Source organism: Dendrobates tinctorius, unplaced genomic scaffold, assembly GCF_039654945.1.
Source record: "Dendrobates tinctorius isolate UK_male_01 unplaced genomic scaffold, ASM3965494v1 ptg000171l, whole genome shotgun sequence".
In the NCBI taxonomy this organism is placed as follows: Eukaryota; Metazoa; Chordata; class Amphibia; order Anura; family Dendrobatidae; genus Dendrobates; species Dendrobates tinctorius.
In genome coordinates this window covers 21,847,028-22,135,385 of record NW_027361838.1, presented here as the reverse complement: position 1 = coordinate 22,135,385, position 288,358 = coordinate 21,847,028, and the positions used below count along the sequence as shown (strand labels likewise).

General features: G+C 43.8%; 1 protein-coding gene across 1 annotated transcript; it reads left to right on the top strand.

Moving 5' to 3' along the window:
- Window positions 1-105,789: 105,789 nt before the first annotated feature.
- Window positions 105,790-284,817, top strand: APCDD1 (APC down-regulated 1). The gene is made up of 5 exons (XM_073550974.1): window positions 105,790-106,014; window positions 180,580-180,763; window positions 230,951-231,482; window positions 274,119-274,440; window positions 283,748-284,817. Exons 1-5 carry the CDS (start codon window positions 105,948-105,950, stop codon window positions 284,194-284,196), a joined length of 1,554 nt encoding a protein of 517 aa, XP_073407075.1. The 5' UTR covers window positions 105,790-105,947; the 3' UTR covers window positions 284,197-284,817.
- The last annotated feature ends 3,541 nt before the right edge of the window (window positions 284,818-288,358 follow it).

Sequence of the window (288,358 nt, the reverse complement as noted above, 5' to 3'; positions counted from 1 at the left end):
TCAAAAATTTCTTCTGCTATCTCCTTCAGTACTCTGGGGTGTAATTCATCTGGACCTGGAGACTTGAATACATTTAGGTTAGCTAAGTGTTTCCTCACTATCTTTCTGTTTATAGATATCCTGGATTCTTCTATTCCCTTAATAGGACAGTGAATAGCAGTTGATGTTACATTTCCTTTCTGAGAGAAAACAGATGCAAAATAGGAATTTAAAAGTTCAGCCTTCTCAACATCCTGTCTTACCATTTCATCATTTTCATCCTGTAAAAATCCTATAGCATCTTTGACTTTTCTTTTACTTTTGACATATCCCCAAAATCCTTTATTATTGCTTTTGACATCTCTTGCAAGCCTCAATTCATTTTCAGCTTTAGCTAATCTGATTTGTGCCTTGCAGGTTCTGCAGACAGCATTATATTCTTCTTTAGATATGCCTCCTTCTTTCCATTTTATAAACATTTTTTGCTTCCTTTTTAGCATGTGCTTAAGTTCTGTGTTCATCCATCCTGGTTTCCTTAAATGCTTCCTATTCTTCCCTCTTTTCGGAATTGTTAACAACTGTGCTTTGAGAATTTCATTTTTCAAGATTTCCCATCCTTCCTGGACATTTTTGTCTTTAAGGATATCCAGCCATTGGATCCCTCCAATTCTCTTTCTGAATCCCTTAAAATCTGCCTTTCTGAAATCTAACCTTGACGTCTGAGTCTTCACAGGTCTTCCGCCTCTAGTTATCCAAAATTCTAAAATAGCATGGTCGCTACCTCCTAGGGTCCCAGCCACTTTTACCTCCTCAACCATTTCCTCCCTGTTTATAAGGATTAGATCCAAGGTAGCAGTTCCCCTTGTTTTCTCCTTTACCTTTTGGAAGATAAAGTTGTCAGCAAGAGAGGATAAGAATTTCCTTGACCTGTTAGTTTTGCCTGAGAGAGATTCCCAACAAATGTCTGGATAGTTGAAATCTCCCATGACAACTATGTCATATTTTTTGGAGAACTTGGCCATTTGATGCATAAAGAGTTCATCCATATCTTCAGCTTGCACAGGCGGCCTGTAGTAAATGCCTACAATGGTGTCCTTTCCATTGTTCTGTCCTTGTATTCTTACCCAAACAGTTTCCACAGAACTCCCAGTCTCTGAAGCTTCAATCTCTGTGCAGATATACGCGTTTCTAACATACAATGCGACACCCCCTCCTCGTTTATCAAGTCTGTTTCTTACAAATAAGTTGTATCCTTCTAGTCTTGTATTCCAATCATGTGTATTGTCCCACCAAGTTTCAGTGATTCCAATGACATCATATTTCTTTTCCTGTGTTAGTAGTTCCAATTCTCCTTGTTTGTTGCCCATGCTTTGTGCATTAGTATAGAAACATTTTAGTTTGTGATTGGTTTCTCTTTCTCCAATATTTTTTTTAATTAGATTCTTTCGTCTTTGTTCTTCCTTTCCACTTCTAATAGCAGAGTTCTCAGTAGCATTTGTCAGGTGTATGGCTTTTTCTGGTCTTTTGCTTCCCTTCCCATGTTGTTCTAGTTTAAAGCTCTCCTTACAAGTGTAGCAAGGCGACTTCCAAATACCTGCTTTCCAGTCTTCGTAAGGTGCACCCCATCTCTAGCAAGTAGTCCATCGTATAAGTAGTTCACTCCGTGATCCAGAAATCCAAATCGTTGCTGACGGCACCATCGACGTAGCCAGTTGTTCACCTGCAGAATCTTATTCCACCTCCTTGTTCCATGGCCATCCACTGGGAGGATGGAAGAGAAGACCACCTGCGCTCCCAGTTCTTTCACTTTCTTGCCTAAGTCTTCAAAGTCTCTGCAGATGGTTTCCAGGTCATTTCTTGCGGTGTCATTTGTCCCCACATGTAGTAGCAGGAATGGGTAGTCATCTGTAGGTCTGAAGAGTCCTGATATCCTGTCAGACACATCTTTAATTTTTGCACCTGGAAGACAGCACATTTCTCTTGAAGTTATATCCGGTCTGCAGATAGCGGCCTCTGTTCCTCTCAACAGGGAATCCCCCATGACCACCACTCTCCGTTTCTTCTTCACAACATTTTTCTTTCTCCATCCAGGAGGACTCTGAAGGCGTACAAGGTTGCTGTTTGTTGGCAAAGTCTTATCCTGATGTATTTCTTCATCGTTTTCCTGCGTGAGAGCCTGGTACTGGTTTCTGAGCAGTATGGGTGCTGACTGCCTCCTGATCCTCCTGCTTCTCTGGGTCACATGTCTCCATTCCTCTGTTTCTTCAGGTGCACTTTGAATTTCTTCTCTTTCTGTAACATGAAGAGATAATTCTGCTCTGTCCAAGAACTCTTCACCTTCCTTAATGATCTTCAACGTAGCTAACCTCTCTTCGAGATTTTGCAACTTTTCCTCCAACAGGGTCACAAGCTTGCATTTGTGGCATGTGAAGTTTGGCTTTTCCACTGGTAAATCTGTGAACATGTAGCAAGAAATGCAGCTCACCAAATGGCTCCTGGCCTCTTCCATCTTGAGATTTCTTAAAAAGATGAAAGATGAGCCAAAATTCGCGCGCCGACAGGCACTGGGAATATGCAAATGATCTCCTCAAGACTCTTCCCCTGGTTTCTCCGATTTCCTCTTTTCAGCTGCAACGGCCAAAACCCAGTGATCGTTGAGCTCGCGGAGACTCTTCACTTATCCCAGAAGGCACTGGGAATATGCAAATGATCTCCTCAAGACTCTTCCCCTGGTTTCTCCGATTTCCTCTTTTCAGCTGCAACGGCCAAAACCCAGTGATCGTTGAGCTCGCGGAGACTCTTCACTTATCCCAGAAGGCACTGGGAATATGCAAATGATCTCCTCAAGACTCTTCCCCTGGTTTCTCCGATTTCCTCTTTTCAGCTGCAACGGCCAAAACCCAGTGATCGTTGAGCTCGCGGAGACTCTTCACTTATCCCAGAAGGCACTGGGAATATGCAAATGATCTCCTCAAGACTCTTCCCCTGGTTTGAAACTTTTTTTCAAATTAAATGGAAAAATGTTTAACTTTAAATTTCCGATCTGTGTTCTGTTGTAAATAAAATATGGATATAACAGATTTCAAAATCATTCCATTCTTGTTTTTGTCACATGTTAGGCGGATTTCAGACATCAGTTTTTTAGCATCAGGCGCGATGCGGCTAAAAATGTAAAAGCCGGATCCGGCACCGGTTGCCACCGGAACCAGCTTTTATCCCATAGACAAGAATTATCACCGCATTGCGCCTGATGGCCAAGCGGTGTGTCCGGCTTTTGCCGGATATGGCAAAAAATGCCGGTCCGGCGTCTGAAAAAAACGTTCCCTGCAACATTTTTTTGAAGCGCCGGAACGGCTTTTTACACAGCGCATGCCCGGACACTGTGAGTGTTAACACCACAAGTGCCCGGCAAGAGAGAGATCTCCCGGACACTTGTGAGAGATCTCTCTCGCCAGGCACTTGTGGGGTTAACACTCACAGTGTCCGGGCGAGAGAGAGAGATCTCTCTCTCTCGCCTGGACACTGAGTTTTTACCCCCACATGTTTCTCTCTCTCTAACTGCCACTCCCTCCCCTCCCCCCCCTCCCCGCATACCCTTCGGCGGCTGTCTCTCTCGTCTCCGATGTATCTACCTCCTGCGGCTCCTTTAAATCCTGTCCGAGGCGTATCAGACGCCGCATACACATCCGGTGTCACTGCTGCAGGCCGGATCCGGCGGCTCGGCTTTTCGCCGCACACCGCCGGACCCCACACACCGGATGTCTGAAAGTAGCCTTACACAGCATCCCAACATTTTGGGAATTGGACTTGCATTCAGGTATCACCTGTGACATGTAGGCTTCCAAGTCCCACAGTCAAGAGATGAGTTAACCTGCTGGAATTATGAAGAGTTCACAGAAGGCAGAGAAAACAAGAGCAACTGAGGACTTTGATAAAGTCAGAGCTCAAACAAAGTCTGTAGGACACAGTTCTGGTTTAACACTTAGTCATAAGGTTGTGTCCAAATGGGGCTTAGAAGGTCTAGAGAGATGATGTCATGGAGCCACACAAGGCCACTTGTAAAACCCAATGTCGATCACAGCACAGGGCAGCAGCCATAGAGGAAGGAGGCAAAGCCCTGCTGTGCTAAGACCGGTGCATAACACTCTTGTTACCTCCTGCCCTCTTTTGACCCTCTGAGTTTTGGTCACCTATTTTTCCTGCAGGATACTAATATACTATGCATAGTTGTGGCTCAAGAGCTATTTTCCCATTTGCTTAGTTAGGTGCTGTTACAAAGTAGTAATAAAAGAGAAGGAAGCTGCTAATGTATGATTTTCAAGAGAAAAGCACCTTTCAGATGATAATCATAACTAGTTGCAAAATTAAATAATTTTGAACTATATTTGTCAACTACAATTTGTCATTGACATGAGATAGTTATAAGCCTCTAGTCTAATCCCTCACAATTATGCTTGTTTTCCTTGAGGAAACTGACAGACATCACTGGTGTACTTTATCTCAGGTGAAGCAAAAAGTTAGGAAAGACTGAATCTTAAACTGTAAGATTCTGTTTTTTCCCCAAGAAGATGTGGTGTGATTTTCTGGCAGTCTCAATAGACATTGCAGATCTTGTCAAAATAGCTAGTATAAAGCCTCTACACATTATCCTTCACATTAAGTTAACGAAAGTTGATCCACACATTAAGTTAATGAAGGTTGATGGTTGTATATCTATTGAACTAACACAGCCATTTTTGTCCATGTTGGCCATAGGGAGAATACATATCAGACAACTGGATCGCCCTCGCACCCAGGGCGGCGGGGTACTCGGAGCCGGGCCCGTTGGTTTCAATGGGAGATGTCACGTCAGCTGTGACCCAGTCCATGGCCCTGGGCGTCCATTGTAAAAGGGAGGATGTTTGAACGTGTGGATGATGATTAAAGTTTATGAGTGAATGATTCGTGCCGCCACCTGTGGTGTTCGGCAATGAAGATGTTAAGCCGACGCTGCAGACAGATCCTTTGGGACAGATGGTGTGGTGCAGCAATGATGTTGTGGCCCTCCACAGGTAGGGCAGTAGTCCCAGGGCAGTGTAGGTGAGGAGATAGGGAGGAGACGTAGATGGTGCAGTGTCAGGCACAGCGATGTAGCAGTGCTGAGTGTGTTGGTGCAGGAATAAGTGGAGGACACCAGGACATGTAGTTCCAAAGCTTTACTCACAGTCTGTTGTGCATACAGGTGTCCGCATCCGTGCCATGTCCTCCAGGTCAGGAGCTTCGCTAACTTCCAGGCAAGATGAAGTACTCCGTTCCAACACTCTGCCAACATGTGCCTTTTCTGAACGTCTCCCTTCTAGCGCCTATGTGAAGTACTCACAGTACTGATTTACACTGGAGTTCCCCCTTTCTGATGTTCTTAGAACTTTACTTGTTTGGCAGACAGCTGTAGCCTGCTTCGGGGACTCCTTCCTACTAAGTCCCGGCTCACTCACGTTGCTGTTGTGCCCCCAAGTCTTCTGTGGGAATAAAGTGGTGACAACTTCTATTCCTCTGGTGTCTGCTGCAGGACCATTAGTATCCATACAACCTCGGGGACCAGACCCCGGCCATGCGCTTAGAACTTGAGGAAGGGCTCTGCTCTAACCCTAGTCCTTAGTTCTCTTCTTCTCCTTATGTTCTGTGCTAATCTTTCTTTCTTATGGAGAATTAGGCTTTCTGAATATCTCTTTCCTTGTGCCAGCAGACCCAGGTCACTAAGGTCTGCTGCAGCACTTCCTTCCATCCATCCCACTCAGGGGATCTTCTCTCTCTGACTCCTCTGTCAGACTGACTGACTCCTAATATCTTCCCACTCTTTTGGTGCAGACTAAGCTCCACTCACCTCCCAGCACTCTTCGTGTTCCAAGCAGGGAGCCACCAATGGTGCTTCGCTACACTACTATGTTGTGTGGGATGCAGATGTTGGAACGTGGTCAGGTGTTTCCACCTTACCTGGATGGTGGGGTACCACACCTCAGGAGGAGGTGCAGTACCTCTGTGGCGACTGAACCCTCAGGGGCGCCACACAACAATGTCTCCCAATTCCCCACACATTTGCTCACTTGGCTTGCACATCTATTCATAAGTTCTTTTTGGAACAGGACAGAGTACGTCCAGGAAAAACAAAAGGGTCAGAAGTTTGAAATCAAAATGCCCAATCTTTCTCTCCCAGAACATCATCCATCAGGAAAGAGCCTATTGTATTGGGTCCTGTACATTTATTCTTTCTGGCAATAAATGTATAAAGACACTCGGAGGTAAATATCCCCATTAGGCAGCACAGGTCCCCATTAGGCAGCACAGGTTCCCAATAAGCAGGTAAATGTCCCCATTAGGCAGCACAGGTCCCCATTAGGAAGCACAGGTCCCCATTAGGCAGGTAAATGTCCCCATTAGGCAGCACAGGTCCCCATTAGGCAGCACAGGTCCCCAATTGACAGGTAAATGTCCCCATTAGGCAGCACAGGTCCCCATTAGGCAGGTAAATGTCCCCATTAGGCGGCACAGGTCCCCATTAGGCAGCACAGGTCCCCAATTGACAGGTAAATGTCCCCATTAGGCAGCACAGGTCCCCATTAGGCAGCACAGGTCCCCATTAGGCAGGTAAATGTCCCCATTAGGCAGCACAGGTCCCCATTAGGCAGCACAGGTCCCCAATAGGCAGGTAAATGTCCCCATTAGGCAGCACAGGTCCCCATTAGGCAGGTAAATGTCCCCATTAGGCAGCACAGGTCCCCATTAGGCAGCACAGGTCCCCATTAGGTAGCACAGGTCCCCAATTGACAGGTAAATGTCCCCATTAGGCAGGTAAATGACCCCAATAGGACCCGGCGTTAAAAAAAAAAAAGTACTCACCTATGTCCCCCGCTACTCTGAAGAGGCGCCCGCTCATCTCAATCTTCTTCCTGCACAGGCACACAGGTGGCGTGACGTCATCAGGCCGCGCAGGGGGTGTGATGATAATCACGCCGTCTGTGTGCAGTGCACTGTGCTCTGCTGCATACGGAGGACTGCGTAACGCCTTTCCTCGGTGCCTCGTCCCGCCCGCGAATACAGGGCCTGCCGGCATTGAACTGCAGTGCAGTTCATGAGTTCATTGTCGGCCTGGCGGGGGGCCGGATAAAAGTCCTTGGTGGGCCGCATATGGCCCGCGGGCCGTAGTTTGAGGACCCATGCTCTAATCCCTCACAATTATGCATGTTTTCCTTGGGGAAACTGACAGACATCACTGGTGTACTTTATCTCAGGTGAAGCAAAAAGTTAGGAAAGACTGAATCTTAAACTGTAAGATTCTGTTTTTTCCCCAAGAAGATGTGGTGTGATTTTCTGGCAGTCTCAATAGACATTGCAGATCTTGTCAAAATAGCTAGTATAAAGCCTCTACACATTATCCTTCACATTAAGTTAACGAAAGTTGATCCACACATTAAATTAATGAAGGTTGATGGTTGTATATCTATTGAACTAACACAGCCATTTTTGTCCATGTTGGCCATAGGGAGAATACATATCAGACAACTGGATCGCCCTCGCACCCAGGGCGGCGGGGTACTCGGAGCCGGGCCCGTTGGTTTCAATGGGAAATGTCACGTCAGCTGTGACCCAGTCCATGGCCCTGGGCGTCCATTGTAAAAGGGAGGATGTTTGAACGTGTGGATGATGATTAAAGTTTATGAGTGAATGATTCGTGCCGCCACCTGTGGTGTTCGGCAATGAAGATGTTAAGCCGACGCTGCAGACAGATCCTCTGGGACAGATGGTGTGGTGCAGCAATGATGTTGTGGCCCTCCACAGGTAGGGCAGTAGTCCCAGGGCAGTGTAGGTGAGGAGATAGGGAGGAGACATAGATGGTGCAGTGTCAGGCACAGCGATGTAGCAGTGCTGAGTGTGTTGGTGCAGGAATAAGTGGAGGACACCAGGGCATGTAGTTCCAAAGCTTTACTCACAGTCTGTTGTGCATACAGGTGTCCGCATCCGTACCGTGTCCTCCAGGTCAGGAGCTTAGCTAACTTCCAGGCAAGATGAAGTACTCCGATCCAACACTCTGCCAACATGTGCCATTTCTGAACGTCTCCCTTCTAGCGCCTATGTGAAGTACTCACAGTACTGATTAACACTGGAGTTCCCCCTTTCTGATGTTCTTAGAACTCTACTTGTATGGCAGACAGCTGTAGCCTGCTTCGGGGACTCCTTGCTACTAAGTCCCAGCTCACTCACGTTGCTGTTGTGCCCCCAAGTCTTGTGTGGGAATAAAGTGGTGACAACTTCTATTCCTCTGGTGTCTGCTGCAGGACCATTAGTATCCATACAACCTCGGGGACCAGACCCCGGCCATGCGCTTAGAACTTGAGGAAGGGCTCTGCTCTAACCCTAGTCCTTAGTTCTCTTCTTCTCCTTATGTTCTGTGCTAATCTTTCTTTCTAATGGAGAATTAGGCTTTCTGAATATCTCTTTCCTTGTGCCAGCAAACCCAGGTCACTAAGGTCTGCTGCAGCACTTCCTTCCATCCATCCCACTCAGGGGATCTTCTCTCTCTGACTCCTCTGTCAGACTGACTGACTCCTAATATCTTCCCACTCTTTTGGTGCAGACTAAGCTCCACTCACCTCCCAGCACTCTTCGTGTTCCAAGCAGGGAGCCACCAAAGGTGCTTTACTACACTACTATGTTGTGTGGGATGCAGATGTTGGAACGTGGTCAGGTGTTTCCACCTTACCTGGATGGTGGGGTACCACACCTCAGGAGGAGGTGCAGTACCTCTGTGGCGACTGAACCCTCAGGGGCGCCACACAACAATGTCTCCCAGTTCCCCACACATTTGCTCACTTGGCTTGCACATCTATCCATAAGTTATTTTTGGAACAGGACAGAGTACGTCCAGGAAAAACAAAAGGGTCAGAAGTTTGAAATCAAAATGCCCAATCTTTCTCTCCCAGAACATCATCCATCAGGAAAGAGTCCCTATTGTATTGGGTCCTGTACATTTATTCTTTCTGGCAATAAATGTATAAAGACACTCGGAGAAGGATCAATCAACTATATTAAAATCGTTCGGCACTTGTTTACATCCCTTTTGCACAGGCTGACGAAGAATGATGGGGTCAGAACAATGAATAATAAGCTGTCTTGTTGCCATACAGTATCATGTTGTCAACAGCAAATGTCCTGTTTACATGGTGAAAATTTGTTGCCAAGAACGATGAAGTTTATTCCAGCATAAACGATCCAATCACCCAATGAATGAGCATTTTGCTCAATCATTGGATGATTGCCGACATGTTTATACCTAGAAATGCTCAACTGCACAGCTGATATTTTTAACCCCTTCCCGACATGCACCATACAGCTACTGCTCTGCAGGAGGTGTGTACCCACAAGGAGCAGTGTATCTACGGTGGCATAATTGTGCGGCTTCACGCAGAGCACCGGGGCAATCACGTGTGGGTGTCAGCTGTATGTGACAGCTGACACAACGCAGCAATGTCCATGATTGGTGCTAGCAGCATAGAGAAGCATCACGCAGGGAGGAGGCTCCCTACGCGCTCCTACCAGAACAACGCAATGCGATCATGTTCTGATGGTCCATGGAGGAGACCCTTGGCACCAAGATGACCGTGGGGTCCTTCTGGGTCCTGGAGGGAAGGCAGCTTGCGAGCACCTTCTGGGAGCAAGCGCCGGCATGCCTCCTTCCCTGCCTGTCAGATCCTGATCTGACACTCTGCTGTGCAAAGTGTCAGATCAGCAATCTGACATTATATAGTGATGTCCTATACTGCGAAAATGTAAAAAAGTTTAAAAAATTACAAAGTGTAAAAATATTTTTTTTAATCCCTAAATAAAGAAAAAAATATATTTTTCCAATAAATACATTTATTTATGTAAATAAAAAAACAATAAAAGTGCACATATTTGGTATCGCTGCATCTATAATGACCCACTCTATAAAACTGTCTCACTAGTTAACCCCTTCAGTGCACACCGTAAAAAAAATAAAAGATGAGGCAAAAAACAATGCTTTATCATCATACCGCCGAACAAAAAGTGCAATAAAATGCGATCAAAAAGACGGATGTAAATAAAAATGGTACCGCTGAAAACAATATCTTGTCCCCAAAAAACAAGCTGCCATACAGCTCCATCAGCAGAAAAATAAAAAAGTTATAGCTCTCAGAATAAAGCGATGCAAAAATTATTTTTTCTATAAAATAGTTTTTATTGTGTAAAAGCGCCAAAACATAAAAAAATATAAATGAGGTGTTGCTGTAATCATACTGACCCGAAGAATAAAGCTGTCTTACCAATTTTACTACACAGGAAATGGTATAGGAAAAATAAAACAAAAAGCAATTCTTGAATTGCCGGGGTTTTTCCATTATGTCTCCCAAAAATCAGACTAGAAAGTGATCAAAAAATGTCATGTGCGCGAAAATGTTACCAATAAAAATGTCAGCTCGTCCCGCAAAAAAAAAGCGTCTTTTAGTGTGACAGCAGCCAAACATAAAAACACAATATAAATCTGGTATTGCTGTAATCGCACCGACCCAAAGAATAAAGTCGCCTAATCACTTATACTGCATGAGGAATGGTGTTAAAAAATAAATAAAACCATTTCTTCACCTACTGTGGATTCTTTCATTCTGCCTCCCAAAGATCGCAGTAAAGCTTAGTGCACATTTATCCTGTGCTCTGCATTGAGCACTTACACCGGGGTTTTCATGTAAATCTCTGAAATACGTGATTCAGACAGACCCCCGTTGGAAAATTCCCTACAATGAGGCAGATGGAGTAAGTGTGGATGCCATAGGACCTGTGATACAGTGGTGTCCGTCTTTTTAGGAGTGCACAGTTTTGTGCACTTCTGAAAAGGACATCGCTGAACAGAGGCCAGACAGAGTCCAGAGTAAATCTCCTGCCTCATTATAGTGAAGAGATCCCTCGGTGGTTTCATCTGCCACGTCACTCGGAGATTTAGATAGAAACCCCAAAGTAAGTGCTCAGCATAGAGCACCTGATAAATGTGATCTCAAACGTTATGTAAAATGTTCCCAATAAAAGCTTCAACTCAATCCACCAAAATTAAGCCCACACTCTGGTCTGTCATCTGTTAGTGGAAATATAGGGGCTTCCACGTTACCCATAGCACAAAGGCTCTAGAAAAGCTAAATGGCTCCTCGCTCCCCAAAAGAAATTCAGCAAATTCTCCGCTCACAAATCCAAGGACCCCCTTCCTTTCTCAGCCCCAGTGTGCCTAAACAACATTTAGTGCCCACATGTTTGGCATTTCTGTAGTGATGAGAGCCCGCCTAATTTACCGGTGCATGTCTCCAAAAGCATGGGCTGGGCATAATGAACTGGACACTACAACATACTGGTCGCTACTGTACATTATACTGGTCACAACAATGGCATTTTGCAATTTTCACTTGGCAACATCCAGTGCTGCCTGTTTCTGGAAAACACTCATTGAGTTCAAATCGTCACTACATCTGTAGATAAATTCCCAAAGGGTTATAATTTCAAAAATGGTGTAATTTGAGGAGGGATCTGCTTTTCTAGCATTTAGGGGCTCTTTATATGGAATCCGCAAACTAGTCTAGGAAAATCTGCGTTCCTAGAGGCAAATAGCGTTCCGTCCCTCCCGAGTCACTCCGTATGGCAAAGCAGTACTGTACAGCCACATATGGGGTATTTAGACATTTAGCAGAAAATGTGGGCAAATTCTGTTGCCATTTTTACTCATTTTCCAGTGTGAAAATTTAAAACTTGGGGCTAACATACAATTTTGGTGGTAAAAATGTAAATTACTTTTTCTTCACTGCCCAATGGTATAAAAGTTTGTGACACACCTGTGGTGTCAATATAATCACTGCACACCTAGATAAATTCATTGATTTAATTGGTAAAATAGGGTCACTGATGGAGGAATCTGCTGCTCTGGCACCTCAGGGGCTCTGCCAATGTAACATGGCTTCCCCAAACAAGTACAAGAAAATCTGCACTGTAATATGGCGCTACTTCCCTTCTGAGCTTTGCACTGTGCCTCAAAATTAGCTTTCGACCACATATTGGGTATTGGTGAACTCAGGAGAAATTGCACAACAAACTTTTGGGTCCATTTTCTCCTTTTGCCCTTATGAAAATACAAAATTTGCAGCTAAAATCATTTTTCCCACAAAAATCTTTATGTGTTTTTATTTTCACGGCTTAATGTTATAAACTTCTGTGAAGCACCTTGGGGTTCAAAGTGCTCATCATACATGTAGATAAGATCCCAAAGGGGTCTAGTTTCCAAAATGGTGTAATTTGTGCGGGATTTCCACTGTTTAGGTACATCAGGGGCTCTACAAACGCGACATGGCTTCTGCTAATTATTCCATCAAATTTTGCATTCAAAAAGTCAAATGGCGCTCCTTCCCTTCCAAGCCCAGCCGTGCACCCAAACAGTAGTATTCCCTCACATAAAGGGTATCGGTGTACTCAGGAGAAATTGCACAACAAATTGTATGGAGCAATTTCTCCAGCTACCCTTATTAAAATGCAAAATATGGGTCTAAATATATATTTTATAAAAATGTGGGTTTTTTTTTATTTCCACGGTTCTACGTTATAAACTTCTGTGAAGCATCTGTGGGTTCAAGGTGCTCAATACACATCTAGGTAAGCTCCATAAGGGGTCTAGTTTCCAAAATAGTGTCACTTGTTGGGGGTTTCCACTGTTTAGGCACATCAGTGGCTCTTCAAACATGACATGGCGTCCGCTAATTATGCCAGCATATGTTATTTTACATTCAAAAAGTGAAATGTCGCTCCTTCCCATCTGAGCCCTGCTGTGTGCCCAAACAGTAAATTTTCCCCACATAACGGGTATCGGCATGCTCAGGAGAAATTGCACAACAAAATGTATGGTCCATTTTCTCTTGTTACCCTGGCAAAAGTAAAAAAAAATTATGTCTAAAGGAAAATTTTTGTGAAAGAAAAGTAAATGTTTATTTTTTTCTTCCACATTCCAAAAATTCCTGTGAAGCACCTGAAGAGTTAATAAACTTCTTGAATGTGGTTTTGAGTACCTTGAGGAGTGCAGTTTTCTAGAATGGTATCATTTTTGGGTATTTTCTGTCATATAGGCCCCTTAAGTCACTTCAAATGTGAGGTGGTCCCTAAAAAATGGTTATGCCAATTTTGATGTAAAAATGAGAAATCGCTTCTTAACTTTTAACCCTTATAACTTCCTAACAAAAAATTATGTTTCCAAAATTGTGCTTATGTAAAGTAGACACGTGGGAAATGTTATTTATTAACTATTTTGTGCAATATGACTCTCTGATTTAAGGGTATAAATATTAAAAGACTGAAAATTGCTAAATTTTCAAAATTTCTGCCAAATTTCTGCTTTTTTCTCACAAATAAACACAAGTCATATCAAAGACATTTTACCACTATCATAAAGTACAATATGTCATGAGAAAACGTTCTCAGAATCACCGAGATCCATTGAAGCGTTCCATTAGAGATGAGCGACTTTGCCTTTTTTAGGGTTGAGTCGGGTTTCATGAAACCCGACTTTCTCAAAAGTCGAGTCGCATGAAATCGGCCGACTATTGGGAAAAGTCGAAGGTCCGACTGAAAAACGAAACCCAATGCAAGTCAATGGGGAAGCAAAGTCGACAGGGAGTGGAGGACAGTAAACACACCGACATGCCGGACCGCTTTTTTAAAGTGCGCGGAATCTCTCTCTCTTGACGCTGAACATGTCATCTCGTTGCCCACAGTGTACATCCTTTCTCAGTGGCTGATAAAAGTCACGTGCAAGCATGCGACTGCATGGCCGACTGTACGCTATGGTCGGGTTTCGGTCGGCGAAACCCGACTTTGCCATAAGTCGGCGACTTATGAATCTGGCCGACCTGTTTCGCTCAACTCTAGACCTCATAAATTGACAGTGGTCAGAATTGTAAAAATTGGCCTGGTCAGGAAAGTGAAAACAGGCTTGGGGTGAAGAGGTTAAATGTGGATGCTAAACACAAACTGTGTGTCTTTCTTCCATGCTACACACACTCACCGTATGTTGCACACACAAACTCCATGCTATACACCAACTACATGTTACATCCACTTACAATCTGCATGTTAAACACAGATTGCATGTTACATGTACACATTGCATGTTACACACAAACTGCATTATACATACATACTGCATTATTTAAACACACTATATGACACACACAATATGCTAGAAAACATACTCCAAGATAGACACTTATGACACATATACTGTACATAAGAGGACATACCAGGCTCTCAACTCCCCTATACCTGCTCCAGACTCTCTCCTGCCCTTCAGTTCCACCAGACTCCTTTCAGGGTGAAGAACCTTTGGCCATATGATCTTGATATCACCAAAGGTCCTACTACATTTTTAACCTCAGAAACAGAACTGATAATGTAGAACTGCCATTATCAGTGCAGATTATGGTTAGTAAATGCCATAGAATGATCAGGTCTCCAAGCGTGTAGCTGTATAAAGCCTTACTGGGGGACCTGGGTAGATCCTCAATTTTCTCGCTCCCATCTCCCAATGAGTATAAGCTCTGAGAGCAAGTAATGTCTAATACATTGCTATATAGTTATAAAAGCATTGACTTACATTGACATGCAAAACTATCATATCTATTTTTACAAGTCCTGGTACGAAGAAAAAAGGTGGTACTCACCAATCTTGAAAATCCAAGCATAATAGCACGAAACGGCCGTCGTCACTTGCACACTCCTTTCCCCCATTCTCCCGGCAAAGAAATTTTAACCGTCATGAAATAAAGTATGGATTTTCAAGATTGGCGAGTGCCACCTTTTTTCTTCGTACGAGGACTTACAATATTGTATTTCTCTCGGTGAGTACCGGAAAACTCACGTTTTATGCCTGCAGCGCTATTGGACACCAGGTTGGCATAATTGATTGCAATGGTATCAGCAGTGCTGTTTCTTTTTTCTGACAGACGGACATATCTATTTTTACGTCTTGTAGGGGTTGTACTCACTTGGGTGCAACGGGAAGAAGACAGGAGGCTTGTTCCATTAAAAGTTCATGTGGGTTTATTACTTCATAAACACAGAAGCAAAACAGTAAACAAACAGCCTTCAGGTCAGGCAAAAAATTACTAATGTCCATAGCAGGGCTCTGCTCCACCAGGCCTGTGTGTACACAGGCTGGGGTAGCATCCAGTTTTCAGGCTCGGTCTTGAACAAGACACACACAGGAGGCCTGCTCATTCCCAACATACAGACCATGTGCCAAACAACAGCATCCATTAGATAGACTGTTAACCACACCCAGAGGTGAGGTATTGGGTAGCTAGACCTGCCCATCTCTCACAGCTACCCATAACCCGGTCCCAGTTGCAACAAACAAACCTCTTAGTGCTTTTATGCAATAGAGAAAATACTCTATTAAAGAGTTAAATCACAGCAACAAACCATCTCTGCAACACATAGCTCCCATCGACTACACGACCATTAGCTACACTACAACCTGTACATGATAGTACAAGTGACTTGTATGTTATCAGTACATTTCAATATTGAGACACTCTCTAAGAACTGAATTACATAACTGGAGTTTGTCATCTGCTGGGCAGTTGTTCAGTATTTGTCTAGATAAACTCCATAGAGTGTCTAGAAAGACTTATCAGTCAGCAACCATTTTTTAAGATGGTACCAATATTTCCATAATTCACTAATGCTCTCAATATCTGGTAGGAAGCTTTCTTTTATGTCAAAATCATAAAACACCATTCCCCCTGACAATTCAAGATAGGTACTGGAAAATTTTGCTGAAGTCTCTAGATTAAAAGGACAAACAGCTTTTGTGAATTTTTCTTAAAAATCAATCTATATATCAGCTACTGTGCAGCAGATCTTTCATATCTAAGTTAAGATGTCATTGACTTTAACAGGCCTAAAACTATAGACTTCCTTCCATCTTTCATCCTCAATACCTAAGGGGTATGTACCATTTTCATTAGATTAGATTTATGCTCTATAAAATTTTAAAGGCAGACAGGAGTGGAAAGTGAGGTATCAGGTAATCAGAAGCAGACCAAGTTTATTGCATAGACAGAAACATTCCGAGCCCACATTCTGTATATACCAAAGGATGCTCATAAACTGGAGCAGGGTGCTGAATATTTAAGCAATGGGGCAGAAGTTTTGCACTGATAGTATTTTTGAATCAAGAAGTGGTAATTGTACTCTAAAACTCAAAGGATGACCACCAAGCACCTCTAAGGAATTCAAATGTATTTATAGTGGCTGACAAGTATTGCCACTATATTACAGCTCAGGGTACTGTCACACTTAGCGATGTACCAGCGATCCCGACCAGCGAAATGACGCTGTCAGGATCGCTGGTACATCGCTAAGTGGTCGCTAGTGAGTTGCCACATAGGCAGATCTCACCAGCGACATCGCTGGGGACGGGGGTCGCTACTTACCTGTCACACCAGGCGATCCTGCGTCCTCCCGCCCGCGTCCACGCGTCGCTCGTCGTCACAGCAGGAAGCGCCGCAGGAAGCAGACGACGAGAAACAGTCCAGCCTGTTCTCGCGCGATCAGCGATAACCAGAGGGGGAGCGGGTTGTAGGTAAGTATCACACACAGCGATATCGCTAGCAATATCGCTATAACGTCACAAGTTATAGCGATATTGTTAGCGATATCGCTTAGTGTGACATGCCCTTTACACTGAGTGGCAGTAAAATATAGCATGAAGCTTTTATGTTCCTGTCATATGCCAATCCTTAGTGAAAGGCAAATTCATATGACACAGCTGCTGACCATAGTAATGGCCAGACACGAGCAGTCCTGAATGTCCAACTGAATGCTAAAGAACTATTCTGTTTCTACGTTTGTTATGGGCTGTTATGGTATCTTTCCAATAGTCAAAAGCTTTGCTATGTGCATACATACTGTATGTATTCACAGCTATGACTGCATTGACCTGCGGTCTGCACTCTCTTCAGAAGTACACTACTGTGCCTAAAACAAAAACAGATCTCATATCTGTTTATCTATTTTGTGATGTCATGCATTTCTGTGTATCATTAAAGAAACACAAAACATACAAAAATGCATGACATCACAAAAGAAGAAACTCATAATATTTGTAGTTTTTGCATACTTGTACTTTTTCCTCAAACAGAAAAAGGACAAGAAAGTAACTATAAGTTCAACAACTTTATTGCTTCATTGGCTCTCAAGCCCCTTTAAAAAAAATGGAATTTACTTTAGATCCCATACTAGTGGATTTCAAAGTAAAGGTAACACTGGAAACAATAAACCCCTGTTAAATATGCCCTGTGCATTTACTTAAGAAAGCATAGTTGGCAGAAGACGCACTCACTTGTTTGAAGTATACTTGTTCTTGTGTAATAGCTGTCACAGAGATTTGCCTTGCGTAACTGTTACAATTATCTTTGCCAAGCAAAGTATGGAAGCCAGCAAGAGAAGTATCACATATCTTGTTTAATTAAGAGATAATAGTTTACTATAAATTTTATCACTTGAAAAGATACAGACATTCTTTCAACATCAAAGAAATGAACAAACGTCTTCTTTGGTTTACCTCTTACCTAATTATAGTGTAACTTGAGATGCTTAAGAAGGAAATATCCCATTATGAGCAAAAACTCTGCACTTTTAGAGTTTTCTTTAATGGACTGAACTGGGACTTATCTTATTATAGTTTTGTACAATGTATAATCTGTTAGTACTTGATGAAAAGAAGATCATGACAAATGCTCAGAGCACGTAATATGAAATGGAACCTGTCACTACTCATGACATGACTGCTGTTAGTATATATCTGTATATGAAATAACAATTCTGGATAATATTTTCTTATAATTTTGCTTAGTGCTTTACCTCTCTTATTCCTCCTAGGAATTTATGAATAAATTGACAGCTGGGTGTTACCAGTTGGGAGTGTGATATACAGTATATGGGATAAGTGTATCTAAGGTTGATTGTCCTAGATTTTAAAGGGGTCATCCAGTACTATATTCAGTTTTTAGAGTGCGCCTAAGAACTAACAAGTAGATAGTTGCTAACTGCCTGACCACTTCTGTGGCTTCCGCTGACCCTGAGTTTCTTGGCTCAGAGTGAAAAAATTATTTGGTCCTGGATAACCCCTTAAAGGTTCCTAATATGCTACACTATCAGGAACAGCGTTTTATTTTTTTCCATTTTAAATTGAATGAAGATTTTAAAGATGGCAGTATTGTAATGTAAACTCACTGTGGACTGTTAAATGTACCTATAATACTTATATTTCATACTTAGTACTTCCAGCAGGTTTATGTCATTTTTTTTGTTATATTGTGATGTAGTATAAATCAGCAACATTTCTTCACCATGTAGCTCCTTTAGTATAGGCCACCAAATAGTTTTATTGTCTAGTATATTAAAGGGACAGGTATGCATGTACTTGGTACTGTGGGAACCTAGTATTAACCTATTCTGATTCAGTCTATATATTGATTTATGCAATATGGCTATATTGTCTGCTGCTGTGTTGGAAGATCACTATGTGCATCGTTCACGTAGGAATACATAATTTTACTGTATGTATTTGTGAGCATGTGTAACTCTGAATTACTGTCTATGGTATACTACATAGCAGTATAAATAATGGGGACCCCAAGCAATGAGCTGTATACTAACAATACATTTTTTTTTAGGTTTCGCATTTAGTATTATACTGTATTTGTTGAAGTTCAGACTTCAACACTTCATGAGCTAAAGTACCAAAACTTCTCAGAATCTGATAGATAAGGAGAGAAGTAAAGACAATTTAATTGAATATCTACCATGTTTCCAGGAAGACCCCCTGCCAATGTTAAGAATTTGTTCAGCAGGACACATCCTCATTTCATCTTTGTCCTGAAAATCTGTTAAATATTACACAACAAAATAGGCTCTTTGTGCACACAACAAACTGTGTAACTATAAAAACAGATCAAATGCAACAAAAATATCACTAAGAATCCAAAGAGAAACACCAGATTCAATGATGTACACAAAACTGATGCTTTCCTCACCAGCTCAGCTATAAATATGCATGCTTGGATTGTCATCGAAGTGTTTTGCATGTATTCTATATGTAAATTATTAAAGGGGTCTTCCAATAATTAACATGTATGGGATTTCCACTTGTGAGACCAAATCTTGACTGTTGAGAGTCATTCATTACGTCACCTTGATGTAGTGGTGGACAGAGTTGTAGTGAGAGATGCAGTTCCCAGATGTATATGACGCGCCCCGGGGGCCTCGGGGTACTCGGAGCCGGGCCCGTCGACTTCAATGGGGGGCGGTGTCACGGCGGCTGGGACCTGGTCCGTGGCCCCAGGCGGTCAATGGCAATAGTTTGTGGTGGAGGTTAAACACGGAGATGAAAATAAAGTTGATAGTTGAATACGTGACGCCACCTGTGGTAATCTGGTCAGAGGTGACCAGCGCTGCAGTGTTGCTTCTCTGGGATGGACGTTGGGCGCAGCTATGATGTTGTAGCCCTCCTCAGGTAGGGCTGTAGTCCCAGGACAAAATAACTGTAGTTGTGGATAGAGTTGGTAGATGTGGAGTGGAGTGAAGGAGTGGTGCAGGAATAAAATGGAGGACACAGTCGCTTGTAGTTCAATGGGCTTTACTCATTGTCCGGTGCACCAGACGCCCGCTTCGGTGCTGAGTGCTCCAGGTCAGGGGTCCAGTAAACTGCCAGGTAGATGAGCTTACCCCTCCAACACTCTCTTTCAGTATGTTCCTTCCTAGGCCGTCTCACTTGTGCTGATTTCCACTCTTTGCTCCCTTTCCAGCACCTTCACAGTTAGTGTCCCAGGCTAGCTGCCGCGGATCCTGTCAGAATTCGTCACTCAGGCGGTTCCTTGATCCTATATGGCTGCTTTTCTGGGAAAATAACTCTGGGATTCCCTGTGGCCCATACAGCAACCACAGCTGTCAGCTTGCTAGTTAAGTTTGTTGTTTACTTCGCTAGGCTAGGGGCTGAGACCCTTCTGCAACCTATTTTCTTCTCCCACTTGATAGCAATCAGCGTGGGTCTCTAGAAAATCCTTTCTTTCCTCCCGGGAGCTTCTCCTCCCAGCCAATCTATCTAGCAGCTCTTCCTGACAGGAGCTGCTCCAAGCGCATCCTTCTCTCTCTCTTCCCCTGAGGGGACTCTCTCAACTGTCTTTCAAATCTCCCACTCTTTCTCTCCCACTCTTTCTCTAAGCTCCACCCACTTGATGTTCCCATTGGCTGCTCTACATCACTCCACTTTCTAAGCTCCTCCCCATTACCTACCTTCCCCACTAGCTCCCAACACCCTTTCCTAGCCAGTCTGGGATGAGGCCCTCCACCCGCAGGGAATGCCCAGGTGCCCTGACTAGCTAGTGTGTGTGTTGAATGAGGTGTTAAGAGTGTGGTGAGGTGCGCCCATCTTACCTGGTCGTGAGATACCTCACCTCTGGCTGTGATGCAGTACCTCTGTGGTGACTTGACCCACAGAGGAACCACATTCCCTCTCTGTTAAACCCAGCATGTCCGCGGGCTGAAAATAAAACACAAGATGTTACAGAAGAACATAAAAAAGAAATTTTGCTAACATTACTGCAGTAATAAACAAAACATTTCACAATGAAACTTCTTCTCCTGAGAGAGGTATCTTTTCTTTAACGTTGCCTAAGATAACTTTATTTATGCTACCAGTAACTCAAAGTGCTAATTGGTGACAACCGCTAGCTATGGTTCGCCACCTGGTACCAGTTTTTATTTAAAAACTTCACATTTTTATTTAAACATTTTCCAATGCAGCCTAATCTGCAATAAAGTGCAACCACTATCTTGGCAATATATTCTATTCTAAGATATTTCAAATTTTATCTTTAATAAATACTGTTAATATTAAAATGCTTTCAATTTATGAATACTAGCAACATTTTATCATAAATCCAACTGAATTCTAGGTAATTCCGGCTGGAGAATCTTGAAGTGTCCTTTTGCTGGTGGAGGACCCGCTCTAAACCTCCACCGGTGGTCCTGGGTGGGCTGCAGGACATTGACGGTCTTCCACTTCCAGACCCAGTTCTTGGCCACACCCACGGGTTTTTGTTCAGGTCTGAGGTAATTCTTGTCATGATCTCAGTGCGGGTTTGACTCGCACATGTGGGGTTAATGTCTGGAACCAGTGCTGATGACTGGCATTTCTGGGGTTAAAGGTTGTGATCCCGATGCAGGCTTACCTGCACACCTGGGGCTATGATTGTGGCCTCTCCCTGGTTCTGGGGGAGACTTCTTATGGCTCCGCCCACTTGATGTTCCCATTGGCTGCTCTACATCACTCCACTTTCTAAGCTCCTCCCCATTACCTACCTTCCCCACTAGCTCCCAACACCCTTTCCTAGCCAGTCTGGGATGAGGCCCTCCTCCCGTAGGGTACGCCCAGGTGCCCTGACTAGCTAGTGTGTGTGTGTTCAATGTAGTGTTAAGAGTGTGGTGAGGTGCGCCCATCTTACCTGGTCGTGAGATACCTCACCTCTGGCTGAGATGCAGTACCTCTGTGGCGACTGGACCCACAGGGGCGCCACATATACATTCATACCTGTCAGCAATCTTGGGTCAACAGTCACCTCCCTGAAGAGTGTCTGTTACCATGGCTGGTCAGGAGACAAATCTCCAGGAGTGGACCCTCTGGACCGTGGCACCGAGGGGCCCCAGGCGAGCTGCCAGGTGGAGCTGACCCCTATACAGGGATCGTTAGGAGCAGGCCCAGGGGTTCGGGTACCACGATAGCCGGTACCAAGAGGGGCGGCTCAGGACGGACTGGAGTAGGAGTGCGGGACTGACGCGTAGACAATAGAGCAGGATCACTGGAGACTGGACAGGAGTAGAACTGCAGGACTGGAGCATAGATAACAGGATGGAGCAGGAACACGGGAGGCAGGACTGGAGTAGGACTGTAGGACTGGAGTGTGAATAGCAGGATGGAGCAGGAACACCGGAGGCAGGACTGGAGTAGGACTGAAGGACTGGAGTGTGGATAGCAGGATGGAGCAGGAACACCGGAGGCAGGACTGGAGTAGGACTGAAGGACTGGAGTGTGGATAGCAGGGTGGAGCAGGAACACCAGAGGCAGGACTGGAGTAGGACTGAAGGACTGGAGTGTGGATAGCAGGATGGAGCAGGAACACCGGAGACAGGACTGGAGTAGGACTGAAGGACTGGAGTGTGGATAGCAGGATGGAGCAGGAACACCGGAGACAGGACTGGTGTATAGATAGCTGGACCCATGGAGCACCGGACTGCGGGGCTACTGCAGGGACCACGGAAAGGACTGCGAGGCTACTGCAGGAATCACTGAAGACAGGACTGCGAGACTGCAGAGAGCACACGAGGAAGCAGGGCCCAGTGTGCTAGCAAACACAACGATCTGGCGCCTCCCTCAGGGGGAAACGGCTTGATATTGCCCTGTCAGGTCTGCCATTGGTCCGTAGGTGCTTCCGGGTCAGGGCATTGCCGGAGCACAAGTAACGGGAGGGAGGCACGACTGCGGCCTATGGCGCATGCGCATTGCATGCAGAGACCCCGTCGGCCGCGAGCCTGTCAGAAGGGACCGCCGTGGCTGTCAGGCGGCGGGGGGCTGCGGAGTGGGAGCGGAGGCCGGGTGAGTATGCAGAGGTGGCGTGACAGTACACCCTGCCCTAAGCCGCCCTCCTCTGAGATTAGCAAAAAATATCTGGAGTATACGGGGAGCATTGATATTCTCCCGAGGTTCCAAGGATCTCTCCTCAGGAAAGCCCTTCCAGTCAATAAGAAAAAGAGTCCTACCTCTAACCTTCTTCATGGCGATGATGTCCTCCACCTCAAAGACATCATCGGCACCAACCGGCTGAGAACCAGGATCAGACACTTAATGGAAGCGATTCAGTACCACAGGCTTCAGGAGAGAGACGTGGAAGGTGTTCGGGACCCGGAGCGAAGCAGGCAACCTCAATTTGTAGGCGACTTCATTGATATGTCCAAGAATTTCAAACGAACCGATGGACCCAACTGGTAAGAAGGCAGTTTCAACCGGATAAATTTGGACGAGAGCCAGACTTTGTCCCTGATACGGTGGGGAGTCCAATCTCTTCTTGTCGGCATAATTCTTCATCCGATCAGCGGCCCTCTTGAGTGACGTGTTGGTCTAAGCCCAGATCTTGGCAAATTCAGAGGACAAGGCGTTGGCCGCGGGTACCTCGGAGGCAGGGGTTATCGGAAGGGGAACACCAGGATGTCTGCCAAACACAATGAAAAACGGAGACTTGACCGAGGACTCGCCAGCATGGTTGTTATAAGCGAACTCTGCCCAGGGGAGTAAGTCAACCCAGTCGTTCTGGTGGGCGTTGGAAAAATGACGAAGGTACCCAGTCAACGTCTGGTTGGTATGCTCCACCTGCCCGTTGGACTGTGGATGGTAGGCAGAGGAGAAGTCGAGGGAAACGTTCAGGAGTTTACAAAGTGCCCACCAGAATTTGGAGGTGAACTGAACCCCTCGGTCAGACACAATGTGTTGAGGTAGTCCATGGAGTCTGAAGATCTGATGGATGAAAACTTTGGCCAACTCAGGAGCCGAGGGGAGACCGGGCATAGGGACGAAGTGGGCCATCTTGGAGAAACGATCCACCACCCCCAAGATGACTGTACAGCCAGAAGAACAGGGTAGGTCGTGATGAGATCCAAGGCAATGTTTTTCCAAGGAACCGCAGGGACGGGCAATGGAAACAACAAGCCGGACGGAGGTCGTCGTGGCACTTTGTTTTTTGCACAGCAGGGACAAGAGGCTACGAAATCGAGCACATCTTGGCGAAGTGTGGGCCACCAGTAGTGACGAGTGATAAGGGCCAGGGTCTTCTTAGTTCTGGCATGGCCGGCCAGTCTGGAGGAGTGCCTCCATAGAAGGACCTTTAGCTTGAGGTTTTCAGGCACAAGAGTCTTGCCAGGAGGTGGAGGAAGCCAGTTCACTGGAGCCACTGTGATGATTCTAGTGGGGTCAATGATATGCGATGGTTCCTCCACTGTTTCGTGTGGCTGGAAGACCGTGAACAGAGCGTCGGCTTTGGTATTCTTGTTGCCGGGGCGAAAACGGAGCTCGAAGTCAAATCGGGCAAAAAATAAGGACCATCTGGCCTGACGAGGGTTGAGTCTCTGGGCAGACTGGAGATAGGCCAGATTCTTGTGATCTGAGAAGATTGCAACAGATATTAAGATAGATATAGACAGATATAACAGATATTAAGATAGATAAGACAGATATAACAGAGTGCAACAGATATTAAGTGCAACAGGATCGAGTGTTTTGCAGTTAGACAATGCATTGAAGCTGATGTTCCTCTCTTCTCTTCTTCACACAGGTAATTCATTCCATCATCCATGTGTGCTGTCTGACAAGTGTGAACTGCATCATATATTGCCAGATATTTTTATGGTAATTCATTCCATCATCCATGTGTGCTGTCTGACAAGTGTGAACTGCATCATATATTGCCAGATATTTTTATGGTAATTCATTCCATCATCCATGTGTGCTGTCTGACAAGTGTGAACTGCATCATATATTGCCAGATATTTTTAAGGTAATTCATTCCATCATCCATGTGTGCTGTCTGACAAGTGTGAACTGCATCATATATTGCCAGATATTTTTATGGTAATTCATTCCATCATCCATGTGTGCTGTCTGACAAGTGTGAACTGCATCATATATTGCCAGATATTTTTATGGTAATTCATTCCATCACTCCTGTGGTGGGTCTTTCTTTTTTTATCTATTTGGTTTGTGCTTTGAAGTGTAGAAAGGTGTTTTGTTTTTTTTTCTCCTTTCTCTGTTTGATGGCCTTGTCCAGTATTAGTTATTTACCCTGCATAGTAATGCCTGCTCTGGCCTTGTGCTAATTGGTTAATTACTGATTGTGGCCTTTTGGTGGCTGAAGCTAGCAGACATTTCATTTCATATATATTTAGCTCTGGCTGGGATAGCACGCGTGCGGGCTCACGCGTGCAACAGATATTAAGTGCAACAGGATCAAGTGTTTTCCAGTTAGACAATGCAGTTGGACAGGGCAGGAGACAGGTAAGGTGCATAAATTTTTCATGCACGCATGCTTCTTGGTCAGTCGTACTACATATGCATTGATCATATCAACCTGCTGCTTTTTTGTCTTCACCTCTGCTTTCTAAAAACTCGCCTGCCCTTTTACACATTCTGTGCACTCTCTGCATATCCACCCCTCCCTTTTCCCCTCTCCCATGTATAACTCTGAGGCTCTATTGACATTTCTTACCCACACCAAACCATCCAAAACCACCATGCAGCACTCCAAACGTTCATACAAATCATCCCACCACCTGCTTTTTCTGTTTTTTTTCCTTTTAATAGCTGCAGGTGACATCTCCCCCAACCCTGGGCCTCCCTCCACCAGCATACGTTACTCTCCTCCAGCTGCATATAGAAACCCTGCTAATCTTATTAACATTCAGTGCATGCCTTCTCCTCTCACTTTCCAATGTGCTCTCTGGAATGCACGGTCTGTGTGTAACAAACTGACTTACATTCACGATCTTTTTCTCTCTAATTCCCTTAACCTTCTGGCTATTACAGAAACCTGGATCCAGCATTCAGACACCACCGCTGCTGCCGCTCTCTCGTTTGGTGGGCTGAAATTTTCACATACCCCCAGACCTGAGAACAGACAGGGTGGAGGTGTTGGTTTGCTGCTTTCATCACAATGTGCTTTCCAGGTCATCCCCCCGGTTCCCTCACTTACATTTCCTTCCTTTGAAGTACATGCCGTCAGACTCTTTAAGCCTTTCTCCTTACGAGTGGCGGTTGTTTATCGCCCTCCAGGCTCCTCCCGCCAGTTTCTAGACCACTTCACCACCTGGCTTACTCACTTTCTATTCTGTGACATCCCCACCCTCATCATGGGAGACTTTAACATCCCCATCAATGATCCGCTCTCCCAGTCTGCCTCTCATCTTCTTTCCCTAACTTCTTCATTCGGCCTCTCACAGTTTACTAATTCTCCTACACATGAGGACGGGAATACTCTGGACCTGGTTTTCTCCCGTCCCGGCTCACTGCACGACTTTACTAACTCGCCTCTCCCGCTCTCGGACCACAACCTTCTTTCCTTCTCTGTCAAGAATTGTCTCCTCACCCGGGACACCCCCACTTACCACACTTATCGGAATACACGTACCATTAATACCCAACAGCTTAGGGACAATCTCCACACATCTTTAGCCCCCATCTCCACCCTCTCCTGTCCAGACATAGCATTGTCACACTTCAATAATACACTGAAGAATGCCCTAGATGAAGCAGCACCTTCTATACGCAGAAAGACCCGACACAGACAATGGCAGCCCTGGCACACAACGCAAACACGCTTTCTTCAGCGCTGCTCGAGGTGTGCAGAGCGGCAGTGGAGAAAATCTCTCTTAGCAGAAGACTTCATCCACTATAAGTTCATGCTCAAAACCTATAACTCTGCCCTTCATCTGGCCAAACAATCCTACTTCACCACCCTCATCACCTCACTATCCAACAACCCAAGACGGCTTTTTGAAACCTTAAACTCCCTCCTGAAACCTAAAGTACAGGCCCCCATCACCAACCTCAGCGGTGAGGATCTGGCCACTTATTTCCTAGAAAAAATCAACCACATACATCAGGATATCTCAGCCCTATCTCCTCAGTGCCTGGATCCCCTTCCCTGCCGCACCTCAAGCTCACTAGACATCTTTGAGCCTGTTTCAGAAGAAGAAGTTTCCAAGCTCCTCGCTTCTGCTCGGCCTACAACCTGCAACAGTGACCCTATTCCTTCACAGCTCCTGCAGTCTCTCTCACCAGTGGTCACCACTCACCTGACTAAAATATTTAACCTCTCTCTTTCTTCAGGTATATTTCCCTCCTCATTTAAACATGCCATCATAACCCCTTTACTTAAAAAGCCATCCCTGGACCAGAACTGCACTGCTAACTACAGACCTGTCTCTAACCTTCCCTTCATCTCTAAACTCCTGGAACGCCTGGTCCACTCCCGTCTAATCCGCTATCTCTCGGATAACTCTCTTCTCGACCCCTTACAATCTGGTTTCCGCTCTTTACACTCTACTGAAACTGCCCTCACTAAAGTCTCTAATGATTTAATAACAGCTAAATCGAAAGGTCATTGCTCCCTGCTGATTCTACTGGATCTCTCTGCCGCATTTGACACTGTGGATCACCAGCTCCTCCTCACTATGCTCCGCTCTATAGGCCTCAAGGACACAGCCCTCTCCTGGTTCTCCTCCTACCTCTCTGACCGCTCCTTCACTGTATCTTTTTCCGGCTCCTCTTCCTCTTCTCGTCCCCTTACTATCGGGGTCCCGCAGGGCTCAGTCCGAGGCCCCCTCCTCTTCTCTTTATACACTGCCCCTATTGGACAAACAATCAGCAGATTTGGGTTCCAGTATCATCTCTATGCTGATGACACCCAATTATACACTTCTTCCCCTGACATCACCCCTACCCTAATTCAAAATACCAAGGATTGTCTGTCTGCTGTCTCTAGCATCATGTCCTCCCTCTATCTGAAACTAAATCTCTCTAAAACTGAACTTCTTGTGTTTCTCCCCTCTACTAACCTCACTCTACCTAACATCAAAATAACCCTGGAGGGTTCAACCATAACTCCCAAGCAGCATGCCCGCTGTCTTGGGGTCATATTCGACACTGAACTTTCCTTTACTCCGTACATCCGATCACTCAGTCGCTCTTGTCACCTGCATCTTAAAAACATCTCCAGAATCCGACCTTTTCTCACCTTTGAAACTGCTAAGACTCTTACTGTCGCTCTTATTCATTCTCGTCTGGACTACTGCAACTCTCTTCTGATCGGTCTCCCTCTTACCAAACTTTCTCCTCTCCAATCCATCTTGAATGCGGCAGCCAGGGTCATATTTCTGTCCAGCCGCTTCACCGATGCCTCCATCTTGTGCCAGTCATTACACTGGCTACCTATTCGCTACAGGGTCCAGTATAAACTCATCTCTCTCACCCACAAAGCTCTCCACTGTTCTGCACCGCCTTATATCTCCTCTCTCGTCTCTGTCTATCGCCCTACACGTGCCCTCCGTTCTACAAATGACCTAAGACTAACATCCCCCGTAATCCGAACCTCGCACCTCCGTCTCCAAGACTTCTCTCGTGCTGCTCCAGCTCTCTGGAATGCACTTCCCCAGACGATCAGACTGATACCTAGCCCTGACCTATTCAAGCGCGCTTTGAAAACCCATCTCTTCAAACAAGCCTACCACATCAACTACTCAGCAAGCTAACTTTGCCCTGTTCCCTCCTTCCAAATATTATTCTGAATCTGCACCCTACTATTCATCTGTCTCCACACCCTTCATGCACATGATAACTGCATTTGATACTTGTCTATTGCACTTAAACACACGGGCTGATGACCGGATCATGCAGCTTTATATGAAAATCCCTATTATAATTGCCAGACCTGAATTAACAAGCATTTCTCACCTACTGTGTCCCCCCATTTCCTTGTCGATTGTAAGCTTGCGAGCAGGGACCTCACTCCTAATGTCACTGTTTGAATTGTCTTAACTTGTATTGAATTTATTGTCTGTACATGTCCCCGCTTAATTGTAAAGTGCTGCGGAATATGTTGGCGCTATATAAATAAAAATTATTATTATTATTAAGATTACATAGGGATGGACAGCCCCCTCTAGGAGATGATGCCATTCCTCTAAGGCCAACTTTATGGCCAGGAGTTCCCAGTCGCCGATCGAGTAGTTACACTCGGATGGAGAGAAGGCCTTAGAGAAGAAACCACAGGGGTGCAGACGACCGGAGGCGGATCTCTGGGACAATACTGCCCCAGCACCTGTCGATGAAGCGTCCACTACGAGTACAAAGGGTCGGTTGCGCTCGGGACGATGCAGCACCAGGGCCGTGGAGAAAGCCCGTTTTAGGGTCTGAAAGGCCTCCTCCACCTCAGGAGTCCAATCATTGGGAGTAGTCCCTTCACGGATGAGAGCAGAAATAGGTCTGGTTATTGCGGAAAAGTGAGAGATGAATTGCAGGTAATAATTGGCGAATCCGAGAAACCGCTGTATCACCCTTACTCCGACTGGGCGAAGCCATTTGAGAATGGCAGTTAACTTCTCGGGATCCATCCTTAACCCAGCGTCGGAGATAATGTATCCCAGAAACGGCAGAGAGGTCTGTTCAAAGAGACATTTCTCTATCTTAGCATATGTGACGAGCGTCAGCTTACGCTGAGTCGTTTTCCTTTTAAGAGTGGACCCTCTGGGCCGTGGCACCCACCCACCTAGGGCGAGCTGACCTAGTGAGAACTCACCCCCTATACAGGGAGTGTCAGGGGCAAGACCAAGGGGGTGAGCCACTACAGCAGCTGGACCAGACGGCCGGCTCAGGGAGACACTATTAAGTGTCTGGCAACAGTACGGACAGGATATGAAACATAAAGCGAAGTCACAGGGTTTCCTCAACAAACGTGGTTACACACTTTATTTAGGTGCAAGGCATAAACAGGGAATCAGGTGCAGAGCACAAACGGTGAAACACGGCAAGGTGCGTGCAAGGGCACGCGAAATGTTCCAGACATAACACGTGCAGTCCAGGGCAGGGTACGTGTTAGGGGTCACACCAGAGTTCCTAGGAAGGATGCGTGCTAGGACACGCTAGAGTCCAAGAGAGAGTGCGTGCAAGGAGACACGCCAAAGTCCAAGGCTGGGTGCGATGGCATCGGACTCCGGACTACAGGCAACGACCGACAGGATCCAGGCATCAGGCTGCGGACATCAGCTCCGGACATCAGGCCGCAGTCATCTGGTTCCGGACCTCTGGCAGCGGTCGGCAGGCTTCAGGAATCTGGCAGGAAAACCAGGAGACGAGGCAGGGTGCGTGCTATGAGACATGCCAGGGTCAGGTTCAAGGACAGAAGCCTGCGCATGCTGTGGGCACGCCAGGGACAGGTACAAGGACGGAGGCCTGCACGTGCAGAGGGCACGCCAGGGACAGGTACAACATACAAACAAGGTGCGTGTATACAGACACGCCAAGGTCAGAGTTCAAGGCAGAGTCCTGCGCATGCCGAGGGGCATGCCAGGGTCAGGTTCAGGGCAGAGTCCTGCGCGTGCAGAGAGGCACGCCAGGGTCAGGTTCAAGGCAGAGCCCTGCGCATGCAAAGAGGCAAGCCAGGGTCAGGCGAGACAGAGTCCTGCGCGTGCAGAGAGGCACACCAGGGTCAGGCGAGGCAGAGTCCTGCGCGTGCAGAGAGGCACACCAGGGTCAGGCGAGGCAGAGTCCTGCGCGTGCAGAGAGGCACACCAGGGTCAGGGTTCAAGGACAGGGTTAGGGCCTGTGTGTGCAAGAGGGCACGACAGGGTACATGGCAACACCTGCGCATACTTGTACAGAAGCACGGGGAGGTAAGCCAAGGAGCAGGCGAGGGCCTGCGCGTGCTTTAGAGAGCACGTAGAGCGCATTGCAGAAACAGCGTGAGGTGCAAGGGAGCACAGAGAGCACGGCTGGGGCACTGGCTAGCTGATCGGCACTGATAGACGGGCAAGACTCCAGCGAACCCGGCTGAGGCATGGCAGGCGACACAGCTGTCAATGACCGACGAGCACGGCTGAGGCACACGCAGGCGGGCACAGCTAGGGCGGGCATGGCTGAGGCACAAACAGGAGGCTAGGAAGGCCAGGCGCATGCAAAGGGCACACGAAGCAACAAAGCAAGGCAAGACAAGAAACAAGACAGAGCTTAGGCAGAGTACGGAACCAGGAACGGAAGTTTAGACAGAAACACGGAATCAGGTCAGAGCAAGAACAGAGCTAGCAGCGGAGCGTAGGCTGAAGCCCAGAGCCAGGCCAAACGTGCAAGAGAGCACAATAGGAAAGAGTCTAGCAGCGGAGCGAGGGCCGAAGCTCAGAGCCGGGCCAAGGCAGAGCCTTGGGACTAGACATGGAAAAGAGCACCAAAAGTAAGAGAGGAGGAATGGTGCGTGTGCCAGGGAGCACTACAGAGCACCATAGGAGAGAGCAAGGCAGAGCAAGCAAAGACAGAGACCACAGGGAGGAACAATGCAGAGCAAGGCAAGGTACGGAACCAGGAACGGGAGCTTGACAGGAGCACAGAACAGAATCAGAGCAAGGAAGGACTACAAGGCAAAGCAGAGCAGAGACAAAACATTGCATGAAGGACAAACACTAGACAAGGTACGGGACAAGAGACGGAGTACGAGCACGGAGCATGTGCAGTGATGCACGACAGGGCAGAGTGCAAGGGCACAGAATAGAGGTAGTGACCCAGCAGACCAAGCAGCCATGCAGGGAAGCAACACAATACTCAGGCCCTGAGCATAGGAGGGGCGGTCTGATATAGGGCATTAGCACCTCCACTTCCGGGTCATGACTAGGGGAGAACTTCCAGTTCAGGTCCTCCAGGATCACAGAGAGCAGTCACATGACCAGGGATTCCAGACATGCAGAGATGATTGCAGAACCAGACAATGCTGGAACCTAGGAAAGACACATGATCAGGGGTTCTTGGAACACAGAGATGATCACAGAAGGTTGAGCAGAAATGCAGGCATCTTGCAGCCTAACAGTCATGAGGTGAGTGTGCACACTGCTCTAGGGAACATGCAGGATAGCAGACATGAGATGCGTGTGCACACCGCTCCAGGGGTCATGAGGCAAAACAGACATGGCGGACATGACAGACATAGCGAGCATGACAGTATACAGGCGATTCTCCCGAAGACGCTGTAACACCAGGCGGACACTCTTTCTGTGGGATGAGAGATCCGGAGAGAAGACGAGGATGTCGTCCAAGTACACGACCACACAGGAGTACAAGAGGTCCCGGAAGATCTTGTTGATGAACTCTTGAAACACCGCAGGAGCATTACAGAGACCAAAGGGCATGACCAGGTACTCGTAATGGCCATCTCGAGTATTGAAAGCCATCTTCCACTCGTCACCTGCGCGGATATGGACCAGATTATAGGCTCCCCTGAGGTCTAGCCCCTCTGAGGCAGTCAAACAGCTCTGGAATGAGTGGAAGAGGGTACCTGTTCTTGATGGTAATCTCGTTCAAGCCCATATAGTCAATGCACGGCCGTAGAGATCCGTCCTTTTTCTTGACGAAGAAAAACCCGGCTCGCGCGGGCGAGGAGGATTTCCGTATAAAGCCTTTGACGAGGTTCTCCTGGACGTACTCGGACATGACTACGGTCTCTGCGGGGGTAGATTCTGCCCCGTGGGGGGGTTGAACCGGGGACTAGTTCAATTGGGCAGTCAAAAGGCCGGTGTGGAGGAAGAACCTCTGCTTCCTTCTTATCATAGACATCAGCGTAGGAACTGTTGGCTTAAGGAAGGCCCGGAAGGTCTGGAGGTGGCCGACGAGCATCCGCTAGATGGACAGGAGTCAGACAGCGAGCTTGGCACGGGTGCCCCCAGTGGAGTATCTCCCCTGAAGACCAGTCGAGAACAGGCTGATGAGTCCTTAACCATGGAAGACCGAGTAGAATCGCATGGGAGAGCTTGGGCAGAACGTAAAAGGCTATCTTCTCTCGATGTAAGGCTCCAACTTGCAACTCCAATTCCTCAGTGACCAAGGTGACGGTCTCCTGTAGTGGTTTGCCATCCACTGTGGCAATCAGGCAAGGATTACATAGGGTAACCATGGGAATCTGGTATTTGTCCACCTCTTCACGCAGGATGAAGATACCTGTCGAGCCCAAATCCACATAGGCCACCTCAGACCCTTGTCTCTCCCCTGAAACCAAAATAACAGATATGGTAAGAGGTTGAGAGGAATCATTAGCACCTAGGGAGGCCTCTCTTACCTGACCTAGGTGGAGGAATTTCCCTGTTTCTCAGGACAGGTACGGACAAAGTGTGACGAGCCTCCGCAATAGAGGCATAGACCTTGTGCCCGCCTCTCTCTCCGACGCAACTCGGCCAACTTGAGGCGATCTACCTGCATGGATTTGACCGAGGAGGGAGACGAGGACCCGGCAGGACAGGGACTGACAGACCGGGTGGAAAAGGAAGCTGGCCTGGTGGACCTCCTGTCTCTCGCTGACTCCCGGGCACGCTCCTGGAAGCATAGGTCAATGTGGGTGGCCAGCGAGATAAGGTCCTCCAAGGTGGTCGGGGTTTCCCGACTCGTGAGTTCATCCTTTATTCTGCTCAAAAGGCCAAGCCAGAATGCCCCTACCAAAGCCGCATTGTTCCAGCCGAGCTCAGAAGCAAGAGTGCGAAAGCGGATCGCGTAATGCCCAACCTTGATGTAGGTTAAAAAGAGACTCAGTGAGAGAGGCTAACCGACCCGGCTCGTCGAAAACCCTGCGAAAAGTATCCACGAAGACCAGAAGACTCGAGACAACGGGATCGTCACGTTCCCAGAGAGGATTCAGCCCAGACAGGGCCTGTCCCTCCAGATGGGACATATTGAAGGCCACTTTGGCCCGGTCAGAGGGATATTACTGAGGCAACCATTCAAAATGGAGGCTACACTGATTTAAGAACCCCCTGCAGAGTTTGGGATCACCAGTAAACCGTGGTGGGTTGGCGAGGCGGGGCGCCGAGAGAGCTGTAGACACGGGGGAGGAGTCGGGATCGCTGCGGCAGACTGGAGGACCGACAAGCGGCTATCAAAGGAGGCCATGTAACTCAGAATATGGGCTTGAGTATCTCGTTGCTGACCCAGCTCCTGTTGAAGACTGGCTAGTTGAGTGGCATTTCCAGGATCAGCCACCTGCAGGGCCAGCAAACGGGTGTCCATACACTTCATGACGGACATGATGCATCCCTGATTCTCCCGCAAAAAGAGCTACTCGTTTTGGGTAGCAGTAGTAGTACCGGCGGAGTCCATGGCCTGATCGTACTGTTACCACGGCTGGTCAGGAGACAAATCTCCAGGAGTGGACCCTCTGGACCGTGGCACCGAGGGGCCCCGGGCGAGCTGCCAGGTGGAGCTGACCCCTATACAGGGATCGTTAGGAGCAGGCCCAGGGGTTCGGGTACCACGATAGCCGGTACCAAGAGGGGCGGCTCAGGACGGACTGGAGTAGGAGTGCGGGACTGAAGCGTAGACAACAGAGCGGGATCACTGGAGACTGGACCAGAGTAGAACTGCAGGACTGGAGCATAGATAACAGGACGGAGCAGGAACACAGGAGGCAGGACTGGAGTAGGACTGTAGGACTGGAGTGGGAATATCAGGATGGAGCAGGAACACCGGAGGCAGGACTGGAGTAGGACTGAAGGACTGGAGTGTGGATAGCAGGATGGAGCAGGAACACCGGAGCAGGACTGGAGTAGGAGTGAAGGACTGGAGTGTGGATAGCAGGATGGAGCAGGAACACCGGAGACAGGACTGGAGTAGGACTGAAGGACTGGAGTGTGGATAGCAGGATGGAGCAGGAACACCGGAGACAGGACTGGAGTATAGATAGCTGGACCCACGGAGCACCGGACTGCGGGGCTACTGCAGGGACCACAGAAGGCAGGACTGCGAGACTGCAGAGAGCACACGAGGAAGCAGGACCCAGTGTGCTAGCAAACACAACGACAAGGCGCCTCCCTCAGGGGGAACGGCCTGATATGGCCCTGTCAGGTCTGCCATTGGTCTGTAGGTGCTTCCGGGTCAGGGCATTGCCAGAGCACAAGTAACAGGAGGGAGGCGCGGCCGCGGCCTATGGCGCATGCTCATTGCATGCAGAGACCCCGTCGGCCGCGAGCCTGTCAGAAGGGACCGCCGTGGCTGTTGGGCGGCGGGGGGTTGCGGCGTGGGAGCGGAGGCCGGGTGAGTATGCAGAGGCGGCGTGACAGTGTCTATGAGGCTGTGGGTGGTGCTGCCCAAAAAGTTGATCGTCAACAGATTAAAAGACTGACAGACTCCATGGATGGAAGGTTTATGATTGTTATTGAAAAGAAAGGGGTCTATATTGGTCACCCTATTAAAGCTTTTGTACTCTGTGGTGTGTTCCATCACATATCAGTGATTTAACATATTCATTGACAAGTGTACAAATGTCCTCCCCCTCTCCCCATCTATTGTATCTTTCCTGAAAAAAAATTATTATCCTCATAAATGTAAATCAAAAATGACAAATGAAAACAAACATTTAACCCCACAGAAAACCAACCATTTAAATTTCCCCATATAGAGTCTTGACTTCTTTGTTACATCTGATGAAGTGGGCAGCGTTGGTTAGAGTTAGTTCCAAAAATGTAAGTTCTCTCCCATCCTGAGCATAGGCGATAACTTTCTGGTTGCTATGGGTGTAACCATGTGTATGCTCAGCCTTCACTTTGTTCTTTATCAATGGGACTGTCAGAAATAGCTGAGTACAGCTCTCGCCATTCTCCAGTGGTCCTGTGAGGGAGTGAGATATGATGTCTTTCTTGCTTCCCTTCCTCAGATTACCCCTCCTATGCTATTGTGTGTTATCGCTAGTCTTTAATGGTATTGCCACATGTATGTGTTACCATTGTATAGAAAGTTGTAACATAGAATCATAGAATCATAGAATCATAGAATCGTAGAGTTGGAAGGGACCTCCTGGGCCATCTGGTCCAACCCCCTGCTCAAAGCAGGATTCGCTAAATCATCCCAGTCAGATGTCTGTCCAGCCTCTGTTTGAAGACTTCCATTGAAGGAGAACTCACCACTTCTCGTGGCAGCCTGTTCCACTCATTGATCACTCTAACTGTCAAAAAGTTTTTTCTAATATCTAATCTGTGTCTCCTCCCATTCAGTTTCATCCCATTGCTTCTAGTCTTTCCTTGTGCAAATGAGAATAAAGTTGATCCTTCTACAATGTGACAGCCCTTTAGATATTTATAGACAGCTATTAAGTCTCCTCTCAGTCTTCTCTTTTGCAAACTACACATTCCCAAATCCTGCAACCTTTCCTCATAAGACAGGGTTTGCAGACCGGTCACCATTCTGGTCGCTTTTTTCTGAACTTGCTCCAGTTTGTTGATGTCTTTTTTAAAATGTGGTGCCCAAAACTGGACACAATATTCCAGATGAGGTCTGACCAAAGAGGAGTAGAGGGAAATAATGACTTCACGTGATCTAGACTGTATGCTTCTGTTAATACATCCTAGAATTGCATTTGCCTTTTTTGCTGCTGCATCACACTGTTGACTCATATTCAGTCTGTGATCTATTAGTATACCCAAGTCTTTTTCACATGTGCTATCACTTAGCCCTATTCCTCCCATTCTATATATGCTTTTTTAATTTTTATTGCCCAGATGTAGTACTTTGCACTTCTCCCTGTTAAAAACCATTCTGTTAGTTGCTGCCCACTTCTCCAGTTTATTTAAATCTTTTTGAATCCTCTCTCTCTCTTCTCTAGTATTAGCTATCCCTCCTAACTTTGTGTCATCAGCAAATTTAATCAGTTTACCCTCAATTCCTTCATCTAAATCGTTGATAAAGATGTTGAACAATACAGGGTCCAGGACAGAGCCCTGTGGTACCCCACTTGAGACATTCTTCCAACTGGATGTGCAGCCATTTACGACCACTCTTTGGGTCCGATCACTAAGCCAGTTATGAATCCACCTAACAGTTGCCTTGTCCATTCCATACTTAGTCATTTTTTCAATAAGGATTGTATGAGAGACTTTGTCAAATGCTTTGCTGAAGTCAAGGTATACTATATCTACAGCATTTCCTTGATCCACCCAATCAGTGATACCGTCATAGAAGGAAATTAAGTTAGTCTGACATGACTTATTAGTTACAAACCCATGCTGACTCTGTTTAATCACTTCATTCTTATCCAGGTATTGACATACATGTTGTTTAATAATTTGTTCAAAGATCTTTCCTGGTATAGAAGTCAGACTCACCAGCCTATAGTTGCCTGGGTCCACCTTCTTCCCCTTTTTGAAGATAGGAACAACATTTGCTCTTCTCCAGTCTTCTGGCACTTCTCCTGTTCTCCAAGAATTTTCAAAGATTATGGAGAGGGGTTCAAAAATTTCTTCTGCTATCTCCTTCAGTACTCTGGGGTGTAATTCATCTGGACCTGGAGACTTGAATTCATTTAGGTTAGCTAAGTGTTTCCTCACTATCTTTCTGTTTATAGATATCCTGGATTCTTCTATTCCCTTAATAGGACAGTGAATAACAGTTGATGTTACATTTCCTTTCTGAGAGAAAACAGATGCAAAATAGGAATTTAAAAGTTCAGCCTTCTCAACATCCTGTCTTACCATTACATCATTTTCATCCTGTAAAAATCCTATAGCATCTTTGACTTTTCTTTTACTTTTGACATATCCCCAAAATCCTTTATTATTGCTTTTGACATCTCTTGCAAGCCTCAATTCATTTTCAGCTTTAGATAATGTGATTTGTGCCCTGCAGGTTCCGCAGACAGCATTATATTCTTCTTTAGATATGCCTCCCTCTTTCCATTTTATAAACATTTTTTTCTTCCTTTTTAGCATGTGCTTAAGTTCTGTGTTCATCCATCCTGGTTTCCTTAAATACTTCCAATTCTTACCTCTTTTCGGAATTGTTAACAACTGTGCTTTGAGAATTTTATTTTTCAAGATTTCCCATCCTTCCTGGACATTTTTGTCTTTAAGGATATCCAGCCATTGGATCCCTCCAATTCTCTTTCTGAATCCCTTAAAATCTGCCTTTCTGAAATCTAATCAACATATTGTCCTGTATTTCTGTGTTATATTATTGAATACAATAATGTACCTGTTGTGTAAGTATAGTTAAGGAAACTTAGTGCATCCTCTTGGGGACATTAAAGGAGGGCACTTTAGTATATAGTTTACATAGTCATGGGTAAGTGTAGTTCTGTTGCAGGCCACTAGATGGGGGCATACTAGTGGGCTCTATAGATATAGCTGATAGGACTGTTAAGAGTAGGAGGGGCTGCCGAGTAGTAAGCGGGGACCTCGTAGGAAGTTAGGTCACAAAGGGCCAGGTTGCCCTAGTGTCCACATGAGCTATAGGCCCGGACAGCTTGGCAGCCATGCAACATTCAAGTGCTGCAGCCCACGTTACCCACGGCCACTGTATGTCACAGCAGTGGGCCAGTACAGAAGCGGAAAGATGTGGTGACTTGTCGTCTGGGCCGATGTTTTTAGGGCAGGAGTTGGCTGGACAGATGAAGAGAAGGAAGCTGGGACTTCGACGGTACAGACGGCCGGATGCTTTACCAGAGGCAACCGAACCTGCTGACTGATGATTTCGAGTCTGAGGCAAAACAGGCAGAAGGAATTGTCATCATGGCGAGGTTAGGCTGAGAAGGAATTGGGGAGCAGTCTAGGACAGTTCGGTCTGGGAGTGTACTGCACAGAAGTAACAGCCAGCAAGGGAAAGATGAGGAAACAAGCAAATGTCACCATGTACGAACTGTGGATGTAACGTGTGAAATACTCAGTAAAGAAAGTGTTAAAGTTGACTCGGACTGTGTCTCCATTGCTGGGAGTTGCCTGGAAGAGGGACCGTTATTGCCTGGGAAGTGCCCAGAGGAAGCTGATCCTGGAGATGCAGGTATGCAGAAGAGAACAGTACACTTTCCTGTAGGGGAAGGACTGGACATGAATATAACAGTAATTCAGGTCACGACTACAGTCCTGTCCCTCCCTTACAGTCCCATAGTGGCTCCAAGACAAGCCTGCAGTGTCCTATTCTTGAGGTTCCAGAGTCTCAATGGTTAGATTCCAGTGATCAGTAATGTATTCCTCATCCCAAGAAAAAAGGCTTTATTTTGTATTTATTTATTTATTTATTTATTTCGGGGGGGGGGGGGGCAGGATATAATCCTTTACAGAAGACCTGTTACAAACTTCAGTTGTTAGCCGCACACAGTAATGTCCCGGCTAATTTCAACCCAAGCTGGAGAACTCTAGAGTTATTTAACTTGTGATGTATAATAAAAAAGAAGACAAAACTTGTGTTTTATAGGAGTTTTATGAATGTTTATTTAAAAACTAAAAAAGTTTTTTCTCCCATTCAAGTGAAAGTGAGATAAAGTGCAGGACTTGGCAGCAGCCACTAGGCAATGTATATGACAGTTGTGTTCCACCTTGTACGACACTAATATCTCACTGCTGTCAGAGGAAACTTTGTGGGGGTGCTGTTTGTCAGATTCCCACTGATCTCATATTAATAAGCTATACAGTAATATAATAGACCATCAGTGTATTAGTCCCAGACAACCACTTTAAGTTCATTAATTATTTTACTCATGTTAATAAATGAATTGCTGTCACCCCATTAGTTGTTGGCATAGATAAAAAGACACCACGTAGAAGCTCATTTACCAATATACTAATGCTAATGAATATGCTAAACATATCCCAACATAAGTTCTACTATTACCAAACCTTTACTTGCCTAATTTATAACAGTTATTTTTACATTTTGGATATGTGTTTTTTATTAAGGAGACGGGGCTAGAAACAGTAATACAGACTGGTATTAGCTGATCTGGGTCTCATAGAACCCAGTAGTTCCTGCTTCTTCACAACTGGATGAGGGGATGAAGCGCCCTTAGCATCTCGTCTTAATCTGTTTACACAGCACATGGTCAGCACTAAGTATACAGCAATCAGTTAGGTAGAGATGGTATTAATTAGTAATGGGCGAACCAGTGGAAGTTTGGGTCCCAAGTGTTCAGCCGAACATAAAAAAAAGTTTGGTTCGGGTACCAGAATGGTATTCGGATCAATCGGGAGCCCGAACTTCCGTTGTTTACCACACTGTCAATTGCATAACAGCACGGCAAAGACAGGCTCTGATCGGCAGTAAGATCATTACCGCCGGTCAGAGAGTTACGGTTCCCATGCTGTCCTGTCACATGCTTTGGCTGATGAAAAAGTACTACTCCCATCAGCCTACACCTGCTGTCACTGATAATAGTGACAGCAGACACCACTGGTGAGAGTATTCATCAGCCTGCGCCTGTGCTACAAATAAATAATAAAACAAATGACGTGGGGTCTGTTCTATTTTTGATAACCAGTACAGACAAGACTGACAGCTCAGCTGTCAGTTTTATTATGGCTTGTTATCAATAATAGAGGGTTCCCACACCGTTTGGGTTTTTTTTTCAATTATTGAAATAAATAATTTTAAAAAATGGTATGTGGTCCTCCCCATTTCTGACAATCAGCCAAGCAAAAGCAAACAACTGGGGGCAATTATTGTCAGATTGTTAAGGGGCCATAGATATTAGCTTCCCAGCCTAAAGATAGCAGCCTGCAGCTGCTCCAGAAAAGGCTCATATATGAGATGTGCCAATTCTGGCACTTTACATGGCTCTTCCCACTTGCACTGGTGCGGTGGCAAGTGAGGTGATATTTGTGGGGTTAATGTCAGCTGTTTTATGGCAGCTGACATAAAGCCCACAGGTTAGTAATGGAGAGGCCTCTATAAGATGCCCCTATTACTAACCCTATAGTTAGACTGAAAAAAAGACACAGCCAGAATAAAATCCTTTAATTTAAATAACAATTTTTTTCTTCGCTGCCCAATGGTATAAAATTCTATGACACAACTGTGGTGTCAGCATGATCACTGCATTGTTAGATGAAGTTATTGAGAGGTGCAGTTTGTAAAATGTGGTCTCTTGTGGGAATGTTCCACTATTTTGACACCTCAGTGCCTCTTCCAGTGTGTCATGGCACCTGGAAACCGTAACAGCAAAATCTTTACTATATTATGGCGCTCCTTCCTTTCTGAGCTTTCCACTGTGCCTGAAAGTAGTTCCCAATTAGATGTAAATTACTGGCACACTCAGGAGAAATTGCATGAAAAACTTTGAGGTCACCCTCAAAGTTGAATTTATTGAGGGGTTTAGATTATAAACTGGGCGTTTCTGCTGTTTTGACAAATTACGGGCTCTGCCAATGTGACATGGCATCCTGAAACGATCCCTGCAAAATCTGAACTCCAGTTTGGCGCACCTTCCCTTCTGAGCTTTACACTGTGCCTCAAAAGTAGGTTTTGACCACATATAGGGTATTGGTGTACTCACGATAAATTTGGTAACAAATTGTAGCTTTCAGCTTCTCCTATTATCCCTTTTTATATTTGAAAACTTAGCCCCTAAAATGCCCTCCTATTCTGGATCCCAAGTGTCCTCCCACTCTGGACCCCACATGTCCTCACCATACTGCCTCCATGTCTCTCCATACTGCCTCCATGTCTCTCCATATTGCCCCCATGTCTCTCCATATTGCCCCTATGTCTCTCCATATTGCCCCTATGTCTCTCCATATTGAACCCATGTCTCTCCATACTGCCCTAATAGTCATCAATAGTAGTATAATGCACCCCATAGTCATCCATAATAGTATAATGCATCCCATAGTTATACATAGTAGTATAATGCATCCCACAGTCATTCACTAGGTCCACCCCCGTGTGGTTCTGGGATTTTTGCTCACTGTTCTTGTTCTGTTCTTGTGATCATTTTGACCCCAAGGAGTGAGATCTTGCGTGGAGCAAAAGATCGAGGAAGATTATCAGTGGTCTTGTATGTCAGTATAAAAGACACCTGTCCATAACCTCAAACAGTCACACTCCAAACTCCAATATAGTGAAGACCAAAGAGCTGTCAAAGGACACCAGAAACAAAATTGTAGCCCTGCACCAGGCTGGGAATACTGAATCTGCAATAGGCAAGCAGCTTGGTGTGATGAAGTCAACTGTGGGAGAAATAATAAGAAAATTAAAGACATACAAGACCACTGATAATCTCCCTTGATCTCGGGCTCCAAACCAGATCTCACCCCGTGGGGTTAAAATAACCACAAGGACGGTGAGCAAAAATCCCAGAACCACACAAGGGACCTAGTGAATGACCTGCATAGAGCTGGGACCATCGTAACAAAGACTACCATCAGTAACACACTACGCCGCCAGGGACTCAGATCCTGCAGTGCCAGACGTGTCCCCCTGCTTAAGCCAGTACATGTTTGGGCCCATCTGAAGTGTACTAGAGACCATTGGATTATCTAGAAGATTATTGGGAGAATGTCATATGGTCTGATGAAACCAAAGTAGAACTGTTTGGTAGAAACAAATCTGGTGTTTGGAGGAGACAGAATGCTGAGTTGTATCCAAAGAACACCATACCTACTGTGAGGCATGGGGGTGGCAACATTATGTTTTGGGGCTGTTTATCTGCAAAGGAACCAGGATGACTGAATCTGTGTACATGAAAGAATGAATGTGGCCATGTATTGTGAGATTTTGAGAGCAAACCTCCTTCCATCAGCAAGGTCATTTAAGATGAAACGCGGATGGGTCATTCAGCATGATAATGATCCCAAGAACACTGCCAGTGCAATGAAAGAGTGGCTTCATAAGAAGCATATGAAGGTCCTGGAATAGCCTAGCCAGTCTTCAGATCTCAACTCCCTAGAAAACCTTTGGTGGGATTTGAAAGTCCATGTTGCCCAGCGACAGGCCCAAAACATCACTGCTCTAGAGGAGATCTGCATGGAGGAATGGGCCAACATACCACCAACAGTGTGTGTCCACCTTGTGAAGACTTACAGAAAACGTTTGACCTCAGTCATTGCCAACAAAGGATATATAACAAAATATTGAGATGAACTTTTCTTAATGACCAAATACTTATTTCCCACTATAATTTGCAAAATAAATCTTGCCAAATCAGACAAGGTGATTTTCTGGATTTGTTTTCTCATTTTGACTCTCATAGTTGTGGTCTACCTATGATGTCAATTACAGGCCTCTCTCATCTTTTTAAGTGGGAGAACTTGCACAATTGGTGGCTGACTAACTGTATTGCAGTATAATGCACCCCCATAGAAGTATAATGCACCCCTATAGTAGTGTAATGCACCCCATAGTGCAGGTTTACAAAAAAATGTTTCTCCTTATCTGGCCGAGGTCCAGCAGTGTACTTTGCTCGATTGATCTGTGGTGCGTACGTTCATTTACTGGACCGGCAGAGTACTGCCACTGGGGCCCAGTGAGCAGAAGAGCCTCTTTTATCCCTACCCCAGATGCCAGTATTGGCAGTAATGCCCTGATGGTGGCCCTGATCTCACCCTACATTGCACCTTCTCCATAGTAATGGCACCCCACGCTGTCCCTTTATCCATAGTGATACTGTAAGGGAGGGACAGGACTGTAGTTGTGACCTGTACTCTGGTGGCAGCTCTGTCCAGTCCTTCCCCTACATGAAACAATACTATACTCCTCGGCATACCTGTATCTCCAGATTCATCTTCACTCGGGCACTTCCCAGGCCATAATGGTCCCTCTTCTAGGTGACCCCCATCAATGAAGACACAGTCCGAGATAACTTTAGCACTTTCTTTACTTAGGATTTTGCATGTTACATCCACAGTTGGTACATTATAACATTTGCTTGCTTCATGATCTTTCACTTGCTTGTTGTCACTTCTGTGCAGTACATGCCCGGACCGAACCATACTAGACTGCTTCCCAGTTCCTTCCAGACCTGACCTCACTATAATAACATTTCCTTCAGCCTGTTTCGCCCCAGACATAAATTTGTCAATCACTACGTTTGGTGACCCCTGGTGAAGCATCAGGCCCATCTGTACCGATCTCATCGAAGCTCCAACTCCTCTCATCTCTTTGGTCCAGCCAACTTCTGCGCTAAAAGCATTGTCCCAGGTGGTAAGACGCCACATCTTCCTTTTCCTGTTCTGACCCACTGCTAAGACATGCAGTGGCCATGGATAACGTGGGCAATAACGACTTAACGTTACATTACTGCTGAACTGTCCGGGCCTATAGCCCATGTCGACACTTGGGCGCCCTGGCCCCGTCTGACTAAACCACTCTTCACCACTAACCTTAACTCTCAGCAGCCCCTCCTACAATTAACCCTCTAAGAACCTCCTATCATGCCCCACTAGTATACCCTCATCTAGTGGCCTGCAACATAATTACAACAACTCGGTCTATAGGTGAAACTATATACTAAGAGTGCCCTCCTCCAATGTCCCAAAGAGGATACACTACCTTTCCCTGACTGTACATATACAAAGAACACATAATATGTAGGTAATATTATAACACAGGAATGAAAGGCAATACATACAGTTTTCTATACAATGGTAACACAACAAATGGCAATACCATAAGCAATGAGCGGTAATACATAGTTATACATGTAGCAGTACCGCGGGCAATTATCATAAAACACATCTGTAAACATTTACAACTGGAAGACAATCAGAGGGAAGGGGAGCATAAAAGACATCATATCTTACCCCCTTACAATACCACCCCATCCAGCCTGTTTTTCCATAAACATCCCATCCTACGATGCCCCTTCTCCATAGTGATCTCACCCCATGCTACCCCTTTTCTATAGTAATGCCACCCCATGCTGCCCCCTTTTTCACAGTGATGCCAACCCAAGCTGACCATTTTTCCCTATGCATCCCACCTGACGCTGCCTTTCTACATAGTGATGCCATGCTGCCCCTTTTCCAGTCATCCCACCCCATTCTGACCCCTTTCCATAGTGATCTCATCCCACGCTGCCCCCTTTTTCATAGACATCCTATCCCACGCTGCCACTTTTTTCAGAGACACCCTATGACACAGTGCTCCCTTTTTCTGAGACATCCGATCCCACTCGGCACCCTTTTTCAAAGACATCCAACTCCATGCAACATAAAGTGCATGTAGTAAAATTGCAGCACAAATCTCCTCATGAATTAACAGCAGCCCAACCCTTACACATTGATATCTCCCAGCTAAGAAGCAGGAGGTCTCACAAAGCTGTCAAAACAGTAAGAGAGTAGAGAGCCCACCTTCTGCCCACTCCATTCTCTTTCTGTTAACTGACTGAAGCTTTTATTATCAAATTTAGGGGATTTCTTTTACTTTTCCTAAACAAAATATGTTTTATAGTTTGATCTAGTAAAGTTTCCCAGGAGGTGATAGGTTCTCTTTAATCTGTGATGGAAGCACTGAAAAACACTATATTATGAAGCCTAAAACTGTTTCAAGTGAATTTGTCAAGTGAATCCTATTTGCACATGTATAACATATACCAGACTCTTATTAACTAAAGAATGATTAATAGTCCACATGGTATGCAGTGTTTGCTTTGGGTTACTAATAATGTGCAAAGGAGTGCCTGCTCCTTAAACTGCTAATCAGTTTGGACAAAAGCACTTTTACAGTATAAATAGTCATAAAAGCATGACTATACACCAAAAGACAATGATTTATTCTAAAAAGTAGACTCCAGTGCAAGCTACACACCAGCAGGTTATGAGAAGAATGTGGATTTCCTAAACAGTGAAAGGCTCTTTGTACAAGAACTCAAACCACCATGTCAACACAGGATAACAGATCGGAGGAAGTCCGTCAATATGCCCTACACAAAGTGGGCCAGGAATGAAGGGAACAAAACAAGGATATAAAACATTAAAAATCTCAAGATACAAGTAGTTTTATTCATATAATGGAAATATAAAAAACACAATGTGACTTTATGTGTGTATAGATGAGCTTTTATTAGTAGGGTGTATTGTGATCTATAGAGCCATCACTAAGCTGGACGTTAAAGAAGCACACCCATCAAAGTTTTAATCAGTCTTAATAAATTGCAATCATCCTACTATAAAGAACTGTGTACTTACAATTGCTCATTTTTCCTTTCTGCCCAGTTAATTCTTCTGTTTTCAATTAGGTCTATGACATCACATGATTAAAAACACTAGTTGAATCTTTCTAAGCTCTTTGTAGAAACGGGAAGTCTCTTTTCCCTGCATGAGTCACCTTCAGCTCCTGACCAAACTGCTCCGCTCCTTTCCTCTGCCAGAGACTTTAAGTGAGGTAGAATTGTAGTTTTAATGTAGTGTAATGTAATGTAGTTATAATGATGACTCGGGCAGGGAAAAGAGACTTCCTGTTTCTACATAGAGTTTAGAAGAATTCTACTAGCCTGTTTTTAATCGCGTGATGTCATAGACCTAATGGAGAAGAGAAGAATTAGCTGGGCAGAAATGTAAGTACGCATTGCTGTATGATATGATGACTGCAGTACATTAAGAGGATAAAAATTTTGATAGGAGTGCTTCTTTAAAGAACAGTAGTATGGACAGCACACTGGGTTCAATAGGATCTGTGAGTGCACTCCCCAGAGTGAGTTGTTATCCAATATGCCCACAAAGCATTTGATCCAGTCAAATATCATAAAGTCAGCAACATAGCATTTTGAACTCAAAGCTAGTCTCCACTTTAGATGGAGTTTGTGCCCCATATAGAAATAGTAACAAGCTTCACCTACAATTAGATAAACAGGTCACCTAACAACAATCAGATTTTTGTTCCCCCCCCCCCCTTGGAAATGTAAGTGATCATGTTAGAATTATTAGTACAATTCATTGATAGGCTATGAAGAGAGACATCTGCTGAGGGGCTTCACAGTAATACACGGTATGTGTAGAAGACACAGAGGGGGATGATTGTGTGCATGTTTGGATTAGAGAAAGCACTCTTGAATTTTAAACAGACTTGGCCAGAATAGTACACAAATATGTTTGGCCTGGCAAGTTCATGATCAGGATTGATGATTTGCACATTATGTACAGCAGATGTCTGTATAAATATATCTAACGCAATAGAAAAATGTACAAAAGTGCTTAAGGGATATGTACTGCTCCTGGTCCTGGATATTAATTTACTGCCTGTAAAATGACTTAATTAGTCAATGCAAGAAGAATAGCAGAAGACTTTCAGCAGCTCTTCTCTTTAGAATTTGTTTTATAGCATCTGTACAAATCAGGTAGAAAACGTAACTGAATCACAAAGGCCCCGATTCATTATTGTGGGGGGTTTTAAGTCACTTATCTTTTTTGTCTTGTGTTACTAGTTGCCGTTTTAAGCACCAAATTCCTCAAAATGGCTCACAAAATTCATGAATTTGGTGCAAAATCAAGAAGTGGTTTTCTTCCTGTCTTGAATCTTTTTTTTTTACTTTTGGCGACAAAATTATGACAAAATTTTGGCATGCTCAAAAATACGTGGGTCGCCCGCCAGGGCAGTGGGGTACTCTGTACCGGGCCGGTATCTCAGAGGGAAGTGTCACAGTAGAGGTGACCCCATCCGTGGCCCTGGGCGTCCATGGAAAAGGGGTTAAGCGTGGCTGATTAAAGTTTATAGGTGGATGATACGTGACGCCACCTGTGGTGCTCGGCAATGAAGGGGTTCAGCCGACGCTGCAGGCAGATCCTCTGGGACAGATGGTATAAGGCAGCAAGATGTAATAGCTCCCCACAGGTAGAGCTGTAGTCCCAGGGCAGTGAGGATAGGTGTTGAGGAAGAGGGTGCATTGGTAGGCACAGAAATGTAGCAGTGCTGAAAGGGTTGCAGGAAGAAGGTAATGACACAAAAGAGTGCAGTTTCCTTTACCTTTACTTTGCTTTGCAAGTGCAGTCCAGGATCCAGATTACAGATGGAACAGGAGTTGGCCAGCCTGGAAGCAACTCAGGAATCTCTCTATGCAGATGGGTTGTGTAGTCTCCTTTCTAGCGCTTATCTGAGGTACATGCAGTACTGAGTTATACTGAAGTTCCCCTTGCTTGCTCTCTTTTAGAACCCCCTCGTATGGCAGACAGCTGTAGCCTCCTTCTTCTGGCTCACACGTTGCTGTTGTGCCTCCGAGTCTTATGTGGAAACAGAGCATTTGCAGCTTCCTATTCCTCCGGTTTCTGCTGCAGGAACATCAGTATCCATACAACCTCGGAGACCGGACTCTGGATCATGCGCTACGCTAGAAGTGAGCCTGAACTCTGCTCAATCCTCCAGCTCTTCTTCTCCCATCCACACACTTCGCCCTCCTCACACGAACTAACTTAACTTCTCTTTCCTGGCCCCCAGAGAGCAGCTCCTCCTCCAGTTTTGGTTCAGAGCTCCCTCTGCTGGCCTGGAGCGGGAACCGTGCTGTGTGTTGTGCTTAACTGATAGAGAGACCCTTTATTGCTTCCAAGCATGACATCACACTCCCTAGGAGGAAGGTAAAGCCACTGTAGCGACCATACTCCTGGGGGCGCCACATACGCCCGGGTTGATTGAAGTGAAGTTGTGTCAAATTTTGACAGTTTTTCATAAGTTGCAATTGATGAATCAGGTAAAAATATCTGCAATTGCTAGACTCCACCCACAAGGCGGAGAGCAAAAAAGAAGGTGGGCACATATAAAATAGACTTAAAAAAGGCAAAATAGAATAGTCAAATGGGTGCAAACAAGAAAAGGTGCAAGATGTTAGCAACACGCAGGATCCCTGCTCTGACAGGCAGGGTCTCGGGCGTGTCACTTCACTCACCCGCGCTGTGGTCAGTTTTTCCCTTCCCCATGCTCTGCATGCTTCCAGCCGGGCCTCCAGCCATGTCCTTAGAGCATGCACGTGCGCGCTCCCGCCCTCTTAAAGGTCCAGCGCGTGCACTTGCTATTTCCTCCCCAGCCAATGCCTGTGAGACATTATTTATATATTGCTTCATCCTCACTGGGTAACTGCTTGAGCAACCTTCCTGTTCTGCAGTCTTGTTGTGTAAGGTTGCGTACCAGTCCCTGCTGCACTCTGGTGCAGATCCTGCCTGCTGCACTCTGGTACAGATCCTGCCTGCTGCACTCTGGTGCAGATCCTGCCTGCTGTACTCTGGTGCAGATCCTGCCTGCTGTACTCTGGTGCAGATCCTGCCTGCTGCACTCTGATACGAACTCTGCCTGCTGCACTCTGATGCGAACTCTGCCTGCTGAACTCTGATACAAGCTCTGCCTGCTGCACCATCCCATCTGTCCTACTGGGACCAGCTGCTGCGCGTCCGTTGGTCTGTCCTCGAGTGGCACCTGGCATTCATCGGGAGCTAAGTCTAACCTCACCATCAGAGGCTCTCGTGAACAGTCCGCTGCTCACTTAGTCACGCCATTCCTGGCTCTCCGCAGTCCGTGGCACAGTGGTTCCACAAACCACGTCTGTGACACAAGACATGCAAAACTAGACAAAAAACAGGCGCCAAGGCAATGAAGAATTGGGGCCAAAATGATAACAAGACAAAATGGCATGACATTGAGATATTATAGTATATAGAAAGTCTAAGGGCTGTTGATAACCTGCGCATTTGTTGGCATATTTATACATATGCATTTTTTTAGGTATATTATCATTTTTTCAACTAGGTTCAAACTATTATGGTAATGTATCAAGTTAAGGAAAAAAAGAGCAAATATGCAATGCTAGATTATTTAATTGCATACATTGATGGAATGTCTACTAGCACTTCTCTGAGATGCAATACAGTGCATCATGTACAGTATTATACTGCTCCTTAAAACTACTACATATACTATACTGCTATCTCCCTGTGCCACATTTACTATACTGCTCTCTTCCAGTGCTACATGTATTATACTGCTTCCAACCAGTGCTACATATACTATGCTGCTCCCTTCCAGAGCTAGATATACTATACTGCTCTCTTCACTAGTAGTATTATCCTGCTTTCTATCCAAAGTACTGATTTCCTATTCTTTTGCATGTTTGTCACAGTTAAATGTTTCAGATTACCAAACAAATTTAAATATTAGAAAAAGATACCTAAAGTAAACACAAAATGCAGTTTTTAAATGAAGGTTTTTATTATTAAGGAAAAAAGAAATCCAAACCTACAGGGCCCTGTGTGAAAAAGTGATTAGCCCCCTAAACCTATTAACTGGGGGTGCCACCCTTAGCAGCAACTGCAGTCACTCATATGTGCTAACTGGCAATGAGTCTTATACAATACTCTGGAGGAAATTTGGCCCACTCGTTTTTGCAGAATTGTTGCAATTAAGTCACAGGGTTTCCAAGCATGAACCGCCTTTTTTTGTTTATCTTAAGCCTTTCAAAGGTGGACTTGCTGGTGTGCTGTGTATCATTGTACTGCTGCATAACCCAAGTGTGCTTCAAATTGAGGTCACAAAAAATGGCTGGACATTCCCCTTCAGGGTTTTTTTGGTTGAAAGCAGAATTCATGGATCCATTTACCACAGCAAGTCTTCCAGGTCCTGGAGCAGCAAAACAGCCCCAGAACATCACACTACCACCACCATATTTTACTGTTGGTATGACGTTCCTTTTCTGAAATGCTCTGTTACTTCTATACCAGGTGTAATGGGACATACACCTTCCAAAAAGTTCAACTTTTTTCTCGTCAGTTAACAGAGTATTCTCCCAAAAGTCTTGGGGATCCTCTAGATGCTTTCTGGCAAAACTGAGACAAGCCATTATGTTCTTATTGCCAGCAGTGGTTTTCATCTTGAAACTCTGCCATGCAGGCCATTTTTGCCCATTCTCTGTCTTATGGTGGAGTCATGAACTCTGACCTTAACTAAGGCAAGTGAGGCCTGCAGTCATTAGATGTTGTTGTGGGGACTTTTGTGACCTCTTTGATGAGTCATCACTGCGCTCTTGAGGTAATATTGGTCAGCCGGCCACCCCTGGTAATTTTTGTCGGCTGGTTCACCACTGTTCCATGTTTTTTCCTTTGTAGATAATGGTCTCATTGTGCATGGCTGGAGTCCCAAAGCTTTAGAAATGGCTTTATAACCTTTTCCAGACAGATAGATCTCAATTACTTTGTTTCTCATTTGTTCCAAAATTTGGATCTCAGCATGATGTCTACTTTTTGAGGATCTTTTGGTCTACTTCACTTTGTAAAGCAGGTCCTATTTTATGACTTCTTGATTGAGAAGAGGTGTGGCAGTAATAAGGCCTGTGTGTGTCTAGGGAATTTGAACTCAGCTTCCCAAATATGTGAAAAACCACAGTTAATTTATCTTTTATTTGGGGGAAATCACTTTTTCACACATGGTCCTTTAGGTTTGGATTTCTTTTTTCCTTAATAATATTTTAAAAACTGCATTCTGTGTTTACTTGTGCTATCTTTGTCTCATATTTAAATTTGTTTCATGATCGGAAACGTTTATAAAGTGTGACAAACATGCAAAAGAATAGGAAATCGGGAAGGGGCAAACACTTTTTCACACAACTGTATTTTACATGCATTGAACTACTTTCTACCTGTGTTGTCTGCACTACACTATTGCCTACCTGTGTTAAATTTATCATACTGATCCCAACTTGTGTTAGAAGCACTATACTGCTCTCTACTTGTGCTACATAAACATTACTGTTCTCCACCTGCCTTACATGTCCTACACTACTCTATGCCTCTACCACATGTACTGCTCTCTACCTGTACTTTATATACTGTGCTGTTGCTTACCTGTGCTACATGCACTATACCAGACCTGGATAAAGTGCGGCACACGGGCCACATTTAGCCCTTTGGCTATTCTAGTCTAACCCACAGACCAAGACAGCCAAGTAGCTGAAAACAATGGCCCATGGGCTTCACCATGCTCTCCGTCTGCCTCTGCATGCTGTCAATGCTATCCACATCCTCGGGATGCAGACAGCAGTGAATACAGTGGTGGAGGAAGGCACCGCCTTCTCCATATTCTGCGAATCAGCGTGTGATCCAGCAGACGCGATGACGTCACTTCATCTGCTGAGACTTCTTGCAGAGAAGACAGGAGCAGCTCACAGTGCATGTCAGACCAAATGAGAATCATGAGGTCAAAGGAACTGGCCAAGGAACTCATAGACATAATTGTGGCAAGGCACACATCTGGCCAAGGTTACAAAAGAATTTCTGCTGTACTCAAGGTTCCTAAGAGCACAGTGGCCCGCATAATCTTTAAATGGATGAAGTTTGGGACCACCAGAAGTCTTCCTAGACATGGCCGTCTAGCCAAACAGAGCAATCATGGGAGAAGAGCCTTGGTGATAGAGTTAAAAAAGAACCCCAATATCACTGTGGCTGAGCTCCACAGATGCAGTAGGGAGATGAGAGAAAGATCCACAATGTCAACTATCACTTCCACCAGTCGGGCCTTTATGGCAGAGTGGCCTGACAGAAGCCTCTCATCCGTGTAAGGCATATGAAAACCCGCATAGAGTTTGCTAAAAAACAAATGAAGGAATCCCAGACTATGAGAAATAAGATTCTTTTGTCTGATGACACGAAGATAGAACTTTTTGGTGATAATTGTAAGCGGTATGTGTGGAGAAAACCTGGCGCTGCTCATCACCTGCCCAATACAATCCCAACAGTGAAACATGGTGGTGGCAGCATCATGCTACGGGGGTGTTTTTCAGCTGCAGGGACAGGACGACTGGTTGCAATTGAAGGGAACATGAATCCTGCCAAGTACAGAGATATCCTGGATGAAAACTTGTTCCAGAGTTCTCTGGACCTCTAACATGGCTGAAGGTTCACCTTCCAACAAGACAAAGACCCTAAGCACATAACTAAAATACCAAAGGAGTGGCTTCAGAACAACTCTGTGACCATTCTTGACTGTCCCAGCCAGAGCCCTGAGCTAAACCCAATTGAGCATCTCTGGAGAGACCTGAAAATGGCTGTCCACCAACATTCACCATCCAACCTGATGGAACTGGAGAGGATCTACAATGAAGAATGGCAGAGGATCACCAAATCCAGGTGTGAAAAACTGGTTGCATCATTCCCAAGAAGACTCATGGCTGTACTAGCTAAAAAGGGTGCTTCTACTCAATACTAAGCAAAGGGTCTGAATACTTATGACCATGTGATATTTCAGTTTTTCTTTTTTAATAAATTTGCAAAAATTTCTACATTTCTGTTTTTTTCAATCAAGATGGGGTGCAGAGTGTACATTAATGAGAAAAAAACTGAACTTTTTTGAATTTACCATACCAAATGACTGCAATAAAACAAAGAGTGAAAAAAGTAAATGGGTCTGAATACTTTCCGAACCCACTCTTTATATAGGAGGCTCTCTGGGTACTCATGCTGTATATAGGAGGCTATGTAAGGGTTTATACTGCATATTGGGAAGCCATGTGAGGGCTTATGCTGTATATAGAAGGCTGTATGGGGGCTCATGCTGTATATAGGGGATGTCAGCATATTTAATTCTGCTCAATATTAAGTAATAATATACACAAGTGGTCAAAATTGTTGGTACCCCTCATTTAATGACAAAAAACCCCACAATGGTGACAGAAATAACTTGAATATGACAAAAGTAATAATGGATCAAAAATCTATGAAAATGAACAAATGAAAGTCAGACTTTACTTTTCAACCATGCTTCCACAGAATTTAAAAAAAAAAAAAAAAAAAAATAGGTCTGGACAGAAATCATGCTACCCCTGAAAATAATGTGACAAAAGGGACATGGTAAATCAAGGTGTGTCGACTTATTAGCATCACAGGGGTCTACTATCTTGGAATCAGTGAATGGGCCTGTATAGAGGGCTACAGATATTCACTGTGCTGTTTGGTGACATGGTGTGTATCACACACAACATGGACCAGAGGAAGTGAAGGAAAGAGTTGTCTGAGGAGATTAGAAAGAAAATGATAGACAAACAGGTTTAAGGTAAAAGTTATAAGACCATCTCCAAGCAGCTTGATGTTCCTGTGACTACAGTTGCACATATTATTCATAAATTTATGGTTCATGGGACTGTAGCCAACCTTCCTGAACTTGGTCGCAGGAGGAAAATTCATGACAAATCAAAGAGACGGATAGTGCGAATGGCAACAAAAGAGCCTAGAAAAACTTCTAAACAGATTAAAGGTGAACTTCAAGCTCAAGGAACATCAGTGAGAGATCGCACCATCCGTCGTTGCAACATGAGCCAAAGTGGACTTCATGGGAGACGACCAAGGAGGACACCATTGTTGAAAAAAAAATCATAAAAAAAGCCAGACTGGAACTTTCCAAACTACATGTTGAGAAGACACAAAGCTTCTGGGAGATTGTCCTATGTACAGATGAGACAAAAATGGAACTTTTTGGCAAGGCACATCAGCTCTATGTTTACAGATGGGGAAAATGAAGCATGTCAAGAAAAGAACACTGTTCTTACTCTGAAACATGAGGAGGCTCTGTTATGTTCTGGGGCTGCTTTGCCGAATCTGTGCAAGGTACAATGAAATATCAAGACTATCAAGGGATTCTAGAGAGAAATGAGCTGCCCAGTGTCAGAAAGCTTGATCACAGTCGCAGGTCATGGGTCTTGCAACAGGATAATGACCCAAAACACACAGCTAAAAACACCCAAGAATGGCTAAGAGGAAAACATTGGACTATTCTGAAGTGGCCTTCTATGAGCCCTGACCTAAATCCTATTGAGCATCTTTGGAAAGAGCTGAAAAATGCCATCTGGAAAAGGCAACCTTAAAACACAAGACAACTGGAGCAGTTTGCTATTGAGGAATGGGCCAAAATACCTGTCGAGAGGTGCAGAAGTCTCATTGACAGTTACAGAAATTGTTTGATTGCAGGGATTTCCTCAAAAGGTTGTGCAGATAAATATTAAGTTAAGGGTACCATCATTTCTGTCCAGGACTATTTCATGAGTTTTATTTTTTTTAAAAATTCTGTGGAAGCATGGTTGAAAAGCAATGTCTGACTTTCATTTGTTCTTTTTCATAGATTTTTTATTTATTAAAACTTTTGTCAGATTCAAGTTATTTCTGTTACCATTGTGGGGTTTTCTGTCATTAAACGAGGGGTACCAACAATTTTGACAATGTGTGTAAATGTAAAATAATATTTTTAATTGTACTTAATAAGTTAATATATAACAAATCATAACAAGGAGTAAGAAGTGGCCTGGAAGGAATAAATTCAGAATTGCCAAAAAGGGGAGAACCACACATTAAAATTCCTTTTTAGCAAGCCATAACTCTTAGCTTTTATTAATTGCATTTAAAATGTATTCGGGGTATTGTATATTGTCCCCAATTTGCCTATAATTATTGATTTTATGGTAGCCACCTATATTAATTCAGTTGCTGACACCCCTGGGTGCCATCACTTAGAGCAGAATAGAGTATGTAATATTATAGCACACGTCCCCCAACATGTTTCACTGCATGTGCTGCATAAATTATGCCAGTGTCCCATCCCCACAAGCTCCAAGGTAAAATTTGGGGGCACATCTCTACACCCGACACATGTTTTGCCCTGCTTCTCCAGGGTTGTCGGGAAACTACATTTCATTGATGGTTTCATGAATTCACAGATGTACTGCTCTATATTGAAAGAAAAGATGATGCCATCACTCTGTGCCCTTGGTAGACATGCACTTTTCTAAAATGACAATGATCTGAAACACACATCTCTTGCATTTCCGAAGAACAGGGTGAAACTGATTCAGTGGCCAATTGTCTCCGGATCTGAGGGTCACTCTCCATCCATCATCCAGGCTCTAAAAGAAGTTGTTCTTGAAGAATGGAGCTCATACAACATACTAGATTTGGTACTTTTTGATGGTGAAGATTTTGTAATGAAAGTTATATTATTAAACTTACTTTCATGTTATGAGTTAAAAAATGTTCTATGAAACTCAGTCTTGACAAAATTTTGGAAATTGTTCCTCTGTTCAGTAAGATATTGATTAAAATCTAAGTTTTCAAGAGTGGGGTGTACTCATTTATGCTGAGCACTGTATTAATCTTTCCTTTTTTAAACTTTACAGTAAAGAGCAGTTAAATGAAAATAGCAGAATCAATATTTGGTGCAAAGCGCAATCTGCATTTCTACATCTGTCACGTTTCTCTCCTGGTAAAAAAGATATAAAGTATTTTATGAAGTGCCAAGAAAATTATTTCAGAATGTCATCTAATGAGTGGCACATGAGGGTAGTGGACACCTTTCAGTGATGTAATATAATTTTTCGTTCAGCAAGCCAAGTGTAATTTCGCCGGATGCTCAGCTCAATCCATATTCATTTCGAAATCATATGATTATCTCATATTACTATAGTTTGAAAAATAAGCCAGTGTTGAATCTCTGCCTATAGAGTAAATGCTTCAATGCCATGAGGGTTTTATTGACTTTATGTCACTGTAAAAAAATCATTATTAAACATTATTTCAAATAAATATATCCACTACATAAATATATTCACTGTATTTAATGCATTTTTATCTAAAATATTTTGTTACAGCATAGTCTTTTTTTTTTAATTTTTTTTAAAGTGAAATGTGATTTACAATATAGTTAGATTCTTTATACATTAACAATGCCTGCAATGATAAGGCTAGGAAGATCTGGCACATATTGGTATTGATCTGCCACTGTTTAACCTCTAACAATCAGTAGCATACATACTGTAATTAAGAGAGAGGCCCAAAGAAAAGATCAAACTGAGTCTCAGATTATAGTGCCAGGTTTTGCCTCTCAGAAAGGTTTTTTGCCGTTTCCTCCTTTTTGGTGGATAGAATTAAGCAGGGCTGCGCTCCTCTCTCCAAGGATACCTTAGCAGCAGAATGGCAATGTTTAGGAAAATGGACATATTTAAAGTACTTGAAATAAAAAAAAGACTATATTTTATAGTAAACATACTAAGGGGTACCTCCAATAATTATTTCTAATCTCACTTTCACTTGACTTCTCATTAAAGGAGTATTCTCAAGTTGTTTAAGGAGGAGCCCAGAGCTATGCAGTCTCCTTACTTCCTGGTTTCTGGCAGGATGAGCACTCATCCATTGAGTGGCAGTTCTGGTGAGCAGCAAGACTGTAGTATTAGTAGAGCTATAAAGTTCAACACAAGTTTCTCTGGAACACATTCAGCTGTCAATGGTTTTTTGTGAGTCTCCACTGCTGTACTGTATTTACATATAGAGATAATAGGGCATTTGAAAACACAGGACAGTAAGATCTATGATTAGTAAAACTGCTGCTGCAGGAGTAGTTGATGTTGCTGGCTTCTGATTTTGCAATATGTATAACAGCAGCTTGTTAGGAGCTGAGAGAGAGGGGGAGGGAGGTGAGCAGATAACTGCTGTATAGAAATCAATGGGTTGGAGAGAGCTGTTTGGTATGTTAGGAGTTAACCCTTTTCCTGCAATGTAACTACTGCACATTTTAGGGTCTGGGCAGGCACAAGTGGCTGAGATCCATGGAATCCAGCTGTACACTATGAAAAATAAAAGCTCTCATTACAGGAGAATGACAGCAGTTGGAAAATTGGCAAATCATTAGCAAATTTGCTTATTTTCATGATATCTAACTAATTAAAGCAATTTATTATCTAGTAAATACACCTTTAGAGGCAACAGAATATGAACAAGTGATAAGATTGTGTTAAAGTACCACTCCAGTGTTTTTGCGTTTATTTTACTGCTGAAGTGGTGTTTTGAATCAAAGGTCCCTGCTCTTAGTCTCATACTCACCTGCCACCATCTTCCCCTTTTATCTACGACACTCCCATCAGTTTGTGACCTGAAGATCACTCTTCAATACAGAGTTCTGGCTCTCATAGACTTGCATTGAGAGCTTGTGACCTATCTTCTGACTTCCGGCCAGTCAGAAGTTACATCACAAGATGGTGCTGCGGGACCAGCTGAAAAAAGGTGAAAACGATGGATGGTGAGTATAAGACCAGGGACAGGGATCTTACAATAGAAGCACCACTCCAACACTGAAAAGAAAACTCTGGAGTGATGCTTAAAATAAATGCTTTAGTGCTTGACAATATAAAGTTCTATAGTAAATTGAAAATAAAGGTTAATAACAATAAAACATATCAAATAACTAAGAAATAGGTTAAATTGAACCCGAAAATTAAATCTTCTTATAATAAATGTTTCTAAGCTCTGACTGTCCACTAATCTGTTATTCCAATAAATTGAACATGTTCTGCATTTGGAACAGAAATCTGCACTAGAACCCGTAGCACAATCCAAGTATGAATCACACTAAATCCTTTATTAGGTGAAACAAAGCAAAAGTAACACCACATATGATAATCCTTCTTTCTCGAACCTAGTATTTACAGCCTTCAGAATGACTGAAAATGAGCAAAAGGTGTTGGACGAGACGGCTTTAACTCATTTAAGTGAAAGGCACATTGGAGGAAGGTTTAATATGTGTATCTACTTATTCGTTCATTTTGTTTTAACCTTTCTTTGACTCCTTAAGGACTTGGCTGTTTTCATATATCCCTGTGTAATGTAAAATAGAGTGGCACGTGTATAGTATGTTGACACCACAACCAATTTTCATCAAATTACTGCAGAAGGACTCTGTAAGGTTCTAAGGCACAGCTAGAAAATAGGACTCCACGTATAAGATATTAATGACATATCCTATGAATTACTCATTCAATCTTGTATCAACATGTTTTCTTGTGCAGATTCAATAATCATGTCTAATATTAGGTCAGGTAAGAGGTAAGAAAATTTCTAAAACAATCCACAGGGAGGAGATTGGAACAAAACAAAATCCTCTAAACTGCATGCTCGCAAACGCCAAAAGCCTTGAAAACAAGATGGAAGAACTAGAAGCAGAAATATCTACAGGTAACTATGACACAGTGGGAATAACTGAGACATGGCTAGATGAAAGCTATGACTGGGCAGTTAACTTACAGGGTTACAGTCTGTTTAGAAAGGATCATAAAAATTGGGGAAGAGAAGGGGTTTGTCTTTATGTAAAGTCTTGTCTAAAGTCCACTTTAAGGGAGGATATTAGTGAAGGGAATGAGGATGTCGAGTCCATATGGGTCGAAATACATGGAGAGAAAAATAGTAACAAAATTCTCATTGGGGTCTGTTACAAACCCCCATATATAACAGAAATCATGGAAAATCAACTATTAAGTCAGATAGATGAAGCTGCAACCCATAATGAGGTCCTTGTTGTGGGGGACTTTAACTACCCGAATATTAACAGGGAAACAGAGACCTGAGAAACCCATAAAGGCAACAGGTTTCTGCTAATAACCAAGAAAAATTATCTTTCACAATTGGTGCAGAATCTAACCAGAGGAGCAGCACTATTAGACCTAATACTATCTAATAGACCTGACAGAATATCAAATCTGCATGTCGTCAGGCATCTAGGAAATTGTGACCACAATATTATACATTTTCACTTGTCTTTCGCAAGAGGGTCTTGTCAGGGAGTCACAAAAACACTGAACTTTAGGAAGGCAAAGTTTGACCAGCTTAGAGATGTCCTTAATCTGATTGACTGGGACAATGTCCTCAGAAATAAGAAAACAGACAATAATTGGGAAATGTTTAAGAACATCCTAAATAGACACTATAAGCGGTTTATACAATGTGGGAATTAAAGGACAAGAAATTAGAAAAACTCAATGTGGCTAAACAAAGAAGGAAGAGGGGCAAACAACAGTATAAAGAAAGCATTTAAACTACTAAAGCAGGATGGCACCATTGAAGTTCTAAAAAACTATAGGGAGAAAAATATTTTGTCTAAAAAACTAATTAAAGCTGCCAAAAAGGAAACAGAAAAAGCACAAAAATTGAGCTTGGTTTGAGTTGGTACACATGCAGCGTATAAATGCATGTTCACATGGCAAAAAAAGCATACAAATCCTACAAAAGACAAAATTTAAAGAAACCCTGCTTTAATTAAATAAGTAAAAAGCAAAAGTGCATTTAAATCATACAGAGTTCTTAGTAATACTGTATTTGATCAAACATAGCATAAAAGCCGTCCCACCATCGACAAGGTGACTCTGTGGTCGGGGCAGTCCTATACTGTCTAATATTAAAAACCTTATCATGTGTCAAAGTTGACGTCTGTGTGAATAAGGGAAGACAAGGACCGAGTCCCAACCACTGGACACCAGTCAGGGGAAGCCTTTAAATACAATTTCCAGCTCAGGAGAGGGAGGCCACACCCCAGCTTGCACAGAATGCAAAAATACAAAGAAAAAACACAAAAATTGAGCTTGGTTTGAGTTGGTATACATGCAGCGTATAAATGCGTGTTCACATGGCCAAAAAGCATACAAAATCTACAAAAGACAAAATGAAAAAAACCCTGCTGTAATTAAATAAGTAAAAAGCAAAAGTGCATTTAAATCATACAGAGTTCTTAGTAATACTGTATTTGATCAAACATAGCATAAAAGCCGTCCCACCATCGACAAGGTGACTCTGTGGTCGGGGCAGTCCTATACTGTCTAATATTAAAAACCTTATCATGTGTCAAAGTTGACGTCTGTGTGAATAAGGGAAGACAAGGACCGAGTCCCAACCACTGGACACCAGTCAGGGGAAGCCTTTAAATACAATTTCCAGCTCAGGAGAGGGAGGCCACACCCCAGCTTGCACAGAATGCAAAAATACAAAGAAAAAACACAAAAATTGAGCTTGGTTTGAGTTGGTAGACATGCAGCGTATAAATGCATGTTCACATGGCCAAAAAGCATACAAAACCTACAAAAGACAAAATGAAAAAAACCCTGCTGTAATTAAATAAGTAAAAAGCAAAAGTGCATTTAAATCATACAGAGTTTTTAGTAATACTGTATTTGATCAAACATAGCATAAAAGCCGTCCCACCATCGACAAAGTGACTTTGTGGTCAGGGCGGTCCTACACTGTCTAATATTAAAAACCTTATCATGTGTCAAAGTTGACATCTGTGTGAATAAGGGCAGACAAGGACCGGTTCCCAACCACTGGACACCAGTCAGGGGAAGCCTTTAAACACAATTTCCAGCTCAGGAGAGGGAGGCCACACCCCAGCTTGCACAGTATGCAAAAATACAAAGAAAAAACACAAAAATTGAGCTTGGTTTGAGTTGGTATACATGCAGCGTATAAATGCATGTTCACATGGCCAAAAAGCATACAAAATCTACAAAAGACAAAATGAAAAAAACCCTGCTGTAATTAAATAAGTAAAAAGCAAAAGTGCATTTAAATCATACAGAGTTCTTAGTAATACTGTATTTGATCAAACATAGCATAAAAGCCGTCCCACCATCGACAAGGTGACTCTGTGGTCGGGGCGGTCCTACACTGTCTAATATTAAAAACCTTATCATGTGTCAAAGTTGACGTCTGTGTGAATAAGGGCAGACAAGGACCGGGTCCCAACCACTGGACACCAGTCAGGGGAAGCCTTTAAATACAATTTCCAGCTCAGGAGAGGGAGGCCACACCCCAACTTGCACAGTATGCAAAAATACAAAGAAAAAACACAAAAATTGAGCTTGGTTTGAGTTGGTAATACATGCAGTGTATAAATGCATGTTCACATGGCCAAAAAGCATACAAAATCTACAAAAGACAAAATGAAAAAAACCCTGCTGTAATTAAATAAGTAAAAAGCAAAAGTGCATTTAAATCATACAGAGTTCTTAGTAATACTGTATTTGATCAAACATAGCATAAAAGCCATCCCACCATCGACAAGGTGACTCTGTGGTCGGGGCAGTCCTACACTGTCTAATATTAAAAACCTTATCATGTGTCAAAGTTGACGTCTGTGTGAATAAGGGAAGACAAGGACCGAGTCCCAACCACTGGACACCAGTCAGGGGAAGCCTTTAAATACAATTTCCAGCTCAGGAGAGGGAGGCCACACCCCAGCTTGCACAGTATGCAAAAATACAAAGAAAAAACACAAAAATTGAGCTTGGTTTGAGTTGGTAGACATGCAGCGTATAAATGCATGTTCACATGGCCAAAAAGCATACAAAACCTACAAAAGACAAAATGAAAAAAACCCTGCTGTAATTAAATAAGTAAAAAGCAAAAGTGCATTTAAATCATACAGAGTTTTTAGTAATACTGTATTTGATCAAACATAGCATAAAAGCCGTCCCACCATCGACAAAGTGACTTTGTGGTCAGGGCGGTCCTACACTGTCTAATATTAAAAACCTTATCGTGTCAAAGTTGACGTCTGTGTGAATAAGGGCAGACAAGGACCGGGTCCCAACCACTGGACACCAGTCAGGGGAAGCCTTTAAATACAATTTCCAGCTCAGGAGAGGGAGGCCACACCCCAGCTTGCACAGTATGCAAAAATACAAAGAAAAAACACAAAAATTGAGCTTGGTTTGAGTTGGTATACATGCAGCGTATAAATGCATGTTCACATGGCCAAAAAGCATACAAAATCTACAAAAGACAAAATGAAAAAAACCCTGCTGTAATTAAATAAGTAAAAAGCAAAAGTGCATTTAAATCATACAGAGTTCTTAGTAATACTGTATTTGATCAAACATAGCATAAAAGCCGTCCCACCATCGACAAGGTGACTCTGTGGTCGGGGCGGTCCTACACTGTCTAATATTAAAAACCTTATCATGTGTCAAAGTTGACGTCCGTGTGAATAAGGGCAGACAAGGACCGGGTCCCAACCACTGGACACCAGTCAGGGGAAGCCTTTAAATACAATTTCCAGCTCAGGAGAGGGAGGCCACACCCCAGCTTGCACAGAATGCAAAAATACAAAGGAAAGGAAACAGAGAAGCACATTGCTAAGGAGAGTAAAACTAATTCCAAACTGTTCAACTATATCAATAGTAAAAGAATCAAAAGTGAAAGTGTAGGCCCCTTAAAAAATTGTGAGGAAAGAATGGTTGTAGATGACGAGGAAAATGCTAATATATTAAACACCTTCTTCTCCACGGTATTCACGGTGGAAAATGAAATGCTAGGTGAAATGCTGAGCGACAAAGAAAATCTTATATTAAGGGTCACCAATCTAACCCAAGAAGAGGTGCGAAACCGGCTAAATAAGATTAAAATAGATAAATCTCCAGGTCCAGATGGCATACACCCACGAGTACTAAGAGAAGTAATGTAATAGACAAACCAATGTTTCTTATATTTATGGACTCTATAGCAACGGGATCTGTTCCACAGGACTGGCACATAGCAAATGTGGTACCAATAATCAAAAAGGGCTCTAAAAGTGAACCTAGATATTACAGGCCAGTAAGCCTAACCTCTATTGTTGGTAAAGTATTTGAAGGGTTTCTGAGGGATGTTATTCTGGATTATCTCAATGAGAATAACTGTTTAACGCCATATCAGCATGGGTTTATGAGGAATCGCTCCTGTCAAACAAATCAATCAGTTTTTATGAAGCGGTAAGCTATAGACTGGACCAAGGTGAAGTCATTGGACATGGTATATCTTGATTTTTCCAAAGCGTTTGATACCGTGCCACACAAGAGGTTGGTACACAAAAAGAGAGTGCTGGGTCTGGGGGAAAATGTGTGTAAATGGGTAACTAACTGACTGAGGGATAGAAAGCAGAGGGTGGTTATAAATGGTATATTCTCTAACTGGGTCGCTGTGACCAGTGGAGTACCGCAGGGGTTGGTGATGGGACCTATTCTCTTCAACATATGTATTAACAATATGTTAGAAGGTTTACACAGTAAAATATCGATATTTGCAGATGATACCAACTATGTAAAGCAGTCAATACAACAGAAGATAGTATTCTGCTACAGATGGATCTGGAAACTTGGGCCGAAAGGTGGAAGATGCAGTTTAATAATGATAAATGTAAGGTTATACACATGGGATGAAGGAATCAATATCACCATTACACACTGAATGGGAAACTACTGGGTAAATCTGACATGGAGAAGGACTTGGGGATCCTAGTTAATGATAAACTTCCCTGGAGCAGCCAGTGCCAGGCAGTGGCTGCCAAGGCAAACAGGATCATGCGCTGTATTAAAAGAGATCTGGGTACACATGATGAGAGCATCATACTGCCTCTGTATAAATCCCTGGTTAGACCGCATATGCAGTACTGTGTACAGTTTTGGACACCGGTGCTCAGAAAGGATATAATGGAAATAGAGCGAGTACAAAGGAGGGCAACAAAATTAATAAAGAGGATGGAGGAACTACAATACCAAGAGAGATTAGTAAAATTAGGATTATTTAGTCTAGAAAAAAGAAGACTGTGGAGCGATGTAATAATCATCTATAAGTATGTAAGGGGACAATACAAATATCTCTCCAAGGATCTGTTTATAACAAGGAATGTGACGGTCACAAGGGGGCATTGTCTGCGTCTGGAGGAGAGAAGGTTTTTCCGCCAACATAGAAGAGGATTCTTTACTGTTAGGGCAGTGAGAATCTGGAATTCCTTGCCTGAGGAGGTGGTGATGGCGAGTTCACTTCATTTGTGAGTTTAGACCCCCTCTACATTATTATTTACAGTCATGGCCAAAAGTGTTGGCACACTTAAAATTGATCCAGAAAATGAGGTATTTCTCCCAGAAAATTATTGAAATTGCACAGGTTTTGTTATACACATGTTTATTTCCATTGTCTGTATTGGAACAACAGAAAACAAAAACAGAGGAAAAAAGGCAAATTAGATATAATTTCCATAAAAAAACCAAAATGGTCCTGACAAAATTGTTGGCACCTTTACAAAATTGTGGGTACACAACTTTGTTTCAAGCATGTGAACTCACCTGTGACAAGTAACACTACATAATCAAGACATTTACAACCCATGGCACTGTAGCTAATCCCCCTGAATGTGGATGACAGAAAAAATGAATGAAAGGTTTCAACTCAGGATAGTCCAGATGGTGGATCAGCAGCCCCAATCAAGTTCCAAAGAAATTCAAGCTGTCCTGCAGGGTCAGGGTGCAACAGTGCCAGTGCGAACTATCCACCGACATTTGAATTAAATGAAATGCTATGGCAGGAGACCAAGGAGAACCCCACTGTTAACACAGAGACATTAAAAAACTAGACTGCAATTTGCCAAAATGTATGTGAGTAAGCCAAAATTCTTCTGAGAAAGCGTCTTATGGACAGATGAGACCAATATGGAGCTATTTGGTAAAGCACATCATTCCACTGTTTACCAAAAACAGAATGAGGCCTACAGAGAAAAGAGCACAGTACCTACACTCAAATATGGTGGAGGTTCAAAGTTGTTTCTTGGTTGTTTTGCTGCCCCTGGAACTGTGTGCCTTGACTGTGTGCAAGGCATCATGAAATCTGAAGATTACCAAAGGATTTGGGGTCACAATGTAGTGCCCAGTGTCAGAAAGCTGAGTTTATGTCCTAAGTCATGTGTCTTCCAGCAGGACAATTATCGAAAACAAATTTGAAGAAGCACCCAGAAATGGATGGAAACAAAGTGCTGGAGAGTTCTGAAGTGTTCAGCAATGAGTCTGGATCTAAATTCCATTTGTGGAGAGATCTTAAAACTGCTTCAAATATGAGAGACCTGGAGCAGTTTGCAAAAGAAGAGTGGTCCAAAATTCCAGTTGAGAGGTGTAAGAAGCATGTTAATGGTTATAGGAAGTGATTGATTGCAGTTATTTACTCTAAAGGGTGGGCAACAAAATATTAAGTTGAGGGTGCAACAATTTTGGGGTTTTCTGACAAATTATGTCCAATTTGACTTTTTTCTCTGTTTTTTTGTTTTGCTCCAGGTGTAACTTAATTGCAATAATTTCCTGGAAGAAATACTTCATTTTTATAACAATTTCAAGAGTGTCAACACACACATACAGAGATTTCCTCTGAGCACTTTGTTGGGTTAATCATCAGAATAACTGAAAAACAGAAATCTGTCTGAAAACCCAACAGATCCCGATGGAGTCACCAACCACTTATGATTGCAACACAATCACTTTGGATATTTTCTGTCCTCCATCCTAACAGTGTTAGTCTGTTTCATACGTGTGCACCAAATGGTTTCTGTGCATATCTGAAAAAGTCGCACACTACTGGGATGGAGCACAAACACAGCTTCATAATATTGAATGGCTTCATCTGTGTTCTGTCGGGGTTTCCATTGGAATCCTGTAATCTCGGGGATTCCAACTGAAAGTACAGGAATTTGTGTATCTAGTCTTGCATAATTAATAATTATTCCAGTATTTCTTGCGTTTAATACGTCTAATCTGTTTATATGGTAGGTAAAAGAATGTTTTCCTGTCTTCATCTGCATCATTCTTTTTTTGCTTTTTCCTTTCCCAGAGGGCTAATACATGTCGAGTACTTAAAACTGTTGTCTTATGCGCTGTATCAATTTCCATTTTGCCTTTAGAGTAGAATCACAGGTAACCACATGTGAGATTGTGAATGTTGTTATGTGCTGAACCAAAAGGTTTAAATTAATTCTGCTCAGTATTAATATTACCATATTTTTTTCAGATTATTATTGTTTATTAATATTACTTTATAAATTATTTTATCACTTAATATTGAGGCAAACTAAGCTCATAAAGAAGCACTCCCATCAAAGATTTTATCCTCTTAATCAGTAATGGGCGAGCAATAAAATCCTTGGATGCTTGTTGCTCGGGTCAAGCAAATTGGAATGCTCGGGTGTAAGTCTATGGGAAACTCGAGCATTTTTGCAGCGACCCCCCCGGGTCTTTTTAGGGTCTGAAAACATCTGAAATCAATGAGAACAGTGTTGAAATGACATGGGAACATCATGGGGAAGACCCCTGGAAGCATTTCTGACTCCCAGGTCACTGCTGTGAATAATGTTGTCAGAGTCTTACGCCACTTTTCCGGGTGCACAATAAAACATACAAAAACAAAAACAAAATTGATTTTCCTGGGAAATATGTTAAGGAACATCCTTTCCAGGGTAATAATTTGTATGTACAGTGGGGAAAAAAGTATTTAGTCAGCCACCAATTGTGCAAGTTCCCCCACTTAAAAAGATGAGAGAGGCCTGTAATTGACATCATAGGTAGACCACAACTATGAGAGTCAAAATGAGAAAAAAAATCCAGAAAATCACCTTGTCTGATTTGGCAAGATTTATTTTGCAAATTATGGAGGAAAATAAGTATTTGGTCATTAACAAAAGTTAATCTCAATATTTTGTTATGTATCCTTTCTTGGCAATTACAGAGGTCAATCATTTTCTGTAAGTCTTCACACAAGGTTTCAGAAAGTTGTGGGAAGCAGGGTGTGTTGCAGTCCGCGCTGCCGAGATTCACAAATCACCTGGGATGCAAGATGTTGTAGCAGTGTACTCCTTTATTTCCTCCTACGCGTTTCGGCGCCCTTCCTGGCACCTTCCTCAGGGATATCCTGATTGATTTGACAGGTGATTTGTGAATCTCGGCAGCGCGGACTGCAACACACCCTGCTTCCCACAACTTTCTGAAGGTTTTTCCACGTGCGAGTGGTTGGTGGAGGTCCTGCAGCAGCTGATTCTGTGGTATGCTCTCAAGCCAGTTGTGGGTTACACAACTGGAATAGGTGAGTGGAACTGTATTATACCGCTCATACTTCTAGTGTCACTAGTGATAGGGCACTATTGCGCCTCTTGTTCCCCCCACCATTTTTGTATTCACACAAGGTTGGCACACACTGTTGGTGGTATGTTGGCCCATTCCTCCATGCAGATCTCCTTTAGAGCAGTGATGTTGCTGGGCAACATGGCCTTTCAAATCCTTCCAAAGGTTTTCTATGGGGTAGAGATCTAGAAACTTGCTAGGCCACTCCAGGACCTTCATATGCTTCTTACGAAGCCACTCCTTCGTTGCCCTGGCGATGTGCTTGGAATCATTATCATGCTGAAAGATCCATCCATGTTTCATCCTCCATGCTGTTGCATCTCACAATACATGGCCCCATTCATTCTGTCAAGTACACTGATCAGTCATCCTGATTTATTTGCAGAGAAACAGCCCCAAAACAGGATGTTGGCACCCCCATGCTTCACAGTAGGTCTACTCCAAACATGACGAGTTTTGCTTCTACCAAACAGTTCTACTTTGGATTCATCAGACCATATGACATTCTCCCAATACTCTTCTGGATAATCAAAATGCTCTCTAGAAAACTTGAGACGGGCCCAGACATGTATTGGCTTAAGTAGGGGGACACGTCTGGCACTGCAGGATCGGAGTCCCTGGAGGTGTAGTGTGTTACTAATGGTAGCCTTTGTTACAGTGGTTCCAGCTCTATGCAGGTCATTCACTAGGTCCCCCATATAGTTCTGGAATTTTTGCTCATCATTCTTGTGATCATTTTGACCCCACGGGGTGAGATCTTGCATGGAGCCCCAGATCGAGGGAGATTATCAGTGGTCTTGTATGTCCTCCATTTTCCCACAGTTGATTTCGTCACATCAAGCTGCTTGCCTATTGCAGATTCAGTCTTCCCAGCCTGGTGCAGGGCTACAATTTTGATTCTGGTGTCCTTCAACAGCTCATTGGTCTTCACCATTGTGGAGTTTGGAGTGTGACTGTTTGAGGTTGTGGACAGGTGTCTTTTATACTGATAACAAGTTTGAACAGGTTCCATTACTACAGGTAATGAGTGGAGGACAGAGGAGCCTCTTAAAGAAGAAGTTACAGGTCTGTGAGAGCCAGAAATCTTGCATGTTTTATTGTGACCAAATACTTATTTTCCACCATAATATGCAAAATAAATCTTGTCAAATCAGACAAGGTGATTTTCTGAATTTGTTTTCTCATTTTGACTCTCATAGTTGTGGTCTACCTATGATGTCAATTACAGGCCTCTCTCATCTTTTTAAGTGGAACAACTTGCACAATTGATGGCTGACTAAATACTTTTTTCCCACTGTAAGGAAAAATAAATAACCCAAAACAAAAATGTTCCTCCACCACTTGGGCTATGTTCACACGTTGAGTTGATGAGTTTTTCAACTTTAGCATTGCTTTCAACCAAGCCAAATGCATTCACTGGGAAATGTGATTTTAACATTTTACAACCTTAGCTGGCCATGTGGTGTGTGACATCGTCAAACACATCCTGTTTCATTTATGAAGGAGGGACTGTTAAAGGAGGAGGGTCATCAGGCGGACTTTAATCTTCTTAAAGGGACAGCAGTTTGTCCTCACTATTCTTAGAGAACCATCAGTCCGCTATGCTTTGTTGATCCCATTATTAAACAGTGGGTCTCCTATACTGTTATTGCCTATGCATTGAATGCAAGGCCTGCACCAAATTTGGATGCACCCCAATAACCCTTTGAACAGATGTCCTGGATGGCCACATGAAACCAAAGTTCCCATTTTTCTTAATTTGCTACTCCCATAATGTTAGCCTATGCATTGACTGCAAGGCCTGCCCTGCCCCAAAGTTACACGCACCCCAATAATCCTTTGAACCAACTTACTGGATGGCCACATGAAACCAAAGTTCCCATTTTCTTTCTTAATTTGCTACTCCCATAATGTTTGCCCATGAAGGTAAGGCCTGCTCCAAATTTGGATACACCCCAAAACCCCTTGGAAGAGATGATGAGGATAGCCTAATAAAAATATTTTCCCAATTTAAAGGAGCGGGTCTCCTATGATTTTAATGCCTATACACTAAGTGTATGGGCTGACAAACATTTCCCTCTGGGGGGTACACATCAACATACTGTGTAAACTTTTTTTACAGGCAACATAAACTCCCTTGAAAAAAAAAACCTGGCTGTTGCATCAAGGAATACGTTCACCCTGGTGATCTAGTAGTGGTGTCAGAAGAGATGTTGAGGATGGCCCACTAAAAATCTTTTCCCAATTTAAAGAAGCGGGTCTCCTATGGTTGTAATAGTGTTGATAATTGGAGTAACACACAGCAAAAACAGTTGAATAGAGGCCTCAAATGCCACAATTTGTAGCCCACAGATAGATGAAGTGTGTGATGGAGATATGAAACTTGCTTGACCTTAACCCCATAGAGAATCTATGGGATGGTATCAAGAGGAAGATGAGAAATGCCAGTCCCAACAATGCAGATGAGCTGAAGGCTGCTATCAAAGCAACCTGGGCTTCCATAACACCTCACACGTGCCACAGACTGATCGCCTCCATGCCACTCCTCATTGATGCAGTAATTGATGCAAAAGGAGCCCCGAACAAGTATTGAGTGCATTTACTGATCATACATTTCAGTAGCCCAACATTTCTGATTTTAAAATCATTTTTCAAGCTGGTGTTATAAAGTATTCTAATCTACTGAGATGTCTTTTGGGTTTTTATTGGCTGTAAGCCATAATCGTCAACATAAACAGAAATAAACACTTAAAATAGATCACTCTGTTTGTAATGACTCTATATAATATATGAGTTTCACTTATTGTGTTGAAGAACTGAAATAAATTAACTTTTTGATGATATTCTAATTTTGTGAGAAGCACCTGTATCCGAATGTTAACAGCATTTTTTACAGTGACAGGTTCCCTTTTGTTTATGCTTATGGTTACCTAATAGTAGTAATGGTAGATATGTCATTTTCAAACCTTGACTGCTTTTAAATTGCTTTTCTTTGAGTGATTTGCGTCTGAGCTTGTCAAAGATCTTGTCTTCAGCAACAACCAAAGGTCACAAGCTAACCATGCTATTTATTTCATATTGCTTAAAACACACCAACATATTCTGCATAGTGTTGAGCGATACCGTCCGATACTTAAAAGTATCGGATCGGATGGTATCGGCCGATCTAAAAAAAATATCGGGTATCGCCGATTTCGATACCGGAAGTCCCATTCAAGTCTATGGGACTTCCGGTATCGGAATAAGAAAAACCCTATTTTTGCCTTGTACAGCCTCTCTGGGGTCTGTACGGGCCTTTCGGGGGGCTGTGCCGGCCTGCCGGGGGGTCTGTGCAGGCTCCGGTGGTCTGTGCCGGCCTGCCGGGGGGCTGTGCCGGCCTGCCGGGGCGTCTGTGCAGGCTCCGGTGGTCTGTGCCGGCCTGCCGGGGGGCTGTGCCGGCCTGCCGGTGGTCTGTGCAGGCTCCGGGGGGCTGTGCCGGCCTGCCGGGGGGGCTGTGCCGGCCTGCCGGTGGTCTGTGCAGGCTCCGGTAGTCTGTGCAGGCATCGTCCGATGAGACTACAAGTCCCATCGGGCGATGCCTGCTACCATGACAGTGATTGCAACATTAGCCAATGATGGGACAGTAGTAGTCCCATCATCCGGCTAATGTGTTGAATGTAAAAAAAAAAAAAATTTACATGCTACATACATGCTATATATACCACATGCATGCAACATGCATACTACATATATATTCCCACGCAGCAATGGCATAAAGTGAGACTAGGGACTTTTTTTTTACAGTGGTGGAGGAATACAGTGCGGAAGGATACCTACCTTCCGTCATTGTATTCCTGGAGCTGGTAGAGAACGGTAGCATCAGCTGATGCTGCTGTTCTCCACGCAAGATGGACGTGGGACCCTCGTGGACTTCTGCGGATCGGGGTAAGTATATTGGTGTTTTTTTATTTTGATATTTATTCCTCAGGCGACAATGGCTTCGGGGATCAAAGTGACAAGTGACGGTGAGTATGAACTCTATGTTATATGTACTGTATGTCTATATGTGTGTATTGTATGTAGTATATATGTATGTTGCATGCATGTAGTATATATGCAGTATATATGTAGTATGTATGTTGCATGCATGTAGTGTATGTATGTAGCATGTATGTAGTATGTATGTAGTATGCATGTAGTATATATGTAGTATGTATGTTACATGTAGTATATATAGTATATATGTAGTATGCATGTTGCATGCATGTAGTATATATGTTGTATGTATGTTACATGCATGTAGTATATAAGTATTATGTATGTAGTATGTATGTAGCATATATGTAGCATGTATGTAGTATGCATGTTGCATGTAGTATATATGTAGTATGTATGTTACATGTAGTATATATAGTATATATATAGTATGCATGTTGCATGCATGTAGTATATATGTTGTATGTATGTTGCATGCATGTAGTATATATGTATTATGTATGTAGTATGTATGTAGCATGTATGTAGTATGTAGCATGCATGTAGTATGTAGCATGTATGTAGTATGTATGTTACATGTAGTATATATGTAGTATGCATGTTGTATGTATGTAGCATGTATGTAGCATGTATGTAGCATGTAATTTTTTTTTTTTTTTTACATTCAACACATTAGCCGGATGATGGGACTACTACTGTCCCATCATTGGCTAATGTGTCAATCACTGTCATGGTAGCAGGCATCGCCCGATGGGACTTGTAGTCCCATCGGACGATGCCTGCACAGACTACCGGAGCCTGCACAGACCACCGGCAGGCCGGTACAGCCCCCCGGCAGGCCGGCACAGCCCCCTGGAGCCTGCACAGACCACCGGCAGGCCGGCACAGCCCCCCGGCAGGCCGGCACAGACCACCGGAGCCTGCACAGACCACCGGCAGGCCGACACAGACCCCCGGAGCCTGCACAGACCACCGGCAGGCCGGCACAGACCCCCCGGCAGGCCGGCACAGACCACCGGAGCCTGCACAGACCACCGGCAGGCCGGTACAGACCCCCGGACAGTCGGCACAGCCCCCCCGAAGGCCCGAACTGACGGCGCATCATGATGCGCACAGACAGTGCATCATGATGACGTCATTTCGGCAGCCAATCAGAGCCACAAAAGTGGCTCATTGCATTTTGGACTTCCGATTCCGGTATCCGATACGAAAAAAGTATCGGTACTCGGTATCGGAATTCCGATACGGCAAATATCGGCCGATACCCGATACTTGCGGTATCGGAAAGCTCAACACTAATTCTGCAGCATTGTACAGATATTATTACCTTTTTACATTGGTCCCTGTTCTCAATGGGACTCACAATCTAATTTCTCCTATTTCCTACAGAGACAAGGACATTTTATGAGAAAAACAATGTATAGGTATGTTTTTCGAGTGTGTGAAAAAGTAAAGTACAGTACTGGAGGACATGCACACACGTAGAACATGCACACACGTAGAACATGCACACACGTAGAACATGCACACACGTAGAACACGCTTCCGGGAAGAAACCACTGCCTTCAAATAGTTACAACCAACTGCACAATTGTCATTTATTGCAGTTATAATGGCTATAATATCAGTTAGTAGGAATCTAACCAAGTTTCTGATTTGTGATGAATCAGTGATGTAATGTTTCCCCCTTTCGTCTTATCACATATGACAGCCATGTATCAAGCGCCAAATTCATAACAAAAAATAAATATTCTTGACATTTAATCAGAAACAAATTCTTTCACTATTTATTTTCAAAGGCTTAAGTATGAAGCCATGGTCCAAAGTGATTACTTTACTGCAATATCTGAAACTGGTATTGCTAAACTTGTCAGAGTTTAACTTGGGCTGTCAAGAAACCCTATCCACATAAATTAACCCTTTCAAGGCTTACTTACACATGTATTGAATCAGGATGTTTAATTCTATTATTCTGATATATTATAGGTGAAAATTGTAAATAAAATCTGAGAAAATATTAATCTAGTAAATTGAAAATTGTTGGTGATATATCGCCAAATATCAGATGATGCAATTGTATCATATTATCATTATGATAGACAGTCCACACTAGTAGCATCCTAATGACTGAATGAGAAGATGCTACCATGACTCTGTGCCCTTGGAAGACGTGCACTTTCGCAACATGACAATGATCCAAAAAACACATATGTTGTATTTCTAAAGAAGATCAAGGTGAAAGTGATTCAGTGGCCAAGTCTGTCTCCTGATCTGAACCCAAACGAAAAATCTATGGGGAATTATGAAGAGACGAAATTGACCACCACTCTCTATCCAACATCCAGGCTCTAAAAGAGGTCAACCTTAAAGAATGGAAAAAGGTGGAAGTTGCAATATGTCGCCAGCTTTTTTATTCCATGCCTAGAAGACTTGGCGCTGTCCTCAAAATTCATAGAAGTCATACAAAGTACTAGTAGTAGTAGTAGTCATTTTTTCCATGAACTAACCTGAGTAAAACTGAAGATTTACTAATGAACATTATACTTATTAACCTTACTTTCATATAAAGGGTTCAAAAAATGTTTTCCGAAGCTCAATTTTGTCATATTTAGGAATTTATTACTGTGTTCAGTGAGATATTGAATAAAATCTTATTTTTAATGGAGGTGTACTCATTTATGCTGAGCATTGTTTATATATAGACTGAATTGCTTGCACTACTATATAGACTAGATTTCCAAATCTGAGGATCTGAGGTTCCTAGAGCACATTATGATTAAAGCGTATGAGCCTCATCTGCCAACTACAAGGCGACATCTTCAGTTGGGGCCCTACACAAACAGGCTTACTTAAGCCGACAATATTAAGTGGTAAATAGGATCCACTAAATAACTCTGTCCAAGGCTGTTTTACTTGAAACAAAGTATAGCTGCATCCCACTTCCTCTTTGATTTTGGAGGCCTAAGCCTAGGAAAATTAAGTCTAGTTTTATAGGGTCTTATCTGAAGAGGTTGACATGTTGTTGGTTCATATAACTTGATTAAAATGTGGACTAAGGCTAGGTTCACATTAGCGCTTGAGTCCGCAGCGTATCATCCGCATCCGCAAACACATATTTCTGCAACGTTTTTTATGCGCATCATCTTACCCATGACGGAAAAAAATCCTGCGTGTTCATGCATTTTTATGCATTTTTGCATGCGTTTGCGTTGTTTATGCGCATGCGTTCGATATGACATTAAAAAATGGGGCGTGTCTCATAGGATTTCTATTTACATTATGAAGAACGCATGCGTGTCAAACGCATGCGTACGCATGTCCTTGCATGCGTTCCCATAGACAGTAATGCGTTTTTTACGCACTCATCGGCATGCATATTTTATGGATTTTTGACACCTCAAAAAATGCAACATGTTGCGTTCGCCGGACCCCACCGCACACCACGAAACAACGCATGCCCCTGCGTACACCATGTTAAAGATATGTACACATGACGCATGCGGATCCATGCGGATCAAACGCTGCGGACACAAACGCTAATGTGAAACCAGCCTTAGAACCTCACATTTGTAAGTATTGTCTGCATGTAGTAATGCAGTTCAAAATGTATGTATTTAATATTTGTACTGCATATATCTTAGCTCAGATTGCTTTTGAACATGAATAACCAAAAGTTTGAGACAAGTTATGACAAATTCATGGTTGGTAAACATGAACCAAACTTTTGCAGTTGAGCTAGCTATGGGTGTAGCTATTGGGGGTGAGGCAGTAGCAGTGGCACCTGGACACCGATGCCTAGTTCACATACATTATACATATATTTAATTATATATTTCATAATAGATCAATATACAAAGGATATGTTCATCTGGCAAAGCCACTTTTAAAAATAACGCAAAACATTCAATAGCAATTATATAAAGTTAAACAAAGACATTTTCTCACATAACAGAAAACTCTATGTGGCTGATTTATTTTCAGTAATATTTATGAAAAATCTACATTTTATGGAATTTTCCTGATAATTATCAGTCATTGCCAGATGTATCTCTGGAGCTCATTGCTTGGTGTAGATCAGGTTTAAAACCCTCACAATGAAAGAGTTAATGTCCTTTTCGCTATGTACAAATAATGAGCCACATTGGCAGCTCGTCTAAGTTCACTTGTTGAGATTATGCTAATAAATATTTCCTTGGGTTCGTGATGCATGTGAGTGGGAGAATGATGAGGGCCAGAGGTTAATGTTCCTTTGGGGCCCACTGCAATATACATCCTTGATCTTCCATATACACAATAAAGGCTGCCAAACCCATTTCCATGTAGTAAAGTTGTTGCACTGAGAGATACTTTGTGCACAGATGATTTTCCATTTGTCTTTTCCTTATTGATTTATATTACTGCCTCTTGCCTTGCTGTAATAAAACATAAAAAATATATTATGGTTATTTCTAGTGTAATTGTCATAGCTGTTATGTAGAAATTGGTTTTGTATAGTGGGTGCAATAAGTATTGAACACGTCACCAAGTTTCTAAGTAAATATATTTGTAAAGGTGCTATTGACATGAAATTCTCACCAGATGTCGGTAACAACCCATCCAATCCACACAGGCAAAGAAACCAAACCATAGATGTCCATGAAGTAAATTATGTGTAATCATTAGTGATGAGAGAGCACTAAAATGCTCGAGTGTTCAGTAATCGCATCGAGCAGGTCGGACGCTCTGATGCGCTTGACCTCAGCAATGAGTATAATGGAAGTCAATGAGAAACTCAAGCATTTTTCCAGCTGCCCTAATAAGAGGGCTGGGGGGGACAGGAAAATTGCTGAAATGAATGGAAACAGCGCTCAAATGGAATCGAAACAGCATGGGGAAGACGCCTGGACGCATCTCTGACTCTCAGGTCGCTTCTAGGAACAATGTTGTCCGAGTATTACCCCACTTTTTGCGGACTGACAATAAAACGAACGAAACCAAAGATAAAATGGATTTTATAGGTCAAAATGTTAGGAAACATTAGTTCCTTGTACATAAGGTCAAAATTTAAAAAAAAAGAAGAAAAACAAAAATGCCACCTCCACAGTTTAATAGTCAGGCCATCTCTCACCATATTTCCCATCACCTATGACTACAGTAGATAACATTGTAAAGGGGGAAATAAAACTACACCCATCAGTAGTCGCCGGTAAATGTAATTTTAACATTATGCCACCTTATCTGGGCATGTGGTGTGTGTGTGTGTGTGTGTGTGACATGGTCAGACATATCCTGTTTAATTTATGAAGGAGGGACTTTGGAATTCACGAAGCCTATGCGGACAATGCAAGAACTGCCAAAAATTAGCAGGAAGAGGGACTCTGATACACCCTGTATTAGACATAAAGGGGGTCTCATACACATTCTGTTATACTGTTAGGTAGTAGGACTCCTAGACTCATAAAGTGCAAGGACTGCCAAAAATTAGAAGGAACTGCAATAATCCATGGAAGACATGTAGAGGAGGACCTAAGAAAACATTTTTTTTCTATTTTTAAGCCCTCGTACTATCCCGTCCACGTGTCCTGGGACTTAATCTCCTTGGACGGCTTAGTACGTCATGGCATTTAATACGATACTGTGACTTAAGTCGCGGTGATCGCATTAAAATTCCAACGCCATCTAACCTCAGGGAAGATCGTGTCGGCATTCCGGCTGCTGTCCCCACCTCCCTGGCCTCCCTATTGCTGAGATTGGCTGTTCAATTCTGAACAGCCAGTCGCAGCCTTTCTCATTGTTTCAGCCAATCAAATTGGCTGAAACAACGAAGACCCAGGCTAGAATCGAGTGCCAATGTACTTGATCCTAGGCCGGTGCCTGGCAACGCCAGGCAGCAGCGAAAACCCCCCAGATTGGCGCGATCGATGATTGAATCGAAGGCGCCAATTGCAGGGCACAGCAGTGGTATTACCATGCTGTGCCCTGCCAGTACCTGCCTGGATTGGTGCTGTAATAGCACCGATCCTAGGCAGGTTCCTAAGACAGGCCTGGCAGGGCCAGCATGAGCTGATTGACGTGATCGATGTCATCGTCGATCGTGCCAATCACAGGGCACAGCAGCAGTATGTCCGCACTGTGCCCTGCTGGTGACATGGCTGTGACCTGCCTAAGATCAAGCGATCCTAGGGCAGTTGCCAGGGTCACCAGAAAAGCTCTTATTGGTGGGATCGATGTTATGATCGATCCCACCAATGACAGGTCACAGCAGCGGTATGACTGCTCTGTGACCTGTCTCACCTGTATGTGACCTGCTCTGCAGGGGTCCTTACACTAACTGAGGATTCCTGCAGAGTGGTCACACTGCCAGAGCACCTTCTGTGCTGGGATTTGTCGTGCCACAGCAGCCTGTGACACCACAATCCCTGCTGAAGAAAGGAGACAGAAGAGAGACTACAACCGTAAGTGTTGATTCCTGATCCCTGCCTGATCTCTCTTCATCCACCCCAATCCCCCCTTCCCCCCTTTCCCCTTCCCTTTCCCCCTCTTTTTACTCCCCTCCACCCCCTTTGTGTCGCCTCCATGCACACATTTAGCAGCCGCTGAGCGATGATTGGTGACGCAGTTCACCGATCAACACTCGTGCTCGCTTTTTTTCTCAACCCCCCTTGCGCCAATTCCGTACGCACATCCAGCAGCCGCCAAACTTTGATAAGTGACACAGTTCACTCATCAGAGCATGTGCCTGCCGTCTTACATTTTTTTCATCCCTCTTTGCGCCACCTATGTTCGCACATCTAGTAGCCGCCGAATTTTGATAAGTGACGCAGTTCACTTATCAGGGCTCGTGCCTGCTGTTTTCGACTTTTCTTTTCACAGGCATTTTTTCTCACTATTCGCTTTCTTGTTTTAGCTTTTTCTTTTCAGAATAGTTTGCATCAATTACCAGCCCCCCCCACACACACACACACATACAGTTATAAATAAAGTACACACAAGCACCATACTCAAAAAAAAGAGATTGTGCCTGCCGTTTTCCTTTTTTTCATGACCTTTGCACCACCTGACTACAACTGCAAGTGTTGATCCCTGATCCCTGCCCGATCTCTCTTCATCCACCCCAATCCCCCTATTTTTACCCCCTCCACCCCCCTTTGCGCCGCCTCCGTGAGCACATTTAGAAGCCACCAAGTGTTGATTGGTGACGCAGTTCACCGATCGACACTCGTGCTCGCTTTTTTTTTCTCAGCCCCCTTTGCACCAACTCCGTATGCACATCCGACAGCTGCCAAACTTCGATAAGTGACGCAGTTCACTTATCAGAGCATGTGCCTGCCGTCTTACATTTTTTTCATCCCTCTTTGCGCCACCTATGTTCGCACATCTAGTAGCTCACCATTTCAGAAGATGAAGCTGAACCAGCGCACCTCACTGTGGACCTCGCCCCCCGAAAATTACGAGCCACTGATTCCTGATTTTGACACCACCGGCATCACAGAAATAGACTTTTTCAAAGTCTTTTTCTCTGAGGATTTTGTTAACCACATGGTGGACGAAACTCATTTGTACGCTCGCCAATTTTTGGCGCAAAACCTCGTTTGATCATATTCTAACTGGTCTCGTGTAGACGCAGTTGAAATGATGAAGTTTTGGGGCCTGGTCCTTCACATGGGGATCCTGAAGAAGCCATAAATTCGGCAATATTGGAGTGTTGATATTTTATACAACACTCCAGTTTTCTGAATGGTCATGGCCCGGACGCGTTTTGAGGCCATACACAAATTCCTGCATTATACTGATAATGCACAGTGTCCCCCACGAGTCGACCCCAACTTTGACCGTCTGTTTAAAGTTCGGCCGGTCATCGAACACTTCAGCAAAAAGTTTGCTGAAGTGTACGTGCATGCAGCTGCTTATCAAGCATATAGGCCTTCACTTAAAAAAGAAGAAATGCCAAACCTGAATAAAAGAATATAGATGGTTACCCAGAAATTTGTTACATAGGTGAACAAAAACATCTAAAGGGTACAGCAATTGAGATTAGTTTACTCATAAATGCCATAACCCATTTGCATATATATATATATATATATATATATATATAAAATTCATGCAGTTTACCAAAAAGGTCTCTAAGGACCAAAAATTGACAGTCAGGTGAGAATAATAGTAAAAAGGAACAATCTCACCAAATAGACAGATGAGTCAGGAGTCCGGGAAGATCCTCTGTTCAATCCAACTGGAGGATGCAATAGGGGAAGACAATACCCTGTCACATCCCTAAAACCTAATATCGGCTAATCCCCAGACTCCTGCCCTAACAAGGGCAGTCCACAGCTGACCCTAACAACACATGCCCTGCACTTTCCCTAAGGCGATGTCCTGACGCGTTTCATCCAAGTACAGTCTTCCGGGGACTAAACTTGTAAAGTGCCATAGTGCTAGTAATTAGAGGAAAACTTCCACTCCCTATGCTGTCCGCGGGTAGTGGAGGAAGGAGGGCATATTTGATTCTTCTTTTTTTAAGTGAAGGCCTATATGCTTGATAAGCAGCTGCATGCTATTTTTTTTTTTTTTTTTATTCTTACAGGGGTGACACATGATTAGTACTTTTGATTGACTGATTAAAGGTTATATTTTATATTTCACCTATTGCTTTATATTTCAGTTTATTTTTGGTGAGATTTATGTCAGTTCCTAATGGAAACTGTCTAGTGCTTTATTTATAATTCTCCTGAAGTGTACGTGCCTCAAAGGAACATCTGCATGGATGAGTCCTTGGTTCATTTTAAGGGAAGGCTCGGATTCTGTCAGTATCTGCCCTGCAAGAGGGTCAGGTACGGAATCAAACTATATAAGCTGTGTGAGAGTACCTCAGGGTACATCCAGAGGTTTAGAGTTTACAAAGGACTGGACACCAGGATTGAACACCCTGAGTGTCCTCCTGTCCTGGGAGTGAGTGGGAAAATTGTGTGGGATTTGGTGCACCCACTGCTGGATAAAGGTTATCACCTCTACACTGATAACTTTTATATCAGCATCCCACTCTTCAAATCCCTCTCTGCAAGAGGTACCGCAGCCTGCAGTACCGCAAAAATCAGAGAGGCCTCCTGAAGACGCTACTTGGGCAGATGCTCAGAAGGGGTGTCAGCAGGGCCCAATGTAGCGACCACCTGCTGGTGGCCAAGTACAAGGACAAGAGGGATATCCTTCTCTTGACCACCATACATGGTGATGGCAGCGCCCTCAGCACTGTACGAGGTACCTCTACACAGATCTGCAAACTGGACTGTGTACTGGGGTACAACAAAAACATGGGGGGCGTTGATCTCTCCGATCAACTCCTCTAACCGTACAGTGCTTTGAGAAAAGCCAGGGAGTGGCACAAAAAGTTGGCCATGCACATCGTACAAATGGCAATGCTCAACGCTTTCCTGCTGTCATGATGTGCACGCCACACCAATATGTCATACCTTCAGTTCCAGGAGGTAGTGGTTAAGACCCTGATATTTGGCACTCCAGAAGGAGCGAACCCCCGTACTTCCGGAACTGAAGGTGCTCGTATCGTACACGATCAGCATTTCCCGGGGGTGGTCCCGCCAACTGGAAGTAAAGGTAAGCCGCAAAAAAGGTGCCAAGTGTGTTACAAAAGGGGAATACACAAGGACACCATTTATCAATGCAACACCTGCCCCGAAAAACCTGTCCTGTGTATGAAGGATTGCTTCAAGTTGTACCACACCTCCATGCACTACTAATTTACAGGAAACAGTAGATTAGTTCCAAAAAGGGGGCACATCTAGATCAGTTCCTTGGGGGTCAAGTTTACAAAATGATGTCACTTGTGAGTTTTTTTTACTGTTTAGGTACATCAGGGGCTGTGCAAACGGAACATGACGCCCGCAGACCATTCCATCAAAGTCTGCATTCCAAAACATCACTACTTCCCTTCCGAGCCCTGACGTGTGCCCAAACAGTAGTTTTCTCCCATATATGGGGTACCACCATACTCAGGACAAATTGGACAACAACTTTTGGGGTCCATTTTCTCCTGTTACCCTTGGGAAAATAAAAAATTGGGGACCAAAAGATCATTTTTGTCGGTAAAAAATAGGCTTTTTTATTTTCACGCCGGGCATTATAAACTTTAGTGAAACACTTGGGGGTTCAAAATTCTCACCACACATCTAGATAAGTTCCTTAGGGGGTCTAATTTCCAAAATGGGGTCACTTGTGGGGGGTTTCCACTATTTAAGCACATCAGGGGCTCGCCAAACGCAACAAGGCATCCGATCTCAATTCCAACAAATTTTAGTTTGAAAAAGTCAAACGGCGCTCCTTCCCTTCTGAGCCCTGCCGTGCGCCCAAACAGTGGTCCCCCCACATATGGGGTATCAGCGTACTCAGGATAAATTGGACAACAACTTTTGGGGTCCAATTTCTCCTGATACTCTTGCGAAAATAAAAAAATTGGGGCCTAAAAAAATAATTTTTGTGGAATTTTTTTTCCCACATCTCGGCATTATAAACTTTAGTGAAACACTTGGAGCTCAAAATGCTCACCACACATCTAGATAAGTTCCTTAGGTGGTCTAGTTACCAAACTGGGGTCACTTGTTGGGGATTTCCACTGTTTAGGCACATCAGGGGCTCGTCAAATGCGACATGGTGTCCAATCTCAATTCCAGCCAATTTTAGTTTGAAAAAGGCAAACGGCGCTCCTTCCCTTCCAAGCCCTGCCATGTGCCCAAACAGTGGTTCCCCCCATACGTGGGGTATTAGCATATTCAGGACAAATTGGACAACAACTTTTGGGGTCCAACTTCTCCTGTCACCCTTGGGAAAATTAAAAATTGGGGACTAAACGATCAAGTTTGTGGAAATTACAGAAAAAACTGATGGCACATCCTAGTCTGAATAGGTGCATACCAAAAAACAACTTACATATCAAAATAAGGAAATGGTTGCACTCAATTGCATCAAGGCATATCAAATATGAAATATATGAAATTTGAATAGCATAATGGCTTTTGGAATTTAGAAAAAACATATGAGATACTTAGCACAAAATTTGGCCGAAAGATGTGAGCCCTTTCACCTATGTCAAGGTGATCTCATTGAACGGGTCCCTATTCTAACTGCCTAATGTGAACTACTGGCTAATAACAAGATAAAGCCTATATTTATAGGAGGATAGGAACCAAAAAGTGATTGGATGTAATTAAAATCACAGCTTGATGAAGGGCGGAGTGCTCAGTCAGAAAGCTAACATACAAATGACAGAAAAAACTGACGGCACATCCTAGTCTGAATAGGTGCATACCAAAAAACAACTTACATATCAAAATAAGGAAATGGTTGCACTCAATTGCATCAAGGCATATCAAATATGAAATATATGAAATGTGAATAGCATAATGGCTTTTGGAATTTAGAAAAAACATATGAGATACTTAGCACAAATTTTTTTTAATTACATCCAATCACTTTTTGGTTCCTATCCTCCTATAAATATAGGCTTTATCTTGTTATTAGCCAGTAGTTCACATTAGGCAGTGAGAATAGGGACCCGTTCAATGAGATCACCTTGACATTGGTGAATGGGCTCACATCTTTTGGCCAAATTTTGTGCTAAGTATCTCATATGTTTTGTCTAAATTCCAAAAGCCATTATGCTATTCACATATCATATATTTCATATTTGATATGCCTTGATGCAATTGAGTGCAACCATTTCCTTATTTTGATATGTAAGTTGTTTTTTGGTATGCACCTATTCAGACTAGGATGTGCCGTCAGTTTTTTCTGTCATTTGTATGTTAGCTTTGTGACTGAGCACTCCGCCCTTCATCAAGCTGTGATTTTAATTACATCCAATCACTTTTTGGTTCCTATCCTCCTATAAATATAGGCTTTATCTTGTGATTAGCCAGTAGTTCACATTATGATGTTTTATTTCCATGCCCAGGCGTTATAAACTTGGTGTCCGATCTCAATTCCAGCCAATTTTAGTTTGAAAAGTCAAACGACGCTCCTTCCCTTCCGAGCCCTGCCGTGTGCCCAAAAAGTGGTTCCCCCTCACATATGGGATATCAGCGCACTCAGGACAAATTGGACAACAACTTTTGGGGTCCATTTTCTCCTTTTACCCTTGGGAAAATAAAACATTGTTGCTAAAAGTTCATTTTTGTGACTAAAAAGTTAAATGTTCATTTTTTCCTTCCACGTTGCTTCTGCTCCTGTGAAACACCTGAAGGGTTAATAAACTTCTTGAATGTCGTTTTGAACAGCTTGAGGAGTGCAATTTTTAGAATGGTGTCACTCTTGGGTATTTTCTGCCATATAGACCCCTCAAAGTGACTTCAAATGTGAGGTGATCCCTAAAAAAATGGTTTTGTAAATTTTGTTGTAGAAATGAGAAATCGCTGGTCAACTTTTAACCCTTATAGTTTCTTAATAAAAAAATTTCCAAAATCATGCTGATGTAAAGTAGACATGTGGGAAATGTTATTTATTAACTATTTTATGTGACATATTTCTCTGTTTTAAGTGCATAAAAATTCAAATTTTGAAAATCGCTACATTTTCCAAGTTTTCGCCGAATTTCCATTTTTTGCACAAATAAATGCACATTATATCGAAGAAATTTAACCACTGAATTGCCAAGATCCATTGAAGCGTTCCAGAGTTATTACCTCATAAAGGGACAGTGGTCATAATTGTAAAACTTGGCCTGGTCATTAACGTGCAAACCACCCTTGGGGGTAAAGGGGTTAAAGAATGGGACTCATAGACTGGTAAAGCCTATGCAAGTACAAGGGCTGAAAAACATTTCCCCTCATATATATGAGAATTGAAGAGGTAGACCACATATACCCCCTGTACAAATTATGCAGGAGGGCATCAAATGAGTGAGGACAGCCTGATGACCCTCTAAAGATTTTTAGGCTGGTTTCACATTTGCGTCTGTTTGCGCAGCATTTCATCAGCAGCAATCATCATGCGTCATGTTTCCCTATCTTTAACATGGTGTACGCTGGTGCATGCGTCAGCGTATGCTTGGATTGTTTTTCGGCGTGCTGCAGGGTCTAGCGAATGCATCATATTTGGATTTTTGGAAGCGGCAAAAATCCAGGAAATATGTGCAGTCATGCGCATGCGGATGAGTGCGTCAAATAAACGCATTACTGTCTATGGAAACGCATGCATATGCAAGGACATGCGTACGCATATGCGTTCTATACGCATGCGTTTCTTTAATGAGTTGGTCCAGAAAGTGATTCATCTACCTCATAATTGAGGGCTCTATAAAAGGAAGTGTGGACACAGCCAGGCCACAACTCTCTGGATGATACCACAACACTGGCTATGTAAGTATACAAGCTTAGAAAATGTCTGTCTCTCTCACTGCTTGTTTTACTTTCTATTAATTTTTTTCGACATGCAGGTTGGCTCCTGTTTGGCTCCTGGTGCTGCTTTCCGTCGTGGTGAGGACAAGACTGACTATGTAAGTATAGAAGCTTTGGAAATGTCTATGTCTCTGAATGCTTTTTCTGTTCCTTGTAGACTGGCTGATTCTCTGGGGTGCAGTGGGTGTCTCTCCTGGTACAGTGGATTTCCTGTGGTCATCTCCTGGTGCTGTGGTTGGCTCCTGTTGCTGCCGTCTGTCTCCTGACTGCTGTGGTGTTGGACTACTGCCTGTAATGTAACCATTGTTGTCCTTTCTTTTTGGTGTAAATTGTTTTTTTGATCTTTACAAGTTTAATTTTTCTTCTGTTTTTTTTCTGTAGTGTTTCACTTGGCTGCTGCCTACTCTTTAACCACGTCCTCCATTGAAGACCAGACTTCTTCCCAGGGTGGACTGGATGAAAATTATGTAATCACCTTCGCTTTACTGATTGGTATGTATTGACTGGCAATACTCCACATGTGTTAAATCATGTAATTTCTTTACAGGTACCTGGCAGTGATGAAGAGCAGTACAGTGGAGAGGAATCTTCTCAGGGTCGTCGGGCTCATGTGTTTCAGGAGGAAAGACGGGGTGTAAGTATTTTTTTCATCAGAGTTGGAATACAATTTTTTCAGTTTTACTTAAAAAATTTTTTTCCTCTTTTATCTATAGGTTTCACAAAGGGAACTAGCCACACTGGATATAGATAACGAACAGCTCATCCACCTAGTGCATGAGCAAGGACTGCTGTGGGACACCCGTGACCGTCAGCACTCCGGCAATGTGGTGATTCGACAGCTCTGGGAAGAAGTGGCAACATCGCTGCTGCCTGGTTGGGACCTTGACACGCCACGAGCAAGAAGTGATTTTGGTTAGTATTGTAATGTGGTCTGAAACAGCAGTGAACCTATGAATGGATGTGCATTGTTTACTAATAATTTTTTTTTCCCCCTTCACAGTGAAGCGAATCAAAATCCGTTGGCACTTAATGAAGGACCACTTCAACAAGGACATGAGAGAGGAGCTTTGGGTTCAAAGTGGTTCTGCTGCAAGGTTCAGAAAAATACAAATACCAACGGGACCTTGCCTTTCTGAGGCCTGCGCTTGCTCAGCGAATGTAAGTATAGAATTTTTAGAAACTGGAGCAGCACAACACAAACTTTATTTTTTCACTAACATTTTTCTCTTTTCTTCACAGAACCTGGTGCAGCACCACACAACCCGGAGCCTCCTCGGTTGAAGTGGCCCCTCATCTACCAGCCACTGAACAGACACGGTCCTAGTCATCCGCCATCAATGGAGCAACCTTGCAGGCTTCACAGGCTGGGAAAGAGGCAGAGGGCCTGGGAGAGGTCAGGCATGCCCGAGTTTCTTCAATTCAGCTCGGTCTACCAGGATGGGGTTAGGTTGATTGCTGACAGAGTGAAGAGTGGGTTCAAGGAATCAGCAATCGCCTAGACCGCCTGAAAGGTGACCTTAATAGACCAGCGCAATGTTTATTTTCTGCAACTGAGCGGAACGTGTCAGAAAACCTTACGACTCACCTCCAGCTGTCCGTCATGCAGGCCTGCCAGGTTGCTTACAGCCATGCATTACAGCAGTAGCAGCAGTCACAATCCTACACTCAACAGGCCGGAGGATACTACCAACAGCAAATGTACTATCCAGCTCCCACAGCACCGAACTATCCATCACCACCACCGCCTCCAGTTCACCGAGTGACCACGCTGCCAAGTTCTTCAGCCCTGCAGCCAGCACCATCCACCATGCTCCAGAATACAGCACCCCTGCAGCCATCAGGATCTACTATGCTGCTCAGTCCAGCACCCCTGCTCAGTCCAGCACCGCTGCCCAGTCCAGCACCCCTGCCCACTACAGCACCCCTAATGTGGCCCTGTTCAGCACCCTGCCAGAGTATAGCTACAGAATCCAGCACTCCAACTAGGCCAAGAAAAGTCAAGTCCAAAAAAAAAATCTTGGCCTCAGCAACAAAAGTAGGAGCCAAAAAAATCTTCCTACCTTGAACCCACCACCTTCACCCTCACCAACCAATTTGTCAGTACCTTCCCTTTTGTCTGTCTGTTCCTTCTGATTCCACTTTGTCATCAGTAGACCCTTCCCCTGTAACCCCATCCTCCCAGCTCCACACCCCCTAGGTCCTACCCATTACACCCTCACGTAAACTCCAAAGAAAAAATAAATCACCCCAACCTTAAACCTCTTATTTTTGTTTAAATGTTGTAAATAAAACTTATTGTATTTTGTTACCACTATACCTTGTTTTTTTCTTTATTTTTCTGCTCCGAGGCCGACACATGTACATGTTAATATCACAGGTACATTTAAACATAAAAGCTATGTAATATTTGACCTTACAGGTACATAACAGGTACAAAACATAACAAGTACATTTAACTTAGTGGCTTAAATAATTTTGTCTTGCCAGGAAACACGTCCATTATCTGAAACAAAGTAAGCTGCAAACTTATCCCTCATCTGGGCAACTTTAACAGTGGTTCTCAGAGGGTGAAATTGGTAGTCATGCAATGTAACAGGTTCCTCAGGGTGTAAGCTTGGTCGCTCTTTTACCATTATGTAGTTGTGCAGAAGAACACATGCTTTCACAACCTCATCAATAGTGTCAATTTTTATGTTAATGGATGTGCACAAAATGCGCCATTTCGAAACCAGCAATCCAAATGCACACTCCACGGTTCTTTGTGCCCTTGTCAGTCTGTAGTTGAAAATATTTTGGGTGATTTAAGTTTCTACTAGAGTATGGTTTAATGAGGTTGGCACACATTTGGAAGGCCTCATCACCAACAACGACAAAAGGCATTGGTGGTCCATCAGTGTTGGGCAGAGGTCATGGCGGGGGAAAATTAAAATCAGTCCCATACAGACGTTGGCCCATGTCTGAGTTTTTGAACGTGTGCAAGTCATTGCCTTGTCCGAAAGCGCCAATGTCCATGGCAACGAATTTACAATCAGCATCTGCAATTGCCATTAGAACTATGGAAAAATATTTTTTTTAATTAAAGTACTCTGTTGCACTTCCAGCTGGTTTCATAATCCTAAAGTGTTTGCCGTCCACAGCCCCCACACAATTAGGAAAATTGCAAATTTCCTGGAATTTGGAAGCATTTGCAATCCAGACTTCACTTGTGGGTTGGCGGAGGAATTCTTGCCGCAGAATGCCAACTAAAGAACTTCAAGTGTCTACAATAATCCCAGAAAGGGTGAATACCACAATCCAGAATTGGAAATGTAATGAGGACAATGTCTCTCCAGTAGCCAGGATTCTGCGGAAAAGAAAATGAGAAACAAAAATCAGTACACTGCTTAGGGATAGGGTAGGGTTAGGGTTCAACACTACGTACCTCAGGGTGACCAAGAGACGTTCCTCAGCAGGAATTGCTCGCTGGAGCTGTGTGTTCTGCCTGGCAATGGATCCTTGGACATGTAGCAGCAACTCATTGAAGCTCTGTTGTGACATCCTCGTGTAGTAAAAAAACTTCTCCGGGTTTTGCTGCAGCTCGGTGTACAAGGAGTGGTAGGCTCCACGGCTCTCTCGGAGTTCAAGGATGGGATGTTGCCAATATCGACGACGACTTCAGTCTTTCTCTTCTTCTGTGTTCTTGACAAGCAAAAGCAAAGGCAGCAGCCAACTTCAATTGTAAATCCAGATCTTCTAGGAAGCTGTCCAGGTCAAGATCCATTGTGCAGGTAGATACAGCAGCCAAAGATGAGGATTTCCTCAGTGCATTGTGTGTATATATATATAGAAATCCCATGAGACACGCCTACTGGATGTCTGATGTCAAGGAAAAGCTACTGGAAAAAATTGGACATTTCTAACGCATGAGCATAAAAAACGCAAATGCATGCAAAAACGCATACATACGCATGTAAACGCTGAGTTTTTTTCCCGTTGCGTAAGATGATGCAGAAAAAAATGCTGCATAAACATGCGTTTGCATGCTTTTTTGCATGCATTTTGGGATGCGGATGATACGCTACGGACTCAACCGCAAATGTGAACCTAGCCTTTGTGAGGGCTACCTGATGATCCTTTAAAGAATTTGTCGAGGACCACCTGTTTACCCTATAAAGATTTTGAGTGAGAGCCGCCTGATGACCCTATAAAGATTTTGAGTGAAGACGCCTGATTACTAGTGTTGAGCATTCCGATACTGCAAATATCTGGTATCAGCTGATATTCGCCGTATCGGAATTCCGATACCGAGTACCGATATTTTTTCAATATCGGATATCGGAATCGGAAGTTCCCATAGTGCAATGAGCCACTATTGTGGCTCTGATTGGCTACCAAAATGATGTCACCATGATGCGCCTTCCGGGGGGTCTGTGCCGACTGCCCAGGGGTCTGTACCGGCCTGCCTGGGGGTCTGTACCGGCCTGCCTGGGGGTCTGTGCCGGCCTGCCGGGGGGTCTGTGCCGGCCAGCCGGGGGTCTGTGCCGACTGCCCGGGGGTCTGTGCCGTCCTGCTGAACATGGCCTGGATTCGTCCATACTTTTTTAACCCCACCGGATGACAGCAGCGGAACATAAAGCCAATTCAAATGTAACTTTTTTTTCTGGTGTATTCCCATGCACCCCTTCCAACCCAAAAAAAGTGTATATGGTTAATGGTTTCTTTTTCTTATTCTGCTCCTGCTCATCCACCATATCAACAAAATAATATGGCGGCACTCGCTCAAAATCTTTATAGGGATATCAGGCAGCCATCACTCAAAATCTTTATAGAGACATCAGGCAACCCTCACTCAAAATCTTTAGAGGGTCATCACTCAGTTGACCCTCACTCAAAATCTTTAGAGGTTCATCAGGCAGCCGTCACTCAAAATCTTTAGAGCGTCATCAGGTGAACCTCACTCAAAATCTTTGTAGTGTAATCAGTAGTGTTGAGCGATACCATCCGATACCCTAAAATATCAGATCGGATGGTATCGGCCCGATACGAAAAAAGTATCGGGTATCGCCGATTCCGATACCGGAAGTCCCATTCAAGTCTATGGGACTTCCGGTATCGGAATAAGAAAAACCCTTTTCTGTCCTTGTACAGCCTCTCGGGGGGGTGTACGGACCTTCCGGGGGTCTGTGCCGGCCTGCCGGGGGTCTGTGTCGACTGCCCGGGGGTCTGTGCGGACTACCGGGGGTCTGTACTGGCCTGCCGGGGGTCTGTGCCAGCCTGCCGGTGGTCTGTGCCGACTGTCCGGGGGTCTGTGCAGGCTGTGGGGGTCTGTGCAGGCATCGTCCGATGGGACTACAAGTCCCATCGGGCGATGCCTGCTACCATGACGGTGATTGACACATTAGCCAATGATGGGACAGTAGTAGTCCCATCATCCGGCTAATGTGTTGAATGTAAAAAAAAAAAAAAAACATACTACATACATGCTACATGCTACATACATACTACATACATGCAACATATATACTACATACATGCTACATGCTACATACATGCAACATATATACTGCATGCATGCAACATGCATACTACATATATACCACATATATACTACATGCATGCAACATACATATATACTACATGCAACATGCAAACTACATATATACCACATATATATACACTACATATATACCACATGCATATATATACTACATATATACCACATGCATGCAACATGCATACTACATATATACCACATATATACTACATGCATGCAACATACATACAAGATATATACTACATACTACATGCATGCAACATGCATACTACATATATACCACATATATACTACATGCATGCAACATACAACATATATACTACATGCATGCAACATGCATACTACATATATACCACATATATACTACATGCATGCAACATACATATATACTACATGCAACATGCATACTACATATATACCACATGCATGCAACATGCATACTACATATATACCACATATATACTACATGCATGCAACATGCATACTACATATATATGTATGTTGCATGCATGTAGTATATATGTAGTATGCATGTTGCATGTAGTATATATGTAGTATATATGTATGTTGCATGCATGTAGTATATATGTGGTATATATGTAGTATGTATGTTGCATGCATGTAGTATACATGTAGTATATATGTAGTATGCATGTTGCATATATGTAGTATGTATGTTGCATGTAGTATATATGTATGTTGCATGCATGCAGTATATATGTGGTATATATGTAGTATGCATGTTGCATGCATGTAGTATATATGTTGTATATATGTATGTTGCATGCATTTAGTATATATGTGGTATATATGTAGTATGCATGTTGCATGCAGTATATATGTTGTATATATGTATGTTGCATGCATGTAGTATATATGTGGTATATAGTATACATGTTGCATGCATGTAGTATATATGTAGTATGTATGTTGCATGCATGTAGTATATATGTGGTATATATGTAGTATGCATGTTGCATGCATGTAGTATATATGTTGTATGTATGTATGTTGCATGCATGTAGTATATATGTTGTATGTATGTATGTTGCATGCATGTAGTATATATGTGGTATATATGTAGTATGCATGTAGTATATATGTGGTATATATGTAGTATGCATGTAGTATATATGTGGTATATATGTAGTATGCATGTTGCATGCATGTAGTATATATGTAGTATGTATGTATGTTGCATGCATGTAGTATATATGTGGTATATATGTAGTATGCATGTTGCATGCATGTATTATATATGTTGTATGTATGTTGCATGCATGTAGTATATATGTGGTATATATGTAGTATGCATGTTGCATGCATGTGGTATATATGTAGTATGTATGTTGCATGCATGTAGTATATATGTAGTATGCATGTTGCATGTAGTATATATGTAGTATATATGTATGTTGCATGCATGTAGTATATATGTGGTACATATGTAGTATGCATGTTGCATGCATATAGTATATATGTAGTATATACACTCACTGGCCACTTTATTAGGTACACCTGTCCAACTGTGTGTTAAGACTTAATTTCTAATCAGCCAATCACATGGCGGCAACTCAGTGCATTTAGGCATGTAGACATGGTCAAGACAATCTCCTGCAGTTCAAACCGAGCATCAGTATGGGGAAGAAAGGTGATTTGAGTGCCTTTGAACGTGGCATGATTGTTGGTGCCAGAAGGGCTGGTCTGAGAATTTCAGAAACTGCTGATCTACTGGGATTTTCACGCACAACCATCTCTAGGGTTTACAGAGAATGGTCCGAAAAAGAAAAAAAATCCAGTGAGCGGCAGTTCTGTGGCCGGAAATGCCATGTTGATGCCAGAGGTCAGAGGAGAATGGGCAGACTGGTTCGAGCTGATAGAAAGGCAACAGTGACTCAAATTGCCACCCGTTACAACCAAGGTAGGCAGAAGAGCATCTCTGAACGAACAGTGCGTCGAACTTTGAGGCAGATGGGCTACAGCAGCAGAAGACCACACTGGGTACCACTCCTCTCAGCTAAGAACAGGAAACTGAGGCTACAATTTGCACAAGCTCATCGAAATTGGACAGTAGAAGATTGGAAAAACGTTGCCTGGTCTGATGAGTCTCGATTTCTGCTGCGACATTCGGATGGTAGGGTCAGAATTTGGCGTAAACAACATGAAAGCATGGATCCATCCTGCCTTGTATCAACGGTTCAGGCTGGTGGTGGTGGTGTCATGGTGCGGGGAATTTTTTCTGGGCACTCTTTGGGCCCCTTGGTACCGATTGAGCATCGTTGCAACGCCACAGCCTACCTGAGTATTGTTGCTGACCATGTCCATCCCTTTATGACCACAATGTACCCAACATCTGATGGCTACTTTCAGCAGGATAATGCGCCATGTCATAAAGCTCGAATCATCTCAGATTGGTTTCTTGAACATGACAATGAGTTTACTGTACTCAAATGGCCTCCTCAGTCACCAGATCTCAATCCAATAGAGCATCTTTGGGATGTGGTGGAACGGGAGATTCGCATCAGGGATGTGCAGCCGACAAATCTGCGCCAACTGTGTGATGCCATCATGTCAATATGGTCCAAAATCTCTGAGGAATGCTTCCAGCACCTTGTTGAATCTCTGCCACGAAGAATTGAGGCAGTTCTGAAGGCAAAAGGGGGTCCAACCCCTTACTAGCATGGTGTACCTAATAAAGTGGCCAGTGAGTGTATGTAGTATGTATGTTGCATGTAGTATATATGTATGTTGCATGCATGTAGTATATATGTGGTATATATGTAGTATGCATGTAGTATATATGTAGTATGTATGTTGCATGTAGTATATATGTATGTTGCATGCATGTAGAATATATGTGGTATATATGTAGTATGTATGTTGCATGCATGTAGTATATATGTAGTATGTATGTTGCATGTAGTATATATGTATGTTGCATGCATGTAGTATATATGTGGTATATATGTAGTATGCATGTTGCATGCATGTAGTATATATGTTGTATGTATGTATGTTGCATGCATGTAGTATATATGTGGTATATATGTAGTATGCATGTAGTATATATGTGGTATATATGTAGTATGCATGTAGTATATATGTGGTATATATGTAGTATGTATGTTGCATGTAGTATATATGTAGTATATATGTATGTTGCATGCATGTAGTATATATGTAGTATGCATGTTGCATGCATGTAGTATACAGTATATGTAGTATGTATGTAGCATGTATGTAGTATGTATGTTGCATGTATGTAGCATGTATGTAGTATGTATTTTTTTTTTTACATTCAACACATTAGCCGGATGATGGGACTGCTACTGTCCCATCATTGGCTAATGTGTCAATCACCGTCATGGTAGCAGGCATCGCCCGATGGGACTTGTAGTCCCATCGGACGATGCCCGCACAGACCCCCGCAGCCTGCACAGACCCCCGGACAGTCGGCACAGACCACCGGCAGGCCGGCACAGCCCCCCGGCAGGCCGGTACAGACCCCCGCAGCCTGCACAGACCTCCGGACAGTCAGTACAGACCACCGGCAGGCCGGTACAGACCCCCGGCAGGCCGGTACAGACCCCCGGGCAGTCGGCACAGACCACCGGCAGGCCGGTACAGATCCCCGCAGCCTGCACAGACCCCCGGACAGTTGGCACAGACCACCGGCAGGCGCCGGCACAGCCCCCCGGCAGGCCGGTACAGACCCCCGCAGCCTGCACAGACCCCCGGACAGTTGGCACATACCACTGGCAGGCGCCGGCACAGCCCCCCGGCAGGCCGGTACAGACCCCCGGGCAGTCGGCACAGATCCCCGGCAGGCCGGCACAGACCCCCGGAAGGTCCGTACACCCCCCCGAGAGGCTGTACAAGGACAGAAAAGGGTTTTTCTTATTCCGATACCGGAAGTCCCATAGACTTGAATGGGACTTCCGGTATCGGAATCGGCGATACCCGATACTTTTTTCGTATCGGGCCGATACCATCCGATCTGATATTTTAGGGTATCGGATGGTATCGCTCAACACTACTGATTACACTACAAAGATTTTGAGTGAGGTTCACCTGATGACGCTCTAAAGATTTTGAGTGACGGCTGCCTGATGAACCTCTAAAGATTTTGAGTGAGGATCAACTGAGTGATGACCCTCTAAAGATTTTGAGTGAGGGTTGCCTGATGTCTCTATAAAGATTTTGAGTGATGGCTGCCTGATATCCCTATAAAGATTTTGAGCGAGTGCCGCCATATTATTTTGTTGATATGGTGGATGAGCAGGAGCAGAATAAGAAAAAGAAACCATTAACCATATACACTTTTTTTGGGTTGGAAGGGGTGCATGGGAATACACCAGAAAAAAAAGTTACATTTGAATTGGCTTTATGTTCCGCTGCTGTCATCCGGTGGGGTTAAAAAAGTATGGACGAATCCAGGCCATGTTCATTTTGATAAGAGTCAGTCTGTCAGCAATTTCAGCTGACAGGCTGATGTGCCTATCAGCTGTTATACCATTGGTGGCACTTAAAACCGGTTCTGACAAAACACTAGCAGTAGGGCAGACCAGCATCTCCAAGGGTAGAAGGGTAGTTCATGTCACATGTCCATCTTGGATACCCAATAGTACAGCACAGAGGAATCACGCAGGACACTGGTACAGTTGGCTAGGTACTCCTTCACCATCTTCAAAAACTTTTCCCTCATTGTCAGAATACCCAGTGAACCAGGGCCTGGGCGCTTGGGGGTCTAATGAAATTGTCTGTGTTGGACCTGGTGTGTGTCTATGACCACTGCCGTCAGCGTTGTCAGATGGAAATTTTTATACTAATTGTACAACTAGTACCTTCTTGTATTGCTGCATTTTACTAGCCCTATCTGCTAAAGGAAAGAGAGATGGAAAGTTCTTGTATCGCGAGTCGAGAAGGGTGAACAACTATTAATCAGTGTTGGCCAAAATGCGTATAACGCAAGGGTCAGAGGAAAGGCAGCGGGACATAAATTTAGCCATTTTTGCCAGATTCCCAAGAGACAAGACTGCCTGGTCCCCACCAGTAGGATGACTCTCCAAATCCTCCTCCTTCCCTTCCTCATTCGCTTCCTCATCTTCTGCCTATTCACACTGAACAGATGCAATGAAGCTGGTATGGGTAGTGCCCTTTGCGGTGCAGGAAACCATCTCATGTTTCTCCTCCTTCTCTTCATTATCATAAATCCACGATGAGAAGAAGAGATGAGGCTGGGTAGTATCACTTTATCTTCCTCCATCTCCACCTGATCCACATGCAAAACTTCCTCTTTAATTGTGAGCAGCGAGTAGACACAGAAGCGAGATGGCTACACTGATTATGTTGTCATCGCCGCTCACCATGTTTGTTGATTCCTCAAAGTTTTTAGAACCTCATAGATGTCAGACATCCATGTCCACATGCCGGTTGTTATGTGCAGCGGTTGACCGGAATACCGACGGGCGTGTTGCAGCTGGTATTCAACTACTGCCCTCGGCTGCTCACAAAGCCTTGCCAACATGTGCATTGTGGAGTTCCAGCATGTGGTTACATCACACACCAATCGTTGAGCTGGTTCTTGCAAGTGCTGGTGCAGCACTGCCAGACTGGCATCAGCTGTAGCTGACTTGCGGAGATGGGTGCACACGCAGCGTACCATCACAAGTAGCTCAGGCAAATCTTGGTAGATTTTCATAAACTGCAGAACCACTAAATTGATCACGTTGGTCAGGCATGGTATGTGTGCGAGCTTGCCAAGCTTCAGAGCAACCACCAGGTTAAGGCCATTATCACACATGACCATATCTGGTTGTAGGTTCAACGATGAGCGCCACAGATCTGTCTATTCTGTTATACATTTCCACAAAAAATTATGTTCTAGGAGATCTAGATATCTCAGGACAAATGTCCATTAACAAAGGGTTGTATGTGAGCTATGGTAAAAAAAACAATAATTCAACAGACAGATTTCACAGATGTATCACTTAATCACCGAATAATAATGACAAGCTCCATACCTGGATGCACTTATACCGATAAGTGTGTATCAGTCATTTGAAAGGTCAACTCAGTATATACATGTGGTGGTTTTATAGGAGCTTTGGCCCAGAGAAGATGCCAGTGTTTCTGGATTGTCTTGATATATGGCTTCTTAGCAACTAGACCTTTAACGTGCATTTATGAATTACTTATGTTATTGTAACTTCCATTCTATATGCTATGTATCAGTCCTTATTTGAGGACAGCTGTATAGGTACTAGGACTGCATTATACTCTCTTGTGCTGTTTTGATCCTGATGAGTGAAGGTTCTTTTATGTCACACATGGCAATACCTGCTTATTATTGGCAACATGGTCCACCCTGCCCTTATTATCTTTTGTAAATGACTAACTAGTACTGCTGCATGTTTTAATTTGTTTCTTGCATCACCACATAATAAAGCATTTTTCACTATGACCTTTGGTTGCTTTTTTGGATTCGTCCCCCCTCTCTTCATATACCTTGCATTACATTGTCCCATATGATCTTTACATTATCTTTCACTACCTTCTTTGTATGCTATTTATGAATTGTACGAACAATTATGTTCACATCCAATGATTTCTGGAAATATTCCTGAGCTCATGCAATGATTTGCATGACTGAATCATGCCTGTTTTGAATGTGGTGCCACCTGATGGCCTATAGATCATGAGCAGCCAATATTGCCTGTCGGCTTTGTCCCTTGTGTATGTAGATTTCTCCAGAATTTTTTAATGCTATTACATACAGCACTGACGCCATTCATGTATAATCAGAGCACTGTCTGTTTTATTTTTACAAATTAATGAGTAGGAGAATCTTGGAATTTTTGTCTTTAAGGCTAGTTTCACACTAGCATTCTCGGGCGCAGCGCAGGGCCGCCGCTAAGCTCCGCCCCAGGCCATGCCCCCTACAGTCAGCTCCTCCTATGATCGCATGACGCTGCATGCGATCACCGTACCCTATATTTAGCGTTGGGTACGCTGACCGTGCGCTGGCATGATTTTGCTGGCGCTGCTCCCTGCGCACAAAAACGCACTGTTGCATTTTTGTGTGTTGGGCGCAGCACCAGCAAATTCATACCAGCGCACGGTCAGCATACCCAATGCTAAACATAGGGTACGGTGATCGCATGCAGTGTCATGCGATCAGAGGAGGAACTGACCGGAGGGGGCGGGGCTGGGGCGGGGCTTAGCGGCGACCCTGCGCTGCGCCCGAGAACGCTAGTGTGAAACTAGCCTAATATACGAGAAAAACAGATGAAACGCTGATGGTAAAAATTGGATAACAATTCAATGCACTTAACCGTTGCTCAGTAATTTCTTGTATAAAAAGAAGAGGTCTAAATGATGCCTTAGTTGTGCACAGAAAATAAATGTTTTTGTTCAAGCTCAGAGTGCTTGACTAAAATGATTAGTCTCCCAGGCTGCAAACAAAAGAAATGCAAAGCTAATTTTCATACATTTTGAAGCTGAGGTTACAGAAGAAACTGATTACAGTTTATTGTAAAGCTACACTAAATTCTGTATGGCAGTTAGTGAAGAACATGTGTAAAGAAATACAGGGGTGGTCTTAAAGGTCACAATATAGGGGTAATGCTAAACAGATTTCATGAATAGGAATCATCAATAGCAGTTCCATAAGGCATACATATAAAACATTGTTACTGTCTTATGGAAAAAGAGGTAAGCTGATTTAAATGTAAATCTCTACAACCATAAATGAAAATGTACAGTAAAATACATTTTACTTGAATTTGTTCATATTACGGATGCTATCATTGAAGTGGGCACAAGACGTCCCCATTATATAATAAATTTGTTACAACATGAAAAACAGTCCCAGGTCATGAAAAGTATTAACCCCTTTACCACAAGGTGGTTTACAAGTTAATGACCAGGCCAATTTTTAGAATTCTGACCACTGTCACTTTATGAGGAACACTTCAATAGACACATTGTACTTCATGATAATGGTAACATTTCTTCAATATAACTCCTGTTTATTTGTGAAAAAAACAAAAATTTGGCATTTTCACACTTCTTATGCCCTTACAGCAGAGAGATGTGTCACACAAGATAATTAATAAATAACATTTCCCACATGTCTACTTTACATCAGCACAATTTTTGAAACAATTTTTTATTGTTAGGGAGTTATAAGGGTTAAAAGATGACCAGAGATTCCTCATTTTTCTAACAAAATTACAAAACCATTTTTTTTAGGGCCCACATCACATTTGAAGTGACATTTCTGACGGCACTGTGAGCGTGAGAACTTTCTTTCTATTAAAGGACTTTATTCTGGGTGTGTGTTTATTTTCAATATAAATATAGTATTAATAATGGAGAGGCATCTTATAGACGCCTCTCCATTACTAACCCATGGCCTTGATGTCACCCAACAATACAAAGGTGACATCAACCCAACAAATATAAACCCCACTTGCCACCGCCACAAGGCAAGTGGGAAGAGCCGGGCAAAGCATCAGAATTGGTGCATCTAATGGATTAGCCATTTCTGGGCAGCTGTAGATTGCTATTTTTAGGCTATCGATGACCCTTTACCAGCCTGAGAATACCAGCCGCAGCTGTCAGCTTTAGTTTGCCTGGTTGTCAAAAATGGGAGAGGACCCCACGTCGTTTTTCAAAATTATTTAAATAATTAAAAAATAGTGTGGACCCCTCTATTCCTGACAACTAGCCTTGCTAATGTTAATAGTTGAGGGTTCCAACCAACAGCTGTCAGTTTTGCCTGGCTGGTTATCAAAAATACAGGGGAACCTAATGTCAATTTTGTTTTTAAATTTTTTTTTTATAGGACAATTGATAGGTCAATTGATGCCACTTTTCCTGGTGTGTGACCCTAATTTGAGCTGTTTCGGCATGTTTTTGGGCCCCCCGAAGGTGTTGTCTATGCGTTTGGTTTTTCTTCCTATTGAATCGAATGGTGTTCAGTGAACTGTTCGGAAAACATCAGGAAGTTCGCAGAACATAGCCAAACTGAAACTTAAAAGGTTCCTTTATCTCTTATGCTGAGATTAAGGGTCGATGGTGATCATATCATTACTTTCAGGATTTTTCCCCTTAAAAGAGTTACTTGGTCAGTATGGTCGCTACTTAACTGCTTTGCTTGCTGACACCTTGAAACTACCACCAGGGGGACTCTCTTCACCTTACATTCCCTGTTCCATCCTGGCCCATTACGTTTCTAACTAGCGTAATCTGACCCATACTGCTAATCATACTGCCCCAGGATGCGTCTCCTGTGCACCACTCAGTCTTTCGGTCATTCTTTCTCGTCTCTACCCTAGATCTCGCTAACCACTGCCTTGGTCTCCACTCACATCAGAGACACCCACGTCATGTGGCACTGCTGACTAGCCAGACCTTACGTCTGTTAACACTGCAGGTTGATCCCTGACATTTTGAAAGGCAGCTATCTTTGTCACTTCACTTTATCCCCTCTAACTCTGGGATAATCCCATACATTAACCCTGACTTCTGTACTGTTAAGCAGAATGCAAGACTGTCACTAATAACGCATGTCACAATACACATTACAACAATACGCATGTCTGCCAGGGATACGTGGGCATTATTGCCATCTCCTTACATTTCCCCCTGCTTTAATGATGGTTGTCCTTGGCTATTCGAAACCTGTATGAGACCAATCATCTCACCACACACAACATATGTTAAACAATATGGAGTCCTCTTTTCCTCATAGAACAACACAGACTCGCTCCTACTTGGTTAGGACCTCAGAATTCTGACCATCCAAGTCCTTTTAACCCAGCATAAGCATGGCCCTTCTTGGCAAGAGCCCTCAAACAAAACAAATGGCAAATCTGTGTATTTGCAAAAAACCCATATGACAAGGCACAATCCTTTGTCCCCCATCAGTCCTTAAGACATGGACACAATCCTTTAACTTACACCTATACAAAAGACAGTAACACAGTCTATTAGGAGCAATATCCATCCTGGATTGGGCTCAGTCCTTCACTAACGGTGTAGGACCCTCCAGCCGCTGCAATGACTCTCAATCCAGCAGGGGGAATCGCAACAAATGCAACAAAATGAGGTTGACAAAAAGTTCAGACAATGCGTGGCCATCAATGTGGCGGAGTCCTGGATATGTGGATCATAGATCCGATGGATCTCGACTCTCAGTAACCTTGAACTGTTCCGATCATGGGGTGCAATGAGCACAATGTGAGCTCTTCCAGCTTCCAACTTTCTGTTTTTATCTTAATTGGTCTTATTCGAAATTCAGTCAAACCCAAGTTTTTCTCCTTGAGTTAAATCACTTCCACGATCCAGCAAGCCATGGTATTATTGACTACCTTCATGGATGTAAGGGCCAACTTAGAGGACAGTGGGGGATTGTCAGGCATTTGGGCCTGTAAGGTCTCCTTCACACGTCTGTTTTTTGTGTCTGTATGCGGTCCGTTTTTTAAGGGCCGCAAATACGGACACATGTGCACCCATTGTATTCAATGGTGGTGCACACATGTCAGGTTTTTCACATGGACATTGTGTCCATGTGAAGAACCCACAGACGTTAGTTTTTTTATCAGCAGCATGGACAAAATGCGAGCAGCACATGTACACACTGATGACAAGTGGATCACATCAGCGTGACACATACTATCTCCTGGAAAGAAGCAGTACAATTCGCACTGTTTCCATTCACCAGCTGCTGAAGGCAGCTCTTATCATTGTTGCTTGGTCTCCCTAAGATCAGCCCGACCAGGCAACAATGATGGGAGTTGTACTTAGCACCCACTGTGTTCCTCCTGTGTAAAATAAAGAGTTAAATAAAAATAATGGCATATGCTCCCCTGCAATTTTCAGAACCATTTTCATTTTCCCCTCTGAAATGTAAAGTGCAGCGGAATATGTCGGCGCTACAGAAATAAAACTTATTATTATTATTATTATTATAACCAGCGGAGGTAAAGCTGATACTGATAATTGGGAAAAAGTGGCAATATCCCGAAAGGTTCCCAGGCTGCTAATAACAGCTCACAGCTGTTTGCTTAGCCTTTTCTGGTGAATTTACGGTGGACCCAAGAAAATAAATGACATGGGGTTCCTCTATAAATTCAAACCAGCAAATGCTAAAGACAGCTGTGGGTTGATATTAAAAGCCTGAGAAGGGGCTAGAGATATTGCCACCCATTCCAGGCTACCAACATCAGCCCTCAGACACCACAGTAATAGCGCATACATAAGATGCGCCAAATCTGGCGCTTAGATATGCTCTTCCCACTTGCCCTGTGGTGAGGGCAAGTTGGGCAATAGGGTTGGTGTTGATGTCACCTTTGTATTGTCAGGTGACATCAAGCCCAGGGATTAGCAATGAATAGGTGTCTATAAGATGCCCCCATTAGAAACCCCATAGCAAGTATTGAAATAAACACACAGCAAGAATAAAATCCTTTATTTGAAATAAAACTCAATACCCTGTTTTACAGATTTATTTAAAAATAAAAACAGTTATACTCACCTTTACACTTAATCCGTCCATGTCCCCTATAAAAAAGACAAAAATAATAAACAACCATATCTTTCACCTGTCAGACGTGAAGATAATCCTCCAATGCCCATGTCACCTGTAAAAAAAACTACAATAATAAACCATATCCCTCACCTTTCTGACATGAAGATAATCCATACTGTCCCATGCCATAATCCATCTCTGCAACATTTGATTTTCAAAATAAACGGTGCCATGAGCTGCTGTGAGTATAGCTTCAGTGACAAGCATTGATGTCAAAGAGGCAACCGCTGGTCATGGAGGCTGTGCTCTCACGAGCTCTCTCCCGGTAAGTGGCCCGATGAACTGCAGTGAACTCAATGAGATTACTGCTTGCACTGTGAGAATTTTTCCTGTCATTGTCAAGTAGTCGCCATGATCTCAGGGAGACAAAGCAACAATGATGAGAGCTGCCTTCAGCAGTCGGCACCTAGGATCAACACGAACTGTACTGCTTTTCCTAGGCGCCAATACGTGTCACATTGACACATGGACTGCACATGGATTCCACACGGATGTGAAACACAGACATACGAACAGCAAGCAGACACATGGATGTCACATACGTATGTGGCGCCCCTGAGGCTCAGTCGCCACAGAGGTACTGCACCTCCTCCTGAGGTGTGGTGCCCCACCATCCAGGTAAGTTGGAGGCTCCTGACCACGCTCCAACACTCGCACCCCACTCAACAGAGTAGTTCAGCAAAGCCACATTGCGGCTCCTTGCATGGAGAGTAGCAGAGCACCTTTGGCGGTTCCCTGCTTGGAACACGAAACGTGCTGGGAGGCGGGTGGAGTGGAGAATACATAAAAGAGCGGGAAAGTTTAGAATTACAGGTCAGTCTCGGAGAGGAAGCCACTCAGAAAGGAGTGAGGAAAGAAGATCCCTGAGAGAGGGATGGAGGAAGGAGGTGCTGCAGCAGACCTGAGTGACCTGGGTCTGCTGGCACGGGAAAGGAAAGAAGGAGAAAGACATTGAACTGAAACCTGATCTTCCATATGAGAGATTAGAACGGAATGAAGGAGTAAAAGGGAACAGAGAGGACGTGGGTTAGAGGAAGAACCCTGCCTAGAAGTTCTAAGCACAAGGCCGGGGCCCGGTCCCCGAGGTTGTATGGACACTAATGGTTCTGCAGCAGACACCGGTGGAGTAGTGGGCTGTAAATGCACTACTCCCATCTAAGACTTGGGGGCACAACAGCAACATTGATAGTGAGCCGGGATTCAGGAGTAAGGAGTCTCCGAAGCAGGCTACAGATGTCTGCCGTACAAGCAGAGTTCTTGGGAACATCTGTCAGGAGGAACTCCAGTGTAACTCAGTACTAGGAGATCTTCACACTTAAAGGCGCTATAAGAGGAGACGTTCAGAAAGGTACATGTTGGCGGAGCGTTGGAAGGGAGCATTCCATCTGACCTGGAGGTTGAATGAGCTTCTGACCCGGAGGACACGGTATGGAGGCAGGCACCTGTGTGTACTACAGACTGTGAGTAAAGCTTTGGAACTACAAGCCCTGGTGTCCTCCATTGATTCTTGCGCCAACACACCCAGCACTGCTACCTTTGGGTACCAGCTTCTACATTGCTTGTGCCTCTCCTCTAACTCTACATCTACACTGCCCTGGGGCTACAGCTTCACCTGTGGGGAGCTTCACCATCTTGGCTGCAACACACCACCAGCCCCAGAGGATCTGAATGCAGCGTCGGCCTAACATCTCACTTGCCGAACACCACAGGTGGCGTCACGAATTATTCATTCAAACCATTACATTCCCCCATTACTTGGGCGCCCAGGGCCACGGACCGGGCCCCCGCTGCTGTGACTCATCCCACTGATACCGGCCCGGTACCGAGTACCCCACAGCCCTGGGAGGGAGACCCACATACATACAGATGTCACACGGACATGGACCACGGATCTCACAAGGTATTGGTTTTTCCTGTATAGCAATCGTCAAGACATGTGAAGGAGACCTAAGGCTTCAGGACCGCAGGCTCTTTTTTCCTCACTGCAGCTGAGAAGAAGCCTTCTCTGCTGACTAATCAGACCTTACTTGTGTTATTACTGCAGGCTGGGCCCTATCTGATGTTCTGACAGGAAACTGTTTCTATCCCTTCACTGTAACCACTCTCACTTTTGACTAGACCCAAACAATAACTCTGACACTCCCTGCTGCAGAATACAACACTGTCACTAAAAACACATATCACAATACCCATTACAATAATAAATTTGTGTAAGGGGAACGAGGGCAGTATGTCCATCTCCTTACACTACAATGAGTCCTGTGTCAAGCCAACGGTAATGCCTCTCAAGACCATTCATCTGTGGGGTTGCTTTCCATCCAGTGAAGTGGGATCCCTCACAATTTTGCCTTATAACATTACCAAAAAACAAGAATGAGATCTAAACAGCCTCCAGGAGGAACTTCTCTCAACAAACCAGGAGCAATTTGATGATGAACAGTGCTTTGTCCAGCATGATAGACACCATGTCACAAGGAAAAGTGATAAATAAGTCCATATCCAGGAAAGTAACTACCCAGATCTCAATCTCAATGAGAACCTATGGTCAATCCTCTAAAATCTGATGAACAAAGGCCTGTTTCACGCTTCCGTTTTTGACCATCAGTCAAAATCTGCCGTTTTGCAAAAAAAACGGATCCGCCATTTTTTTGGCGGATCTGTTTTTTTCCCCATTGATTTGCATTACCGGCGGATCTTGATGGATGGCCATCCGTTGGATCCGTTTTTTTTCGGATCCGTCAAATTTTTTGCGTCCGCCGACATGCCCGGACGGACCATGCAACGTTTTTTTTGCTGCAGGATCGGCATTTTATAGTGCGCATGCCCGGAGGAATGAAGTCAGCTGGAAATTTAATCCTGAAATCATTTCTGGCGGACAGAAAAAAATTCTCTCCCTCTCTCTCTCTCTCTCTCTCTCTCCCCCTCCCCGGGCTACGTTTCCTTTAAAATTCTTCATTCATCGGATCCGTTAAAAAAAACGGTCCGGTGGCATCCGTTCACATCAGTTTTGCAACGGATCCGCTTTCCGCCATTTTGGCGGATTTTAACTGACACAAAAAACTGAAGTGTGAAACAGGCTAAAAAAAAGGTACTGTCACACTTAGCGATGTTCCAGCGATCCCGACCAGCGATATGACGCGGTCAAGATCGCTGGTACATCGCTAAGTGGTCGCTAGTGAGCTGCCACACAGGCAGATCTCACCATTGACATCGCTGGGGACGGGGATCGCTACTTACCTGTCACTCCAGGCGATCCTGCGTCCTCCCACCCGGCTCCACACGTCGCTCGTCATCACAGCAGGAAGCGCCACAGGAAGCTGACGACGAGAAGCGGTCCAGGACGTTCTCACGCGATCAGCGATAACCAGCGGGGGAGCGGGTTGTAGGTAAGTATCAGACACAGCGATATCGCTAGCAATATCGCGATATTGCTAGTGATATTGCTTAGTGTGACAGTACCTAAAGACAGAGAACATGGATAGACTCCAAGACAAGAATGGGGGTTATCGGTCAGGATTTGGCCCAGAAGCTGATATCCAGCTGCCAGGGTGTATTGTAGAAGTCTTGAAAAATCAGGGACAACGCTCTAAATATGGAGTCTTTCCATGAACTTGATGCATTTGTCAATAAAAATGTAAAAAATTATGAAATGCTGATAACTGTACTTCAGTAACCATAAAAACATCAGACTAAAAGATCTAAAACAGAATCAGCAAACTATGTGAGAACCAAAAGTTTGTGTCAGCGTCAAAACTTCTGACCAAGACTGTAGATCGATAGATAACTATTAATATCTACTATGAATTGGAAACACAGGAATCTTCATATCTGCGGGCAACCTGTGGAGATTTGTGTTCTGTAAAAGAGAAACTTCACATTGGTATCTCCTGTATGACACAGAGAAGAGCAGGACAGCAGCAGCTTGGCTCTCCTGTAGACATGATCACAGGGCTGAGATGTCAGACTGCCCTCCCCCTATACGCCCTCCATTTATATAGCAGTGAATGGGAAGGAGCTGAGCCAGTGAGAGGAGTCATCCCTGCAGTGGGAGTGAGGCTGTATGGATGGCTGTGAGTGAGCTGCACTGAACCCTGGACATTGGTTTCTCTCACTCCACTGCTGGATTATAATCTACATGTTTGGATTGTAAAGTGCCCACAGCTCAGTGAATGTGAGGAGCCATGGAGATCCCATGTCTATGGCTTGCAGCGCTCCTCCTGTGTTTGCTCCCAGCGCTCATCGTGTCTGGTATGTGTGTTACTTGTATTCCTGGCTGCTGCACTTGTGTTACTTTGTTGTACACTACCAATATTGTCTGACTTTTCATTTATGTGTCCCCATATCCTGCAACATGTACCATGGCTCAGAGAATACCGTCAGTGGTGCAGAAGACACTGGGTCCTACTAGTGGTCATGATGGATCAGAACAGGCTCTGGAAAAGTGCAACTATCTCGCCCTGTGGCTATCACAGTCATATCCAAAAATGTATTTCCCAACCTGTGCTCTTGACGTTTTTTACAAAGACCTTCTATACAGGGGGAATGCCATATTACAGCCAGATGATGATGTGAAGGTTTATGTAGTCCCAATATTACCGGATAATCTCGTTTACTGGACTACAAATTGCCCAATTTCTGTGTGCCCATCTGCAGCAACAAGGTGACCCCCATTGTAGATGGGAACCTAAAGTATCAAACCTCCCCTAGTCAGTTTCATTTTTTTGTATCTATGTAAATTATCACTATATCTATCCTATTTACCAATATCTATATCAAAACCTCAATCTAAAAATGAGGCCGCACTTTTCCAAACACTAAGGGCATGCTCACCTGTGGCGTTTTGGCTGCATATTTTTACAGTGTATCTGGTGTGTAAAATACGCAGCGTTTTACAGTACCAGCGTGATCGATGTCATTACTGAAATCTCATGCACACGCTGCTTTTTTTCTGGACGTATTTTGAGTCCTGCTGCATTTTTTTCCAAAACGCAGCACTTCAATTCTTTCGAAATTTTTGCACTCATTCAGATTAATGGGTAAAAACATAAGTAAAAATACAGCAAAAACGCACATAAACATTCTTTAAAAACACATGTATTTCATGCAGCGTTTTTCCTGCCACCACTTTGGTTTTTGGTACAGAAAAGGACAACTATGCAATGTGTGACCATACCTTAATGGGTGCAGTGCCTCTATGGTTGTCACCAAACATGTCTATATACATAGCAAACCAAAACAGGGGCAGCTTCCCAAAATTAAATGACAAAAATGCAGACTTTAATTAGTACAAGCAGCAACGTTTTGGTTCAAAGTAAAGGAGGCTTTCTCAAGCAAGAGGCCGATCTCTTTTTATTTGGCCACAGATCTATCTAAATTCTGCAGAGAAACATTGTGCCTATAACAGAGCAGGTATACATCCATACATATGCCAGGTTCTAGAAGAGATAATGGAGCAGAGCGATTCAGACAATGGGAAGGAATGCAGCACAGTAGATGAAGAAAAGCTAGAAAAGCGGATCAGAAATGTGAATTTTCTGTTTCTGCTGGTCCCTCTCTGTCTTCCTTCCTTAGAATGACCTTTTCCAACCATTATTAGGTCATTGCTGCATCTGTTTCAGCTATTTCAGATGATCATGTTTGAAAGATGATCCATCTCTCAGTGTTCTTAGTACATTCTACTTATAATAGATGATACTAGTTTTATTAGGGTTTATTACTCATGCTGTAGTCATTGGCCAAGGAAGGCAGCTTTGAAGTGGCATTTAGAATATTATTGTCGGTCGTGTTGTTGACTTGAGTTGTATGCAATAATATCCAGGATTAATAGGGTGAAATGGTCTGAAGCTTTATAAAACACAAACTAAAGCCATATAATAAATAGATAGATAGATAGATAGATAGATAGATAGACAGGTAATGTATGGATAGATGAATAGATGGATAGATAGATAGATAGATAATGGATGGATAGGTGAATAGATGGATGGATAGATATGGGATAGATAGATAATGTATGGAAAGATATGGGATGGATAGGTAGATAGATAGATAGATAGATAATGGATGGATAGGTGAATAGATGGATGGATAGATGGATAGATATGGGATAGATAGATACATAGATAATGGATGGATAGATGATAGATATGGGGTAGATAGATAGATAGATAGATAGATAGATAGATAGATAGATAGATAGATAATGGATGGATAGATGATAGATATGGGGTAGATAGATAGATAGATAATGGATGGATAGATGATAGATATGGGGAAGCTAGATAGATAAATAATGGATGGATAGATGAATAGATGGATAGATAGATAGATAGATAGATTGATAAAGGATGGAAAAATATGGGATAGATACATAGATAGATAGATTGATAGATAGATAGATAGATAGATAGATAATTGATGGATAGATGATAGATATGGGGTAGATAGATAGATAGATAGATAGATAGATAGATAGATAGATAGATAGATGATGGATGGATAGTTGAGTAGATGGATGGATAGATGGATAGATATGGGATAGATCGATAGATAGATAGATAGATAGATAGATAATGGATGGATAGGTGAATAGATGGATGGATAGATGATAGATATGGGATAGATAGATAGATAATGGATGGATAGGTGAATAGATGGATGGATAGATAGATAGATAGATAGATAGATAGATAGATAATAGATGGATGATAGGTAGATAGATAGACAGACAGACAGACAGATAGATAGATAGATAGATAGATAGATAGATAGAACATTGATGTAATGCAGAATTACTATGGTGTTATTCCTCGAGTATTCATGTTTGTCCACCCACTGGTCCTAATAAATATTTGTCTATCCAGTAAACTGATCATCACCCTATGAATTGTATACAAATCACCACTTGTAATATTTATACCAGAAGAAAAACAGAAAACATTGCTAAGGTGAAGCAATAATTTTATATCCAAAGAACAAAGAACAATAATATATGACAATAATTTGCTTTGAAATACTGAAGATCTTATAAAAAGACAGCTTGTACGTGTGAATGACAAGTCTCTCTTAAGGCTGAGAGCACACATACTTTTTTGCCCTGTGGATTTTTTCGCGCAGAATTGAAGAAATCCGTATGTCAAATGACCTGCATTTTTCCTGCAGATTTCTTCCTTTTTTCTTGCTGTTTTTGTGCGGTTTTCCCCTGCGGATTTGGAGAATGGAGCAGGTGGAAAACCGCACAAAAGAAGTGACATGCTGCATATTTTGAACCACAAGAAAACCGCGCGGAAAAATCTGCAGCGTCTGCACAGCGTTTTTTTTTCTATTGACTAACATGCTACTGTACATCACAATGCGGATATGCAGCGTTTCTGCGCCGTAAAATCCGCTGCGGATCCGCTGGATATCTGCATCGTGTGCACATGGCCTTAGAATATCCTGACATGTCTCTCTTCAGCATATCCTTAAAGAAACATTTATCATCTACACACAGTTGATGAGTGTCTGATCAGTGCACATCCACAGTGAGGAGTTCTATTCAAGGTCTCTGGGACTGATGGAATAAAACTGTCAGATGTTTTTATCACCCCTATAGGTGGTAATGTTTACAGCCTTATCATGTGGATAGGTGATAAATGTCAATTCGGGGAGAACCTTTTTAAAGGACTAATATCTAGGGGTTTGACTTACTAAGAAATATTTTGTTTTTTAGTGTTACCCTAAGACCCCCACATCAGTACATGGGAGGCAAATATTAAAGATGAAAGTCAGCCGCTAATTTGTGTAAGGCTTAAAATAACAAGCCATTATGTACTAATATAATTCAAATACAGGTGCTGCTCACAAAATTAGAATATCATCCAAAAGTTAATTTATTTCAGTACAAAAAGTGAAACTCATATATTATATAGAGTCATTACAAACAGAGTGATCTATTTCATGTGTTGATTTCTGTTACTGTTGATGATGACTTACAGCCAATGAAAACCCAAAAGTCATTATCTCAGTAAATTAGAATACTTTATAACGCCAGCTTGAAAAACTATTTTAAAATCCGAAATGTTGGCCTACTGAAATGTATGATCAGTAAATGCACTCAATACTTGTTTGGGGCTCTTTTTGCATCAATTACTGCTGCATCAATGCGGAGTGGCATGGAAGCGATCATTTTGTGGTACTGCTGAGAGGTTATGGAAGCCCAGGTTGCTTTGATAGCAGCCTTCAGCTCGTCTGCATTGTTGGGTCTGGTGTCTCTCATCTTTCTCTTGACAATACACCATAGATTCTTTATGGGGTTAAGGTCAGGCGAGTTTTCTGGCCAATCAAGCACAGTGATATTGTTGTTTTTAAACCAGGAATTGGTACTTTTGGGAGTGTGGACAGGTGACAAGTCCTGCTGGAGAAATAAATTTCCATCTCCAAAAAGCTTGTCGGCAGAGGGAAGCATGAAGTGCTCTAAAATTTCCTGGTAGATGGCAGCGCTGACTTTGGTCTTGATAAAACACAGTGGACCTACACCAGCAGATGACATGGCTCCTCAAACCATCACTGATAGTGGAAACTTCACACTAGACCTCAAGCAGCTTGGATTGTGTGCCTCTCCACTCTTCTTCCAGACTCTGGGACCTTGATTTCTAAATGAAATGCAAAATTTACTTTCATCTGGAAACAACACCTTGGACCACTGAGCAACACTCCAGTTCTTTTTCTCCTTGACCCAGGTAAGACCCTTCAAGTGTTGTCTATTGGTCATGAGTGGCTTCACACAAGGAATGTGACACTTGTAGCCCTTGTCCTGGATACGTCTGTGTGTGGTGGCTCTTGAAGCAATGACTCCAGCAGCAGTCCACTCCTTGTGAATCTCCCCCAAGTTTTTGATTTACATTTTCTTAATATTCCTTTCAAGGCTGTGGTTATCCCGATTGCTTGTGCACATTTTTTTCCTTCCACTCAACTTTCCATTAATATGCTTGATTACAGCACTCTGTGAACAGCCAGCTTCTTTAGCAATGACCTTTTGTGGCTTCCCCTCCTTGTGGAGTGTATCAGTGACTGCCTTCTGGACATCTGTCAAGTCAGCAGTCTTCCCCATGATTGTGGAACCTACTGAAACAGAATAAGGGACCTTTTTAAATGCTTAGTAAGTCTTTGCAGGTGTTTTTTGTTAATTATTCTAATTTACTGAGATAATGACTTTTGGGTTTTCATTGGCTGTAAGCCATAATCATCAACATTAACAGAAATAAACAATTGAAATAGATCACTCTGTTGATCACTCTAATGACTCTAGCATATATGAGTTTCACTTTATGTATTGAAGAACTGAAATAAATTAACTTGCATGATATTCTTATTTTTTGAGAAGCATCTGTGCATTTATGTACAACTTTCAGGAAGGATAGCAACTGAAAATATGTTTCATAGAGAAGACAAGATGGGGGCAGACATTTTTCTAGAGTTATTGTCACTAACCTTAATTGAGCAACAATTTGGTCAACCCTTCCTCAGGCTAAAATCAAAACTCCAGGCACAAATAGATGACATTCTACTATACAGTAAATAGAGATTATTGCAGCGCTAGAGTGGTGCTTCTAATCTAAGGTCCTTGCCTCCTAGCATTATGCTTTCCAGTTGCCATCTTCATCATTTTATCACTGCCGCTCCCATCAGTCTCCAGTCAGTTTGTGACCTGCTGGATTGCTTTAGTGTTTGCTGGAGTGATACGGAAGTCACTAGTCAATGTAAGTCTATGAGATCCGGAACATGGCAAAAATGAGGCTCTCATAGACTTGCATTGAAAGCCTGTAACCATTATTTCAGAAGTTGTGGTCACAAGTTGGCAGTGCAGGAGTGGAGTGGTACCAAGAAGAGCTAAAGACGGCAGGTGGTGAGTATAATATCAGGTGCAGGGATCTTACGTTAGTAACACCACTCCAACACTGAAATGAAACAAAAAACATTGAAGTGGTGCTTTAAAGGCCCCCATACATAATAGACAGCTATCTCTCCTGACTACCCCATACACAGGAACACTCAACTTGACCCGCTTTGCCAAGTGTTCATGTCTATGGAGGAGTCGAAAGAGATTGCTGTCGGTGGACAGTTATGTAAGGTCTTTGAGGATATTTATTGTCCCAAATTAGAAGGATAACAAATTATATCCTAGTTAATATCTTCAGGGACTCTTTCCCAACCACCTCACTGCTTAGTCTTTAGAAGACATTTGTGCCTGCAGTTATCTATAGACGTATGGCATCATTTAGAAGGGGGAAAACATCCAGGATAGCTCTCAGAAATTCTCTCCATGTCACAATGTAGTAGCACATTTTCATGATGTAAACACTGAGCTTGCGATAGATTGATTGATGAAAAACTTGAGCATAATCCCCTCGCTTGCCGCATTAGTATTCCTTGTGTAGGAGCAGGCTTACAGACCCTTAATAATGTTTTCTTAGGAAACCCTGTGTTGAGCCGCAGCATTTCTCCCTTTGTCATTTCTCAATGACTTGATTTCCCTCAGTGTTTAGTAGAGTGAAAGAAATTTTGTCTCAGTATCTTACAAAACAAGTCAAGCATTTCTCACATGAGTCTAAAGGTAAAGTTCCCTGTGTCAGTTTGTTTGCAGTGTTTTCTTTGTAGTCATTGGGTTCAGTCAACACATATTTAGTAGTGTTTGAATGAAGAATATGATTTCATTGCGAGCCATGAGAATCGCGGCTTGCCAGGAGCATGCTGTTTGACTTCACTTGTGCATTAATCCCGGCTGTATATTCTCTGCTTTGTGATATCCAATCAATCTAGCAGGAACATGTTTGCCAGAAACCGGTTCCAAATCTTTTTTTTTTTTTTCTCTACTTTGTGAAGTTTTCATCTGTGCATTTAGCTAATTCAGGTCTCACAATTTGTTTTTCTTTTACTCTTAAGAAAAGTTATTTTGAGAAACTGTCCAGAAAGTTGTCTGAAAAAGATCAGATGTGCACACAGGAACTATGTCAGATTTATAACCTAGTAATGTCTTTCCCCTTGTCGGTTGATCTCAAAAGAAGGCCAGATAAAAAACATTGTGTTTTCAGAGAATTTTCATTTGTTCACACCCTTTTGATTGCTGTATACCATATACTACAGGTGGCTCTTGAGTGCTGCATTTAATCCATTTGGTCCAAAAAAGCAAACTGGTACAGACATGGCCACTTGTCCAGCTAACAATTACTTCGTGCAATATGGCATTTTTTTTCTTAATGTGTGTGCGTAAGCTAAAGAGCAAAAAAATTACAAAAGTCCTCATGATCAGCATTACACACTGTACTGCATTTGATGACAGTGCCAATAGACACATCGTGCATCTCCTGTTCTACACATTCTGCAACTGGGAACTCTATGCTTTAAAGGGAATTTACAAATAGAAAATGAAGTATCAAGTTTTTGTGTTGCACGTCTTTTTTTTATCTTTAACCATTTTTTATATCACAATCTGTAGTTAAGTGTAAAAACGATAGCAATCTTGCAATTTTTAAACTGGCCATTGGAGCTTTTGTGAAGGAATGAAGAGACATACACAATAGTGCTTAATTCAAGTATCTGCAAGTAAACATCGTCATCTGCTAATCAAAGACGATAGAGAAAGTGAAAGCAGAGAGAACTGCATTAGTAGGAACCCAATAGTGAAGTACATGTTCTCTTGGGGAAGATATTGTTAAAGACACCAGGTTAGGTGACACCTTTGGCTTAGTTAGTAATTATAAAAGGCCCTGGAGAGCAGTGAAGGGGAGGAGTTGGCCCTGAAACCTGTAGCAGGACGTACTGTATGTGCAGTACAGCAGGCTGGCTTATAGCTGTGATTATGAGAGATCAAATGCTAGTGAAGAACCATCAGATGTGAGGAAAGAACTGAGGGACTAAATCCGGGTGATCAGAGGCCAGAGACAAGAGACCAGATCTGGGAGATCCGAGCTGAGTGGGCCTAACCAAGGCCAGAGATGAGAGACCAGATTCGGGAGATTATAGCCGAGGGAACCGAGACAAGAGACCAAATAGGGGAAATCAGAGTCAAGGGGATCAAGCCGAGGCCAGAGAGGAGAGACCAGATCCGGAAGATAAGAGCCGAGGGGACCGAGCCAAGGCCAGAGACGAGAGACCAGATCCGGGAGATCCAAGCTGAGTGAGCCAAGTCTGAGAGAGAGACTTGGCCACAGATGAAGGACGTTCGTGTGAGCCACTACTTTCAGCATAGATGTACAGAATAAAGTGGGGACCAAGGTCCTGCTTCAGGGAGCAAAGGCAGCCAGTGTGAAGAGCATACAAAGCAACTAACCTATCCGGAATATGCAGCCTAGTGAGTAGTATTGTCAACCCCCGTTAGGGCCTGTGTGACGTTTTGAGCCACCTAGAAGAAACACAATGGTGATGGGCCCATTAGTGAGAGTGACGCTTATTTTTTGGTGGCTTTAGGACTAGACAATACTTACGATAGCAGTCTCTTAACTGTAAAAATAAAGAACAGTGTGCATACATATTTCACTGTATAGATATCCTGTTTAATTGTATTACCTTGTTCTGATTGTGCCATATTTTACTGTAATGTCATTATTCACTATTAAACAGGCAGAGATGCTTACCTGTCTGGGCCTCAAGACAAATGCACTAACAGGGTGCAGCGAACCCAAATAACGATGGCGTCTACCCAGGTGCAGTAATACCGATAAGACAGCCAGCCTACAATCAGCCTACAGGAAACTGATATGTGAGCTTTTTTACATCAAATGGATAATTACAGTATATAAAGAAGCGCCTTAAATGGAATCCTCCTTATGTGAGGCTCATGGAGAACACCAGAGATATTTGAGCACTTCATCTTTTGGCTGCAATATCCCCTGATGATTCCATTCAGGAAGAAACGTGTTGGGAGGCGGTCATGTCTAGAAATTGCATACTAATTGCCTTCATGGATTCCTTCCTTTGGTTCATAGGAGGGTTCATTTTTCAACTTGGAAATTACATCCGCTACCAGATTGGTGAGATTGTTCTAGTTTCTCTATATGCACCCCTATTTGTTTAGACGTTTTTCACAAGATTGTCAGTAGTACTGATCTATCTATCTATCTATCTATCTATCTATCTATCTATCTATCTATCTATCTATCTATCTATCTATCAGGATGTGTATGTCTAATTTGAATTATTATTGATAGTGTTACTGGTAGTCTCTTGACCCACAATCAGCTCCCTGTTTGGCTTATTTATGTTAAGTTTTAAGCTCCTTATTCCTTGCCTGTTTTCAAAATTATCTGAGCATACATTTTTGTAATTTTTAAAATGAAAAAAATTACAATATATTTTTTTTTGCCTAAAATACAAAGAAAATGTGTTGTCTTTAAAGTTAGGCCTTTTAGAGATCATTTCATCTTCAGCTGCTTCACTGTTCACAATAACAGTAATTTTGACCAGGGGTGCTATTAGTTTTACATGTCACTGCATCTGTGACTAATAAGTTATTGGCTTATATTTTAAATTCCAAGTTGCCTACATGAATTGGATTGAGACTGAGTGTTAGGGCTGGCGGAACGCACCAAAAAATAAAATAATAGTAAGGTGCTTTCGCGGCCCGGGGTCCACCGTGCAGAGGTGGTAAACTGATGCTTAGTAATGGCGGATGGTTATAGCGGTATACAAAAGGTCACACGCAGGTTAACGTAACCCGGTGTAAACAGAAGCGGACTCTGTTACGTCACAGAGCTGCAGTACCACGGAACATAAATGCCAGAGCATGTTAAGACACCCAGCACTCGGCAAGAGAGCACTCAGAAATTGCCACAGAACTCAGCCCCAAGGCAATGAGGTCTGAGTCCCCCTAGACCTGCTGAGCATGCGGCGTCGCACCTGTGGACGCCTCTAATGAACACTGACCACTGAGGTGAGGAGTGCAGACTATGTGCACCGTGGCATACAGTCAAAGCCACTGGTGGATGCTGATGCCAGTCTCTGACTCTTCCTCTACCTGGACCTCAGCCTGGGTGCTAGCAGGCTAGGCTACACAACACATGCGTACCAAGGGTAGGGGTTTCATAATGAGTCTTTCACCAGAGACATTCATACATGCATAAAACACTCACTCCACATGGTGTAATTTTTTTCTATATTAGTGCATGGCCAAGCGGCCATGCAAACCTTTTATAGTTGCAGCCTTCCGGGACCTTCCTGGTGGTCCAATCAGAGCAGCAATAGGACCTGAGCATGTGACCTCCGACCTCCAATGAGAGTTCGTCCAACGGGCATGCTCAGTAGGAGAAAAGCAGGACTTAGTCCCAGGAGCGTCTGCTCGACACTGACTCATGCATGATACAATAGCTGAGCCTGGAGGAGCAGGAAGACACCAAGCATTAGCCTGGGTAAGACGCTGAGACAGATGTCTCTGCTGAGCAGGAACCTCTGCGGCTGCAGAAGAATGGGAGACCGCAGAGGACATGGCTTTAGATTCCCCCTGTGCAGTGGCGGGAACTCAACGCCTAACATTACCCCCCTCCTAGGGCCTCGCTTTGCTCAAAAGCTGCAATGAGCTGAGGAGCACGAATGTTCTCTACAGGTTCCCAGGTCCTGTCCTCTAGACCATGACCCTTCCAGTCCACTAGATAATATTTTTTGCCCTGTACCACCTTACACCCCACGATGGCTTTCAGCTTGTAATCATCCGAAGACCAGCTTGATGTCCCGGTAGATGGCTCGGAAAACCGGGACATGTGAACGGGCTTAAGGAGGGACACGTGGAAGGTGGCAGTGATACCCAGGTGTGGAGGAACAGACAGATGGTAGACCACAGGGTTAACCTGCTCAAGGACCTTGAAGGGTCCTATAAAGCGAGGCGCAAACTCGACCCGTAGTCTGATATTACGGGCGGAAAGCCACACTAGGTCGCCAGGAGCAAAGATCGGAGCGGAGCGCCAGTGAGCATCGGCGGAAACCCTCATTCTCTCCTTGGAGGCCTGGATGGCATCCTGTGTGCGGTCCCAAATGTCACGTGCCTCCACGCCCAGTCTGACACCCTAGAGTCGGCGGAAGACACGGGCATGGGCACAGGAACCCGCGGATGCTGGCCGTAGTTAAGGAGAAACAGGGTTTGTCCGGTGGAATCGGCTACGGCGTTGTTCACCGCAAACTCTTCCCATGGTAGCATGGACGCCCAGTCATCCTGCCTGGCTGAAACAAAATGCTGCAGGTACATAACTAGAGTCTGGTTGGCCCTCTCTACCAACCCATTCATCTCGGGATGGTAAGCTGAAGAGAGATTCAGCTCAATGCTGAGCAGCCGACAAAGCTCTCTCTAGAACCGAGACGCAAACTGGGGACCCCAATCGCTGACAATTTTGTCTGGCATACCATGTAAGCGGAAGACATGCTTTATAAACAACGCCGCCAAGGCCCATGCAGATGGTGCCCGAGGGAGAGGTACTAGGTCACCATTTTGGAGAAATGGTCGGTGACTACCCAGATGACGTGCAGCCGCGAGACTTGGGTAAGCCCACCACAAAGTCCATTCCGACCATCTCCCAGGGCCTGTCTGCCACCGGCAGAGGGTAAAGTAACCCAGCAGGTCGTTGCTGAGGAGACCGATTCCTGGTGCAGGAGACTCATGCCCGAATATAGTCTCTGACGTCACGGACCATATGCGGCCACCAGTACGTCCTCGCCAGGAGCTCAGATGTCCTTTTGGTCGCAAAATGTCCACCCACCCTGGACGAATGAGCCCAAGAGAGAACTTCTGGTTGCAAATTAGATGGAACGGGGGCACAGACTCTAGCGAAACCGGGGCCACAGTTCTCAGGCTCTCTGGGGGGACAATTAACCGTGGCTCCGCCTCCTCTGATGACACTACGGAGCGGGAGAGGGTGTCAGCCCAAATGTTCTCCCCAGAGAGGAAATGGAGGGTGAAATTGAACCGGGAAAAGAACAGGGACCATCTAGCCTGGTGAGAATTTCGCCACTGGGCAGTTTGTAAATAAACTAAATTTTTGTGGTCAGTGTAAACTTGGAAGGGATAGCGAACCCCCTCCATGAGGTGTCTCCATTCAGAAAAGGCCAACTTCATGGCTTGCAACTCCCTGTCCCCAATGGTTGCTCTCCGCCGGTGAGAAGGTCTTGGAGAAGAAGAAGCAAGGATGCTTCCGACCTTGAGCATCCTTTTGGAACAGGACTGCTCCAGCACTGACGGACGAGGCATCCACCTGTAAAATTAATGGCTTATCCACATTGGGGCGATGTAAAATGGGAGCGCTAGCGAAATGAGACTTGGCGGAGAGGAAGGCCTTGGAGACCTCCTCCGACCACAATTTAGGATTCACTCCCTTCTTGGTGAGGGCAACCAAGGGAGCTACCAAAGTCGAGAAGTGCGGGATGAATTGGCGGTAGTAGTTAATAAATCACATAAAGCGCTGCACCGCTTTGAGGGAGTGAGGCTCCTGCCAATCCATCACTGCCTGTAGTTTGGCAGGATCCATGGCCAACCCCTGGGCTGAGATGATATAGCCCAGGAAAGGCAAGGACTCCTGCTCAAACACACACTTCTCCAACTTGGCATAGAGGGAGTTTGCCAGTAGAAGATCGAAGACTTTGCAAACATCCTTCCGGTGGGAGTCTATATCTGGAGAGTAGATGAGGATATCATCCAGCCAGGTATTCATAATGCCTGTCCCTGGTGTTAAATGCTGTCTTCCATTCGTCTCCCTCACGGATGCGAATCAGGTTGTAAGCACCCTGCAGATCCAGCTTAGTGAAGACCCTCGCTCCCTGCAACCTATCAAAAAGCTCAGATATCAGGGGCAGAGGGTGCTTGTTCTAAACGGTGATGTGTTAAGACCCCTGTAGTCAATGCATGGCCATAGTTCTTCATTTTTCTTCTGCACAAAGAAAAACCCCGCCCCTGCAGGTGACACTGACTTCCTAATAAAACCCCTTGCCAGATTCTCCCGGATGTATTGAGACATAGCCTCTGTATCCGGGAGAGAGAGAGGATAATCTCGACCCTGTGGAGGCTCAGCACCAGGCAAGAGGTCAATAGGGCAGTCATAGGGGTGATGAGGCGGAAGGGTCTCCGACGCCCTCTTGGAGAACACGTCCACATAGGACCAATAGTGCTTGGGAAGAGAGGAAAGATCTACGGGTACCTCAGTAGTAGCAACCTGAATGTACTCTGTTATGATTGAGTCACCGTAGGAGGCAAAAACAGAACTGCTAGCTAAGTCCAGAAAACCAGAGAGGTTGGCAACTATCGGATTGCAGACCCCTGATCCTATCACAACAACTAACAGTAGCCGTGGGGGGTTCCTACAATGCCCTAGACCCCTCGATCACAGCCGGAGAATTAAATAGGCCTAAAGAAAGAAAGGGGAAATCTAAACTGCCCCAGAGCAGACCCCAAAGCAATAGGCAGCCCCCAACATATAATGACGGTGAAGAAAGATGAAAACACTAACACAGACAGAAAGATAGACTGAGCAAAGACGGGGCCCAAACTACCTAGATAGGAAAGGACAAGAAGGCTGCTGTCTGCAATCCGTGAAAAACCCTATGAAAATAAGAGCCAACAGACTGACAGTGAAAAAGGCCCTGAAGACGCTAGGCTTCAAAAAAGCTATGTCAGTACTCAGGAATATTCTGAAGACAGAGCAACCGGCAAAAGGAGATTCAGCTCACCCCAGCAGGGAATGGCAGAATCCAGAAAAGCAAGAAAAACAAAAATAAAACACAAATGCTAACAGGCAAAGCAGAAACTTAGCTTTAGAGGAGCAGGAATCAGACTAGTGTCCTAGAAGTCCACAGAGAAATCACCCGCAGGGCAGAAGGGCGTCGGCAGCCTTATATCCAGTCAGTGACTCCACTCAGCCAGTCATCCTCATTAGTCTCAGGTGCCTGATAATCAGGCTCATTACCTTCCTTTACCAGAATAGGGAGTTCACCAGACCTCAGTGACGAAGGGGAAAATGAACTCACAACAGCACTCCCTCTGACATCTACCAACACAGGATTTACTCCATCCCAGAATTCTCCATGAGGACCACTCTATATGAGGGGAGTGATACCGTAGTCACGGCATCCCTAAGAGGACCTCATCAATTCCCTCGGGAATGACAAGCAGGGAGATAATCTCCTGATGGGAAGGAGACATGGATAACGTAAAAGGGATGGTCTGATGGGTTATCTGTGATGGTAGTGTCGACCCATTTATCACCCGTATGGTCACTGTCTTGGTGAGCATAACTAGTGGAATTGCGTGCCGTTGGGCGAAGGCAGAAGACATGAAGTTACCCTCTGCCCCGGAATCCACGCAAAGCTCTACTGTTAGGAGTCAGGTTTCTGCGGTCGCTATGCTGGAATCCAGACCCTCACATTCTGCAGTCTCCTGCTCTTTATCCACTGCAGAAGAGATTGCAGAGGAGATTGCCTTGCAACAAATCTCTCCTGAGGCTAAATCCTTCTCTCCTCTTACTGAGCATGCTCATGGGACGATCTCCCATTGGAGATCGGGAGTCATGTGCTCAGGTCCTGCTCCAAATCTCATTTGTCCATCTCAGAGATCTGGAGGCGTGCGGAAGGTCCCGGCTGCTATAAAAGGCGCGCATGGCTGTTCCGCCATGCGCTAGTATAGACCATACTTGCTGCTGTGTGAATGATGATGAATGCATGATTCTGGTGAATGACTCATTTGAAACCCCTACCCTTTGATATTATGCTTGTGTGAGGGATTGAGTTCAGTACCAGCACCAGCGCTCCTCTGCTTCTTTGTCCACAGCTGCTAGCGTCCGACATTGCGCTTGCGTTTAGCATTGTCGTTTAGCGGCAGTGTCCTACGCCGCGCTGCAGTAGCAGCCCACTTAAGCGTTCACGGCTGCGATGCTACACACACGGTAGGTCTAGATGGACTTAGTACCGCCATCTTTGGCTATTCCTGTGACCTTATACCGTGTGTGTAACTACTCTGAGTACTTGTGACCTTAACAGGCTCAGCTCTTTTGTTTATGTTCATAGGCATCTCTGTGATTTAACAGAGATTGCTCTGTGCACTTGGGTGACGGTTAACCCTGTGCACAATACCGCCATATTGCTTCTGCCACCACTTAGCAGCGGTTATATCACCTACTGCACGGTGGACCCCGAGCGGCGAACGCACTTTATTAGTTTTTCATTTTAGTGCGTTCCGCCGTTCCTAACATTATACTAGCGCCAGGGTCTGGCTAGTGATGGCAGAACAGCAGCAACTCTTGCAGTGCATTCGGCAGCTTGCGGGCCGGTTGGCCACTCTTGAGAGGGCTCTCTCAGCTGCGCAATCCACCGAAGCTGCTGTGCAAGCAATCACTGACGCGGTTACGCGTATGTCCACGTCCTCCCACGCGCCGACAGTTACTCGCCTCCCGTTGCCCAATAAATTTTCTGGCGATGGTGCCTCCTGTAGGGGTTTCATCAGCCAGTGCTCTATCCAGCTGGAGCTACTGGCTGCACGATTCCCTACGGAGCGGGCCAAGGTGGGGTTTATTGTCTCCCTTCTGTCGGGCAAGGCGTTGGAGTGGGCTACGCCACTATGGAAGCGTGGTGACCCAGAGGTTCAGACTGCTGCTCAGTTTTTAACAGCTATTAAGCAGGTCTTCCTCGGCCCACAGGTCACACACGACACCTCTCTTCAGCTTCTGGCTGTCATGCTCGCCATGTCTGTTATGTCCGCCATGTCTGTTTTACCTCATGACCCTGGAGCGGTGTGCACGCGCATCTCATGTCTGCTATCTTGCTTGTTCCCTAGAGCAGTGTGCACACTCACCTCATGTCTGCTGAGCTGCAAGATGCCTGCGTTTCTGCTTTGCCTTCTGTGATCTTCGCGTTATGTCTAGAATCCCTGATCATGTGTCCTTCATAGGATCCTGCACTGTCTGGTTCTGCAATCATCTCGTCATGTCTGAAACCTTGATCATGTGACGTTTCCTAAGATCCTGCACTGTCTGGTTCTGTGATCATCTCGTCATGTCTGAAACTCAGATCATGTGACCTTTCCTAGGATCCTGCACTGTCTGGTTCTGCAATCATCTTGTCATGTCTGAAACCTTGATCATGTGATGTTTCCTAAGATCCTGCACTGTCTGGTTCTGTGATCATCTCGTCATGTCTGAAACCCTGATCATGTGACTGCGCTCTGTGATCCTGGAGCATCTGAACTAGGAAGTTCTCCCCTGGTCCTGACCCGGAAGAGGAGGTGCTGTGCCCTATATTAGACCACCCCTTCCTGTGCTCAGGGCCTGAGTATTGTGTTGTGTCCCTGCATGGCTGCTTGGTCTGTGGGGCGCTCCCTCTATTCTGTGCCCTTGCACTCTGCTCTGTTGTGCATCTCTGCACAAGCTCCGTGCTCGTATTCAGTCTCTGGTCTTGTCTAGTGTTTGTCCTTCGTGCCATGTTTTGTCCCTGCTCTGCTTTGCCTTGTAGTCCTTGTTTGCTCTGATTCTGTTTTGTGTTTCTGTCCTTGTTTCATGTCTCGCTCTGCTTTGTGGCTTCAGGTACCCTGCCTCTGTACCATGTCCCTGACGTGTCTCCTCACACGTGCAGGCCTCAGCTCTGAACCTCTCCCTGACGTGTCTCCTTACACGTGCAGGTCTCCGTCTCTGTACCCTGCCCTGACGTGTCCCCCTACACGTGCAGGCCTTCGTCTCTGTCCCTCTCCCTGGCGTGTCTCTGCACGTGCAGGCCTCGCTCTGTACCCAGTCTAGTCCCAAGTTCCTTCCTTGGCCCGGCTCTGGGCTCCGGCCTACACTCCGCTGCTAGACTGTCCCTGTCCCTGGCATGCTCTCTGCATGCGCAGGTCTCTGCCTCGTTCTCTGTCTTGTCCCTGTTGTTTCGTGCGCTCTTGCACATTTCGTACTAGGCTTTGTCATGCTGTCTCGCATGTGGCTCTGTCCTGTACCCTTTGCCTAGCCCTGCCTTGTGGCTCCGTGCCTCCGTGCACGTGCCTGGTTGCCTGTGCCTGCCTGGTGTGCCTCAGCCGTGCCGCCTCTAGCCGTGCCCACCTGTGTGCCCCAGCCGTGCCCCGTCCAGTGCTATAGTGGTCTGGCTTAGTGGCCCCGCAGCGGTGCTGCCTCTAGTCGTGCCCGCTTGCAACTGCCATAGTCGGTGCCACCTACCGGTGCTCCCAGCCGTGGTCTCTGTGCTCACTTGCACTCACGCTGGTTCTCGCACTGTGCCTTTTCGTGCTACTCTTGCACAAAGCCTTTTGTCTCTTTTGCTCTTCTCTGACCCTAATTTGCCTGCTGGATTCCATAACCTGCCGACCGCTGCCAGAGGTCCGGACCTAGATGACTGCGGCCTGATGTCCGGAGCTGATGTCCGTAGCCAGATACCTGGACCCTGTCGGTCGATGCCAGCATTTGGATTCCGATGCCATCGTACCTTGTGTCTCTCCCTGGCATGCCCCTTGGCATGTGCAGGCCACCGTCCTGTGAACCTGACCCGTCCCTGGCATGCCCCTTGACATGCTCAGGTCTCTGTCCTGTGAACCTGATCCTGGCGTGTCCATTGACACGCACCATGTCATTAACCCTGTCTTGTTTCCTTGCATAGAACCCTGGCTGACTTCAGGATGTCTGGATCCTGCCGATCACCCTCTGAGCTACAGGCCCTGATGCCCTGGTTGATCGTGGACTGTTGTCCGGAGTCCGATATCCGCATACCATCTGCACGTTCCATGCTTGGACCTCGGCGTGCCATTGCACGCACCCTGTTCTACGAACTGTGTGTTCATGTTTGCTCCTGTTGCACCCTGAAGAGTCCCTCAAGTCTTGGACCTCGGCGTGCCCTTGCACGCACCTTGTCTTATGTTCTGTGTGTTCACGTTTTGCACCTGTTGTACCTGAAGTCTTCCTTAATGAAGTTTCTTTGAATTGACGACTCGTCTTGCCTTGTCTTGTTTCCCTGAGCCGGCTGTCTGGTCCAGCTGCCGTGGTGGCTCACCCCCTTGGTCTTGCCCCTGACACTCCCTGTATAGGGGGTGGTTCTCATTAGGTCAGCTCGCCCTAGGTAGGTGGGTGCCACGGCCCAGAGGGTCCACTCTTTCTAAGAAGAACGACTCAGCGTAAGCTGACACTCGTCACACTGGCTTTGACCCAGGGATCCCTCTCGTTTAGTCAGTATGCCGTTCATTTTCGGACACTGGTTTCCGAGCTGGAGTGGTCTGAAAAAGCCCTTATCCCTGTGTTTTGGAGAGGTTTGGCGGAGCATGTCAAAGATGCTCTCTCTACCAGAGAGGTACCCTCAACTTTGGAGGAGCTGATTGCCATTTCCACCCGCATTGACCTCCATTTTTCGGAGAGCGGTATGGAGCGTGCTCAATCCAAGCGGAAGGGTACCTCAGATCCCAACTTTTTTGAGCCTCTGGAACCACCCGAGCCAGAGTTTCCAACCCCTGAGCCCATGGAGGTGTCTCGCGCCGTTCTCGAGGCGTGTCCGGCACAAGACTCCATTTGCGGTTACCGTTGTCAACATGCTGTTGCTCCAGACAACAGCGCCCCGCAATGGCCAAGCTCTGTGCCGCCGGGTAAGACCTTTGTCCCTCATCACCTTCGGCCGAGGGTTCTCGCGTGGGCACACGCTTCCAGTAGGGGTGGTCACTGCGGCTATATGCAGACCACAAAACTCCTGGCTGGGTCTTATTGGTGGCCGCACAGGGCTCGGGATGCAAAAAAATATATTCGGGCCTGTGCCTTTTGTTCACGGGATAGCCTCTCCAAACAGAGAGTGGCGACGCCCGCCGACACACGGCGGCGTCCCACTTTAACTTCCGCTCCCGTTGTCTCCCATGTGTCCCTTCTCAAACCTGGCGATCTTGATCATCCCTGATGCCTTCCGTGTGTCCCGGGTTTCCTTGTCACCTACCCGGACACCAGACTTGCCTTCAGACGAGTCTGAGGCCTACGCCACTAAAAGGCACAAGTTGGCCGGTCGGAAGTCTCAGGGAGGGGGACCCTAGGAGGGGTGGTAATGTTAGGAGTCAGGTTTCTGCGGTCGCTATGCAGGAATCCAGACCCTCACATTCTGCAGTCTCCTGCTGTTTACCCACTGCAGAAGAGATTACAGAGGAGATTGCCTTGCAGCAAATCTCTCCTGAGGCTAAGTCCTTCTCTCCTCTTATTGAGCATGCTCATGGGGAGTCATGTGCTCAGGTCCTGCTCCAAATCTCATTTGTCCATCTCAGAGATCTGGAGGCGTGCGGAAGGTCCCGGCTGTTATAAAAGGCGCACATGGCTGTTCCGCCATGCGCTAGTATAGACCATACTTGCTGCTGTGTGAATGACGATGAATGCATGATTCTGGTGAATGACTCATTTGAAACCCCTACCCTTTGATATTACGCTTGTGTGAGGGATTGAGTTCAGTACCAGCACCAGCGCGCCTCTGCTTCTTTGTCCACAGCTGCTAGCGTCCGACATTGTGCTTGCGTCTAGCATTGTCGTTTAGCGGCAGTGTCCTACACCATGCTGCAGTAGCAGCCCACTTAAGCGTTCGCGGCTGCGACGCTACACACACGGTAGGTCTAGAAGGACTTAGTACCGCCATCTTTGGCTATTCCTGTGACCTTATACCGTGTGTGTAACTTCTCTGAGTACTTGTGACCTTAACAGACTCAGCTCTTTTGTTTATATTCATAGGCATCTCTGTGATTTAACAGAGATTGCTCTGTGCACTTGGGTGACGGTTAACCCTGTGCACAATACCGCCATATTGCTTCTGCCACCACTTAGAAGTGGTTATATCACCTACTGCACGGTGGACCCCGAGCAGCGAACGCACTTTATTAGTTTTTCATTTTAGTGCGTTCCGCCGTTCCTAACATCTACCACAAGGGTGGATGAGCCAATAGAAACTGTCCCCTTAAAAGTCAACTTAGAAAAAGACACCGCTGCGTTTAGTGAACCAGCTCCCAAGGTCACCAAATGGGGACCCTCTCCCAGTTGCCGAGGACATCTGGATGCGAGATGTCCAGACTGCTGGCAGACATAACCGACCATGCGTGCATGAGTGGTCCGGGACTTGGATCCTGATCGAGACGTCTCCATGGCCTCATGTGGCTTGAACGCCTGGACCAGAGATTCCAGAGGTTTAGCGAAGGTGGGTGCCAACCGAAACCTCTGCCTACACTAGGCTCGCTCCAACCTTCACTCATTAAAGCAGAGGTCAATGCAAGTAGATATTGCTATTAACTCCTCCAGTGTGGCGGGAATCTCCCTAGTGGCCAGGACATCCTTCACTTGGTCAGCCAGCCCGCTCCAAAATACGGGAATGAGGGCTTTATCCGTCCACTCCAGCTCACACGCTAGAGTCTGGAAGTGGATGGCAAAATGACTGACCATGGACGAGCCCTGTGTCGATGCCAGCAGTTGGAGCGCCGTATTATGGGTGACCCGAGGTCCTAAAAAGACCTGTTTCAGAGTGCTCAAGAGCCGCAGAGCACTCTGCACCACATGATCGTCCCGCTCCCAAAGTGGCGTGGCCCACTCCAACACCTTGTCCGACAGGAGGGGGATATTATGAACCCCATCTTAGCCTGCTCTAAGGGAAAATGTGCAGCCAGGAGCTCAAGGTGTATTGCCCACTGGCTCAGAAATCCCCTACATGCCTTACTATCACCAGAAAATTTATCTGGCAGTGCGAGGTGGGATAATGTCGGAACAGGGGTGGCAGTGGACAAAGTAGCTGCAGCCGCACTAGCAGCCTGAACAGCTATTGCGGTAACATCCACGGCTGAGGTTTTGCGCTCAAGAGCCACCAACCTACCCTCCAGCTGCTGGTGTACTGCTGCAATCGCTGATTGTCCGCCATTACTAGCCATACCCTGGTGCTAATATAATGTTATGAATGGGTCACCGAGGAGGATAGCAGGCCAGGCTAAGCCACAGAAAACCAGAGAGGTTGGTAACTAAGCGGATGCAGAACCCTGATCCTGTCCACACAACTAGCAGTAGCAGTGGAGCGTACCTACGATGATCCTAGATGCCTTGGCACAGCCGGAGAGCTAACTAAGCCTAAAGCAAGAAAAGAGAAATCTAAACTGCCCCAGAGCAGACCCCAAAGGAATAGATAGCCCCCAAAAATATATTGTCAGTGAGACAAGATGAAAACACAAACGCAGGCAGAATAATAGACTGAGCAAATGATGGGGCCCACACTGACTAGACAGGACAGGAAAGGAAAGACACTGTATGCAATCACGCAAAAAACCCTGAAAAAAGTCCCAACATGTCTGATGCACAAAAACACTGAAGTCGCATGACTTCGCACCCACTATATCAGCACTCAGGTATATTCTGGAAGCAAAGCAAAAAGAGACCAATATAAAAGGGGACAAAACAAACTGGCACATGCAGTAACATATGGACGGTGATTCAACACAGCCCCAGCCGGAGCTAGTTGACCCGCACAAAGCAGAGATAAACAAAACCAGATCAAATGCAAACAGAATAGCAAATGAACCACTTAGCTGAACATGCAGGGAAACAGCAGGAAACATCAGACCTTAGGAGGCACAGGAAGAAAATCACCAGCAGGGATAGAGTGAGTCAGCTGTCTTAAATCCCAATTAGAAACCCCAGATCTCCAATCGTCTTCCTCATTATCAGGTGGCAAGCCTCTGTCAATCAGATCAGCTCCACTACCTCCAGTAACCACCAGAGGGAGCCCAGAAAGAGAACTCTCAATCTGACCAGCTTCACTATCTCCAGTAATCACCAGTGGGAAGCCAGAAAGAGAATTCACAACAGTTAGGGCTGGCGGAACGCACCAAAAAATAAAATAATAGTAAGGTGCGTTCGCAGTCCAGGGTCCACCGTGCAGAGGTGGTAAATTGCTGCTTAGTAATGACAGATGGATATAGCGGTATACAAAAGGTCACATGCAGGTTAACGTCACCCGGTGTGAACAGGAGCGGACTCTGTTATGTCACCGAGCCGCACTACCACGGAACATAAATGCCAGAGCCTGTTAAATATCCAAGAAGTATCATTTCTCCTTGCAGAGAATGACATGCTAAGCATGTCGAGGTGAGAAGACTTAAAGCCGTAATGCTTCTCTGGGAAATATGCTAATTATGCAAATTGTCTCCTCACCTCGACATGCTTAGCATGTCATTCTCTGCAAGGAGAAATGATACTTCTTGGATATCGGTCAGACGCCTCTCTCACAGCCAAACCAGATCTCCCACTTTGCATTGATGAGGGGCAGTACCCCGAAACACAATGTCTGCAAATGGAGATTCTGGCTTGGCTTTTATCCTAAATCATGTAACTAGGCTCGTTAAAGGGTCAACATTGACTTTTAGGATTGCTACCTCCAATAGGTGGCACTAGAGTTCTAGTCCTCTTCCTCTCTGAAGAGACAATTTGCATAATAGAGCCTGTTAAGACACACAGCACTCAGCAAGAGAGCTCTCAGTATATGGTCACAGAACTCAGCCCCAAGGACACGAGGTCTGAGTCCCTCTAGACCTACTGAGCGTGCAGCGTCGCACCTGCGGACGCCTCTAACGAACACTGACCACTGAGGAGTGCATACTATGTGCACCATGGCGTACAGACAAAGCCACCAGTGGATGCTGATGCCAGTCTCTGACTCTGCCTGGACCTCAGCCTGGGCGCTAGCAGGCTATGCTACACAACACATGCTTATCAAGGGTAGGGGTTTCATAATGAGTCATTTATCAGAGACATTCATACAACACTCACTCCACATGGTGTAATCCTTTTCTATATTAACGCATGGCCGAGTGGCCATGCGAACCTTTTATAGTTGCAGCCTTCCGGGACCTTCCTGATGGTCCAATCGGAGCAGCAATAGGACCTGAGCATGTGACCTCCGACCTCCGCTGACTCATGCATGATACAATAGCTGAGCCTGGAGGAGCAAGCAGATGCCTAACATTAGCCTAGTCAAGACGCTGGGACAGTCGTCTCTGCTGAGCAGGAACCACTGCGGCTGCAGAAGAGTGGGAGACCGCAGAGGACATGGCTTGAGATTCCCCCTGTGCAGTGGCGGGAACTTGACGCCTAACATTGAGTCTCATAACGATCGCTGGCTTGCCATCTTCCTGGAACCATCTTTTCAACGTGTAACTGACCATACGGTGTAAAAAACACAACATAATTCATCAGACCAGGCCACCTATTCTTGTGCCACATTTATTATACTTTAGACATGTTTTTGCAACAATTGAACCAACGTAGAAAATGGTGCCAACATTTGTCATAACCTTGTGGATCAAAGAGTGCCAACAAATTGTATAAACTTAGTCTAAACAGTCTAAATATGCACAGCATTTATCAACCAGCATGAGCCACTTTGAAAAATTTGGTGCAACTTAAGACTGTCTAGTGTCATGATCCAGGATGGGGCTTCGCTTTGGCCCGTCCTGGTCAGACAGGGGGTTAATTGTTTCTGCCTCTCTCTGGCAGAGGGTGGCTATTTAATGCTCACTGGACCTAGGTCTGGTGTCAGTTATACTCCTGCCCTCGGCTGAGTTAGTTGACCTCTTGTGTACGTGTGCCTTGTGCCTGATAACTTGTTGCTTGTTTGGTTTTGATCCGGTTCTGTCCCTGTTACGAGTTCTGCCTGTCCCTCTTGTACCGCACCGCCCTCTCGTGCATGACTCTCTGCTTGTGACTTGACTATTCTCTGCTCGTCCCTTTGGTACCGCACCGCCCTCTCGTGTATGACCTCTGCTTGTCTGACCTGCGGTTTCCTCTCCTCTACTACAGTATTCCTGCAGTAGGTACATTACATCATCTGCAGTAGTAAGACGCTAAGCCCCGCCCCCTGCAGTCACATGATCGTAGGTCCTGGTACTCCTAACTATTTTCCGTGCCTCAGGTCCTGTCTGCTTAAACCTTCACTACCGTATTGGGCCCCGTGCTCTCCCGCAGTGTGGGTAAGTCACCCTGCTCAGCCGTGGCAGTTGCCGACACTGACAGGATCCTGACATCTAGGCTATGTTTGCATTGTCTAAAATTTAGAAACCTTCAGTAAATCAATTCAATATCTTAACTAGTAGACAGTAATGAGTTGGAAGAATCATTCGGTTAGATGTCGCATACAGTAACTACGGCAGTATATTAACAGTCAATAGTAATTGTAAAGTATCCTTTATGAGCCGTCACATCTAGATGCTAATGATTTCTCAGTGTGAACATTTGCTAGAATGGTGTAGAAGTGGAGTTCTGCTTATATTAGTAAACAGAAGCAATGCTAGCCACATATTTCTGTTCATTAAAAACCTGTCAAGTGACAGTGACACATATGCCAGCGCCTCCATATATACAGAGAGCTGAACAGTGTGTGTATTCATGGGCTCTGATTATTGGCGACATGCTACAGAGACAGCGTTTACACTCCTCTTGGAGGGGAACGAACAGCAAATGTAAAGTGGAACTGACAGTTATATATGAGTACGGATTAAACAAAATGTTTTACTTTTTATTCAAATTTTCATATGTCGTCTGGACAGATCTAATATACTTGGCCATTGATGAGGAAGTGCGTTATATGCCCAACAGTTTTCACTTTGGTTTATTAAACTTGCAGTCAAGCATCTAGAAATGTAAAATAATTTAAAAAAAAGTGTCTGCATGTCTTGTTCTGCAGTATGAATATATTTCCAGGCAGTCTTCTCATTATCTAGCGTACACGCTTGTGCAATGCATTCACAGCAACCTGCACCTATAGATTGATTACATTTTCTAGAACTTACTTGTCTATTTATTTTTATTTTTTGCACTGTACATTTGAGATTAAGTGACATGTTTTTTGACATTCCTTTTTGATTAAGTGACATGCTTTTTTTCAAGTACACACATTAGTATATTCATTATGCAAACTAGGGGGCAGGTCAGTGAGGGATCAGTGACCTGTCAGGAGTCTGCGTTATGAATAGCTAATCAGAGCACACATACCCCAGCCCCGTCTTAGGACACGGGCATATCATTACCACAAAACTGAAAATAACGATTAAAGAACAACCACAAGATGGATTTCATCACCCAGGTATCATTGTAATCAGTATAATGGCGCCGACCTAACACTGTGTGTAGGTTACTGTGACAGGTTCCCTTTAAACGCTCCTCTGGGAAATTAAATCTGCAAATTGTCTCTACAAAGAGGAAGAGGACTAGAACTCTACTGCCACCCATTGGAAATAGCAATCCTACAAGTCAATATCGACCATTTAACAAGCCTCCACACATACAAACTCAGCGTACCCGCACGGAAAATTTAAATGCTGCGGATTTGAGTCACGCACTGCAGGTCAGTTTACACAGCGTTAAAAAAAAAAGCTCAGTGGGCAGTAGATTTCTAGAAATCCCTTCCACTTTTCTGGAACCGTAAGATGCTGTATTTTTGACTTAGTTAAAATATTCGGCATCAAAAACTCACCAAAAGCTCATCATGGGAACACACCTTAGAAGTGTTTGTGGCCTTTATAATAGAAATTTAGTGTGATATCTTAATAGAGCTACTGTATATTATACTAGTAAGTGGAATTACATCCAATCAGCTGCCCTAAAGCGCAAAATAGGCTGAAAGAAGGAACTTATACATTAGCAGTTGGTAAATAACACCATCAAGATCCTCTTACAAATGTAACCAAATGACTTTGGCTACTGTGCAAGTCACAGGCAATCAGACCAGGGCATTACAAGCATCTTCTAACCAGCACTAGCACCTTACCGGTTGTTCTGAAAAAGGAACAGGAGGGAGCACAATAACAAGTAACTAAAAGCAATTTCTAAAAGTATAAATAATGATATGGTTAGCCAAATTTAGGTTACCTAAAAAGTAAAAGGTTGGTCTGAAAAAAGCATGTACTACCCTGGTTCTGTGGGCACCATGTATCATGCTTTCCATCTCAGCTGCAATGTAATGTGTCTCTCTATTAAAGAGCAAGTGTAGAGGAAAATGATGAACTGTTGAACACTAATCAGTTACTGGCATTTGGGGTGAGCACTGTAAATGGATTGATTTATTTACTTTACTCGCTTATATAGCCCCGTCATATTCCACCATACTGGTGCTTTTGTTATCATACTGCTCACAGCTTTTTTGGCTTTCAGTGCTGTACCCCTCCATCATCCCTGTCCTCATTGAGGCTCACAATCTAAATTCCCTATCAGTATGTCTTTAGAGTGCGGGAGGAAACCGGAGAACCTGCAGAAATATTACAGATGTTGTCCTTGGTGGGATTTGAGCCCAAGACCCCAGCACTGCAAGGCTGCAGTGCTAACCACTGAGCCATCATGCTTTAAATTGTCACCATGAAATATCCAAATCTATTCTAAGCCATTCAATCCTTCAAGTATCACATAAGAACACTAGATGATGTCAGTAGTTAATGGCTTATTAAGGGGATTAGGTTTTCTTTCCATCTACACACAAATATGTCTATGATGTCCTGTATATGAAAGGTTCATGTCGTCATAATAATTGGCACCCTGGGTCTTACCAGCAGTGTAATACTACAGGTAATGTAATAATGAATTAAATGTTTTCTCTACCATTCTCAGGTAGCAGCATCTATCTGACATATGTCACTCAAATGAAAGCTGTAGATTGCTCAATTAGCCCTTGCTAGACTTTCGAGATGCCTAGGTACCTCTGTGATCACCCGCCTGGGATTCGAGATGAAGAGTCTGTGGTTAGAGGGTATGGAGAATAATTATAGGGCTGCTCTGGCTTGGGTCCATCTGCTTAGAATTACAGAGAACTTTTTAATCCCCAGCATAACCTTGAGACAATTCAGAGCCCGCAGATAGATCAAAACAACAGCTGCCAAATAGATGAAATGGGAAAACTATTCAGTGTTCAGCTAAAATATGAGTTCTGAAGGCAAACACTTATCTTAGACATTGCTCTCTTCTCTGGGATGGGCTCTATGGTCTTACAAGTAATGATGCAGAAAACCAAAGTTCTTATGATGCATCTGTATATTTTCTATCAGCAATGGATCTTGGCTTGCAGTTCTGTTCGCCATCTAATCCTGTGTAGATTATATAATGAAGTAGATAGGACAGAATACGTTTACTTTGAGGCTAGGAGTGTAATATTATCAAGCTGTCACATGTGCATTGCTTTAATATTACCCACATTTTACATCCCTGAAACATCTGCAGCCAGTTCACCTCCAGCTAAACATTTTCTTAGTGAATATGACTTTAACTCAGAAGTATATTTGCTCAGTGATTTGTTGTATGTTTTCATTTCCCATCAAAAGTCCAGTTCTACCTCTGGGAACTGGGATATACTAATGTAATATGCTATATTGTTTGACAAGCTCTGGGTCGTTTCTCCTGGAGAGTGTACTAATGCAACACCTACACGGTTAGAGGTTGTACAACCTTATGTATCAACACCGGGAGAAAATGACAGCAGATATGTGAATGGAGACTCGTCTTACTGGCCCAAAATAGATTCTTTTAGTGTTAAGGTCAGAACCCTACATGGCGGTCGCCACTTCAGTCATTCTCTATGGAAAAAAGAGCTTGGAACTCTTTCGCAAGACACAAGATTGCAATAGCCACAAGATCACTTAAAGTTTATTTCCTGGATAATGAAAAATTAAAATTTTTTTCACAACCATAATTAATTGGGTTTCCTGCCTAATGTCATGTCACAGTGGATCCTTAGCCATAAAGTGGGTGCACTTTTGATGTATAACTTGATATATTCAATTCAAATATATACCTATAATAGGCTTATTATTGGAACTATTCGTATCAAAACAAATAGCTCAAGGAAATCCAAAATCAAATGTGAACATATATTCCCTTTAAAAACAGACTTTAATATTTAGGTCTTTAACCCCTTTACTCCCAAGGGTGGTTTGCACGTTAATGCCCAGGCCAATTTTTGCAATTCTGACCACTGTCCCTTTATGAGGTAATAACTCTGGAATGCTTCCATGGATCCCAGTTATTCTGACATTGTTTTCTCATGACATATTGTACTTCATGTTAGTGGTAAAATTTCATTGATATTACTTGCGTTTATTTAAAAAAAAACGGAAATTTGGCGAAAATTTTGAAAATTTAGCAATTTTCCAACTTTGAATTTTTATGCCCTTAAAGCACAGAGATATGGCACAGAAAAAACTTAATACGTAACATTTCACATATGTTTACTTTACATCAGCACAATTTTGGAACCAACATTTTTTTTTGTTAGGAAGTTATAAGGGTTTAAAGTTGATCAGCGATTTCCCCTTTTTGCAACACCATTTTATTTTTACGGACCACATCACATTTGAAGTTAATTTGAGGGGTCTATATGATAGAAAATGCCCAAAAGTGACACCATTCTAAAAACAGCACCCCTTAAGGTGCTCAAAACCACATTCAAGAAGTTTATTAACCCTTCAGGTGCTTCACAGGAATTTTTTGAATGTTTAAACAAAATGAACATTTAACTTTTTTTCACAAAAAAAATTACTTCAGGTCCAATTTTTTTTATTTTACCAAGGGTAACAGGAGAAATTGGACTGCAAAAGTTATTGTGCAATTTGTCCTGAGTATGCTGATACCTGATATGTGGGGGAGAACCACTGTTTCGGCGCATGGCAGAGCTAATTAGGGAACGAGTGCCGTTTGACTTTTTCAACGCAAAATTGGCTGGAATTGAGATCGGGCGCCATGTCACGTTTGGAGAGCCCCTGATGTGCCTAAACAGTGGCAACCCCCCACAAGTGACTCCATTTTGGAAACTAGACCCCCAAGGAACTTATCTAGATGTGTGGTGAGAACTTTGAACCCCCAGGGGCTTCAGAGAAGTTTATAAGGTATAGCCGTACAATTAAAAAATCATATTTTTTCCACAAAAATGATCTTTTCACCCCCAATTTTTATTTTCTCAAGAGAGACAGGACCCCAAACGTTATTGTGCAATTTGTCCTGAGTACGCTGATACCCCATATGTGGGGGTAAACCACTATTTGGGCGCATGGCAGAGCTCGGAAGGGAAGCAGCGCCATTTGACTTTTTTGGCTGGAATTGAGATCAGACGCTATGTTGCGTTTGGAAAGCCCCTGATGTCTCCAAACAGTGGAAATCCCCAATTCTAACTCCAACCCTATCCCCAACACACCCTTAACCCTAATCTCAGCCCTAGACCTAAGCCTAGCCCTAACCCTAACCCTAATGGGAAAATGGAAATAAATACATTTTTTTTTAATTTTATTATTTTTCCCTAACTAAGGGGGGGTGATAAAGGGGGGTTTGATTTACTATTTATGGCGGGTTTTTATGTTTGGCAGCTGTCGCATGCTAAAAGACTCTTTTATTGTAAAAATAGTTTTTGCATCACCACATTTTGAGAGCTATAATTTTTCCATATTTTGACCCACCGAGTCATGTGAGGTCTTATTTTTTGTGGGACGAGTTGACATTTTATTGGTACCATTTTCGGGCACATGACATTTTTTGATCGCTTTTTATTCCGATTTGTGGGACGCAAAATGAACAAAAACCAGCAATTCATGAATTTCTTTTGGGGGGGCGTTTACACAGTTGCGCATGCGGTAAAATTGATAAAGCGGTTTAATTCTTCGGGTCAGTACGATTACAGCGATACCTCATCTATGTCGTTTTTTTTACGTTTTGTCGCTTTTATGCAATAAAAACAATTTTATATAAAAAATAATTTTTTTTTATTTTTGCATCGCTTTATTCTGTGAGCTATAACTTTTTAATTTTTTTGCTGATGACGCTGTATGGTGGCTCGTTTTTTGCGGGACAAGATGTAGTTTTCAGCAGTACCATGTTTATTCATATCCATCTTTTTGATCGCACGTTATTGCACTTTTTGTTCGGCAGTATGATAATAAAGCATTATTTTTTGCTTTGTTTTTTTTTTAAGGGGTTCGCTAAAGGGGTTAACTAGTGGGATCATTTTATAGGGCGGGTCGTTACGGACGCGCGATACTATATATGTGTACTTTTATTGGTTTTTTTTATTTAGAAAAAACAGAATTCATTAGGGATTTTTTTTTTTAATTTACTTTGTGATTTTTTTAAAATTACTTTTACACGTTTTTTTTTTTTTACTTTATTATATTGTCCCGGGGGGGGACATCACTGTCTTTTGTCAGATTGCCGATCTGACACTTAGAATAGCGCTGTGTCAGATCGGCGATCTGACAGGCGCTCTGCAGGCTTCCTCCTGCCTGCTCTCAGCAGGCAGTGAGGAAGATGCCTCCCTGCAGGATCCTGAAGGCCCCCGCAGCCATATTGGATCCGGGGGCCTGCAGGGAGGAGGACACTCGAAGCGACGCAGCAGATCACGTCACTCCGGGGGTCGCAGGGAAGTACACAGGGAGCCCCCTCCCTGCTCACTTTTCTCCTATGACCCCGGTACACTGCGATCATGTTTGATCGCAGTGTGCCAGGGGTTAATGTGCCGGGGGTGGTCCGTGACCGCCCCTGACACATAGTGCAGGGTGTCAGCTGTGATAATCAGCTGACACCTGGCCGCGATCAGTGGTGCTCCCCCCGTGAGCGCCACTGATCGCCTGTGATGTAATATTCCATCCTTGGGACTAAGGTCCCAGGTCACATGGACCGAATATTACGTCCAATGTAGGAAAGGGGTTAAAAACACCTGTCATGTCAGCTATCATCATGATATCCGGCATCTTGATTATCTATGTTACCTCCTGATGAACCGTGATAACGGGGAAACACATCGGGGTGTCTCCAACTCATGCTGTCCCTACTTCTATTGATGCATACTGTTGTGTTTTAGTAATATTTTGCCGCATTGCTATTGGGCAGGCAAATGATGCCATTTTTTGAAAATTATATGCATGTTGGGGAAAATTTGTTATTTTTCTTGTACTGCAGGATTTCTGAAGGGAACCTTTCTAGAGTTGTGTAGAATGTTATAAGAATCTGTTTTCTCTCTACCTTTCACTATATTGTTTCCCTATTTGATAAGGTTATTATAGGGGAGTGAGGGACAATCCACATTGAGTGGGGGCGCCAAAAAATCATTTCTTAGGGTGCCAACCTCCACAGTTAGGAAGGGGTGAGATTAGGCCTATTGCAGGGTCTTGGCAGGCAAGTCTTTTGGTCTTTTGTATTTTTCTTGTATCTTTTGGTACATTACCAATTCATTCACTGGGTAGGTGTTTTTAAGATCTAAATATTAAAGTCTGTTTTTAAAGGGAATATATGTTCACATTATGCCTTTCCACTTCCATATAAAGCAATTACTTTTATTAAAGATATACCTTAAATGGGATTATTAATAGAAGCTCAAATGCCTCACAGCTTCCATATCTGCTGTTACTTTTACCTTTTCCCTTAGCTTGGGATTACCTTCCTATAGATGGAATACAGATGGGATACATATAATAATAATAATAATAATAATAATAATCATAATAATAATAATATGGAAAATACTTACAATTATACTAATTATATGGTAAGTTTAAAACAGAATAGATTACAAAATATCAAACAATTCGGCATTTATGAATCCATTTATTCAGTAGTTTGTTTTCTTCATGATGATTGTAGACTGTTTTATAAAGGGAGCTTGTGGTCTATATAGAATGACCGATGCTGTAGGGCTACAATCAGATGTTATAGAAGTTGTGATCTATATAGAATGACTATCAGGAATGAACGATGCTGGAGGGCTACAATCAGATGTTATAGAAGTTGTGATCTATATAGAATGACTACCAGGAATGACTGATGCTGGAGCTCTACAATCAGATGTTAAAGAAGTTGTCGTCTATATAAAATGACTACCAGGAATGAAGGATGCTGGAGGGCTACAATCAGATGTTAAAGCTGTTGTGGTCTATATAGGATGACTACCAGGAACGAACGATGCTGGAGGGATACAATCAGATATTAAAGAAGTTGTGGTCTATATAGAATGACTATCAGGAATGAACGATGATGGAGGGCTACAATCAGATGTTATAGAAGTTGTGATCTACTGTATATAGAATGACTACCAGGAATGACTGTTGCTGGAGCGCTACAATCAGATGTTAAAGAAGTTGTCGTCTATATAAAATGACTACAAGGAATGAACTATGCTGGCGGGCTACAATCAGATGTTAAAGAAGTTGTGGTCTATATAAAATGACTACCAGGAATGAAGGGTGCTGGAGGGCTACAATCAGATGTTAAGGAAGTTGTGGCCTATATAAAATGACTACCAGGAATGAAGGGTGCTGGAGGGCTACAATCAGATGTTAAGGAAGTTGTGGTCTATATAGGATGACTACCAGGAATGAAGGATGCTGGAGGGATACAATCAGATATTAAAGAAGTTGTGATCTCTATAGAATGACTATCAGGAATGAACAATGCTGGAGGGCTACAATCAGATGTTAAAGAAGTTGTCATCTATATAAAATTACTACCAGGAATGAAGTATGCTGGAGGGCTACAATCAGATGGTAAAAAAGTTGTGGTCTATATAGAATGACTACCAGGAATGAAAGGTGCTGGAGGGCTACAATCAGATGTTAAAGCAGTTGTGGTCTATATAAAATGACTACCAGGAATGAAGCATGCTGGAGGGCTACAATCAGATGTTAAAGAAGTTGTGGTCTATATAGAATGACTACCAGGAATGACTGATGCTGAAAGGCTACAATCAGATGTTATAGAAGTTGTGATCTATATTGAATGACAACCAGGAATGACTGATGCTGGAGGGCTACAATCAGATGTTAAAGAAGTTGCGGTCTATATAGGATGACTACAGGAACGAACGATGCTGGAGGGCTACAATCAGATGTTATAGAAGTTGTGATCTATATAGAATGTCAACCAGGAATGACTGTTGCTGGAGCGCTACAATCAGATGTTAAAGAAGCTGTCGTCTATATTAATTGACTACCAGGAATGAAGGATGCTGGAGGGATTCAATCAGATGTTAAAAAAGTTGTGGTCTATATAGAATGACTACCAGGAATGAAAGGTGCTGGAGGGCTACAATCAGATGTTAAAGCAGTTGTGGTCTATATATGATGACTACCACGAATGAACGATGCTGGAGGGATACAATCAGATATTAAAGAAGTTGTGATCTCTATAGAATGACTATCAGGAATGAACAATGCTGGTGGGCTACAATCAGATGTTATAGAAGTTGTGATCTATATAGAATGGCTACCAGGAATGACTGATGCTGGAGGGCTACAATCAGATGTTATAGAAGTTGTGATCTATATAGAATGACTACCAGGAACGACTGATGCTGGAGGGCTACAATCAGATGTTAAAGAAGTTGTCGTCTATATAGAATGACTACCAGGAATGAACGATGCTGGAGGTATACAATCAGATATTAAAGAAGTTGTGATCTCTATAGAATGACTACCAGGAATGAACGATGCTGGAGGCCTACAATCAGATGTTAAAAAAGTTGTGATCTATATAGAGTGACTACCAGGAATGAACAATGCTGGAGGGCTACAATCAGAAGTTAAAGAAGTTGTGGTCTAGGTAGAATGACTACCAGGAATGAAAGGTGCTGGAGGGCTACAATCAGATGTTAACGAAGTTGTGGTCTATATAGGATGACTACCAGGAATGAACGATGCTGGAGGTATACAATCAGATATTAAAGAAGTTGTGATCTCTATAGAATGACTACCAGGAATGACTGATGCTGGAGGGCTACAATCAGATGTTATAGAAGTTGTGATCTATATAGAATGACTACCAGGAATGACTGATGCTGGAGGGCTGCAATCAGATATTAAAAAAGTTGTGATCTCTATAGAATGACTATCAGGAATGAACAATGCTGGAGGGCTACAATCAGATGTTAAAGAAGTTGTCGTCTATATAAAATGACTACCAGGAATAAAAGGTGCTGGAGGGCTACAATCAGATGTTAAAGCAGTTGTGGTCTATATAAAATGACTACCAGGAATGAAGGGTGCTGGAGGGCTACAATCAGATGTTAAAGCAGTTGTGGTCTATATAGGATGACTACCATGAATGAACGATGCTGGAGGGATACAATCAGATATTAAAGAAGTTGTGATCTCTATAGAATGACTATCAGGAATGAACAATGCTGGTGGGCTACAATCAGATGTTATAGAAGTTGTGATCTATATAGAATGACTACCAGGAAAGACTGTTGCTGGAGGGCTACAATCAGATATTATAGAAGTTGTGATCTATATTGAATGACTACCAGGAATGACTGATGCTGGAGGGCTACAATCAGATGTTAAAGAAGTTGTGATCTCTATAGAATGACTATCAGGAATGAACGATGCTGGAGGGCTACAATCAGATTTATAGAAGTTGTGATCTATATACAATGACTACCAGGAATGACTGATGCTAGAGTGCTACAATCAGATGTTAAAGAAGTTGTCATCTATATAGAATGACTATGAGGAATGAACGATGCTGGAGGCCTACAATCAGATGTTAAAAAAGTTGTGATCTATATAGAGTGACTACCAGGAATGAAAGGTGCTGGAGGGCTACAATCAGATGTTAAAGCAGTTGTGGCCTATATAAAATGACTACCAGGAATGAAGGGTGCTAGAGGGCTACAATCAGATGTTAAAGAAGTTGTGGTCTATATAGGATGACTATCAGGAATGAACCATGCTGGAGGGCTACAATCAGATGTTAAAGAAGTTGTCCAGTACTTTTAAACTGAATACCTACCCTTAGTATAGTTCATCAATACAAGATTGGGGTCCAACACTTTAATCCAATGGTGGCTGGTTGGAAAAGTTGTATGGAGCAGAAAACCACCACTCAGTAATCTGTTTAGTGGTTTCTGCTCAGATTTTATTATTTTTATTGGTTGATGCTTATTTTGATTCTGCTTCAAATATTTCACCAACTGTATCAGCCCTGGTTGTGCATTTCACATTATTATTCTACTGATAGATCGGCAGACTACAGGCTATCTTTTATAGCAACTTGTGGGATCAAGGGATTACACAATACAAGCTGTCAAAAAACAGACTGAAATTGCTGATGGATCAGCCAAAGAACCACACTGAATTTCCTATACCAAGCAATCCTAGGAGCTGCTGCTGTTGTGTTAGGAAATAACTCATTATGCCATTCCCTACTACATCATTTATCAGCTGTGAGTTGAAGCTTAACTTAGAAGTCAACATCATCAGTTGTAAAATTTTGCACACAGAAAAAATTACATTGTTTTCCACCAGTACAGTAATTACACCACAGAATAATAAAATTAATTCAATTCGAGCCCACCCAAAAATATGGCAAGAGAAACAAAAGAATGAGAACTTTTCCTGACCTTTTGTGTGCATTAACTATGCCAACGGGAATAGTTCTATACTTTGAAAATTCAGACATCTTTGGGCCATTTCTTTATTTGATTTAGTAAACTTATGTATTCATACTATGAAATGTAGACGAAGAACACTTGATTGGAAGCAGCTCTCCCACATTCATGAACCTGCCTTTTATAAAAAGCAAACCTGTGTGCAATAATGCAGACAGCCCCTTAATGTTCAACATGGTCTCCTTTGGGGAAAGGTTCCAAGAAAAAATATTTTAGATCCTGCATCGTGTCAAGAGAATTTCAGCTGGAACGTGTCCATTATCACCCATTTTCTATTGCTTATGTGAAATTCTATCTTAAAAGTCAACCATGAAAATCATTTACGCTAACTATTTTGTTGCTTGGGCATTTTCTAGACACTGGGTAACACAAGTTTTCTATTCAAATGCTATCATGCAAGGTTCCTGATTTGCATTTGTACATGAGCAAAGCTGCAAATGTCAAGTCTTTCATGCTCGTAAATGAAAAATACGACTTTCCATTCACATAAAAGATCATATTCATGAATGTAACTAAAACAGCATATTTGCATTGAAGAAAAGTGTTCCTTTTGATGACCACCATTTCTATGAAGCTGAAGCCACGAAGTGGCTAGCACTAGATGTGTCAGTAGCAGAGCATCTCTCTTGATCTGAAAAAGGCTGTAAATGGATTTCTTATGAAAGTTATGTGCCATCAGAAAGTGAACCTGTTGTTTATAGGGGTTAAGTAAGAAAAAAAGGAAAAGTTCACTAGTGGCTTGGAGCATTAAAAAAAACTAAGAGAAACCTGTGGAACTACTAACACAGGAAAAGAAATATGATGTCATTGGAATCACTGAAACTTGGTGGGACAATACACATGATTGGAATACAAGACTAGAAGGATACAACTTATTTGCAAGAAACAGACTTGATAAACGAGAAGGTGGTGTCGCATTGTATGTTAGAAATGTGTATATCTGCACAGAGATTGAAGCTTCAGAGACTGGGAGTTCTGTGGAAACTGTTTGGGTAAGAATACAAGGACAGAACAATGGAAAGGACACCATTGTAGGCATTTACTACAGGCCACCTGTGCAAGCTGAAGATATGGATGAACTCTTTATGCATCAAATGGCCAAGTTCTCCAAAAAATATGACATAGTTGTCATGGGAGATTTCAACTATCCAGACATTTGTTGGAAATCTCTCTCAGGCAAAACTAACAGGTCAAGGAAATTCTTATCCTCTCTTGCTGACAACTTTATCTTCCAAAAGGTAAGGGTGAAAACAAGGGGAACTGCTACCTTGGATCTAATTCTTATAAACAGGGAGGAAATGGTTGAGGAGGTAAAAGTGGCTGGGACCCTAGAAGGTAGCGACCATGCTATTTTAGAATTTTGGATAACTAGAGGCGGAAGACCTGTGAAGACTCAGACGTCAAGGTTAGATTTCAGAAAGGCAGATTTTAAGGGATTCAGAAAGAGAATTGGAGGGATCCAATGGCTGGATATCCTTAAAGACAAAAATGTCCAGGAAGGATGGGAAATCTTGAAAAATGAAATTCTCAAAGCACAGTTGTTAACAATTCCGAAAAGAGGGAAGAATAGGAAGCATTTAAGGAAACCAGGATGGATGAACACAGAACTTAAGCACATGCTAAAAAGGAAGAAAAAAATGTTTATAAAATGGAAAGAGGGAGGCATATCTAAAGAAGAATATAATGCTGTCTGCAGAACCTGCAGGGCACAAATCAGATTATCTAAAGCTGAAAATGAATTGAGGCTTGCAAGAGATGTCAAAAGCAATAATAAAGGATTTTGGGGATATGTCAAAAGTAAAAGAAAAGTCAAAGATGCTATAGGATTTTTACAGGATGAAAATGATGAAATGGTAAGACAGGATGTTGAGAAGGCTGAACTTTTAAATTCCTATTTTGCATCTGTTTTCTCTCAGAAAGGAAATGTAACATCAACTGTTATTCACTGTCCTATTAAGGGAATAGAAGAATCCAGGATATCTATAAACAGAAAGATAGTGAGGAAACACTTAGCTAACCTAAATGAATTCAAGTCTCCAGGTCCAGATGAATTACACCCCAGAGTACTGAAGGAGATAGCAGAAGAAATTTTTGAACCCCTCTCCATAATCTTTGAAAATTCTTGGAGAACAGGAGAAGTGCCAGAAGACTGGAGAAGAGCAAATGTTGTTCCTATCTTCAAAAAGGGGAAGAAGGTGGACCCAGGCAACTATAGGCCGGTGAGTCTGACTTCTATACCAGGAAAGATCTTTGAACAAATTATTAAACAACATGTATGTCAATACCTGGATAAGAATTAAGTGATTAAACAGAGTCAGCATGGGTTTGTAACTAATAAGTCATGTCAGACTAATTTAATTTCCTTCTATGACGGTATTACTGATTGGGTGGATCAAGGAAATGCTGTAGATATAGTATATCTTGACTTCAGCAAAGCATTTGACAAAGTCTCTCATACAATCCTTATTGAAAAAATAACTAAGTATGGAATGGACAAGGCAACTGTTAGGTGGATTCATAACTGGCTTAGTGATCGGACCCAAAGAGTGGTCGTAAATGGCTGCACATCCAGTTGGAAGAATGTCTCAAGTGGGGTACCACAGGGCTCTGTCCTGGGCCCTGTATTGTTCAACATCTTTATCAACGATTTAGATGAAGGAATTGAGGGTAAACTGATTAAATTTGCTGATGACACAAAGCTAGGAGGGATAGCTAATACTAGAGAAGAGAGAGAGAGGATTCAAAAAGATTTAAATAAACTGGAGAAGTGGGCAGCAACTAACAGAATGGTTTTTAACAGGGAGAAATGCAAAGTACTACATCTGGGCAATAAAAATGAAAAAAGCATATATAGAATGGGAGGAATAGGGCTAAGTGACAGCACATGTGAAAAAGACTTGGGTATACTAATAGATCACAGACTGAATATGAGTCAACAGTGTGATGCAGCAGCAAAAAAGGCAAATGCAATTCTAGGATGTATTAACAGAAGCATACAGTCTAGATCACGTGAAGTCATTATTTCCCTCTACTCCTCTTTGGTCAGACCTCATCTGGAATATTGTGTCCAGTTTTGGGCACCACATTTTAAAAAAGACATCAACAAACTGGAGCAAGTTCAGAAAAGAGCGACCAGAATGGTGACCTGTCTGCAAACCCTGTCTTATGAGGAAAGGTTGCAGGATTTGGGAATGTTTAGTTTGCAAAAGAGAAGACTGAGAGGAGACTTAATAGCTGTCTACAAATATCTAAAGGGCTGTCACATTGTAGAAGGATCAACTTTATTCTCATTTGCACAAGGAAAGACTAGAAGCAATGGGATGAAACTGAATGGGAGGAGACACAGATTAGATATTAGAAAAAACTTTTTGACAGTTAGAGTGATCAATGAGTGGAACAGGCTGCCACGAGAAGTGGTGAGTTCTCCTTCAATGGAAGTCTTCAAACAGAGGTTGGACAGACATCTGACTGGGATGATTTAGCGAATCCTGCTCTGAGCAGGGGGTTGGACCAGATGGCCCAGGAGGTCCCTTCCAACTCTACGATTCTATGATTCTATGATTCTATGATTCTATAGACACCCACCTGAATCCAACTTAGGACTTTCTGTGGCCGTTCTGCTCTCTCTGTGTAAGCGCGGACCACTAAGCAGACTGCACTGGATCCCGGTGAGTGCCGATTGGTGATTATCACTTGGTTTGTTTTTTTTACAGTTCCAAGCCACCGGTGATGTTTTAATTTTGCCTTCACAACCCCTTTACATTAAGTTTTTGTGTGATAACATACTATTTTAAGAATTTTTGGTGACTTTTTTTAATTCACTTACTGTACGGAAATAAAAAAAACTTACATTTTTCCATTTTCACTCTGACAGTAGTTATCACATTATCATCTCAGGCAGGATTACAATGAAAGGTATGACTTATATATAGATAACAAAGAATCCAAAAAGTAACAAGGAAGCAGGGACCTCTTGTATAGTAATGGAGTGCTAACTAAACTACGTGCAAAACTATTCTGTGCACCTCAAATTTTTCTTTTTAGGCTATGTGCACACGCTGCGGATTGGTCTGCGGATTTTTCCGCTCGGATTTGGTGAAATCCGCAGGTAAATCCACAGGACAAAAGTCCTGCGGTTTATCTGTGGATTAGCCTGCGGTTTTGCCCTGCGGTTTCACACCTCATAAGGATAAGGTGTAAAACCGCTGCGGATTCCGCACAAACAAATGACATGCTGCGGATTTTAATCCGCGGCAAAACCGCGTGGAAAAATCCGCAGCATCTGCATAGTGGTTTTTGTTTTGCATAGGCTAACATGGTACTGTACACCGCTGCAGGTCCGCAGGGCCAAATCCGCTGCTGTTCCGCAGCAGAATCCGCAACGTGTGCACATAGCCTTAGGGAAGAGTCTATTCATACCTATTTTAAATATTCATTACGGTATATTTATATGGCTCCCTTGGTTAACACGCCAGTCATATGAGTTGCATCCTAGTACCAGGTAGTGGCCTAGGAAACAAGTTCTTTTGCAATGATGCATTCTTATCGCTATGTTCACATATTGCGTTCTTGCTGCATTTTTTAATGGAAATGTTAAGTTGCATTTTACAGTACCAGAAAATTTGATTTTATTTTCCTGACTGATTTGGAAAATTGCTGCGTTTTTGAAAAATGCATCATGTCACTTCTTTCAGTGTTTTTTTCTGCGTATTTGCAGAGTTTTTACCCATAGGAAAGGAAACAATAGGCAAGTGTAAAAATGCAGCAAAATGGCAGGAAAAAGGACAGGTATTAGTTTTTGCTGCATTTTTGATGCAAAAACCTAAGGAAGTTAAATCATATTTTGGGGGTTTCATTAAGCTTTATCATCATGCACAAGAGACAACAAAAACGTGGCAAAAACTCAGCAAAACCTGCTTTTTGTAAGCAGCTTATTTATTACTGCCAAGAGATCAGGTTTTTCCTGCGGAAAAAAAACGCAGCAAAAACATAATGTGTGAACATAGCCTAAATGTTTTGTCTTATCCCAGTTTTAACGTTTGTTACACAATAAATATATTGTTTAAATTCAGGAATAACAACTGATGTTTTGTAAGTGCCTTTCCTTTTTTTAAAGGTAACACAGAATCCATCATTCACAAAGGACGAAAAATGATGGTCACAACTCATCCATCCACAGTGATCTCTGCACAGATTAAGCTGTTAAAATTCTTCCATAGAACATAAAGCATCACTCCAATGGGTTTTTTTTTTAAACTTACATCCCCTGCCCCATGTCATATACTCACCCTCTGGCATGTTCACCTTTTTCACGCCAGTTCGGTCCTCCCACAGCGCCAACTTCAAACTGACCAGAAACCATAAGCTACATTACAAGCTCTCAATGCAAGTCTATGATATCCAGATCCAGAACCTTCATGAAATACTGGAGCAACCGGCAGGTCACAAACTGCAGTAGATGGACCAGAGCGGTGGCGAAAACAAATGAAAAAGCTGGAAGGTGAGTATCATATAAGAAAGAGGGGACATGGATTTTAAGCACCACTCCAATGGTGAAATGAAAAAAAAAACACTGGAGTGGTGCTTTAACGGCTATGAAAGAGGTTTATCAGCTTGCTCTGTGATCTGTGCAGAGGTCTCTGTGCAAGGATGAGGAGGAAGAGTTGTGACCATGATTATGTACAGAAAATAGAATGGAAAAAATATTTTACATGATCTGTTTTAATATTTAAAAAATAGTATAGCAATGTCTAAGCAATATTGAAGATATTGGTGGCGTCACCATTTACATGTATTCATTGAAATAATTTGAGAGAGCAATACATATCTGTGACATTAAACATATACAGCTCTGGCAAAAATTAAGAGACCACTGCAGAGTTTGATAAAAATGAGGTTCTCTACATGTCTGACAGCCATTCCATTCCAGTGTCAGTTGAACTCCAACCAGAGTACACCTCATTCTACTTAATGTGCTTCTGATTAGGTGATCACCTGAACCAAATCTTATTTAGCAAAGGAAAGTATAAAAAAAACCCTGCTGTGGTGTTCACAATCCTCTTGCAACAGGACAAAACAAGTGCTAGTAATATCCCAATAGTAATAGGAATGAAAAAATAACTTTTAACCATGCCAAAAGAGTTGAAAAGAAAAGTCTTGAGTGAAGAAAATAAAGGCTCAATTCTGGCTTTACTAGCAGAGGGATACAGTGAGCGTCATGTTGCCTCCATCCTTAAAATCTCTAAGACAGCAGTGCATTACCACAAGGTCAAGAAGCAGACATTGGGGACAAGAAAGCTACAGACCGGCAGAAGGCGAAAACGACTCTCCACTGACAAGGATGACCATTATCTTATTCGAATGTCACTCAGCAACCACAGGATGACATCAAGTGACCTACAAAAGGAATGGCAAATGGCAGTTGTGGTGAAGTGCACAGCAAGAACAGTTCGTAACAGGCTTCTAGAGTCAGGGCTCAAGTCATGTAAAGGTAGAAAAAAGCCTTTCATCAATGAGAAGCAAAGGAGAGCCAGGTTGAAGTTTGCCAAAGACCATAAGGATTGGACCATAAAGGACTGGAGTAAGGTAATCTCTGATGAGTCTAATTTTCAGCTTTTCCCAACATCTGGTCGTCTAGTGATTAGACTGAGACCTGGAGAGGCGTACAAGCCACAGTGTCTTGCACCCACTGTGAAGTTTGGTGGAGGATCGGTGATGATCTGGGGATGCTTTAGCAAGGCTGGAATTGGCCAGGTTAATCTTTGCAAAGGACGTATGAATCAAGCCGCATACAAGGTTATCCTGGAAAAACAGTTGATTCCTTCTGATCAGACAATGTTCCCCAACTCTGAGGACTGGTTTTTCCAGCAGGACAATGCACCATGTCACACAGCTAGGTCAATCAATGTGTAGATGAAGGACCACCATATCAAATCCCTGTCATGGCCAGCCCAATCTCCAGACCTGAACCCCATTGAAAACCTCTGGAATAAAATCAAGAGGAAGATGGATAGTCACAAGCCATCAAAGAACAGAAGAACTGCTTAATTTTTTGTACCAGAAGTGGCATAAGGTCACCCAAAAGCAGTGTGAAAGACTGGAGGATATCATGCCAAGACGCATGAAAGCTGTGATTAAAAATCGTGGTTATTCCACAAAATATTGATTTCCAAACTCTTCCTGAGTTAAAACATTAGTATTGTTTTTACTAAATGATTGTGAACTTGTTTTCTTAGCATTATTTGAGGCCTGCAAGCACTGCATTTTTTTGTTATTTTGACAATTTCTCATTTTCTGAAAATAATTACAAAATTTATTGCATGGAAATTCGAAGACATGTTGTCAGTAGTTTATAGAATAAAAGAGCAATTTACATTTTACTCAAAAATATACCTATAAAGAGAAAAATCAGACAAAATAAAAATTTTGCAGTGGTCTCTTAATTTTTGCCAGAGCTGTATGTTTGGGAAACAAAATGTATTTTATGTTTAACTAAAATTGTCAATGTATTTTCATTCAATTCCATTGTGTAGACTCTCATTTAACACATTCTCTAAGTTGGTTGAATATATTAACTTACAAGCACTAAATATATTAAAGGGGTTGTCTCCTTTCAGAAAATTTTCCTCCCCGGCTGCAGATTGTTATGTAATAACAAATCACTATTTACGCACTACTCACGGGCCCAGCGCTGAGTCTCTGCCGCTGCTCACTGTGTTCCTCATGTTGACAGCACGGCAGCCGATCAGTGAGGTCAGCAGTTCTTCCACCAATCCTGGACACTGGACCCTGGGACACGGAATAAAAAGTTGTTTATTTTAAACCAAATTGCAGCCGGGGATGAAGATTTTCTGAAAAGGGACAATCCCTTTTAGGATGTACTATACAATATTGGTTCTAATTAATGCAATAAATAATTATTATCATTATAGTTACAGTAGTTACTTAGTAAATTTACTTTTGTTTTAAAATGCTAAAGCTAAATATTCTAATATGATATCAGAAAATCATTCATGACTTATTATATATGTAACATTATTGGTTTTATTGGCAGTTTTACTGGTTCAGTTGCTTTCCTTTGTGTAATGTGATATTTGTAGCACCGGTCATTCCCATTTCAGTCTGTTTTTGAGTAAAAGAAAGTGCAGGTGTCCATCAGGCCCACATAGAACAGAGCACTAAATAAGTGGTTTCTGCTTGAAAGCATTTCTGGATGGCAGTTGTCCTTGAAGCTCTCCGCTACATTACACGTAGGTCAGTGTAAGACAAAACAATTAAACAGCTCTTGAACGCGACTGTAAACCTGTGCCTGCAGTTAGCTGAAAATCTTCTGGGGCCAAGGTGCTAAGGTTGACAGCCATTCAAATCCCGTGAATAGAAGATGCAGGTGTCAACCACATAGAAGGGGTGAGCAGATCAGCAGAGTCTTGGACAAATCCTTGTTTAGGTCTCCAGAAACACCAATTTTATATATCAGAGAGTAAACAGGTTTAATCTGTTTCATCTGGATAGAAAAGTTCACTGTATCTAAACAGTTTATGCTGCAACAATCTCACACATTTATTAAAAATCTTTCTCATACAGTATGCGGAAAAAAATTAATGCAAAGAAGTTATCCAAACTCCCATTTTTTTTAAATCTGAAGAAGAAACAGGCAATCCCTGGTGAGCGGCACAATTTTTTTAAGAAATTGCCCATTTTTCAAATGCAGTAGTATACTCTCAGTAGAGTGAACCATAGCAGCCAAATAGCACGTAAAACAAGTTCGCCATTAATACAGTTGCACGGCCTTCTGTAACTAAGCAATTTTCAAAAAGTTTTGAAAATTCTGCGAACACCCATACTGTTGTTTTCCTATGTTAGGAACAGAAGCATATCTATATATATAAAAATGAGTGTATGTATGTGTGTATGTATGTGTGTATCAGCCACGCCCACTTCATATAGCTCCACCCAATCACTATACATCTTTCATTGCACCAGAGCTGTTTAAAAGATGAAAGCTGAGCTGTGATTGGTTGCTATGAGCAACAGTTTTCTCACTCCAGAACACCTCAGCAGACACTGACTGGGTGGGAGAAATCTAGCCTTCCCAGAAAAATAAGCTCCCAGCCATTGTCTGCCCCCCAGAAAGGAGCAGCGAGCACATGACAGAAATGAATCACCCCCTCCCTCCTCCATCCCATAGTCCAGTGCCCATATACCCATCACACATCTTCCATCCGATATTCCCATAGGCACATCTTCTTGACCACACCAGGTACTCTGCCTGTGTTGCCCATAGCAACCAATCACTAAGCATCTTTCATTTCACCTGAGCTGTTTGAAAACTGAGCTGTGATTGGTTGCTATGAGCAAAAGTTTTCCTTGCAGACATTTGTGGTAACTGAGGCGTATTATTCTTATCATTTGGTGTTATCATCCTAGCACAATTTATTATCGTGCCGACCAGACCACCCTCTGACACAGACTGAAGGGGGAGCCCAGTAGTACACATGATAGGATTAGATATACAGCTCAGCAGACAGCATCACACAGGATAGGATTAGATACACAGCTCAGCAGTCAGTTTCACACAGGAGAGGATTAGATACACAGCTCAGCACACAGTATCACACAGGATAGGATTAGATACACAGCTCAGCACACAGTATCACACAGGATAGGATTAGATACACAGCTCAGCAGACAGTAACACACAGGATAGGATTGGATACACAGCTCAGCAGTCAGTAACACATGATAGGATTAGATACATGGATTAGCAGACTATCTCATGGGAGATTAGATACACAGCTCAGTAGACTGTATCAGATAGGATAGGATTAGATACACAGCTCAGCAGACTATCACACAGGATAGGATTAGATACATGGCTCAGCAGACAGTAACACACAGGATAGGATTAGATACACAGCTCAGCAGACAGTATCACACAGGATAGGATTAGATATACAGCTCAGCAGACAGCATCACACAGGATAGCATTAGATACACAGCTCAGCAGTCAGTAACACAGGATAGGACTGGATACACAGCTCAGCAGTCAGTTTCACACAGGAGAGGATTAGTTACACAGTTCAGCACACAGTATCACACAGGATAGGATTAGATACACAGCTCAGCAGACTGCATCTCACAGGATAGGATTAGATACATGGCTCAGCAGACAGTAACACACAGAATAGGATTAGATACACAGCTCAGCAGACAGTATCACGCAGGATAGGATTAGATATACAGCTCAGCAGACAGCATCACACAGGATAGCATTAGATACACAGCTCAGCAGTCAGTAACACAGGATAGGACTGGATACACAGCTCAGCAGTCAGTTTCACACAGGAGAGGATTAGTTACACAGCTCAGCAGACAGTATCACGCAGGATAGGATTAGATACACAGCTCAGCAGACTGCATCTCACAGGATAGGACTAGATACACAGCTCAGCAGACAGTAACACAGGATAGGACTAGATACACAGCTCAGCAGTCAGTAACACATGATAGGATTAGATACATGGATCAGCAGACTATCTCACGGGAGATTAGATACACAGCTCAGCAGACTGTATCAGATAGGATAGGATTAGATACACAGCTCAGCAGACTATCACACAGGATAGGATTAGATACATGGCTCAGCAGACAGTAACACACAGGATAGGATTAGATACACAGCTCAGCAGACAGTATCACGCAGGATAGGATTAGATACATGGCTCAGCAGACAGTATCATGCAGGATAGGATTAGATAACGGATCAGCAGACAGTATCACACAGGATAAGATTAGATACACATGTCAGCACACAGTGTCACACAGGAGAGGATTAGATAGACAGCTCAGCAGTCAGTAACACAGGATAGCATTAGATACACGGCTCAGCAGACTATCACACAGGAGATTATAAACACGGCTTAGCAGACTGTATCACATTGGATAGGATTAGATACACAGCTCAGCAGACTATCACACCGGAGAGGATTAGATACACGGCTCAGCAGACTGTATCACACAGGATAGGATTAGATACATGGCTCAGCAGACAGTAACATCAATGATTAGCACAGCGATGCCGAGCGCGCAGCATCGCTGTTGTCATGATCCAGGACGGGGTTTCGCTTTGGCCTGTCCTGATCAGACTGGGGGTTAATTGTTTCGCCTCTCTCTGGCAGAGGGCGGCTATTTAATGCTCACTGGACCTAGGTCCGGTGTCAGTTATACTCCTGCCCTCGGCTGAGTTAGTTGACCTTGTGCGTACGTGTGCCTTGTGCCTGATATCTTGCTTGCTTGTTTGGTTTTGAACCGTTTCTGTCCCTGTTACGAGTTCTGCCTGGCCTCTTGTACTGCGCTACCTCTCGTATATGACTCTCTGCTTGTGACCCGACTTCTCTCTGCTCGTCCCCTTGGTACCACGTCGCCCTCTTGTGTATGACCTTTGGCTTTGTCTGACTACCCATCTGTTTGTCCCTCCTGTGCCTCGTTTGCCCGTACTGTTGTGACCTTCGTTTTGCCTGACTCTGAGTTGTTGTATGGTGTCCTGTCATATCTGAAAGCAGGACGCTAAGCCCCGCCCCTTTGCAGTCACCTGACCATAGGTCCTGTGCCATCTTGCTAATTTCAGTGTCCGCAGGTCCTGTGCCTCTTTACTTTCCGGCGCTGACTGGACCCTGACACTAATAGTTTGAAGCACGCATTGTCACCTCTGCTGCCCCGCTCCACAGGTATCTTTTAGCACTGTTTCTGTACTCAGGACATGCGCACTGGCTCTGTGAGCGAGTGTAGTGCGGTGTCTCTGACAGCTGTATTCATTAGCGCTGATGCCATATTTATAGTTACTATGCCCGGGCAATGCCGGGCTCTTCAGCTAGTTATTCATGAAGATGACTAGGCTGAAACCTTGGGGTCTTGCAGGTACTAAGGACCTGTCATTTATTTAGATGAGGAGCCGTTACTTTTACCCTTGGACTCCATTGGTTGTCCGGCCTTAAGCTGGAATCACAGATAGCAACTTACCAGCGATCCCGACAACGATATCAACGTGTCAGGATCGCTGGTAAGTCGTTATGTAATCGCTGGTGAGCTGTCAAACAGACAGCTTCACCAGCGATTAGCACAGCGATGCCGTGCGCGCGGCATCGCTGTGTTCGTTAACGCTGATGCCATATTCATGTCAAAAATAGAATTAAAATAAAAAATATTGTTATTCTCACCTTCCGATGTCCCGCGCAGCATTCCCGCCTCTCTCCACGCTCCAGTCACAGTAATCCTTTGCGAGAATGACCGCGATGACGTCCGTTCTCGCGGGATCATAAAGTCTCGTGGTCATTCTTGCAAAGGATTACTGGGACCAGGAGCGTGGAGAGAGGCGGGAAGACTGTGCGGGACGTCGGAAGGTGAGAATAACAATATTTTTTATTTTTTTATTATTTTTTACATCCTAGTATAGCTGATCGCTGGTCTCCCGCCTGTCACACGCAGCGATGCGTGCTGGCCAGCGGGAGATCAGCGACGAAAAAAATGTCCAGAGGTTTCTTGCAGCGATCAGCGATACCGGCAGGGGGGCCGGTCGCTGATTGCCGTCACACACAGCGATCTCGCTGGTGAGCTTGCTGTTGTGTCACAAAAGTTGTGACTCAGCAGCGATCTCGCTAGCGAGATTGCTATGTGTGACGGGGCCTTTAGGCTACAAGTCTGCAGTCTATCTATGTGACTGCAGTCTTGTGAGTCCTCAAAGCACATGCATTGCATCACAGCGCATGCATTGCATGCTATCAGGGAGCAGCAGATGCGTGATCGAAAATATTTGATTTGCATACACTTGCTGACCAGACATATGCAAACTCGCTCAATACACCTCTAGTCGGAATGTGGCCAAAAGTATGCAAATTGCATACTTGCTGTCACATGACCATCATTCTCCCAGAGCTGGCACCAGAGAATCCTCACAGAGCGCACATACTGTAGAATGACGGCAGACAGTACTCCCTAGGTGCTCCCTATGCACTCTGCCCTGTAGCAATTTGTGCACATATATTTATTCCAGCAGATCTGTAGCATTATTGATTAAGGGATGTGGCGTTATGCCTCTTCTTAACTTAATAGACCTCCAGGAGCAGTACAGTCTAGTTGTAATTTTGAGCATATATGCTTGATCAGTCCCATGGCCCATTGGGACCAGCTAAAACAGCTATTAGTTTTTTATATGTTTTGAAACGCAAATATGGTAGCTAAGAAATGCAAAAACAAGTCATAATTTCCAAAGCGAAAAGAAAAAGAGAAATTATTGTATAGTGAGAAAAGACTTCCACTTATGCAATAAAAATATGACAAATATTGTGGATAGAAGGAGACCCTCACAGTGGATATAGGGCCATTTTCTCTGATTTAGTACCTACCATACCACAGTAAGGCCGTCACCTACAGTGAGGGAAAAGATGGTACTGGAATGGGCCCAAAGTACATGAAAGTCTAGGAGCCTGGCCATGGGTTAATACGGCCCTCTCAGTGACTTGATTTTAGGAAAGGCAAAATCGCAATTCTCCTCAAGAACTGTATGTTACATTATAGTTGACTGACTGACAAGAAAAGTAGCAGTTTTTAGTGTCTTCTTACAGTGGGCACTATTAATACATGCCTCTATGGCGTTCACTAATATATTTAAATGACCTCAGCAATATTTCCATAACCTTATAAACACTGAGCCAGTTTTCACTGAAAAATTCTCTTTTAAGTAGTAAAATTATAAAAAAAAGTGACCGTTTGGAAAACTTAGGCTGAAAGCTGTATTTAAGGACGTTTGACTCCTCAAGGAATAGACACTCCAGGTTTTGAGGCTGTTAATCCACACCCTCAGCTGGAATAGTCGCATTGATAACTTGAGCAAGTTTTCCAGTCATCAGACTGATATATCCGAGAGGATATACTGTAGAATATGGTTTTAAGTACTACTGTATCTTGACTTCAAGACGAGCAAACAAATGCTTGTTAGTTCATAAAAGCTTCTCTTAAGAAGTCTTCACTGTCACAAGTGCTGAGCTACAAGTGGGTTATTTCGAGACAAAACATGCCTTTGTTCTTTGTATCAGCAGAGATCTACTTTAGAGAGAACTTGAGGCAGAAATGTGCCTTTTATCTTTCACTTCTTGTCATCTTCAAGATGAGCCGGTTCTTATAATAAACAAGGGAGAAGCTTCTCCCCCCCCCCCCCCCCCCCGAAAGAGAGCAGAAAACCTATCATCATAAATAGCATACTGATATTATCAAGGCCGCTTCATGTGATTATTGATTAGTGCTGAAAGCTGTGTTTGCCGTTTTTGTTGCAATATTTGCTATGTTTTGGGGGGTTTTAATTACCAATATTTCAATATTGGAAAAATATGCAAAACCATTGGACCTGTAAGCTTGAAATCAGCATGCCACTATCACGTATTTAGTGGAGAAAAAAGTTACTAAAATTAAAAAATTCAAAATGTGTTCTTTTCCTGAGTGAAAATAAGTTGGTATATAGTAAAGGAGCTCAGATGTGGCATCAGCAATGGCTGCAGTGTGGGGAACAATGTTATTTTTATCCCTAAGGGTGCAGTCAGACAGCCGTATAACACTTATGACAGTCGCATCACAGTGCGTGAACTGGCCGGTGGCCCTCCTGACCAGCGCATGGCAGCCGCATAGACATATAGGTTGTCATTCTCGCTGGCTAGTCTGAGGATTGCCATACTTTCGTCGTCCGTGTTATACGGTCGTCTGACTGCACCCTATCCTATTTGATTCCCCTAAGTAAAAGCAGACGTATCACCTTGAATTCAGTGCTTCTTCACAAGATCCTGCTCCTCAGTGACACTTCTAAATGGCCAAAAATTTCGTTAACTCAGCACATTTGCAAGCTGGTACATTGTCTCTTCCAGAACCCTTTGTGACTATGTTGCAGATGATTTATACAATAGTGCTTGAAAGTTAGTGCACCCTTCAGAATATTCCACTTGTATACATTGACCTAAAACTACATCAGAGTTTCGACGCAACTCGTAAAACTAGATAAAGAGAACCATATCAAGCAAATGAGTCACCACTAATTTCACCTTCAAAATGATCTGTTAATTCTAAAAGTCCACATGCGTTTTGCCACCCACTCATTTGATATTGGATCATTTTCCTCATTTAAAGCACGACCCAACCTTTTTTTTTTATATTGCAGCGCTGGAGTGGTGCTTCTAATCAAAGGTCCCGGCCCCTACTTCCATACTTACCATTTGTCGTCTTCTCCGTCTATTGCTGCCATTCCCATCGATCTCCAGCAGTTTGTGACCTGCCGGATCACGCCAGTGTTCATGGAGCTTGTCGGAGGTCACTTTTCAATGAAAGTCTGAGAGCCTCGTTCTTGCTCTCATAGACTTGCATTGAGACCCCCTCTCAATGCAAGTCTATGAGAGCAAGAACTTTAAATGCCGCCTACAGAGCAACCCCTTCGGTACCGGCATAATTATTGGCCCATGTCCTATACTTACCCGCCAGTGTCTTCACCTTTTACTGGCGCTGCTCAGATCCCACGGCGCCATCTTGTGACTGTAACTTCTGACTGCTCTGAAGTCAGTGGTAACGGACACAAGATCTCAATGCAAGTCTATGAGAGCAAGAACGAGGCTCTCAGACTTTCATTGAAAAGTGACCTCTGACTCGCTCCATGAAACACTGGAGTGATCTGGCCTACTTTGTCCATTTGTATGAGTACTCTTGGTTTTTCTGGTCTTTTGGGTGGTTCTCACCTGTGAGCACTGGTGGTAGATAAAATTCACTATATCACTATTATTGATATATATTTTATTATTGATATATATTTTATATAGCTCTCACTTCATTGGTGCTTAAATATTGGTTATACCCATCAGAGAGCAGTATCTCCTGGCATACATATGCATGCTTGGCTCGACTGAGCTTGCATGTGTCCTCTATCTCGCCTGGAAGCTAAATTAGCCGTTGAAATTCAACATGTCTGATCCTTTTTTTCCCATGACACAATCTATCATGAGTGAGCTATGAGACTCCATATACATGAGATGGACATCTGCTCCCTCCAAAACTGGAAGCTTTGGTTGGTATAATTGTATTTGTGTGGCCACCTTTAGGAGTTCCCCTTTGTATTTTAGGAAGCTTTTAGAAGCTTTTACTTTCCCAATGCATTGCAATAGGGTTAAATATATGAAGTGACCCTGCTTTCTGTCAGAAACAGTTTTTAAGATTGCTTTAAAGTACTTAATGGAGCATCTTTTGGTTGGAAATTATTCCTGCAAGTTAAAGCAACACATTTCCCTGACAATCTTGTCTGTAACCTCTAGTGCACCCTGCCGTACATGTACGTCATGGCCAGGGTGCGCGTGTATGAAATGGGCTCAGGAGCTGGGATAGGGCAGATGCTGGCATATGCCGTAACAGCAGCGATTGTCAATCACTGACCGCAATTAACACAATCAAGGCGCGCAAGCTAGTGTCCACCAACTTCCTGCGACACGTTTGCGGTAGACTGATGAGTTATCCTCTGGTATTCCTCTGAAGCTCAGCTATTGGCTGAGATTTAAAGGCGATCGTAATAGTGTGGTAATGAAGTATATATTATAATTGATAAAACAAAAATCGCATGTTAAAATACCCTATAGAGGCTAAAAATTAACAAGAAAATGAAAAAATGTTTAAAAAATGGAAAAAAAAATAATTTAAATCAATCCCCTTTTGCCAGTTTTAAAGTAATGAAATAATAGTCATAATTGATATCACTGCATCAGTTAAAGTCTGGCCTTTCATAATATTAAATTATTTAAAGCATATGATGAATGCTGGGAAAAAAAATCAAAATGCAAGACTTGCGTTTATTCACTCATTGCTGTTACCCAAAAAATGTCTATAAAAAGTGATTAGTATGTACTGCAAAATGTTATCAATGAAAACTACAGCTTGGAAAGCTAAAAACAAGCTCTCACTCAGTTCCATCAGCAGAAAAATAAAAGTAATATACAAGTCTCAAAAAATGGCGACACCAATAAACTTTATTGTTACAATTTTCAGAATTAATATCACTGCTAAAATCTAAAAAAACTATACAAGTTTGGTATCACAGTAATCATACTTACCTGAGGCATAATATTGGCAGTTCATTTTTACTGAATAATAAACACTGTAAAAATAAAAGCCGAAAAGTGATGGCAGAATTGCAGTTTTTTCACATTTTCCCTCTTCTTGGAATTTTATTTCCATTTTTCAGTACATGATATGGTAAAATGAATGGGTTCATTCAAAACTATAACTAAACACGCAAAACACAAGAACTTATATGGGTATATAAAAAAGTTTGGGATCTTAGAAAAAAGGGAGGAAAACATGAAAGTGCAAAAATTAAAAATTGTGCCTTCCCAAGAGGTTAAAACAATAAGATCTGTGTTCTCCAGATTCGGACTTTTTTATGGAGTGGTATCATGCACTCTGAGCAGGGGAAATCCAACAGCGGTTGAAGTCCAGAACATTAGGGGGTCCAGTACTGTAAATATTGATATATGAATTCAACATATTTTATTATTTTGAAAAAATCTTTTGAAATGCTGCTCCGCCACTATTTTCTAGATAATAAAAGATGATGTATTGTACTGTAGATTTCAGTAGCTAAATGTATAACAAGGCACGATCCAAACCCAGGGTGAGATCATCTTGAAGTAACGCCATTACTGATACTGTTGGCAGGTATGTGTGCATAATGTCATAGACTTATCATCATATCTAATCTGTCTCTTAACATATGCGCACAATAACACAAACACTTTACAGTGGGGAAAAAAAGTATTTAGTCAGTCAGCAATAGTGCAAGTTCCACCACTTAAAAAGATGAGAGGCGTCTGTAATTTACATCATAGGTAGACCTCAACTATGGGAGACAAACTGAGAAAAAAAAATCCAGAAAATCACATTGTCTGTTTTGTTTTCATTTTATTTGCATATTATGGTGGAAAATAAGTATTTGGTCAGAAACAAAATTTCATCTCAATACTTTGTGATATATCCTTTGTTGGCAATGACAGAGGTCAAACGTTTTCTGTAAGTCTTCACAAGGTTGCCACACACTGTTGTTGGTATGTTGGCCCATTCCTCCATGCAGATCTCCTCTAGAGCAGTGATGTTTTTGGCTTTTCGCTTGGCAACACGGACTTTCAACTCCCTCCAAAGGTTTTCTATAGGGTTGAGATCTGGAGACTGGCTAGGCCACTCCAGGACCTTGAAATGCTTCTTACGAAGCCACTCCTTCGTTGCTCTGGCGGTGTGCTTTGGATCATTGTCATGTTGAAAGACCCAGCCACGTTTCATCTTCAATGCCCTTGCTGATGGAAGGAGGTTTGCACTCAAAATCTCACGATACATGGCCCCATTCATTCTTTCATGTACCCGGATCAGTCGTCCTGGCCCCTTTGCAGGGAAACAGCCCCAAAGCATGATGTTTCCACCACCATGCTTTACAGTAGGTATGGTGTTTGATGGATGCAACTCAGTATTCTTTTTCCTCCAAACACGACAAGTTGTGTTTCTACCAAACAGTTCCAGTTTGGTTTCATCAGACCATAGGACATTCTCCCCAAACTCCTCTGGATCATCCAAATGCTCTCTAGCAAACTTCAGACGGGCCCGGACATGTACAGGCTTAAGCAGTGGGACACGTCTGGCACTGCAGGATCTGAGTCCATGGTGGCGTAGTGTGTTACTTATGGTAGGCCTTGTTACATTGGTCCCAGCTCTCTGCAGTTCATTCACTAGGTCCCCCAGTGTGGTTCTGGGACTTTTGCTCACCGTTCTTGTGATCATTCTGACCCCACGGGGTGGGATTTTGCGTGGAGCACCAGATCGAGGGAGATTATCAGTGGTCTTGTATGTCTTCCATTTTCTAATTATTGCTCCCACAGTTGATTTCTTCACTCCAAGCTGGTTGGCTATTGCAGATTCAGTCTTCCCAGCCTGGTGCAGGGCTACAATTTTGTTTCTGGTGTCCTTTGACAGCTCTTTGGTCTTCACCATAGTGGAGTTTGGAGTCAGACTGTTTGAGGGTGTGCACAGGTGTCTTTTTATACTGATAACAAGTTTAAACAGGTGCCATTACTACAGGTAATGTGTGGAGGAAAGAGGAGACTCTTAAAGAAGAAGTTACAGGTCTGTGAGAGCCAGAAATCTTGATTGCTTGTTTCTGACCAAATACTTATTTTCCACCATAATATGCAAATAAAATGAAAAAAAAACAAACAATGTGATTTTCTGGATTTTTTTTTCTCAGTTTGTCTCCCATAGTTGAGGTCTACCTATGATGTAAATTACAGACGCCTCTCATCTTTTTAAGTGGTGGAACTTGCACTATTGCTGACTGACTAAATACTTTTTTTCCCCACTGTATATAACATTTTATAAAAGGAAGAAATCAGGAATTGCACAACACGTCAGGAGATTATACTGAATGCCTTCAATCATCATGAATTAAAATGAGCGACGGAGCTTCAGTTCTAGTCCAAGCCTTCAGTCAAGAGTCTATAAAAAAAGACTGGCCCTTTATTCTTGCTTCAGACAACTCTTTAAGCCAAAAATTTCTGGTTCCCTTCTGAAAATACATCTTGGATTTAAAAAGAAAAATTCTTCTATTTTCTTAATGTGTTACTTTGTTCTTGTAACCATTTGTTACAAGATGTAACCTGGCTACATGCTGTTATATGTGAGATGAAGACTTTAAATTCCCAGCACTTCCATTTTAAAGGGGTTGTCCACTTCAAAAATGAATATTTGGATGTGTTGGCAATATATAAATATATAGAATTTACTTACATTTGTGCTCAAAGGTTAACAGAATTTTTGCTTTCTTGGCCTTTTTTCAGAGAATATGAATGATAATAACGCCAAAACCTTTTTTCCACTTATGGTTAGTGGCTGGGTGAAGCCATTAATTGTCAAACTACTGTGTTTTCTCTTTTAAATCATAGTGACAACCCAATCTAAATGACCTGATTAAAAGTTTACATACCCCATTTCATAATACCGTGTATTGCCCCCTCTAACATCAATGGCACCTTGAAGTCTTTTGTGGTAGTTGTGGATGAGGTTCTTTATTTTCCCAGATGGTAAAGCTGCCCACTTTTCTTGGCAAAAAGCCTCCAGTTGCTGTAAATTCCTGGGCTGTCTAGCATGAACTGAGCGCTTGAGATCTCCCCAGAGTGGCTCAATGATAATGAGGTCAGGAGACTGATATGGCCACTCCAGAACCTCACTTTGCTCTGCTGTAGCAATGACAGGTTGACTTGGCCTTGTGTTTTAGATCATTGTCATGTTGGAACATCTTAGTACGTCCCATGTACAGATTCCTGTCATGTCCGCCATGTCTGTCATGTCTGCCATGCCGCAAGATGCCTGGAGCAGTGTGCACGCGCGCCTTACTTCATGGCTGCACGCTGTTGCTGGGTAACCATCCGTCTCTGTCTGACTCTGCAATCCGCTGTATTCCTGGATCCCCTGATCATGTGACCTCTCCTATGTTTCAGCCCTGCTCTGGTTCTGCAATCCGCTGTATTCCTGGAACCATTGATCATGTGACCTTCTCTATGATCCTGGAGGATCTGAACCCAAAGTCCCTCCCTGGTCCTGACCCGGAAGTACTGGTGCTATGTGCTATGGTGCTATATCAGACCGCTCCTCCCTATGGTCAGGGCCTGAGTATCGTGTTGCTTCCCTGCATGGCTGTTTGGTCTGCTCGGTCACTCTCTGTATTCTGTGCCCCTGCACTCTGCCCTGTCGTGCGTCTCTGCACACGCTCTGTGCTTGTACTCTGTCTCCTGTCTCGTGCCATGTCTTGTGTTGTCTCTCGTTCCATGTTTGTCCTTGCCTTGCTTTGCCTTGTAGTACTTCCGTTGTTCTCTGCCTTAGCCTGTTTCACCATGTCTGGTCTTTGTTATTCTGAGCCTTGTAGTACTTCTCATGTTTCTTGTCTCTGCCTGGTATTCCATACCCTGCTTAGCTTTGCTTTGTTTCTTGCTTTGCCTTGCCTTATTTCTTCGTGTGCCCTTTGCATGTGCCTGGCCTTCCTAGCCTCCTGCTTGTGCCTCAGCCGTGGCCACCCTAGCCGTGCCCGCCTGCTTGTGCCTCAGTCATGCTCGTCAGTCAGTGACAGCTGTGTCGCCTGCTATGCCCCAGTTGGGTTCGCTGGAGTTTTACCCGCCTGTTTGTGCTGCAGCCCGATCAGCTAGCCAGTGCCCCAGCCGTTCTCTCTGTGCTTCCTTGCACCTACGCTGTCTCTGCACTGTGCTATCCGTGCTTCTCTTAGCACGCGCAGGCCCTCGCCTGTCCCATGGCATATCCCCTGTGCTTCTGTAAAAGTACGCGCAGGTTTGCCATGTACCCTGTCATGCCCTCTCGCACGTAGGTCCTTGCCTGTACCTGTCCTTGGCGTGTCCCTCTACATGCGCAGGTCTCCGTCCTGGTACCTGTCCCTGGCGTGTCCCTCTACACGTGCAGGCCTCCGTCCTTGTACCTGTCCCTGGCGTGTCCCTCTACACACGCAGGCCTCCGTCCTTGTATCTGTCCCTGGCATGTCCCTCTACACGCGCAGGCCTCCGTCCTTTTACCTGTCCCTGGCGTGTCCCTCTACACGCGCAGGCCTCCGTTCTTGTACCTGTCCCTGGCGTGTCTCCTAGCATGCGCGCTGCCTCGTATCCTGGTTTGTCTGCTGGATTCCCGAAGCCTGCCGACCGCTGCCAGAGGTCCGGAACCAGATGACTACATCCTGATGCCTGGATTATGTCAGTTCTTGCCAGTCTTTCGGAGTCCAATGCCTTCGCACCTGCCTTGGACCCTGGCATGTCTTCTAGCACACACCCTGCCTTGGACTCTGGCGTGTCTCCTAACACGCACCTTGTCTTGGACTCTGGCGTGCCCTAGCACGCATCCTTCCTAGGAACTCTGGTGTGACCCCTAACACGTACCCCACCCTGGACCCTGGTATGTTTTCTAGCATGTGTTATGTCTGGTACATTTGGCGTGCCCTTGCACGCGCCTTGCCGTGTTTCACTGTTTGTGCCCTGCACCTGATTCTCTGTTTATGCCTTACACCTGATTAAAGTGTGAAACCACGTTTGCTGAAGAAACCCTGTGACCTCGCTTTATGTTTCGTATCCTGTCTGTCCTGTTGCTAGACACTCAATAGTGTCTCCCTGAGCCGTCCGTCTGGTCCAGCTGCAGTGGTGGCTCACCCCTTGGTCTTGCCCCTGACACTCCCTGTACAGGGGGTGGGTTCTCACTAGGTCAGCTCGCCCTAGGTGGGTGGATGCCACAGCCCAGAGGGTCCACTCAAAGAAGAAAAACGACTCGGTGTAAGCTGACACTCGTCACAATTCTGGGCTCATAATTGCAAATTTGCCTCCAGTATTTGTTGATAATGTCCTGCATTCATCTTTCCTTCAACTTTGACCAAGTTTTCTGTGCCTTTGTAGCTCACACATCCCCAAACATCAGCGATCCACCTCTGTGCTTTACAGTAGGAATGGTGTTCCTTTCATCATAGACCTTGTTGACCTCTCTCCAAATGTAACATTTATGATTGTGGACAAAGAGTTCAATTTTAGTCTCATCACTCCAAATTACCTTGTTCCAGAAGCTTTGAGGCTTGTCTCTGTGCTGTTTGTGTATTGTAGGCGAGATACTTTGTGGCATTTGCACAGTAATGGCTCTCTTCTGGTGACTTGACCATGCAGCCCATTTTTCTTCAAGCACCTCTTTATTGTGCATCTTGAAACACCGCTAGTTTTCAGAGAGTCCAGTATTTCAGCTGATGTTATTTGTGGGTTTTTCTTTGCATCCCGAAAAATTTTCCTGGCAGTTGTGGACAAAAGTTTTGTTGGTCAACCTGACCGTTGTTTTGTTTTTACAGAGCCCCTGATTTTCCATTTGTTAATCACAGTTTGAACGCTGCTGACTGGCATTATCAATTCCTTGGATATCTTTATGTATCCCTTTCCTGTTTTATACAGTTTAACTACCTTTTCCTGTAGATCCGTTCATAATTCTTTTGCTTTCCCCATGACTCAGAATCCAGAAACATCAGTGGCTGGATGAAAGATGCAAGAGTCTGTGGGGGTCCCAGAAACTCACTCAGCTTTTATGCACACACACTGATTACAAGCAAACAGATCACAGGTTAAGATGTTACTTTTAGTAGCCATTCAAACCCATTTGTGTCAACTTCTGTGCATGTTATCAGGCCAAAATCACCAGGGTATGTGAACTTTTGATCAAAGTCATTATGATTTAAAAAGAGAAAACACAGTAGTTTGACAATAAATGGTTTCACACAACCACTAACCATGAGTGGAGAAAACATTTTGGTGTTATCATTCATATTCTCTGAAAAAAGGCAATGAAAGCAAAAATTCTGCCGGGGTATGTAAACTTTTGAGCACAACTGTACCTTAAGCTCAGGACACCTTTAGAAACAAAAATATTTTAGTAATTAGTAAGTATTTATATTTTAAACACGTCTAAAGATAAAAATAAATTTGTGTAATACAATTCAAATCAATAGGGGGCAGATGTGCAGTACCCAGCTGCGCCAGTACTCAATGACAGAGTTGTGCTGTGCAGCTCCAGTACTCAGTACAATCAGCCCTCAGCCACACTGGGAACAATGGGAGTACCTGAGGATAGGCCATCATTACAAAAGTCCCAAACAACACTTTATGGATTTCCAATCTGTCCTACTTGGCTGTTGGTAAAACTTCAGCATGCCATAAGTGATTAACTGATTTTTTTTATCAGTACTTTTACAGGGGTGTAACTTGAAGCTTGAAGCTTCAAGTTCCCAATATAAAATCTGTAACAGTGACTACAACATATCCTCTGCCACTTATAATAAGAGTATCCTATTAAATTCCAGAAGGGCTCTGTTGTAACTGTAAAGGTAGGGTCAAACTGCGTTAAAGCAGCCTGTTCAACGCATAGTGTTGACGGGCTGCGTTAACGCTATAGCATAACGCGATTGCGTTATGCTATACCACTAGAGCAGATGCTTCATCTACGCTAGCGTTGACGGAGCCTCAGACGCTGCATCCCACGTCCGAGGCTCCGTCACTGAATGACGGCACATCGCTAGCGCATGCCGATAATGGCATGCGTTGGCGATGCACCTGATAATGGGGGTTAATGGCAGCGTTAACGGACTGCGTTACACCTCGTTATGCCGTGTTGTAACGCAGTCCGTCTAACGGACTTCCATAACGCAGTGTGACCCCAGCCTTTTACTTTGCACCCTCTATAGTTACGTTGCTAGGATTGTCATTTCACAACATATACATAACTGTATATAGTATTTTAGGGGACCTTAACATTATATTTTGCCCCTTCTGTAAAATGTTCCAATCTAATTACTTGAAAAAACAGGATTCATATAACCCCTCCTCTCCTATTGGAGCCACATATTAAAATGAGACAAGCTTGAGTTCAGTTGTGTTTGAGCAATTTTCTGTCTTATGTTCATCTTTTGAGATGTACACATCCACATTGTCTACTACTTTCTTTTGTGCATCTGAAAAGATGGGCACCTCCAAAAAAAAGTGCAAACGGCGTTCATTTATACTCTATGATTCTGAGTTCATTTTTTTTTCAGGAATTCGGATGGAATACCCAACAGAAGGGGCAAAACCCAACATGAGTGGCCTCTTACATACCCACATACAGTGTGCTTGCTCACAACACATAATAAATGAAAATGTGCAAGATTATGACTTCACTAGTGATCAGTCCAGAGCTTCAGGCCACGACTCAAACATGTCCCTGCAAAGTGAGACAAATAGGAGGGCGAGGCCTTTCCTTGCTTTTCGAGCTACTATTATTTGAACAATTGGAAGTTATATTTGGAATTAATATACTGTAGCTGACAGAAAACAGCTTCTTCTTGTATCAGATATTGAAGGCAGAAGACTCTGGAGCACAAATGGCCGAGGGAGACTACACACTGTTAAGCATGGCTAGGGTCCACACTGGCATTTACATTCCATTTTTATTTCATTTCCAGAGAAAAATAAAAAAAGAATGTAACTGATCAGTTTAACAACCAGTTGCTTTCAATGGATGCTTGAAATTGTTTATTTATTATGTTGTTAAAATCATTTTGTAAATTCATCTTCGTTCTGTTCATTTTCCGTTTTCTTAAAATAAATTGCAAAGCCTGTTGCTCTTTTTTCCTGTAAAAAAAAAAGAAGACAAAAATTAAATGGAACAGACCAGTCTTTTCTATTTTACATTGAAATCTTTGGCATACGAATTTAAATGGAAAGCTTTCTGTTTCATTTATTTGCATCCAATATGGCTTCAGTTTTTGATAAGAAAAAATCTGTTTCAGGCCAACTTCACACATCCGTTTTTCATGCCCATATGCAGTCGTTTTTTAGGGATCGCAATGCACCCATTGTATTCAATGGTGGTGCGCACATGTCAGGTTTTTCGCACAGTCCGTTTTTTACCAGCACCACAAACTAAAAGAGTACCTCACACGTGCACACTGAAGACCCACAGATAATATCCGTGGGTCATCAGTGTGACATGTACCGGCGCCTGGGAAAAGCCGTACAGTTCTCACTGTTCTTTGCTGCAGGGAGCTGAAGACAGCGTTTCGCATCATGGGGACCCTTTACGCACAGACATAAGGGAAAAATCGGGTGGCTTTTGAGTGGACTTATTTAAGTCTACCATATTTACAGACACACATAATGATCTTGCTATTTGCCCCAATTTTGGTTGCTGCTCCATTGTATCCCCCTTCTTGGATTGACTATTTTGCATTTGCACTTTATATTTATCTACCATATGCCTGCATATATCTGCACATCAGTACTTTTTTGATTGCATGTTTTACTCTTGTGGTGAAGAGTGACATACCAGCTCTGGCTTGTCAAGGTAAGGAGGTTTATTCGCCGTGCAATGCTCCTCTGGGAAAATAATATGCAAATTGCCTCTTCAGAGAAAGAGGACTTGAACTCTATAGCGCCACCTGTTGGTAGTAGCGATCCTACAAGTCACAATCAACCCTTTAACGAGTCTTATATAAAGAAAATTGTCCAAAGAAGCATTTTTAGTCTATTACTGTAAATACAAAAATTATGCCTCATGTAGTCTCAATCGACAGAGACGACTACCACTAAATTGGAAAGAAACAAGAGAATGCTGGAGTCCAGATCTATCTAAAGCAGTGCAAATTTTTACTGACAAAAAACAGGCACATATGGAGTAACAGGCCCCCCGAGGAAGCGGTATTCTCACCGCGAAACGCTCATTGGGGTGCACAAATCAGCGCTTTCTTTGCACCAGGACATGATGGGTATGTCCATACAACGATATTTTTCTTCCCCTTCGTATGGGCATCTGTGCAATAGACATAATATATAGTGCTGGTCGTTTTCTGTCTGGATTGTACTGTACTTGCTACTGTGGGGACGCTGGTCCGGTGGTGATGTCTTATTGCCCCCCCTTATGATATGCTGTATTTACAGATTATATTGTCCACAGTGAATTAGACATCAGTGGGGGTTATACTCATTGCCACAGCATTATACGTTTACACTGCCAGGGTCTAGTGCAATATATTTTTTGGATTAACTCTTTTCAGTGCAGACTCCCCAGCACTTTTTACCTGCACTAATTCATTTCCCTTACTAAGGGCCTGAGTGCTTTTCACATGATAACAAATGTATTTGCTGCTGATTTGTTTGTTTCAGTGGGCTCCGGGTATTCATTTATTGCCTTTCTATTATACTATCATGATTATTCTGTTACTCCATATGTGCCTGTTTTTTGTCAATAAAATTTTGCACTGCTTTAGATAGATCTGGACTCCTTTAACGAGTCTTACCTAGCCAAATCAGTTCTCATACTTTGCACTGACGAGAGCCAATAGCTCGAAACACCGTGTCTGCAAATTGAGATTCTGATTTGGCTTTTATCCTAAGGCATATTACAAGACTCGTTAAAGGGTTGATTGTGACTTGTAGGATGGCTACTACCAACTGGTGGCGCTATAGAGTTCAAGTCCTCTTTCTCTGAAGAGGCAATTTACATATTACTCTTGTGGCATAATTATTGTTATATTGACCTTTGCTATACTTCAATAACAATAATTATACTATGCCATCATATTAACTGGCCACATTACATTGATTTGCAATCATTGTCGGCTGTGTTGCCCCCTCTTTCTTTGGTATTGTGTTTCCCACCCCTCCTTATGGTTTTTGTTTCTTTATTTGAATATTGGACATTCCTGCGGGTTCTTTTTCGTCATTGGTTATTCTAAATTTCCGATCTGTCCTTTTGCATTGTCCATTTGTGCACTGATAATAATGATAGTCTGGATTTAATGTTGATTTTATCATTCATTTTAACCATTTAATCTATGTGCACTTTGCCTTGGAATTTTTTTTATTTCATGCACATTACTTTTCCTCCACATTATGGGTATTTGTGTACTCAAGAGAAATTGCTCAAGAAATTGTATGATGCATTTTCTCGTGTGAATAAAAGCTAAATGTTCATTTTTTCCTTCCACATTCTGTTAATTCCTGTGAAGCACCTGTAGGGCTATTAAACTTCTTGAATGTGGTTTTGAGCACCTTAAAAGCTGCAATTTTTAGAATGGTGACACTTTTGGGTATTTTCTGTCATATCGATACCTCAAAGTCACTTCAAATGTGATGTAGTCAGTAAAAAAATGGTTTTGTAAATGTTGTAAAAAAGAGAAATCGCTGGTCAACTTTTAACCCTTCTAATTTCCTGGAAACAAATGTGATCACAATACACCAGCGCTCCCAGCAGTACTCACCAAAGCTGCAGGTGCTCAAGCCGTTACTGTGCAAATAACTGGCAATGATAATGGTTACAAGATAGAACAAATAGTGCACCGCGCTGAAGCTGCTGCTACAAAAGTTGTCTGTTACCAATAATTGGTAGATGAAAAATTGTCAGAGTGCTGCATACCACTGGAAACCTGCCTACCCTAAAAAGAAAGCGTTGCTTCGTAAACTGAAGGTCCCGGGCACTGGAGCAGGAAGACGTGATCTGACCAAACACCGGTGATCACACAGGAGTGTGCCGACACGTGAGAAGGATGAAGTGCACCAGATGGAGGGAGGCTGGGGTCCAGAGACATCACCCAGACCACGCCCCCTCCACACTCCGTCACTGTCAGCGGCGCCCTCCGGCCGGTGCACGCCGCGTGCATCCAGATATCGGTGAGGGTAGGTGGGTGCCAATCAGGGAAGGATGCTCTCTGGACCCCAGCCTCCCTCCATCTGGTGCACTTCATCCTTCTCACGTGTCGGCACACTCCTGTGTGATCACCGGTGTTTGGTCAGATCACGTCTTCCTGCTCCAGTGCCCGGGACCTTCAGTTTACGAAGCACCGCTTTCTCTATAAGGTAGGCAGGTTTCCAGTGGTATGCAGCACTCTGACAATTTTTCATCTACCAATTATTGGTAACAGACAACTTTTGTAGCAGCAACTTCAGCGCGGTGCACTATTTGTTGTATCTTGTAACCCTTGTAATTTCCTACCAAAAAAAAATAATGTTTCAAAAATTGTGCTGATGTAAAGTAGACATGTGGGAAATGTTATTCATTAACAATTTTGTGTGATATAACTCTCTGATTTAAGGCAACAAAAATTAAAAGTGTGAAAATTGCAAAATTTTCACAAAATTTCCAATTTTTTCACAAATATATGGAAGACATATTGAAAATAATTTAACATTATCATAAAGTACAATATGTCACGAAAAAACAATCTAAATATCAATGAGATCCGTTGAAGAGTTATTACCACATAAAGTGACACTGGTCAGAATTGTAAAATTTGGCTTGGCTATAAAGGTGAAAAGAGGTTGGTGGGTTAAGGGGTTAACAATGCAATCACACATTATGATCGACTGCACAGTCTATCAAATAAAACAGCTCTGTGACTGCATGATTTAGCAATTGTGCAAGGACACAGTGGAAAGATCACATCAACAGCAAGACCTTCGGAATGGGGTGCCAAGGGCCCACCAGTAACCAACTCCAGGGTGCCAATTTTCACCTATATGCAAATGTGACATTATCCTCAATCACAAATGTACATACCAATGAACAGGGAAACCTTCATAGAAAATCGGAGTCAATCAACCCAACAATAACCACTTTTCAAAATCACATCAGTAAAACATTCATTTTTATTAGTGCACATTTCTTACAAAAATATAAATTTAAACAAAATGAGTCAGTATCAAGGTGGAGACATGATAGAGAGACAAATAAGGTACCAGGTGGAAACACCTATCAATATTGAACCCCTCAAACAAGAAGTGGAAAACATTGTAACACCCTGATTGGGACATAGGGGAGGGTGAAATGGGAGCAAAAAATTTCTTTATGTAGACATTTTTATATGAACCACCTTCACTGGTGTGGGAACAGCACATGCCATAGTCACCAATAAATTCAAAAAAATATATAAGGGCAAAATCATAGCCCAAGGTTGTTCACACACACAGAAAGGTGAAAAGGAGTAATAGTCTTATACCTATGCTCCCATTATGACAAACACCTCACCCACCATCCCTAGTCAGGGAACCGCTAAAGTGCTATTGATAGTGCAAAATGTACATCACCTTACCCATGAGGGGTCCTAGAGAGCCTCTCTACTGCCCGACGCATTTCGCCCTGCTGGGCTTCCTCGGGGGGCTGTGTGGATGCATTATTAAGCCACCTGTATGCTTTTATAGGGGAGTAGACAATTTACAAATGGCGCGCGCCATCTTTGAAAAACCGCGCATGCGCAGAAGCTCGCCTGAGTCCCGTCACGTCACTACCGGTCTTCCCAGAAACCGGCGTGCGTCATCGCAGTGGCTGTTGCTATGGCTGCGTGTGCACACAACGGAACCGTGTGGAAGACTGCAGCGACGCGACAGGACACTAATGCGCATGCGCGGGACATCAAACCAGGTTCCTCTGCACATTGATGAGACAATTGAAAACATCTATTGGCTATTTAGAAAAAAGAAATCTTTCCAGACCACATGGTGTACCAATGTAAATATGGGAAGCCACAATATAGATGCATTTCAACATAATGATTCAACACTATCCATTTTAACACATAATGGAAAATATAAAATTCAAAATTAGTAATCATAATCCATTTAAAGTGCAATAGAATAGATATACCAGAAAGAACGATACATATACAAAGATGAATCACAGAGCTCTCTTCAATGTAACATAGATAGTTATTACAATAAAAATCAGTTAGCTCTAAAATTATGCGCACGTCCTCCATCAATTTCTTGCAGCTCTTCACTCCCCGGTGTCCATAGTTATAGAGCAATATTAACGCATGTAGAGAGATAAAGACCTCATAAAAAACAAATAAGACAAAAAATTAAAATATGAACATACAAAAAAGATACAGATAAAATAATTAAAAACGAGAAAAAGAAGAGAGAGAAGAGGACCATTTAGAGGAATGACGTAAATGACAGCTGCTCATTAAGGCCTGCTGGGAACATTGTACCTAGGGTCACAATCCACCGGCACTCAAGCTGTGCCAATGCTTTTTTGTAATCGCCCCCTCTGGCTCCACAATGGATGCGGTCTATGCCGCGAACCAAGAAGCCAGTCGGGTTTGAATTATGGCACAGCTTGAAGTGCCTAGGGACCGTTTTTAAACCAGAAACATCTTGTATTTCCTTTGCCGCCACTATGTCCCTCACATGTTCGCGTGTGCGAACACGGAGTTCGCGAGATGTTAAGCCCACATAGATGAGCTTACAAGGGCATAGTGCATAATACACCACATATCTTGTACTACACGATATATATGATAAGATTTGATATTCATTCAAAACATCTGCTGAAAAAAATGCTGTTGCTCGACAAATGTTTACACAGGCTCGACATGAGCCACAAGGAAAGCACCCCCATTTTTTCTTTGGTTGCTGTGACCCAAACAGACCCCTCGAGGGGGCTGCCACATAGTGGCTACGTACCAACAGGTCTTTAAGGTTTTTACCCCTTCTAGCTGTCATTAGTGGATTGGATGGTAGAACCTTGTTCAAACACGGATCGGTCTGGAGTACAGACCAGTGTCTCTGCAAAATCTGGCGCATATTGTCCCATTGGTTATTAAACGTAGAAATGTATCTTAGGACAAAATCTTTTTTACCATGTGTGTTAATGCGGCCAGGCCCCACAAGCAATTGGTCGCGGGGTGTGGCCCAAGCTCGACGATAACCTTTTTTAATGCACCGATTACTATATCCACGCTCGCTGAATCTGGAGCTCAGGTCACGAGCCTGGTCCCTAAAAGCCCCATCGGTAGAACACACCCTTTTCATTCTTAAAAATTGCCCAATAGGCACTGCTTGAATGGTGGATGATGTATGGGCAGATGTAGCGTGTAACAATGAATTGACCGATGTCTCCTTACGGAAGACATCGGTCTGTATCCTGCCCTCATCATCCACCATTATTTTGATATCCAAAAAATCTATAACTTTAGGGTTGATCTTATAAGTTAATTTGATATTTAGATTATTTTTATTCAGCTCACCGATGAAGTTTAAGAAGCCAGACTCGCTCCCTTGCCAAATAATAAAAACATCATCTATAAATCGAAACCAGCACTGCGCATGGGCCGCGGCCTGCACCCCGCCTCCGAAAATGCCCCTCTCCCAGTGGCCCAAGAAAAGGTTGGCATAGGACGGGGCACAGGCCGCGCCCATCGCAGTGCCACGCTGCTGCTGCAAAAAAATGGTCTTTAAAAATAAAAAAGTTGTGAGTCAAAATAAATTCAAGGAGCTCCAGAATCAGCGAGCATAGTGTGGATTCGTAATTGCTTGTGCTCAGAAAAAAACTGGTTGCCTCCAGACCATCCACGTGCATAATGCTCGTGTAAAGTGATTCCACATCCACTGTCGCTAAGTGCATATCAGGTTCAAGTGACAAACCGTCAATCTTCCTCAGGACGTCCTTAGTGTCCCTGACATAGGAGGGCAGCGTTTCCACCAACGGTTGAAGATAGTAATCAATGAACTTACATGCAGTGTCACACAGCCCTCCAATGCCAGAGACAATCGGACGCCCCGGGGGAATGGTTGGATTTTTGTGCACTTTCGGCAACAAGTAGAATGTTGGAATTATCGGGTTTTCCACCATAAGTCCCTCACAAATTTTCCTAGGGATAATACCCTGTGTAACTGCCTCATCCAAAATCTGGAACAATTGTGCAGAGAATTTTTGGATCGGATTATCAGGGAGTTGAATATATGCCTCCTTATCCCTCAACTGGCGGAATGCCTCCCTCTCATACATGGTAGATGGCCAAAGTACCACATTTCCCCCTTTATCGGCCTGTTTAATTACCACGTCTTTTAAACCCCTTAATTCTCTTATAGCTTCATGTTGTACTTTAGTCAAGTTAACATGGTTCATTTTGCTCGAAAGCTTTTTAAAATCCTCCAAGACTAGTTTATTAAAGATATCCACCTGCGAACAGGTGGAGAAAGGGGGAAACGTGGTTGACCTCGGAGTAAGAAAGGTTGGAAAAGTACCTGTACTTGGGGGAGGCATGCCGGTTTCCAATTCTTCAAGTATATTAATAGCTTCTTGTTCCTGAGTAAGCATATTTACATCAGTGTCTTCCGGTTTAAAGTGCAATTTGCACAAAACCACCTTCCTCAGGAAAAGTTGAAGGTCCTTCATTGCTACAAAATAATTGAATTTATTAGAAGGAACAAAAGTGAGACCCTTACTTAAAACATCCAACTGAGGCTGCCTAAGTTTATGATCTGATAAATTAATTACCTCCAGATGACCTTTAGATTTCTTTTCTTTAGATTGTGGAGGAGTCATTTTCCTCTTTGTCTGAGTTTTGCCTCTCTTCTGGCCAAATTTATTTGTTCCCAATCTTTCCCCTACAAAGGGTACTAGGGAGGAATTGGATGCTACCTCCTCATCCACAGAGGATGTTGAAGAAAATGAATTATGGTGGGTTTTACGGGTAGACCTGAATTCCCCTTGGTTCCTTCTCCACCTATATGCTCTATTGTTGGCAAAATCATTAACATCTCTGATATTTTTTTGTCTTTGAGGACACTATATCCTGCTCCCACTTAGTAAAATTTTCCTCTAACTCTATATTAAACTTGGCCAGAGACTGGGCATCCATCTTATCACGCAACTCCAGCTGGATGTGATTGATTTCATCCTCCAATTCACCTAAAGTTTTCTCATTGGATTTAATTAATAGTTCCATATACCCCTTTGAGCATACTGAAGAGACTTCTTCCCACTTCTGTCGAAAGATCTCATCACTAGTGGAGAAAGATGGAAACACCTGTACACGAAGTCCACGTGGAATAAGGCCCTTATCCACATAACGTTCTAAAAACGACTTGTTCCACCAGATCCTCGTCTTTTTATTACATAAATTCTTTAACCGTATTGTTAGATCCTCAGTTTCTCGTGAAGAAACAGCCACACCTTGATCTCCACCAAATACCTCATTCAATTTGTTAATCCACGCTTTCTCGCGTGCTTTTTGATCCATATACTCAGGTTGATGCGCTGTGGAAAGCCACAGAAAAAATATTAGTGACACAATTATGCTCATACCTGCTAGAAGTGATGTTGTTCAGAACATCAAAATTAATGGGTAACTCCCCATAAACATGGAAACCTTCATAGAAAATCGGAGTCAATCAACCCAACAATAACCACTTTTCAAAATCACATCAGTAAAACATTCATTTTTATTAGTTAAAGAATTTATGTAATAAAAAGACGAGGATCTGGTGGAACAAGTCGTTTTTAGAACGTTATGTGGATAAGGGCCTTATTCCACGTGGACTTCGTGTACAGGTGTTTCCATCTTTCTCCACTAGTGATGAGATCTTTCGACAGAAGTGGGAAGAAGTCTCTTCAGTATGATCAAAGGGGTATATGGAACTATTAATTAAATCCAATGAGAAAACTTTAGGTGAATTGGAGGATGAAATCAATCACATCCAGCTGGAGTTGCGTGATAAGATGGATGCCCAGTCTCTGGCCAAGTTTAATATAGAGTTAGAGGAAAATTTTACTAAGTGGGAGCAGGATATAGTGTCCTCAAAGACAAAAAAATATCAGAGAGATGTTAATGATTTTGCCAACAATAGAGCATATAGGTGGAGAAGGAACCAAGGGGAATTCAGGTCTACCCGTAAAACCCACCATAATTCATTTTCTTCAACATCCTCTGTGGATGAGGAGGTAGCATCCAATTCCTCCCTAGTACCCTTTGTAGGGGAAAGATTGGGAACAAATAAATTTGGCCAGAAGAGAGGCAAAACTCAGACAAAGAGGAAAATGACTCCTCCACAATCTAAAGAAAAGAAATCTAAAGGTCATCTGGAGGTAATTAATTTATCAGATCATAAACTTAGGCAGCCTCAGTTGGATGTTTTAAGTAAGGGTCTCACTTTTGTTCCTTCTAATAAATTCAATTATTTTGTAGCAATGAAGGACCTTCAACTTTTCCTGAGGAAGGTGGTTTTGTGCAAATTGCACTTTAAACCGGAAGACACTGATGTAAATATGCTTACTCAGGAACAAGAAGCTATTAATATACTTGAAGAATTGGAAACCGGCATGCCTCCCCCAAGTACAGGTACTTTTCCAACCTTTCTTACTCCGAGGTCAACCACGTTTCCCCCTTTCTCCACCTGTTCGCAGGTGGATATCTTTAATAAACTAGTCTTGGAGGATTTTAAAAAGCTTTCGAGCAAAATGAACCATGTTAACTTGACTAAAGTACAACATGAAGCTATAAGAGAATTAAGGGGTTTAAAAGACGTGGTAATTAAACAGGCCGATAAAGGGGGAAATGTGGTACTTTGGCCATCTACCATGTATGAGAGGGAGGCATTCCGCCAGTTGAGGGATAAGGAGGCATATATTCAACTCCCTGATAATCCGATCCAAAAATTCTCTGCACAATTGTTCCAGATTTTGGATGAGGCAGTTACACAGGGTATTATCCCTAGGAAAATTTGTGAGGGACTTATGGTGGAAAACCCGATAATTCCAACATTCTACTTGTTGCCGAAAGTGCACAAAAATCCAACCATTCCCCCGGGGCGTCCGATTGTCTCTGGCATTGGAGGGCTGTGTGACACTGCATGTAAGTTCATTGATTACTATCTTCAACCGTTGGTGGAAACGCTGCCCTCCTATGTCAGGGACACTACGGACGTCCTGAGGAAGATTGACGGTTTGTCACTTGAACCTGATATGCACTTAGCGACAGTGGATGTGGAATCACTTTACACGAGCATTATGCACGTGGATGGTCTGGAGGCAACCAGTTTTTTTCTGAGCACAAGCAATTACGAATCCACACTATGCTCGCTGATTCTGGAGCTCCTTGAATTTATTTTGACTCACAACTTTTTTATTTTTAAAGACCGGTTTTTTTTGCAGCAGCGTGGCACTGCGATGGGCGCGGCCTGTGCCCCGTCCTATGCCAACCTTTTCTTGGGCCACTGGGAGAGGGGCATTTTCGGAGGCGGGGTGCAGGCCGCGGCCCATGCGCAGTGCTGGTTTCGATTTATAGATGATTTTTTTATTATTTGGCAAGGGAGCGAGTGTGGCTTCTTAAACTTCATCGGTGAGCTGAATAAAAATAATCTAAATATCAAATTAACTTATAAGATCAACCCTAAAGTTATAGATTTTTTGGATATCAAAATAATGGTGGATGATGAGGGCAGGATACAGACCGATGTCTTCCGTAAGGAGACATCGGTCAATTCATTGTTACACGCTACATCTGCCCATACATCATCCACCATTCAAGCAGTGCCTATTGGGCAATTTTTAAGAATGAAAAGGGTGTGTTCTACCGATGGGGCTTTTAGGGACCAGGCTCGTGACCTGAGCTCCAGATTCAGCGAGCGTGGATATAGTAATCGGTGCATTAAAAAAGGTTATCGTCGAGCTTGGGCCACACCCCGCGACCAATTGCTTGTGGGGCCTGGCCGCATTAACACACATGGTAAAAAAGATTTTGTCCTAAGATACATTTCTACGTTTAATAACCAATGGGACAATATGCGCCAGATTTTGCAGAGACACTGGTCTGTACTCCAGACCGATCCGTGTTTGAACAAGGTTCTACCATCCAATCCACTAATGACAGCTAGAAGGGGTAAAAACCTTAAAGACCTGTTGGTACGTAGCCACTATGTGGCAGCCCCCTCGAGGGGTCTGTTTGGGTCACAGCAACCAAAGAAAAAATGGGGGTGCTTTCCTTGTGGCTCATGTCGAGCCTGTGTAAACATTTGTCGAGCAACCGCATTTTTTTCAGCAGATGGTTTGAATGAATATCAAATCTTATCATATATATCGTGTAGTACAAGATATGTGGTGTATTATGCACTATGCCCTTGTAAGCTCATCTATGTGGGCTTAACATCTCGCGAACTCCGTGTTCGCACACGCGAACATGTGAGGGACATAGTGGCGGCAAAGGAAATACAAGATGTTTCTGGTTTAAAAACGGTCCCTAGGCACTTCAAGCTGTGCCATAATTCAAACCCGACTGGCTTCTTGGTTCGCGGCATAGACCGCATCCATTGTGGAGCCAGAGGGGGCGATTACAAAAAAGCATTGGCACAGCTTGAGTGCCGGTGGATTGTGACCCTAGGTACAATGTTCCCAGCAGGCCTTAATGAGCAGCTGTCATTTACGTCATTCCTCTAAATGGTCCTCTTCTCTCTCTTCTTTTTCTCGTTTTTAATTATTTTATCTGTATCTTTTTTGTATGTTCATATTTTAATTTTTTGTCTTATTTGTTTTTTATGAGGTCTTTATCTCTCTACATGCGTTAATATTGCTCTATAACTATGGACACCGGGGAGTGAAGAGCTGCAAGAAATTGATGGAGGACGTGCGCATAATTTTAGAGCTAACTGATTTTTATTGTAATAACTATCTATGTTACATTGAAGAGAGCTCTGTGATTCATCTAGTGACGTGACGGGACTCAGGCGAGCTTCTGCGCATGCGCGGTTTTTCAAAGATGGCGCGCGCCATTTGTAAATTGTCTACTCCCCTATAAAAGCATACAGGTGGCTTAATAATGCATCCACACAGCCCCCCGAGGAAGCCCAGCAGGGCGAAACGCGTCGGGCAGTAGAGAGGCTCTCTAGGACCCCTCATGGGTAAGGTGATGTACATTTTGCACTATCAATAGCACTTTAGCGGTTCCCTGACTAGGGATGGTGGGTGAGGTGTTTGTCATAATGGGAGCATAGGTATAAGACTATTACTCCTTTTCACCTTTCTGTGTGTGTGAACAACCTTGGGCTATGATTTTGCCCTTATATATTTTTTTGAATTTATTGGTGACTATGGCATGTGCTGTTCCCACACCAGTGAAGGTGGTTCATATAAAAATGTCTACATAAAGAAATTTTTTGCTCCCATTTCACCCTCCCCTATGTCCCAATCAGGGTGTTACAATGTTTTCCCCTTCTTGTTTGAGGGGTTCAATATTGATAGGTGTTTCCACCTGGTACCTTATTTGTCTCTCTATCATGTCTCCACCTTGATACTGACTCATTTTGTTTAAATTTATATTTTTGTAAGAAATGTGCACTAATAAAAATGTATGTTTTACTGATGTGATTTTGAAAAGTGGTTATTGTTGGGTTGATTGACTCCGATTTTCTATGAAGGTTTCCATGTTTATGGGGAGTTACCCATTAATTTTGATGTTCTGAACAACATCACTTCTAGCAGGTATGAGCATAATTGTGTCACTAATACCAATGAACAGGGTAGATTGTTAATGAATAAGATGCTGACTTTTTCTGTATATAGTGATTCAAGTATATAGTGCCAAGTTCTGCACATACAAGAGACTGAAGGCCCACTCTTGAACAGGGGCCCACCGGAGGATTCTCTTGTTCTCCTGTGGGCCAGTCCTAGCCTGCCTATATTTGATTACAGTCTTTCATCACAACAGTTACAAGACAATGATGGTCATTGATTTTTGCATTTAAGCTAATTACAGTTATAGTCCCCATTTCTTCAACACATGACAACATGATGGACATGTGTGTCTGGACATTTAGGGAAATTCTTTTCTAATGAGATTTTCTGCAAATTTGAACCACATGATAGTAATATCCAGTTATCATTTGTTGTATCTAGGATGGTTTCTTCTCAAAAAATGTGTCCTTTTCATTTTTTTTAGTAAAAGTCTATTATTTCCTTATGATAAGACAAGTTGCCACAGACTGAAGCTGCAAATTATAGGTCAGATTTATCATTCGCTGTATTTCTTTCTTTAAGTGACTTTTTTCTGTTGTCTTGTGAAATTCCTTGCAGGTTTCTGCACCAAATTCTTCAAAATGGCTCATGCGGGTTGATGTATTTTTTGCACAAAATCATAAATGATCTTTTGTGCTTTTTTCTTTGAGTGTCTTTTTAAAGTTAAACGTTGCAAGGTTATAATGTTATACATTAGACTTCAGCTCTGCAAAAAATTAGAATTGTGTATTCCACTAGAATACAATTATAAATGAGTACAAATACATCTTCACTCATAATAATAAGCTTTATGGAAACGTAGAGTTGAGTGAATAAGTGTGCCGGACCCTGATGCAGCCACATCAGTATTCCTTGGCTACTGGATGGGGGAAGCCATGCGAACCTTCTACCTACCCACCGACTCTTCTGCAATGTCCAATGTACACACATCAGTATTTTTGATCAGTATTTGTATGCCAAAACCAGGAGTGTCTCTAAAACACAGAACCGGTATCAATGTTTCAAATACAGTTTTTGTAGTTTCACTCCTGGTTTCAGCATGCAAACACTGATGAAATACTGACCAAATACTGACATGTGAATGAGGCCTTACATTTGTTTGCGTGGTCCATGCATATTAATAAGTCAGGAGTTCACCCTGGATGTCATTAGTATTCAGGCAGTGACAGTTTTGTCTTTTTACCTAATAAAACAAACCAAGTAATCAGTTAACAGAGAAAAAGTGTAATAAAGAAGAGATAATAATATACATGATAATACAATGTAAATATTTGTTTTCTTTTTTACTATGGCATAGCCAAATTCCAATATTATTGAGACCTTATCATGCCTCCAGTCACCATCACATTAGAGCAACTAGTTTCCTCTGTAATGTTTCATATTCCCATATGTCCTGACACAGATTTTATTAATTAATTATTTATTCATTCAGAAGTATTTATGTAGAAGAACGTAGAAATATAACTTTACAGATATAGACTAGCCAGTGCATGATTGAATTAATTTACTTGTTTCATTTTGTTTCATAGTTTTTCTCTTTGCACACAGGTGTAGGTGACGGATCCAACGTATTCTTAAGTGACAGTAGGTCGCATCCCAGATCTCTGGAGAAAACAACATGGAGGATTTATAAAGAGTCACAGTGTCACCATATGCTGAAACATTTGCACAATGGAGCCCGAGTCACAGTGCAGATGCCTCCAACAATTGAGGGACATTGGGTTTCTACAGGGTAAAGATATCTATCTAACTATCTCATATCTGTCTATCTATCTTATATCTAACTATCTATCCCATATCTATCTGTCTCTCTGTCTATCTATCTCATATCTATCCCATATCTATCTATCTATCTATCTATCTATCTATCCCATATCTATCTATCTACCTACCTACCTATCCCATATCTATCTATCTATCTATCTATCTGTCATTTATCTGTTTCATTGTTTCCAAGTTGCATTTATAAACTTTTCTCTCAGATCGCATCTTTGCATTTCTCATCCTAGATAAATTTGGTGTACCTAACTTACTTAGGCATTCTTTACACAAACTATATTTCAGATTTTGAATTCTCATAAACATATGACTTTTTATGCATTTTTCATCTTTTTTTAATAAGTATTTTTACTTGTGTTTTTATTATGATGGTTTTTAAGTTCTTGAGGTTGTATGTAGGAGTGTATGGGTAAAACCCCAGCAGAAACACCATAACTAGAGCATGTAGGCATTTAAAAAATACCTCTTTGCACCTTTCTGTATTGGCTATGTACCCACATTGAGTACTTGATGTTGCAGATTTTCAGCAGCATTTCTGCACCTACGGCTGGAGTCACACTAAACGTATGAAAAATCGGTCCGAGTATCCCTGCCAAGAGTCGCACCAATGTAATGCGAGTGACCTATGAGTACAATCAGATTTTTCACACCTAGCATCCGATTGACATCCAAGTGCAGTGCAATTGCTATCTGATTGCAATGCATTTTTAACATGAGCTTTTACATACAGCAAGTCTCTATGTCATGTATGCATCGTTTTCAAGGAAATATTGTGTAAAACACCCACACATATATATATATATATTAGATAGATAGATAGAATAAAAGCCGACAATTCATCTGCTGCGTACAGTATAATCACAGCGTGACAGGTTACAATAGATAGAATAGATATATACATATAGCATACATAGATATATAGATGTCAGTGACACACGCACATACTGTATATATATACATATATACAGAAAAGGCGCACTTAGCCTCACTCTTCCCACTTGCCCTGTAGCGGTAGCAAGTGGGGTAATAGTTGGGGGGTTGATGTCACCTTTGTATTGCCTGGTGACATCAAGCCCCGAGGTTAGTAATGGAGAGGCGTCAATAAGACAATTACTAATCCCATAGTCACATTAAAAGAAAACAGACACCCAGAAGAAAGTCCTTTAATTGAAAGAAAGACGCAGACTCCTTTAATATTCTTAATTAAACCATACGTATCACCTCACCCATTCCCTTGATGCCCTCGTCATCTGCAAAAGAGGTAAAAAAATAAAAACAAAATTCCTCACCTTTCCACAGAGATGCTTTTAATCCATTAGTCCCACAACAGGTTCAGCACTGCTACATCTTGATGGCAGAAAAAACCTCAAAAAAATAATGGATCAAATACTCTAAGAAGACACCAAGATAGCAACAAAAAAATTTTGATCCTAAAAATTAACTTTTATTCCAATATTTAAAACCTGGATGATACCAGTATAGGGAACAGGGTACAGGATATTTTTAACATACAAAATATGCAATGTATCAGGGCACTACACTCGCCCTAATAGGCCCTAGTGCGTCCCTTCCTTGCCGCGGAGGTTGGCACCCTAATATATGCGATGTGGCGCCCCCGCTCAACGTCGGTGACCCTAATAACACCCTAAAAAACCCTATTCCACGACGAGGATACACAAAAAAAACACAAACACACAGAATTCCCGAAAAAATGACCCCTGGTAGAGAGACTATATACTGTCTCTAGGAGTGCACCTATTCTAACACAGAGTGGTGGGTATATGTCCACCCTAATATCTCGTAGTAAAAAATGCTTATAGTTGCAGCTCAAATAGAAACTTATCTCGTAGAAAAAATGCTAAATGCTGCATAGATGACAGACTGTAGCTTTCTATAAAAAACGTTTACACATGACAGCAATGCATAGATCAAATCCAAAAGGAGTTCATCAGGAAAAAATATTTGCTGATCTAACATATCCAAAGGACATAATAGTCCTCAAAATAGACACAATAGTCTCTTTTATAAGCAAGGATGGCAAAGAACACCATTAAATACATTCATGGGGTAACCCAGTGACCCAATATACAAATTGCCATCCATCAGTCTGTCAGCATAAAAATTCAAAAAGATACTTATCAGCCATCAGATGATATCGAGCCCAGCCCGACGCGTTTCCCCCTCTTAGATGCTGAGGGTTCATCAGGGGCAAAAGAGCACAAGGGATCTCATCACCCCTGCCGAATGATCAATGCAGTGTGCGGCATGTTTTCTGTCTCCCGCCGGCTCATATTTACCGCCTTCAGACTGCGACGTCACTTCCGGTACCACGCCGTGATTGTGTGTCATACTTGCAATCATTGCCGTGGGGAGCGCCCCCGTACCATGTGACAACAATCATCACTTCCGGTGGCGCATCATGATTACGCGCACTGCTAGTGATCAATACACTGGGGTGTAGTCCCACCGCCACATCATGTGACCCTAATCGTCACTTCCGGTGACATACGTGTGTCTCTCTCGGCGCATATCAAATCCTCTCCCCACGTGACTACACAGCCGTTGTCCACACTAGAACCGCAGTGGGGGAAAAAACCACAATAGGTCACAACCCACCAAAATTAGTGGGATTAACCACGGGCGTGTATTAGAGCAAAGGGGGCTAATATATACATATACCCTAAGGCAGCATTATTCAGGGCTAGTAGAACCTGAAGAAAATTATATATCCGAATTATACCTCATTTTAGATATGTCAGTGTGCCATAATAACGTTACTTAATCATAAACCGCATCAATAAGACATGATGAAAAATGTTGTTATTAACCCCTACAGGAGACACCTCTATGTATCCAAGCTAATCAAATGATCCAATAATAAAATGATAGATATCCAAGAACAATCTCTTTGCTCAGGAAGAGCATGAAAAAATAGCATGGTGGATCCATCAGGTACACTAACTACAAGAAACTAGTAAAATTCAAATTTTCATTGAGGCCTTTAGGGCTTTGTGAATCCAGCCAGAAAATCCAACGCATTTCCCGTTGTAGGATCTTCTTATCCCAATCCCCCTGCCTCACTACGGGTTGAACCCTTTCAATAACACGAAATCCAATCTGTTTCTCATCACCGCCATGAACAAGATTAACATGACGTGCTAGTGGAGTCTCTCTTTTATGTCTAATGTCTCCCAGATGTTCCCCAATCCGTATCCGGAATTCCCGCATAGTTTTACCCACATAATCCAACGGACAGGAGCATGTGCACAGGTAGACAACTCCTGTAGTTTTGCAGTTAGCAAATGAGTTCATTTTATACGTTCTTTTCGTGTAGGCACTACTAAACGTTTTTGATGGTACCACATGCTTGCAAAAACTACAGTGTCCACATCTAAACGTCCCAGCCTGCCTATTTTGTAGCCAAGTCCCCTCCTTCTTATGTGGTTCCAGGTGACTCTTAACCACTAAATCTCTTATGGATTTTCCCTTCCTATAGGTCACTGAGGGTTTGGGAGAAATTATCCCCCTAATATCTTGATCAGTCCTGAGTATATCCCAATGTTTCCTCAGAATCTCCATTACTCTTTTTGACTGGTCATCAAAGGTACCTATTAGTCTAGTCAAATTTTCCGTATCTTTCTTCTCTCTCGGGTTTAATAGTGAAGATCTCCTAGTCTGTCTGGCCAATTTAAAGGCAGGTTGAATGACATTGGTGGGATAGCCCCTATCCTTAAACCTAACACACAGGTCCCTTGACTGGGCCTGAAAATCACCCCAATCGGAGTAGTTCCTCCTCAGTCTGAGAAACTGCCCCCTGGGGATACCACGCTTCAGGGGAAGAGGATGATGACTCTCCCACCTAAGAAGACTATTTGTTGATGTGGGTTTCCGGTACAGAGATGTTGTCAAAGATCCATCTTTTGCAATTGATATGGTGGTGTCCAAGAAAGTAATACTTTCTCCACCAATCTCATACGTGAAAAACAGGCCCATCTCGTTCGTATTCAGATGATCCACAAAGGATTTAAACGATTCTCCATTACCCATCCACAGGACGAGGATGTCGTCAATATAACGTCCCCAAAATAAAATATTCGGGGACCAGACGACATCCTCGTCACTGAAGACCACAGTGTCCTCCTACCAGCCCAGGAGCAAATTTGCATACGTGGGGGCACAAGGGCTCCCCATCGCGGTGCCCCTGAGCTGGTGGTAGTACCTGCCATCAAACAAAAAGTAATTATGGCAGAGTACAAACTCCAACAACTGCAACAAAAATGTATTATGCGCACCCAGATGTACCCCCCTACCTCTCAGGAAATAGTTGACCGCCTTCAGGCCCTCCACATGTCTAATGCTGCTATACAATGCCTCAACATCGATAGATGCTAGGATGGTACCTGGGTCAACTATAATCCCCTCTATTTTATTAAGAAGATCCATAGTATCCCTGAGGTAGGAAGGGAGGGTCACCACAAATGATCTCAACATTTTGTCAAGATAAACACTGGAGTTCTGACACAAGACATCGATCCCAGAGACAATTGGTCTCCCTTTGATAGGGTCTGTGCCCTTATGAATTTTTGGTAATGCATAAAATGTTGCAATTACCGGCCATTTTGGCAATAGAAAATCGCATTCCTTCTTGGAAATCAGCTTGGTTTCTACAGCCATTTTCAAGATTTTTGACAATCCCAGACTGAAATCCTTAGTTGGATCCTTTCTCAAAATCTCATAGGTTGCTTCATCAGATAGGATGGCAAGACACATCTCAATATATTTATCCCTATTCAAGATAACCGTATTGCCACCCTTATCTGAGGGTTTAAGTACAATCTCCTTGTTATTCATCAGCCCCTCCAATGCTTTTCTCTCACGATACGAGAGATTGGGTAGGGTCTGTTCTACTTTGGGATTTATATTCCGTATCTCATCCGAGACTAACTGTAGAAAAATATCAATACAGTCAATCTCTAGCACGTTATGTTAATCTTGTTCATGGCGGTGATGAGAAACAGATTGGATTTCGTGTAATTGAAAGGGTTCAACCTGTAGTGAGGCAGGGGGATTGGGATAAGAAGATCCTACAACGGGAAATGCTTTGGATTTTCTGGCTGGATTCACAAAGCCCTAAAGGCCTCAATGAAAATTTGAATTTTACTAGTTTCTTGTAGTTAGTGTACCTGATGGATCCACCATGCTATTTTTTCATGCTCTTCCTGAGCAAAGAGATTGTTCTTGGATATCTATCATTTTATTATTGGATCATTTGATTAGCTTGGATACATAGAGGTGTCTCCTGTAGGGGTTAATAACAACATTTTTCATCATGTCTTATTGATGCGGCTTATGATTAAGTAACGTTATTATGGCACACTGACATATCTAAAATGAGGTATAATTCGGATATATAATTTTCTTCAGGTTCTACTAGCCCTGAATAATGCTGCCTTAGGGTATATGTATATATTAGCCCCCTTTGCTCTAATACACGCCCGTGGTTAATCCCACTAATTTTGGTGGGTTGTGACCTATTGTGGTTTTTTCCCCCACTGCGGTTCTAGTGTGGACAACGGCTGTGTAGTCACGTGGGGAGAGGATTTGATATGCGCCGAGAGAGACACACGTATGTCACCGGAAGTGACGATTAGGGTCACATGATGTGGCGGTGGGACTACACCCCAGTGTATTGATCACTAGCAGTGCGCGTAATCATGATGCGCCACCGGAAGTGATAATTGTTGTCACATGGTACGGGGGCGCGCCCCACGGCAATGATTGCAAGTATGACACACAATCACGGCGTGGTACCGGAAGTGACGTCGCAGTCTGAAGGCGGTAAATATGAGCCGGCGGGAGACAGAAAACATGCCGCACACTGCATTGATCATTCGGCCGGGGTGATGAGACCCCTTGTGCTCTTTTGCCCCTGATGAACCCTCAGCATCTAAGAGGGGGAAACGCGTCGGGCTGGGCTCGATATCATCTGATGGCTGATAAGTATCTTTTTGAATTTTTATGCTGACAGACTGATGGATGGCAATTTGTATATTGGGTCACTGGGTTACCCCATGAATGTATTTAATGGTGTTCTTTGCCATCCTTGCTTATAAAAGAGACTATTGTGTCTATTTTGAGGACTATTATGTCCTTTGGATATGTTAGATCAGCAAATATTTTTTCCTGATGAACTCCTTTTGGATTTGATCTATGCATTGCTGTCATGTGTAAACGTTTTTTATAGAAAGCTACAGTCTGTCATCTATGCAGGATTTAGCATTTTTTCTACGAGATAAGTTTCTATTTGAGCTGCAACTATAAGCATTTTTTACTACGAGATATTAGGGTGGACATATACCCACCACTCTGTGTTAGAATAGGTGCACTCCTAGAGACAGTATATAGTCTCTCTACCAGGGGTCATTTTTTCGGGAATTCTGTGTGTTTGTGTTTTGTTTTTTTTTGTTTTTTTTTGTGTATCCTCGTCGTGGATTAGGGTTTTTTAGGGTGTTATTAGGGTCACCGACGTTGAGCGGGGGCGCCACATCGCATATATTAGGGTGCCAACCTCCGCGGCAAGGAAGGGACGCACTAGGGCCTATTAGGGCGAGTGTAGTGCCCTGATACATTGCATATTTTGTATGTTAAAAATATCCTGTACCCTGTTCCCTATACTGGTATCATCCAGGTTTTAAATATTGGAATAAAAGTTAATTTTTAGGATCAAAATTTTTTTGTTGCTATCTTGGTGTCTTCTTAGAGTATTTGATCCATTATTTTTTTGAGGTTTTTTCTGGACTAGCATGGCTGGATTTCTGTCGGGTTCATTTGACACAAGAAAATGGCTGAATGATGCAAAAGAGGTATTTTCTGATATTGAAACTGATTCCCTGTCTACTACGGGTCCATCCCTTAGGGCATTGTTTTCTGATTTACTTGAGGCATTTAAGGATAACATCAAATCTTGGTGGGAGGTACAGTCATTAGAGAACTATATCAAACAAAAAATTGTCCCACGTGGGTTGCGGATACATTTGATGCCTGCTCCTCGATGTAGAACCCCGCTATTGTTAACCAAGTGGGAGGAAGAATTAACATCTTCATCCCTACGCCTGATGCAGGTTTTGTTGGATGAAGAAAAAACTACCCTTGAAAAAACGTCTCAGAAAGTAAAAGAATTAACAGAGAGTGTATTGAAATTTAAGACAGTTACTGATTTCACTACCAAGGAAGAGAATCTCAAAACTGCGGTTGAAAAATATCAACTGTATATGAAGGAGAGGAAACATAAAAGGTTCCTAAGAGACATAGCTGAATTCAAGGAAAAGAGAGCATATCCAGCTCTCACGGATAATAGTTATTGTCCCACAGATAGATCATCCTCGGAGGTTGAATCATCTGACACTGAGGGAAATTCGGGGTATAACAGTAGGAAAACTCATTTTAGGTACAGGTGACATAGCCGTAGAAGTGGCTTTAAGAGATGGCAAGGAACAGACAGGTACTATACAAGAACATCGGGGAGAGCATCAATGAATACTACTGTAGGGAATCTAAATCAGCCCTCCACCACAGTTGGGGGAGTATCATCGTCTTCCTCCTCTTCCTCTTTTTTAGAGACCAAAGGTTTGGTCCCCTACAAATTGAGGGAATGTACCAACCAAACAAGGTGAGGGCAGAGGAGGAATATAAGAATCAGATAATTAATTTGTCATCATATGCTCTCTCCAATGAGGAGATTGTTGTACTAAGGAGAGGACTCTCCTTTGTACCAACCACCAAATTTGACACCTTTGAATGGATAAAGGATATTAATTTATTTACACGAAAATTGAAATGGAAAAAATTTTTTTCCTTGAGTGATAAGGCTAAATGTCAGCAACTTGGTATAACATTGGACGAACTCCCTGATGTGCTCCTTTTAACAGAGATGGCGGAGGAGGAACAGCGGGGAGTGGGAACTGGACCATTTTCAGATTTGAAATTAAAAAGTAAAAAAACACCTCCGATAGGAGAGATTGGCTGTATTGATATTTTTCTACAGTTAGTCTCGGATGAGATACGGAATATAAATCCCAAAGTAGAACAGACCCTACCCAATCTCTCGTATCGTGAGAGAAAAGCATTGGAGGGGCTGATGAATAACAAGGAGATTGTACTTAAACCCTCAGATAAGGGTGGCAATACGGTTATCTTGAATAGGGATAAATATATTGAGATGTGTCTTGCCATCCTATCTGATGAAGCAACCTATGAGATTTTGAGAAAGGATCCAACTAAGGATTTCAGTCTGGGATTGTCAAAAATCTTGAAAATGGCTCTAGAAACCAAGCTGATTTCCAAGAAGGAATTCGATTTTCTATTGCCAAAATGGCCGGTAATTGCAACATTTTATGCATTACCAAAAATTCATAAGGGCACAGACCCCATCAAAGGGAGACCAATTGTCTCTGGGATCGATGCCTTGTGTCAGAACTCCAGTGTTTATCTTGACAAAATGTTGAGATCATTTGTGGTGACCCTCCCTTCCTACCTCAGGGATACTATGGATCTTCTTAATAAAATAGAGGGGATTATAGTTGACCCAGGTACCATCCTAGCATCTATCGATGTTGAGGCATTGTATAGCAGCATTAGACATGTGGAGGGCCTGAAGGCGGTCAACTATTTCCTGAGAGGTAGGGGGGTACATCTGGGTGCGCATAATAAATTTTTGTTGCAGTTGTTGGAGTTTGTACTCTGCCATAATTACTTTTTGTTTGATGGCAGGTACTACCACCAGCTCAGGGGCACCGCGATGGGGAGCCCTTGTGCCCCCACGTATGCAAATTTGCTCCTGGGCTGGTGGGAGGACACTGTGGTCTTCAGTGACGAGGATGTCGTCTGGTCCCCGAATATTTTATTTTGGGGACGTTATATTGACGACATCCTCGTCCTGTGGACGGGTAATGGAGAATCGTTTAAATCCTTTGTGGATCATCTGAATACGAACGAGATGGGCCTGTTTTTCACGTATGAGATTGGTGGAGAAAGTATTACTTTCTTGGACACCACCATATCAATTGCAAAAGATGGATCTTTGACAACATCTCTGTACCGGAAACCCACATCAACAAATAGTCTTCTTAGGTGGGAGAGTCATCATCCTCTTCCCCTGAAGCATGGTATCCCCAGGGGGCAGTTTCTCAGACTGAGGAGGAACTGCTCCGATTGGGGTGATTTTCAGGCCCAGTCAAGGGACCTGTGTGTTAGGTTTAAGGATAGGGGCTATCCCACCAATGTCATTCAACCTGCCTTTAAATTGGCCAGACAGACTAGGAGATCTTCACTATTAAACCCGAGAGAGAAGAAAGATACGGAAAATTTGACTAGACTAATAGGTACCTTTGATGACCAGTCAAAAAGAGTAATGGAGATTCTGAGGAAACATTGGGATATACTCAGGACTGATCAAGATATTAGGGGGATAATTTCTCCCAAACCCTCAGTGACCTATAGGAAGGGAAAATCCATAAGAGATTTAGTGGTTAAGAGTCACCTGGAACCACATAAGAAGGAGGGGACTTGGCTACAAAATAGGCAGGCTGGGACGTTTAGATGTGGACACTGTAGTTTTTGCAAGCATGTGGTACCATCAAAAACGTTTAGTAGTGCCTACACGAAAAGAACGTATAAAATGAACTCATTTGCTAACTGCAAAACTACAGGAGTTGTCTACCTGTGCACATGCTCCTGTCCGTTGGATTATGTGGGTAAAACTAAGCGGGAATTCCGGATACGGATTGGGGAACATCTGGGAGACATTAGACATAAAAGAGAGACTCCACTAGCACGTCATGTTAATCTTGTTCATGGCGGTGATGAGAAACAGATTGGATTTCGTGTTATTGAAAGGGTTCAACCCGTAGTGAGGCAGGGGGATTGGGATAAGAAGATCCTACAATGGGAAACGCGTTGGATTTTCTGGCTGGATTCACAAAGCCCTAAAGGCCTCAATGAAAATTTGAATTTTACTAGTTTCTTGTAGTTAGTGTACCTGATGGATCCACCATGCTATTTTTTCATGCTCTTCCTGAGCAAAGAGATTGTTCTTGGATATCTATCATTTTATTATTGGATCATTTGATTAGCTTGGATACATAGAGGTGTCTCCTGTAGGGGTTAATAACAACATTTTTCATCATGTCTTATTGATGCGGTTTATGATTAAGTAACGTTATTATGGCACACTGACATATCTAAAATGAGGTATAATTCGGATATATAATTTTCTTCAGGTTCTACTAGCCCTGAATAATGCTGCCTTAGGGTATATGTATATATTAGCCCCCTTTGCTCTAATACACGCCCGTGGTTAATCCCACTAATTTTGGTGGGTTGTGACCTATTGTGGTTTTTTCCCCCACTGCGGTTCTAGTGTGGACAACGGCTGTGTAGTCACGTGGGGAGAGGATTTGATATGCGCCGAGAGAGACACACGTATTTCACCGGAAGTGACGATTAGGGTCACATGATGTGGCGGTGGGACTACACTCCAGTGTATTGATCACTAGCAGTGCGCGTAATCATGATGCGCCACCGGAAGTGATGATTGTTGTCACATGGTACGGGGGCGCTCCCCACGGCAATGATTGCCAGTATGACACACAATCACGGCGTGGTACCGGAAGTGACGTCGCAGTCTGAAGGCGGTAAATATGAGCCGGCGGGAGACAGAAAACATGCCGCACACTGCATTGATCATTCGGCCGGGGTGATGAGACCCCTTGTGCTCTTTTGCCCCTGATGAACCCTCAGCATCTAAGAGGGGGAAACGCGTCGGGCTGGGCTCGATATCTGATGGCTGATAAGTATCTTTTTGAATTTTTATGCTGACAGACTGATGGATGGCAATTTGTATATTGGGTCACTGGGTTACCCCATGAATGTATTTAATGGTGTTCTTTGCCATCCTTGCTTATAAAAGAGACTATTGTGTCTATTTTGAGGACTATTATGTCCTTTGGATATGTTAGATCAGCAAATATTTTTTCCTGATGAACTCCTTTTGGATTTGATCTATGCATTGCTGTCATGTGTAAACGTTTTTTATAGAAAGCTACAGTCTGTCATCTATGCAGCATTTAGCATTTTTTCTACGAGATAAGTTTCTATTTGAGCTGCAACTATAAGCATTTTTTACTACGAGATATTAGGGTGGACATATACCCACCACTCTGTGTTAGAATAGGTGCACTCCTAGAGACAGTATATAGTCTCTCTACCAGGGGTCATTTTTTCGGGAATTCTGTGTGTTTGTGTTTTTTTTGTGTATCCTCGTCGTGGATTAGGGTTTTTTAGGGTGTTATTAGGGTCACCGACGTTGAGCGGGGGCGCCACATCGCATATATTAGGGTGCCAACCTCCGCGGCAAGGAAGGGACGCACTAGGGCCTATTAGGGCGAGTGTAGTGCCCTGATACATTGCATATTTTGTATGTTAAAAATATCCTGTACCCTGTTCCCTATACTGGTATCATCCAGGTTTTAAATATTGGAATAAAAGTTAATTTTTACATCTTGATGGCAGGCTGCAGGGTGCGACCATGCAGTCTGTCATCCAGCGGAAAAACTGAGCACCGTGTGCTCAGTGTCTCTGTGAACTGCTATTCCCTGTCCGATGGCACCACAAGCGTGAGTAAGTTCCCCTGCTCGCGGTGCTGTCAGGCAGGTCCTGCGAGTTCATGGCCAATGAACTCACTTCACCTATGTGACATCGGCGCGAGCGCCGTGGGAAATTTTAGATAGATTAATTAATATAAGCCTACAGCTGTCTGCAAAGCCTTTTTTGGTTATTAACTATAGCTAAACCAGTAAAGGCTAAGTATACAGTTGTGAGCTGATATTAATAGCCTGGAAAGCTCCATGGGTATTACCCCCTTTCCAGGCTATAAACCTCTGCCTCCAGCCATCGGCTTGCCCTCCGCTGGTTACGAAAATTGTGCGGGAGCCCAGGCCATTTTTTACGAAAAATAATCTTTTATTAATTAAATACATGTACAGTAATTTGCACGCACACTGTACTAATTGTATATGTCACTGACATCTACATATCTACCTATTCTATTTGTATTTACTGTATGTAATCCATCTCTTCTATCCTGTTGGCTCCTGCAGTGATTTTAAAGAACACAGCAAATGAATTACCTGGATTTTCTTCTATCTATCTATCGGCCTATCTATGCAATATAGATACATATATACAGTTGTGGCCAAAAGTATTGACACCCCTGCAATTTTGTCAGATAATACTCAGCTTCTTCCTGAAAATGATTGCAAACACAAATTCTTTGGTATTATTATCTTCATTTAATTTGTCTTAAACGAAAAAACACAAAAAGAATTGTCCTAAAGCCAAATTGGATATAATTCCACACCAAACATAAAAAAGAGGGTGGACAAAAGTATTGGCACTGTTCGAAAAATCATGCGATGCTTCTCTAATTTGTGTAATTAACAGCACCTGTAACTTACCTGTGGCACCTAACAGGTGTTGGCAATAGCTAAATCACACTTGCAGCCAGTTGACATGGATTAAAGTTGACTCAACCTCTGTCCTGTGTCCTTGTGTGTACCACATTGAGCATGGAGAAAAGAAAGAAGACCAAAGAACTGTCTGAGGACTTGAGAAACCAAATTGTGAGGAAGTATGAACAATCTCAAGGCTACAAGTCCATCTCCAAAGACCTGAATGTTCCTGTGTCTACCGTGCGAAGTGTCATCAAGAAGTTTAAAGCCCATGGCACTGTGGCTAACCTCCCTAGATGTGGACGGAAAAGAAAAATTGACAAGAGATTTCAACGCAAGATTTTGCGGATGTTGGATAAAGAACCTTGACTAACATCCAAACAAGTTCAAGCTGCCCTGCAGTCCGAGGGTACAACAGTGTCAACCCGTACTATCCATCAGTGTCTGAATGAAAAGGGACTGTATGGTAGGAGACCCAGGAAGACCCCACTTCTTACCCCGAGACATAAAAAAGCCAGGCTGAAGTTTGCCATAGCTTACCTGAAAAAGCCTAAAACGTTTTGGAAGAATGTTCTCTGGTCAGATGAGACAAAAGTAGAGCTTTTTGGGCAAAGGCATCAACATAGAGTTTACAGGAGAAAAAAAGAGGCATTCAAAGAAAAAAACAAGGTCCCTACAGTCAAACATGGTGGAGGTTCCCTGATGTTTTGGGGTTGTTTTGCTGCCTCTGGCACTGGACTGCTTGACCGTGTGCATGGCATTATGAAGTCTGAAGACTACCAACAAATTTTGCAGCATAATGTAGGGCCCAGTGTGAGAAAGCTGGGTCTTCCTCAGAGGTCATGGGTCTTCCAGCAGGACAATGACCCAAAATACACTTCAAAAAGCACTAGAAAATGGTTTGAGAGAAAGCACTGGAGACTTCTAAGGTGGCCAGCAATGAGTCCAGACCTGAATCCCATAGAACACCTGTGGAGAGATCTAAAAATGGCAGTTTGGAGAAGGCACCCTTCAAATATCAGGGACCTGGAGCAGTTTGCCAAAGAAGAATGGTCTAAAATTCCAGCAGAGCATTGTAAGAAACTCATTGATGGTTACCGGAAGCGGTTGGTCGCAGTTATTTTGGCTAAAGGTTGTGCAACCAAGTATTAGGCTGAGGATGCCAATACTTTTGTCTGGCCCATTTTTGGAGTTTTGTGTGAAATGATCAATGTTTTGCTTTTTGCTTCATTCTCTTTTGTGTTTTTTCATTTAAGACAAATTAAATGAAGATAATAATACCAAAGAATTTGTGTTTGCAATCATTTTCAGGAAGAAACTGAGTATTATCTGACAGAAGTGCAGGGGTGTCAATACTTTGGCCACAACTATATATATACACTCACTGGCCACTTTATTAGGTACACCTGTCCAACTGTGTGTTAAGACTTAATTTCTAATCAGCCAATCACATGGCGGCAACTCAGTGCATTTAGGCATGTAGACATGGTCAAGACAATCTCCTGCAGTTCAAACCGAGCATCAGTATGGGGAAGAAAGGTGATTTGAGTGCCTTTGAACGTGGCATGATTGTTGGTGCCAGAAGGGCTGGTCTGAGTATTTCAGAAACTGCTGATCTACTGGGATTTTCACGCACAACCATCTCTAGGGTTTACAGAGAATGGTCCGAAAAAGAAAAAAAATCCAGTGAGCGGCAGTTCTGTGGCCGGAAATGCCTTGTTGATGCCAGAGGTCAGAGGAGAATGGGCATACTGGTTCGAGCTGATAGAAAGGCAACAGTGACTCAAATTGCCACCCGTTACAACCAAGGTAGGCAGAAGAGCATCTCTGAACGCACAGTGCGTCGAACTTTGAGGCAGATGGGCTACAGCAGCAGAAGACCACACTGGGTACCACTCCTCTCAGCTAAGAACAGGCATCTGATGGCTACTTTCAGCAGGATAATGCGCCATGTCATAAAGCTCGAATCATCTCAGATTGGTTTCTTGAACATGACAATGAGTTCACTGTACTCAAATGCCTCCTCAGTCACCAGATCTCAATCCAATAGAGCATCTTTGGGATGTGGTGGAACGGGAGATTCGCATCAGGGATGTGCAGCCGACAAATCTGCGCCAACTGTGTGATGCCATCATGTCAATATGGTCCAAAATCTCTGAGGAATGCTTCCAGCACCTTGTTGAATCTCTGCCACGAAGAATTGAGGCAGTTCTGAAGGCAAAAGGGGGTCCAACCCGTTACTAGCATGGTGTACCTAATAAAGTGGCCAGTGAGTGTATATATGTGTGTGTGTGTGTGTGTGTGTGTGTCACTGACCTCTATATATCTATGTATTCTACATGTAAACAGTATTTCTATTCTATCTATTCTATTCTAACCTGTCAGTATGATTTTACTGTATGCCGCCTTTGAATTGCCGGCTTTTCGAAGGACACCTACTGTGTGCATAAAAATTGGATAGCATTCGCATGGTTCAAGTGCTGTGCGAAGTGTTCTCACACCCATAGGTTGTATTGGTGAGCCTCGGCTGAGTCTCGGTGACAATCGTAGCATGCTGCGATTTTACACACACGCTGAATACGCTAGAGAAAATAAAAGGTGATGTGAGCTGCCCCATAGATTAACAATGGGCCGAGTGCTATGCAATGTTTTCTCTCATAGCACTTGTCCGTATTCTTCAGTAGTGTGAATCTGCCAAAATCAACGTTTTTCACCCACTGACTTGAATGGGTGGTGAAAAATCGCTGAAAAATCGCGCCAGAAACACAGGTATAATGTTTTTCTGCGTTTTTGTGCCAAAAACTAATTCTATGGACTGGGCCTTTTTTTTTCAACACCAAACTTTATCAGCAAGCACAAGAGACAAATCTAGTATGCTAAAACAGCCGCAAGAAAATGCATCAAAACACTGCAAAAAATGCAAGAAAAAAACAAGGAAAACATGCTTTTTTCTGTAGTTTCTTTCCTGCCAAGAGATGAGGTTTTGCTGCCGAAAACAAAATGCTGAAAAAACACCTAGTGTGAACTTACCCTAAATGTTCACGTGACTGGTGTATATCATTACTTTTATGACAGCAAGCTACCTTTATGTTATCATCCTCCTAGATTTAATATCCATTAATCAAAATTAAAGAGGCCCTCCTATCAATACTTCTTTTATTAAATTTGTGTATATGTGCTTGTAAAATAATGTGAGTGCATTAATATACTCACCTACCCCTGCTTTTTCCGGGTTCCAGCACTGTTCTGCTCCTCTTCTCTGTGACGTCACTGCTCTGCAGACTTTCTGGATCACACTGAACTCTGCGTGATCCTTAAGAGACTTTTAGGCTGGAGTCCCACTGCCGTATTTCTCGTCCGATAATCGCTTTGCACGCACGGACTGGCCGGCACCTCTCCTGACCTGAGAATGACAAGGTGATGGATTACTATGCAGCTGTCAAGCTCAGGTCAGGAGAGCCGACAGCCAGGACGAGTTTTACGATGCGATTCTCGCACGAGAAATACGGTAGTGTGTCTCTGCCCTTACAATGTAAGTCTATACCGCATCAGAACAAAGTCCCGTAGACTTTTATTGTAAAAGAGACTTGCAGATCACGCATAGAGCATAGAGAGAGCTGGCTCGTTGGAATTGCAGTGATGTCACTGAGAAGTGAAGGAGAACAGTGCTGGACACCGGAGGGCAGCGGTAGGGCAGTAATACATTCAGACTACATTACATGCAAATATACACACATCTAATAGAAAAAATATAGATAGAATTACTTTAAGCCTGATGAATATTAGAAACTTTACCCCCAAAAATGCGCGTCTGCAGTTTCTGCTGATACCTGACTGGCGTGTCATACAATGCTTGCGAATATCTATTGGTCAAGGCTCTCTCCTCACGATTCCACAATTTCACCCCGAAAATGACATGAACTTAAGTTCATCAACCAGGACTGTTGTGTGACGACAGAATAAAGTTTCATGATCACGTGTCTTCCATACACTACTTGTCTGCTCTCAAATTTCTTCTCTACTAAAAATGTTCCAATAATTTATTTACAGCTTTTAACATGTCTGTTCGGGCATATGACATCACTAGCCAAAAATAGTGATCCCTGCTGCCCGTCACTGTCAGAATGTTTACCTGCGTCATCTGCAGTTCAACCACCAAAATAACCCCATGACACTGTCTTAGCACTCGCACTGGTTTGAAGATTCCTTAGTCAACTTGTGAAGTGGTGGAGGCTTCAGCCACAACAAGCTGTCTCCAGTTTCCTTGTGGTCTGGCATTGGTCACACTAGGGAAAACCTGTCTATAGAGAGTTTCCTTGCTGTCTGGCCCGAAAAGAACTTGGCAAACCATTTCTGTTTCTTTTATATTTATATTTAGAATCAAGTACATTCATTCCTTATGAGGCTGTAACTCACATGTTTTAATTTTGTTGTCGGAGGGGGGCTCTTTGTGGAATGTACAACCCACCCTATTATGCTTTGTGGCTATTAATGTATCTGCGCTTTCATTAAAAGCTGCATTCCCCACAATTGACATACAACTCAGATTGGATTATATAAACTCTTCAATGTTGTGGTTCCATAGAAGAATACGAGATTGTGTTCATATTTCAGGGAAAAAACAATCTATGGGATCAGTGAAACAAAACAAAACATTAATGCTAAAACTTCAAAGCTCAGACATAGACTATCAGTAATGACTTACAAGGTTTACCTGTTATAACACAGATTTATTTATGTTTTTCTTTATCATTATTTTAGATTTAATTTCTTATATATACCCACCCATCCTACCCACCATGGAATTCCTCTCTGCCTGTTCTATTCTATTAGGTGTAAGCATTTGTCTATTAGTTTATTACTTGATTGCAAATTCTTAATTATTTGTTATGGGCGAACAATATATACATTGTTAACGTCACATCTGGTGTTTACTTGCATAGTTTACACTCAGGTAATTATTTCCATTTGTTAGAAAAGCCCCTCAAAAAAAAATATTAAGCTGATTCCATAGTTTATCTCGTTGCCAGAATTGCGGCAGTCAGCTGTAATTTCCGGGTGAACCAGACAGCAAGCATTTAATTCTTTACAGCGTCACCACAGAAGAAATGAAGAACTACAATGCAGCTACTTACATGAATAAGTTGTCTAAGTAACACACAAACCTGCTGGGTCTTCCAGATCGGGAGATTCTTTTTGTAGCCACTATTTGTAGCCAACTGATTGGGTCTGAATGAGGAATTACCCTGTATTGATTTCCAATATCCTAAAAAGGTTTTTGGAAATCTGTTTTCTAAGCCAGACAGACTTGCCTGACATTGGCTATGCGAACCAAGCAGCACTAAAAACATGATAATCAGGGGCGGGCATACCATTAATGGAACCTGTACAGCCGCATGGAGGCCCAAGAGGTAAGATGGACCAATTTCTACCTCTAAAGAAGATGGAATTGTTCATTATGTTGATTTAATGGACTGCAAAGGGCCCAAATACTGTTCTTGCACAGGAGCCCTTTTCTGTCTGTGTCCGCCAGTGATGATCTTAAATAAGGGAATTTCCATGTATCTGTCAGAGAGACACACATGAGTTTTAGAGGAGATCTTCTCTTTGGGTAATGTTTGTCGAAAACTAGCATTAAAGGGAATCTGTCACCCCTTTTTTGAGATATCATATAATGATATCATTCAATTGTGTGTCACATAAGGATTCTCTTAGTTCTTTTGCTTCCCCCTGACCCCACCCCTTTCATCCATAAATACCTTTTTTATATCGGTTCAGATGTATGTAAACTGCCACGGTCCGGTCCGATGGGCGGGGCTTATTCAACTGCTCCCCCCTCCCTGTCTTGCTCTACACAAGAAGAAATGCCTAGAGCAAGACAGGGAGGGGGGAGCAGGTAAATAAGCCCCGCCCAGCGGACCGGACAGCGGCAGTTTACATACATCTGAACCGATATAAAAAAGGTATTTATGCATGAAAGGTGCGGGGTCAGGGGGAAGCAAAGGTACTAAGAGAATCCTTATGTGACACACAATTGAATGATATCATTATATGATATCTCAAAAAAGGGGTGACAGATTCCCTTTAAATTGTATTAGGCAACAATATGTTGGCTGAAAAAAAACAAATCTTAAGGCATTAATAATAAAGCAGTGAAATGCGTAGTGGACGCATAGACAGTAAATTGGTAGGTGTTTTCTTTGGCTAGAGGAATCCTAAATGTTCCTCTTCAATTAGAATAATTAATATTGGATGATTGTTAGCGTGTCCGCTAGGCGAGGCAAGACTCCAGGAGTGGACCCTCTGGACCGTGGCACCGAGGGGTCCCCGGGTGAGCAGCCAGGTGAACCCGACCCCTACACAGGGACCGTTAGGAGCAGGCCCAGGGGTTCGGATGCCACGGTAGCCGGTACCAAGAGGGGCGGCTCGGAGAGACTGGAGTAGGACTGGTGATGGTAACGTGCGTACGTACCTGCTTCCTGTTGTCCTACTCCGGTCCTGTGTCCTTGCTCCGTCCTGCTGTCCGTACCTGCTTCCAGTTGTCCTACTCCGGTCCTGTGTCCTTGCTCCGTCCTGCTGTCCGTACCTGCTTCCAGTTGTCCTACTCCGGTCCTGTGCTCCTGTTCAGTTCTGCTGTCCATACCGGCTTCCAGTCGTCCTACTCCGGTCCTGTGCCTTACTTTGTCTTGTGCTCTGGTTACCATCACCAGTCCTACTCCAGTCTCTCTGAGCCGCCCCTCTTGGTACCGGCTACCGTGGCATCCGAACCCCTGGGCCTGCTTCTAACGGTCCCTGTATAGGGGTCGGGTTCACCTGGCTGCTAACCCGGGGACCCCTCGGTGCCACGGTCCAGAGGGTCCACTCCTGGAGTCTTGCCTCGCATAGCGGTAGATACCTCTAGTACCCAATTAACTCTGTTTTTTTTTGGGGGGGTTAGTTTATATTGGGTTTCTCTGTGGTGTTCATTGTTTTGATGGAAAACATTATGATGCATCTGGTGCTATATTCCCTGTCAAACCTGACAGTATAAGTGTTTGAAACTCCAAAAACAGTTTCCGAAGCAAGTTTGTAAATTGAACATGACGACCATATTCCACTTATTGTTGCACTAATATATGGTCACATTATAACTAAATGAGAATATACTCTCCTAAAAAAACTAAAAGTATAGGCTCCCCAAAGAATAGCGAGGCAGAGGTTGTGCATGTCTGGCACAGATATGGTATGCACAATATAACATATACTACTTATAGGTTGCTCTTTAACTCCAGTTGCCTGGTTAGATAGTCACTTAGGCAGAAAAAGACACAATTCCATAAAGTTCAACCTTTGTCTATCAATTATACATTATTTATTGCTAGATTGTTTATATCTAGCGATGAGCGAGTATACTCGTTGCTCGGGTTTTCTCGAGCTTGCTCGGGTCTCCTCCGAGTATTTTGACCTGCTCGGAGATTTAGTTTGTGTCGAAGCAGCTGTATGATTTGCGGCTGCTGGACAGGCTGAATACTGTACATGTTGAGATTCCCTAACAAACAAGCTCTCCTCACATGTATTCAGCCTGTCCAGCAGCCGCAAATCATGAAGCTGCGTCGACTCAAACTAAGTCTCTGAGCACCTCAAAATACTCAGAGGACACCCGAGCATGCTCTGGAAAACCTGAGCAATGACTATACTCACTCCTCACTATTTATATCCCTTAATGCCATTAGTCGTGAGAAAAGGATCTAGCTTTTTTTAAATGCTGATACAGTGCCTGTATCTAAATAACATAATAACTGTAAGATACAATATTGTTACATTCCAGGAAGACATTCAGGCCGCTCTTGAACTACTCGACTGAGTTCGCCATCACCACCTCCTCAGGCAAGGAATTCCAGATTCTCACTGCCCTAACAGTAAAGAATTCTCTGCTATGTTGGTGGAAAAACTTTCTCTCCTCCAGACACAGAGAATGCCCCCTTGTGACCGTCATCTTCCTTGGTATAAACAGATCCTCTGAGAGATATTTGTATTGTCCCCTTATATACATGGTTAATAGATCGCCCCTCAGTAGTCTTTTTTCTTGACTAAATAATCCTAATTTTGCTAATCTCTCTGAGTATTGTTGCCCTCCTTTGTACTCGCTCTAGTTCCATTATATCCTTCCAGAGCACCGGTACCCAAAACTGTACACAGTACTCCATGTGCGGTCTAACCAGGCATTTGTACAGAGGCAGTATAATGCTCTCATTATGTGTATCCAGACCTCTTTTAATGCACCCCATGATCCTGTTTGCCTTGGCAGCCGCTGCCTGGCACTGGCTGCTCCACGTAAGTTTATCATTAACTAGGATTCCTTAGTCCTTTTCCATGCCAGATTTACCTAGTGGGTTCCCATTCAGTGTGTAACGGTGATAATTGATTCCTTCTTCCCATGTGTATAACCTTACATTTATCATTGTTAAATTGCATTTGCCACCTTTCGACCCAAGTTTCCAACTTATCCAGATCCATCTGTAGCAGAATACTATCGTCTCTTGTATTGACTGCTTTACATAGTTTTGTATCATCTGCAACTATCGATATTTTACTGTGTAAACCTTCTACCAGATCGTTAATAAATATGTTGAAGAGAATAGGTCCCAACACCGACCCCTGCGGTACACCACTGGTCACAGTGACCCAGTTAGAGAATATACCATTTATAACCACCCTCTGCTTTCTATCACTAAGGCTAGTTTCACCCTAGCGTTCGGCAGAGCTGCGTAGTTCCTCTGTTAAGCCCCGCCCACTGCTGCACCTCTTCCTTTAGCTCCTCCTACATCGGCATGTGTCCTGCGTACCCTATCTTTAACATTGGGTATGCAGGCCATGTGAATGTATGCTGATGGCTGCGCATGCGTTGTTTTGAAGCTGCGCCGAGCTGCGCTGAACACAACATGTTGCGCAGAAAGCTGGCGGGGAAGGGGGATCGGTGGAGCAGGGGGTCACAGAGGCAGAAGCCGGCGGCTGTGACTAAAGCCTGTGCCGCTGCTAAAGAGAAATAAATATTCATTTCTCTTATAGCGTGCACAGTGACAGCCGCTGACTTCCAGCACAGTCGCACACATCCTACTCACCTTCCTGAGCACCCTCGCTGCATCTCACTCATTCCGGCGCCAGCAGCATTTCCGGCCTAGCAATCATGTGGCCCCACTCATTAAGGTGATGAATATGCACGCCTCTCCACTCCCATACAGAAAAAGAAAACTGGCACTCCCATACGCAGAAAAAATAGTTTCATTTTATTCACAGCTTAATAATCCACACGGTGTACATTCTATTTGTTCCTTTTCGTTCACTATCATGGACCTTCTTCAGACAATGGCAAAACCTGTTAATATATCAAAATATACACCATAGCGATACAGCACATCTCTGTCAGCGCTTTGTTCCTCCACCTGCTCTCCTCACAGCTGCAAATGAGCTGCTTGCCTAGGTTGCTACATGCTAATCTGAACCCACAGTGTAATTTTTTTGGAATATTAACAGGTTTTGCCACTGTCTGAAGAAGGTCCATGATAATGACCGAAACGTAACAAATAGAATGTACACCGTGTGGATTATTAAGCTGTGAATAAAACTAAACTATTTTTTCTGCGTATGGGAGTGCCGGATTTCTTTTTGGGACTTGGTATCCTTTTCTGCGCACCCCACATCTGAATTCTCGGCGTGACATGTCTTTTTTGTCATATTGTATTTCTCCACTCCCATAGGCATGGAGTGAATATTCATTACCTTAATTAGCGGTGCCACGTGATCGCTCGGCCGCAGGATCTGCCGGCGCCGGAACAAAATGCTGCAAGGGCACACAGGAAGGTGAGTAGGATGCTTGTTTTTTTAATAGGAACCATGCATACAAGGATAGGGGATAAGGAGCCATGCATACAAGGACAGCGATGGGGGAACCATGCATACAAGGACAGGGACGGGAGAGCCATGCAAACAAGGATAGGCGATAAGGAGCCATGCATACAAGGACAGTGATGGGGAGCCATGCATACAAGGACAGGGACTGGGGAGCCATGCATACAATGACAGGGACTGGGGAGTCATGCATACAAGGACAGGGACCGGGAAGCCATGCATACAAGGACAGGGACCAGGGAGCCATGCATACCAGGATAGGGTTGAAGGGACAATGTATACCTGGCTTATACTCGAGTCAATAAGTTTACCCAGTATTACGTGGCAAAATTTGGTGCCTTGGCATATACTCGGGTCGGCTTATACTTGAGGATATACGGTACACTTTCTGTCTTTCACTTGTACTCATCTACAAGCGTTCCTTGGACATACGCCAATGTAAGCTCATAACCTGGGTGCACATCTAGTGTAGTTACAAGTGTGTCATAGCTTTCTTGTAGACCACTTAGTAGTGCAGCAACATGGAGATCCTTTAGATCTTCCCCAATGCCCAGCAGGCAGTCCACAATTTCTAGAGTATTTCTTATGTAATCATGCATATCTTGGCCCTTATTTATATTATACTGATACAGCTTTCTCATCAATGTATTAGACTATAAGACGGGGGGAAAATGGGGGTGTGTCTTATAGTTGGAATATACTTACAAATAATGTGGCAGCAGCAGGAGTTGGGCGATTCTGCGGCGGTCCCGGTCCAACGCTGCCGGGCAATGTTCACACTCCATTCCCAGGCTGGTGCAGCTGGTGCAACAGGTGTGGCAGGTTCGATGGTGGTGCTCTGTGGTGCAGGGGGCTCCGCCGGCATTTTTTTAAATTGCTGCAATGCGGTGGCCTCCGGGAAAAAGGCTGCCTGGTTACGGCACATGCTCAGATTGAGATCTCGCAATGAGATCTCATCTACCGAGGGGCCTCCGGGCTTTCATAAGATGCTGGCGGAGCTCCCCCACACCAAAGAGCACCACCACTGAACCAGCTGCACTGGCCTGAGATGGGATTTCCCAGAGGCCAATGCATCACAGCAATGGATATTATGCGAGGCCTCCAGGCTTTCACAAGATGCCGGCGGAGCCCCAAGCACCACCGCCGAACCTGCTGCACCAGCCACACCAGCCTGGGATGGGAGTCATATCGCTGGACCAACGAACACCCCTGTGACCCCGCTCCACCAGCGCTGCTGATATCCCACCCAGGTAAGCTGAGTTCAGACTGTAAGACGGACCCCCATTTGACACATTATTTGTTTTCCCCTATTTTCCTTTTGAAAATTTGGGGTGCCTCTTATGTTCCGGTGCGTCTTATAGTCCAAAAAGCACGTTAAATAGAGCTTATTGCTGAGATGTATCCTTTCATGCACTTTCTGCAGCTGTTCCCAAATTTCTTTTGCAGTTTCACATTTACATACAGAACATGCTCAATCTGATCATCATCTATACTTAGTGAGATGATGTTTTGTGCTTTTTGATCCTCCTCTACCCAATCTTCTGGTCTGGGTTAGGTTTAGACTTATGTGTGCATTTCCACATGCCTTCTTTTATCAGCAGCATCTGTACCTTGAATTGTACCAGAATTGTAGTTCTGGTTAGTCAGATTTGGCACTGTGGACTTCACAGAGTTGCTGCTGGTGGCCATCTTTGCTTCTTCTTCTTCTTAGTACACTGTTGTTCTCTCTCCTTTGAGCTATTCTCTGGGTCTTTGGGTTTTGGGGTTTTGCGTCTCTGGGCCCATAACCTGTTAGCACCAGATTAATCACTGTACTGTGCAACCATTCAACAGTGAATATACTGTATATTTATTCAGGAACAAAGATAACACACCTTACAACTGGTATTCATTACAGCTTAGGATCTTAGCATCTTTTCTGACACCTTGAAAAGTGAAAGTAAAACTGTGCTCCAGCTACACAGTGAACAGGAACTTCCTGTTTTTTAACAGTGCTTTACAGGCAATAACACTATTGCTGAAGACAGAAACTCATCCCCTATCTGTCATGTCGGACGCTGTTCACACCACAGCATCCGGCAGGCAGAGGTAGTTCCACCTCCAGCCACTATAGCCTCAGTGGCGCCGGTTTGATCTTCAGGCTCTCGGGGGTTAATCCTGCTGGAGACCAGGTTGGAAGGTTAGTCACGCCCACGGTCTTTAAATAGTCATACTGGCATATGGGCGTCGCCGATTATAGCTTGTGTTTCATACCAAGTGGTTCCGGTCTGGAGTGGAGGTGTTCAAGAGAGAGAGATTCATATCTGGTGTCGTATGATCCGTCGTTATCCTTTCTCCTTCCCATATTTGTGTTTAGTTGTGCCCTGTTCACATTACTGTTTATTCCTGTGTGTGTGCGGCGCAGTGCAGTTTAAGTTCTCCCTGTCTGTCATTATTTGTGTGGGAGCTTTGGTGGTGTGACTCCTCACTGGGTGGAGGGTGGAGGGTTAAGTGCAGGGCTGAGCAGGAGATAAGGAAAGGTCGGAGGCTCAGGCATTTGCACCTTCAGCAAAAACCCTGGGTTGAGGGTCAGACAGGGTTTCCCCTAGTAAAAGGGACACCACAGGGGCCCCGGGTATTTCAGCCTTAGTTGAACTAAGCCCCCGTGACATTATAATCGGCCCACATTTTTTCAGGAGTCCATGGATCCATTAGATTTCATAACCCGCCAGTTGGCGGCGCTGTCCATACAGGTCTCCGAGTTGAAAGGGGCAGTTCAGCAGCAGGGCCTGGTAGTAGCAAAGGTGCAAACGGCATCTGCAGGTATCGGTGCAGAGCCGAAGTTTCCGCTGCCAGAACGATTTTCAGGCGATCGCAGCAAATTTGTCGTATTTCGGGAGGCCTGCAAATTATACTTCCGCATGCGGCCAATATCCTCAGGTAATGAGGCCCAGCGAGTAGGGCTGGTGTTGTCATTACTGAGTGGGGACCCCCAAGCATGGGCATTTTCCTTACCAGCTGACTCTGCTACATTTCATTCGGTCGATAATGTTTTTTCTGCCCTCGGGCTCATTTACGATGACCCTGACCGACTGGCTCTAGCGGAATCTAAAATCCGCGCCCTCCACCAGGGGGAGCGCTTGGCAGAAGACTATTGTTCGGAATTTCGCCGCTGGGCTGTAGACACACAGTGGAATGACCCAGCACTGCGGAGCCAGTTTATTCATGGGGTATCAGGGAGGGTGAAACAAGCCCTCCTGATGTATGAGACTCCGGCATCATTGGAGTCTGCCATGAGTTTGGTGATACGTATTGATCGCCGTTTTCGTCAGGGGGCACAGGAGACGCTACCTCTGGGGGAAAACAGAGGTGCAGGTGTGGTTGAAGTAGATGAGTCCCCTGAACCTATGCAGATTGCTGGCGTGGCACAGGTTCAGCCTCGCGCTCCGGGATTCCGGAAGCCCGGAGCATGTTTCTACTGTGGTAAAGGAGGTCATTATGTTAACGTTTGCCCGGTACTACCTAAGAGGGTCACACCGGCGGAAAACTGTTAAGCTCAGAGGGTATGGAGGAGACCCAACTGAGCGTATGCATATCCTCCATGATGGTATCTCAATGTATGCTCCCTGCCAAGGTTATTATCGCCGGCAGAGAGCTACCTATATCAGTGTTTGTGGATAGCGGTTCCGCCACCAATCTCATAGATGAGGAGTTTGCACACACCGCCGGGTTTAAGATCGAAAAACTTCCTCACCCCATACAGGTGGTGACCATTAATGCTGTTCCCCTCCCTCAAGGGGAGATTACTGAGTTTGTGGCAGAGGTGAAACTCCACATTGGGGTCCTACATTCTGAGTCGGTTACATGTAGGGTCCTCCGTAATCTCCCAGCTCAAATGGTCCTGGGTTTTCCATGGCTGTCCAGGCACAACCCGGTAATTGATTGGAAAACTCAGGACATAGTACAATGGAGTGGTTTCTGCCAAGACAATTGCTTGGCCACATGTGTGTCCGCCGTGACGCCCAGCCTGCCGGAGGCTTTGCAGGATTTCGCGGATGTTTTCTCTGAGAAGTGTTGCTCAGAACTGCCTCCACATAGAGCCTATGACTGTGCTATTAGGTTAAAACCCGGGGCCAAATTACCTAAGGCCAGGATGTTTAATATTTCTGGTCCTGAGAGACAAGCTCTGAAAGACTACATCGCGGAGAGTCTGAGCAAAGGTCACATCCGGCCTTCGTCCTCGCCTGTAGCCGCGGGGTTTTTCTTCATTAAGAAGAAAGATGGGGGGTTACGCCCGTGTCTGGATTTCCGAGAGTTAAACCAGATTACTATCCGTGATCCCTACCCAATGCCGTTGATCCCGGATTTGTTCAACCAGGTAGCGGGGGTGAAATGGTTTTCCAAGCTGGACCTCAGGGGGGCTGTTATGCGAGGCTTAGGTCGAAGGAGGCTGACAAAACCCGGGCCCCTGCGGAGTCCCTCAAACTAGGGAAAACCCTGTCTGACCCTCAACCCAGGGTTTTTGCTAAAGGTGCAAATGCCTGAGCCTCCAGCCTCTCCTTATCTCCTGCTCAGCCCTAAGCTGAACCCTCCACCCTCCACCCAGTGAGTTGTCAAACCACCAAAACCCACACAGTAATGACAGACAGGGAGAACTCAAACCACACCGCGCCGCAACCACACAGGACAATACTATAATGTGAACAGGGCAAAACAAAGCACAAATATAGGAAGACGAAAAGGTAACAACGGATCATACGACACCAGCTATGAATTTCTCTCTCCAACACCTCCACTCCAGACCGGAACCACTTGGCACAAAACACAAGCTATAATCTGCGATGCCCACAGGCCAGCACGACTATTTAAAGACCGTGGGCGTGACCAAACATCCCACCTGATTTCCAGCTAGATTAACCCCAGATAACCTGAGTAAAATCAAGCCGGCGCCACTGAGGCTATAGTGGACGGAGATGGAACTACCGCTGCCTGCCGGACGCTGTGGTGTGAACAGCGTCCGACATGACAGTACCCCGTCTTCTACGAGGGACCCCAGGGCCCTCAAGACTCATAGGACCCGGCTTGTCCGGATGACGGCGGTGAAAGGAACTGACCAGCCGCTCCGCATGTATGTCTGAGGCTGGAACCCAAGACCTCTCCTCCGGACCATACCCCCGCCAGTGCACCAAATACTGAAGAGTACGGCGCAGTACTCGAGAGTCCACCACTTTGGAGACTTCAAACTCTAAATTGCCATCCACCATGACTGGAGGTGGCATCGGCGTCGTGTCCACAGAGCCTACCACCTTTTTCAATAAAGACCTGTGAAACACGTTGTGTATCTTGTATACAGCAGGAAGCTCCAACCGAAAAGCAACCGGGTTTATGATGGCAGCAACCTTAAAATAATAAACCTTGGACCCAATTTCAATGATGGAATTTTGAGTTTTATGTTTTTAGTAGCTAACCACACCCAATCACCCACACACAGGTCCGGACCTGGCACGCGTCTAGAGTCAGCCACACGTTTGTATCTTGCACTCATGCTCAGCAATCGCTGTTTCACACTCCTCCAGACCGATGATAGTTGAACTCCTAACCGGTCCTCCTCTGGGACACCCCCAGAGCCCCCCTGATGCAAGGTACAAAATTGAGGATGGTGCCCATAAACACAAAAGAACGGAGACTCTCCCGATGATTCTTGGCGGTGATTATTTAATGCGAACTCGGCCAAGGGAAGGAACGTCGACCACTCCTCTTGGTTGTCAGACACAAAACATCGCAAATACTGCTCCAGATTTTGGTTCATGCGCTCAGTTTGACCATTTGACTGCGGATGAAACGCCGACGAATGAGACAACTTGATCCCCAATCGTGAGCAAAAAGCTTTCCAAAACTTCGCCACAAACTGGGTACCCCTATCAGACACTATGTCCGACGGAACTCCGTGCAGTCTGACCACCTCCTGCACAAAGACCTGAGCCAACGTCTTCACGTTGGGCAAGGAAGGCAACGACACAAAATGCGCCATCTTCGAAAATCGATCAACCACCACCAGGATGACCGTGTTCCCCGCCGAGGCAGGCAAGTCTGTGATAAAGTCCATGGAGATTTCTGTCCATGGCCTACTAGGTATCCCCAGAGGCTGTAGAGTGCCAGCAGGACGGGTTCTGGGCGACTTGGCCCTGGCGCACGTGATGCAAGCTGTCACGTAGGAAACCACATCCTGCCGGATTTTTGGCCACCAGAAGCGGCGCGATACCAGTTCCAAGGTGCCCCTAACCCCTGGATGACCGGCCAGGACCGAGTCGTGGTGTTCCCCCAACACTTTAAGACGAAGATGAAGGGGTACGAACGACTTATTAGCGGGAAGTCCTGGTGGTACCTCCTCCTGGGCCTCGGCAATCTCCGCCTCTACCTCAGTCGTGAGAGCCGAAACCACTACACCTTCCTGGAGGATGGGTACCGGCTCTTCCCGGGGTTCTCCCCCCGGAAAACACCTGGACAAGGCATCCGCCTTGGTGTTTTTCGCCCCAGGACGGTAAGTCACCAGAAAGTTAAAACGTGTAAAAAACAATGCCCAGCGAGCCTGCCTGGGAGACAGACGCTTGGCCGACTCCAGATAGAGCAGGTTTTTATGGTCGGTGATGACTGTGACCTGGTGGGCCGCCCCCTCCAAGAAGTGTCGCCATTCCTCAAAAGCCAATTTGATGGCCAACAACTCCCTGTTGCCGATGTCGTAATTACGTTCGGCCGGCGACAGCTTCTTGGAGAAGTAGGCGCATGGACGCAAATTGCTCAAGGACGAGCCCTGTGACAGTACTGCCCCCACTCCCACCTCAGACGCATCGACCTCCACCGTAAAAGGTTTAGATACGTCCGGTTGCACCAGAATGGGGGCTGAAGCAAAACGGTTCTTCAGAAGCTCAAATGCACGCACCGCATCCTCAGACCAGATAGAGAGATTGGTACCTTTTTTCGTCATGTCCGTGAGCAGTTTGGCTATAGTAGAGAAATTCTTAATAAACTTCCTATAATAGTTGGCAAACCCAAGGAACCGCTGGAGCGCCTTTAGATTACCAGGCCGTTCCCATCGCAGCACCGCTTGCACCTTCGCGGCATCCATTTTAAACCCTGCGGCGGACACAATATATCCCAAAAAAGGCAACTCTTGAACAAAAAACACGCATTTTTCAAGCTTAGCATAGAGCTTATTCTCACGGAGCAGCTGTAACACCTGCCTGACATGCTCTAAATGAGTGTCCTGGTCGCTCGAATAAATAAGGATATCATCCAGGTACACAATCACAAATTTCCCCAGCAAATGAGCAAATACATCATTTATGAAATGTTGGAACACAGCAGGCACGGTTGTCAACCCAAATGGCATAACTAGGCTTTCAAAATGACCCTCAGGGGTATTAAATGCCGTCTTCCACTCATCCCCCTGACGGACCCTTATGAGGTTATATGCCCCCCTGAGGTCAAGTTTGGAAAACCACTTCGCACCAGCCACCTGGTTGAACAAATCAGGGATCAGAGGCATCGGGTAGGGATCACGGACCGTAATCTGGTTTAACTCCCGGAAATCCAGACACGGGCGTAACCCCCCCATCTTTCTTCTTAATAAAGAAAAACCCCGCTGCTACAGGTGAGGATGAAGGCCGGATGTGCCCTTTACTTAGACTCTCCGCAATGTAGTCTTTAAGAGCTTGTCTCTCCGGACCAGAAATACTAAACATCCTCGCCTTTGGCAATTTAGCCCCGGGTTTTAACCTAATTTGACAGTCATAGGCTCGATGTGGAGGTAGTTCTGAGCAACCCCTCTCAGAGAATACGTCCGCAAAATCCAGCAATGCCTCCGGAAGGCTGGACTTCACGGCGGACACACATGTGGCCAAGCAATTTTCCTGGCAGAAACTGCTCCACTGGACTATGTCCTGGGTTCTCCAGTCAATCACCGGGTTGTGCTTAGACAACCATGGGAAACCCAGGACTATTTGTGCTGGGAGATTATTGAGTACCTTACATGTAACCCACTCAGAATGTAGGACCCCAATGTGGAGTTTAACCTCAGCTACAAACTCAGTAATCTCCCCCTGTGGGAGGGGAGCGGCATTAATGGTAACCACGCGAATAGGATGAGGGAGTTTTTCGATCTTGAAACCTGCCATGCGTGCAAACTCCTCATCCATGAGATTGGTGGCTGAACCGCTATCCACAAACACTGATATTGGTAGCTCTCTGCCCGCAATAATAACCCTGGCAGGGAGCATACATTGAGATACCATCATGGAGGATATGCATACGCTCAGTTGGGCCTCCTCCATACCCTCTGAGCTTACCAGTTTTCCGCCGGTGCGACTTTCTTTGGTAGCACAGGACAAGCATTTACATAATGATCTCTTTTACCACAGTAAAAACATGCTCCATGCTTCCTGAACCCAGGAACGCGACGCTGCACATGTGATACCCCAGCGATTTGCATAGGTTCCGTGGGCTCATCTGCAGCAACCACACTGGCACCCCTGCTTTCCCCCAGAGGTAGCGTCTCCTGTGCCCCTTGACGCAAACGGCGATCAATACGGATAACCAAACTCATGGCAGATTCTAACGAAGCAGGAGTCTCATACATCAGGAGGGCCTGTTTAACTCTTTCTGAGACCCCATGAATAAACTGACTCCGCAGCGCTGGGTCGTTCCACTGTGTGTCTACTGCCCAACGGCGAAATTCTGAACAATAGTCTTCCGCCATACGTTCCCCCTGACGGAGGGCGCGGATCTTAGATTCTGCTAAAGCCAATCTGTCGGGGTCATCATAAATGAGCCCGAGTGCTGAAAAAACATTCTCAACCGAATGAAATGTAGCAGAGTCGGCTGGTAAGGAAAACGCCCATGCTTGGGGATCCCCACTCAGTAATGATAACACCAGACCCACCCGCTGAGCCTCATTACCTGAGGAGACCGGGCGCATGCGAAAGTATAACTTGCAGGCCTCCCGAAAGATGACAAATTTGCTGCGTTCCCCAGAAAATCGTTCAGGCAGCGGAATCTTAGGCTCTGCACCTGCACCAGCAGAAGCCGCCTGCACATTAGCTACAACCAGGCCCTGCTGCTGAACTGCCCCCTTCAACTCGGTGACCTGTACGGACAGCGCCGCCAACTGGCGGTTTATGGAAGTCATGGAATCCATGGAAAAATGTTGGGCCGATTATAATGTTATGCGAGGCTTAGGTCGAAGGAGGCTGACAAAACCCGGGCCCCTGCGGAGTCCCTCAAACTAGGGAAAACCCTGTCTGACCCTCAACCCAGGGTTTTTGCTAAAGGTGCAAATGCCTGAGCCTCCAGCCTCTCCTTATCTCCTGCTCAGCCCTAAGCTGAACCCTCCACCCTCCACCCAGTGAGTTGTCAAACCACCAAAACCCACACAGTAATGACAGACAGGGAGAACTCAAACCACACCGCGCCGCAACCACACAGGACAATACTATAATGTGAACAGGGCAAAACAAAGCACAAATATAGGAAGACGAAAAGGTAACAACGGATCATACGACACCAGCTATGAATTTCTCTCTCCAACACCTCCACTCCAGACCGGAACCACTTGGCACAAAACACAAGCTATAATCGGCGACGCCCACAGGCCAGCACGACTATTTAAAGACCGTGGGCGTGACCAAACATCCCACCTGATTTCCAGCTAGATTAACCCCAGATAACCTGAGTAAAATCAAGCCGGCGCCACTGAGGCTATAGTGGACGGAGATGGAACTACCGCTGCCTGCCGGACGCTGTGGTGTGAACAGCGTCCGACATGACAGGGGCGTATAACCTCATAAGGGTCCATCAGGGGGATGAGTGGAAGACGGCGTTTAACACTCCTGAGGGTCATTTTGAGAGTCTGGTTATGCCGTTTGGGTTGACCACCGCACCTGCCGTTTTCCAACATTTTATTAATGATGTATTTGCTCATGTCCTGGGGAGATTTGTGATTGTATACCTGGATGATATCCTCATTTATTCTAGCGATCGGGACACTCATTTGGAGCATGTTAGGCAGGTGTTACAGTTGCTCCGGGAGAACCAGCTCTATGCTAAGCTGGAAAAATGTTTATTTTTTGTCCAGGAGTTGCCCTTTTTGGGATATATTGTGTCCGCAGCCGGTTTTAAAATGGACACCGCTAAGGTGCAAGCGGTGTTGCAATGGGAGAGGCCGGAGAGTCTGAAAGCACTCCAGCGGTTCCTTGGGTTTGCGAATTATTATAGGAAATTTATAAAACACTTTTCGACTGTCGCCAAACCGCTCACGGACATGACAAAGAAGGGTGCCGATCTGGCGAACTGGCCTGAGGTGGCTATACGTGCATTTGAGCGTCTGAAGAATAGTTTTGCTTCAGCCCCCATTCTGGTGCAACCAGACGTGTCTAAACCTTTTGTGGTAGAGGTTGATGCGTCGGAGGTGGGAGTGGGGGCAGTACTGTCTCAAGGCTCGTCCTTGAGCGAGATGCATCAATGCGCCTACTTCTCCAAGAAGCTGTCGCCGGCCGAACGGAATTATGATATCGGCAACAGGGAGTTGTTGGCCATCAAACTGGCTTTTGAGGAATGGCGACACTTCTTGGAGGGGGCGGCTCACCAGGTCACAGTTATCACCGACCATAAGAATCTGCTCTACCTGGAGTCGGCCAAGCGTCTGTCTCCTAGGCAGGCTCGCTGGGCATTGTTTTTTACTCGTTTCAATTTTCTTGTGACGTACCGTCCCGGGGCTAAAAACACCAAGGCGGATGCTTTGTCTAGGTGTTTTCCGGGGGGAGAACCTCGGGAAGAGCCGGTACCCATCCTCCAGAAAGGGGTAGTGGTCTCGGCTCTCACGACTGAGGTAGAGGCGGAGATTGCCGAGGCCCAAGAGGAGGTACCACCAGGACTTCCCGCCAACAAATCATTTGTACCCCTTCATCTTCGGCCTAAGGTGTTGAAGGAACACCACGATTCGGTACTGGCTGGTCACCCAGGGGTGAAGGGCACCTTAGAGCTGGTATCGCGTCGTTTCTGGTGGCCCAAAATCCGGCAGGACGTGGTCTCGTACGTGGCAGCTTGCATCACGTGCGCTAGGGCTAAGTCACCCCGAACCCGTCCTGCTGGCACGCTACAGCCTCTGGGGGTACCCAATAGGCCATGGACAGAAATCTCCATGGATTTTATCACTGACTTGCCAGCCTTGGCAGGGAACACGGTCATCCTGGTGGTGGTTGACCGTTTTTCAAAGATGGCGCATTTTGTGGCGTTGTCCTCTTTGCCCAATGCTAAGACGTTGGCTCAGGTATTTGTGTAGGAGGTGGTCAGACTCCACGGAGTACCGTCTGACATAGTATCTGATAGGGGTACGCAATTTGTGGCGAGGTTTTGGAAAGCTTTTTGCTCTAGGTTGGGGATCAAGTTGTCACATTCATCGGCGTTTCATCCACAGTCTAATGGACAAACTGAGCGCATGAACCAAAATCTAGAACAGTATTTACGATGCTTTGTGTCCGACAACCAGGAGGAGTGGTCTACTTTCCTTCCTCTGGCCGAATTCGCATTAAATAATCACCGCCAAGAGTCATCAGGAGAGTCTCCATTCTTTTGTGTGTACGGTCAACATCCTCAGTTTTGTACCTTACGTCAGGGTGACTCCGGGGGTGTCCCGGAGGAGGATCAGCTAGGAGCCCAATTGTCATCAGTCTGGAGGCGGGTGAAACAGCGTTTGTTGAGCATGAGTGCCAGGTACAAACGGGTGGCTGACAGTAGACGCGTGCCAGGACCTGTGTGTGGGTGAATGGGTGTGGTTAGCTACGAAGAACATAAAACTCAAAATCCCATCTTTAAAACTGGGTCCAAGGTTTATTGGGCCTTTTAGGATTTCTGCCATCATTAACCCAGTGGCTTATCGGTTGGAACTTCCTGCGGTGTACAGAATACATAACGTTTTTCACAGGGCTTTATTGAAAAAGGTGGTAGGCTTGGTGGACACGACGCCGATGCCACCTCCAGTCATGGTGGATGGCGAGTTAGAGTTCGAGGTCGCCAAGGTGGTGGACTCTCGAGTAGTACGCCGTACTCTTCAGTATTTGGTGCACTGGCGGGGGTATGGTCCAGAGGAGAGGTCTTGGGTTCCAGCCTCAGACATACATGCGGATCGGCTGGTCAGTTCTTTTCACCGTCGTCATCCGGACAAGCCGGGTCCTATGAGTCTTGAGGGCCCTGGGGTCCCTCGTAGAAGACGGGGTACTGTCATGTCGGACGCTGTTCACACCACAGCATCCGGCAGGCAGAGGTAGTTCCACCTCCAGCCACTATAGCCTCAGTGGCGCCGGTTTGATCTTCAGGCTCTCGGGGGTTAATCCTGCTGGAGACCAGGTTGGAAGGTTAGTCACGCCCACGGTCTTTAAATAGTCATACTGGCATATGGGCGTCGCCGATTATAGCTTGTGTTTCATACCAAGTGGTTCCGGTCTGGAGTGGAGGTGTTCAAGAGAGAGAGATTCATATCTGGTGTCGTATGATCCGTCGTTATCCTTTCTCCTTCCCATATTTGTGTTTAGTTGTGCCCTGTTCACATTACTGTTTATTCCTGTGTGTGTGCGGCGCAGTGCAGTTTAAGTTCTCCCTGTCTGTCATTATTTGTGTGGGAGCTTTGGTGGTGTGACTCCTCACTGGGTGGAGGGTGGAGGGTTAAGTGCAGGGCTGAGCAGGAGATAAGGAAAGGTCGGAGGCTCAGGCATTTGCACCTTCAGCAAAAACCCTGGGTTGAGGGTCAGACAGGGTTTCCCCTAGTAAAAGGGACACCACAGGGGCCCCGGGTATTTCAGCCTTAGTTGAACTAAGCCCCCGTGACACTATCCCCTATTAAACAGTTGTAAATAGTAGCTGATGCAATGTATGCAATTATAGGCATCATTATATCAAATGTGTCCAGCGGACTTTACTGTAAAGGACACTTTTCTATTTAGATGCTGAACTCGCCTTTCCTCTTCACATAATGAATGTCCCTTAATTCTTTGTACGGTCAGTAGAAGTAATAAATCACATGCCAGTCATTTGTGTTCATCACACATGTATTTATGCATATAAATGCGATCGCCTCTGAGGCGTCTTCTTGCTATGCTGAATATGTAGAACGTAAACACAACTGTAGGATGGTGCACAAGTAGGTTCCCAAACTGTGCTTGATTAGAAGAGTATACTTGGCACACAAAAATTGCTTAAGTGAAAATTTTAATATAATCCATGTGTTGTAGTAGGAAGTATACATACAAACGTTTCGGTCAATCAGACCTTCCTCAGTGAACCGACTGCAGTATGGGGTATTAATAGGAAGTATCACTCCTGGTGTCAACTGCCCATGGAGGCTAATAAGTAATTAGCTTAGCCTGTGTATGAAACCGAGATTTGTAGGTTACTAATACCTTATCTTGCTGCAATGTATGTGTAGGTAACAGCACGTTCGCAGGATGCAGTGATGAGACGCGAGACTGGTTGAATTTTGAAAAGCAAACTTTTTATAATTTAAAGCCGCTAGGGCTATACTAAGCAACCAAAAAGGGACAACAACAGTGGTCCTCACAGGGACTCAGTACAACCAAACACTATTTGGAAAGAACACGACTAACGCGGCCGAGGCCGGTTACTATGGGGCCACGGTATGGCCGTCTACGGGTCCTTATACTCTATAATGTCATTTATCCGTCCTGACGTCCCTCGGCGTCTCTGTGGAAGCTGCGTTGCTGGTGAAGCTGCTTTAGTGTCTTTGATAAAGCTGCTCTGGCGTCCTTGATGAGGCTGCTGTGGCGTCTTTGATGAGGCTGCCTTGGCGTCGCAGCCACTGGGCCCAGCTGCTAAAGATTTGGAGTAGTCTTTGGGTGCCCCAGCGCCCAGGAGGAGTTGGGGCACAACAGGCCCTGATGGAGTTCTGAGATGAAGTAACCCCCTGCTGTAACAGCGGGGATGCGCTTGTTAGCGAGTTCAATGGGACTCCTGTCCCCAAGCAGGGTTGTGCCGCAGTACTCAAGAGTGGCGGTTTACTGGCCGCGCGCACAGCCTGGGGCTGTGTGCAGAGTGTCTCTGTTGATGAGGAACAGGCCCCAACTGCCGACTGCAGCGGGGTGAAGGCGGCTGTGAGCGGTGATAGACAGGCCACAACCACGGGCTGACGTGTAACGGCAGCGTCCGCGGGTGGCAGCGGGCAGGCCACAACCGCGGGCTGAAGGGGGATGGCAGCAGCTGGGAGAGGGAGCGGACAGGCCGCGGAGGGCTCGAGCTCAGCGGTAACGGCCGAGGATGACCGGGGGCAGATCGTAACCCAGGATTGGGGTGAAGAGACAGTCCCCTGTTGGTAAGCTCAACGCCTCTTTCTACCCTCTGCTGCTAGTCTCTTCTCTGAACTGTCAGTGTCCTTCCCCCGTTCTCTCACCCCCCCTCCGTCTCCTGCTCCGTGTCTCACGTATCACCAACTGACTCCTCTGCGTGCTCCCTGTCCCTTTTATACTCGCCCCTCCCCTTGCTGTCCTGTCACTCTCAACAGTCCAGTCTCCTCCTCTGTTCCCCGGGTACTGTTTCCTTAGGAACTCAGATGGCAGTCCCCTTGGTTCCGGCCCGGACACTCTGTGGGGGTCTTCCTCCCTACACTGTCCCATCCTGTAAGCTCGCCAGTCCTCAGGCGAGGGCCTCAGTATACTTGGGCTGGTCTGCGGAGGCGTCAGTTTTAATTGCCATATGAACTGGTCCTGTTCGTATCGTTCAGGGGGTTTGCCGGCTGTCGACCGCTCGGAGCATCTTAGTTCGATGAGGGTGGAGTCTTCTGGGGTGGTGGCCGGTGGTGGGCTAGCTGGCTCGGGCAGGCTAATTGTGTCAGTTGGTTTGTCATTGAGTAGAGAGCCCCTGGTTATTGTGGGAAAGTCTTCTTCGTCGTCCGAGTCCCAGAATACGGGTAATGGTTCAGAGACCTGAGGAGCAGGTTCAGGTTGTTTCGGGTCGGTGGAAATACAGGGGCATAGCATATTCCAATGCACTATGCAGGTAGGCAGCGTTTCATCTTTCTTGGGTCGTATTTCGTACACAGGTCCTTCAGGGTTTATACGGCGTAGGACCCGATAGGGACCCTCTTCCCAGCGTGGCTCTAATTTGTTCTGGGGACGTTGGTCTAGTACGAGTACTCGGTCTCTGATTTGGAGGTCGGGAGATAGAGATGAACTCTTTCCTGGGTGTTCTAAGTCTTGAAGTTTGGTATGTACGATTCGATGAAGAGTTTTCAGCCTGTGCCGGTGATTTCGGACCCATGATGATACCCCAGTCCAGGGCTGAGGTTCCTCTGGGTCCAACTCTACCTCCGTGATCCCCTTGCCCTCTCGTCCGAACAACAGGGAATAAGGGGTATAGCTGGTAACTGGATGTACTCGATTGTTATAGACCCATACTAGTTCAGGGACATATTCGGGCCAACGGGCCTTCTTGTCACTCTCCAGAGCATGCAACATTTGGATTAATGTCCGATTAAATCACTCGCAGGCCCCGTTTCCCTGCGGGTGGTATGGCGTGGTCCGGGATTTGTCAATACTGTAGAGACGGTGTAGTTCCTCCATTATTTTTCCCAAAAAACATGCTCCTTGATCGGAATGTATCCGTTGAAGGCAGCTGTAAACTTGTATAAAGTTTCTACAAATTACGGAGGCAGCCGACTCCGCGGTCTGATCTCAAGTGGGGGTGACCACAGCGAACTTAGTGAAATGGTCGACCATGACGAGGCAGTGTTCATACCCCTGGAATGCGGGACCAATGGTCAGGTAATCCACCGTCAGAAGCTCGAGGGGCGCTGAGGTCACGATTGTTTGTACTGGGGCTCGCTGTGCGGGCAGTTTAGCTAATTCGCATAGGCGACAGGTCCGGCAAGTCTCGTCCACAACAGCATGCAAGCGTGGATGGTAAATTTTCTGTTGTAACCATTGCAAGGTCTTTTGAGCTCCGAAATGAGCCCCTTTTTCGTGGGCTTCTCGAGCCAGTTCGCTAAGTTGGGCTCCTGGCGTAACTACCTGCCAAATCGTAATAGATGTTGTTCGTGATGTCATTTTACGATACAATAGTACCTTTCGGATAACCAGTCTCTACAATTGTCGTAACATCAGCAACATGTCCTGAGTCAAAGTCTGTCTTTGGGAGTCAGTGGGCAATTTGCCAGCGGTTACCCATTTCCGGAGAAGCCCAATTTCTTCGTCTTCTTGCTGCTGTTGGATCCACTTATCCCGGGATTGTTACAGCATGCCCCTTAGGGTCTCCATGAGAGGTATTTCCTGGGGGCAGCTGTAAGCACAGCAGCGGTGAGGGCGAACGGTATCTCTTCCCCTTCTAGTTCGTCATCTCGACTGTTCCCTGGGGTTATATGTTGAATCCTGGAGAGAGCATCAGCGTGTACATTCTCAGCCCCTCTTTTATAGATAATTTTATAGTTGAATTTCGCCATCCGGGCCACCCATCTTTGTTCCAGAGCTCCCAGTTTGGCGTTTTTCAAATGAGCCAGCGGGCTTTTGTCGGTTCGCACCACTACTTCGGAGCCCGCCAGGTACTCTGCAAACCGCTCCGTCATGGCCCACACTACTGCGAGGAGCTCGAGCTCAAAGGAGCTGTAATTGTCAGTGTTGCGCTCGGAATCATGGAGTGAGCGGCTTCCATACGTGATCACTCTCTCCCGGCCATCTTGAACTTGTGACAACACAGCCCCCAGCTTGTGAAGACTCTGGTCAGTGTGCAGGATGAACGGTTGCGAGAAATCCGCATAAGCCAACACCGGAGCATCTGAAAGCACAGCCTTAAGGTCTTGGAAGGCCTCTTCTTGAGGTTGTCGCCACTGGATTTTTCGTCCATTTGCCCCAGCGGGAGCCCCCTTCAGCAGGTCGTGCAGGGCTCGAGCCCGGCATGCAAAATTCTTTACGAAACGATGGTAGTATTCGGCCAACCCCAGGAAGGCCCGCACGTCTTTTATCGCTACGGGGGTAGGCCATCCCTGAATGACAGCACCCTTTTCCCTATACGGCCTTATGCCCTCCGCTGAGACGACATGACCCAGATATTCGATCTGGGTGCGAAATAGATGGCATTTTTGGGGTTTTACCTTCAACCCGTACTTTTGCAGCCATCAAAGTATCTGCCTCAACCGCTTCAGGTGGTCCTCAAAAGTGGCAGCATAGATGATGATATCATCCAGGTATATCAATGTGGCCTCAAAATTGAGATCTCCCAGACACTGCTCCATCAACCGCTGAAAGGTCCCCGGGGCATTGGCCTGTCCAAACGGCATTCGAATAAACTCAAATAGCCCCATAGGAAGAATGAACGCTGTCTTTGCCCTGTCTTCTTCTGACATGGGTACCTGCCAGTACCCACTGGCCAGGTCCAAAGTAGAAAAGTACGTCGCCTTCCGCAAGGCAGACAAGGATTCTTCTATTCGGGGTAGAGGGTACGAGTCTTTGATAATACAAGCATTCAGCTTTCGATAGTCCATGCAGAATCGTAAGGTGCCATCCTTTTTGCGGACCAACACAATAGGAGCCACCCAGGGGCTTTCTCGAATCACTCCCTTTCGTAGCATTTGGGCCAGCAAAGTTTTCACCTCTTGGTAGAGTTGTGGAGGAATCTGTCGATATTGTTCACGGATGGGGGCTGCTCCTGCCGTGGGAATTCCATGGGTGATGGTGGTGGTACATCCAAAATCTTCCTCATGACTAGCAAATACCTCGTGGTACTGTCCGAGCAGTGTTTTTATCTGAGAGAGCTGGGCTGCAGTTAGTCCAGAGAGTTCGGCCCGCATTTGTTCCAGGATGATTCGACCCTTTTCCTGAGTTGAAATTTCGGTAGCCTGTAGAGTACGGATAGTTACTGCCCAGGGGTCCTCGGATTGCACTCTCAATTGAACTGCAGGGGCCAGTAGTACTTATTCAAAAGGACTTACTAGCTTGACCAATTCTGTGCGGGACTTCAGGGTGATGTCTTGGTCTTCAAGGTTGACGCAGCGCACCAGGACAGTCCCCTTCTGCACTGTGGTCAGGGAGCGAGCCACCAGTATGCCAGGGGGTAAGCTCTCCGAGTAGCATGGCTCCACCTGCATCTCCATGCCTTCCAATGGTATCGGGGCTCGGATGGGCATGGCCACCACTCTCTGTCCAGGGGGCAGTACAAGCAGTGGAGCCGCTGGCGCGATGACTTTGCCCAGGGCCTCGCCCTCCTGGCAGTCCTGAAGGACTCGTGCTTCTCGCACCAACTGCTGGAATACCTGTCCTTGGGCCATGCGGGAACCCCACTGTTTCAAGGTCTCATGCGTGGGATCATTGAGGAATAGGTTGCCAAACTCCCGCAGTATGTTCATGCCCAGAATGACTGGGTGCTGTTTATCAGTTTCTCTGTGGGTCAGAACCACTCCTCTGCGGCCGAGGAATTTGCCGCACAGCGTCACCTGTACCCACACCACCCCGGCAACAGGGACCGGTAGTTGATTGGCGGCTACCAGTCTGATCATGAGCCCCCACTGGGGTCTCGCTGCCTCAGGGAAATTCTGCCGGAAATAAGTTGCAGGCATAGTTGTTACTTGTGACCCCGAATTCACCAGGCACTGGACGGTACGGCCCTCAACTTCAGCCCATACCACCGGACACTTTGCGACCAAATTTTGGGGACTTCCACCACCCCAATTGTGGTTTCTGGCTCCGAGCGGCGTCCCCCCAGCCCAGAGCCCTCTAGTTTAAAGGCCGCTGGGGTGGGTATCTCCCACGCCGCAGACACTCTCGGGCGGAGTGGCCCGGTTCCCCGCACTCATAGCACCGGGTCTGCAAGGACTGTTCGCCCCGGGTGGGGCGGGGGCCCCAGGGATCAGGGTTGAAACTAGGCCGGCCAGTCCCAGACTCAGTCCTTCCTTTCACTTCAGCCAACTCGCCCTGGATGTTCTTCAACTCCTGCTACATTTCCTCTACCCATTGAGGCTCCGCAACTGCGTTCAGGGAAGCCTCCACACTCCGGACCTTCCCCACGGGGACCGCCATTCCCTGCTCCTGTTCTCGAGCGCGTGCTTCACTTCCCACCTTGGAAAAGTCTATACGTGGATTCATTCTAATCTGCTCCCGTAATGCCTGCTTTATCAACGGGTCCCGCAGTCCAGTCACCAACAGGTCGCGTAGTGTAATGTCAACAGGTCCTACCCCTACGCCGTCTTTTCTTTCGATGGCCGTGTGTAACTCTTGGAGGACATTCATATACTGGGTGATGGTCTCCCCCTCCCCCTGCATCCGACTGAACAACCGGGTTCTTAACTCTCCCACATTGGTTGGGTCCCCATGGGTCTGTTCTAAAATCTGCAAAACCTTATCAAAGGTCTTGCGGTGTCCCGAGGGTTTTAACATCACTGAATTCCAAGCCTAACCATCTAATGCCACGATAGCTACTTCTGCTTCCAGGTCAGGAGTCATCGGATGCATTCGAAAGAGCCCCCGCTTTCGCTATGTCCAGCTACATAGCATGGTATTGGAGCCGGAAAATCTAGGCAGGTTGCTCAGCATAGCCCCCAACGAAATGCTGGAACGAGGGCCCTCGTCAACTGTTGAGTTCACGGCCCTGCCCTGGTCTGGGGCGTAGTTGTCCGCGCTTGGAGACTGCATCCTGCCGACTACACCAAGTGTAGGTAACAGCAGGTTCGCAGGATGCAGTGACGAGACGCGAGACTGGTTGAACTTTGAAAAGCAAACTTTTTATAATTTAAAGCCGCTAGGGCTATACTAAGCAACCAAAAAGGGATAACAACAGTTGTCCTCGCAGGGACTCAGTACAACCAAACACTATTTAAAAAAAACACGACTAACCCGGCCGAGGCCGGTTACTATGGGGCCACGGTATGGCCGTCTACGGGTCCTTATACGCTATAATGTCACTTATCCGTCCTGACATCCCTCGGCGTCTCTGTGGAAGCTGCGTTGCTGGTGAAGCTGCTTTGGTGTCTTTGATAAGGCTGCTCTGGCGTCTTTGATGAGGCCGCGCTGGCGTCTTTGATGAGGCTGCCTTGGCGTCACAGCCGCTGGGCCCAGCTGCTGAAGATTTGGAGTAGTCTTTGGGCGCCCCAGCGCCCAGGAGGAGTTTGGGCACAACAGGCCCTGATGGAGTCTTGAGATGAAGTAACCCTGTTGTGAGTTCATTTTCCCCTTCGTCACTGAGGTCTGGTGAACTCCCTATTCTGGTAAAGGAAGGTAATGAGCCTGATTATCAGGCACCTGAGCCTAATGAGGATGACTGGCTGAGTGGAGTCACGGACTGGATATAAGGCTGCCGATGCCCTTCTGCCCTGCGGGTGATTTCTCTGTGGACTTCTAGGACACCAGTCTGATTCCTGCTCCTCTAAAGCCAAGTTTTCTGCTTTGCCTGTTAGCATTTGTGTTTTGTTTTTGTTTTCCTTGCTTTTCTGGATTCTGCCACTCCCTGCTGGGGTGAGCTGTATCTCCTTTTGCCAGTTGCTCTGTCTTCAGAATATTCATGAGTACTGACATAGCTTTTTTGAAACCTAGCGTCTTCAGGGCCTTTTTCACTGTCAGTCTGTTGGCTCTTATTTTCATAGGGTTTTTCACGGATTGCAGACAGCAGCCTTCCTGTCCTTTCCTATCTAGTTAGCTTGGGCCCCGTCTTTGCTCAGTCTATCTTTCTGTCTGTGTTAGTGTTTTCATCTTGCTTCACCGTCATTATATGTTGGGGGCTGCCTATTGCTTTGGGGTCTGCTCTGGGGCAGTTTAGATTTCCCCTTTCTTTCTTTAGGCCTATTTAATTCTCCGGCTGTGATCGAGGGGTCTAGGGCATCGTAGGAACCCCCCACGGCTACTGTTAGTTGTTGTGGATAGGATCAGGGGTCTGCAATCCGATAGCTGCCAACCTCTCTGGTTTTCTGGACTTAGCTAGCATTTCTGTTTTTGCCTCCTACGGTGACTCAATCATAACAGAATCACCCGCCATACCACAGATCCTAGGGTACTCAATAGCAGGAAAGAATTGTGTTTAAAAAAAAAAAAGAAAGAGTGTATATTCTTTCCTCGATATCTCTGAGGCCGTAGGGGGAATTTTTTTTTCTCTCAATGGAGATAAAGCAATTGTCTGATCGTGTGGAGCAGCTCGCTGCGGAAGTGCGGGGAATTTCCGCCTACCTTGCTCGTTCGCATGCTGTTGAACCAAAGATCCCTACACCTGATGTATTTTTTGGGGATCGATCTAAATTTTTGAGTTTCAAAAATAATTGTAAATTATTTTTTGCCTTGAAGCCTAACTCGTCAGGGAGCTCCACGCAGCAGGTTAAAATTTTCATCTCTTTGCTGCGTGGCGATCCCCAGGATTGGGCGTTTTCTTTGAAACCAGATGATCCTATTCTGACTAATGTGAATGCATTCTTTCAAGCTTTGGGGTTGTTGTATGACGAACCTAATGCTATTGATCAGGCTGAAAAGACCCTGTTGGCATTGAACCAGGGTCGAGATTCTGCAGAGTTGTACTGTCAAAAGTTCCGAAAGTGGGCGGTCCTTACTACCTGGAATGATAATGCCTTGGCTGCTCTCTTTCGGAAGGGTTTGTCAGAAGCCGTAAAAGATACTATGGTGGGATTTTTCTGTTCCCTCTGGTCTGGACAATTCTATGTCATTAGCCATTCAGGTTGATCGGCGTTTACGTGAACGCAGGATTGCACGAGAGGTGTTGCCACTGGTTGAACAGACGTCTGAACCTATGCAATGTGATAGAGTTTTGTCTAAGGCGCAACGTCAGGAGTTCAGAAGGCATAATAAGCTGTGTTTTTTCTGTGGAGATGCCTCGCATATTATTTCTGTTTGTCCTAAACGAGAGAAACGCTTTGCACACACGTTTTCTGTTGGTGGTGTTCAACCTAAGTTTCTTCTGGCAATTACTCTGATCTGCTCCCTGTCCACATTTTCCGCCAAGGCTTTTGTGGATTCGGGAGCAGCGCTAAACCTAATGGACTTGGATTTTGCTAAACGTTGTGGATTTCCGATGACACCTCTGCAGACGCCTATCCCTTTGAGGGGGATTGATGCTACTCCTTTGGCTAAAAGTAAACCTCAGTTTTGGACCCAGGTGGTCATGCGGGTCGCCCCAGACCATCAAGAAAATTGCAGATTTTTGGTATTGCATGGTCTGCATGATGCCGTTGTTCTGGGGTTTCCCTGGTTGCAAATTCATAATCCAGTTTTGGATTGGAAATCTGTGTCTGTGGTGAGTTGGGGTTGTCGGTGTGCCTTTAGTGAGGCTCCTGTTTTTTCCACCTCTCCTTAGTCGCATGATGTTCCTGACTATTTGGCGGACTTTTATGATGTATTTAGTGAGAATGAGTCTGCGTCCTTGCCTCCTCATAGGAGTTATGACTGTGCTATTGAACTAAGCCCGGGGTGTAAATTTCCCAAGGGTCGGCTCTTCAATTTATCTGTACCCGAGCACGAGGCTATGCAGTCCTATATTAAGGAGGTGTTGGAGAAGGGTCATATTAGACCATCCCCTTCACCCTTAGGTGCCGGTTTTTTTTTTGTGGCCAAAAAGGATGGTTCTTTAAGGCCTTGTATTGATTATCGTGCCCTCAATAAAATTACTATTAAATATCAGTATCCGTTACCCCTGATTTCGGATCTATTCTCTAGAGTTAGAGGTGCTTGCTGGTTTACCAAGCTTGACCTCAGGGGGGCGTATAATCTTATCCGCATTAAGCAGGGGAATGAATGGAAGACGGCGTTTAATACTCCGGAGGGACATTTTGAGTACCTGGTGATGCCTTTTGGGCTCACTAACGCCCCTTCTGTCTTCCAGTGCTTCATGAACGATATTTTCCGAGACTTTGTTGATAAATTTTTGATTATCTATCTGGATGATATTTTGATCTTCTCCAAGAATTGGGATTCTCATGTGGAACATATTCGGACTGTGTTCCGGATCTTGAGGGAGAATTCCCTGTATGTCAAAGGATCGAAATGCCTTTTTGGAGTACAGAGGATTTCATTTTTGGGATTTATTTTGTCTCTGTCAACTATTGAAATGGACCCGGCCAAGGTACAGGCCATTTATGATTGGGTTCAGTCCACTTCTTTGAAGGCCCTCCAGAGGTTTTTGGGTTTTGCTAATTTTTATCGGAAATTTATAGCAAAATTTTCTAGTATTGCCAAGCCATTGACTGATCTGACTAAAAAGGGGGCTGATGTGTTGAATTGGTCTCCGGAGGCTGTTGCTTCCTTTCAGGAGCTGAAGCGAAGATTTACCTACGCCCCGGTTTTGCGGCAACCTGATGTCTCACTCCCGTTCCAGGTAGAGGTGGATGCTTCTGAGATTGGTGCAGGAGCTGTTTTGTCCCAAAAGGATCCTGTAACATCTAAAATGAATCCCTGTGCTTTCTTTTCCCGAAAGTTCTCTCCATCTGAACGTAACTATGATGTGGGGAATCGGGAACTGTTGGCCATGAAATGGGCATTTGAGGAGTGGAGACATTGGTTGGAGGGAGCTAAACATCAAGTTGTGGTCCTCACTGACCACAAGAATTTGATTTACCTAGAGTCGGCTAAACGCTTGAACCCTAGACAGGCTAGGTGGGCCTTGTTTTTTACACGTTTTGATTTTGTGGTCTCTTTTCTTCCTGGAACTAAGAATGTCAAGGCAGACGCCCTCTCTAGGAGTTTCTTTGCTGATTCTCCTGTGGTGACCAAGCCTGCTACCATCTTAGGCGAAGGGGTAGTTCTTTCTGCCATCTCGCCCGATTTGAGACTTGCTCTGCAAGAGTTCCAGGAGGACAAACCTGAGCGTTGTCCCAGTGGAAAGTTGTATGTTCCTGACCAGTGGAAGAAGAGAGTGATGTCTGAAGTTCATTGCTCTGCATTGGCTGGTCATCCAAGTATTTTTGGTACTAGATATCTGGTGAGTCGCTCTTTTTGGTGGCCCACCTTGTCTCATGATGTCAGGAATTTTGTGCTGTCCTGTGGGACTTGCTCCCTGTCTAAATCTTGTTCTCGCTCTAGTGGGTTGTTGATGCCTTTGCCGGTCCCCAGGAGGCCATGGACCCATATTTCAATGGATTTCATCTCTAATATGCCGGTCTCTCAAAGAATGACTGTTATTTGGGTGATTTGTGATAGGTTCTCTAAGATGGTTCATCTTGCACCACTCCCTAAGTTGCCATCTTCCTCTGAGTTGGTGCCCGTTTTTGCAACAGGTGGTTCGTTTACACAGGATTCCAGAGAACATTGTATCTGACAGAGGAGTTCAGTTTGTGTCTAGATTTTGGAGGACCTTCTGTTCCAAGCTGGGAATTCAGTTGTCCTTCTCCTCTGCTTTTCACCCTCAGACCAATGGGCAGACAGAGAACAAACCAGACCTTGGAGTCGTATTTGAGATGTTTTATTTCCGCTGATCAGGATGATTGGGTTTCATTTTTGCCCTTGGCCGAATTTGCTTTAAATAATAGAGCTAGTTCTGCCACTTTGATGTCACCTTTTTTTTTGTAACTTTGGGTTTCATCCTCGATTTTCTTCAGGGCAGGTGGAGCCTTCTGCCTGCCCAGGTGTTGACACTGTGGTGGAGAGAATGCACCAGATCTGGGACCAAGTGGTGGATAAGTTATCTCTCTCCCAGGAAAAGGCCCAGCGGTTTTCCAATCGACATAGGACCATTGGTCCCCAGTTTAAGATTGGTGATATGGTGTGGTTATCATCAAAAAATATTGCTATGAAGGTGGCTTCTCCTAAGTTTAAGCCTAGATTTATTGGACCTTACAAGATTTTGGAGATTATTAATCCGGTCTCTTTTCGTTTGACTCTTCCTGTCACATTTAAAATCCATAATGTGTTCCATAAGTCCTTGTTGAAGAGGTTTGTTGAACCAGTTGTTCCTGGGGTGGCACCTCCAGACCCTGTATTGGTTGAAGGTAACATGGAATATGAGGTAGAGAAAATACTGGATTCCCGTCTGGCTAGACGGAGACTCCAGTATTTGGTTAAGTGGAAGGGTTATGGTCAGGAGGACAATTCCTGGGTCTCTGCCTCTGATATTCATGCCAAAAGATTGGTGCGTGCCTTTCATCGGGCTCACCCTGATCGCCCTGGTGGCGTGGTTGAGGGTTCAGTGACCCCTCCTCAAGGGGGAGGTACTGTTGTGAGTTCATTTTCCCCTTCTGAACTCCCTATTCTGGTAAAGGAAGGTAATGAGCCTGATTATCAGGCACCTGAGCCTAATGAGGATGACTGGCTGAGTGGAGTCACGGACTGGATATAAGGCTGCCGACGCCCTTCTGCCCTGCGGGTGATTTCTCTGTGGACTTCTAGGTCACCAGTCTGATTCCTGCTCCTCTAAAGCCAAGTTTTCTGCTTTGCCTGTTAGCATTTGTGTTTTGTTTTTGTTTTCCTTGCTTTTCTGGATTCTGCCATTCCCTGCTGGGGTGAGCTGTATCTCCTTTTGCCGGTTGCTCTGTCTTCAGACTATTCCTGAGTACTGACATAGCTTTTTTGAAGCCTAGCGTCTTCAGGGCCTTTTTCACTGTCAGTCTGTTGGCTCTTATTTTCATAGGGTTTTTCACGGATTGCAGACAGCAGCCTTCCTGTCCTTTCCTATCTAGTTAGCTTGGGCCCCGTCTTTGCTCAGTCTATCTTTCTGTCTGTGTTAGTATTTTCATCTTGCTTCACCGTCATTATATGTTGGGGGCTGCCTATTGCTTTGGGGTCTGCTCTTGGGCAGTTTAGATTTCCCCTTTCTTTCTTTAGGCCTATTTAATTCTCCGGCTGTGATCGAGGGGTCTAGGGCATCGTAAGAATCCCCCACGGCTACTGTTAGTTGTTGTGGATAGGATCAGGGGTCTGCAATCCGATAGCTGCCAACCTCTCTGGTTTTCTGGACTTAGCTAGCATTTCTGTTTTTGCCTCCTACGGTGACTCAATCATAACATAACCCCCTGTTGTAACAGCGGGGATGCGCTTGTTAGCGAGTTCAATGGGACTCCTGTCCCCAAGCAGGGTTGTGTCACAGTGCCCAAGAGTGGCGGTTTACTGGCCGTGCGCACAGCCTGGGGCTGTGTGCAGAGTGTCTCTGTTGACGAGGAACAGGCCCCAACTGCCGACTGCCGCGGGATGAAGGCGGCTGTGAGCGGTGATAGACAGGCCGCAACCACGGGCTGACGTGTAACGGCAGCGTCCGTGGGTGGCAGCGGTTAGGCCGCAACCGCGGGTTGAAGGGGGATGGCAGCAGCCGGAAGAGGGAGCGGACAGGCCACGGAGGGCTCGAGCTCAGCGGTAGCGGCCGAGGATGACCGGGGGCAGATCGTAACCCGGGATTGAGGTGAAGAGACAGTCCCCTGTCGGTAAGCTCGGTGCCTCTTTCCTGAGGGCCACTCCCCTTGCTGTCCTGTCACTCTCAACAGTCCACTCTCCTCCTCTGTTCCCCGGGTACTGTTTCCTTAGGAACTCTGATGGCGGTCCCCTTGGGTCCGGCCCGGACACTCTGTGGGGGTCCTCCTCCCTACACATGCTTCAGTGTTGCGCGGTGGCCACCGATGGTCTGATTGACCGAAATGTTTGTATGTATACTTCCTACTTCAGCACGTGGATTATATTAAAATTTTCACTTCAGCAATTTTTGTGTGCCAAGTTTACTTTTTGCTAAGCTGGTCATACCCAACTATTCCATGTAATATTCTATGTAATAACCTAGTTGTCCGCCTTTGCACCTGCTATAGCTTTCCAATAGCATTTTTTGAATGTGGAGCCCAAAACTGGTCCCATATTCAAGATGTAGCCTTATGAGTGATTTACAGAGGGGTAACGTTAAACTGGGACCATAGGTTTTCATCTCTAGTTATGTAATTAATTCATGGGTATTATATATGGTGATGTAGTTAGTTCACATTTATAATTAATCCACATAACTTGCAGAAAGTATTATTCAGCAGAATACTGTCATGCCCTGTTGACCATTTGTAATCAGGGGGATGATCAGCCATGTTGGAAACAGGTCATCAATCTATTGTTGTCCATTCTGTTGATGAAGAGATCTGGAGATGAGCACCTTGAGACGTGCAGTTTTTAGAATGGTCTCACTTTTGGGTATTTTCTGTCGTATTGACCCCCAAACTCAATTCAATTTGAGGTGGTCCCTAAAAAAATGGTTTTGTAAATTTTGTTGGAAAAATGAGAAATCGCTGGTCAACTTTTAACCCTTATAACATCCTAACAAAAAAAATTATGTTTCCAAAATTATGCTGATGTAAAATTGACATGTGGGAAATTGTATTTATTAACTATTTTGTATAGCAGGACTCTCTGATTTAAGGGCATAAAAATTAAAAGTTTTATAATTGCTAAATTTCCAAAATTTTTGCCAAACTTTCATTTTTTTCATAAATAAACGCAAGTCATATAGAATAAATTTTACCACTAGCATGAAGTACAATATGCCACAAAAAAAAATTCTCAGAATCAGTAGAATTCATTGAAGCATTCCAGAGCTATAACCTCATAAAGTGACATGGTCAGAATTATAAAGATTGGCTTGGTCATTAAGTACCAAATTGGCTCTGTCACTAAGGGGTTAATATAGCCTACAAAGCTGTCTATGCAATGACTTTTTGGATTAAAAGAAATTTAAACTAAATTAATTTGGTGGAATTTGCATTAACAACATAGCAGCAAGTTTTTGTTATTTAATATATATTTTATTAATTCTAAATTATTTTAACATTTCAGATGTGAAGTTCGGTCAGGACCTGAATTTGTCACAAGATCCTACAATTTTTATACCAATAATACCTTCAAAGCATATCAGTTCTACTATGGAGGCAACCACTGTACAAACCCCACCTACACCCTGGTTATTCGGGGAAAGATACGTCTTCGGCAAGCATCATGGATTGTTCGTGGTGGGACTGAGGCTGATTACCAGCTTCATCATGTGCAGCTAGTACCTCACAGTGAAACCGTAGCTGAGAACCTCACATGGTTGGTGAATCAGACATGTCCTGGGATCATACCCGCCGATAAGCCGTGGAAAAGTGATGTCAGCTATGACTTGTGGAGAGAAGACAATAGTATTAAATGTTTGGAGGCTCTCAATTTTGCAATGCATGAACTTCAGCTTATCCGTGTGGAAAAGCAGTACCTGCATCATAACCTGGACCATCTGGTGGAGGAACTGTTCCTTGGAGATATTCACACAGACATCACTCATAGAATGTATTACAGACCATCCAGCTATCAACCAGCTCTGCAGAATGCCAAGGTAGATTTCATTTCTCCTTATTTCAAATACTAATACTAAACTATTGTCAATTTAACTCTTGTCACACTTATTTTCTTGGCTAACCTATAGCAGCAACAGCTCCATGTATAGATACAGCAAACATTTTTTTGATCATTCAGATCAGATCATTCTGTGTTTTTAGGAGACTTTATCATGAAGCACAGACATAATTGAGATAAAAGGTAATATACAAAGTGTCAGGTGCCTTAGCAAACATTTCAGAGTAGTAGTGCCCACTAAAACCCCAATTTGGGTGCTACAGAGTTGCCCATGCTGTATCACAAAAATGTTTTCCCCAGCTGACTAATTGAAAAAGATCCACTAATTAGCCAGGGATCCTCCCTAGATGATTAGCCAAAAGAAACACGCCGTTAAAGGCTTATTCCCACATAGCAAGTTATCTCTTATCCATATGATTGGGGGTAACTTGCAATCACCAGGGCATGTGACTGCTGTCTATGGGACTGCTGGAAAGAAAGTTTTGAACTTGACTTTCTCCAGCATACCCGTTGACAATGAATAGAGCTGAGGACGAACTTGTGCACCTCCCATTCATTCACGGCAAGCGCGTGTAAAGGCCCATTCTCTGGGTTCCAGAACCTTGTTCTTGAGATCATTGGTAGTCTTAGCGGTAAGAATCCTAGCAATCAACAAGTTGTGGTTTGAGAATAATATAATTTGCTATTGTGGAAATAATCTTTTTAGGCCCTTTGGTTCGCACTTCAAAGGAGGGGAGAAGTAACTATACCGTGTGTTTTTGCATCTTGTCGTTTACTATTCATAAAGGGCCTAATATATAAAGAGGTAACAGATAGGGATGAACGGACCCATGAGAGCTCAGGTTCGTCGGAATCGACCAAAATTTTTCTCTCTCGTTCGCTCATCTTTAGCAAGGAAAGGCAGTCCCGGCAGTTTCTTCCCACTTGCTCCCCTTGAGTGACAGGTATCTCATTGCACGTATAGAAAGTAACCTGACAGTCATTGGCAGCGGGCAGAGAGAAGCTGCCAGGGACCGGTATTTCTGGCTAGTTATTTATGCGGCTTGGTACCCGACTGATTTTGAACTTTTTCTCAGAAACCTTGCAATGTTTCAGCGTCAAACATACATGGCTGAAACCATACAGCCAGTGCCCGACACGTGCTGCCCATGGATTAGACATCTTGTATCAGGGGTCAGGTTCTTTTTTAACAGTGTCACACCTGTCAGCAGTTTGGGTATGGCATTTTAGCTCAGCTACATTAAAGTTAATTCAATCTTGTTCTTATAAGCTTGGACAGTATTTTAATATGTCAAGCAAATGGGTTAGAACGGCAATAAGAGACAGCTCTGTTTAGACTTGTCCCCACCACAAATTCTGGCAGCTTTCTGCCTACGTACAGTGTACCAAGAAAGTTGGAATCAGTGGTGGGGTGGGACTATACAGAGCTCAGCATGGCTGAGTGGTTAGCACTGCTCCAAAGGTCTTGGGTTCAAATCCCTCCAAGGACAACATGGGCGAGGAGTTTGCATGTTGTCCCTGTGTTTGCGTGGGTTTCCTCCAGGTTCTCTGGTTTCGTCCCACTCTCCAAAGACATACTGATAGGGAACTTAGATTGTGACCCCCAATGGGGACAGTAATGATGATGTATGTAAAGCGCAGCAGAATATGATGGTGCTATGTGAGCAAAGCATAATAATAATAGAGGACTGGTACATCTGCAGCAGATAAAACAGTCAATTATCAAAACTACAGCAAGCAGCACAATAAGTGATACATCATTGGAATCAGGTTCTCTGCCCCTACATCATGCTGCTCTCAGATGGGGTAGCACATACCTGGTGACAGATTCCCTTTAAGATATCACCAACACACAGTTACAAAGTAGCCTTCACTACCGCTAGTCTCCGTTTATTGAGTCTAATTGCTGCTCCCCAGGGACAACACTTAGTAACTGGACACTAATCTTAGTAAGAATATTCAGACACATACGTGCTTCCTTAAACTCTTAACTTCCCCCTCGAGTAATGTGAACATGATAAGACATAGCATGAAGTGAGGTGCACTGTTTGCCTTTGTGCTGTTATCATTTCATTACTAAAATAATTATATTCATATCGGTCGGGCAAAAATAATCATTGGAAGGAATTAAAACAACAAGCACTCATAGAGACTAAATATTTAGATTGCTAGGCTGGGGAATGATCAGCGGTGTCTAGTTCTCTACTTGCTTGTGGCTTCAAATGAGCGATAATGAAAGGCCCAGGCTTGCCATGATGTGGAAGGCTGCCATAACCACAAAATCAGCCTTCAGGAAAACTGGCCACGTTCCAGACTCTCGCAGTCCTGATCTGACTTCAAGGTGATTATACACCACTCATGCTATACATAAAGAGTAGCATAGCAGGTTGCGCGCCCTTCCAAGGTTCCATATTATTATATTTCTTGGTTTTTCTAATTACTAAATATAAATTAAATTCAACACTGTCCGCTGAGGTTGTTTCAACTCTTTCACTATCTTGAGTGTCTGTTAATTTTATACCTCTCTGGTGGGATGATATTATGGAGACTTCTGTCTTGCCTAAGAGTCCATGGATTTGGCTAGTCTGTGGGCACACTGTCTCATACAGGGTGTCATCATGTGGGTCTTTACAGGGCACCAAATTCTCTCCCAGAAGAAGGTATACATTGCAGCAGGCCAATTTTTTCCTTCAAGGATACGTCCAAAGCCTGGAGGTACTTCAAAATACAGTTTGTAGATGGAGGCACTCCAAAATACAGTATGGGTTCATATACAACACCTGGCAAAAAATTATGGAATCACCGCCCTTGGAGGATGTTCATTAAGTTGTTTAATTTTATAGAAAAAAAGCAGATCACAATACTAATGTCATTTCAAAAGGCAACTTTCTGGCTTTAAGAAACAGTAAAAGAAATCAAGAACAAAAAATGTGGTAGTCAGTAATGGTTACTTTTTTAAACCAAGCATAGGGGAAAAATTATGGTATCACTCAATTCTGAGGAAAAAATTATGGAATCATGAAGAACAAACCAACAAAAAAACACTCCAACACATCGCTAGTATTTTGTTGCCCCACTTCTGGCTTTTGTAACAGCTTACAGTCTCTGAGGCATGGACTAAATGAGTGTCAAACAGTACTCTTCATCAATCTGGCTCCAACTTTCTCTGATTGCTGTTGCCAGATCAGCTTTGCAGGTTGGAGCCTTGTCATGGACCATTTTCTTCAACTTCCACCAAAAATTTTCAATTGGATTGAGATCAGGACTATTTGCAGGCCATGACATTGACCTTATGTATCTTTTTTCAAGGAATGTTTTCCCAGTTTTTGCTCTATGGCAGGATGCATTATCATCTTGAAAATGATTTCATCATCCCCAAACATCCTTTCAATTGATGGGATAAGAAAAGTATCCAAAATATCAACATAAACTTGTGCATTTATTGAAGATGTAATGACAGCCATCTCCCCAGTGCCTTTACCTGACATGCAGCCCCAGATCATCAATGACTGTGGAAATTTGCATGTTCTCTTCAAGCAGTCATCTTTATAAATCTCATTGGAACAAAAGTTCCAGCATCATCACCTTGCCCAATGCAGATTCGCAATTCATCACTGAATATGACTTTCATCCAGTCATCCACAGACCACGATTGCTTTTCCTTATCCCATTGTAACCTTGTTTTTTTCTGTTTAGGTGTTAATGATGGCTTTCGTTTAGCTTTTCTGTATGTAAATCCCATTTCTTTTAGGCTGTTTCTTACAGTTCAGTCACAGACGTTGACTCCAGTTTCCTCCCATTCGTTCCTCATTTGTTTTGTTGTGCATTTCCTGTTTTGGAGACATATTGCTTTAGGCTGTGTGCACACGATGCAGATTTGCAGCGGTTCCGCAGCGGATTTTACCGCGCAAAAACGTTGCATATCCGCATTGTGATGTACAGTAGCCTTAAAATGAATGTAATAAAAAAACCGCTGTGCAGACGCTGCAGATTTTTCTGCGCGGTTTTCCCGCGGTACAAAATCCGCAGCATGTTACTTCTTTTGTGCTGTTTTCCATCTCCCCTGTCACCAAATCCGCAGGGGGAAAACCGCGATGGAAAACCGCACAAAAACCGCATGAAAACAGCATGAAAAATGGAAGAAATCCGCAGGAAAAATGCAGGTCATTTGACCTGCGGATTTCTTCCATTCTGCGCGGAAAAATCCGCAGGGCCAAAAAGTACGTCTGCACTCAGCCTAAAGCTTCCGGTCTTGACGCTTTGATGTCTTCCTTGGTCTACCAGTATGTTTGCCTTTAACAACCTTCCCATGTTGTTTGTATTTGGTCAATATTTTAGACACAGCTGACTGTGAACAACCAACATCTTTTGAAACATTGCGTGATGATTTACCCTCTTTTAAGAGTTTGATAATCCTCTCCTTTGTTTCAATTGAAATCTCTCGTGTTGGAGCCATGATTCATGTCAGTCCACTTGGTGCAACAGCTCTCCAAGGTGTGCTCACTCCTTTTTAGATGCAGACTAACGAGCAGATCTAATTTGATGCAGGTGTTAGTTTTGGGAATGAAAATTTACAGGGTGATTCCATAATTTTTTCCTCAAAATTGAGTGATTCCATAATTTTTTCCCTATGTTTGGTTTAAAAAAGTAACCATTACTGACTACCACCATTTTTTGTTCTTGATTTCTTTTAGCGTTTCTTAAAGCCAGAAAGTTGCCATTTGAAATGACTTCAGTTTTGTGCCATGTCTGTGATCTGCTTTTTTTCTAGAAAATTAAACAACTGAATGAACATCCTCCAAGGCCGGTGATTCCATAATTTTTGCCAGGGCTTGTAGACTCACATAAGCACATTCAAGATGTTACTAAATACAGATTTGCAATGTTGGTAAAAGGGAGAGATTATTATCAGGGCTTGCGTGCCATGACATGACTGTGCATTATTTCAGTGCTAAGACCTCACTGCTTGCATACTTCTTGGTCTGTACCTTTGCCAAGAGCATTGTTCTTGCACTCTACCATCACTTTGTGCATTATTCCTCATACTACGATGCCACTGTGCACACTATCCCTGTAGCCTTACTTCGCTGTGTGCATTAGGGGGCAATTCCAGGCACAACAAACCTAACCTCATTTGCAGACCTCTCTTGCTACAGAAGTGGTCTTGAATGCGCTTTCTTTAATACGTCTTCTTGGTTTTCTGAAGACAATCACGTGATTTTTCATAATTGTTTGTAATGAAGTTTTTCCTCCGTACGGCACATTACTAACTATATCTAGGTCGAATGTTTCTTTAGAAATAGATTGAGATCCCCATCATAGCAGAGGTTCTCTTTTATGTTCTGGATGTAAATTATTTTGTTTGATCTCTGTGCTCTTAGCAATGTAGAAGTCAGCCGGGTTCACAGCTCTACACACTTTAATGAATCGATAGTCCTTGCTAGTTGCAACAGGAACCTTTCAGATCAAGATAACCCAGCATGCTGCATTAAATTTCCCTTTTCAAAGCCAAAAATGTGTTGTTTTTTTTAATACACGGATATCAGAAATATATTTATGTTCTCGGACTCTGTCATAAATGAGAATTGAAAGCAAAAGAGAAACCCCATAGTCCTGAAATAGTCCTGTATGAATAGAAATGTATTTCTATGAATTTTATGAACAAATTATTATATGCTATAGTGTTGTAGATGATCAAAATATTACAGGAGAGAAGGTTCGTAATGCAATAAGGTAACGGAGCACATTGATGTTACATCTAGGAGAGAGGCATTTGAAGTGTGTCCCTTACATTTGCCCTATTTCTTGTCATGATCCAGGACGGGATTTCGCTTTGACCCGTCCTGGTTATACTATGGGTTAATTGTGCTGCCTCTCTCTGGCAGCAGGAGGCTATTTAGTGCTCACTGGACCTGGGTCCGGTGTCAGTTATACTCCTGCCCTCGGCTGAGTTAAGTGACCTCTTGTATACGTGTGCCTTGTGCCTGATATCTTGCTTGCTTGTTCGGTTGTGATCTGGTTCTGTCCCTGTTACGAGTTCTGCCTGACCCTCTTGTACTGCGCTACCTCTCGTGTATGACTCTCTGCTTGTGACCTGACTCCTGTCTGCTTGTCCCCTTGGTACCGCACCGCCCTCTTGTGTATGACCTTTGGCTCTGTCTGACTACCCGTCTGTTTGTCCCTCCTGTACCTCGTTTGCCCGTACCGCTGTGACCTCTGTTTTGCCTGACTCTGAGTTGTTGTATGGTGTCCTGTCCTATCTGAATACAGGACGCTAAGCCCCGCCCCCTTGCTGTCACATGACCATAGGTCCCGTGCAAGCTTACTCATTTTCAGTGTCCGCAGGTCCTATGCCTCTTTATCTTCCAGCGCTGACTGGACCCTGACACTATTAGCCTGAAGCACGCCTGGTCACCTCTGCTGCCCTGCTCCACAGGTATCTTTTAGCACTGCTTCTGTACTCAGGACACGTGCACTGGCTCTATGAGCAAGTGCAGTGCGGTGTCTCTGACATTATAACTGACCCATACCATTTTTTTTTCTCTGCTCCCATTCACCTGTGTGTGTGATGGATCCTGTGCACACTCTTTCTGAGCAGGTTAAGCATCTGACGCAGATGTCTCAGAAACTCTTTGGAGAACAAAGAGTCCTGGCTCAGTCTCAGCAGCTGATCGCTGACACTGTGCAGGGGGTTTTTTCATTGGGGGATCGGGATGTTACATTAATTTCCCCTGAGTCTCCAGTGAAGTTACCAGATACCTTTTCTGGAGATACAAATGACTTCAGAGTTTTCAAGGAGGGCTGTAAGCTTTTTTTTTTCCTTAAGACCACACTCTTCTGGGGATGAAAGTCAGAGAGTGGGGGTCATTATGTCTCTGTTAAGGGGAGCCCCCCAAGCTTGGGCTTTCTCCCTTCCTACCATGGCCCCTGAGCGTATGACTGTGGATGCATTTTTTTGAGGCCCTGGGACATATTTATGATGAGCCTGATCGGGTGCGTATGGCTGAGGACAGGCTGATGAACAGCATCGGACTGGAACACCTTGGGCCCACCAGAGAAAATCATTCTTGGGGCCCACTATGTAGCTGCATAGAGTTAAATACCAGACCACCAATTATGCGGTAAAACACGCTAATATCCGGGTATAATATAAGGTTGTACATGTCTTAATTATGTAGCAGGAGTTGGGGTAGCCCCCTCATAGAATATAAAGCAGCCCCCTCATAGAATATAATGTAGACCCCTCATAGAATATAATGCAGCCATCTCATAGAATATAATGCAGCCATCTCATAGAATATAATACTGCCCCCCTCATAGGGTATAATGCACCCCCTCATAGGGTATAATGCACCCCCTCATAGGGTATAATACTGCCCCCCTCATAGGGTATAATACTGCCCCCCTCATAGGGTATAATGCACCCCCTCATAGGGTATAATGCACCCCCTCATAGGGTATAATGCACCCCCTCATAGGGTATAATACTGCCCCTCTCATAGGGTATAATGCACCCCCTCATAGGGTATAATGCTGCCCCCCTCATAGGGTATAATACTGCCCCCCTCATAGGGTATAATACTGCCCCCCTCATAGGGAATAATGCACCCCCTCATAGGGTATAATACTGCCCCCCTCATAGGGAATAATGCACCCCGTCATAGGGAATAATGCTGCCTCCTCATAGGGTATAATGCTGCCCCCTCATAGGGTATAATGCTGCCCCCTCATAGGGAATAATGCACCCCCTCATAGGGAATAATGCTATATAGATATATAGATATAGAGTTAGATAGATATAGATAGAAAGATAGATGTAGAAATAGATAGATATAGAGATAGATAGTAGATAATGGATAGAAAGTAGATAATGGATAGATATAGATAGAAAGATTCATAGAGATAGATAGAGATAGATAGAGATAGATATAAAGATAGATATAGAAAGAAATATAGATAGATAGGTAGATAGATAGATCGATAGGTAGATAGATATAGAGATAAATAGAAAATAGATAATGGATAGATAGATAGATAGATATAGAGATAGATAGCTATAGATAGAAAGATATAGAGATAGATAGATATATAGATAGAGATAGATAATAGATAGAGATATACAGATATAATAATAATAATAATAATAATAATATAGACATATATAGATATAGAGATAAATATATATAGATGGCTATAAATAAAAATAGATATAGAGATACATATAGAGATAGATAGATAGATAGATAGATAGATAGATAGATATAGAGATAGATATAGAGACAGATAGATATAGAAAGATAGATATAGAGATAGATATAGAGATAATAGCTAGATATAGAGATATTTATAGAGATAGATAGATATAGAGTTAGAAAGATAGATAGATATAGAGAGAGATATAGAGATAGATAGAGATAGCTAGATAGATAGATGGATAGATAGATATAGATAATAGAGATAATAGATAGATATAATAGATATAGTGATAGATGGATAGATAGATAGATAAAGAGAGAGAGAGATAGAGATAGATAGATAATGAGATATAGAGAGAGATATAGTGTTGGATAGAAAGATAGATATAGAGATAGATAGATATAGAGATAGATATAGAGATAGATAGATATGGATATAGAGATAGATAGATATAGAGATAGATAGATAGATATAGAGATAATATATAGATAGATAGATATAGAGATAATATATAGATAGCTATAGAGAGAGAGATATAGAGATAGATATAGAGAGAAACAGATATAGATATAGAGATAGATATAGAGATAGATAGGTAGATATAGAGATAATAGATAGATATAGAGATAGATAGATATAGATATAAAGATAGATAGAGATAGAGAGAGCGGTAGATAGAGAGAGATAGATATAGAGAGAGATAGATACAGAGATCAATAAATAGATAGAGATATATATATAGATAATAGATAGAGATAGATAGATAAAGATAGATAATAAATATAGAGATAACAGATAGATATAGAGATAGAGTAAGATAGAAAGATATAGAGATAGGTAGATATAGATAATAGAGACAGCTAGATAGACATAATAGATAGAGATAGATGTAGAGATAGATGTAGAGATAGATGTAGAGATAGAGATAGATATAGATAATAGATAGAGATAAATAGATAGATAGATAGATAGATAAAGATAGATATAGAGATAGATAAAGATAGATAGATATAGAGATAGATATAGAGATAGAAAGATAGATAGATATACAGAGATATACACTCACTGGCCACTTTATTAGGTACACCATGCTAGTAAGGGGTTGGACCCCCTTTTGCCTTCAGAACTGCCTCAATTCTTCGTGGCAGAGATTCAACAAGGTGCTGGAAGCATTCCTCAGAGATTTTGGACCATATTGACATGATGGCAACACACAGTTGGCGCAGATTTGTCGGCTGCACATCCCTGATGCGAATCTCTCGCTCCACCACATCCCAAAGATGCTCTATTGGATTGAGATCTGGTGACTGAGGAGGCCATTTGAGTACAGTAAACTCATTGTCATGTTCAAGAAACCAATCTGAGATGATTCGAGCTTTATGACATGGCGCATTATCCTGCTGAAAGTAGCCATCAGATGTTGGGTACATTGTGGTCATAAAGGGATGGACATGGTCAGCAACAATACTCAGGTAGGCTGTGGCGTTGCAACGATGCTCAATTGGTACCAAGGGGCCCAAAGAGTGCCAAGAAAAAATTCCCCACACCATGACACCACCACCACCAGCCTGAACCGTTGATACAAGGCAGGATGGATCCATGCTTTCATGTTGTTTACGCCAAATTCTGACCCTACCATCCGAATGTCGCAGCAGAAATCGAGACTCATCAGACCAGGCAACGTTTTTCCAATCTTCTACTGTCCAATTTCGATGAGCTTGTGCAAATTGTAGCCTCAGTTTCCTGTTCTTAGCTGAGAGGAGTGGTACCCAGTGTGGTCTTCTGCTGCTGTAGCCCATCTGCCTCAAAGTTCGACGCACTGTGCGTTCAGAGATGCTCTTCTGCCTACCTTGGTTGTAACGGGTGGCAATTTGAGTCACTGTTGCCTTTCTATCAGCTCGAACCAGTCTGCCCATTCTCCTCTGACCTCTGGCATCAACATGGCATTTCCGGCCACAGAACTGCCGCTCACTGGATTTTTTTTCTTTTTCGGACCATTCTCTGTAAACCCTAGAGATGGTTGTGCGTGAAAATCCCAGTAGATCAGCAGTTTCTGAAATTCTCAGACCAGCCCTTCTGGCACCAACAATCATGCCACTTTCAAAGGCACACAAATCACCTTTCTTCCCCATACTGATGCTCGGTTTGAACTGCAGGAGATTGTCTTGACCATGTCTACATGCCTAAATGCACTGAGTTGCCGCCATGTGATTGGCTGATTAGAAATTAAGTCTTAACACACAGTTGGACAGGTGTACCTAATAAAGTGGCCAGTGAGTGTAGATATAGAGATAGATAGATACAGAGAAAAGATATAGAGATAGATAACGGATAGATAAATAGATAGATAGGTATAGAGATAGATAGATATAGATGGTAGCTAGATAGATAATAAATATAGAGATAATAGATATAGAGATAGATAGAGTAAGATAGATAGATATAGAGATAGATAGACATAATAGATAGATATAGAGATATATATAGAGATAGATAGATAGATATAGAGATAGGTGTAGAGATAGAAAGATAGATATAAAGATAGAGCGATAGAGATAGATATAGAAATAGATAGATATAGATAATAGAGAGAGATAGATAGATAGATAGATATGAGAGAGAGAGAGAGAGAGACAGATAGAGAGAGCGAGAGAGATATAAAAAACAAAACAAAACACAATACTCACCTCTCCTCCTCGCTCCCACGCTGATCCCGGCTTCAGTGTCAGGAGCTGCCCCCTCTGCCAGACACACAGCGGGTGCGCGATGTAGTGATGTCATCGTGCACTGGCTGTGAGCCAGGAGCAGAGAGGACTGAGGGCGGCGCCGGCCCTGATTTACAGCTGTAGTCTGCAGAGCGGCTTACTGGCTGGGGGCGGGGCCTCTGGGGGTGGAGACCTGAAATGATATTCACTGCTTCGCAGTGAATATTCATTTCTCTTTAGCAGCGGGGACAGGGGCTCCTGCCTCCTGACACCCGCTGCTGCTCCACTGGCAGGGGCCCCCATAGCAGCTGCATGGTGTGCGAAACACCACTGGCTGGGGGCCCCTGGAGCAGCGGGGGCCCTAGGCAACTGCTGGCCCTGTATGCCAGCAGGTGCCAGGGCCCACCAGATGCCAGGGCCCACCGGAGAATCCACCGGTTCTCCGGTGGGCCAGTCCGACGCTGCTGATGAATGTTTGTCAGGGGAAGCACTCAGCCGAGTGGTTTTGCTCAGAGTTCAGACGCTGGGCTGCTGAGGTCTGCTGGAACGACGCCGCTCTCCGGGGGTTGTTCCGTAGAGGCCTGTCTGAGCATCTGAAAGACGCCTTGGCTCTCCACCCCCCACCTGATGCCCTGGAGGAAGCTATGACACAGGCCGTCCGAATGGATCGCAGGTTACGGGCAAGGGGAGTGATACAAACCGAGACATCATTATTCTCCCAAGGAAGGGGAGCCAGTTCTTCATTGAAAATCACGGACAGCGTCGGACTGGCCCACCGGAGAACCGGAGGATTCTCCGGTGGGCCCTGGCATCTGGTGGGCCCTGGCACCTGCTGGCATACAGGGCCAGCAGTTGCCTAGGGCCCCCGCTGCTCCAGGGGCCCCCAGCCAGTGGTGTGTCGCACACCATGCAGCTGCTATGGGGGCCCCTGCCAGTGGAGCAGCAGCGGGTGTCAGGAGGCAGGAGCCCCTGTCCCCGCTGCTAAAGAGAAATGAATATTCACTGCGAAGCAGTGAATATCATTTCAGGTCTCCACCCCCAGAGGCCCCGCCCCCAGCCCAGTAAGCGGCTCTGCAGACTACAGCTGTAAATCAGGGCCGGCGCCGCCCTCAGTCCTCTCTGCTCCTGGCTCACAGCCAGTGCACGATGACGTCACTACATCGCGCACCCGCTGTGTGTCTGGCAGAGGGGGCAGCTCCTGACACTGAAGCCGGCTGCCGGAATCAGCGTGGGAGCGAGGAGGAGAGGTGAGTATTGTGTTTTTTGGTTTTTTTTATATCTCTCTCGCTCTCTCTATCTATCTATCTCTATATCTCTATATCGCTATATATCTCTCTCTATTTCTCTTATATCTATCTATCTTTCTATCTCTATCTATTATCTATATCTATCTATTTCTATATCTAGCTCTATCTATCGCTCTATCTTTTTATCTCTTTCTATCTCTACATCTATCTCTATATCTATCTTACTCTATCTCTATATCTATTATCTCTATATTTATTATCTATCTAGCTACCATCTATATCTATCTATCTTTATCTATATATATCTCTATCTAATATCTATATCTATCTATCTCTATACCTATCTATCTATTTATCTATCCATTATCTATCTCTATATCTTTTCTCTGTATCTATCTATCTCTATATCTATATCTCTCGCTATCTATCGCTCTATCTCTATATCTATCTATCTTTATATCTATATCTATATATCTATCTCTATCTATCTCTATATCTATCTCTATATCTATATCTCTGTATATCTATCGCTCTATCTCTATATCTATCTATCTCTATCTATTTATCTCTGTATCTATCTCTCTCTATATCTATCTATCTCTATATATATCTATTATCTCTATATCTATATCTATTTCTCTCTATATCTCTCTCTATATCTATCTATTTATCTCTATCTCTATATCTATCTCTCTGTATATCTATCTATCTTTCTATCTCTATATCTATCTCTATATCTATCTATCTTTCTCTATCTATTTATCTCTATCTATTATCTATATCTATCTATCGCTCTATCTCTATATCTATCTTTCTATCTCTACATCTATCTCTATATCTATCTTTCTATCTATCTCTATATCTATCTATATCTATATCTATCTATTATGTCTATCTATCTATCTCTATTATCTATATCTACCTATCTCTATATCTTTCTATCTTACTCTATCTCTATATCTATCTGTTATCTCTATATTTATTATCTATCTATCTCTATCTATTATCTATATCTATATCTATCTCTCTATCTATTTATCGATCTCTGTATCTATCTCTCTCTATATCTATCTCTCTCTCTATCTACCGCTCTCTCTATCTCTATCTATCTTTATATCTATATCTATATCTATCTATTATCTCTATATCTATCTACCTATCTATCTCTATATCTATCTATCTATCTTTCTCTATCTATTTATCTCTATATCTTTTCTCTGTATCTATCTCTCTCTATATCTATATCTATCTATCTCTATATATATCTATTATCTCTATATCTATATCTATTTCTCTCTATATCTCTCTCTATATCTATCTATTTATCTCTATCTCTATATCTATCTATCTTTCTATCTCTATATCTATCTCTATATCTAACTATCTTTCTCTATCTATCTATTTATCTCTATCTATTATCTATATCTATCTCTATCTATCTATCGCTCTATCTCTATATCTATCTTTCTATCTCTACATCTATCTCTATATCTATCTTTCTATCTATCTCTATATCTATCTATATCTATATCTATCTATTATGTCTATCTATCTAGCTATCTCTATTATCTATATCTACCTATCTCTATATCTTTCTATCTTACTCTATCTCTATATCTATCTGTTATCTCTATATTTATTATCTATCTATCTCTATCTATTATCTATATCTATCTCTCTATCTATTTATCGATCTCTGTATCTCTCTCTCTATATCTATCTCTCTCTATCTACCGCTCTCTCTATCTCTATCTATCTTTATATCTATATCTATCTCTATATCTATCTATTATCTCTATATCTATCTACCTATCTATCTCTATATCTATCTCTATATCTGTTTCTCTCTATATCTATCTCTATATCTCTCTCTATAGCTATCTATATATTATCTCTATATCTATCTATCTATCTCTATATCTATCTATATCTATCTATCTCTATATCCATATCTATCTCTATATCTATCTCTATATCTATCTATCTCTATATCTATCTTTCTATCTAACACTATATCTCTATATCTATCTCTATATCTCATTATCTATCTCTATCTCTCTCTTTATCTATATATCTATTGATCTATCCATCTATCTCTATATCTATCTCTATATCTATCTATTATATCTATCTATTATCTCTATTATCTATATCTATCCATCTATCTATCTAGTTATCTCTATCTATCTCTATATCTATCTATCTTTCTAACTCTATATCTATCTATCTCTATACATATCTCCATATCTAGCTATTATCTCTATATCTATCTCTATATCTATCTTTCTATATCTATCTGTCTCTATATCTATCTCTATATCTATCTCTATATATATCTCTATATCTATTTTTATTTATAGCAATCTATCTATATATATTTAGCTCTATATCTATCTATATATGTCTATATTATTATTATTATTATTATATCTGTATATCTCTATCTATTATCTATCTCTATCTATTATCTATCTCTATCCATATATCTCTATATCTTTCTATCTATAGCTATCTATCTCTATATCTATCTATCTATCTATCCATTATCTATTTTCTATCTATCTCTATATCTATCTACCTATCTATCTATATTTCTTTCTATATCTATTTTTATATCTATATCTATCTCTATGAATCTTTCTATCTATATCTATCCATTATCTACTTTCTATCCATTATCTACTATCTATCTCTATATCTATCTATTTCTACATCTATCTTTCTATCTATATCTATCTAACTCTATATCTATATATCTATATAGCATTATACCCTATGAGGGGGTGCATTATTCCCTATGAGGGGGGCAGCATTATACCCTATGAGGAGGCAGCATTATACCCTATGAGGAGGCAGCATTATACCCTATGAGGAGGGCAGCATTATTCCCTATGAGGGGGGCAGTATTATTCCCTATGAGGGGGGCAGTATTATACCCTATGAGGGGGGCAGTATTATACCCTATGAGGGAGGCAGTATTATACCCTATGAGGGGGGCAGTATTATACCCTATGAGGGGGCAGTATTATACCCTATGAGGGGGCAGCATTATACCCTATGAGGGGGTGCATTATACCCTATGAGGGGGTGCATTATACCCTATGAGGAGGCAGCATTATACCCTATGAGGGGGGCAGTATTATACCCTATGAGGGGGGCAGTATTATACCCTATGAGGGGGGCAGTATTATACCCTATGAGGGGGTGCATTATACCCTATGAGGGGGTGCATTATACCCTATGAGGGGGTGCATTATTCCCTATGAGGGGGGCAGTATTATACCCTATGAGGGGGGCAGTATTATATTCTATGAGATGGCTGCATTATATTCTATGAGATGGCTGCATTATACTATGTGAGGGGGCTGCTTTATATTCTATGAGGGGGCTACCCCAACTCCTGCTACATAATTAAGACATGTACAACCTTATATTATACTCGGATATTAGCGTGTTTTACCGCATAATTGGTGGTCTGGTATTTAACTCTATGCAGCTACATAGTGGGCCCCAAGAATTATTTTCTCTGGTGGGCTCAAGGTGTTCCAGTCCGACGCTGATCACGGAGATGGGAACCATCAACCTTAAGGAGGAAGAAAGGAGACAACGGCACGTGAGAAAATGCTGTGTTCACAGTGGCGAGTCTGGACATGGGAAAAAGGATTGCCCCTCCCGGCCACTAACCAACAAGCGACTGAGCCCGGGTGATTATCGTGGAGGTCACCCAGGCTCTCAGGTACCCTTTTCTGCATTTTCTAAAATGTCATTTCAAGTGGAACTTTGTTGTGGGGGTGTCTCCACATCCACTTCTGCCTTCGTGGATTGCGGTTCATCATTGAACTTTATTGACTCTGACTTGGTGGCCAGGTGAAAGTTAGGGACAGTTAGGTTGGAGACTCCGATTCACCTTGTTGCTATTGACAAAACACCACTGGTTAAGAATGACATTATGTTTTGTACTGAAGAGTTTCTCCTTAAAGTGAGTTCCTTACATCAGGAACGTATTTCATGTTTTGTAATGAACAACCTGCCTGCGGGACTGGTGTTGGGATTCCCCTGGTTACAGCTGCATAATCCTATGATTAATTGGGAATCTCGGGATATTGTTAAATGGGGTCCCTATTGCTCTGAGAAATGTCTTGTTTCTGTGTCTGTGTCGTCCGTGGGTCTAGAAGGCATTCCGGAGTGCCTGATAGATTATACTGACGTTTTCACCGAAAAAGAGGCTGAGGTTTTACCACCACACCGCCCATTTGATTGTGCCATTGACCTGGTTCCAGGTGCTAAATTGCCCAAAGCCCGCCTGTATAACCTCTCGGGTCCGGAACAGGCTGCGATGAAGGAATATATTTCCGAGAGCCTCCGTAAGGGACATATTCGTCCTTCTGTTTCTCCTGTGGCGGCAGGGTTCTTTTTTGTAAAAAAAGACGGTGGTTTGCGCCCATGCCTCGATTTTCGTGAGTTAAATAAAATAACTGTGAGGAATACTTATCCCCTTCCACTTATTCCTGATTTATACAATCAGTTGTCCGGAGCTAAGTGGTTTTCGAAATTAGATCTACGGGGAGCGTATAACCTTATCCGAGTCCGGGACGGAGATGAATGGAAGACCGCTTTTCTCACTACTGAAGGGTTGTTTGAAAATTTGGTCATGCCCTTCGGCCTGACCAACGCTCCAGCGGTCTTCCAAAATTTCATAAATCATGTGTTCTCCGATTTGATTGGACGTTTTATGGTGGTGTATTTGGATGACATTTTAATCTAATCGCCTGATAAACAGACTCACATTGGTCATGTTCGGACAGTTCTCCAAAGGCTCAGGGAGAACTGTCTGTTTGCTAAACTTGAAAAATGTTTATTTTTTGTTCAGGAACTGTCCTTTCTGGGGTTCATCGTGTCTGCTGAAGGGTATCGCATGGATCCTAATAAGGTGCAGGCCATTCTCGAGTGGGTTCAACCGTGTGATTTGAAGGGTCTGCAACGGTTCCTAGGGTTCGCTAATTATTATCGGAAATTTATAAGGGGGTTTTCACAGGTGGTTAAACCCCTGACAGACATGACTCAAAAGGGGGCCGATATCAAGAATTGGTCAACCGCAGCGGTAGCGGCATTTCAGTTTTTGAAAAAATGTTTCATGTCGGCCCCGGTTCTTATCCAACCGGACCCCTCTGAACCATTTATTGTTGAGGTAGACGCCTCAGAGGTGGGGGTGGGGGCGGTATTGTCCCAGGGACCCGCCACTTTGACCAATTTAAGACCTTGCGCCTTTTTCTCAAAGAAGTTCTCCCCTGCGGAGAGAAACTATGATGTGGGGAATCGGGAACTTCTGGCCGTAAAATTGGCTTTTGCAGAATGGAGGCATTTTTTGGAGGGGGCTGTTCATCCTATAACGGTAATCACGGACCACAAAAACCTAGCTTACATTGAGTCAGCTAAAAGGTTGACTCCCAGACAGGCTAGATGGTCACTTTTTTTTTCCCGATTCAACTTCTCGATCACTTTTCGGCCAGGATCCAAGAATATCAGAGCGGATGCGTTGTCACGCAGTCTTGATCCGGTGTCCCCCCCGGAACCTCCATCCTCCATTCTTCAGCCTGGGGTGGTGGTGGCAGAGGTTTCTAATGTGTTGGAACGGGAGATTCGAGAAGCCCAGGCTTTTGCACCTCCAGCTAAGCCGGTGGATAAACTTTTTGTGCCAGCTCAGTTTCGTCTCAAGGTCCTCCAGGAGTTCCATGACTCAGTTCTGGGTGGACATCCAGGGATCTCAGCGACCCAGAAGGCCATTGCTAGAATATTCTGGTGGTCTTCTTTAGCCTCTGATGTTGGGGAGTATGTGTCTGCGTGTGAGGTTTGTGCCCGTGCGAAAACTCCCCATAACCGGCCGGCCGGGGAATTGGTACCACTGCCAATTCCTGAGAGACCATGGACTCATTTGTCCATGGATTTCATCACCAACCTTCCCCCTTCCAAGGGTAATACCGTGGTCTGGGTCGTAGTGGACAGGTTTAGTAAGCAGGCACATTTTGTACCTTTGGCAGCTCTACCTAATGCGGAAACATTGTCCAGATTGTTTGTGGAGCATGTGGTGCGGTTGCATGGGGTACCCCTGAATGTGGTGTCTGATAGGGGAGTGCAATTTGTGTCCAGATTTTGGAGAGCCTTTAGTAGGAGGTTGGGTATTGGTCTGTCCTTTTCATCCGCCTACCATCCAGAGACTAATGGGCAGACTGAGCGGACCAATCAGTCTCTGGAGTTAATTCTGCGTTGTTTGACCTCAGCCCGACAGGATGATTGGTGTTCTGTGTTACCATTGGCTGAGTTTGCATTTAACAACCGCACTAACCAGTCTACGGGTACATCTCCTTTTTTTTGCAATTATGGGTTTCATCCTCATTTTGGAGAATTTTCCCGCTTGAATTCTGGGTGTCCTGGGGCGGACGAGACGATCCAGTGGTTGGGGGAGGTATGGCGGGAGGTCCAGAATAACATTACGAAGGCCCAGGACAAATTTAAATTTTTTGCGGACAAAAAACGATCCGTGGGTCCAGTGTTTCAGGTCGGAGATAAGGTATGGTTATCCACCAAAAATATAAGGCTCAAGGTCCCCTCTGCGAAGCTTGGACCCAAGTTTATAGGTCCCTATGTAATTACCGAAGCAGTTAACCCGGTGGCTTTTCGGTTGAGTCTTCCGCCATCTCTAAGGATCCCTAATGTTTTCCATAAGGCCCTTTTGAAACCTGTGAGGTCCGGTGGGGAGGGATCATCATCTTCCCCGACACTGGTTCTGGTAGATGGGCAGGCTGAGTACGAGATGGAACGAATTGTCGACTCCAGGTTGGTCCGTCGCGCCCTTCAATATCTGATACATTGGAAGGGCTACGGTCCTGAGGAACGCTCGTGGGTTCCTGCTCGATCAGTTCATGCGGATCGGTTGATCCAAGCCTTTCACGCCAAGTACCCTGAGAGACCTGGGGGTCTGGTGGCCCCCCATTGAGAGGAGGGTACTGTCATGATCCAGGACGGGATTTCGCTTTGACCCGTCCTGGTTATACTATGGGTTAATTGTGCTGCCTCTCTCTGGCAGCAGGAGGCTATTTAGTGCTCACTGGACCTGGGTCCGGTGTCAGTTATACTCCTGCCCTCGGCTGAGTTAAGTGACCTCTTGTATACGTGTGCCTTGTGCCTGATATCTTGCTTGCTTGTTCGGTTGTGATCTGGTTCTGTCCCTGTTACGAGTTCTGCCTGACCCTCTTGTACTGCGCTACCTCTCGTGTATGACTCTCTGCTTGTGACCCGACTCCTCTCTGCTCGTCCACTTGGTACCACGTCGCCCTCTTGTGTATGACCTTTGGCTCTGTCTGACTACCCGTCTGTTTGTCCCTCCTGTACTTCGTTTGCCCGTACCGCTGTGACCTCTGTTTTGCCTGACTCTGAGTTGTTGTATGGTGTCCTGTCCTATCTGAATACAGGACGCTAAGCCCTGCCCCCTTGCTGTCACATGACCATAGGTCCCATGCAAGCTTACTCATTTTCAGTGTCCGCAGGTCCTATGCCTCTTTACCTTCCAGCGCTGACTGGACCCTGACACTATTAGCCTGAAGCACGCCTGGTCACCTCTGCTGCCCTGCTCCACAGGTATCTTTTAGCACTGCTTCTGTACTCAGGACACGCGCACTGGCTCTATGAGCAAGTGCAGTGCGGTGTCTCTGACATTTCTATAGACTTGCATGTCTGTCTTTGGCTATCATTATAAAAGAAAAATGAGTCCTATATTGAAAAGTGTAGTATAAAATAAAGATAAATGCTTTATAGAAACAATAAGAATGTGTGCCAAAAGTCATATAAAGAGGAAAAGGGACACTAATCTGGTATAAGGTTGGCTATTGAGGTCTCTTTTTATACCAGTCGTGATGAACAGTGCGGTGGAGTAAGATAATACGGCAAAAATAATAATTTTTATTTCTATATCAATAACTTATTCCGCAGCTCCAATATCAATAAGAAACGTGTGCCTGTTAATGATTTTGGTGAATCTTTCAGCTGTCATGCACCAGGGACAGAAGTGCATGGCAGTCAAATTTCTGTAATACTTTACGCCATTTTTGTGACATAAGTTATGATGAAAATGCCTGCCTCACATGGACTCTGTGTCCCAACTGAGCTCCGTCCACTTTTTGAAAACTTTGTCCAGCTTGCCTGAACATATATGAAAAAGTCACAAAATTTTACACCAGGAAATTGGCAAAAGCATGATGAATTGGGGTCTTTCCATGTTTCAGCAACACATGTGTCAAGACTAGGGATTGACAAAAAGCGCACATAGGGCATTCAGCAAATAGCATGCGGTTTTATTGCATTTTTTTTTGCGCTCACATTGTGATACTGTGAAACCTCAGCACTTGGATAATCTAATATAACAGTGCCCCAGCGTCTGCTGCTCCACTGGTTGCATAAAACCAATATCGATATGTACCAAAAGGAAGAAATGTAGATATGATTGTGGTTCCCCAGAGGAAGAGGTCACCAGAATTACTTTTTTTGGTCGCCGCAACATTGCATTAAAATGCAAAAAGCGGGCAATCAAAAGATCGTATCTGCACCAAAATAGTATCATTAAAAACGCCAGCTCGGCATGCAAAAAATAAGCTCTCACCCAACCCTAGATCATGAAAAATGGAAACGCTACGGGTATCGGAAAATGGCACAATTTTTTTCAACAAACATTGGAATTTTTTTCATCACGTACATGAAAGATAACCTATACATGTTTGGTGTCTATGAACTCGTAATGACCTGAAGAATCATAATGGCAGGTCAGTTTTAGCATTTAGTGAACATGGTAAAAAAAACAAAATCAGCTGTGGAATTGCACTTTTTTTTTTGCAATTTCACCACACTTGGAATTTTTTAGTGCATGATATGTTAAAACCATTGGAGTTTTCCAAAAATATAACTTGTCCTGCAAAAAAACAAACCCTCACATGGCCATATTGACCGAAAAATAAAAAAGTTATGGCTATGGGTAGAAGGGGAGCGAAAAAAGAAAACACAAAAAATAAAATACCCCTGGTCGCTAAGGGGTTAATATTTATAGATAATGTCATGTGTTGCTAAGTATAAGTGTTTATATATAGATTGAAAGAATGTAATGCAGATTTCAAAGCAAAAACGCAATTCAGCTATCTGCAATACAAGAAAGAAAAGTTATACTGACGACAAAAGCAGGAATGTTGTATTATGTGCATTTTGTTCTTCCAATGCTAAAACTGCAAAACAAGTTAGCAGGACAGCGACGAAATCTGAAGCCTGAAAAGTATGCTTTATGTTATTAGAATTAGAAAACATAGTCATTAAAGACATTGCAGAAAAATCTTGAAAAAAGTACAAAATGTGTTGATGACCGAAGAATAAAAAGAGTGCTACTGGTGCTATTGGTAGACACAAGAATGTCATCTTAGGTCATCAGAGGTGGACTGAGTGTTTGTCAATCAAGGAACAATAATAAATAGTCCATTATATGTATCATAGACCAGATTTCCCAAAAAGCTGTTTGTCAACCTATAGTGGCTTACAAACGTATTTAGCCCTTTGGCTTTTTAACTCTTTGTTACATTACAAACTGTGTTTAACCCATTAATGACCACCTATACGCCTTTTAACAGCGGTTGTTAGGAGTACTTACGCTTTTTAATGGCGCTGAAAAATAAAGGTATAGTGCCCCCCAGCTTCTGACAATCTCCGGGGTCTTGGCTCCCTGGGGGTAGCTGAGCCCCCGGAGAACATGATTTGGATTGGTTTTTACTGTCCCCAGTCTTGTGATCGTCGTTATTCACCGAATAACGGTGATCGAAAAAAAAAGTCAGATTTCCCATTCATTTCACTCTCCTCTGATATGTTCTAGCATACAAAACAAAATTTGTTGTGCAATTTCTCCTGAGTACGCTGATACCCCAAATGTGGGGGAAAGACACTGTTTGGGCACCTGGCAAGGCTCAGAAGGGAGGCGCACTGTTTGACTTTTTGAACGCAAAATTGGCTGGAATTAATGGGCACCATGTCGCGTTTGGAGAGCCCCTGACATACTGTACCTAAAAAGTGGAAACCCCCAATTCTAACTCCAGCCCAAACACAGTCCTACCTCTGACTCTAATTCCAACCCTAACCCTAATCCCAACCCTAACCACAACCCTAACCCCAACTCCAACACCACCCTAACCCTAACACCCCAACCGTAAACCCAACACAATCGTAACCCCAAAACAACCGTATCACCAACACAATCCTAACCCCAAAACAACTGTAACCCCAACACCACAACAGTAACCCCAACACCACAACCATAGCCCCAGCACAACTCTAACTCTAGCCCCAACACTAACCCTAGCTCTAACCCCAACCCTATGCATAGCCCCAACCCTAACCCTAGCCCCAACCCTAACCCTGTCTATCACAGCGATCAAAATGAACCAACAGGAAAAATCTCCTATTGTTGCCGGGTACGCCTGCCATCTTTTTTCAGGAAGAAGACACCAAGGGCCAGGGGACAGAGCCAAAGGGTCCAGGGCTACCGGAGGGGGTTCGGGGGACCCCATTTCTCTCTCCTCTGGTATGCTAGATCATATCAGAGGAGAGAGAAATTAATAGGAAATCTGACTTTTTTTGCAAGAAAAGCTGATGATGGTAAAAAACCGGCTCAAATCATGTTCTCTTGAGACCCTGGAGGTTTTCTGACTCTGGGGGATGCTATAACCTTTAAAACCGTTAAAAAATACCCTTACCTGCCACCATTAAAAGGTGTATCGGCGGTCATTAAGGGGTTAATGTAATGTGTACACACAGCTTTAATGATATTGTCACAACTCTGTTGTCGGATGACCCTGGACCAGGGGCTCCTTCCCTGTCCCTAACACTAGCATGCCCTGTTCCCAGGGTTACTTCTGAAGGTGAAGATGGCAGGGCCACATACCTTGCCTTATCTCCTGAATCTGCCCTGCATCTGTACACCCCCCCACGGAAGAGGGGAATAGTTGTGCACCGTAATACACCAACCAGATGAACAAGGTAACATGAATAGGGGAAACGGAAAATACCAGGTATGCAAATATTCATTCACATATGAAATTAACAGATATAAGAGAGAAATGCACCGGGAGTGGAGGATGGGGTAAAACCAAAATAGGAGAAGAAAAGGGAAATATCACACTTACTGAACCAAGCAACAGTCAGTGATAAATCCACCAAACACCTTTTCGTATAACCACCAAACTACTATCCTTCCAGCCATGCAGCAAAAGCTATCTCTGACAATGTGTGTCAGTCAGGACCCAGATTATATAGGGGATAGGAGTGGCTAACCATGCTCAGCTGAGAGCTCAAACTCCCAGAGCTCCCAACATGGCCGATTAACCCCTGTGCAGCCAAAAGAAATTTACACTGTTTAAAAAGAAAGTGAAGTGCTTCTTTTCAGTGCAGGAGTAGGAGCAACCAGAAGCTGCAGTCTTCTTGCTCCTCTCTGTCGTGGATAACCCTGTTACAGATATGTGGTGATAGACATTATAGGTAGGGATTTATATGGTTGATTATGGGCTAGTTATAGTATATGTTGAGTTAATATAGTAACCAATCAATACAATAGATTACTTGTTTATCTGATTGTGAATTAGAATGTCTTATATTGCCGTAGATCCAAAAGAAATCAATACTTTGACTTATCAGAACTTATACACTCACATGATCATTGGTTGATAAAAAGGATTCACTTCAATTCTATGTATATATTCATTTAACTAAGAAAATATTTGCTTTCCACTGTGACTGATATAACTGCTCTCTTTTCATTTGTCTTCCTCTAACTGTTTTGTCTCTTAAGGATACAGGATATCCTCAGTGATACTATTCTCATTACAGAACATCAAAAGCTCTAATACTGGCACTTCTTAAATTGTATATGTCATCCGCTGCTGCCAAAAACATGCAATGTTCCACTGATCATGCAAAGACCTTTTTAAACTGCTGAAAGCAACCATGCCAACAGATACAGAGCAGACCTGTCCAACAGGTTTACTGTGCAACAATTCATGGACAGAGCTGTCATTTCTAGTCAGGCAGAGTCCAGAGCACACAGCAGAGCATATCCATATTCTTACTGCTGCTTCTGGAGTATGAATACAGCACTTAATTCCATTTCAATTCTTTTACCCAAGGGTTGGGTATTACTAAAAGGAAATCTATAATGTCAAAAAAATGCTATTAACCTGCAGATATGGGGTTAATTTGCCAGTTAATAGTGTTCCGTAGCCATGCGGCCACCGCACAGACAGCTCAGTCTACAGGGGAGAATGAACTTTATTCCTCCCAGCAGCCTCAGGCTTTCAGTCATAGAGGCGCAGCCAATGGTACTTCAGTCAGCTTAGGACAAAATGAGCGCCGGCTGTAACTGCACCCCCCCACTGATTGACAGCCAACTCAGCAGTGTTTCAGTGTTGATCCGACTGTTAGTGCAGGGGGCGTGGTTACAGTAGCTGCTCACTATGTACTGACCTGTGACTGACGCCATGCCGGCCACGCCTCTATGTCTGAAACCCCCAAGGCTGCCAGGAGGAATAAAGTTCATTTGCTCCTGGTAGCCAGGCTTTCAGTGCGGCCTCCGCATAGCTTCAGAGCACTATTAACTTGCAGATTAACCCCATAGCTGCCAGGTAATAGCATTTTTTTGACATAACAGATTCCTTTTACAGGGAGTTTTGTTATGAGACATACCCATCAGAGAATATGAGTGTCATCGAGACCTAGTTCCCCATTCTGATTACCTTTTTTCAGCTATAATAGTCAGGTGTAAGACTGTAAGAATGACTTTCCCTCTGTCAAACGTGGCCCGTCGATCTATTATATTTTAGGACGTCAAACTAAAATATTCAGAGGGCCAAAATTAAAATGTATAAGTACAGTGGGGCAAAAAAGTATTTAGTCAGTCAGCAATAGTGCAAGTTCCACCACTTAAAAAGATGAGAGGCGTCTGTAATTTACATCATAGGTAGACCTCAACTATGGGAGACAAACTGAGAAAAAAAATCCAGAAAATCACATTGTCTGGTTTTTTTTCATTTTATTTGCATATTATGGTGGAAAATAAGTATTTGGTCAGAAACAAAATTTAATCTCAATACTTTGTGATATATCCTTTGTTGGCAATGACAGAGGTCACACGTTTTCTGTAAGTCTTCACAAGGTTGCCACACACTGTTGTTGGTATGTTGGCCCATTCCTCCATGCAGATCTCCTCTAGAGCAGTGATGTTTTTGGCTTTTCGCTTGGCAACACGGACTTTCAACTCCCTCCAAAGGTTTTCTATAGGGTTGAGATCTGGAGACTGGCTAGGCCACTCCAGGACCTTGAAATGCTTCTTACGAAGCCACTCCTTCGTTGCCCTGGCGGCGTGCTTTGGATCATTGTCATGTTGAAAGACCCAGCCACGTTTCATCTTCAATGCCCTTGCTGATGGAAGGAGGTTTGCACTCAAAATCTCACGATACATGGCCCCATTCATTCTTTCATGTACCCGGATCAGTCGTCCTGGCCCCTTTGCAGAGAAACAGCCCCAAAGCATGATGTTTCCACCACCATGCTTTACAGTAGGTATGGTGTTTGATGGATGCAACTCAGTATTCTTTTTCCTCCAAACACGCCAAGTTGTGTGTCTACCAAACAGTTCCAGTTTGGTTTCATCAGACCATAGGACATTCTCCCAAAACTCCTCTGGATCATCCAAATGCTCTCTAGCAAACTTCAGATGGGCCCGGACATGTACAGGCTTAAGCAGTGGGACACGTCTGGCACTGCAGGATCTGAGTCCATGGTGGCGTAGTGTGTTACTTATGGTAGGCCTTGTTACATTGGTCCCAGCTCTCTGCAGTTCATTCACTAGGTCCCCCCGCGTGGTTCTGGGATTTTTGCTCACCGTTCTTGTGATCATTCTGACCCCACGGGGTGGGATTTTGTGTGGAGCACCAGATCGAGGGAGATTATCAGTGGTCTTGTATGTCTTCCATTTTCTAATTATTGCTCCCACAGTTGATTTCTTCACTCCAAGCTGGTTGGCTATTGCAGATTCAGTCTTCCCAGCCTGGTGCAGGGCTACAATTTTGTTTCTGGTGTCCTTTGACAGCTCTTTGGTCTTCACCATAGTGGAGTTTGGAGTCAGACTGTTTGAGGGTGTGCACAGGTGTCTTTTTATACTGATAACAAGTTTAAACAGGTGCCATTACTACAGGTAATGAGTGGAGGAAAGAGGAGACTCTTAAAGAAGAAGTTACAGGTCTGTGAGAGCCAGAAATCTTGATTGCTTGTTTCTGACCAAATATTGATTTTCCACCATAATATGCAAATAAAATGAAAAAAAAACAGACAATGTGATTTTCTGGATTTTTTTTTCTCAGTTTGTCTCCCATAGTTGAGGTCTACCTATGATGTAAATTACAGACGCCTCTCATCTTTTTAAGTGGTGGAACTTGCACTATTGCTGACTGACTAAATACTTTTTTGCCCCACTGTATAGCCTCTCTTACATCTAAGCATTTGGACCAGAGACAAATTCCAGTATTAATTGGATGTATGTTCTTTAAAAAAAAGTTCAGAACACTTTTTGTACCCAGTTTGTTTAATTTTTTTTGTACATTCAAAATGAAAAAAATGAAGCAAGATAATATATATCATATATTTTTTTTTCTTTGGATTTGCATATTTTTCAAAGTATGCAGCTCCTTTATAGGCTCATCTTGTAGATTCAAATCACATGCAGACTTTGAAGTTTGCAATCAAAGACACTCAAAATTGCCTTGGATATATATAAAAAAAAAATGAAAAAAAATCAACCTTTTAGAAGAGTAATATCCCAGTGAACATCTACACTGAACACTAGATGAACTAAAAGTAATTTTTTGCATAAAAGTCAGAAATATAGAGAACTAGCTCAAGAGCCCGGCGATGCCCGGGCATAGTAACTAACTACGGTTAGTTATAATAAGTTATAATGATTATATCTATATATATGAAGCTGAGTGTATAGCCCCGCCCACTCCGCATAGCCATATTCACTATAATATCCCACATCATCCCGTCAGCCAGAGCTACCGGACAACTACCCCTAATATTCCACATCGTCCCATCAGCCAGACCACTGGACTACTACCACTACTATCCCACATCATCCAGTCACAGCTGCCGGACTATTACGACTAATATTCCACATCATCCCATCAGAGCCACCGGACTACTCCACATCATCCAGTCAGCCAGAGCCACCGGACTACTACCCCTAATATCCCACATCATCCCGGCAGCCAGAGCCACCGGACAACTACCACTACTATCCCACATCATCCAGTCACAGCTGCCGGACTATTACGACTAATATTCCACATCATCCCATCAGAGCCACCGGACTACTACCCCTAATATGCCACATCATTCCGTCAGAGCCACTGGACTACTACCTCTAATAACCCACATCATCCCATCACAGCCGCCGGACTACTACACCTAATATCCCACATCATCCCATCACAGCCGCCGGACTACTACCCCTAATATCCCACATCATCCCGTCAGCCAGAGCCACCGGACTACTACCCCTAAAATCCCACATCATCCCGTCAGTCAGAGCCACCGAACTACTACCCCTAATATCCCACATCATCCCATCAGCCTGGGGTCAGAACAGAGCGCTGAGTGGAACGGTCCTAACTTCATTACCAGGGATCCCTTTAAGAGAGGCCTGGCATCAGAACCAGAGCGCTGAGTGGATTTGCCCTGACTTCCATACTGGAGATCTCTTTAAGAGAGGCCTGGGGCAAGTCCCAAAGTGCAGAGTGAATTTGCCCTCACTTCCATACCGAGGATCCCTTTAAGAGGGGCCTGGGGTCAGAACCAGAGCGCTGAGTGGAATTGCCGTAACTGTCATACCAATGATCCCTTTAAGAGAGACTAGGGTCAGAACCAGAGCACGGAGTGGATTTGCCCTGACTTGTATACCAATGATCCCTTTAATAGAAACCTGGGGTCAGAACCACAGCGCTGAGTGGAACGGTACTAACTTCCATACGGGGATCCCTTTAAGAGAGCCTGCGGTCAGTACCAGAGCATTTGAAGGCAATTGCCCTGACTTCTGTACCGGGGATCCCTTTAAGAGAGCCTGGGGTCAGAACCAGAACGCTGAGTGGAATTGCCCTAATTTCCATGCCGGGGATCCCTTTAAGAGAGGCCTGGGGTCAGAACCAACACACTGGATGGATTTGCCCTGACTTCCATACCAATGATCCCTTTAATAGAAGCCTGGGGTCAGAATCATTCGCGCTGAGGGATTTGCACTATCTTCCATATCGGAGATCCCTTTAAGAGAGGCCTGGGGTCAGTACCAAAGCACAGAGTGGATTTGCCCTCACTTCTGTACCGGGGATCCCTTTAAGAGACCCTGGGGTCAGAACCAGAGCGCTTAGTGGAATTGCCCTAACTTCCATACCAATGATCCCTTAAGAGACCCTGGGGTCAGAACCACAGTGCTGAGTGGAATGGTCCTAATTCCATACCGGGGATCCCTTTAAGAGAGGCCTGCGGTCAAAACCAAAGCGTTGGATGGATTTGCCTTGACTTCCATACCAATAATCCCTTTAAGAGAGGCCTGGGGTCAGTATCAGAGCGCTGAGGGATTTACCCTAACGTCCATATCGGAGATCCCTTTAAGAGGAAAGATGTGCCTATGGGATGGAGGATGTGTGATGGGTATATGGGCACGGGAGGGGGGATTCATTTTTGTCATGTGCTCTCTGCTCCTTTCAGGGGGGCAGACAATGGCTGGGAACTTATGTTCCTGGGGATGCTAGATTTCTCCCACCATGTCAGTGTCTGCTGAGGTGTTGTTGAGTAAGAAAACTGTTGCTCATAGCAACCAATCACAGCTCAGCTTCTTTTAAACAGCTCTGGTGAAATGAAAGATGCTTAGTGATTGGTTGCAAGGAAAACTGTTGCTCATAGCAACCAATCACAGCTCAGCTTCTTTTAAACAGCTCTGGTGAAATGAAAGATGCTTGGTGATTGGTTGGTGATACACACACACATTCAGTTTTATATATATAGATGTGTTGAATATACAGTACTGTGCACAAGTTTTATGCAGGTGTGGAAAAAATGCTGCAAAGTTTAGTTTTATCAATTAACAAAGTAGAAAGAGAATGAATAAAATCTAAATCAAATCAGCATTTGATGTGACAAGCTTTTGCCTTCAAAACCACATCAAAGCATCGATTCTTCATTTGCACATCGTTTTTGAAGGAACTCAGTAGGGAGGTTATTCCAAACATCTTAAAGAACTAACCATAGATCTTTTGTTGATAAAGGGTTGTGCAAATCCTTCTGTCTCTCCATGTAATCACTGACAGACTTAAGCTGGAGTCACACATAGCGACTCACCAGCGATCCTGACGATATCAATGTGTCAGGAATCGATCACTGGTGAATCGCTATGTGATCACTGGTGAGCTGTCAAACAGACAGCTTCACCAGCGATCAGCACAGCGACGCCGAGCGCGCAGCATCGCTGTGTTCGCCAGCGCGCTGATGCAGGGAGCTGGTAACTAACGTACACATTGGGTATCTAAGGGACGTGCGTCCCTAGATACCTGATGTGTACCTTAGTTACCAGGAAAGGAAAAAGTAAATACCTTGGTGCTCTAACAGTTAATGCTCCTGTTGCCGCCACAAGGCTTCTGTCTGCAGCCTGTTAAAATGGCGACGCTCTCCAGTTACAGAAAACAAAGAAGGGGGAGGGGCAAAAGCATGCCTCAGTATTTCTCTCTCCCCCAGGGTCCTGCAGACTTATCCACCTGAGTTTGTTCAGGTTCTGCACCTGGTGTGCAGATTCTGGTGCACTAATCGCGGCTGTAGGCTTCTCCTGTGAAGGAGACTGCTCCCCAGGGCTGTGACACCGTCTGCTGGCGAATGGGAACGCACCGGTTGAACAGGCGGTGAATGTCAGCTCCACACAGCGACACTATTTCTCCGGGGTTCAGGGATCTCTGCATCAGCGCGCTGGTAACTAAGGTACACATCGGGTATCTAAGGGATGCACGTCCCTTGGATACCCAATGTGTACGTTAGTTACCAGCTGATCGCTGGTCTCCCGCCTGTCACACGCAGCGATGCATGCTGGCCAGCGGGAGACCAGCGACCAAAAAAAAGTCCAGGGCTTTCCTACAGCGATCAGCGATACCGGCAGGGGGGCCGGTCGCTGATCGCTGTCACACATAGCGATCTCGCTGTTGAGATCGCTGTTGTGTCACAAAACTTGTGACTCAGCAGCGATCTCGCTAGCGAGATCGCTATGTGTGATGGGGCCTTTAAAGTAGCACTCCCATCAAAGTGTTATCTTCTTAATATATAACAACCATCATATTATACAGCACTGTGTACTTACAATTGCTCATTTTGCTTTTCTACCCTGTTAATTCTTCTCTTTTCTCTGCTCTATATAGAAACAAGAAGTCTCTTTTCTCCGCATTAATCATTCCACTCCTGACCCAGCTGCTCCCTTCTCCCTCTGTCAGGGACATTTGCTGTGACTGATGAGTCATACAGGGAAAACAGACCTCCTGTTTCTACATAGAGCTTAGAAGGATTCAGCTAGTCAGTTTTTAATCACATGATGTCATAGACCAAATGGAAACAGAAGCATTAAGTGGGTAGAAGGGCAATATGAGCCATTGTAAGTACACAGTGCTATATAATATGATAACTGCAATATATTAAGAGGCTAAAAACTTTGAGGGCAGTGTTTCTTTAATGATGTTAAGACTAGGGCTCTGAGGGGGCCATATTTTATTTATTTATATCTTATCATCAGTTTTAGGATTCCTTGTTCATCATTTCACTCAAGATAGTTCTTAACACCATTGGCTATATGTTTGGAGTCATTGTCCTGCTGAGGAATAACTATAGAGCCAGTAGTTTTGTATGATGGATAATTATTTGCATATCTTTCTCATCATTGAAGAAATAAACTTAGTGCAGCAGATGGAAGACACATTATGTTTACCTCCCTTTGAAATTTGAAGATTTCCAACAGTGCCATCAGCTTAGAACTGGCAGCAACTAGTGGTAACCAGCTACACCCAACTACAGTGAATTCTATCCATAATACTTTTTTTTTTAGTTCATTCACTTTGCATTTTGATAATTGATAAAAATGAACTAGTAACCCTATTTTACAAAAATATTCTTACTTTGGGCAGTATGGTGGCTGAGTGGTTAGCACTTTTGCTTTGCAGTGCTGGAATCCTGGGTTTAAATCCTACCAAGGACAACATCTGCAAGGAGTTTGTATGCTCAAACCCATATTGTATGTTTGGACATGTGTACATATGTATGTGCCAATAAAGGGAGAGTTTGTGTGGGTTTCCTCCCATATTCATAAGATATACTGATAGGGAATTTAAATTGTGAGCCTCACTGGGGACAGTTCCAATAATGTCTGTGAAGTGCTGCAAAAATGATGGCGCTGTATTTTGTTTTTTTCTTAAATAATACAGTTATGTTAATCTTAACAGCTTATTATAAATGTTTTCTTCATTATTAAGAGTAACATATTCTTGACACACACATTATATATATATATATATACATACAGTTGTGGCCAAAAGTATTGACACCCCTGCAATTCTGTCAGATAATACTCAGTTTCTTCCTGAAAATGATTGCAATCACAAATTCTTTGGTATTATTATCTTCATTTAATTTGTCTTAAATGAAAAAACACAAAAGAGAATGAAACAAAAAGCAAAACACTGATCATTTCACACAGAACTCCAAAAATGGGCAAGACAAAAGTATTGGCATCCTCAGCCTAATACTTGGTTGCACAACCTTTAGCCAAAATAACTGACCAACTGCTTCCGGTAACCATCAATGAATTTCTTACAATGCTCTGCTGGAATTTTAGACCATTCTTCTTTGGCAAACTGCTCCAGGTCCCTGATATTTGAAGGGTGCCTTCTCCAAACTGCCATTTTTAGATCTCTCCACAGGTGTTCTATGGGATTCAGGTCTGGACTCATTGCTGGCCACCTTAGAAGTCTCCAGTGCTTTCTCTCAAACCATTTTCTAGTGCTTTTTGAAGTGTGTTTTGGGTCATTGTCCTGCTAGAAGACCCATGACATCTGAGGGAGACCCAGCTTTCTCACACTGGGCCCTACATTATGCTGCAAAATTTGTTGGTAGTCTTCAGACTTCATAATGCCATGCACACGGTCAAGCGGTCCAGTGCCAGAGGCAGCAAAGCAACCCCAAAACATCAGGGAACCTCCGCCATGTTTGACTGTAGGGATCGTGTTTTTTTGTTTGCATGCCTCTTTTTTTCTCCTGTAAACTCTATGTTGATGCCTTTGCCCAAAAAGCTCTACTTTGTCTCATCTGACCAGAGAACATTCTTCCAAAACATTTTAGGCTTTATCAGGTAAGTTTTGGCAAACTCCAGCCTGGCTTTTTTATGTCTCGGGGTAAGAAGTGGGGTCTTCCTGGGTCTCCTACCATACAGTCCCTTTTCATTCAGATGCCGACAGATAGTACGGGTTGACACTGTTGTACCCTCGGATTGCAGGGCAGCTTGAATTTGTTTGGATGTTAGTCAAGGTTCTTTATCCAACATCCTCACAATCTTGCGTTGAAATCTCTTGTCAATTTTTCTTTTCCATCCACATCTAGGGAGGTTAGCCACAGTGCCATGGGCTTTAAACTTCTTGATGACACTGCGCACGGTAGACACAGGAATATTCAAGTCTTTGGAGATGGACTTGTAGCCTTGAGATTGCTCATGCTTCCTCACAATTTGGTTTCTCAAGTCCTCAGACAGTTCTTTGGTCTTCTTTCTTTTCTCCATGCTCAATGTGGTACACACAAGGACACAGGACAGAGGTTGAGTCAACTTTAATCCATGTCAACTGGCTGCAAGTGTGATTTAGTTATTGCCAACACCTGTTAGGTGCCACAGGTAAGTTACAGGTGCTGTTAATTACACAAATTAGAGAAGCATCACATGATTTTTCGAACAGTGCCAATACTTTTGTCCACCCTCTTTTTTTATGTTTGGTGTGGAATTATATCCAATTTGGCTTTAGGACAATTCTTTTTGTGTTTTTTCATTTAAGACAAATTAAATGAAGGTAATAATAACAAAGAATTTGTGTTTGCCATCATTTTCAGGAAGAAACTGAGTATTATCTGACAGAATTGCAGGGGTGTCAATACTTTTGGCCAAAACTGTTGAGTGGTCGTTATGTATCTCAAAGTGGGTGGCTTTGAGATGGAGACTTATGTATGTTTGATCAGCAAGGACATTGCTGAGGTGCTGCGCTAATATGAGGGAGAAGTCTCCTGGTAACTAGAGAGTTGGGGGGCCTGGTTACCTACAAACCCACCCAGGGGGTGTGTTTAAGGCACGGTTGTAAAGAGTGTGAAAATGCCTGAAGGACCTGTGTTGAGGTCAGAGGCATGTGACCCAGTGGGCATGGCCATGAATGATATAATGTGGCAGGGGTGAGTCACAAGTGGTGAATGCAGGGACCTGGTTGGTCCAGAGTGGAAGGTCCTGTGAAGAGAGTTGTCTCCTGGCTAACAGTCTGTGGAGTGGCTGTGTGTAATGGCTGCCAGCGTCTGAGAGTCCCAGAGGAGAGAGTGGATGTCTGCAGCGTGGAGCAACAGCCATGAGGAAACCCTGACGTGGGTGAGATAATGATGAGGCTGAAGAGCCTGTGTATGCTGGACATTGCTTACAGAGGGAAACTCTGTAATGGACGCTATGCTGGTGAAATGAACTGTCTGTTGCTGTGATGGTTTATGCTGCTTAATAAACCGCAAGGACTGTATTGACTTGATGGAAAATCCGTGCCGATCTGGTTTTGTGGCTGCAAGCGAGAATCCCCTAACTAAATGACAGCGCTACCTCACAATATATATATACAATATATATATATATATATATATATATATATATATATGAATTTTCTTTTTTAGGTAAAACCTAAAACATTTTTGCCTTCTTCCATTCACAGAGAACTATATGAGGGCTACATGTGACAGCTTATAGTGATACAGATCTTGCAGACAAACATTTCCTTTATGGAAAAGCAGCACAATATTATAATCAAGATCAAAGAGGGCTTTGATACAACATCAAACACAGCCTTTTCCTTAATCTTAACCTCCTCAGCACTGAAGTGCCCTAACAAGCACATGCCAAGCTGCAGTATCTGGCCACACAAAGCTTAACCATGTTAATGCTGATTACTTGACAATATGGGGTATCAGATATTACTGTAATGTGATTTATGGTTGTTTCAGTAAATGACAGTCATTGTGAGATACTTTTCAGTGGATGTGTAGAAATATTGTATTGTTTTTTCATGTGATTAAATGATCACAGTGTCAGATAGCAAAGAAGACAAGAAAGTGAATGCAAATGTAAGGTGCACAGGATGGAAGTCATGACACCCCACAAATAAAGTGTCCCAATTCTCCTGTGCTGTGCGTGAGATGCATAACGCTCACGTTTTGGTCACAGGCTTCTGCTGTATCCGGGTTTTTCAACTTCAGGAACTACCGCACACACATTAGGGGACGTCAAATTTGTTTTATAATAAGGAAGTTTATTTAACTGTCCATTTTCATCATTTAGAAACACTCAGTATTGGGCACAAACATTTCCATTTTCAAAGTCAATAACAACTTGTTCTGATGTCCACTGTTCCATCACCCTGGGCTACATCTTTTTTGGTCTGGCATCTCTGGCCCCTGGGATACTGCGTCTGGCTCTGCAGCTTCCATGAGTCCCCTCCCAACTCTGTATGCGATTCCCTGTCCGACTTCCTCTCCTAGGAAGATATTGAGGCACGCTTCTCAGTGCCTCGGTTGGACCGTAGGTGCCAGACATTCTCTTGCTGCTGAAGAGCCCATGCTCCTCCCACCCTCAGACCACTAACTTTTGCTCTCTCTATCTACCGTATTTTACGCATTATAAGACGCACTTTTTTTCCCAAAAATTTTTTGGGGGAAATGGGGATGCACCTCATAATGCGTATATACCTTACCGATACCATTGCTGCAGGCTAAGATGAGGGGGTGCCCGGAAGTGCTGCCTGGGGTGTCCGCTGCTGCAGCCCAGGGTGTCCAGCGCTGCTGCCCGGGGTGTCCACCGCTGCTGCCCGGGGTGTCCACCGCTGCTGCCCGGGGTGTCCACCGCTGCTGCCCGGGGTGTCTGCTGCTGCGGGGGGGGCTCTGCCGATATTTTGTGAAAGGCCAGAGCTCCCCGCAGTTCCGTGGTTTCCCGTGTGGTGGACTCTGGGAAAATGGCCACCAGGGGGTGGCGCATGTGCAGATGGAGATCTAGGCATCAAGATCTTGGGAGATGAGATTTCAGCACTGAAATCTCATCTCCCGAGATCTTGATGATGATTCTAGAGGAAGTTATGATACCTGTTGTGAACTCATTTTCTGGTTTACCTCTGGCTTCTGGTGAGGGTGGTGGAGCTGGATGTGTTGACAGAGGAGTTGTGAGTTCTCCATCCGGGCTCCCTCTAGTGGTAACAGTAGGTAATGAAGCTGATCTAAATGGCAGAGACCTGCCACCTGAGGAGGAGGACATCAGGAGTCTCTGACTGGATTTAAGACAGCCAACTCCCTAATTTTATGCTGGTGATTTTCCTACCCTGAGGTTCTGGTTTCCAGTTCTGTACCTGCCTTCTCAAGCTAAGTGTGCTCTATTTTTTCTCATGAGATTTGGTCTGGTTTACTCAGTTTTTGCAGTCAGCCAGCCCCTGCTGGGGCTGTGCTGAATTTCCATTCTTATGTCTCTGTTTATGCCAGTTTGCTTTTTGTCCCTGATCAGATTGGTCTCCTTTTGATCTCTCTTCAGAATATACCAGAGTGCTAATATAGGGAATTGAAGTCTAGTGACTTCAGGGTTTTTTGTTATCAGAAAGTGTTGGACATTTTTTGGCAGGGTTTTGTGCGTGATTGCATACAGCATCTTTCCTTTCCTGTCCTTTCTAGTTAGTGTGGGCCCCATCATTTGCTCAGCCTATTTTTCTATCTGTGTTTGTGTTTTCATCTTGTCTCACCGACAATACATGTTTGAGGGCTGTCTATTGCTTTGGGGTCTGCTCTGGGGCAGTTTAGATTTCCCCTTTTCTTGCTTTAGGTTTATTTAGTTCTCCGGCTTTGACAAGGCATCTAGGATCATCGTAGGTATGCTCCACGGCTACTGCTAGTTGTGTGGATAGGATCAGGGGTCTGCAATCCGCTTAGTTACCAACCTCTCTGGTTTTCTGTGGCTTAGCTTGTTTTTGTTTTTCCTCCTTGGTGACTCATTCATAACAGAATCACCAGCCATACTGCAGATTCTAGGGTACTCAAAAGCAGGAAAAAAAAAAGGGTCAGAATTTTTTTTTTTTTATATGCATTTTTTCCTCTTTTTCTCTGGGGCCGTAGGAGGATTTTTTCCTCAATGGAGATTAAACAATTGTCTGATCGTGTGGAGCAGCTCGCTGTTGAAGTGCGGGGAATTTCCACCTATCTCGCTCAACCACATGCTGTTGAACCCAAAATCCCTACTCCTGATGTGTTTTCTGGGGATCGGTCTAAATTTTTGAATTTTATGAATAATTGTAAATTATTTCTAGCCTTGAAGCCTAACTCATCAGAGAGCTCTGCGCAGCAGGTTAAAATTGTCATCTCCTTGCTGCACGTCGATCCCCAGGATTGGGCATTTTCTTTGACACCTGAAAATCCTATTCTGACTAATGTGGATGCATTTTTTCAGGCCTTGGGGTTGTTGTATGATGAACCTAATGCTGTTGATCAAGCTGAGAAAGCCCTATTGGCATTGAACCAGGGTCAGGATTCTGCAGAGTTATACTGTCAAAAATTCCGAAAGTGGGCGGTCCTTACTACATGAAATGATGGTGCCTTGGCAGCTCTCTTTCGCAAGGGTTTATCAGAAACCGTAAAAGATATTATGGTGGGATTTCCTGTTCCTTCTGGTCTTGACGATTCCATGTCATTAGCCATTCAAGTTGATCGGCGTTAACGTGAACGTAAAACTACACGAGAAGTGTTGCCACCTTTTGAACAAATGTCTGAACCTATGCAATGTGATAGAGTTTTGTCTAGGGTGCAACGTCAGAAGTGTAGAAGGCGTAATAAGCTGTGTTTTTCTGTGGAGATGCCTCTCATATTATTTCTGTCTGCCCTAAACGAGAGAAACGTTTTGCACACACATTTGCTGTGGGTGGCGTACAACCTAAGTTTCTTTTGGCAATTACTCTGATCTGCTCCTTATCCACATTTTTCGCCAAGGCTTTTGTGGATTCAGGAACGGCTTTGAATCTGATGGATTTGGATTTTGCTAAACGTTGTGGTTTTCCCATGATACCTCTGCGGACGCCTATTCCTTTGAGGGGGTATTGATGCTACTCCTTTGGCGGAGAATAAACCTCAGTTTTGGACCCAGGTGATAATGCGGGTCGCCCCAGACCACCAAGAAAATTGTAGATTTTTGGTACTACAAAATTTGCATGATACTATTGTTCTGTATTTTCCCTGGTTGCAAATCCATAATCCAGTTTTGGATTGGAATTCTGTGTCTGTGGTGGGTTGGGGCTGTCGGTGTGCTCTTGGTGCTCTTGTGCTCCAGCTCTCCCCAGTCTCAAGATGTTCCTATTTGGCTGATTTTTATGATGTATTTAGTGAGAGTAAGTCTGCGTCCTTGCCTCCTCATAGGAGTTATGACTGTGCAATTGAGTTGAGGCCTGGGTGTAAATTTCCCAAGGGTCGGCTTTTCAACTTATCTGTACCTGAACACGAGGCTATGCGATCTTATATTAAGAAGTCATTGGAGAAGGGTCATATTAGACCATCCTCTTCGCCCTTAGGTGCTGGGGTTTTTTTTCGTGGCGAAGAAAGATGGTTCTTTAAGGCCTTGTATTGACTATCGTTCCCTTAACAAGATTACGGTTAAATATCAGTATCCGTTACCCCTGATTTCTGATTTATTCTCCAGAGTTAAAGGTGCCTGCTGGTTTACTAAGCTTGACCTCAGGTATAATCTTATTCGCATCAAGCATGGGGATGAATGGAAGACGGCGTTTAATACTCCGGAGGGACATTTTGAGTACCTGGTGATGCATTTTGGGCTCACTAATGCCCCTTCTGTCTTCCAATCCTTCATGAATGATATTTTCCGGGACTTTGTGGATAAGTTTTTGATCATCTATTTGGATGATATTCTGATCTTTTCCATTGATTGGGATTCTCATGTGGAACATGTTCGGACTGTGTTCCGGATTTTGAGGGAGAATTCCCTGTATGTTAAGGGATCGAAATGCCTTTTTGGTGTACAGAGGATTTCATTTTTGGGATTTATTTTGTCTCCATCAACTATTGAAATGGACCCAGCCAAGGTACAGGCCATTTTTGATTGGGTTCAGCCCACTTCTTTGAAGGCTCTCCAGAAGTTTTTGGGTTTTGCTAATTTTTGTCGTAAATTTATAGCTAATTTTTCTGGTATTGCCAAACCTTTGACTGATCTGACCAAGAAGGGCGCTGATGTGCTGAATTGGTCTCCAGAGGCTGTTTTGGCATTTCAGGAGCTGAAGCGGAGGTTCACTTCTGCTCCGGTTTTACGGCAACCTGATGTCTCACTTCCATTTCAGGTAGAGGTAGATGCTTCGGAGATTGGTGCAGGAGCTGTTTTATCCCAAAAAGATCCGGTGACTTCTAAAATGAATCCCTGTGCCTTCTTTTCCCGAAAGTTCTCCCCATCTGAACGCAACTATGATGTGGGAATCGGGAATTGTTGGCCATGAAGTGGGCATTCGAGGAGTGGAGACATTGGTTGGAGGGAGCTAGACATCAAGTTGTGGTCCTTACTGACCACAAGAATTTGATTTACCTGGAGTCGGCCAAATGCTTGAATCCTAGACAGGTTAGGTGGGCCTTGTTTTTCACGCGTTTGGATTTTGTGGTCTCTTTTCTTCCGGGCCCTAACAGTGTTAAGGCAGACGCCCTTTCTAGGAGTTTGCTGATTCTCCTATTGTGACCGAACCTACTACCATCCTAGGTGAGGGGGTAGTTCTTTCTGCCATCTCGCCCGATTTGAGACGTGCCCTGGAAGAATTTCAGGAGGACAAACCTGAGCGTTGTCCTATGGGAACATTATATGTTCCTGACCAGTGGAGGAAGAGAGTGATGTCTGAAGTTCATTGCTCCGCGTTGGCTGGTCATCCAGGTATTTTTGGTACCAGAGATTTGGTGAGTCGGTCTTTTTGGTGGCCCGCCTTATCTCGTGATGTCAGGAATTTTGTTCAGTCTTGTGGGACTTGTTCCCAGTCTAAACCCTGTTCTCGTTCTAGTGGGTTGTTGATGCCCTTGCCGGTGCCCAAGAGGCCATGGACCCATATCTCAATGGATTTTATTTCTGATCTTCCTGTCTCTCAGAGAATGACTATTATCTGGGTGATTTGTGATAGATTTTCTAAGATGGTCCATCTTGTACCACTCCCAAAGCTGCCATCTTCCTCAAAGTTGGTGCCCTTGTTTTTACAACAGGTGGTTCGGTTGCATGGGATTCCTGAGAACATTGTGTCGGACAGAGGAGTCCAGTTTGTCTCCAGATTTTGGAAAGCTTTTTGTTCCAAGCTGGGAATTCAGTTATCCTTCTCCTCTGCGTTTCACCCACAGACCAATGGGCAGACTGAGAGAACAAACCAGACTTTGGAGTCTTATTTGAGATATTTTATATCTGCTGATCAGGATGATTGGGTCTCATTTTTGCCCTTGGCCGAATTCGCCCTAAATAATAGAGCTAGTTCTGCCACATTGATGTCGCCCTTTTTCTGTAACTTTGGGTTTCATCCTCGATTTTCTTCAGGGCAAGTGGAATCTTCAGCCTGCCCAGGTGTTGACACTGTGGTAGAGAGAATGCAGCAGATTTGGGACCAAGTGGTGGATAAGTTGTCCCTCTCTCAAGAAAAGGCCCAGTGGTTTTCCAACCGGCATAGGACCATTGGTCCCCGGTTTAAAGTGGGTGATATGGTTTGGTTGTCATCAAGAAATATCTCTATGAAGGTTGCGTCTCCAAAGTTGAAGCCAAGATTTATTGGACCTTATAGGATTTTGGAGATTCTTAACCCGGTTTCTTTTCGATTGGCTCTTCCAGTTACGTTTAAGATCCATAACGTGTTTCATAAGTCTCTGTTGAAGAGGTTTGTTGAGCCAGTGGTTCCTATGGCGGCACCTCCTGAACCTGTGTTGGCTGAAGGTAATGTGGAATATGAGGTAGAGAAAATACTGGATTCTCGTCTGGCTAGACGGAGACACCAGTATTTGGTCAAGTGGAAGGGTTATGGCCAGGAGGACAATTCTTGGGTCCCTGCCTCTGACATTCATGCCGACAGATTGGTTTGTGCTTTTCACCGGGCCCATCCTGATCGGCCGGTGGCGTGAATGAGGGTTCGGTGACCCCTCCTCAAGGGGGGGTACTGTTGTGAACTCATTTTCTGGTTTACCTCTGGCTTCTGGTGAGGGTGGTGGAGCTGGATGTTTTGACAGAGGAGTCATGAGTTCTCCATCCGGGCTCCCTCTAGTGGTAACAGTAGGTAATGAAGCTGATCTAAATGGCAGAGACCTGCCACCTGAGGAGGAGGAGTGTCAGTGGACATCAGGAGTCTCTGACTGGATTTAAGACAGCCGACTCCCTAATTTTGTGCTGGTGATTTTCCTGCCCTGAGGTTCTGGTTTCCAGTTCTGTTCCTGCCTTCTCAAGCTAAGTGTGCTCTGCTATTTTTTCTCAAGAGATTTGGTCTGGTTTACTCAGTTTTTGTGGTCAGCCAGCCCCTGCTGGGTCTGTGCTGAATTTCCATTCTTATGTCTCTGTTTATGCCAGTTTGCTTTTTGTCCCTGATCAGATTGGTCTCTTTTTGCTCTGTCTTCAGAATATACAAGAGTGCTGATAAAGGGAATTGAAGTCTAGTGACTTCAGGGTTTTTTGTTATCAGAAAGTGTTGGACATTTTTTGGCAGGGTTTTGTGCGTGATTGCATACAGCATCTTTCCTTTCCTGTCCTTTCTAGTTAGTGTGGGCCCCATCATTTGCTCAGCCTATTTTTCTATCTGTGTTTGTGTTTTCATCTTGTCTCACCGACAATACATGTTTGAGGGCTGTCTATTGCTTTGGGGTCTGCTCTGGGGCAGTTTAGATTTCCCCTTTTCTTGCTTTAGGTTTATTTAGTTCTCTGGCTGTGACGTTGCGTCTAGGATCATCGTAGGTACGCTCCACGGCTACTGCTAGTTGTGTGGATAGGATCAGGGGTCTGCAATCCACTTAGTTACCAACCTCTCTGGTTTTCTGTGGCTTAGCTTGTTTTTGTTTTTCCTCCTTGGTGACTCATTCATAACAGATACCAAACAGAGCGCCAAAGCTTCCATAATGCAGACTGATAGAGAGTGTTTGATGCCGCACATGGTCTCTGGACATACATTTGCCAGACAAAATGCTTAGAGTGAAAATGACATTTTGTCTCTTAAATGTATGCACACATGACTGGAATATGCAGCAGATTAACACCATGGATTAGTGTGGATAAAATCCATTGTGCATTTTAGTACCAGCAAAACAGAAAATTTCATAAAATTTCAACCATAGGCAGTGTAAAGAGTCTGCAGTATAATTTCTCCTGTAAGTCTTAATTTATACTGTGGATTATCACAGTGGATTTCACACGAAGGCTACGGTCACACTATGAGTTTTTGGTAAGTTTTTTACCTCAGTATTTGTAAGCCAAAACCAGGAGTGAACTAGTCAGAGGAAAAGTCTAATAGAAACACGTCACCACTTCTGTATTTATCACCCACTCCTGGTTTTGGCTTACAAAGACTGATGTGAAATACTGACTAAATACTGATAGTGTGACTGTAGCCTTAGAGTAAACTCTGCGTCAAATCTGCAGCATTTTTTGCAACAAGATCCTCATAATTTAGTGCAGATCTTGCAACTAGACATTTCACTGCAAATAGGAACAAGAAATTAGAAAATGAAAAGGTTTGAATACTTTTCTCCTTCAGAAAACCATCATTGTCCCACAGATGAATCTGTAGATTAAGGAGCTTTTCATACTTTAGGATTCAGAAAAATGTAAATAAATGCAGAGTGTCTTTAGTACATATATATCATATAAATATATATTACACATACTGTACATGAAACATAAAGGGAACAAAATGTACTATTAGCTAAAATGGGCAGGGAAATTAGTGGTCTCGAAGTGATGAGTAGTCTAAGCTAAATGTTTACATTTTGCAAAAATTTGATTGAAAGGTTGATTTAAAAAGGCCTTAAATATTAAGTATCTAAGCTTCTATCTTTATGTTTCAGAATCATGAGCAGTCCTGTATTGCCTGTAGAATTATCTTCCGATCAGACGAGCATCATCCCCCAATATTACCTCCTAAAGCGGACTTGACTATTGGACTAAATGGAGAATGGGTCAGCCAGCGTTGTGAAGTGCGCCCAGAAGTCCTGTTTCTCACAAGACATTTTATCTTCCATGACAAAAACCATACATGGGAAGGCTATTACTATCACTACTCTGACCCTATATGCAAACATCCGACATTCACCATCTATGCCAAGGGTCGCTACAGCAGAGGTGTACATTCAGCAAAGGTCATGGGAGGAACAGAATTTGTCTTCAAAGGTGAGTAAACCTTGAGACTAAGGACATTATTTGATCATAGTTTATTTTTTAGCGTTGAGCATGACAGAAAAATACAGACATAACTATAATTCATAGGGGGCACTAAAACAAAGTAAGGAATTGTAAGGTTGGAAACTTTAAACGCCAGTGATAAACGTGAAGTGGAGACTGTTCCTACCCTCACACAATCTGTACTGCTCTCTTGGAGGCCGATCGCAATGGCAGGAGTTGTTATGGGTTGAAAGTGACAGGCAATGAAGCAGGAGGCGCCGCTACAATTAACAAAAGAAAATTTTTTGCTGAGGTTGATGAGCTTGTAAAGACATAACAGATAACAGGCATCAGGCTTGATGGTTCTCTCAGATGACATTGACAGAGATTGCTCACAAAAGGTTACACGTAGCAGCATTTTACACTTCATCAATTCAAGCTCACAGTGATACAGATCCATCACAGCAGAATTCTTCTTTATGACATTCTGCAAACTGGCTGCAGCAGCTACCTTTACAGATGCCTTCATGAGGCAAGAAATAGTCTCTTTTCTACATCTCTAAATCTTCCACAATAAGCTGGCGCCTTGCAGTTCACCACTGTCGCAGGAAGACACTATTCAACCCCCAGTGGTCTTAGGACCCCTCCCCGAGCCATCAAAGAATGAAAAGCAGAGTCATATATCTTAGTCACCTTATCTCAAAGGAAAGGAGCCGCGATTTTCAATTTTGTATGAATAATTATTGATTATATAATCAATTATTTTTAATACAATATTAAATGTACCACTTTAATAGTTTTTTTTAATTCATTTTTATATCAGCCACTAAGGGCTGACATTTGCATTTGTGGTGTGTACGAGTCTGAGCACGATATTTACACATCTCGAATACGGCAGCCCCTGTGCATAACAAGAAAATAGGGGGGAAGCCAGCACTGCTTAAGGTTAGAACGCATAAATTGGAGTGCATATGCACATAATGTCTAGCTGTATTCAAAAATGAGATATTTAGCAAAAAAATTGATCAATTCAATTGAGCCACCCCGCCGCGCCAAGGCAATCTCATATGGGGGGTCCTACTCTATATTTTTAATAAATGCTGTGCCATTATGGCCTCCTAAATACATTTAGAGCATGACCACATCAAGTGCAATCTGTACCTGAACATTACTGGATCGCTCCCATGAAGCCAGATGGAGCAAGTGCAGATGAAGGCCAACCAGGTCTGAACATAGACATATCAGGAATGGCCTCCACACATTGCCTGACCAGCAAACATAGATGAAGGGCGATGTTGGTCCAGACACAGGTGCACAATTAAATAAAGCTTGGGGCAGGGTGGGGCTGCAGTGTGTGTGCAGAGCAGCCTAATCCATCACAATGAACACAGAAAAATTATGGCGGACATAACCAAGCGTGCACGGCAACAGTGGTGGTGAGCCACAAATCAACAACAAGAAAATAGGGGGGGAAGCCAGCACTGCTTAAGGTTAGAACGCATAAATTGGAGTGCATATGCACATAATGTCTAGCTGTATTCAAAAATGAGATATTTAGCAAAAAAATTGATCAATTCAATTGAGCCACCCCGCCGCGCCAAGGCAATCTCATATGGGGGGTCCTACTCTATATTTTTAATAAATGCTGTGCCATTACGGCCTCCTAAATACATTTAGAGCATGACCACATCAAGTGCAATCTGTACCTGAACATTACTGGATCGCTCCCATGAAGCCAGATGGAGCAAGTGCAGATGAAGGCCAACCAGGTCTGAACATAGACATATCAGGAATGGCCTCCACACATTGCCTGACCAGCAAACATAGATGAAGGGCGATGTTGGTCCAGACACAGGTGCACAATTAAATAAAGCTTGGGGCAGGGTGGGGCTGCCGTGTGTGTGCACAGCAGCCTAATCCATCACAATGAACACAGAAAAATTATGGCGGACATAACCAAGCGTGCACGGCAACAGTGGTGGTGAGCCACAAACCAACAACAAGAAAATAGGGGGGGAAGCCAGCACTGCTTAAGGTTAGAACGCATAAATTGGAGTGCATATGCACATAATGTCTAGCTGTATTCAAAAATGAGATATTTAGCAAAAAAATTGATCAATTCAATTGAGCCACCCCGCCGCGCCAAGGCAATCTCATATGGGGGGTCCTACTCTATATTTTTAATAAATGCTGTGCCATTACGGCCTCCTAAATACATTTAGAGCATGACCACATCAAGTGCAATCTGTACCTGAACATTACTGGATCGCTCCCATGAAGCCAGATGGAGCAAGTGCAGATGAAGGCCAACCAGGTCTGAACATAGACATATCAGGAATGGCCTCCACACATTGCCTGACCAGCAAACATAGATGAAGGGCGATGTTGGTCCAGACACAGGTGCACAATTAAATAAAGCTTGGGGCAGGGTGGGGCTGCCGTGTGTGTGCACAGCAGCCTAATCCATCACAATGAACACAGAAAAATTATGGCGGACATAACCAAGCGTGCACGGCAACAGTGGTGGTGAGCCACAAACCAACAACAAGAAAATAGGGGGGGAAGCCAGCACTGCTTAAGGTTAGAACGCATAAATTGGAGTGCATATGCACATAATGTCTAGCTGTATTCAAAAATGAGATATTTAGCAAAAAAATTGATCAATTCAATTGAGCCACCCCGCCGCGCCAAGGCAATCTCATATGGGGGGTCCTACTCTATATTTTTAATAAATGCTGTGCCATTACGGCCTCCTAAATACATTTAGAGCATGACCACATCAAGTGCAATCTGTACCTGAACATTACTGGATCGCTCCCATGAAGCCAGATGGAGCAAGTGCAGATGAAGGCCAACCAGGTCTGAACATAGACATATCAGGAATGGCCTCCACACATTGCCTGACCAGCAAACATAGATGAAGGGCGATGTTGGTCCAGACACAGGTGCACAATTAAATAAAGCTTGGGGCAGGGTGGGGCTGCCGTGTGTGTGCACAGCAGCCACAGCAGCCTAATCCATCACAATGAACACAGAAAAATTATGGCGGACATAACCAAGCGTGCACGGCAACAGTGGTGGTGAGCCACAAACCAACAACAAGAAAATAGGGGGGGAAGCCAGCACTGCTTAAGGTTAGAACGCATAAATTGGAGTGCATATGCACATAATGTCTAGCTGTATTCAAAAATGAGATATTTAGCAAAAAAATTGATCAATTCAATTGAGCCACCCCGCCGCGCCAAGGCAATCTCATATGGGGGGTCCTACTCTATATTTTTAATAAATGCTGTGCCATTACGGCCTCCTAAATACATTTAGAGCATGACCACATCAAGTGCAATCTGTACCTGAACATTACTGGATCGCTCCCATGAAGCCAGATGGAGCAAGTGCAGATGAAGGCCAACCAGGTCTGAACATAGACATATCAGGAATGGCCTCCACACATTGCCTGACCAGCAAACATAGATGAAGGGCGATGTTGGTCCAGACACAGGTGCACAATTAAATAAAGCTTGGGGCAGGGTGGGGCTGCCGTGTGTGTGCACAGCAGCCTAATCCATCACAATGAACACAGAAAAATTATGGCGGACATAACCAAGCGTGCACGGCAACAGTGGTGGTGAGCCACAAACCAACAACAAGAAAATAGGGGGGGAAGCCAGCACTGCTTAAGGTTAGAACGCATAAATTGGAGTGCATATGCACATAATGTCTAGCTGTATTCAAAAATGAGATATTTTTGACCCCCCATATGAGATTGCCTTGGCGCGGCGGGGTGGCTCAATTGAATTGATCAATTTTTTTGCTAAATATCTCATTTTTGAATACAGCTAGACATTATGTGCATATGCACTCCAATTTATGCGTTCTAACCTTAAGCAGTGCTGGCTTCCCCCCCTATTTTCTTGTTGGTGGTTTGTGGCTCACCACCACTGTTGCCGTGCACGCTTGGTTATGTCCGCCATAATTTTTCTGTGTTCATTGTGATGGATTAGGCTGCTGTGCACACACACGGCAGCCCCGCCCTGCCCCAAGCTTTATTTAATTGTGCACCTGTGTCTGGGCCAACATCGCCCTTCATCTATGTTTGCTGGTCAGGCAATGTGTGGAGGCCATTCCTGATATGTCTATGTTCAGACCTGGTTGGCCTTCATCTGCACTTGCTCCATCTGGCTTCATGGGAGCGATCCAGTAATGTTCAGGTACAGATTGCACTTGATGTGGTCATGCTCTAAATGTATTTAGGAGGCCGTAATGGCACAGCATTTATTAAAAATATATAGAGTAGGACCCCCCATATGAGATTGCCTTGGCGCGGCGGGGTGGCTCAATTGAATTGATCAATTTTTTTGCTAAATATCTCATTTTTGAATACAGCTAGACATTATGTGCATATGCACTCCAATTTATGCGTTCTAACCTTAAGCAGTGCTGGCTTCCCCCCCTATTTTCTTGTTGTTGGTTTGTGGCTCACCACCACTGTTGCCGTGCACGCTTGGTTATGTCCGCCATAATTTTTCTGTGTTCATTGTGATGGATTAGGCTGCTGTGCACACACACGGCAGCCCCGCCCTGCCCCAAGCTTTATTTAATTGTGCACCTGTGTCTGGGCCAACATCGCCCTTCATCTATGTTTGCTGGTCAGGCAATGTGTGGAGGCCATTCCTGATATGTCTATGTTCAGACCTGGTTGGCCTTCATCTGCACTTGCTCCATCTGGCTTCATGGGAGCGATCCAGTAATGTTCAGGTACAGATTGCACTTGATGTGGTCATGCTCTAAATGTATTTAGGAGGCCGTAATGGCACAGCATTTATTAAAAATATATAGAGTAGGACCCCCCATATGAGATTGCCTTGGCGCGGCGGGGTGGCTCAATTGAATTGATCAATTTTTTTGCTAAATATCTCATTTTTGAATACAGCTAGACATTATGTGCATATGCACTCCAATTTATGCGTTCTAACCTTAAGCAGTGCTGGCTTCCCCCCCTATTTTCCTGTGCATAACAGCCTGCAGTCGTTGTCGGACCACATCTCTTGTATTGAGGCTGCTTCTCCTGTCTCTAGCTGTGAGCTGGGCATGCCCCCTGGGCTGCCCAGGTCACAACTGTGGGAGCATATCGTGGCCATCTTTGTGAAGCCAGCAGTGTATGCTGTAGGCTGCATTTTCACGCTGTCATCGCCCACACTACTCAGTGCGTGCGATCACAAGAGCTGCTGGGGTATAGGAGGTGGCGGGGAGATTAGGTCCTGGGTAAGGTGAGGATCTGTGGCGGCGAGCAGTGATCGCAGCCTGTCATCAGGATTACAGTACAGGTTGCAGATCACCGCCGACCTGTTCAGAGCACAGCAGGGAGATTATCCATCTGCTGCGCTCTGATCAGACAGAATAGGAGACAGCACTGAGTGGGAGCACAGGGAAGGAAAGTACAAGTGTTTGGGTTTTTTCTATATGTTGAATATTTATTGGGCCATGTACCAGGATGGAGGGGCCATATACCAAGATGGAGGGGCCATATGCCAGGATGAGGGGTATATACCAGGGTGGTGGGCCATATAGCAGGATGGATATTATGGACTGACTACTAGTTCAGCATCGGCAGGTAGCGTAGTCAGGGACAGCCAAGGAGTCAATACACGGAAGCAGCAGTATAATCTTAGAATGAAGTAGTAGGTGAGAGAAAGCTTGACTAGAGGCTGGTAACTCAAAAATTTCACAAGGAAAGGAATCTAATGACACATTTAAATAGGGTGTTCAATCAGGGTGGAGCCAATCAGAAACAACACAGGTACAAGTATCTGGGTTAGCAAAGAACTCTCCAGTGAGCTGAATAGCTCAGAGGGAAGAGCTGCCACCTGGTGCACAAGAGCTGCTGGGTTTGAGTCCTGACAATGGGGGACATATACCAGGATGCTGTGGCGTACTATAAGGGGTCATTATACTATGGAGCGCTATGTGAGAAACATTATAGTGTGGGTCACTATATGGAGCCAATATACTGTGGGGCACTATGTGGACCATTACACTGTGGAGCACTATATGAGGCCATTACAATATGGAGCACTATATGGGACCATTATAGTGTGGAGCACTATATGGGACCATTATAGTGTGGAGCACTATATGAGGCCATTATATGTGGACCCAGCTTCATCCACTTTTATGGGAGCAGTGGTGTAATGTTTTAACTCCACTCCATCCACTTCTTTGGGAGTACTAATACTGTGGACATAGCGGAGTCCCACATTACGCTACTGCTCCCATAAAAGTGGACAGAGCAGCGTCACACATTTGTAATGTGTGACCCCGCTATGTCTACTTCTGTGGGAGTAGTAATGTAGTGGACGGAGCACAGCCACACATTACCCTACTTCTCCCATAGAAGTGGACAGAACAGGGTCACATCTTACATACATTAGATACTGCATATCTAATCCTATCCTGTGTGATACACTCCGCTGAGCTCAATATCTAATCCAATCATGTGATAAACTACACTGAGCCCTATATCTAATCCCAGAATGTGTTACTCTAAGCGCATCTAATCACAGCACATGATGCACTCCACGTATCTAATAGAGATGAGCAAATATGTTCGGAAAATGATCGCCAAACATAAATTCGGATTCGTGATCGGTAACACATGCATTTTTCTTAAAATTGGTAACATTCCGTAAAAGATAGAATAAAAACCAGCAATTAATGTGCCGTGTTCAGTGAAATCACAGAGTGACAGGTTAAAATAAAATATTGTAATGCAATTGCGGAGCAGTTGCACTCAGCCACCACCAGGGGGCGCTGTTATGGGAAAAAGGGTTGCACTTACTGTGGAGCACCTCGGTGCAGAAGTGCAGGCCGCCATCAGGAGGCAGCAGAGTAGTCAGACAGGCTGTAGTCAGCAATAAATAGGAAGACAAAGTACCAGAGGTCACAGCAATGCACAAGGTCAGGGACGAGCCAAAAGTCAGAGCCAGATAGGAGCGCGGTATCCAAAACGTGACACGGAAAGAGGAGTAGAGGTAGAAGCCAGTGAGTCAAAAGCCAGTCGGGGAACATAGTGCCAGAGAAAGAGAAACCAGTGGCGGAGTTCAGAGTTCAAGCAGAGTCATACACTGTAGGGAAACCACCAAACGTATACAAAGTCAGGGATAGGGAACGGGTCAGACACACACATGGGATGTGAAGTCAGAGGCAGAAGGATCACTAGGGTATACGGATCTGCTGCTCAAGCCAAAGACCAGAACTATCACTTAAAAAGACTATCACTATCACTGGATCATGACAAATTGATAGAATAGATATATACACATAGAATACATAGATATATAGATGTGAGTGACACACACATGCTGTATATATGTATTTATATTACATAGATCGATAGATAGATAGAAGAAAAGCTGGCAATTCAGCGGTAGTGTAAAATCACAGCAGGAGCCAACAGGATAGAAGAGATGGATTACATACAGTAAATACAAATAGAATAGGTAGATATACAGATGTCTGTGACAAATACAATTAGTGTAGTGAGAGTGCAGCTTACTGTACTTGTATTTAATTAATAAAAGATTATTTTTCTGAAAAAAATGGCATGGGCTCCCGCACAATTTTTATAACCAGCAGAGGGAAAGTCGACGGCTGGGGGCGGATACTTATAGCCTGGGAAGAGGGTAATACCCATGGAGCTTCCTGGGTTATTAATATCAGCTCACAACTGCTATTAAAATGGAGGACCCCCCCAAAAAATGACCTAGGATCCCCCTATAATTAATAACCAGATAGCTGTGGGCTAATATTAATAGCGAAAGATGGGTCCATCGATACTGCCCCCGGCTAAAAACATCAGCTCTCAGTCACCCCAGAATCTTGGCACTTAGGCTCGCACTTGCCCTGTAGCGGTGGCAAGTGGGGTGATAGTTGGGGGGGTTGATGTCACCTTAGTATTGTCAGGTGATATTAAGCCTCGAGGTTAGTAATGGAGAGGCGTCAATAAGACGCCCCCATTACTAACCCCATAGTCGCATTGTAAGAAAAGACAGACTCCGTGTCATTCTTTCAATTTTATGTGGGCTATGCGATGTTTTCTCACATAGCACTCGCCCATATTCTATGGTAATGTGACGCCAGCCTTCATCCATTCATTCATACAGGGCAAGAGGAAAGAGTCGGGCAAAGCGCTAGAATTGGTGCATCTAATAGATGTGCTTTTTCTGGGCAGCTGCTGGCTTCTATTTTTAAGCTGGGGGGTCAATATCCATGGCCCCTTACTAGCCTGAGAATACCAACCCCCAGCTATGAGCTTTAGCAAAGCTGGTTGTCAAAAATGTGGGGGACCCCACTCCGTTTTTTTAAATTATTTAAAGCACAGGAGCAGCTGATGAATACTCCCATCTGCCGCTCCTGCTCTCACTCTTATTAGCGGCAGCAGGTATCAGCTGATGGGAGCAGTAGTCCCATCAGTTGACACCAGCGACCGGAGGTAAACTTTATACCTCCGATCACAGATGAGCGCTCACACTGTCCTCTGACAGTGTGGGAACCGCGGTTCTCTGACCGGTGGGGTTGATTTCACTGCCGATCAGAAGTGCTTCGCTGGTGTTTTCCACGCTGTCACACAGCTTGGTAAACACCAGCTTTTGTGCTGTGTTTGTTTGGCTATATTTGGCAATTTAATCGATGAATAAATTGGCAAATATTGCAAATTTAGCGATTGTGAGCCGAACCGAACATTGAAATATTCGCTCATCTCTAGTATCTAACACCAGCTTATGATACAGCACTAACTAACAGAATCAGTGCTGCGGGCCGTCCTCGGTGACGCTGTCTTGTTACTATCACTGGAAGTCACCGACAAAATGGCTCCTCACTGTGATACTAAACTCCATCCTCTCTTATCCATTTGCAAACACCCAGAAGGGGAGCAGAGGAGACATCACACATGTGAGCAAACCCCACCCACATTTACTGCAGTCGTATTGTGAGCTAGCACTACGCTAGGTTTTCATGGCACATTTCAGAAGCTTGAATTGGAAATACCACAATTTTTAAAATTATTTTTCATATTTCACTTAAAAAGAAATGTTTTTTGAATTGTTGAATAAAACATTTTTGGATGGCTCCTTCCCATTAATAACCAACACGATATCACAAAAAAATTAACTTTTCTGCTTGTAAATAGGCCTATTTTTTGCCTCTGAACCACAGAGCAATTGCTAAGCCTAGACCCATTTCCTACTGTATTATGATGCATTTTGGTATGATATCTATATGATCTAAAACATCTGAAAATTTCTCTCTTTTTTTCCAGTAAATCACATGAAGGTTACTCCAATGGACTATGCTACAGCGTCTCTACTAAATGTTTTCAATGGAAATGAGTGTGGAGCAGAGAAATCATGGAAAGTCGGTGTGGAGCAAGATGTCACTCACACCAATGGCTGTGTAGCCTTAGGAATACGACTCCCTCACACGGAATATGAGCTCTTCAGGATGGAACAAGATTCACAAGGAAGATACTTGCTTTATAACGGCCAAAGACCAAGCGATGGATCAAGCCCAGACAGATCTGAGAAAAGGGCAACATCATACCAAGTACCATTGGTCAAATGTTCCTCCTCAGTCTTAAGACCAGAAGGTTCAATTGAGGAAAGCCAGAAAATGAGATCTGGAACGTCCTTACATTCAGTATCTGTGTTTATCAGGATTCCTATGCCTTATTGGTGTTTACTTGTATTTATATACATGTGGACTAGATGAACGAAAGACAGCAGAAATATTTTTTGCAATTGATATCATGGGACCAAGGAACTGTTGTCGTTTGAAGACACCGTATTTGTTTACTTGACGCACTTGGATGCCTGAGAACTGATGCCCTCATAACGATTCCTTCCCTCTATAGTCTACGGCACCCCTTTCTGTAAATCCAAAACCATCTGAAACTTGATCTCTGGACTTCACCAAGCCTTACCCTGCCTTATTTGACTGCACAACAGTAATTGCACTTTACGCCAGCAGACATTTTGTATTAATATATTCTAGAGAGAAAACTATTTTATGCACCACTGAAGTCTGAGTCTCGTCTGTGCCATATTACTGTTGTGCTCCTATTATGTTCCAAAATGTTGTGTCATTTTTAACAGTATTGATGAACCAGGATATATTTTATGCAGTATTGTGCCGCTAACCTAAAGACTGTACCCTCAATTCTGTCACTCCATTATGGCGAGGGGGTTTATGTATCCCTCCATGATGGAAATGTGTTGTATATATCTCCATACTGTACATAGATGTATATGAAAGATACTTTGATTTATATTAACATATTCCACATTTTACACCAAAGAATAAAGTCTTGACAAGTTCTAGATAAAATAATAATTGTTGATATTTCAAACCTTCACTCACCCTCTACCTCACCCGCCAGGCCTAATCTCTTCACTCTATTCCAAATTGTCTCATGCCCCATTTAGAAGACACTTATGTTTCCAAATGGGAATTCTCCCTAACTCACCACCAACGGTAACGGATCTGGACTTCTAGTACAAAGGACACTCTTAATACCCTGATGATTGAAACCAACCTCAAAGTATTGATGAGGTAGTATCTGACACCAGCCCGCATTGCCCATGCAGTCCCCAGATATTCCCACAGTTGCTGCATGGGTTGCATCACCATTGGTGATATACTTCATATTTTGCGGAACTGCCCAAAGGTCAAAAGATTGTGGATCAGATTCATAGATCCACGTATAGATTTACTTTACTTTAACAGGATAGAACATTTCCAAAGACCCATGGGAGACCCTCCTAAACAAACGCATCATACATAATCCTGGCACATTCAAGCCATTTTCTATGTTTTTAAGCTCTATTGTATCACATTGTAGTCACCATTCACCAACAAAGTGTCCCTGCCCTGTCAGTCCATACTTCCTCCCTACTTTTGCAAACACCCAGAAAGAGAGTTGAGGACTGACAGCAGATACATGGAGCAGATCCTTCCCACATTTACTACAGTCTTAAGGCGAGATAGCAGTCCACGAGGTTTTTCATGACAAACGTCAGCAGTTGCTCCCTATAGTGTTTAAAAGTTAAAAATATCAAAGCGTTATAATTTTTCAGATTTGATACAATTAAGAAATGCTAAATATATTTTTTTTAAAAGTTCCCCACATCAAACTGTATGATTCCACCAGAGTAGTTCCCACACTGTATGATGTTGGGCTTCCAGCAGCCCCCATGCTGTATGATGACTCCACAGTAGCCCCCACATTGTATGATGACCCCACAGTAGTCTCCACAATGTATGATGTCTCCACAGTATCCCCCACATTGTATAATGACACCATAGTAGCCCCCACACTATATAATGGCCACCACAGTAGCCCCCCACTCTGTGTGATAGCACCTACAGTACTCCCCACACTGTATGATGGCCCCCTTAGTAGCCCCCACTTGGTATGATGACCTCTTTAGTAGCCACCATGCTGTATCCTGGTTCCCTTAGTAGCTCCCACTCTGTACGACTGGTCCCCTTAGTAGCCAACACTCTGTATGAAGACCCAATTTGTAACCCCCACTTTGTATGCTGGCCGCATTAGTGGCCACCACACTGTATAAAGGCCCCCTTGGTAGCCCCACCTCTGTATGAGGGCCCCCTTAGTAGCCTCCACTATGTTTGAGTGCCTCCTTAGTAGCCCCCAGACTGTATGATGGCCCTCACACAATATTAAAATAAAAAACGCATATATATATATATATATATATATATTCACTTAATCCCGCGACTGGTTTCAGGCTGACCGGTGTGGTGATATCTTCGAGCCAGTGGCACGCACAGGATGTTAACGTCCTGGCATGATGACATCATCACGTTACTCATCCCGGGATTTGCAGTTCTGCCTAAAGTGATCAGCGGCCTACAGAATGGATAGCAGCTCTGCATGGAGATGAAGTCTCCCTGCGATACCACAAAGTATAACAGTAAATTAATGGTGGCAATCGCTTTGGGTGGAACCCTCGAGTCAGGAGCCTGGCGCGCCTGTCCCCTCTGACCCTGGTAGCTACGCCTCATCAGGGCAGAGAAGTACGCCTATGCAGGGGAAATGTGTGGATGATGTAGGGATGCATCATACACACGAAGCAAGAAGGAGGAAGGCATTGCAAGAAGAAGGGAGGTGATGGACCAAGACCAGCGACACCCCTCGGACTGGACAGCCCCACAGGTGAGTATAATAAAAAGTCTTTTTCTTGTCTTGCACGTTGGGTTGGGGGCAGATATACAGTATTATAGAATGCTGTATTTCAGGCCTGAAAGGTGGTGATCTTATATCTGTCAAACCTGGAGACAAGTTCTCTAATAGAACTTAGATTAGTTGTGTGATAGAAATATATATATATTTCATATAGATCTCACTTGCATATATCCTTATATACTGATATACACATGTATACACATATACACAGGTTGCCACCAACACACCTGGACATAGGGAGGACAGGAGAAGCTGACCCTGGTACCAGGTGGTGGCAATTTTGTGAGAGTTATCACTCATTCCTGTTACCAGCGAGCCAGGCGGGACGTCCGGTACAGGGTGTTAACATTCCCGGGTCACCAAGCGCAGTGCACCCAGTGTGATTGGCAGTTATCGGTTACCAGCAGCTGTTTGACATACGTGTCGCAAAAAAGGGCTTCGATTTCTCCCCGGACATCTATATGTGCATAAACCTGTGAATTCAAATTCACTGCTGTTTTCCATGAAGATCTGGAGCAGAAAAAGTTTTTTTTCCTTTTCTTTTGCACTTCCTCTTTTGCCTATAGTGTGCGTCCCTGATATTTTTCATATTGTCACATTTTAATTCTGTACTCTGCTTTTCCCTGTTTTATCTTGCATTCGGTGGAAGTCTTTTACAGTAGTGTGAGAATTTTTTGGGAAAGTAATTTTTTTTTTGAGTAGATACTGTTGTCTCAGCTTGCTCTTTTGTTCTCAGAAGATTTTACTGAGAGATGCAGGCAGAGAAAAGGGGAAGTGTGTGTATCCTGCATTTGTGCACGGATGTTTTATTGTTGGAAGTGTACTTGTATTGGTTTTTGATTTTTCGGAGTGTATTTTTTTAAGTTTTATCAACTTTTTGATTGTTTTCCTTTAAAATCTTTTACTCCCTGATCATTTTTCTCTTTTTCTTTTAGGGTTTTACCATTTTTAAGTTTTATCAGTTTTTTTTGGCTTTCACTTTTTCCGTTTTTTTTCTTTTTTGTTAAAAAGAGAATTTTTACCTTCTTTTGAGTCATCTCCTTTTTCTTTTGTCAATTTTTGATTTTTCATTTTGTCCCCCTGCTTTTGAAGGTTTTTTTTTAATAAATATTTTGGTTTTCCTTTTGTTTTTTTCCTTCCTTTATAAGCAAGTTTAAAAAAGGGTTGCAAAATTTTTTTTTTTTTAAGTTTTAATCACCTTTTTTGAAGTTTTTGGAACAGACATAGTAGGTGTTATTCAGAAAGTTAAGTATGTGGTTTTGCAAGAACAGCTTTTAAGCTATAGCATGGCATGATGTATTGAAAAGAAAAAGGGAATTTGGCTAGTTGAGCTGCATTGCCGTCTGCATTTTATAAAGTGACAGCGGATTTTACAGCGTAGTAGAAGGTACTGAGAGTTAATGTGAACAGGAAAGAATTATTTTTACGTGTACAAAAGAAGAAAAAGTGTTTTTCAGTGAAATTCTAATCTGTGCCGTCTGAGAGGCATCCCGCTTTCCCCACCCCGGGAGAAGGCAAAGTCCAAGCATGCCTTCTTTGAAAAGGGGAAGGAGTCCGCTCCCCCCTCCCTCTCCTCTCTACCTCCTCTTTCTCACTCTCTCTCTCTTCCATCCAATCCCACTTCCACCTCCCCTCCCTCATCTATTTTTCCTCCTATATTTCATC

Excerpts from the sequence above, each read along its gene's own strand:
- APCDD1 (XM_073550974.1), top strand. The coding sequence starts at position 105,948 with ATGGAGATCCCATGTCTATGGCTTGCAGCGCTCCTCCTGTGTTTGCTC. Across the intron at positions 180,764-230,950 it reads GGACATTGGGTTTCTACAGG|ATGTGAAGTTCGGTCAGGAC; the intron begins GTAAAGATATCT and ends TTAACATTTCAG. Across the intron at positions 231,483-274,118 it reads CAGCTCTGCAGAATGCCAAG|AATCATGAGCAGTCCTGTAT; the intron begins GTAGATTTCATT and ends TTTATGTTTCAG.